The sequence below is a fragment of the Rhopalosiphum maidis genome, chromosome 4, assembly GCF_003676215.2.
Source record: "Rhopalosiphum maidis isolate BTI-1 chromosome 4, ASM367621v3, whole genome shotgun sequence".
Classification (NCBI taxonomy): Eukaryota; Metazoa; Arthropoda; class Insecta; order Hemiptera; family Aphididae; genus Rhopalosiphum; species Rhopalosiphum maidis.
Window position 1 is genome coordinate 54,529,279 of NC_040880.1, and position 288,358 is coordinate 54,817,636.

The window sequence follows — 288,358 nt, forward strand, 5'->3', positions numbered from 1 at the left end:
ATAATTTGTGTCAAAAACAACTACCCCCCTAAAAAAATTAATGTTATTTTCGCCACATCTAAAAATTAATTTTGGTAATTTGTGCCACATAAAACTAAATAAAAGGGCATTATGTAGTCTGTACCAACTTATACTTTAAGAAATTGTAATTTACGTTATTATTCACCTTTTATTCAAATTGTAATTTACGTAACTTTAAAATAACTAAACAGTTTTTTTACAGATAACATATTGTATTTTTAATCATTAATCAATCAAGTTCATTTTAATAGTTATTCTAGAAAATTATAAAAAATTATTAAAAAAGTGCTAAAAATGTATTAAATAAATATAATTTCGATTATTAAAAAATATATAAAATCAGTCATATATGTTATAATTTTATAAATACATTATATTAGTATCCCAAAAATTTTTAAGTTAAAACTGTAGCACAAATTACATATTCCGTTTCTTTTCTGACGCGGCGCAAATTACCAAAATTAATTTTTATATATGACGGAAAATGTTATACTTTTATAATTTGGCACAAAATAACATTTCCCTTTCGCTCACCACCCCTCTGGGGAGAAGAGGTCAAGACTCATCTTCGGTCAACACCGACCTACCTGTGATCTCCGCCTACGCATCTTAAAATTTAAAGTTGCATCCGAATTGGTTTCCATACTTGGAAATTTACATCCGAAATGATTTCTGATATTTAAAAAAAATGGAAATTGTAAAATATGTGACGTAGTTATAATTTAGAAAATTCAAAAACATTTTTTATGTTGATATTTGAAAAAAGGTTTATGCTGAAATATAAATTTAACTACTTTGACCAAAACAAAAGTCTCGAAAAAATAAAATTATAGAAAAAATGGTAAATTTCTAGATTATAGTAATCATGAAAAATATTTGTTTTACATTTTTACCTTGTTATTATTATTATTTTTATTAATTATTGTATTATAATATTAATACTAATAGGTATGTGATTTATAATGACATCATAAAGTATAATATTGTATAGTCTGTATTTTAAAGAGTAATTAATAATACCTAATTATAGGTAATATTAAAATGACGTTGAAAATTGAAAATTGAAAATTAAACTAGTATGATGGGAATCTTGGGAACCAATTTGAACGTTTCGGAATCAATTATGGAAATTTAATGCCCGATATTTAAAATATAATAAATAAATGAAAGATAAAATATATAAAACTTTTTTTTAAATAATAGAAAGTTTTAAGTATTTAATCATTAACAATTATTATTTATTTATTTTTCAGTTGCCATAACACTTATATTATATATGAAAGATGTTAATATTCAACACTAAATTTTTTTTTATAAACAATAGTAATACCTACCTGAAAAGATTTTTCTTTTTTGATAAAATTATTTTGTTATAACAATTATACAACAATATATGTAATTAAATATTATGTTAATGTTTACTATAAAGATAAATAGTTATTAATTATTAGAATCTTCAATCTTAATAACAACATAGTTATATATTAATTAATTGTTATTATTTTTTATTGCTAGCTGTTATTCGTAATTAACAGTTAGACATGTTCATAATAATAATTGTCGTACTTGATCAAAACACATGTTTGCTGAAAAAAAAGTGCTACAATAAATATAAACTATGATAACGAAACGCATAATTCGTTTAGTCAAATACTCAAATATCATATTCTATAATGACGTGTACTCGCGTCGCGGTCGGTTGTTAGTATGGTATTACTCCAGTATAGTAAGTAGTAACGTAACATCATCGCGTGTGCCATTCTCTGGGGAACCATTGAATCGAACTGTCGTCAGACCAGCGGTTTCGTACCTTTTGAATTTACGCTATCACGTGGTGCTAGAATTTAAATTGTAAAATACAATAGTTAGACGGTGAATTATTTTATATTCAAAATACTTCTTGAATGTTCGTTTAATAATTTTCACTAAATTTGAAGTTTTCGATTACTTCAATAAATTATCAAAATGTTCAGTCAAAAGCATTGGATATTGTTTCTCGATTTCGTACTACTAGTTCTGGGTAAGTAAAATGTATTAGTTGTGTATTGTCATATTTTATTACAAAAGAAATACTTTTATTGTATTCTCTGCCTTTAAATGTAACAATTATAGTTTTTTTTATATAATATAGATTTTGATCATAGATATATTTTTATTTCTATATACAGTTTAAATGTGTATTTATCTTGAATATAAGTCAATAAAAAGATAATTTGTTAAAAAGTACATTCTTTTTAAAATATACTACGCTGACATATTCATTTTAAAAACTACAAAAAAAAACATTTAAACCAAAATAATTTAAAAATTTTCTCCATCAATTTTATTCATAACTAGGCTTTAATTAAGTCTATTAGGAAGTTTAAAAGTAATCATATTGATCGTTCATATTATTTTAGCACTTAAGTCAATTTAAATTGTTATATTTTATGTTAAAAGTATAAACAATTGATTAGATTTTATTTTTCAAGGTTGTTATGGCCGTGAAAAACATGCTAAGCTTTACGACCTCACAAATTAAAACTTTTATATTGTGCACTTTATATTCGTATTTACATAAATGTTCAATATTCAGTAATTATGAACTATGTTTATATTATACTATGTTTGATATAACACTTGGACGAAGGATTTATTTTTATGTTTTACTATGATATTTAATAAATTAAATAGGTATACTTAATACTTATTAGTAATTAGTATTTACCAATTAGAGGTGTATAATATACAGCCGTACGAGTGTTGTTAAGAAGATCGGATTATTTTTTTGCCATACTTAAATCTAAGTTGATAAGTTTGAAAAATAAAAACTTATACGAAAGTTTTGTAGAACACGCGTGTCTAGATAATTTTACCTGAATAGAGCGTGACTATTAACAATATATCCCCCTCCCCCCCAGAAAATAAAATTATGGTAATACCTATACCTATCATAATTATTAGTGTTTTTAAAGGGCTAAAACAGGCGTGACTCGAGTAGTTGAATGTTACACATTTAGAATTAATTGTTTTGAAATAATTAAATGTATTTAGAACAAAAGCCGTTGTTTACAGTTTAATCATTTAATAAAAGTATTGAAATAAATATAATAAATATCCACACCAATAAACTATGTTCCAAAGTAAACTAAAATATAAGCTACAAGAATACAATAAATACCTACTTACTAAATGTTCCTAATTATCCCTCTAATTGTGCAAAATACATATAAATTAATACTCTGAAGTCTAAAGTGTAGAAATGTATAATAGATAGGGACTAGGTAGATAATTTAAAATGTAATTATGTATCTACATTCTACACTATCAATCATAGTTCATAAATTAAACTCATTTTCCATATCAAAACATTTAATATTTATTACATGTTTTATTTTTATCAGCTTAAATCTTAAAAATAAAACAAAAATGTATAAATCGTTTTGCACTGTACAAATATTATTAAATAAATAATTGCCTTACTATGATTTATCCAACTAATATCCACAAAATTCTTTGTTTCAAACATAATATAAAATATATAATATTTATTGAACTATAAAATAATTTTGAATATTAAATGTACCCATAAGCTTTTTATTTCGAATTCGTTCATAAGTTTATAGGCCAAAGACAAAAGGGCAACAACCCTTGAAGTGTTGGAAGACGATGTGCGTTTGTATTGATTTCGTTTGCAAAATAAAAAAAAGAAGAAAAAGAAAAGATGTAATTTATTTATTTATTTCTATTGGCAATGTTCCAACAATAAAATTATTTTTGGTAATATTATTCAGGTTCAGTTAACTTGTTTTTTTCATTCATGTTACAATTTCAATTGGTAAGGTATTAGCTTACAAAAATAAATATTTATTTATGTTTCATAAGATAATACGTAAACATTGGAGTAACATCTACATTGTGTTGTCCCTACATATTGATTGTTATTACCAAGGAAAGAATTTTTATACTTAATTTTTTTTTATTTTAATATATTGCAATAATGTTTTATTTTTTTCTATTTATTGAGAGATTTATTTTTAAAAATTTCAATAAAGATTAATTGATTTTAATCAAGAAATCATTTCTATTAACGATTTCATACATCAATTCAAACAGTGCATCATTCTAACAGTGACGTTGATAATGCATTACGTCAACAATAAACTTCCTGCATTTTAAATGATTTTAATAGGTATGGATATTCATGACGTATTGCATATGACGTAGAGAGATAGCTTATGCATATGAAAAGGAAGTAAGGTAAAACCCATCCAGGAAAAGCAAAGGGTCATGCGAGTAAACCAGCATAATATGTGTAATTGGTAGTAACGGATTGAAATAATAATTACTGTTATAGCGCTATATTATTATTTATGTATTTATTGGCCGGATATCATTGTCTACTGTATAGTAAAAACAATATATTTGTGCAGTATGCACATTGATACGATGTCGAGGGCTGAAATTAATATAACTAGTCATCAATAATTTCAGTGTGTAATATGTAATAACCAATAGAATAGTTAATTGTATTTGTTACAATAATATATGTACATAATAAAATACAAATGAATTCGATTTTTATTTAATAACATATATATATAGGTAAGTACTAGTATTATACATATATAGCTTTATGGTTATAAGTGTGAATTTAATTTACGTAGATGAACGATGACAAAAATGCCTGATGAAAAACAAAATGTAGGTATTAATGTAATCAAGTATAATTTAATAAGTACTTATAAATTATAATTACTAATATTAGTTGGTAGGTATATCTATTGCCTGACAGTTTTAATTCGTACTTCACAGTGATTAAACATTAAAGATCAATGTATTTATAAGTAGGCGCAATTACTAATTATATGTTGAGAGTATTTTTTTCATTATAATATTTCAACTTTTAAATAGTTATTAAGTATAAGTAAATTATCAAATTAATGTACAACTATTTAAAATCAAAGTCATTGTTGTAGTTGTTCTACGTATCTAAGCCTAACCTGTTACCATTCGATGCTTCTATGGACCAGTTATTCAGCTTGCCTACATATATGATAATATTACATATAGGTATTATTATGATGTGCGTATAATAAATATCTAAAAACGACAGCAAGGTCCATGCAAGAAATGAAATCATTAACACACCTGCAAGTCAATTGAGACTTAATTAACTGGCTTTTAACAATATTATATAGGTATACGTATAAGTAATTATCACACAAAAAAATAAGCTTGATGTATGTTTATTTTTATATATATTACAGGGGAGTAACTGTATTGTTGGTTAATTATTAATGAGCATCGAATAGTGAATACATGTCGTGGAGACGAGGAGTAAAATCTATATGAACTATAGAATGGACATTTTGATGTATTATAATACATTATTGTCTGTGCGTGTATTGTTAAACTGAAGATCTAATGCGATGATAAACTGTTTTTTAAGTCCCTTACAATAATAGCAAAAAATGAAAATTATTTTATTTTCATTCACATATAAATATTATATACGATTATATAATATTTATTTTGTATTCTATTGTAATATTTTTTTAATACGTATAAACAGCTCTCAAAATAACCATAACAATAGAAATGAGATTTTCGTCTAGTTTAGCTTCATTTTTCTCGTTATGTCGCACACAAGTTATAAACATATATAATATAGATGTATGTAGAGTGTAGACGTCATTTGACAATACGATTACAATACAATATATAATGACAACAATGGTGACTAAAAATAACTGGAATATGGCTATGGCCATAAATATCAAAATTCAGCCACAATAGGAGTAATATTGTCCATGGACCATAATATTATGTAAATTTGAATTATCTACCCTACCTGCCCATAGGTCATACAACTGCACAAATCTAGAGGAGAATAATTACGTTTAGATAGATGTATACAATAATAAATATATCTTTGTTAGAATATATATTATTTGACTATAATGCAATGATTTCTTAAATTGTATTGCATTTGAAAAATAATTAGAAGCTAGTGTTATTTTCTGATCCATTACAGAATTTATAGATTCAAAATAAATAAAAGTATATAAAACTTAAATAAAAATATTAAAAGTAAAATAATAAAAATAATAATACTGATTAACGGAATACAGTGTATTTATATTTAAATTGATGAGTATTTTTTTTACAATAATTATTATAATATATTAAAAATCAAATAATGCTGTTAAAAATTTGAAATCCGGTTATTCTCTACAGTTCACTTTACTGTCATCTCGTCAGTGGAAATATTAGTTAATTAATAATTAAAAGTCCTTCGCGTAAATTACATAACTATATAGTGTATAGCTATAGCTAGATAGTGTCGTACCGCCGCTCGTTGTGTTTGCAAAGTGATAAATAATTATTTTTTTAATTATTCATTAAATTTAAACATTTGAGATCTATATTTTCTAAATAATTTGTTTGTAATGGTCAATAAAAGTTGTTTTTTATACAAACTAGTTTGATTTATAGTGATATGATTTATTTATAACAAAAATCTGTATGACCTTTATATAGTTCCTGGTCTCTTCCATTGTATTTAAGGTTGGTGCTGGTAACTGCAAGTTTTTTTAACAAACAGTTCAATTTCAGTTTCCTAAAATGTTGAAAAAAATGCCAATAATATACGAAAAATAGATTTCTAAGATATCGCAGTAATCATAGATTTATTTTCGAAACCTCTAAGAGTTATTTTTCGAATTCGATGTTTTATCATTGTATCCACTTTGTTTATTCAGTTTCTAATTTTATCTTAATGCTTTATATACACATTATGGCGTTAAAAAATGAGTCTTAAATAATACTGTTAATGATTCAATATATTTAAATGGAATCTTAGTATAAATAAACAAAAGGATTAATAAGTAAAGCATTTTAAGAATAGACTTGTAAATATTACCGTTAATTTGACAGATCGTGAAATATACGTAGGCATTAATTCCATAGTAATCTTTTATTTACATTGGCATTTAGCCAAAATTTTAAAGATTGCTGTTTTTAACTTCTTTTCAAATTTATTATGCAGATGAGCAACAATGTAAAAAAAAAATAATTGCCATACGTAGGTATACCATTTATATAATTATAACAAATAAATAATAAATAATAACCAATAGTATATTCCAAACAATTGATTAGAAACAGTTGCGAATTTTCAGATGTTTATAGAACAACTGAACATCATTCCCATGCATAACATAATATCAAAAACAAATTATTACTATAACTATTTCATATACACATAAAAATAAAACTAGGTACCCATACTACCACAACATAGCTATTGACACCTGCCGTATTTTCCTTATTAGTAATCAGTTATAAAAAATTATTTTACTTTTTACAGAATTATTAGAGACATTGATACATTATATTTAAGTATAATTTGTTAAAAATTAACAGGATTGTTCAATTTTCATATATCAGTAATAAGGTGTGCCAAGTCATTATAGTTGTAGGTATGATATAATTATAATCATAGCATTATTCATTTGTTATTAAAGAATAAAAATCAATAGACTAAACTATAGATACTAATATAGTAATATACTATAATATATTCTAATGATTCTATTATAGATAGGTACTAAAAATTGTTGATAGCTAGTCAAGAAAAAACTTGGATTTTGATGCCATTTTTTCACACCTGGATTCGAAATATATGATGAATTACTAATGATTATATTTTAAATATTTATATAATTATTAAAGTAGTAGAAAGGTATATATACGAAACTAGACATAACAATATTAATACAAATTAAATCTACACGTGGTTTGTATTTTGTTATTTTGCAGTTTTACACTATGTTCAAATAGTGGTAACCTATGTTCGTATACCTAGTATTTAAAATATCTACTTAAATACAAATAAAAATATATTTTTTATCTAGATATTTTAAGTATTGACAATTTTTATTACTATCTATAGATTGTTTGTATGATTATTAAATTAAATAGTATTTATAAACTTCGTCTTCTAATTTCTTTAATGATATACCTATTATCATTATGATTTTTAACTATGAATAATTTACTATAAAATGCTTATTGTTTACAGCAGTAATAAAATTTAATTTCTAATTACTTTTAATTTAATCTAATTTTTGAACATTTGTTTTTTGTATTGAAATATATAATATTATACATTATTTTTAAATTATATTTAAATTACATTTTCAATTCAAAATAGTTTGTTCAATACTTTTTGAATAGGTATTTAAGTATTTTTAAAGTCGTTTTATCATAGTAATCAAACTTTTATCATTTTTTCAACATTCACTTTAGTGGCGATGGGTGTTGCTCGTTTGTGGTTATTCGATTTGGGAATAATGAAATAATAATAAAATTAAAATACCCTCTTGTCATTGGCGGAATTTATCACTTTAACACATATAGCGGCTTTAGTAGCAGTTTACCACTATACGTATAGTTGAGTTAAAATAATACGCGAACATCGTATATATAATATGTGACATTACTCGCGGGTGTTGAACTTGGAGGGCACGAGGCGTCATGGCATTGACATTGACTCGAGGTAAAGTCAATGTTAGTCCGTGAACATGATCGAGTTCATAAATCCCTGCGTGTAGGATGATCATTGCACATATTAATAAATAAAAAAAATTGTAAATAATCGTATATAATGTATATACGTAAAATTTTATATACAGTGATTTTTTTAAACACATTTCATTCATTATTTTATTCATTTATTTTTATTCTAAAAAAAACGATTATTATATATTCTATATTATTATAATTTATAGTACTTTATTTTTTTCATAACACCTAATAAGCAAAATAATTTGGTGATTTTCATAATTTATGAAAATTCAATTTTTCAAATAAAAAATATATTATTATTATTAAAATATTTTATTTAAAAATAAATTAATATGTGAGTGCAAAAATATAGTTTTATAGTCTAACTTTAAAGAATATAATAAAATATATTTTTTTAAAACACCTGCAAAATTGATTGGGATGACGAGTTTTTAGCTGCTATAAAGTAGAATCACCTTTTGTATTAAATACAAGTTGGATACAAGTTTATACACTGTAAATACTCTATTTCTTAAATACCTGTATAACAGTAATGAGGGCAGAAATTATGTTCACCCGATTCCCGTTCATTCAGCAGATCGAATTCGGAAAAAAGTGGTATATGTCTGTCTGTATCTACATAAATTACCAATTTTCATTATATAAACTAATTGCCTAGCTGCCACGTTTAATCTTCGAAATCTATTTCATTAGACGCATATTATCAATAACATACTTATGACATATTATATTCACGGTGTCAATTGTACCAAGTTTTTTAGACTGCTTAATTATGAATATTGTACCAAGAAAATATGAACATGTAATAAATGTGAACTCGAACAAATAAAAAATATAATTATAATAAGATAGGTACCATTTTTTCGATTTTTTTATTTAATTATGAAACATTCAGTTATTATAAACAAAACAATACAAACTAAAAAGGTATTATACATTAATTAGGTATATTAAAAATATGTTAAATATAAATAAATGTTAAAAATATTCACGATTTATATACTTACTCGTACATATATAAAGATAATTTGGAAAAAATTTAAATATTTTATGTATAGCTCCTATAGTCCTATAGATAGATAATATTATGATATTTATTAGTGAATATTCAATTTTGATCAATTTCTTATTTTATTGTATGTAATAACTAATAGCAAACGTTATGTGGTGGCGTAATCGATATATTATACGTATCTCGTAATATAATTCGGCGCAATTGATGTAAATTGACCTTTTTGAATCTTTATTTTATTATAATCTCTAATTTTTTTACTCGCAATTTTTGGTGCCTGTCTAAACTAATGATTATACAATACTACTACTACAACTATTAAAATATGTATTTATAAGTACACATTTTCTTATTTAAATATTTTTGATAACATTAGATTATTATTTACAACTACCTATATTTATTATATATTGTCTCCCGATAAATGTATAATGAATAAAATTGTGTGTGTTTGACCCAGAACATGTACGAATGCAATTACGTGAAATACGTATATGTTTTATAAACCAATCGAAACTATTTTTATAATCTATATATTTGCAAATCATATTCTTATGAAAGCTATATACGCACTGATCAAAACCATAAAGAAATTATTTTAAAAATATTATAAAATCATTTATTATTTATTATAGAGTTTATTAAACTACTTGTAATTTATTTCCAAGGTAGATATATATTCACCTTGTTGATGTCTTATTAAGTTTACAGTATACGTAAGTTTAAACCAATATATTATCCCAATTAAAAATTAAAAATCAATTATATACCTCACTAAAAATTAAATTTCAAAATTAATATGGATTATATTTGTAAAATATTAGTTTTAATGTGTATATTTATACATATACTTATATTTGAGTAGATAACAGATAAATATTATACATGAAAAAAGTTGAAAACTGTATCTTAATTATTAAGATACAAATAACAATTATTAAAAAAGTAATTTAAATTTTAAAAAATCAAATTATTTACCTACGACATATCCACTCAAATAGATTATAATATAATTTTTAATTTTACTATATTTATAAGAATATATATGTATACCATACAATATTATAATTTCGTGATTTGTATAAACATTTTTAGTAATACTACTAATACTTACTGTCAATGATAATAAATGATTTATGTTATTGACTCGCTTTTTTTTCAATTCGTATTATATGATATGATTTGATTAAAATTATTCAGTATTTTTGTGATACGCAACCTACTATGTTCTATGTTAAAATGAATTCTTTTATTTAATTTAGTTTAATAATAAAAAAAATGTTATTGAAACAATGATTTGTTATTTTGGTAGTAGTAATAACGATGATTTCATTGTATTAAATTTAATTTAATTTGATAATATTTAGTTTTGGACGCATTACTTAAATTTTAAAACATTAAGAGGCCAAAATTAAATACATTTAAAATCAGTTTTTAATTTTCTACGTATATTTTGTTATTGTAGTATTAAATTTATTATTATTTATATCATTGATTTTATAATTTTCTTTCGTTAATGTTAAGTTCTTATAACGAAATTATTTATACCTTAATTATATAGTCAGTGGCGTACGCAGGAGGGCTAACGGGCTGAAGCCCCCCCCCCCCATCATAGACGGTATTATAATTTTTGTTTTTAAATCTACCCACGGTTTAATATAGTATATCTTAAAGTGTGTATTTACCCATTTATCACAACCACGGACTAAGATTATATACCTACAAATGTCTTAGTCTGTGATTACAACCATAGTCCATTAGTCCATAGATAGGTTTCTATAGTCTATGATTACAACTGAATTGATGTTACCAACAATTCAAACATTGTTAAGCCAGTTAACATTCCGATAGTTTTATATTTAGCCTTAAACAAATATATTTTTTTATTTTTTTTTTCATTTAATATTTTTTGGTTTATTGTATGCTTAATTTAAATAAGAAATAAAAAAACAACTATTTTATTTTTCAAGCCAAAATTCCGTGACAACTGAGTAATTATTTACTTTCAAGCTCCCCCTACCCATTTTAAAATCCTACGTACGCCATTGATTATAGTTAATAAACAAAAAAAAATATGCTAAAATATTTAACTAATTTTTCAACGTATATCTTTATTGTTTATGAGCTTTATCATATAATATTAAACATTTATTATAGTAAATATTCCCTAATACCTATTTAATGAAGTACATAATTATACCTTTGAACAATAAGAATAATAAGAAGAAAAATAATATTTCTTATGTTCACATATTACATAATGAACTTACCTTATTATGTAGCTTATTTGAATATTATAGTTTTATTGAAAGTATATATTTTCAATTGCTAATTGCTATAAGAACATTTCCTATATTTATTCGTTTAATTAAATTTTAATCGTTCGTTGAACGTTGAACTAGAATTTTGTGTTATTGAATTTCGTACTTTACGTATAAGGTATAACAAATATTTACTCTTATTGCTGTTTTATAAATTTATGATTTGACTAATCTAAAATCTTCATTTTAATCGCCATTTTTTTTTTAATTTTCCATAAGAAAGTTGAAAATATAATAAAATTATGTATCAAGTATATAATATTATATGCTATATTATACATTACAAAATCCGTAAATAATATATAAATTAACAAAACAGGCTGTGATAAATAAGCATAAAGAATAAAGAAAAAGAAAATAAGAAATATGTTAATTTATATAAATTTTTACATTAATTATTTTATTTAAAATAAAAAAATGTAAATAATATTAATACATAACTTATTATTAAGTTTTAATCAAAATCAATTGTTTACTGGTCGAAAGAAAAATAAACATGCATTATAATATAGATGTATAATAAGTTATGTACCAAAGGGCAAAGGCATATTGGTCGACACTACATTATCGATTTCTTTCACTGTTTTCGAACTTCTGTATACATATTTAATAGTGTATAAATAGACATAAAGTATTTGTTTTGTTTATAATAATAAGACAATTAAATAAGAAGCCCTTTTTAAAAAAAAATTAATTATGACCTTAAATAATAGAAAGCAGATATAGGTTAGGATATATATTATGGGCAATATATTTAAATGTTCAATATTTTTTTCACACTGCACTTAACAATTACCAGCGAAAATAAGTTTCAAAATCAACACACATTTTTTTATGTAAGCCAATGTTTATATAGTATTGACATTTTAAGGTCGTGGACTCGTGTGAGTACGTACTATGCAGTGTATGTATTATAATATATTATTATGGTATTGACGTAAAGACGTTAAGTTATATCTATTGACTATTTATATCTATATAGCTGAAAACTTATAATTAATTTTCTATGTATTTAAATATTATTTCTTTACTTAAAGAAGTTTTTAGTGCATATTTTTGGATATTTATGGGGTTCTTCTTAATTAAAAAGCTTATTTATCGATTTTGAATTACTTCAATACATATTTGATGACAAAATAAAAACTTCGTTGGTTATTACTTATTAAAAACGATTTTAATCTTGTGATGGTTGTATCACGTGTATCATGAACAATTAATGAACGTTGATCGATTGACCGACAATAGTCAATATAAAATAAATGGTTAGAATAATAATAGATTTATTTTATAATATGTAGGTAGTAGATATATCTATTATTTAGTACTTACTAAACGACAAATGTACCTTACATACCTTCATTATAAATTTATGATAGATTTGAAGATTGAAAAAATTTTAAAATTAATATTTTTATATTTTAATTTTAAAGTATTGAGTTACATTTTAAACTTTCTGTGATTTTTTTTATAAAATCATTCAAACCTAAGATTTAAAATATCTATAATTAGTACATATTTCTTTGTTTATCAAACACATATTATTGTTACCTCAAGTGCATATTTAATTGCGTCTTAGTTTATTTTTCGAGTTTTAAATTAGAACCTTAAGATATAACAATCGGAAAATCACTGATTGGCAGATATCATGTGACAAGAATACATTTAATTCAATATTTTCAACTACCTAGCAGATTTCCTATCCATAAACACAAAATGTAATTTATCATCCGTATACATATTATATTCTATATTAAGATTATAATCAGTGCGATTTCGCGGGGCTTTATATTCAATAATTATGCAAGCAAAATAATTTATAACGATATAATGACTATATTCTGATGTAACTATGTTAATGAGTAATGACATTTTAGTGAAATAGTTTGAACGTTATTATTTGGTTCATAAACCGCCACACCGGGATTTAATAAAATAATAAAATCACATCGCATTGTGATTTGCGATAAGTGCGGACGTACACCGGTAGCATATTATGTACCTTAATTTTACAATATACATCCACACGTAAACTATGTAATGACCTTGATTAAGCTGTTGTACAATACCTAGATAATATATTATACACACATCATACATATATATATATCTTATATTGTTTTCAATTTTAGACACGAATACGTTAATTTATGTCTCCCTGTCTCTCCCAACCAGATAAACGTATATATAATATACATTTGTGCAGTGTCTACCTCTACTTGTATAATATTATGACGTTCTATTCACAACGTAATGTAATGTAATGTGCATACCTAGCGTAAATTATTTTTTTTTTTTAGTCACGTTATATTCCGTGTTAGAGAGATCAACGACGGCTGCATTCGACATGTATTAACAGTTAGTCTCGGGTGTGTGACTATACTGTGACTTGTTTAAAACTGTGCCGGCATTATAATAATATAGGTTGTATCTATATCTATTATCTATCTACTTATTACTCTATATAACTAACCTGGACAATCGCGGTCAGGTTATCGATCCTTCATACTTCGTTTTATCTATCCTTTTTCAGTTCATACGTTTGTTTTCAATCATAATTACTAAAACAAAAAAAAAAACCAGTGTATTTTAAATTAAACCATATATTTGTTGTTTTCGTTTTCGTTTTTTTCTCATATTATTATATTAATCAACTTTGTACTTACCACATGGAACGTAAAAGCCAATTCGTGTGGCTGCAGTGCAAAGAACTCTTTCAATATTTGATTTCCGTAAAAATCAAAACGTATGTATGTAAGTAATCATGACAATCTTATTTAGTATAATAAAAGTAGGTATTTAGTAGAAGTCAAAAATAATTCATAAATTATATTGCCTGTATAAATTTAACTATTATAATATTATACAATATACACAATAATATTGTTAATACAATAATTATATATCAGAATAATGTCTTGATTTTTTTTTTATTAAAATGTAGTAACAGTAAGATAGATAAGTGAGCCAAGTGAGATACCTATGGTAAATTGGTAAATATTTCATAATATCTACTTAATACTTTCGCATTACTTTCTATCTTAGAACACCGGAACCTAACTAAATATAGTGCTACCAACTAACCGATCGTCTACGTACAGTGTCGTAGTGATAGTCTGTTACACACACTTATTATCTCTCGGTTACATGGTAGATATTAAAATATAGTATAATAGGTAGATTACTGACACATTAAATTGATTTCTGGAAGTGATAGATTTAACGTAATTTTTAAATAAACGGAGATAATTAAATATCCACTTAGACTTAATGAACTATTTTCTAATATTTTTCAATCAACTTTAAACTTATAAAAAATATAAACGATGATATACATTATTGTTATGTAATATAAATTTTACATTTTGAAATTCAATCCAAATAGTATTTGAACCCCGCAATGATAACAATTATTTTAATCACATAGGTATCAATACTGAATAATACTTAATAATCCTACCAGTCACTGAATTATAAATTATTAGGTTAAAATAAATGTAATTGATGTTTTAAAATTAATAGAAGATATAAACATACAATATTTATGAACAGTGGTGAACATTGAAAGTAGCTTGGGAGACTATCCAAATCTTAATAAGTTCTTCGAATAATACACTACTTCACAAGTGATATCTATTTATTTATACCTTATGATTAATACGATGTCATAGGAAACTATTTAATACATTTCTTCTGACTTTCTCCTAAAGGGCTGTACTAAAATTTTAACAAATTACAAATATCAGGAAGCTAAAAATTCCCTACTAATAAATGTTCAATAAAAATATAGAAATACTATAATTTTTATCATTAGTTTTAATATAAAGCTATAATATACTACCTATACTCTGTTATCATTAGTTTTCATACAAATTAAGTAACTATGCCGAATCGTATATAAACAATCGCTATAAACACTAAATAAATCAATAGGTAGCTATAATGGCTCCCTTAAACATGATTTAGTGGCCTATGATTGGTCCATTAAATTTAAGTGAACCATTAAATTAATCAATTTTTATGCGACTCGATAATAATCCATATAATGCAATCATTCGACAATAATTTAATGTAGGTACCTACCTAATATTAGGAAATAGGTAAGCAATTGATTTGGTATGCAGACACGTGAATACGTGATTTACAATATTATGTATTTATCTATTCTATGATATAATATAAAATAAATAAGTGCTTATTTTATTATTGAGAATTAAATTGTGACATTATTATAATCATAATAATTTGTATTAGTTGTTAAAATTTAAAATTTAAGTGTACTTAAATGATAAAATAATAAAACCCCACTACATATTTTTTGTATATGATTATTGTTTATGTAAATGTTATTAATTATTTATCAACTAATATAATTCGTATAAAATATATAAGTAGGTACTTCTACAGTTCTATAAATTCAAAACATAAACCGTGTATATTTTGTCGAAATTTAGATTAGTGTATATATACACGTATACAGTATACTGTATACTGTTGTATAATTACTACATTAAATAAACCGTAAATATTAAATTATAATAAACAAACATGAAAATGCGTAATTTTATTATTATAATAATTATTATTTTTAATTTTATAAAAGTTTCAAGATTAACTAGACTTTTTTACATGCATAGAATTCATATTCATATTTTTTTGTAGGTAGCATAATTAATTAGGATTTATATAAAAATGTCTATACATTTTATTCAATTATGAAAACATCACAAATTTACATGAAAAAAATGCATAAAGCTCCTTCTATAATAGTGTGAATTTTAAACATCACTGTTACTGCGTACATCATTAGTTGAAATTTAGCATTTAGTTTCATAATCTATTCACTGGTAATTTGATCAACTTGAAGAGTAGATAGACATTTTTATATTTATTATTTATTTCAAGTTAAATCAGTTACTTCGATGTGCAATATTTTTATTTTAATACATAGGCTAGAGAATAGGAGGTATGTATTATATACCTACAAATTATTGATACAATTCCCGTGGTGAGCATTAAAAGGAGCAGAGGAGGCGTTTTCCAAAGACGTACATTTTTTCGGAGAACCACATTTTTAGAGGCTTTAAAATAGTATATTAAAATTAAATTAAAAATTTTTCACATACATAGTTATAGTAAGTATAACAAATAGCAATAAGACATAATTCATAAAGTATATTATATTTATGAAAATATTTTCAAATTGGTAATATTATATTGGCTATACAAAATTATATTGTGTTAAAATATATTTATATCATCACAGAAATAAATAATAACAATGTACCTTATTGAAAGACTGTTGGGGGATTGTAATATTGTATTGCAGTATACATACGGGCGCCAGTTTAAGGAAAAATTAGGCTTTATTTATAATAAGTTATGACGCATTGGCGATACGTTTCATTAGTTATTAATTATGATTTATAACTAAACTAGTTATTGAGTTGGTGATTCAGTGAGTGGTATTTTATATTGCTGTGTTTAGTGCTGTCACGGTGAATTACAGGATAAGCGAATCATTGCACTTGTAAAACTAATAATATAATTTTGGTTAAAATTTCATAGAAGTTTAAATACCTCCATGTTAAAAATGCAAAATGTTAGAAAAAATAAAAATAGTGTACTCTGGCTTGTAAATAAAAACCATTGTAAATGCTTGTATAATATTTTAATTATAAATTAAAAAGGTCAAAGTACTGATAGTATATATTTGTATTGTATATCAATCTATATGATATTTCTATATAAAGAAACTTTAAAAATTAGTTCATATTTTCTTCTATGTAAAAAAATAGTTAACAATTAATATAATAATATTACAAAATCTATATATAGGTTAGGTGTATATATAAAAGGTTATATATTTATAAATGTATAATTGGTATTTATAGTTACTTCACTATTATATAATATTCATATTATAGATAAATTTCCTAATGCGCATCTACTAGTTACTACCTACATAATATTATTATGAGTGTGATAATTCATAGATGTATTTTTTTATTAATTTCAAACACTTTTATTTTTAATTAAAAATTTAATATAAAGATGATAATTGATAATCCATACTTAATAATATAAATATTTCATTATAACATGTTAATTGTAATAATATAATATGTGATTCATTTATTTGTTAAAATAGTAAAATTTTCTCCCATCCCCCGACTGTTTTTGGTGTAGTAGGACATTTTACTCTCAATATATTTTTAATGCAGACATCTTCCTCTATTTTTTTAAAAAGTTAGCTATTTAATAATATTGTTTATAATTTTTTTTTTTTAATAAAATCTAAATATGTTATTTTTTTTTTCAAAAATATAATAAATTATAATTTTAAATACAATTTTGAATTTTTAATAAATATAATAGGTAGCTAAAAGAATGACTACATAAAATATGAGTAATAATTAATAAAAAATGGCTAAAAAGCAAAAATTACGACATAAAATGATTCATTTTGTAAAAAACATTTGATCTTGGCTTATAAAATTAATAATTAATAAATAAATAATACCTATATTTTTAGTAGTTAGTTTGATAGTCAAGATGGGTTTTAATAATATACTAGGTACATATCAAAAACTTGGTATTAATATTTATTTTTATTAAATAATAAGTGACAGTTTTAAGCACTGATTCAAATGATTTAATACAGTTATTTTAAAATGGATTTGAGTAGTCCATGTAAATTGTTTATCTATCCTTATTATCCTCTATATTATTATCCTATGATTATTAAGTTAAGAAATTTTGTTTTGAAATCTTTATTGGAATTTCAGAATTGTTTATTTTGACTTGAAAACGATTTTTTATAACCCAAGGGACTAATGTGAAGATAACGTAGATAGATTTACTCTCATTTCTTCTAACTTGCCATTTTGCATACTTTACTATATAATCTACATATACATTTTGTATACGTGAGTTTGCATATTTTTGACGCGATATCTGAATGTTGGGGAATTGAATAAATGATTGCTTTATAGTCCGTATAATCAGCTACCTTAGTATTGGTAATAAATTGTTGAACTAAAATAAATATATTGAAAAATAGCGAGGAGGAAATATAAACAATATAGTTGTTTGAAGGATAACATATATTGTATTTTACATATATGAACAATATTGTTGCCTAATCTTATTGCAAAATCACTATCGTAGAGATTTAAACGATAAAATATAAGAAGAGGCAACAATAAAGTTTGAGTAATAGACCCATGGACTGAGACAATGATAATTTGTATAATTATTGTATAGTCTGCAAATAAGAATATATAATATAGTACTAGCGTGATGGTCTCAGAAATTAAAGTTATCTATAGTATTTTTGTTTTATAATAGATTTAAAAGTTAATTTGTAAAAAAAATAGATGGATTAGTTGCAAATAACTGTTTAATTTCTAATACAATAAAAGCATCAACAGAGTATATAAATACCTATCTATTATTATTATGTGGTTTAATTTTGAGTTAATTTGTATTTCGCTTGGTTTATAGTGTTTTTTCTTATAATTTGATTATTTATATTCTTGAATGGTGATAAACATAAACTGATAAGTTTTTGTCAGCTTATGACAAATTAATCATCGATGACGACATAATGTTATCTATGACCTAAAGATCACTGTATACTATTGATTTGATAAATGTTTAACGATATCGTTTTGAGAAAATACAACCTTTACTAATTTGTATCGAAAACCAGAATAATTTTACATGAACATTTTAAAATGCTTGAAATATTTTTTATTTATTATTTTACCATCTCAATTCATAAAACAATTATTTGTATAGTATAATACTATTTAAACAAAACAAAATTGCATAATAAATAAGAATTCATTATACTCGTGTGCACCATCACTGCAGTGCATGACAATATAAACTGCAAATTATTGTTTTACCAAGTAAAGATGATAAGACGTATAAAGTTCATTAATTTATTACAATACTATTAATAACTTAACAATATTTTAGACGTATTTACTATACATACGTCATATATTATAAACTTATATAACGTGTCATTCGCTTATTCTACGAATGTGTCTAAAATCCAAAAAAATACCAGTTAAAACTATAAGAATTGGATAATTAGTTCAGAAAGTAAGCATGTAGCAAGTAACCAATGAGGAAGATAAAGAGGCTTAAAGATAAAATGAGACTTAAGTCTCCGCTCTCATAAAAAAAAAAGTCAGATGTTTATATTTTGAAAATGAATTTAATTTTATTTAATATTTTTTTTTGTCATCAAATATTGAAGCGCCTCCCAAAAAAACCCTAAAACATTGGATTTATTAAATACTACAACAAATAAATAAGAATTATGACTTACCATTAAAACGTACACTTATAATCGCGTTATTACGGGTATCTACTAGAAAATGTATAAACTACTGCTTTTTATTGTTATGTGCTTTATATTATATAATCGTTATTTCGTTAACCTACAATAAATAATTATAAAAACCAAGTAAATCAATTTACTACATATTAGGTGTCGAGTGTACCTCGTCATTGAAAAGGTCAGTGATATGGGGATGTATTAAACAATTAAACTGAATTTCAATTATAAATCATTGTATACAAAAACAATTAAGAATAGACAATATTTCTTAACTTTATTTTATTTCTTCCGATTATTTTGAAAATAATGGATAATTTTTTATTATTGACTTCCCCATTTTTTAGTACTACGAAGTAAAATATAATATTTCTATTTTTTGATTTATCATTTTTTTAAACGTTTCTTAAACAATAATAGTACCTACATAACATAACAGTGATAACAGTATTCATGTACTTTAATAGGTAGGTATATGACATAATATTCTAATATAGTAATATGTACCCGTTATAGAATAATAATAAATTTTATCTTATGCTGATAAAAAACATTATATCGTAAACATTGCGTAAATACTTCGCGTTTATTAATAGTATTATTAATTACTGAAATTCAAGCCATCTAACCTGTGACTTGTGAGTGCTATTGATAAAGGTATATGAGTAAAGTCATAAACTCATAACATACAAGTGCTTTTTATAGGTCTTCCTTAGGACTTATGTTTCATAAAACATCCTAAATAAAATGTACAATTATTCATAATTAGTAGGTTTCGTGTGTACAATATTATCAATATTCATCATTATATTTCATCCAATGACACCTTTAACAAATGTATTGTGGACTCCACAAATCAATAATCATCGAGTCTTTACAAGCCAATAAGCGCATTTAAATTACATACGTTATACGTGTAGTATACCAAAATTCTTTCGTAGACGTTTAAATATACGTTATATACGCATTACACATCACGATACGTCAACCCTTCTTTGTATGAGATATTTTGAGCTAAAATCTAAATTTTTCCACTTTCACACCTCTTTAGAGCGATATGCCGACGTTATATAACTATCAAATGGAATAGGATCTAAATCGTGTTAATTTTATACTGATATTATTTATACCATTTGTAGGTAGTACCTACTTACAGATAAACTATAATATATAAAGGATAAAATACAATTTGAAAACAATAAAGGCTTAAAAATGAAAAATTTCTAAATCTATAGAAATATTTATTTTTACTATGTATAACATAGCAATTATTTATAGACTAATTAATATCTATATATACATAACAGTAAACATAGCCTGTAAAGATGTCGGGTGTACGTTAATGAGTTATAATCACACATATATAAGTTAAATAGAAACGTTTTATACGTATAATTGAAATTTGGAACTATGGTACTCACCGAATTTAAACTATCATCGTGATTCGTTATACATTAGAAAGAAACAATTATTAAACCAAAAGTCAGTTTAGATTTTAGAATCATTTAATGTATTATAAATTGTAATATTCGTTTTTTTCTTAAAATAAAAATATAGACAGGTTAGTCTTAATCGATGAGTCTATTTTTTTAATTATGGATATAATTTCATACTGATACACTGTACGTTGTTGACAACACATCTAATATGGTATTTTATTTGTTTTTAGTTTTGATCGCAATGGGTTTGGTAGAATTCGGAACTATTCCACACTTGCAAAGCATCGGCTTTTCTTGTGGCGATCCTAAAATAAGCTACAAATACAAGGGCGATACGGTGGAGTCTCATGTGCTTATACTGGTTACACTCATAATTCCATACTTGGCCGTAAGTCAAAATAACTTAACATTTATGTGTGGTTTCACAAAATATTAAAACATACATAAAGTCATATATATAATAATATATATTATAGAGATTAATAAATATGATTAAATATGCACACAGGCAATGACTACCGAATACTTTGCTAAAGAAAAAAACAAATTTAATTCCGGACGGTATGAATGGTTTAAGGAATCATTGCGGTGGTATCGGCAATATATCTTAGGACTGATATTCGTATTTTTTATAACAGACGTCGGTAAACTCCTGATTGGTGAACCTAGGCCACATTTTTTAGACACTTGTCATCCTAAAGAAGCCGATAACTGCACTAATAAGTAATTATCTATCTATTATTAAAATACACTACTGTAACTATTAATGTATTAGCCGAATTAATATATTATATACATAAATACCAAACATTTTATTGATCCAAACAAACCTATAATCAATAATACTTTTCCATTGTTTAATATCGATATTATATTTAACATTTTAAAACAAAATTTACATATTAATTTAGGTATATTGATCGTTATACATGTATGAATCCAAATGAAAGCACTTATATTATAAGAGATGCTAGCAAGTCATTTCCATCGGGCCATGCTTCCATTTCAGTGTACGGATCAATATCTTTGGCCGTAAGTATAAAACTTTATATGAATAAATTGTCATTATATTTCTACTCATAAAATATTAATAAATTAAAATTTCATGATTTCAAATTGTAATTATATATATATATATATATATATATAAGTGCAGGGCAAATTAATACTACTTTTCTGTACAGAATGACATAGGTGTCAAAAGTCATCTATAATGGATGTATTAAATTTGAATTCAATGATAAATCATTATATACGAAAAACGATTCTGAACGAAAACGATCTAGGATATTAGTAATTATATTTATTTCATTAATATCCACTCCATGCATCTAAACTTTAAATATAATCTCGTTAAATTCGATTTTGTGTGCAATGATTTAATGAATTCAAATTTATCGATACGTAATGACAAGTGCACTTGATAGTTGATACATACAACTGTGCAGATTACGGAATTTATAACATAGCAGAGCTGCAGTTACCTATACTTTCTCCCTTTTTTCTTTGATAATGATTCATTTTTTTTAAGTTAGTTAACGCATTTTGTTTGTTTATTCAGTATCTCGTATTTATGTACATTATTGTACTAAATTATATTTTTTAATAGATATATCATTCTTTATTGCGTAATAGGTATAATAAAATAATATGTGTTTCCTTCATATTACAAACGTACAAGGTATATAATACAGCGAATTTGCGTTCAACAGAATCGTTAGGTGTTATTAACCTATATTAGAATCAATTGATCTTTTCAATTGAAATCTGTCAAACTTAAAGGTAAAATATTGTTTGTACATCAGTTTTCTATATTATTTCAAATGTTGTACAAGTAACGAGTAAGTAAAATTACAATTTAAAAATGCTCATAACTCACTCAAGAATTTAAGTATATCATAAAAACCCGACGTATAAATAGCACGCAGATAATTTTCTTGCCTTTAATTTTGATAATAAGTCAAATATTCAAATAACTTTAATATAATGCTCACAGCACAAATTTGGTTCTGTTGAACGTAAATTTACTATGTTGTACGTTTGTAAAATGGAGACAATACATGCATCAGTGTGACCTACGATTTACCTTGAGCCCACGCTTTGCCCTTAGTTTATTCGTATTTATTTGATAATATTTTTATTGTTGTATTGTTCCAAGTTTCTAACGATCTCTAGTCTTTACACAATATATTATATCATGTTGTTGCTTTTACAGTGGTATCTACACAATAAATGCAAATCGCGTTCGATGCTGTTAATGCCAGTTTTACAGGCGTTGTGCATACTTTGGGCCATGTTCTGTTCTTTGACACGAATCACAGATCATAGACATCATTGGTGGGACGTGTTGGCTGGTTCGATCATTGGAATCGTGATCACCACTTACATTGTGAGTATGAAAAACACTAAAATTATTATAGGGCCCTACAGGAGAAGGAGCTTAGGAGATTTAACCCCCCAAATAGCCCGATAGCCCAGCAAAATTAAAATTGTATCAGACATTTTAATACTGTTTTTGGTTTTGATTATTTATAACAACCCCCCTTAAAATTCAACCAATTAACCAACTCTGTATAGGACCTAAAGCTAGATGACTTATTACTATTATTTTTATTTAGTTTTACATTTTAATTTTATTAATCATATTTTAATATTTATTTTCATTGCATATAAATTAGAATTGTTGATACCTACTAGGTAAAGGTAGCAAAATAATTTTGCATGAATGACATTTACCACATGCCCATGTGTAGAAACCTATATTAACATTACCTGAAAATAATAGCAGTTAACCTTTAAACGCTCACATTGAAAAAATAGACAATTAATATACACATTTTATATCTATAAAATAAAATCTTGCTAGAAAATGTTTCCAAAAAAAAAAAAAAATGTTTAATTCATAATTTATCGATTTTTTTTTTGTGTGTGTTCACCAGAACGGATTATTCGATAGACAAAAAAACGATAACAAATCACATTCGACAACTGAAACCTGGTCCAACGAGACTACGGACAACGGATATTTTACTGCAGGAAGACTCTTAAACGTCGTTCCTGATGGTAAAAATCCATCTCTGAATTTGTAATTTTCGCCAAACTGCAACTATGTACACATAAAATACTCACTTTATATATTTTTACACTGTACAGCATTATTGTTATTGAAACGAAAAATTATTTGTTAATATTTAAACATCAGTATTCTCGCTATTTAATTGTATATATTTATATTAAAATACATATTATTACTATGTAAATTACATTAGATATAGAAATGCGTGACAAATTAAAATTTTTAGAAGATGCGTAGTTCGCGCGTTTGATCCCATTATTTTATACATTTACCTAAACCTATAATTTTTAACTATTTTTTAATGTTTGTTGACGTGTACATATCACTATTATAATAATGTAGTTTTAATTTACTAATTTTTTTTTCATTAAACCATAAAGCGTAATATGCATATAATACATAATACATATTATAATATATTAGACGTGTATAACATATATATATATTTTTAAATTTTAAAAGTGTTTAATAAAATAAAACCTATTTGTATAATAATTAAGCGCACTTTTATTAATATCCGTCGTTTACTCGTGTAACAGTTACCCAGTATATTTATTTACATTATGTTAATTTTAATATAATATCATTTGTTACTATTAAATAGTAGTCAATAAATAACCGTGTCACATGGTTATATTTAAATAGGTATACTTCACACACGTAGTTATTCTATAGATACGTGGTAATTTTATTAAACATTTTTTTTAATTTTACGTCATGTTAAAATAATAAAAGTTCTTTAATAAACTGTATCTACTTTATATTGCATACAAATCCTTTTTATACCTATACGGTTTAATAATGATTATAGATCACGAACAAAAAACTATAGAAAGACATTTGATTCTATTTTCACTCATTAAAAAACGGACAATTTGTTTTCAATAGCCTCAGTTCTGGTCTATATTCTGTAGCCATACATGAATACTTAACGAGAGGAAAACATAAAATAATTAAAATGATGATGAATTTTTAACTTAATAATGGGTTTTAAATGCATACAATCATAGTTAGTGGTATAATACTATAGAACAGAATACTTTTTAAAGTTAATTGGCCATTATTTAATATCATTAAATTGAAAATGGAGGTAGATATAAAAATATTTTTATTTATTTATAATATTCAATCGCAATAGAGTGTATTATGAATTATAAAGATCTGACAGTTATTGTACCTATTAGTATTTAATATTTAAATTATATACAAATGTCAGATTTTCGTGTTTCACTCTGTGGCATATATATTATATTATCACATTATAATATAATAAATACCTTTTTTTTTCGTGTTTGAACCGGCGGCGCCGTGGGAACTGCTTTCGCATTACTTCATTTACTTCCACGGCACCATGAATAAATACCTACATACATAAATAGGTATTTGTATGAAAATATACCTACACTTATTAGGTACCTACAAAATGTACCTATACGACTATATGGTCTTTATTATGTACTATTATTATTAAAATTATTATACAGTAGGTAAATATTTTTACCTACTTATTTTCAGTCATCCTTGGGTGATTTCCATAAATATTTTAGCGATATAAGCTTACACAGATTGTGGGTTGTCTTGGGTGGTAAAGGAATTTAAAAATCATTCAAGATCGAGTTCACTTTGTTGGGCTTAAGAGCTTAGTGCTACAGTATAAATTGTATTATACCCGCATCATGAGTTGTCTCCGTCTTTAAAACGTATACGCTATAGCCCTGTAACATGGTAAATTTTCGATTCCTCCGTAATGACACAGAACGATAGACAATGTTAAATGCCTAGATAGTAGCAGCGTATTTAAGGGGGAGCCCATGGGGCTCATGCTCCCCCCCATTCACCTATTTTATACTTTTTTTTTATTATATGAGATATTTTACAACTCTATGCCCTATGTACGCAAATTTGAACTTTTTGTTTGTGCCCCTCCCCCAATAAGACATTTCTGAATACGCTCCTTCTATCTAGATGGTATAATATTAATAATATTATAATAGAGACGAACTAATCGATGTGTCGAGCATCCGCTTCTTAGTCTTATTGCGTAGGTAGTATCGCATAGTGGCCATAGTGCGTAACAGCAATGATTAGGTATAAAACAATAGCACGTCATTCGCACACCCACTCAACAACATCACTACTCGACTACAAATATTGAACTATGCATTAAATATCCGTGACGCAAAAAGATAATGTATGATTGAGCGTCAAGTGTCCTAGTGTCGACCAAAAATAAATATAATAACATCAGCGTTACCAGTTTGGGAGGGGAAGAAAAAGCAAGCGTGCGTTCTACATTTAGCTTCGAAACTAATGAATATACTCGCAGTAATATATATATGGTACATGTGTTTGGTTAATGACTTAAAGTTAGTAGTTTCGATAATATTATACGAACAACCAACATGATGTACGCTTTAAGAGGACGTGGTAATGTGGTACCCATATGTGTTGACTAGGTCTTGCTTAACGCATACATAACATAGGTACAAAAACGTACGTTCAATATTTCCAATTCACTGATTACTTGAACAAATAAACTTTTCACTCTTAAATAACAAAGCCTTTTGTATTTCCTTATCGAAATTTTTTGGAAGATTCGGACAATTTTTTTTTAGTAGCATACCTACATCGAATTTTGTAGAAAAAATCATCATTTATAATTATAATATGTTTTAAACTAGGTAAAATTTAATTGAACCCCTCTTGTCTTATACTTTTTGTTCAAATTATTATGGTGTGTGAAGGCCAGTAAAATATTTCATTTCATTCTGTCAAAACGAGTTTCGATATTACAAGCAAAAATGATATATGTTATATGTATAATGCAAAATCGAGTTTCAATCATTTTATACAACGTTGCCATGCTGTCTCATTGTAAAATCGTTTATATACTACATTTTATCATCAGTATAGCTAGACGTTATAATCGCTAAGGCTGATAAAGTAAACTAATATTAAAAAAAAAAATATATAAAATTTATTTTTTTAATTTTCAAAATATTTTGAAAATTAAGACATGTATAGAAAATGCTAATATAAACAATTGGCGAAATATTCTAATATTAATACTGTTATTAATTTATGAATTATAACAAAATATAAAAATAAATTTAGTTAATACTTGTTTTGCGTAAAAATCCTCGTTTTCCCTAATTCTTTTTTCGGGAGATGGTAAACTGCAACAAAATTACACCTTTTCTAAAAGTCGATATGTAAACTGCGACAATTTATTATATATATATATATAATATATATAAGTACTAAATACATAACCGATACAATACTACATATACGTTAATAATTTAATTAAATATATATATATGTATATATGTTATAGTATTAGTATTAGTATTAGATGATATACCAACAATGATTTTTTTTTTTAGAGTAATATTTTCGTTGTTTAAGACGAATTTGGCATACAATTTGGCTCTTCATGTTTACTTTAAACAAATCCCTGTCGAATAACCGCTTATTTTGGAATTATATTTGATTTTAAATTTAAAATTGTTTAGCACCAATAACTTTTTGTCGTTTTGGCTAAACATTTGTATAAGTTCCATTTTAAATACAATATTACACGACACAGCACGTACTAATACCTAACTTGTGATAATCTTGTACTTGTGAAGGAGTCGATATTTAGCATATTGCTTAAAAACAAATTTGAATTTGCCTTACAAATTTGTCTCCAACATAACATATCAATGAAATTACATATGTACAAAATAACACATAGTTATATATGATGCATTTATATACCTATGTATGTTATCGTATCTGGTATGTAAATAGTATCTATATATATTATATATTTATATAAGTATATAAATTGAATTGTCGCAGTTTGTATAATGTATCTTATCGGTTTTGTCGCAGTTTACATACAGCCCTTTTTTCGCTTTTCCCAACTATTAAGACAAGTATTGGGAATTTTTTACTTTCGACTCTAATACGTATCAATTAGATCCAAATAGCTAAACAAATTCACCCTATTCACCCTCTAAGTTGACAAATAAGATACCTGAAAAAACGATAATAGACAAATATAATATATCATTGTAAAATCAATACGCTACTTTGTTAGTTCGCTTAGAATCTAATACTATGTGTTATTTTTAAATTACATTATTATAAATTTGGCAACGTTTGATACACAGCCGTTTCGTATACATACTCGTATATTTGTATTTATGGGTTTCCATTGTTATTCGATCAACATACTCAATAACTATTCAATAGCGTTCCTTAAAAAGTAAATCGTAAGCAATCGGTTCTACCCATTCACGCTTCACTTATTAGTTATTAGTGCCTATCACATTTTTAAATTTGTTACTTACAATATGTTATTTGTTAAATCAATATTCTATATGTACGTTGTACAATCTACAATCTACGTCAAGATTACTACCTGTTATAATCATATTGTTGTCTAAGTTGTCTTTGATTTGACAGACAGGTTATAATTTTTTTAAACAGACTTCTATAAACAATTGAATAAAACGAAAACTCAATAGCTACCAATAGCGGCGCCTAAGGCTCCAAGCCCGAGTAACCATGACCCCCCCCCCATTGAAGACTTACGGCTCGTTTGTGGGCCCACCTTGGAATTTTGATTTAACACAAAAATATTCATTTGAATTTTTAAATAATATTATTACGTAGGTAAATAGTTTTAAAAAGATATGTCGGGATTGGATTTTTCGATATCATACTCTCACAGGATAATCACACAGGTCAAAGACACAGCTGTAGGTTGTTTACATTTTTTATTGTGTACGGTTTGCATAAATGGTAAGACGGGTCTATTATCATTATACGAATCTTATTTTAGACCATTCTTAAAAATATGAGTATATATATACGTATAAAATATGTGGCATGTAGCGATTAGGTAACAACAAATTTACGATCAGCTACGTTTAGCTTCATTGGCAACCTAAGCAAATAAATGACTTATAATGAAACTTATTGGTAAGAACTTTATAATGTGTAACTATTCGTATGTAGATTTTTCGATGATTCCATTTTTAAGCGATGAGTTATGACTATTTTAAATTTTTAAACTGCACTATTTTATAAACCAATAACGTAAAACTCGATAAAAAAAAAATCGATTTACCGTGAAAAATTTACATACGAAATTACAAACACAGATAAAGTTCTTAAACCATTAAATTGCATAATATTTTGATATTCGATTCACTCTAATATTAAAGCTATTGAAACTAAACGTGAACTACTGATCGTATATTTTCACTTGTACGGCGGATACAACAAATGCCGGTATAGCGTCTTCTTAAGAGATTCAATTTCGGATTGAATAAATATATTTTTATTACAAAGGTACAGTTGAATTCAAATAAGTTTATGATTTTAAATGTTTAAATACTTAGGCATCAACATTAATAGCAAAATTACATGAAAATAGAAATAAACGAATGAATTGTGAGTGGGGATTAATGTTATTTCAGTATTAAACTCCTGAGATCTAAACTATATTATCTAAACCTAAAGAATCTAAGATACTGTAATATACCATATACTTATATACTATATAATAGTTAGGTACGCGTAATATGCCAAAAATATACAAAACTTAAAAATAATAATAATAATTGTCTGAACAAATTAATGAAACATATTTTAATGTATACTATTAGTGTATTACGTCTATTACATTAAATAATCGTAATAGTCATTAATTAATATGTGACACTCATTTTTTTTTTAATTTTTGAGTTTATTTGATTGAGATAATATACTGTTAAGTTTTAAATAAAATATATAAACTTAAGAGGATGTCACACACTGTTTGTTTTCTCTCTTTAGCCCACGCGCAACATAGACAAAACGCATTTACGCAGTCTGAGTAGAATTCGCTCAATTTTGGTTCTAGAGTAAATATACCTATTATAAAATTAAATTTTGATAATATTTCTGGGTACAAGACGATGAGTTTTTTCCATTATTCACAATACAACGTTAATTATATCGTTAAAAAGTAGCTATAAATTACAACATTTTTAAATAACCTTTATACATTTTCAAAATTTTAATTTTTTTTAAAAAACTCATTGTCTTGTACTCAGAAATATTATCAACATTTAATTTACTCTTAAGAAATATCGACGTATGTCATCGCAACGGATGACAACGTATTTAATACGGAAAGGCCTTAACACTGGTGGAGTTTCCATACACCCAATCATTGCTGGTAAGAAAATAAAACTGGTGGAGTTTTAATTAGACTTTTTCATTACTTTTTTATCTAACCGATATTCTGGAGGAGTTTACAATCGCCCATGTTAATCTCTTCCCTTGGTCTGCCCTGTAAAAAAGACCTGGCGCCGTTACCGACAAATATACGCGTAGGCATGTATAAGATACATGTATGTGTATTGTTTTGTTTTATACTTATATAGTAACATTTGTTTTTGTTCACCTTTTGTCATTTTACATTTAATTAGTATTCATTTTTAAACTAGTTTTTTTGTTTTCATCATGCATACAACACACAGCCCGTTGTTAATAGTCGAGTGTAATTTATTTATTAATAACACCCTACGACCTATACACATCGACTCATTTTATAAATAAAGACAATGTAATTAATATGCAGTATTATATTACCTATATTTATATGCATATATTGAAATGGTTAACAGGTTTAATTTTAAAAGTTGGTATATAATACTATATTGAGCATTGATTAAATATATATTTAATAAATACCTGATAAGTAGGTATATATATATTTAATCAGTGATTAAAGATAATACTCTACTGTATCTACATTTTTTTTAATTTTCATAAGACAGCCTTTTTATACATAATTATCGCCTATGCAATTAACAATTATTTGCGTTAAAAAATAAAAAAGAAAGTAGCCAAGTAGGTAGGTATCTATAATTCAAATAAATATTAGCACAGAGCAGGCTGGCAGTTTACCAATTGCGCCTAAAATTACTCTTTTTTATAGATAGATGATACCAATTGTACTTAAAACATTTAACAATGCCTAAGGAAAATGTATTAACCAGACACCAGTTATAATATTATATTATTATATAATAAATAAAAACACTAACCTATAAGTATTACTTCATAATATATAAATATAATATAATTATAATATAAATAAATAAATAATATTTTTTGCATTTTACAAGTTATTGACGATAATGAAAACTTGTTTTCGTCTATCACTCAAATTCATACTTGCGTGATAATAAAAACTTTTCATAAAATTCATGATACTGTTATAAAATTTATTATCCCAGTCACTTTAACCAGTAATCAATAAATTGATTAATAATAAGTTGTAATTTGCAAGCATTTTAGTATGTGTTATATACGCATAATTAGTACACTGACCCTAAACAAAAATTTTGTGTTAGGCGCATTGGTCCATGCCCAACAAGCTTAGCAATGTTATTTATTTGTTTCTTAATAGACTTGATAAAATATTATTTTATTTGAAAAGCTTAATTTACAATCTATACAAAATATGGCACAATAAGCAAATAGTAGGAAAATATAATATGAAGTAATTTGAATAACTTGAGGAAGGGCGTCTCTTGACCATTTTCTTTAAACTCATCTTAGTGAATTATTGGTACCTAATTGTAGGTTTGATGGCATATAAGAGATTAACGCAGGTTTTGGTTTTATAGTAGAGTTTAAAATGAATTAACTGATAGACTTTGTAGATCGTTATGTAGAGTATTGTTAGTTATGTACCTACTATGGGGTCAGGCGCAAACGTAGGGGGGAGGTAACGTAACCCTCCTAAATTTTTTCTTGCGTTTGCGCCTGCATGGGGCTCCAGTGATTTGTCCAAGATACCTATATGGATTGAAAGGTTTGGATTGGTCTTAGCCCCAGATTTGAATACCATATGACCAGAGAGGAGTTATAAAATATCACATTTATAATTTATAAATAACAATCACTTCTGTATCCTTGAACACCAGCAATATTTTAAAATATTTTATATCCAGTGTTAAATTAAAGTCCATCATTCTAACATGATTTGGCATCTAACGACTACCTCCATAATCAGGTAATGTACCTACCAAACATATATTTTACTTTTTATAAATAAGAATAAAATAAATATATAGTTAATAAACGTGTATACCTGCCGTAGCCATTTTCCTTCAAAAGTTAAATTCCGTTTTCCTCCACTATCCATATTTTGCTCCAAAAAAAATAAGATTTTATCCATATAATGTAAAACATAGGTAATTAATTTTTATTTTATAGTATATTAGTATGTACTTAGGTACCTAATCATTATAATCTAATATTATAAAATGTATGCGGCAGATTAATTTATTATAAGAATGCTATCAATGAAATCATACTTTTTTTTTTATTTCGATACAGATGAATTATTATTTTACCTATTGGCTATCATAAATGTTTGACTAACTTTTTGAATATGGAGGTTTTTTATTTTTATTAGATTTAAAGACACCAATCCAAACTTTTTATAAAATAAATAATAATTTGTTATTTGGCAATAAAATCCTTGAAATATTTTAGTACTTATAAATTATATCTTAATATATGCATATAATAATTAATAATATGTAATTTATTTACATAATTTTTGATTTTAAAATTGATTATATTTTGTTAAATAGATTCTACTTCTAACATAAAACCAATAATTAATAAGAGAGAATTGATTAATATAAATTATCTTTCAACAAAGATGGTATGTTGTATTGTTGCTGTTATTACAAAAATTATGCCAGTGTTAATGTACTTCATGAATGACCTAAATAATTTCTTAGTTATTATGATGAGATATCTGGAAGAATCATCACTTTATAATATAAATTAAATGTTAAAATATATAAGATAATTAATTGAGAAATAATGGTTTAAATTATAATGTACAATTGATGTTACCTTTGATGACATAATGTTAATTTGAAACAGATAAGCCTAATTTTTTTTAAATAATAAGCAATTGTGTATCTTTGACTAATATTGCCTCTTACTTTTAATGATAGTAAAACCAAATCATAAAATGCTTGGCCAAATAGAAAGCTTGTATGTATGTGTAAAAACCTGTTATGAAACTATTGTTGACAGGTTGCATTACATAGGTTACTTTAAGGGATTAATAACTCACAATTCATTTATTATGTTTAGTGATTGTTTAGGTGATTTAACATAAGTGTTCTAAATAATATAGTAATTAGTAATTCATTGTCTAGTAGTTAATTTTAGAAATACACTATTTAAATTAATTCACTTGGTTGCAATTTATAATTAAGTTAAGAAATATTTTTATAACAAAATAAAATAATACATATAAAGTACTCTCAATAGAATTTACCAAACAAGATTTACTCTAATATTTGCAATGCTTACAATTTAAATGTTAATTTCTAAAATTAAAATTTTAGAAATAGTATTACTCAACTCTTTAAATCTTAAAAAGTTAATAATAGATTTGTAAATTTAAATTTTCAAATTATTTTTATATCTTAAATACAATATATAAATTGATAAAAAATAATAATGATAGATAATTGATATATTTAATCGTTTTAATTATGCAGTTATCCATTTTCTAAATTATAACATCTCAATTAAGATCATACAATGTTGTATTCTTGTTTTAGGTAGTTTATTTTATTAATGATTTTAATACAGGAAGAATTAAATAAAAAATAAGACTCTAAATTGTATTAATGATCGTTTAAATTAAACGATAAGGAAATATATTGATGTCAAACAATTTTTTTAACAGTCAGAATTATGGTTTTTTTGTTGCAGCTTTCTTCTTTCTGAATTCAGCAAATTTGGTCCTCAAAGCTAACCTCTTTTCACTTCTTTCGTTAGCTCTGGCCAATTGATCTGCGGTAGACAAATTTCCTTTTAAAGCATGTTTCTGGTTCCTTAAAAACTTTTGACAAACCTATAAAAATATATATTATATAGAAGTAATCATATAATTATAAACATATAATGATGTTAAGAAAATTGAATTTGTCACTTACACCACGACGTGATTCATGTCTGTATTTCTTTGGCCTGTAGATACCATTACGATGATCCTTGCGATCTAAATAAATAAACAGAAAAAGTTAATAAATAATTATAATAATAATTTACACTGAAAATTTTACTTTGATTGTGATTGGTATGATTCTTTGACTTGGCCATTTTGCAAGTTTATATGAATATAATTCCTGGAAAAAAAAATTATGAAGTATAGTTTTATTCTGTTTTAAAATTTAATAGATACTACTAATTACTAGTTATGACTTATTGCATAGTAATTAAAAATATTTTAATTTATATTATAAGTAACTCTTACAAATTTGATATAAACGTAGGATCCCAGCTAACTTACATAAATAAAACATTTCAATCAATGCAATTAATTTAAATTTCAATGTCTGTTATGGTATTATGAGTAAACGTTCATTCATTTATAATTTTTTATTATAGAAACAAATATTTAAAAGTTTTAATAAAACTGATTAACTTATCCATCTCAACTTATTTCACAGATAATTGAATGTTTATTCGTAGTGGTTTATAAAATTTATTTGACAGTTACAAAAATGTTTCCTTCTAGGTTAATATTTTTACACCGTGAATTTATGTAAATACAACTATAATTAAAATTAAGTTATGTTCTGAAGATGTAAAATATTTAATATATACTTATATCAGATAATTGATATTAAAGTTTGTTCGTTATTACTCCTTCAAATGTACGATTATACCAACATGTAATATTTAGTTTTTAATAAATATCTCAACTAAATCTATCATACATTCATTTCAATGAATTGAAAAAAAAAGAAATTGAGTAGATAATAACTATTTTGTTAAAAAGTGTTAAATAGTATATACTTTTATGCTTTTTAAATTTTCTATTTATATATGCTTTATATAAACAATTAATATTTTTATAAGATGTACCTAGTGATGTTTAGTTATTGAAAAATGTCAAAATATTACAAATTAATTTATATCAAAATAAACGACAATTAAATTAAAACTAATGTATATTTTCAAGGGTACTTATCGGTTATCGTGACAACTAAACCAAATAACTGTTGGGAAATGACGGAAAATTTTTAGTTGAAGATAGGACTGCACCTACACTTACACAAGCAATAAAAGACAATATAAACCAAAGTATAACTATTTATTTTAATTGTTGGCGTTGTTATAAAATAGATGAACTACAGAAATACAGGTTTTAATCAATTAACCGTTGGCCATACAATTTTGTCGATCCCCAAACTAGTGTTCACACAACATTTCGAAAGGTTATGGGAAATTCCTCAAAATGATGTTACAAAAAAATACTGGTCATTTACATAAAAACAGTTATTACATTTATGTGGCGTCAAAAGCATGATAATCCATGTATAGGCATTTTAAATTGTAAGGCTGAATATTTTCCACCCCTAGTTAGTTATTTTTATTAATAGTTTTAATAACTTTCAATTAATTTTTTTAAATAACACCGCTTAAAGAAAGGTAGTCGCGATAACCGAAGAGTACATTTTCAAGTTTTTAAGATACCTAACCTAATATAAGGACCATGTGACACGAGTAATTTGAAATGCGTAAGTATTATGTTTATGCTAATTATTTTCAAAGTAATATTAATATTGTTACGGTTTACGGTCAAGCAAATACTATTTAATTTAATAAAACAACAATAAACATAATATAATTAGGAAATAAAATTATATTTGAAATTTACCTTAAACACGAAGACGAACGAGATTGCCGATTACACGACGACGAAAACTGGAAAATGTATATACTATGATACCAGTCACCAGTGTGTAATTCTACGATCTGCACCTAAACAAAACACGACGCCATTCCTATATTATAACATTTGATAAGAGATTCTAGAAATTGTAGATAATAATGTGTCAAGGAGGATAAACATAGTTTTTTCAATCCAACATGAAAATATAAATTTTCAAAAATAATTTGAATAAATTTATTTCTTTAAAAATTAGCGTTGTCATTGAAAAACAAAATATAGAATTAATGATTTAGTCTGTGGAGAAACATGTACCCAATACCAGTGTAAAATTTAAAATCCTATTTTGAATTTCACACTACGGCCATTGCAACACTGCAATAAAACGTCATTTATTTTCTGATAAAGATTCTTAAAAAATCAATTTTATTTGTGTTTTGTTATTACGTCCAATTATTATTTCTGTCGACAGTTATTAAGTATTATAATTTTTACGTGCACACACCGAGAATAGTGATCCAACGGGTTGGTCGTATACTGTTGCCGTCATTATTCTAGTAATATTCGAACCAATTGGTATAACATTGTTTTAAGTGTATTGCAGCAGTTACACAAAAGCGTTCAGGATGGCTACTTTGCCTTCCCCAAATGAAGTGAGAAAAATAATGAATTTTAAATTGAAACAGGATAATCTGTTTGAAAATAATAAAATAACTGTTTACTTAATCAATTTTAAAATAAGGATATCTTGTTTTAGCTTAATTATCTTGAGATTCTATAATGCATTATAGTTATTAAATGGGGTGAATTGTTTACTACTTACTTGACTCCACCCTAAAATCAATTTATTAATAATATATATTTATAATTTATATCTTGTGATTGTCAAATATCAAGGTTATTTTGAACCATTTTTATTAATGTTCAATGTTAAATATATTTAATGCATAATAATTGTAGGTAGCTGGAAGTCACTTCCCAATTTATGAAGCACTTTATAATATGGTAAGTAACTACTTTAATTTAAAATTTTAAACTTTTTATCATTTGTTATTTTAAATTTGAAAAGGCGAGTGTAAATACTTTAGAATTCTATTTTTTAAAACTCGTACAAGCATATGACTTATTTTTAACTCTGTGTATATGTTATTAAATACCATTATTTGAATCAAAAAATAGTAGTAGCATTCTTTATTTAAGTTTAAAGTTTACATAATTTTAAAATATGTTGTATGCTTTTCCTGACTAGACTTAAAAGGAAAATTAACTGATTGTTGCAATTAACTCTTCGTGTTTATATTGTAAATATTTTTAAAATAATCAAAAGCAAATGAATTGTATAGGATTAAGTAACTATACCTATTTTGTATTTTTAAACCTTAATTTCTTAAATAAATTTAAATGTCCAATAATTTAAAATAATACTATTTGAATTAATTAATTGTCTAACATATTTACAATATTAGTCTAACCTTAATCCAAATCATAGAATTTCAAAATAAATATTTGTTCATAAAATTGAGTTTTAAAATCAATTAAATTATTATTTATTCTATGTTTAAGAGGCTACAACACTCGCATGTGTTGTCTCCGTCTTACAAGTACGTAACATAGCAAATTTATGCTCAGCAGATCATGTTTAGCTCCGTTATTTTAAAAATTAGAGTGAATTGACCTATTATGAAACTTGATATTAAGAACATTATCTGTGTTTGTATGTTGGGTTTTTACGATTATTAAGTTTTTAAGTGAGTTATGAGCATTTTTAATTTATGCTATGTTATATACGCGTAACTTGCTAAAAATTAAACTATCGTAAAAAACCAACTTGCCCTCGTAAGATATTAAAGTAGAATACATTCATTTGATAATAGCTCACAAATATATATGCAACATAAATATTTAATGCTATTTTCTTTCCTATTTATGTATTCATTAGTTAAATATTATAGTATTATTTAGCTGTTTTTTGTGATTATCTGAATGTTGAATTATTGTAATTATATTTATTGGTTTTAGGTGGATCCTACAAAAAAAGGAAATATTGGAGCGATGGATGCGGCAAATTTCCTTAAAAAGTCTGGTCTATCACAAGTTATACTTAGTCAAGTAAGTTCATTTGTTTTTATGTTCATTACTTATTAGTTAAAATTTACTTAAGTAAAAAGTATATTACAACAATTTTTTTATTACTGTTTTGAAGATTTGGGATTTATCAGATCCAACTGCCAAAGGTTTCTTAACCAAACAAGGATTTTTTGTGGCCCTTAAATTGATAGCATTAGCACAAGCTGGACGAGAAATATCAATGTTAAACATCACTCAACAAACCACACCACCTAACATGGTATAAGTCAAATTATTAACTAATTGTATGAAAATAATATTGGATAATTATTTATATTATAGGGCGAAGCATCAAAACATATAGCAAGCAAAGTTCTAACGGCAGGATTAGTTACTGCTGTTACTAATATGAATGACTGGTCAATGAAGCCTTCAGAGAGAATGAACTATGATAAAATGTTTGAATCATTGAGGCCAGTCAACGGAACAGTTGCTGGAGATAAAGTAAATACCATAAAGTATTCTATTAATTACATATTTTTAAATAAGTATATTTTTTTTTTTTTAGGTTAAAGGTCTCCTAATTGACTCTAAACTATCAGTAGATACTTTGGGTAAAATTTGGGATTTGGCTGATATGGATAAAGATGGAAAGTTAGATCAACATGAATTTGCTGTTGTATGTATATTTAATTAATCAATATTCATATGTTTTAAAAAATGAATAAAAACAAAATGTTTTTTTAGGCAATGCATTTAGTTTATAAAGCATTAGAAAAATATGCTATTCCTAGTGTTTTACCTACAGAGTTATTACCCCCAGCAAAGAGAAAAGGTACTACCATGGCTAATTCACCTGTACCTGTTTTACCAGTGCTTTCTTCTGGTGTTACTTCAAATCTAGTCAAACAACCACCCAAAGTAAGTTTTGGATTAACTTCAACAATAAATAACTATATCATTTTCTTAACTATTTATCTGAAATATATTATACTTATAATTACTTACACAAATTAAAATATATTTTAATTAAATAGATATAAAAAAATATTTATATATAATTTTGAATTAGGGACTTGTTTGGTTTCAATAAGAAAGTACAAATCAATTTTTATAAATTTCAAGAATTAATATTGAATTCAAAAATATTTAAAATATTAATTTTAAAAAAGTATTTAAGATTGTTAATTTTTAGATTAATTAAATTAATTTTTGTAAATTTATATTATCATGATGCTATTTTTTTTTAAATAAGTGATATGTTTTACTTCTATTATAACCATTGCTTTAATAAGAAAAAAAGTGACAATATTCTTTACTTGACTAATAACTTAGCAAACATTAAATATTTTAATTAACTAGTGTCTAGATCCTTTATTTTTTTATCTTTATTGTTTACTATTCTTGAACTAGACCTTCCACAAGGTAGTATTCACTTACATGGAATCAGCAAAAATTTATTTAATTTAAACATATACATTAGAAATGTGCACACCTTTGGTGTGTGAACATAACCTAAAATACCAGGTTTAATTTGTCGGCAAAGTCACCAACCGCACATACGTTAGTTGCTATTATAGAATTAATTGTCAGTTATCTAACAGGGGTCTTGCGAATAAATAGCCAATAACTTACTGATATCAATAATGAGTTGTACTTTATGATCAAATATACTTAACAATATTTAGGAGTAGTTGATGGGGGATAAAAGAATATGCAATAAACATGCTAAAAATGATCAGTATTCATTGAATTGATAAGTGGTTTGCAATAACTTTTTCAGTAATTCATAGTAAAATTAACCTAAAGTGAAATAGTGGTAGGTATTTTCTATAAATTATCTAACATAAATGCTTAAAATTATAAATTAGCAACAAAATAAGAAAATATATGAAATATGCAATTAAGTCATATCATATTTTGAACTAAATTTAACAATATTGATATATAATAAGGCTGGTAATACAGAATCTGTTATTAATGAAACAATAAACATCTTGACTTGAACTATCATATACCAATAAATATTATTTTAAAATGTTAACTATTTTTTGAGTTTTATATTATAATTGATAGATTTTAATTAGTGTTTTAATTAATTTTAGAGGCCAATTACTCCATCTATTGGTTTAGTGCCATTACCAGCTACATGGGTAGTTACTGTAGAAGAAAAATCTCGTTATGATTCTATGTTTTTGGAGTCTGATGTTGATATGGATGGTTTTGTCTCTGGACCAGAAATTAAAGATAGGTTTCTTAAAACTGGTATTCATCAATCTATATTAGCACATATATGGTAATTTTTAGAAATTGAGTTATATATTATTATTAATAATTATTTCCTTAATTATAAATATTCTAGGAGTCTCTGTGATATTAATCAACATGGCAAGTTGGATATGGAGCAGTTTAGTCTTGCAATGTGGTTAGTTGAACGTAAACTCAAAGGGGTTGATCCACCAAATACACTTTCCCCTGAAATGGTACCTCCAAGCAATAGAACTGTAACTCCGTCAAATGCTGTTCAAGTAAGAATATTAATAATTATTAATTCTATAAAAATATGTTATTTTATTATTACTTAGAATATGCTGCTTCTCTATCAAAAAACATTTTAAGCCCAACCCATACAAAAATCCCTAAGACAACAAAAACCGCATAAAAATATATATCTTTTTGATTTGAAATATTAAATCCTTTAATTAATTTTATCTTTACTATTCCAGCTAGGTCATCAATTTGCCAACATCTAAGAATTGAAAGGTTTTATAATTCATAAATCACATATGTATCATAATAATTAATGTTAGGAATATTATGTTTACGTAAATATTTTTTCATCTTCTTCAGTTATATTTTTTATAGTTAGTCTATTTAATATATCTACTGTTATTCGCTCATTAGATAATAAAATAATCTGGTCTTTTACTTTCCATTCATATGGGGCATCTGAATTTAAATTCCTATTTATACATTAAAAATTTAACAATTTATTACTGTTGTATTTTAAATATAACTAATAAACTAATTTTATTCCTAACCCAGGGCATGTAATATTTAGTTGTTCGTTTATAAAAGTAACTATCACTGAAGTTTCTACTTTAGGTGGCATTTCAGGAATTCTTTGCAGTGGTGAATATATACCAGCAGAGTTATTAACTTTTTCTTTAATATTCCCCTGTGTATCTTTTGTCTCAAATAAATTATCTTTATTACATTTTACCTTAAATAAATAAATGAATACAAATTAAAAATAATTGTTATACCTATCACATTTTAAATTATATAATTATATTACTTGGCATTGTTCAACCATTACTCTTATTGCTTTATTCATTATTATAATACCATAATAACCGAATAAATTTAGTAGACTACTCTCACATGGTAAACCAGTATCAAAAGCAGCCATTAATCTTTCTAAGACTTGTATTTCCTTCCTGTATTTTTTATGTTTAATATTTATTTCATGAATTATATTGTCTATAATTTAAAAAAATATTAGTTATTTATAATAATTGTTTTTGTATTATGTAGAGGCAAATACAATGTATGTTTGCTTTTTAACTAAATAGTCATATCCATCTTAAATTATTGTAACGCTTATTAAGTAAAATAATAAAAACTTAGATTTTTATTTACCTTTTAATGATACTGTACAATGACCAAATTTATTTCTTTTGCCCATCACTTCACATTTGCTACATAACGACCATTGAGTCCATTGACTCCAAATTTTTAAATTTATATCCTCTAAAATTATTTTTCCACTTGTTGTATAATTTAAAATATTAGTGTTGTTCATCTAAATTCATTTAGTATATTAATATTTAGATATTTTATTCAATAATAAATTTATTTTTTATCTACATCAATGATCAGCTCTTTAGTATCATTAATAAGTTCAATAAAGTAAGGTCCTGCTTCACTATTAGACAATTTACATTGATAAAAACCACTTTTAGATTCATCCATATTTATTATTGTTAAAGACAGGTCCAACGATGATACACGAAAATAATTATTTTCTTCTATTAAGCTTAAATTATGTGAGTTTCCTATCCATGAGTAGTACCATACATTTTTGTGATGTAAATCATTAGGAGAAATACACAGTTCGCATTCTAAGCTATTAGTTATAAAGAATTTTTTTGTAGTTCTATACAAATATATGTTATAGGCATAAATCAAAGTCAGACAAACCTCAGAATTTTCAGCCAAAACCGCTAACTGCCTATGGTACTTCAGAATAACATATTCTGACTTTTTCCCAGACAAACTTAATTGGGCCAATATAATTTGAGCAAAACTTTAGCAATTAAACATTTGAATATTTCTCATTAAGGCAACATGTTTACTTTAAAAGTAATAATATAAATATATAACATTATAACAATAATGAAGAAGTATAATTATTAATTATATTATGCTATCTATAGTGTCTTGGTAGTATTATAATATTAATTTTAAAAGAAATTCACTAACTAAAAATTATTATTGAATAAATTAATCATACATTAAAATTTAATGTATGATTAAATAGTGAAATTATGATTTAAATACTGCTTTGCACTATTTAATATTAAATATTAAATAGTGCATAGCAGTATATTTAATAATATATTTTTGTGGTGGTATTTATATCTTATATCTTATATTTGATTTATTCGTTTTATACTAATATAATTTAGTTTTAAAACATTTTTAGTTTTGCTCAAGCATTTCTGAGGTTTACCTGATTTAGACCTTAACAATTAAATTATTATTATTATTATACTAAGAATTATAATATCAATTTAAATAACCTTAAGGATGAACTTCTAAATGTAGTTATTACTTTTGCTGGGAAAATATTATTTTTGTTAATACTTTTAAGAACCTCTTCTAAACATTTATAGTATAAACCCCATAGTTGTTTATTCTTATTTATTTTTTCAATATCTTTTCCAGGATAGTCAAAATAAGAACCTGGTTTCGGTCCTACTTGAGAAATTCCACGAGTTTTATTCCAATTTTCTTCTAAAATATTTTTTGTTTTTTTTCGCAAATTCCTCCATTTTGATTTTATATCAATAGATGTTATATTTTCTGAAATAATTAAAAGAAGTATTGCTATAGAAATAACCTGTATATTTATCATTTTTAGCTAACTTTTTTCTAGAGTTTTAGTTATATTTTATCAAAGTAATTTAGTCTGTTAAATTAAACAATTTTAAATTAGTTCTAGTAACCAAAGCTAGTAAATAACATTGTTTATTTGATAGTTTTCTTACTAATGGCTGTTATGAAAAAATTCAATATTTACAGTTTTAGCCACAGTTCCACTGAACTATCTTGTTTATTCAAGATGACTAGTGGTCCTTAATCTTATTGACAGAGGTTTTTTAATGGATCACATGTGCATAATTCAAATATTATTTCAGCATGATTTTTTTATAAATATTATAAATAATTGCAAATATACTTAATAATACTTATATAATTAAAAATATTGGTATTTTTTTTTATTATTAATAATTTAAGGGTTTCAAAAAATTTAATTTAAAACTAGTTATGCTTGTTAAAAGTTAAGAATCTAGGACAGGTGTCTGGAACCTTTTCGTAGAAAAGAGCTATTTTTTCAAAAAATTAAAAAACTGATATCCAGGGAGCCACACAGGTTTGAACAATCTTTTTTTTTTAATTGTGGTGTATTAATTATTATTTTATTAGTACATATATTAGAATAAAGATAGTATTATTATTTCATTGAGAAAATGGTAGTCAATAAAAACATAATAATACATCTTAAATTTAGAAAATATAAAAAAAGTTTATTTATCACTATAATAATGCAGGTATAATATAATTTATATTTTACGGATCTCAATTGATAATTATCCAAAGAGCCACAGGTTCCCGACCCCTGATCTAGGAGATGGAGAATAGTGAATCTTCAAAATATTATTGTATTATATAAATAAAATTAGGTGTATTTAAATAATATTTATGTTTTCTTAAGATTCAAGAAAAGCCTCCAATGTATACAAATCCTGAGTTGGATATGATTCAAAAAGATATTGATGAACTAGTCAAAGAAAGACTTATTCTAGAAACAGAAATTGCTCAAAAAGAAGCTGATTTGAAAATACGTTCTGGTGAAGTCAAAAGTTTACAAGTAAATGATTAATTAAATTTAACATTATATTATTGAAGAAGATTTTTAAAACCAAGTTATAAACAAGTACAAAAAAAATCATTCTAAATTCAGTACAATATAAATAACATTATACTTTCATTAATGTTTATTCAGTTATATATTCAAGTTATGCATTAAACTATTTTGAGTATTCTTTCAAACAGAAAGATTTCTGTTTATTTTGTTATACAGTATCAAATTATGTTTTACTTTGTTTTGATAACATTATTCAATACAAATTTATTTTTAGGGAGAACTAGACACCTTATCTGCTACTCTAAAACAGTTAGAAAATCAAAAAGGCGAAGCTCAAAAAAGACTGAATGATCTCAGAAATCAGGTAACTTAGATTTTAATCAAATTAACCAAAAATTTAACAAGTGTGAACTAGATTACCAATAGTTATTTTATTATTTTTTATTATTTATTTAATTAACACAAAGAATAATTTTACTAATTCAATTTTAACATTTTGAATTTGTTTTGCATTCTAGTCATGTAACACTGAATTTATTGATTGTCTGCTTATTAATTTATTATTTTTATTCCTCCTTTTAACTTGCATGTGCATATTTTCACAATTTTAGACTCTGTTGGTAGAAAATGAAATAATCAACATCAATCAGAAAATTAAGGCTGAACAAGTACAGGTATTTTATCCTAAACCTAAGCTTTATTGTCCAGCTTATTTGTTTATTTAACTGCATGTTTAATATATTGTTAACAATTTAACAAATGAATAGACTACTTTAAAATTATATTAAACAAGATAAAAATGAAGTATTATATTTTTGATGTCTGATTTTTTATTGTGGTTTCCTGTTTTTGTATGGTAACTCTGAAAAATAAAAATCATGGTGAAAAAAATGGTGGCCGATATTGTGTTTTTGTTTTTAATTATTATATTATTTTAGTTATAACTTAAATGGTATAATTGTTATCTATATTAATTATTATAAATACAAATAGAAAATTATGTTGCAACTATTGACCTATTTCAGTATTGTCTAATTTGACCATTTTTTTTTAATTATTAGTTTTTTTTTCATAGTTCTTGTATTTTAAGACTTAAGATTAGGATGTGGTGCCAATTGGCTGTTCATTTTTTTTTTTTTTTATGATTATTATTAAATATTGGATAAAATAAGCAAAATTATTTAAAAAATATGTTTTTAGATTTTTTAATACTTATTTGTATGTTAAAAAAGCATCTACAATAACATTTTATGGGGATTTCTTCTATCATAATATCTGTAAAACAATGCATTTTACAAATTGTATTATTATTTTACCTAATTTAATTTTTATGTACACACTTTCTATTTTTATTAACCATTTTATAGAGTAAATTAATAAAATATTATGTTATTTAATGTTATTCAATAGGTAGATAATCTTCGCAGACAAGCTGATGAACAAGAACTTACATTAAAAGTGCAAGAAGCCGATCTTTCTTCTAAAAAGCAAGAGCTCGAAGAACTAAAAACTTTGGAACATAAACTTGAAAAAGATCAAGCTGAAATGGGCAAAAGATTAGATGAGCTAAATAACATGCTACAAAATTCACAATTACAAATAAGTCAGGTAATATTAATTATAGAAACAATTTTAAATACTTTTTTTTTAATGTCCTGAGTTTTATTAGTTTAAGAATAAAGTAAATCAACTGGAGGAAAACAAGCGCCAGATGGAAGATACAATTGAGTCAACAGAAAAAGCATTAGCCGAAGGAAATGTTTATGCTATCCCAGATTCTTTATTAACATTTAATTTAGAATTCCGTGATCTTGAATGTAGTAGACTTTTAGGCAAAATTGTAAGCTAAAATTTATAAACAATATTGTCAAATTGTCAGTATTTTTTTAAATGTAAATTTATTCCTTACATTTTTTTAGGTTGATGATAAAAATTCTTTTGAAAATGTAAATGGTTTTACTCCAACAAGTGGAGCCAGTGGATCACGTGATGAAAACTCATTTAAGACGGGTAATAAATACAATTTTGTTTTGTTTTTTGTATCAAAGTTATTTAATTGCTTAACATTTTTTCATAGATTTCTTTGCAAATAATGATGCGTTTTCCACAAACAATAAAACGGTACATACAGTTATATAATTATGATAGAATACAATTATTGATCTATTTTTATTTTATCATAGGAAACTTTTTCAAATGATCCATTCACTTCATTTGATGACTCCAGAACTAGAAGTATGTTGTATATTTTTACAAAATGCCACTTTGATACTAGAATATTGTAAAATATAATACATGACACATTTATTTTTAGGTCAAAGTACAGATCCATTTGGTGGTGAGACAAATGTATCTAAATTGTCTGATGTAAGTGATTTACTTCTTGTAATATAATTTAACTAGTTAATTCATATAATAAATATATATTGATTAAATTAATACTTGTTTTAAATTTTTAAAGAGACACGAAGACAAAGATGAGTTTGGTTGTGATCCTTTTGCCATATTACATGCCCCAACAAGACCAAGTTCAGCACCTCCTCCACAACGACCTGAAAGCCCCACCCCAGCCCTTCCACCTAAGAAAGGAAAACAACCACCACCAAGACCTGCTCCACCAAGGCCTGCACCATATCATGCTCCAACATCTCATAACAATTCTTCAACGAGTTCAGAGTTTGCTGATTTTGCAAATTTTAGCAACAAGGTAATTTATCATAAAATTTGTACACAAGGTATACATATTTTATATTCCTTTCTTAATTTTCCAGTCACTGGTTTATTATTGCTCCAATGTTATACATGAAAATGTTAAAAATATTATATTAATAATCTATTAATTTGATGATTCTCAGGAAAAACATAATATCATTATAGTTAATACATACTATTTAGATATTTATCATATAAGTTTAAAATTTCTTAGTTAAATTTAAACAAAAAATAATCAACAGTAGGCATAACAATAACTAACTTGGATTTTAGAACGTTTATGTTTATCGTTATTCAAATTTTAGCATTCTTAATGTTAATTTTGTTTATTTTATTATTATACTATACATCAGTATTTCCCAACCTGGTATACGACCCTTCTACTAAAAAAAATTGCCTAGGTTTATATTATTATCGAGATAGTTGCCTAATTATTTTACAAACACTGTAATTTACGACCCATCAAAAATATTTTGCAACCGATAGGTCACACTGCTATACATATTAATTGACATGAATATATTAATATTACTTATATTCATGATAAAAAACTGTTCATAATTAAAAAAAATTTATAATTATTAACTAAAGATTATTTATGAATTAATAGGTATATTTATGATAAATTGAAAAGTAATGTTTATTTAAATTTTTTAATTACTAAAATTACTTGAATTAAGCATGGTGACGATTCAAAATTATCTGGAAATAAGAATATAATAAAATAAAACATTATTTATTAATTAAATTATATATTAAATTATTTTACTTGAGTTACACTGTATGATTGTAAAACATTTATTTTGCAGTTTCCGAAAATTTGAAAATACAAAATAAAACGTTATATTATGAAAATTAGCAAAAAAAGCACTAAAAACCTAAAATGCTTCAAATGTGCAAAAAAAAGCATTATACAATTTAATAATTGGAGTCCCTGGTGCATAAAACAAATTTGTAGCTCATTCTGCTATTTTTATCTGTATCCTATAATAATTAGCAAATGCTATAAAATCCAAGACCTGTTTATTATGCTCTACTTTTTTAATAATTTCCAAATTAATATAATATTTTAACTTAATAATTTACATTATTCTATGTTGGAAATTTTCTTCTTATTTTAAAAATTCGATATAACAATTACTATAGTACTAACTATATAGAAAATTGAAAAACTTAGTAGTTAAATGTTATGTTGTATCACTTATACGTAACAATTCTTTTAAATATTTAATGAATTTCCCCCATGCCAATTTATATTAAAACTATTTGTAACTATCAGTTACTAATAATATATTTTTTTTTTTGTTTTTTTTTATTATTATTATTATTATTTTTTTATTTATTTTTTTAGAAATAGATATGATTTTATTTATTTTTATTTTATTTTTTTTATTATTATTTTTTTTTTTTCGTTCCATTATTAGTTTTCACAGAATAACAGGACAGAGCCTAAAGCAGTTTCTCAATCACACAGTTTTGAATTTACCGAAGACCCATTCAAAGACTATAGATATGAAGATCCATTTAAAATAGATCCTTTCTCAGATACAGGATTTGAAACAGATCCTTTTGGTGATGGTGCATTTTCTTCAGACGAATCCCAAAAAGTTAATTTTAGTGATGAACAACTTGCATGGGAAGCCCAAAAAAAATTTAGAATGGAAGAAGAGAAAGCTCGTTTAGAGCAAGAAAAAGCAGATTTCGAATTGGCCCTTAGGCTAAGTAAAGCCACTTCTTCCGATAATAGGTCAAAAATTTTACTATAACAATAGAAGTGTGTATAATGCAACTACCAAAAATTAAATTTTGTATTAAAATAATATATTAATTTATTAGTTATTTGAAATTGTAATAGGTACTTTATGCATAATATGTACCAATTTTATTTTTATTTATTATTTAACATTGAAAACCTAACATCATTCTACTCAGTAAATTGTAGTATTATATTTTGTTACATATATTTTTATCAAATTGTAATTATTTTACCCTCATAAAAGCCATGTACTTTTTCATGGTGATGTACAAATGATCATTGAATAGATAAATTTACAGTTCTGTACTACTTTCCAATGTAGAAAGAAGCATATTGTTACATTTAATTTCATATGGGGTTTTCCTATTTTTTCAAATGAAATTGAAATTAATAACCTGAAGTTAACTAATGTCTAAAGTTAAAATTTAAATAATTATAATAATATTTATATACTAGCACAATATGGAAGTTAAGTTGTTAACATTTAGTCCAATTAGATTGACAATGAGTCCACATATAAAGTACTTAATGTTGAGCACACTGCATAATTACATAATCTAGAGTATATCTTATATTTATAAAATTATTGAATTATATTGTTACCACTAACAAATATTAATTTATTTGTGGTTCTAGATGGAATGACATTAAATTAAATTAAATTTAAAATCTTTTAAAATACTAAGTAAAAAGCTATAAATGATTTACAATTATAAATCATAATAAATATTTACAGAATTGTAGTTTAAAAACCACTGCCCAAATCCTTATTAACACATATTATGATGTTACTATAATAAGTATCAGTTTAATATTATGATTATTACTGTTTACTATTAACTTATTAATTATCATTATCCTATTATTTATTTGTATCTATAATAATATTACCTATGTGGAAATTGTAGCCCATATTGTTACCATGTTAATTGATATTTATCTCTCTTAATTTGTTATGTATACTGTAATAATATTATTACATCATAAAATTCTTAACATTTTTCTTGAAATCTATAATCGTAATAAATAATGTATTTGTCACAAAAAAAACGAGTTTTAATCACAAGTATATTTACTTGCATATTTTAAATGAATGGCCATCAATTTTATGTTTTGTTATATTTTATACACTGTTGTTATTTTTAATTGTTGTTATGGAACATTTTTAGGGGCAAACTATGTAAAAGAATAATTTGTTAATTCTAAATACGAGCTTTGAATGTATTTGTACATTTTTTTTTATATATATAGTAGGGAATAGTAATAACAAATTATATATATCAAACGTCTTCTATATTCTCCCAATAATTCTTATTTAAAACATAAGTAAATAATATATGATATAACTAATAACAAATGAATTTAAAACGGCCAAGCTTACCTCACATTTTCACGTTGATATGAAATCCCAAATAAAATTAATTAATTTTATTTTTTTCTGTTGTCCTTTAGTTTATATAGAATCGTATTATGTGACAATTATACAATAACGTTTAGCTGCTGTTTCTATACATTCTGTTATTATCCTTGTCCTATATAATATTAACTTTTATTTTTAAGATTTAGCTGATAATTAATTATTATTGGCTATAGTAGACATTTTTAGCATCATGACAATACGTTAATTGTTGGAAACTAATACTACTTTTCTGCATTCCATTTGTTGATAAATGTGTATAAAATCTAACAATAAAAATTATTGATATTATTAATAATTGTTTTTTGTTATTGTGATAATAGCCTGTTTCTAAAACTATTTATTTTTATTTGGTAAAAGATAATATTAAATAATATAATTTGTTATGAGTTTAAATAAATGTATGAAAATTATTTCTCAATCTCATATTGCAGCAAAATATAATCCGAGTTATGTATAATTTAATTTAAGTTTTTAGAGTAAAAACAATACTATACCTACTTGTAGTCATTAGATTGTATTGTTTGTTATTTCTTATATTCTAATATACTTGGTACTCATGTTTAATATCAAATTAAAATCATTGTGTCTACTGACTACTGTATGCGCTCATTACATACTGCAGTGTGTAAGCTGAAAAATAAACACTCCAGGAATGTCATTGCATCATTTTCAACCGCCACAGGGTAATTCATTCAGATATTTCGTTTCGGTTTACGAAAATCGAATGTTTATTTATTTATTTATTTATATTTCAGGTTGCCACTGATTATAGAAATAAAGAAACATTTATATTAGTCATATCAATCATACTTGATACCTAGGTATGCATATAAATTAATTTGTGTATGTCTGTAGTTTAGGTATATACTTAAATACTACTTGATCGAATTCAAAAAAAATGTTCTATAGACAATCGACTTCTTTTTAATAATAAATTAAGTCAAAAAATTTTACAAAATTGAGTGTTTTTTCTGAAAGGTGTGTTTTGGGCGAAAAATCTCATACATTTTATTTTTGGTTAGCAATGCCGTTGACTTGTGCGGCTGTGCACGAATATGTATAATTCGATGTTTCGATACCCAGAAAGCCTTTATATAAGGCCCATCAAAACTTTCTACCGATATCCATATACAACCACTCTTAGAGGCGTAGCCAAGATTTTTTTTATGGGGGGGGGGAGCTAAATACTTTTAACTTGAGTTATTGAAAATCAAAAATAACGACAAAATAAAAATACTTATAAGTTATAACATATTAATGTTGATTTTCTGTTAACGTGTTTACTATTTTAAATGCCTATTTCAAAACTATAAAAAATATGGCCAATTATCCATTCCATTTTTTATATGTAAAATAATGTTCTCGCTACTCTCGACAACATTTATTTTATTCACTCAAAAATTAATTATTTTATTACCTTAGGTATACACAAGAAGTTTTCATGTGAAATCAGTTGCTTAGACCCAATTAATTATTTCATTAATAAACGTCGACCTCTTACTGTCGCTTCTGAGTCAAATCTATCAATAATAATGTTTTGGAAGTCAATTGGATGATATTCCTTATAATGTATGTACAGCATTGCTAAATTGCTTAAGCGTTCTTGATCCATAGTTAGTAGTTACTCTTAAGTCTTCACAAAGGATATCTAATTATTATATTATACGATTTACATCTATCCTACGTGGTAACAGCGTATTTACCAGAATATTACTCCCCCCCTTGGTGCTTGGGTTTCCCCCGGAGATAGATGATTTAACAAATAAGAACAGAAAGCTTGATTTAATTTTTTAATTTGACTATATTCACCTATACATATAATAAATATATAATTTAATAAACTTTTTACTACCCCCCTCCCCCCCCAAAAAAAGTTGTAAATACGCCATTGCTACGCAGTATATTTTATTTGAATAAACAATACAACTTTTAAATTAAACATGTCTGCACACATTTGCACGATTAGGTTGTATTCGGTTTTTAATTAAGATTTAGGCTACCTACATCCTATATGCATTTATTATTATGGATAGTTTTTAGTTAATACTAGTTCACCTACTATCATTTATCTTTCTTTAATTTTAATGCTATTAGTTTTTATTTAAATTTTAAACCATTATTATAATGAAATTTGTAAGATTTTTGTAAAATTGGCGAAGAAAGTTTATGAATAGTTAATTAGTATAGGTGTAATTTTAATGGCTTGGGAGGGGGGAGAGTGATTAAAATCTACAGTTTTGAAATAAACATATTCATAATTTATACCATCTGTAAATCTCGGTGTACCGTCATTTGGACCCACAACAATTGGACGCATACTACATTTTTTCGCACGTCAATTCGTCGCTTATCGATGTTGGTGATTTATAATTATTTGCCATTTGGCTATACAATTCTATAAGGTTAGTTAATGTATTAACAATTTCATATAAAATTCAATATTTAATAATTAGATATAATTGGTTTTTTTAAAATTGAATAATGAATATACATGAGTCCATTATATGTATTACAACTAAAATATTAATTATTTAGAAAATTTAAAGTAAAATTAAAATTAAACTTAGAAAAAAACGAAACTTATTATTTACAAAAATAAAATTATGGGCAATACCTGGTACAATTTAATTTATTGCATGATTATCAACATTTGAACATACTTCCAAGAGTCTACTTGATAAATCCTTATACTTTTTTTGGGAGACATATCTAGCAGCAAGTAGGTAATTTTTCTGATAAAACTGTATTCAAACTCTTCTTTTTTCAGACAATCTATAAATTTGCAGATGATTGATCTAATACTCGAGTAGAACTTAACATTGCTGAAAATCCATTGTACCAGCCCTCATTTTCAATTTTGTAATTTGTTCTATAGGTAGATTTTGTTTAATATGATCAAATCAGTTCTAGATTTCAATTGGAAACAATTTAGGTACTCATAAATTATGTATATTCAATTATAATAATTTCAATTTTTCACTAATTATTAAATATTAAATTTAAACATTACCTAAACTTCCTAAACCTAATCATATACAACTATATATAGCCAAATAATCATCGCCAAGATCGATAAGCGACGAATTGACGTGCGACCAAATGTAGTATGCGTCAAAATGAAGTGTGGCGAAATGTCGTACGCGTCCAACTGTCGTGCGACCAAAAGACTGCGATGAATTGACGCACGTCTAAATTACCGCGACCAAATGACATATATCCGTATTATATTATAGAAATTTACAAACAATATTCTATGAATGTATTTTAAAATTATACGTAACTACGTAAGTATGTATTTTCCATACTGTCCAGCTAAAAACAATTTCTAAATTTTCTATAATATGGTCATGAATGAAATATTAAATATTAAAAAATAATTTTTGATAGATACATCTGGTAAATTTATGTGATTACGTTCACGTCCTGTATTAGTACATAAACATTATGTACAGCATTTGTTGATGTGTTAGTGTTACGGTTACCGGAAGTAGAACATAATTAAAATACATAATATTCCATAAACAGAAATTCTAGTGTTAATATATAGCTATAGGTTACCTACATGGCTACATATTAACGTTAACTTAATTTCAACAAGTATATAAATATCTTCATATTATTTTTAATTCAAAGTTTCTCCAACGGGAAGAATTTTCATTCTGTGAATAGTCGTTTTTTACATTTTTTTATTATTTATATTTAAGCATAATATAAAATTTAAATTTAAAATTAAAAAAAATATATTATTTTTAATACATTTTATCGTGTGACTTTTTGAGAAAATAATAGTTTTATAAAATTATAGATAGACCGAAATAAATTATTTATAGATAAGTACTACATATATACGAGTATCCAACTATATACATAGCCACATAGGTAACTATAAATAACTTACTGACTACTGTTGTCTGTTAGCGTGTCTAATGTCCGTGTTAAAGGTGGGTAAACATTTAACATTTTCTTAACCTTTTTATCGTAGTGGCCAATACATTTTTTTTTTGTTTTAGTAAACTTGGATTTTGATTATAACGGATAGATATTAAAAATTACTAAACATGGTGAGATTCCGAGAACAACTCAATGATGTGTTAAAAAATGAAAATTTTTTATACCTATCGTTTTTAATTATTATTGATCTATTACCTATTAGAATTTCGTCACTACCATCATAAAACAATAACATAATAAACGTATAGGTACGCGACGATAAAAAAACCAAACACAATCGATCATCATTCATCGTACCCGGACAGACGTCGCGGCGGTAGACGCGGTAGCATAAGCGATGTTGTCCGAATTCGAGTCGTATGCGACGACGGCTGCCGCGTTGTACCCATGCGCCACGCATTTCAGTCACCTCAGGGTCTTTGTATCGATCGGTCCGCGGCTGGTCGTCCAACAGTGCGATGCACAGTGTCATTAGTGTTCCAGTGGCAGCGGCCGGAGACGGATAATCACAGTTTAATAAAAACAAACCCGATAACATATAATAATAATATACAATATCATATTATATAATTATTGCCATTTATATTATATTTATGTACGCTCGCGATCGTCCGGTACAACAATATCATCATCGTTATTATAAAATTTACTTAAAATCTCCATTCCTCTCAACAACTGGCAGTTTTATCACTTATACTATAGTGATACCCATAATATAAAAGTAAATTATATTATATACAACGTGTACAGATTTCCGTGTTGTATATATCATTGTACCTATATCGTCATTATAAACAGAGACGATAACATGAAATCCGCCAAAGTCTTGGTCGCCCTATTTCTATACGGGTGTTTCATGGTTCGAGAATGCGCTCAACACGACAATAATGAACCCGTCAAAACGGCTCTGTAAGTACCTATATACCTAGGTAATGTATATATATATATATATATCACAGGAAAATAAATAGATTATATACTTACATTATATTATGATACATTGTGATCGTTCGAAATCGGAAATAGATAATATATATTAATTTATCCATCGTACACAGGTACAGAAATAAAAATAGAAATAGAACCCTTATTATTTGAATATGTGATAGTATTTAATCGGAGGGGGTGACATTTTTCTCATCGTGGTGTAATCCAAATAATCATAACTCATAAGACTATCCGATAAAAAGGGGGCGATGTGTTGATTATAATATAAACTGTTCCTAGTAACTATACCTACATATTGTGCAATATACTTATGGTGTTGACAAAATTGTTATTAAGAGATGAGGATGAATAATTGTGCCATATCACAAATAAATATTTTAAAAAAAGGTTCGTAGGTACTTTTACCTCTGTCCACGAGTATTAACGTTTTATTCTTTTAATATTTTAAAACTTTTATAGTATTTACTGTTCAAAATGTCAATACATTTTTTTAAATTTACGTTTAAAAAGGAATTAGTCAAGTCCCGAAAAAGAAGAAGAAGACCATTGCCCCCTTCAATATTATTACCATCATTATTATTTCCATAGAGAAAAATGTTTGAAATAAGAATATTTTATTGTATATTTTATTTTATTTACGTTATGTTTTATCCAAGTATATAAAATCCCAATCAGAATTCTTTTAATACGCAGTTATACTTATAAATAACATAATAATACATACTTCGCAAAATAATAAAATCAACAATAAATACTTATAACCAATGTACTCATAAAACAATTTTAAGAATAAAGCGGTGTTAAAAATATTGAGTTCTATTATTACTACAGTGCTCGAATTGAAAAAAAAATAAAGACGGGCGTAGGTTTTAATTTCAAAAACACCATTTCGTAACAGATAAATGTTACGGTTAACAGCAGAGAATTTCGTCTATCATACTACCTACACACATAGTAAATTAAATAATTAAAATAAAAACAACAACGTTATAATATTTGAAACTAATTTTATTATTTATGAGTGGTATTACTGGGATTTACTTTACAGATATAAAATTATTAAAAAATAAATAAATATTGTTTTTATATTTAAATTACACAAAGTCTTGTATATATAATCTTCTTAAATCTACATCTTTTTAGGGCAATTCTCTTTCTCTGCTGTTCGTTTGGCTTCTTAACCCACATTCAATCCATTTTGATATGTTTATTTTGTCAATTGGAAAACGCTAGCAATGAAATATGTACGGATCCCAAAGAATTTCATTTAGGGGATATAATTTCATTTATTAAGCTTTAAGGACGTTAGCATTCCAAGGATGAAATTGCTATACACTTAATCGCAGTGGTTAATTATTTAAGATCTTCAACGTTTTCTTCTTTTGTGTCTGAATTAACGGAAACCCCTTATAGAATTGGTCTCATTAATTTTAAATTGTTAAAACAAGCGACGTATAATCATCCCCGTATTTTATATTAAAATTTTGGAACATTTCTACTTTACGGGACACCCTTTTTTTTGGGGGAACATTGTCATATTTTTGACGAAATAAATTATGGTGAAATCAGAATTTGAGTCACGAACTTACTTTCAAAGTTATAGCTAATTGAAGTTTTCTGTTAATACTATAATCCTAAAATATCCATTTGGCTTGAAAACATTCAAATTGAACTGCTGCGCAGTGGTATCTTTCCAGTAAATATAACCAAGTATATTTAGCGTTCGAACCTCAGCCCCAGACAACTTTTTTTTTTTTATTATTATTTTACGATACATAATTAAATAGAATAACTTTTTACTATGGCATTTTACAATCTTGAATTTTGTAGTATTAAATAATGACGTGTAGTTGTTCCCTACGCCTACCGGCTCCGGTCGCCGAACTCGAGGTCCTACGGACCTCTCGGTTGGAGGCTCGGCCCCTAAACCCCCCGGGGGATGAAAATAGTCCGCCTAGGTGGGGGGAAGAGACCTCTTCGGAGTCTGGGGGGGAGAGATGGGTAAGTGTAGACCTAAGCTAACATAATGGGTAACCTAACGGATGACCTAACCTATTGTTTGACATATATAGTAGTGCAACTTTGGAGTGTCGTAACTTCTTAACTATGCCCGAGCGCCAAATTCTGACTTCACCATCGTTTTCAGCGTACTTAACTACATATACTTCAATTATAAAAATTGCAAAAAAAAAAGGTGTGCCGTAAAGTAGAAATATACCGACATTTTTGGGTCAATTTTTAGGAACAAAATGTATTATCTTAATCAAACAACATTGGTCATACTCTTTTTTAAACTTAGATGAAACATTAGAAGAATTTTACGACTGTGTAATAACTATTAAATATTCTGGTTTTAAGATTATTTAAAAGACATCTAAAAAAATTGGGCAGAATTAATTTTTTAAACACTTAATGAACTGCTGTAAATTTTATTCTTTCAAAACACATTTCCTGAGACGCTGAGACTAAAGTTATTTTCTTAAGTTTTAGTCTCTGAATTACAATCATACTATCAATAGCACGAATGATTTATTAGATTATAATATGAATTGATGACAATACCTGGGAGGGGGGGTGTTCAATTTAATTTCCAGTTACGGCCTTGATCGATGACAAATTTAAATCTCTATGTTATAGCTGCAATAATAAATCAGACAACTCATGTAACGTATCATGTAATATTCTTCGATTTAATATAAACACAATGAACGCTAAAATTTTTTTATTAACCTGAATAATTTGATCTTCTTCTGTTTCTAGTACCTATTATCCAAAAAAGATTCTAGCTTCTATCTTCTAAGGAATGTTTATGTAATAATAATTATTATACTTTGTTAAAAATAAACTGAAACAAAATCAAATTACACCCTTCAAAAGTAGACATCATCAGGGAGGCGTTTACTTAATGTAATGACAGGAAACGCTAAAATATACGAAAAACAAAAACGGACATCATCCAATTGCCCTCCCTCCCAAATTCGAGCACTGTTTTTTAGCTAAAGTTAAAATTATGATTACAATACATATATATTTTATAAAAATAATGTATGGTAATTGTATAATGTATTTGTACCTCTTATTGTGTTCAAAACTCATTATTTTGTTTAAAAATAATTTATCCTCAGGCTGCAAACGTGGGCTGAAAAATTATATTTTGAATTGTGGAACTGCGGGGAATATATAACTAATCGAAAATCACTGCAAAGCGTAAGTATATTTATAATTAAGAAACACATTATTATACACATTCCACATAAGATGCCAACTTTTATTTAATTGTTTTGATTGAATAGTGATCGTTTTAATGTGAAATAAACCTTATATAAACCTCTTTTTGAACCAAAAAATGGATCGAATTCGACGAAGTAATTAATACTTGAAGTAAAATCTAAAAATAAATACCTAAAATACCTATCTGACTCAAATAATATTTAATAAAGGTTTATTTGACATTAATATGATCATTTCTTAATCAATATATTTTGATATTCATTGAACTTTATATATTTCTTAAATATAATGTTAATTAAACCTTAATACTTATTAAATTCTAGCTTTACATCACAACTATGATAGATATATAGATATTTATAATAATTGTCTGGTACAGCTAAAATATAAAAATTATAATGTGTAATATTATAATATTTTAAATGTTTGATAGTTTGATGTATCTATACATTAATCGTTATTTAACTAGAATAAAAATTTTAAATGTTTGTAATTAAATGCGAAATATATGTGTAATCATGCCGAATATGTAGTATTTGGAATTAGGTAAATAATTCAATTTTTGTTAAGTAAATTTTAATCATTGTATTTATAATCATGTATAATCCATATTATTTTATATTATACAAATAGTTTTGCAATTAAATAAATAAAAAAAAAAGTATTAAGGATTATGATTAGTAGTTGACTATATCTACATAAATTAGATTTTTAATCAATTATTTATTTCCTATATTATCATTTTACAATATAAAATATTTAAATATATTTTTACAATTTATTATTTATAAAATTGTTAATAGTTACTTATAATATAAAATTATAATGAATATGGTGTTTCAGTAAACTTACTAAATTTAAAACTGCAGGTTTATTATTACCATATTTTAAAAATTCTTAAACTCTTGAATCTATAATATGAATATTACAAGATTTCGCAATTAACTAAATTAAAAATAAGTAATTAAAAATATATCATTATATAGATAAAAACACACATTGTGCCTATACTTAATTCATATCACGCATTTCACATAACATTTTTAATATTATAAAATGGTTATTTGAATAATTTAACTAAACTCATAATAAATTAAACTCAATAATGTATAAACATAAAATATTTTAATGTACAACGTGGTTTAAACGTCAGTCATCTTCACATACAAGGATTATTATTGAAAAAAATACGATTGTACACCACTTATATTATACCCAGACTAAATACTCCGGAAAGTATTTACATTAATCTGTAGCTGTGATTAAATTAATCACTAGATACGTATCATTGGCGGACATTTGGTTGAGTATATAGGGGGCTTGACGCTTGATATTTTTACCCATTATCGAAATTAAGCAACCTTCAACCTTAAACTTACTGGCTTTAAATGTTAACTTCGGACATGTATAGGTAATATAATGATATTATAATGTAAATGTTAATAAATAAATTCAATAATATGTGAAATAGACAATAAATTATAATATTTATAATTGTCAAATATCAAATCAATATCTATATTCGTCTACAGCATTATGATATATTGATAATGCTGTAGACGAATTAAATATTATTCTGAAGGGAAAGATAGAGGAAGCTTGAAGCTTTAACTTAAATCTTCCAATTATACCAATTTCCGATTATTTAACGCACATAAGTCACTTAAACTAATATATTGCTTAAATAAAATAATGACAACTTTAAATAAGTTAATTTTTTTATATTTTGGCAATGAAAGCACCACGAAAAACACTTTTATAATAGGTATGTAACATTAATATCTACAAGAGAAATCATAAATGTTTCATAGATGGATATTATACAGTAGTACTTTGCAATAAGAACTTTTATTAGTAGTTCATAAAAAACTTAATTTGAAAACATGTAGTTGCTTAGCCTAGGTATTTAATTTATAGGATATCTCTTAAAATAGTATTTCTACCCATAAAATATTATTTATTTATTTGATTAAACTTTATAACATTGCCACAATACATATATTTTATTTGGATATACGTTTATACCTAATTCCCGTAAAAAAAATCTTGTGGTGGGAGTAGGGAGTGGGAGTCTATCATAATTTATTCATTCAGAATTTAGATAGCTGGACCAAAACCGTGTTTTTAATTTAAAAGTTAAAACGTATTCTTAGCCTGTTAACAATGTTAATAATTATTTAAAAAAAACTAACATACTACAAAATCGAATTCACCACAAAGAAATACCTACAAAAAGACATATTACATATTTATTTTTAATATAATTAATTTTATTCCGGGGTTCTGGATAAATATCATTTGATTAATTAATCCACTAATTCAAGTGTAAAGCTCTATAATTTAACTAACACCAGACGGATACAGTTTTTATACTACAAATTAAAATAATTATTTTTTAAATGATTTAAATACCTATTTAAAATACTTTAAAATTATTAATATTACTCAAAAAACCCAACGTGTGTGCACATGTGTGTATTCAAAGTATAACCAACATCTCACTAAACTTAATCAATAGACCCATCAAAAACTGGCCAACAGGTGGACAAGAGCAGCAGTGTTTCTTTTTTATTTCTAATATATTAATAAACTATCAGTATAATTGGTTAAAACTGTTAAACTATACATTACTTAATAATAAATAGGTAGGTACATACTTAAAACTAGTGACCGTTACACGTTTGGAGTGTTTGGACACAAAATGACATTTTTACCTGGGATTTTGGAGAACGATTGGGAACACACGATTATGTACATTTTTTTTCATACCCAAAATTCAATACAACGTTTGGGTACATAATATTTTTTAAATAATGTCCCATTTAGGTACATTTTTTTACTTTTTAACTTTAAATTTTATTATTATAATATTATTAGCGTTACCCAAAAGATACCGTGAGGAGGTTGGCTCTTAACAGTCTCCCAAAAACGTTTATTTTTATTTTTGTTATCTTATTTTATTTATTTACTTATCTATATTATTTACTTTATTTTCCGACAAAATTCGTAGTCGAGTATACAACGATAATAATCATAGAATAATCAAAATAATATAAGTTTGATATTAACTGGTTTGGAGATAAAGTATATGAATATTATACCACTATTGTAGATCACGTGTTTATAAAGTGTACCCAAACGTTCTCGTAAGTAGGTAAAAACGAAAATACCTTTTATTTTATGTGCCCAAACGTTGTGTCTATTTGTACTCAAACGTGTTGGCTTTTGGATCAATGTGACCAAACGTTTAGCCCTCAAACTAGTTGCGGAACTCAAGTTACATACTTTAATATAATAAGAAGGTACCTAGAGTACCTACGCCATTTTATTTAAATGGTACTATTTCATAAATATAGATTAAATCAAATATATAATTCAACCAATATAGGTATCTAATATATTATGTATAAATAGACTATAACCTATACATTATAGATACTCATTATATTATGTTAGATAATAAAAAAGCATTATAACATATTTTAAAAATTAACCTTTTTGCCTAGAATTATTAGAACAATTCAATTTCTCAGCCAATTCGGTATTTTTTAAGAAAAATTATTTATTTATTTAAATAGTATATATAATATTTTAAAATAAATTATTATTTAAGTATCTTATTGATTCATTTGTGATTATTTTTGTTTATAGAAATATAACAAAGAATCAAAGTTAGAAGCAAGGAATGGACAAATTTTGGTAGCAAACATTTCGAGTGTTATTAAATCAATGATGGATAAAAAACAACAATCCTTAAAAGTTAGTAAAAATTTATATTTTTTTGGTAACCAAGTTTTGTAAATTAATTTTGTATGTATACAATAAACATTATACATACATAATATTATTAGCTATTTCGTATAAATAAATATGTATACAATATCATTTTATAGAGAATTTTAGAAAGCGTTGAACAAGTTGCAGTTTCAGCACACGACGATGAACCTCCTGGCAATGATTATAAGATTCGAAATGCAAAACCACAAAAAGCTACACCAAATACAAACATATTATTGGATGATCTAAAGGAAAATTCTCATTTTTACCATACACCTGTAAATACTACATATAGTTCTGTACACATACCAACTTATGTTTATGACCGGGGTAAGACCATTAGACCAATGCTTAAATACTAAACTATACTTTTAAATTATTTCTATACTTATACAATACATATTATGCATCACTGTGTTCGTGATTTACTATCCTATTATTTAAATATGTATTCGTGCAATTCATAATTAATAATTTGTAAATATTTAATACATTACAATTTAGCAACTGATGTAATTAAGGCTATCAAATGGTCAGAAAACCTGGATGCGACATTTAAAAAAAACTACGAAACTGATCCGAGATTATCATGGCAATATTTTGGTAGTACAACTGGTTTCATGCGACAATTTCCAGGTATATATTTCAATATCGACAGTATTTACCAATATATTTTTCATCATATTTGGTATATAATTTTTTATTAAATATATAAATCAGTAATTTTAATTGTCAATAATGTATACCTATTTTGCAAAAACTTGCGATTTGGAAAAGCATGGTGCTTTATTGAGTGTACTTGTTCTATCTAACTTTAGTGAGCTCTTTTTACCAATGTTTGATTAATTAATTTCGAATAGAATAAAATGGGTAAACAAATCATAATGTGGTATCTTTTCCTAGAATTCGTTCGAAAATTGTGAATGACCATAATCATGAACCATGATTCATGATAGTTCTTATATTATACTAATCAAATTTTAGCTGTTAACCACTCACTCTTGTATGTAAAATAAAATTTGGATATACCAGATAATGCAAGACACAAAAAAATAAATACTAAATAGGCAACGTTCAATTTAGAAAATAGGCTGTTTGGAAGTTTTGATTCGTATTTTCAAAAATACTAGTATACATTTATTTACTAGGTACATATCATAAAGTACTTAATGTGAAAATAAATACATTATCGAGGCGTTTTTAAATAAATTAAATGTATCAATAAAATTACACTCTCTTTAAAATATTTCGAAGCACCATTATTATATTTATTTTAATATTATCAAATCAGTTATAACAAATTTGTAACTAATAAATTAATCCTAATTAAATAAATACTCAATTTACAAATGTTATAAACTTTAAACTATTTTGTTGAAAAAATACTCTCAAATTTCTAAATTTCTTTTGTATTTATTAACTTAACTAAATTAATAATAATGATAATTACTAATGTATAGTTCTTCGTCTATCATTTGTAGCAATGGAATGGCCAGATAAACCAGATAAACCAGAAGATTTGTACGACTGTCGAATGCGACCTTGGTACGTAGAAGCAGCAGCCAGTCCAAAAGATATTCTTATATTAGTCGATAATTCTGGATCAATGATGGGACAAAGTAAAATCATTGCCAGGCATGTGATAAATACATTATTGGATACATTATCAGTGAACGACTTCGTCAATGTTCTTGTATTTAGTAATGTAACGAATGAAGTGGTACCGTGCTTTAAAGGCTTACTCGTACAAGTATGCATTAATTATTTAACTTTAAAAATAAAAAAAAGTTTATAGGATTTTATTTACAACCAAAATTGTAAAGCCAAAATGAATTATTTTTATTAAATATTATTTTTTAATAAACTATTAATTAATCTAATCCTATTTTTATTATTTTTTTTTTTTGAGAATACATTACTTTTTTTTCTTAAAAAAACGCCACACTCGCATGTCTTGTCTCTGTCTTACTAACGTACATCATAACAAATTTTCATTCAGGAGAACACATTTTGTGATATTAACTTTAATATTAGAGTAAATTTATCTATTATAAAATTTAAAGGTAAGAATATTATCTAGAAAATGACATAGGCTTTTATCAGTGACTTTTAAAGGAATTATATTCACTATGAGCCAATTTATCACCAGCATGGTTGTATATACAACTGGAACATTTTTTAGGTGACCGGATGGTTTTAATTATGACATAAATAATACAAATAGAAAAATTTTAATTTATAAATATATGTTTATTATTACATTATACATATAGTAGTATAGTACATATAGTAAATTAAGCAAAATGCATAATAAAATATTTTGATTGAATCTGAAATTTCACTATGGGTCCAACCCTAGAGCCCCCTCTATATACGCCACTGACTTTTATTAGTATTATACATAGTTTTAAAGTGATTTATGAGCATTTTAAAGTTGTAATATTTTACTTAGCCATAATTCACTTAAAATAATAATATCAATAAAAGCTTATGCAATGACCTAGATGATATTCTTACATTTAAATTTGATAATAGGTAAAGTTGCTCCAATATTAAAGTTAACTATATAAAATGGATTCTGTTGAACGAAAATTTGTTGACGACAATACATGCGGGTGTAGCGTCCTCTAAATGTTTAGTATTATAAAATAAATTGTTGCGAGATATTGTAATATAAAGATAATTAGGCCTAATTAAACGTTGGCTAATTTATAGCATAATTATTAAAATTTGATAAAAAAAAAAAAAAAATTGTTAAATATTAAGAAATCTTAATTAGGATATTTTATTTCTTATTCAGGCCACGCTTGCAAATATCAGAGAACTAAAATTGGGCGTTGAAAATATTGCCGATCCAAATAATATTTCAGATTTCAGCGAAGCATTAACCAAGGCGTTTGACACACTTGAAACGGTACTTAATATTTACAATAAATTAATACTTTGGTTTTGTTATTATTTTGATAAAATTAAAAATATAATTTGATTGTTAGTACCGCGAACGAAATATGGGTGCTATGTGTAATCAAGCAATCATGTTGGTCACTGATGGTGTACCAGAAAACTTCTATGAATTATTTAAATCACATAATTGGAAGAATGGTACTATGGGTATGCCAGTAAGAGTATTTACATATCTAATTAGTCGAGAACTGCCTGAAATAAGAGATATGCAATGGATGGCTTGTGCAAATCATGGTAAATATTTTATTATCAAAAATATTGAATTTAATTAATACAAATTTGTGTTAGGTAGATATTACATTTAAAACCTTAAACAAATAGATAATAAGAACGACAAAAATTTTTAATTTAGGGTATTTTGTTCATTTAAGTACGGTAGAAGAAGTTCGAGAACAAGTTGTACATTATTTACCGGTAATGGCTAGGCCCTTGGTGTTGCACCAATCCCATCATCCGGTTATTTGGACGCCGTTATACGCTGATGTTACTGTAATCACAGTTTATCATTAAGTAGTTCGAAAATAAATTAATTAATATTTTTTTTTAGGATCCAAAAATGACTGATTATTTATGGGAGCAAGAAGAATGTCAACAACAGTATGACGATACGATGAGTTATAAAAAAACAAAAGACCAATTTTTCTATCCAATAAATATAGCAAAACGAGAACAAGATCGAAAAAGAAAAGTACATACTTAAATACATTTTTAAACTAAATTATATTTAATATTTTTTTTAGGAATTAGATCAAAATGTAAACGTAAATAGACAAAAAAAACACAACTTAATAACGTCTCTTGCGATGCCAGCATTTGACAAAAAAACTGAAATGGTAAGTTTATGAAAAATAATTTTTGAAGTCACATTAACATGCAACAATCATCAATTTATTTCATTTTGTTTATAAATTCATTTTAGAAGGATTAAAGCTGTACATTGTTTTGGAATACTTTCAAAATATATTTTGTATTTCAATGCAATGTTGAATTATTGGTTTTACACAATTTAAATTATTTGAATACATATCACATTAAAATATTAAATACATTTTACATCATATACATAAATATATGCATATTCACCATGCCGTAGTCAGACGGAAACTGAAAGTGCGTGTTCCCTTCTCTTCTGAACTTTTTTCGTAGGTAATTGTAGACATATAGTGTTCCATATCAATAAAATCAATTATCAATTTTTTAATAATTACCGATATATTACGAAAGAAATCTGGTTTACATTGTCAAATAAATTATTTAGAACAATTTTATTAAATCTTTGTTTCATGTTTAACTATCATTACATTCTAGAAATATAACAATTTTGGTCTCGTTTCGATGAACTGTTAGGAATAAGTGTGTTAATTTCGAATTGTTTTTTTCTAATAATTTATATAGAATTTTAATTGATTTTTACAAAGAAATCTTTAGGGTTTAAGTCTAAAATTACAATTTTAAAAAATTAGTTATAACTGGCTCTTTATTATAATAACTTAGAAAGTAAGTATGGTAAGAAAAATATAATTTTTATGAAATGCAGTTACTCTTAAAAATAAGTTCTGACTACGGCACATCATAAAGTGTCACATTGTCATAGTAAACTGCATTATTTAAGTAATTAACTAGATTAAAATTGCATAGTTTTTGGATACTATCTATAACATAATATTTTTAGATTCTATAGTTTATAAGCACCATAAACAGTAAGCACTGAGGTCTGAGAAAAATAACTTGTATAAATATTAAATTTTTTTATAACATATAGATAAAATATTAATACCAAAAAAACACAAAATATATCTATTCTGTGCCTAAAATACTTAATAAGGGTGTATATTTTATGTTTTCTAAGAATTTATGGGACAATTCCTATATGAGATCTTGAATATTTTTCACTATTTTTCACTGTTTAATATTATTTGTATATCCATGAAATGTTAAATATTATTTATAGGTTGATATATAATCTATGGCTTTTGAATGACGAGAGTATTATATTCCTCACCACTTATCACTATGGATATTATTATACCTATTTCTACGTTCTAACTCTTTTTTTATATTTTATAAAAGTGTTTGTCGTTCTCTCTTTTTAGTTATAAAAAATCGATATTTTTATTAAACTATTAAATTATTAGGTATTATATTTAGAACACTAATGTCTAATGATAATTGTTAATTATCGCCTATCGATAATTAATCAAATTACTTACCTGCAACGGCTGCAACGCTTTATCGATTGCCGGTTGTTGGTAGAACACATCATACTGTATTGGTGTCGAGTCTTAATATTATTGTTGATTAACAAATGTGCCAGGCTTTTGATGTTAACATTACAAATAAATAAAAATATATAAGTACTTTTATAAAGTTAAGTATAAATATTAGGTTTTTACTGTTATAATTTTTTTATCTACTATTAATTTAATTATTAGTCTCAAATTTTCAATTATACTTATAATAATTTTAATTTTAATACCTATATAATAATAAATTTAATATACCTGTACATATTTTTTTATATAATATAAATTTAATGGAATATGACCTTGAGTTTTTGTAAAATGTATGAGTTTCAAAGTTTATATTAATAAATGATATTCTTACATGTATATGCTACAAGTTATGTGACACTTACTCTCCCCCCCCCAAAAAAAATAAATAAATAAAAAACTATAAATATATTATTGTATTCAATATGCGTATTTTTTGACAAATACTATTAAACCGGTAGATTGTTAAACAAATATTTAATATATTTTTTTTAAAAAGCTCATACTAAACATGTTTAATAATTATTTCTCAACAGAATATCACAATAAGAAGGCTAATAAATGATAACTACTGGGTTTGGGAAACAAAAGAGGTATTTAAAAATTCAGCAGGTAGTCTTCCATAATTTTTTTGGTCATCCTTAGAAAAATCTTAATATTTTTATAGTAATCATATTTTATTATAATAGTACTTTAATATATTTTTATTGTGAAACTTATTCTTCTATCAGACAGTTCTGTATACTATCAACTATATTATATTATATATTGTATTATTAGTAATTAAAATTAAGTGTCAAATATTGGTGACTAACGCATTGGATAGATTAAATGTAACAATTTAGAAAGCCTAGAATCCTAAGTTTAGAATTAATATTTTCTTAGATAGAATTTCTAAATAATGGTGATGGATAGGGACCTAATACGTTTTAATTATATTTATTTAGGTTCCTAGTTAGAAATAATAGTTAGAACTAATATTTGGTTTCAAATAGATACTTGGCCTGATTGAAACCCAATTCAATTTTGAAAGGGCGTTTTATATATTTTAGTCTAAGACTAGCGCGTAGAGAATCAATAGTAATTAGAATTTTAAGTACATTGTAGATATAAATAAGAACGTTAAATTGATTTAATTTAAGCAAAATAGAGTAGACAAATCTAATTTTATGTTGTTACTTGTTAGTATTATTTAATTTGTTTTGTTGAAAACTATAACTAGCTGGTGTGCGGTTTTTAAAAGGGTTACTTTAAATGTCGCACATTTTTATTTAAAAAAATTATTTTTATTAACGTATCATAAGTAAAAAAGTTTATGTTTGCAGACAAAAGTGGCCCATTTACTTGGTGTTGTTGGAACTGATGTTCCCGAAGCTGATTTACGAGAAGCAATGTCACCTCACATAGTTAGTAAAATATGTCTTATTGGTTTTATAATATTAATAATATTTATACTGTATTTATCCGTGATTTTCAGTTGGGTGTCAATAACTATGCATTTATCGTTACTAACAACGGTTTTATTGTTACACATCCAGATCTCAGACCAGTTGTAAGTAAATTATAATCTCTGGAAGAAAATATAAAACGTTTCTGTATATATGTATATATTATTAGATATATATTAAAGCACATAATATGTAGTTATTAAAAATAAGAATTTGTGTTATCAAAAATAAAATGAAAAAGATAGAGTAAAAGAAAAAAAATATAATGGTTCCATTCAGATGTTAATTGAACGATGGTGATATAATATGACAATGAAAAAGCAGACATTTTTTGACACTATTTCTTTAATAATTCTAAACACATCTTTATTTTACATTTACAACACATGCATAATGAAATAATATATAAAAAAATATGTATCACTTGACACTTATTTTATTAATTATATTTTTCAGTAATCATTTTTCGTTAGATTAATTGTTTAATTGTATAAATTTGTTCCCGTTAAAAGAATGTCCTGACTGAGTTAATATTAAAGTTTACTGTTGAAATTTTACAGTGAAATTATATCAATTCCATTGATTATTTATCGACTTCGTTGGTTATAGACTTAAACTACGCATTGGCACACTAATTAGCTATTGATTCCTAGTATGATATATTCCCTGCGAATGCTGCGATAGCTACAAAAAAAAGCAATACAATTTTTTATTAAATGCTGAATTTTGATTATCTTATTTTATTACGTAGTGGACATTTTAAATTTTAATTTTAATACAAAAATCGCCAATAAGCCTTAAAATTATTCTAAATCCTTATTAACTTTTTGATGATTGGTTTTTCTTTACTTATCAACACGTGTCTTAATAAATAAAAATAAACACATAAAAAAACGATACTGTCTAAAACTTTATATTATATAGATTGTGTAATATCTATAAAAGATTCTTATGAAATCTCGATTATTGTTATAACACAATCTTTTATTCACTATATTTACCTAATATCTGATATGAGTTATTAATTTTGATATATAAATGTATAGTTTATTGTATAACTTTTATAAAATATAAATACATTAAGTTAAATCTTTAAATAAAATATATTTATAAGATAAGATATAAACCAAATTCGTTTTTACAAAAATGAATATTTTTAGTTTGGTGATATTTTGAAGCCAAATTACAATAGCATCGATGTAACTGAAGTGGAACTTGTTGAATCTGACAATAACGCAAGGGAATTTGATCAAAGTATACTCACGGTTAGTACAAAAATTGAAAAATAAACATTATACATAATAATAAATTAATGATTATACGATTTTATAATCATTATTTATTTTATTATTTTTTTTTTTAAGATGTATACCACTAATCACTATAATATAATTATTAATAACTATCCAAAGAAAGGATAGCCTTGGTATCCTGGGTATGTGTACGGAAAGTATCTGGGGTAATATGTGTTCATCATTGGAAACGGATATACCATTAAAGGACTTTGGTAGTATGGTTGGTCGGCATTCATACTGTTCGTCACGTCGGAACTAGCCGCCATTAGAACATCTACAGGCACTTGACGAGTCTTAGGTTTTCGATCAGTTCTTAAATTATCTTGTTCGACCACAGTTTTATTTTGCTGGACGGCGGAGGACGTGCTGTTTTTTTCCAATTTCGTTGTTTTATTCTGTGGTGAAATAACTTTGCGTTCATCGGTAATCGCTAGATTGTCTGTCTCGAAAAAAGCCGTTGTTTCATTCTGCGGTAAAATAATTTTCTCGATGATACTATCTGGACCCCCAGACTTATGGGTAACATTTATGATTTTGCAATCAAAACGAGAAAAAGTAGCTACAGCTATAAAAACCATCTAAACATTTACAAAAAAAAAAAAAATAAAATAATAATTAGTATACCTAAGAATATAAAAGTTATTGTTAATAAATATAACAGTCTTTATTTACAATTGATTAGGTTTTAACTCAAATTAGTTATTACAAATAACTGTTTTCAGTGTTTTCATCCAGTTTATAATATTGTTTTAGTAATACCTATAAGTTGTTTTAAATAAAATTGTAATATAATCTTTAAAATTAAAATCATAATCATAAGCAATTAAATGTCACTAATTAATAAACAACATGGCAACATGAAATTTAAAAAATACTTGGCTGTATATTAACATATTAAATATCTAAATTGTACTTGTAAGCCTTAATAACATAATAAAAATTATTACTAATCGTTGAAATTTAATCTTTTAACCAATATTTTCTATAAGCTATAATTTAAGTATTATATAATTAGATTCTAAACAAGGCCAGGATACTTAAATTATTATATTAAGCTCTTTTATGTAATTGTTTGTAGAATTTTTCTGAAACATGTTGCGTATGATCGTTAGATTTTTATTATAACGAAATATAATTTGTAAATTTATAGTTATTTTTTTTTTTAAAAATATAACAGAATAAAATTATTTTACTGTATGCTACTGATACTTCATTTTTTAATTTACAACACAACAAAACTAACAATTTTATTTTTTGAAAATATTGTTCTTTAAACAAAAATATTTTAAAATAAAAGATTTATGCATGTATTTTCAGACTGAAAATTTCAGTACCACATGTACACCATGTACTGCTCGTGCAGGGTTAAACAATTTAAAAAAAATATGTTATAATAAAACAATATATCGTATTAAAAAAATAAAGTAGTTTAGATGATTTTTTTTTAAATTTTGTTGTATATTAAATATATATTATAGATCGTCTATTATTTAAAAAAAATATATTTATGAATAATATTTACTTACAAAGCCCCGCATCATTGTTAAATTCTAAGTGGTTACTTCGAATAGGTACGTAAAATAATATAAATGACGAATCAAACATAAATGGAGTCTTCTGAAATTATTACCGCCTTATATAATATTAGGATGTCGGAAATATTTCCAGTTCATCAAAATCACGGTCATTGAGATTATAAACGAATGCCCATTGAACTATAGCTTAACTAATCAATTTGATATTTTCCGCTGAGATAAATATTTTGTTTAAAACCATATAAATCGCTTTGTGTTCATGCACCCAAAACTAAATGTTTTGTCTTTTGTATATTTTACAGCTTCGTGATTATATTATCAATCAAACAACTGGCGATCGAGAAATTACTGTGAAATATCATTACGACAATATAGTAAATTATTTATATTTATTAAAAAAATAAATAAAAATCAAATTTTATATTTAAATTGCTTATTTATATAACTTTTTGTTAAGAAAATATAATTTATTTTATGTTAACAATTTGATTCTCCAATTTACATATTAAATGTATGTATCATATGAGTTTTATTTAACATTTAATTGAGATTAAATTAAAAATAACACAATAATATAAACATGGCATATTCATAACTAATAATACTTATAGATACTATTGGATAATTAAAAAATAATAACCATGAAAAATTATATATATTTTTTTATTATTATCTTTTTTTCTTCATGATAAACAATTGTTATCATAAAAACAAAAGATTTTATAAAAGTTTATAACAAAGTTATGAAACAATTAATACATCTAATGCATATAAAAATAAGCAAATAAATAAACTAAATGTAATTTGTAGAATTAATAATTAACTGATTTAAACGAATAATACATATATTATTTATGTTTAAAAGAGACGTGCAACAACAGCAGAGAGACATTATTATTATTCGATTGTTGAAGGAACTCCGTTTACAGTTGTGGTTGCTTTACAAGAAAAGCACTTCGGATACAGAGTAAAAATACCAGAAAGATTTCAAAATCTTAATACAACAAGTAATTTTTAATAAAAATAAACTAGTTTATGAAATTTAATTTAATAATGTATTACATACCATATAGGAACATCCCTCTTAGACTTTTTCAAAGATGACGAGTGGAGAATTCATCCAGATTGGTAAATACTAAATTGTATCAGTTTAAAAATAATTTTATACATTGTTTTAATAAATACTATTCAATAATTATCTACTAAGAAAAATTACCAGCGTATTTAAGCTATTTTTTTTTTTATTAAATTATTTAAATTAATAGTTTATTTATTCTATTATTATACTGTTAATTTTTTTATCATACATATTAATTAAACATTTTTTACTTAAAAATTAAAAATTATTAGACTAAAAATATTTATTTATTGATGCAATGATACAATTAGTTCATACGCGAAATGCGTATTATTATTTGTTTTCAGGCTTTATTGTCGATATGCATACGATGATGGTGACAATACATCATTTAAAACCCCAGAAGACGAACTTAAGCATTTTTTAAAGAGAATCAGTAAAACTGATAATACTTGGAATAAATGGCCTCCTCCGAGATTTTACAGTGAATCATACGATTGTAAGTATATCAACATCTTGCTTCTAATAACCTGCTTCCTATAGCTACCTATAGCTACCTTATATCTTTAAAAAGTAACATTAAACATATGTACACACTAATAAAAATAATTTTAAATATAATATGTATTAGCTTTATAAATAATTATATATATTCTTAACGAGCTGTAGGATTAGTAATTATTTGTTTTCGCAGCAAACGGGTCAATATTGCCCGAAGAAAAATTCGATTGCAAATGTTATTGTGAGTTTAGTGTTAATATTTTTGCATGATCAAGCTTGATCGCAGTGTTTTTTGCAAGTTAAAAATTGTGGAATATAACATTTATTTAATTTTTTCATCAGTTTATTTGATTGTTATAATTCTGGACACGCAAACCAAAAAAATGTTTCACCGCTGGTCCTATATATTCGTAAATTCAAAGATAAATTTAAAAAGAAAAAACAAATATTTCAATATATTTTACAACAAATATCTAGTAAACAAAATTTATTTTTTGAGTAATATTATGAAATATTGAAATGTTTTTACGAGATAGTTAGGCAATATTAAAAACAATGTTATATTTCTTAAATTCTGATTGGAGCAATAAAAGTGTTTGTTTTATAATGACTTATGTTTTTTATACTAATTTTTATTTTCTGTTTGTATCTTTCATCACTTTGTTAAGCTGTTTCACTGCTTCAAATTTTAACTTAAATGTTAATAACGAATTGGATTTAATTTTTATTTTTGGGTATTAAAAGTTAATTTAAAGTACTTTTAGAAATATATAAAAAAAAACAAATTATAGATAGTTGTATTAGATAAGTATAGCCTATAGCTAATAACTAATAGGCATCTAATATGTTTTACTTATGTCAATTATTAGTTATAGCTAACAAAATATCCATAATCATTATAATTTTAGTAATCAAAAAAATAATAATAAAAAACAATTCAGTTAATTACTTTATTTTCAAATATTTAGTGTACTCATAGGAAAATAGATATTTTTTTGTTATTATATCATTAGATTATAATATTTTCTGTTTTATTCCTTTTTTTTTTTTTTATTTAGTATTGAAAATATATTAATAAAAAAATGTAAGTATTTTTAATAACTATACAGCGAATGTATTTATATATTATATATTTAATTCCCATTTGAACACGAAGTCACAGGATTGGTAATTTTAATAGTAGGTATAGCGTATATACTTTATAATACATATATATTTAGGTACCACTTAATTTACGAAAAAAATCAATTTTTACAATTAATAACAATCAGATAATAACAAAAATATTTATATATAATATAAAATATATCGTCTATATAAATTAATTATTATCATACATACTTATTTTTTTTATTTATCGTACTTAAATCATATTATTTCATGATTATATTTTGTTTATGAATTGTATAACTTCAATTTGTTTAGTAACTATATTCTATAACTTTATATCATGTTTGCATCCAATAAAATTACACTCCGGCAACCTCCTTTCAAATGTTAATAAATTACAATTTTTTTCCTCGATTTTTTATGAATTATACAAACATGTGTGTACATGTTGGTTATGATAGATCGCACCTTGATTTGAAAAATTTACACGATTTTTTGAATGTGTTAGTATTTGTGCTCCATTATACTTTAGCTTTAAAATTGTTCGCTTGCAATATAATAACAAACATAAACCAAATATAAAGGTTTAAAACTCGTAAATGAAAATTAAAGAATTTAAAAATTAAAATTATCCAAAAGCATGGCTTACAATAAATAACAAAAAATTATGATGTATAAACTTGTAGTAACAATTACTTAAGGTTTATTATTTTCAGGTGACAAAGAACTTATGCTTAGTTTGATATACGACGCTAACATGACTAAAGGTATTTTTACAGAAGCTAAAAATGACACTGAAAAGAAAAAAAAGTAAGTTATTTTATAGGCTTGATTAGTTTTATTTTGATTTTTAAACTCACTAATTAAACTGTACAATATATATAGTTAATACAATTTAAAATTATAAACAATTTTTCAATTTTTGTGCAATAACATTTTTTTTTATTAAATTTTTTATTTTAGAATAGACAATTGATTAAAACTTGCTATTTAATAATTTGATGAATACTGTTTATTCATACGCATATTTTGATATTAATCCATATTATAGGTATATATGTCTCATCTACTTGATGAAATTGTCCATTTCATGAAAATATATCTAGTTCATGAAATGGAAACCTTTTTTTCCACTTAGTGAAATAATTAAAAATTTTATGAAGTGGATAACTTTTCATGAAATGGTTACTAAAATTTCATATCATGTAATTTTTTTCATCAAATGGCCATCCACTTGAAACAAAAAATAATATTATAGGTAATATTATATAATTATACTGCTTTGATGAATAAATATGCCATTCCTAGATCAGATATGCAAACTTACATAACAATCTGCGACACCTTGTTGTAACTGTAAAAAAGGTGCTAATCGTAAGTTGGTGGTTCAACATCAACCCATTGTAATAAAAGATTTTAATTTACTTGATTGATTTTCAGTCAGTTCGAGTTCCTAATGGAACATTTAAATTAATATTAAATTATCAGGACCATAATACCAAATTTTTTTGTTTACGTCAAAGTAAACACGCTACTGAATTAGCATATCTATTATTTGGAACCCCTAAAATTAACCTACAACAATACAATTATAAATTTCTGGTCGTAAAGCAGTTTAAATATATCAGATTAAATAAGATAACGACTGTCGTAAAGTAGTAAGAACAAATAAAATTACAATGAATAATGATTGTATATTATATTTTGTTTCACCAAATCTTACAAAATTTTAAAACAATTCATATATTTAATATAATATAATTAAAATATGATATTAATAATAATAATATAATAACATAAATATTATGATATATGGTATATCTATTATTACAACCAACGGCACATGATGGCAGTATAATATTATATTTTGTTTCACCAAGCGGATGGCCATTTGTGTAAACAATTATACGATATAAAATTTTAGTATCCCTTCCGTGAAAAAATATCCATTTCATGAAATTTTCAATTTGTTTTTTTTTTTTTTTTTAAAACTGTTTCCATTTTATGAACAGGATAACTTTTTTTAAATGAACAATTCCATCAAGTGGATACGATGTATACATATAATATCTATATTTTTCATTGATTTGATTTTATCAAAACATATAAACTAATCAAATGTTTAATATCTAAAAAAAATGTTATAATATTATGAGCTTATTTATTAGTTTGAGTAAAATTAAAATCACATTACATGCACTATCCACGCGCTTTTATATATATTCACTTTGATATTTTTCACGTTACACATCGCACTATTTTGTCTTAATGAAGTCCAGCAGCGGTCTTGATGAGTTTGTTACCGAGGTAAAGTACTTGTATAGGTCAGTTGAACTAATTTAACTAAAATCTATTGCTATTTATGTGTTTTTAGAACCGAATTTGAAAAGAGATTTGGAGTGACATTGGCTTTTGTTGCTACCCATAGTGGTCTCACCCGATGGATGGATTATGAAGATAAACCCAAGACTCCATACAATCCAGATAACCACGAAAACCAACAACCGTAAAATGAAAAAAAGCTTACTTTCATACAATAAATTATCATTTATTATAAATACGTTTTACATAATTTATAGGCATTTCATTGAAGAAAACGTTTACTCTATCGAAGAAGTTTGGTACAGAAGGGCGGTCGAGTATAACATGGTAAACGATGAAAGCTATGTGTATTCTGTACCGTTTGAAAATGGTAAGTAATTCATATTAAACTTTTTAATTAATAAATTGGTACCTAGTGTTCTTTAACAAACTTTATAGTAAAAGTATAAATCTATGTTTGCATCTTTACTCTTTAATACAAATATGTGTTTTCACATAACCGTAATAAACTACAAAAAGTATCCTATCAAAATATTTATGATTTGTTTAATAATTGTTTTCAAATATTTCGCTTACGATGAATTAAAATTACATATAGTTATGCCTTCTGTGTTTATTAACTACTAGAAATCTTAGTATTTGTTTGAAATTTGAAGAGACAAAAATGAAATAAATTAAACAAATAAAAATTTAAATATTTTAGTCGTTTTTACCAGTTGTTTTTTTAAAATAATGCTTATTTTTTAGAAAACATTAAATCAACATTGGTAACAGCAAGTCAAGCTGTTTTCGTTACGAGTAAAGAAAATAAAAAGAAAGGTGCTGCTGCAGTTGTCGGTTATCAATTCAGACACTCAGCTCTTCAAGAATTGTTTTTAAACATTACAAGACAGGTGAATTTTATATCTTATATATTTTAACTACTATAGATAATTTGAATAAAGACTATTTTTTTATAACAATTATAGTGTTACTCAGAAACTGGTTGTACGTCATCAAAGGATACTTGTCATTCCTTAGAACGAGATTGTTACATACTTGATAACAATGGTTATATTATTGCATCAGAAAATGCAATGGATACTGGAAAATTTTTCGGAAAAGTCAAAGGTCCAATTATGAATATGATGGTAGAAGAAAAAATTTACAAAAAAATAACAATTTTTGACTATCAAGGAGTATGTTTTAAGCGAGAAAATGAAGATGATTCAAATAGTTCGTCATTCTTGTATACTGTAAGTATTTAATTAATTATTAAACTTTGAAAGTCGTCCACTTTTCCAAGATTGGTTAATTATTTTTCTTTGCCTATTTTTTTTGGCTAAACTTTCTGTTGATAGAAAAATTTCTTAAATTTTGTTTACCTCTCCTTTGAAATGATAAGGATCTCTTGGCCATCATACATTTTAACGTTAACATAGTGTCATCGTTAACGATAGTTTCTCTATCTGAATTTCTTGCTTAAGTTAGTCATTTATATATTCTGTATACACTTGCGTAATTATTTAATTACAATACATAACGATAAATAACACATAAAAATCAAAATATTATTAATTAAATATTCATAAATATGTTTTTACATCGAGGCATTTAAGATAGGCTATTTAGCTACACCGCTGTTGTGTGTCCATTTCCCGGTGTATCAAACTATGTGGACAATACACGCATTTTTAAAATATTTATTAATCTATTTGTGATTTAGTGCCTTAGTGGTTTAGATTTTCAAATATACTCGTACTAAATTCTAATTTTCAACTCTCGAATGCTTCCCCGACTACTACTAGATAATATTATTATATACCAACTACCAATTATTTTTAATACAATAATACTACCACTACTTTTCTTGTATATAATATATTATACTAATACTCGATTTATAATAAATTTAATGAATACATTTTTTTTCCGATAGCCGATACATCATTTAAAACAATTAATTGGATGGCTAATAGGGCGTGTATTATGGTTGGCTGCTCATTCAAATTTTCAATGGATGGTATCTCAGGCTCAAGCGATTTTCGAGGACAGTTAGTATAGTTATTTTTATGTATTAATAATTTTTATTTTCATTCACCTAATGATAATGTAATTATTGTATTCAGTACCAGATTACCAAGAAGATGAAGAAAGTAACTACAGTACAGATACTTTCTCCAGTTTTAAGATTGAAGGCGAAAAAGCATTAAAATACGTTAAAATTAATCGAACTCGGCCGAAATCTTGCGATCGTGTCGTCGATTTATTTACGCTAACTTCGAAAATTCCAGAAAAGATTGAACGTAAATCTATGTGTGCCAGGTAATATACTAAATACATTATTTACAATTGAAAATATCTTGTATTTGCTTTGAGGTTCTGATCAACATTTTTCCTTATTTCCCCTCCCTTATTAGCACGCCACTGATTTATTTAATACCTAATGTATTGCACGTATAAATTAGATACAACTTCTCAACAAATGTATTATACGCAGTTAACGAGTTGTATTCCGACGAAATTTCTCGTACATGAGTTGTGTCCCCATGATAAAAGAGGGATACACGAATTGAGTCCCAAATGTTTTTTAAGGTTTTATACAAATTAGGTCACAAGAATAAAATATGTTGCTATGTAGTTACGTTAATTGAAATTAAAAAATTTTTATAAATTTAAATCGAGAAAATTGTCCATTTTAATGTTGAATAAATACCCACATATATTAAATTAATAATAGTTGTGAACCATTTCACTCGAAATTTAATTCTATGTTTTATTCAAGCCATCCCAATATATTATATTACATATAAAAAATTTGCAATGCGATGTTTATATTAAAATTAGAAGTTCTGGACAATTATCAAAGACAACACGTAAAAAACATTTATTTCTTAGCCAAAAATTAAATGGATATAAGAATGGACAAATTTCACGGTTTGAATTTAATAAAATGATATCATTTAAATTGTTGCCAAATATATGTAATTTTATTAATGTAGTTATTTTTATTTTGTATTTATATTTATATTTATTAGACGAAATAACGTTGATTTTTTTTAGATTAGTAACAATTTTTACTATGATAATATGACTTTTATACGAACTTTTTCATTTTTCGAGTAAAATATTATAACATATAATATACTTTTAATTTTTTAATAAACAAATTCACGATTTGAATTTTTAAAAATTGTTGGACACAATTCGTGTAACCCGAAAAAAACTGAGGGACAGAATTCGTGTAACCCCAAAAAAGTGCAAGACACAATTCAGTATTTGGGACACAACTCGTTTGTAGCCGTATTATATACCGTAGCCGTTCAGTTTAAAGGCACTAATATAATATGTGACATTTTTTACTGTATAAAACTTAATCCAAGATAATATTTTTATATTGTTTATTTTTATATCAGTATACTATGAGAAAGTAACGTTACCATAATACCATTTATGTTTAAACCTATGTATCAACTCTTAAATATATCTACTCCTACATGATAGGGTACGCCTATAAAATACCTATCTATATAGACGTATTATATTATATAATATGTTCTTAACAGGCCTTATGAATTGCGAAAAATAATAAACACCAACCTTATCTTACTGGTCGTCAATGGACGTTGTCCAGAAACATCTAAATCCGAAAATTTTGATACCTTGCCACAAGAAGTTATGTATGACGAGTTCAATAATTCGTTGGGCTGTCACAAAGCGTTTTATAGTTTACCACGGCGTAGACCTAAAACAGCTTGCATTAGGACACATCCAGACGTAAGTATATACCGACGACTATCATCACAAGTCATTAAGCAAAACAATGTACTTATTTAATATTCACCCTTTTATGTATTAGTAATATTAGTAAAAACTGAGTTTTTAAAATAAATAACACGAATAAAAGTTTTTATTTAACTGTTTAAAAACTATAATGAAACAGTTAAACTTAATTTTAAATGTATTTTTTTTTTTAGGAGCATGAAATTTATGACAAAATGTGTGGCAGCAGTACAATGATTACAATTACACCAACAACTTTGTCAATAATTTTTTTTTCTACGTTTAATTTGATAAGGTTTTTATAATTTTTTAATTCTAAATCAAAAATTTAAATTCTCTTACTTATGTATTTATCAAAAATATTGTTCATGAAGTTATCTTCGATGTTAAATATTTTGTCTATTGCGTCTATTACAGTATAATATACGTTAAATCTTGATATTACAATTGCGTGATATTATTACCTACATTAATTAATGCAATATTTTGATGATGTAAGTAGGCATTGAATGTTGTATTTTCTACTTATGATAATGATAAACATAATAATATCAACTACCTAATACTCCATTAGTCTCCGATTCTCCATGTTGACTGGTAAATATAGATTTAATACATTTTATATCTACATAGGTAGCATAATAATATTGTGATCACAATTTTTCATAATAATATATAAACAACCAAATCTATTTAGTATGAACTAATTCATGGAATAATCTTTGATAAAAGTAATTATAAATACTATTATTATTGACTATAGGAACAATACAATTTAGTACCTATCAAGAAGAAAAGCCTTTAAAATAATAGAAAAAAATATCTTATATCCTATCTAGCTAGTGAATATGCGGTGGTCTGATGAAAATCTGTTCTACAAATCCCCATGTCTCGATGGTAGGATGTTATGTGAGGATGAACAGAATTGGTATATTCTCTTAAGTTCTCTCATTGAACAAGATTTATATCCAGCCTTGGTAAAAAGTAAATAAAATGAATTATTACTTACTATTTTAATTCATACAAACATAAGTGAGAAGAAAAATAATATTACAACAAACAATTATATAGTTATTATTCACTGATCTGGGATTACATTAGCAAGATAATGAAAATTGTATTTACTAAAATTAAAATATTATTTTTATGTTAAAAAACCAATACATTTCTCACTCTGCATAGAATCTATAGTATACATTTTAATGAAAAAATAAGTATTAATTAATTTAATATACAGTTGATAATTATATCTATAAATCTTAATAAATATAGAATCATTGACATGTATAGCATATACATCTCGATGTATAAAATAAATAATTTATTAATGTTGTAACATGGTATAGAACGGTTATCTTCTGTACCATTAAAATAATATAAAGAGAAAAGATATAATAAAACTAAGTATTATATAATAAGTTATTATTGTTTTTATTACACCAAAAATATTATTTACAATTATTCTTCAAATGTAACAATATAATTTTCAGCTCTACGTAAGTTAAAGGACATTTAACTTTTATCAGAAATACTTTCAATAAATTCATTAAAGAGTATTTGATTTGCTCTTTCTTGCAATTCAATGACTACTTTATCCAAATATTCTCTGCCTTCTAAAAACCCAACTAGGTTATGAAAACTTTTAGAAAGACGATGATCGGTGATTCGATCCTGATTAAAATTATATGTTCTAATTTTTTCTGATCTTGCACTAGAACCAACCTGATAAAAATATAATATTAAATTGTAATAATAATTAAGAATAATAATAATTATTGGTCGTTTAATCTATAATGTTCTTTTTAAGAATTTACTTGTTGTTTTCTAGCAGATCTAGTTAATGATTGTTGTTGCTCGAGTTGTTTTTTATAAATTATCGCTCTTAATTTTTGTAATGCTATTTTTCTATTTTTAATTTGTGATCTGTCTGTTTGACACTCAACTATAACACCTGATAATGAGACATATAATTATAAAACAAAATTGTCATGTAAACAAGAACTCCAAAATTATTTGAAAATGTATTTTACCTGTTGGCTTGTGGTGCATTCTAATAGCACTGTCAGTTTTGTTGACATGTTGGCCCCCTGCACCAGATGCTCGCTTAGTTTCTATAATTAAATCTCTTTCATTAATCACCACATCTAACTAAAATAAAGACATCAAATTAGTTGAATAACAAATATTTTTTTTCAATTTTAGTAAAATTAAAAAATAAGTAAATAACTGAAAAATTTAGTATTGATAATAAAATACATAAATTTAAGTACTAATTAATCAGATAATCAGATAAAAAAATATTTAATATAATTTTTAAAACTCTTAATATAAATAAATACATTAATTATTTTATAAATTTATAATTATTATAATTCCATCAGTGTTATTAATGCTATGAATGATTTAGTCAATCCCATGTTGTTTTACAATTTTTAAATTATAAATTGAGATTGGAATTATATGCATTTGCATATTAATACTGAACTTATACACTATATTGAGGATTAAAAATGTCTGCATTTTAAATGTCTTGCAATTCTAATTGCATATTTGTAGGGTTGAGGTATATTTTGTCATTAATGCATATAATGTGTGTATTTTGTACAAATTTAGTACAAATAATTTCATCTCTTATTTTTGAAAATTGGGAATTTAATTATTACTTAACTTTACTAAAAATAATATTATCAATTATTGATTAACTATTATTCGATAAACAACATTGTTAAAAACTAATTTCTCAAAATATAAATTAGTATTTTTTCATTTTTTGCATTAAAAATTTGAATTGTTTTAATTAGTCTATTGTTTTTTTATTTCAAATTTGTTTAATTTAATGTATTAAAAATTTTTATCAAAAACTAAAATAATGATTTCATCATATTTAAGTATTTTGTTAACTACAATTTTTTGATATAAAAAAAAAACAATTATTATTTTTTTTTTTCATTTCAATTAAAATAAAAATTATTAAAACAAAAATTACCAATTTTTTTTAATAGTGTAAATTTATGAACATATTTTATAATTATTTTTTCATATTGGTGCATATATATATTGACCCATTTTATTTTCATATTTGCATCATATTTACCACATGTTTAATGCATGTAATTCCTTGTCTAATTATAAATAATTAATTACTTCAGTTGGTTGAGGTAATATGGCTACTGTCACAGTACTAGTATGAATTCGTCCTGACTTTTCTGTTTTTGGAACCCGTTGAACTCGATGTACACCACCTTCATATTGCAGCAAACTGAAACAATCACTGCCTGACAGCATCAGACATGCATGACGTATTCCTCCTATCAAACCAGACATATATACAACATTAGATATACCATTAGTAAAATAATATACAATATATGTTTCTGCATTTATCTAAATATTTACCCATCTCAGTGTGACAATAATCAGCTATTTCGCTTCTCCATCCTTTATAGTATGCAAATGAATTGTACATTTCAAAAAGTTCTTGTGTGAATATCATTGCTTCTTGACCTCCAACCCCAGCCGTTATTTCTAACATGACATCTTCACAATCAAATTTCTCATTTGGAACTAATGAATTAAGAAGCTGATACATATTTCATGATTATAAATATTGTATATTTTCAATGATTTAAGTATTGAATTTTATTAGTACTATATAACACATACCTCTAATTCTAGTTTTCTCAATTGATCTTCATGAGACTTTATTTCTTTTTGTAATTGTTCGCAGAATTCTTTATCTTTTTCTTTTTCTTGATTAACAAATACAATACTATAAGTCATAAATATTTAATATTTAAATAAATGATACATTTTGTATGAAAAAGTATACATGATACTGACCTATATCAAATTCATTAAGTGATTGTAAATCAACTTTTAATAAACGTATAGCAGATATTAATGCAAACACATTAGGTTTGGACATTGTGTCAGAGTAATCTTCTGATATAAGTTTGTTTAAATATGACCGTACTCCTGAATTTCTTAACAGCTCACTAGAAATTCTATTCGTTGTCGTAGTAAAAGAAGAATATGAATGGCATACTAAGAACTGATGACTTGAAAGTGTTGACTGAACACTTTTAATAGGCCACAAAGTTCTATTATACAACCGGAATATATATCTGCTATTGAAGAACTTCATACTTGACAAAAATAACAAAATACAAACAATATGCACGATTTAAAACTAATTATTAAATGTTAAAGTACGTATTAAATTTACTAAATAAAATATCATTGTTGAAATTTAAATTAATTTTTTATTATTTATAATTTATAGTCAATGAAAAAAATCAAAAGTGAACTGAGTGAACAGACTATATTCGTTATCAAAATATATTTCAAATTGAAATTATTTTATGATAACATGATACTGACTGCTACTGTAGATAATTAATAATTATTATCCACAAGACTACAATACTAAATAAGTAGTACTTAGTAATATAGTATACCGTCAGCACGAATTAAAATATACTATAATAATAATATACATTTTAATTTGTGCAGACTATATAGATACTGCAGTGGCGGCGCCAAGATTTTTTTCTAGATAGGGCCAATGGCGGAGGCCAACAATTATAAGGAAGAGCCACAAAAGATTAAAAATGAGTTTATGTTTATTATAATTATAACTGTCTAAGGTTAGGCCAGTGGTAGGGCCAGGCATTTTTAAGTAAGGCCATGACCCTATCTTGCCCGTTCCTGGCGCCGCCACTAATATACTGCCGTGATCATGATACCGAAGCATCGACACTCCACAGTCAGCACTCAGCACAGAATAGTATAACTTAACTGTAGTACTGTTCTGTTGTGCAGGATACAACTGTAATTATTGTTTAATTCTATATTATAAAAAGTACCTAGATTAATCCACATTGATTCTGTGATGATATCCAAAGTGGATATATTCACCTCATTGATATCGGTTTAATAGTTTAATGGATATTATCACAGAATATAACAACATTAATGTGCTATTATTATGCAAGTCTTTATTGAAAACGTAGGTATAGCAAAATAAATGTTAGGTACCTACAGCTATTGCTATATCAATATAATATTATACTTTGGAAAATCTAAATAACATTTTCTTAGATTATATTTTAAAATAAACATAATTTTTCACTTATAAAATAAAAATAAGTAATAACATAAACCAATTAGGACAATAGGTATTTTACAAGTTAAGTTAAAAGCAAATTATCGTTGGGCAAAAAATGTTAGTGGCTACAAAAAAGTTACTATATACCTAGTTAGTACTAAGTTTAGCCCAAGTTATTTCACATTTCACATGCTATAGTGACTAATATTAATCACTGGCCTCTGTTTAAAATTAAAAAATTATGTATTAATGTGCAATAGATAATTTATTTTAAATTAATTTAGACATAACGCATAAAGACATTAAAGACCTATAACAATAACATCTATGATAAAATATAAATTATAACAGCAATATAATATATAAGTGTTGATGTGATGTAGAATATACGATGTATTATACTTTTATTTGTAATATACTGTAAAAACAAGAAAATGCAAACTAATGATCCAAAAAGCGTACACAACTCACGAGTCACAAGTCAAAATATTTAACCTACATTGTTGTTGCACACCAATATTATACTATTTATTAAAAGTCGACAATTAGTTCGTACAGTCGCCAGTCGGTGAATACAAGTATACAACCGCCAGCATGCCCAGCATGGGCGTATGTAAGGGTGGGCGGGGGTGGGTGTTCAAACACCCCCCGAAATTAAATAAAACAATTGTATTATTTAATACTTACAAATAAATTATTCATAATTTTATAATATTAATATAGATTTAGCCAAAAACCCCCTTCGAAAATATTTCCTACTTACGCCCATGACCGCCAGTCAAGTTACTCAATGTGGCAGTGTTACTTGTGTTACATTAGATTAAAGTAGAACGTCATTTAGGGGTGGAGGCGTGGGGCAAGTTACCTATTTGGACACCAGACGAGTCAAAACTTTTGCCCCCTCCTCTCAATTGAAAACTGAAATCATACCATTAGATTAAAGACTAACCTAATAATCTATATCAACCAAACAACAACAAGTACGGGTAACCACCGTGAAAAATACGAAATATTCACTTTTATTATGTAAGGAATTGAAATTATTATGAAATGCTCAAATTGTCAAAGTTAAATGATCAACGGTGTTTGGTCGTAACACAAATTTGTACCGACTAAAGGAGCGCTCGACTTAAACAGAGGTAATGTATGCAAATGTTATATTTTCAATGTCCAAAGGAGTGAGCTCAGTTAATATTACCCAATTCGTTCCGCAATGTATATCTCTAATTCATTTTATGCAGTTTAAACCAGGATTTGTATTTAAAATACTGTAAATATGAAGGAAAAAATGGAATTATTGAGAAATATGTAAAAACATGTAAAAACATGTATTTGTAGCAAAATATGTAAAATAAAATATAGTTAATTTCATTGGAAATCGCTTGAAACGAATTTATCACTTACCTAACTTAATTCATCAAGTCACAGTAAAAATATGCATTAATCTGAGCCCTACTCATAACATTTAATTATTTAAAAATGTATGTTTCATATGTTTCAATTTTTAAAATTGCATAATACTGAATGTAGTAATATGTAGTAAAAAAATAATTGTTGCCGGCAAACATTATATGGTAATGAAAAAATATGATGGGACCAGAAAAAAAGAAGTTAGAGAATTTACGTTACTTATTGACGTATTTACGTATACCTATATACTACGTTATTTACGGTTTAGCAGTTTATTTTTGAATTATTTTTTGCTAATCCTTAGAATGGCAACCTAGAAAGTTAAAATTAAACATTTTAAATTTTACAATTTATTTTTTAGAAATTATTTCTTTGCAGGTTCAGACTTGTGATGGTGTTGAAAATTAATTTTTGGTACCAGGGTCTCACAAAATAAGGAGACCAGTATCAAGAATAATTTTTTCCATATGGTTGCCTATCTAAAACGCCTTGTGATCAATTTTTGTATTATAATTATTTAATTAAATTAATTTTACCATATAAATTTTATTTGGTAAATATACCATTAGTATAAACACTCAAAATTAAACAATCATATTTTATTATTAAATACTAGATGTCCCATAATCGTGCAAAAAAGTGTTACTGCTCCCCCTTCCATTTGAATAAAAAATCCTGACTATGCCACTGAAATAGCACATAATAACGTTCTTGTTTCTATAGTAATACCTATAAGTTATAAAGATTTTTGTGCACTTACGCGCTCAAAAAAAAAATAAATAAATCACGTACTTAACAGTTAACATGACGTATGCAAAATGCAATCATTTATTTAAAAACAGTAATTTAATACAGTGGGTCATTTCAGATATTAGATTGTAGAAAATGACCCCTCCTTAAATGACATCATTGATTACCTACTTATAAGTTATTATTTAATGTGTAGACAGTAGGAGTGTAACACATTTTTAGTTTAATTCCAAATTTAAGTACAAAAAAAATAATGCTTTAATGCATAATATAATATTATGTAGACTGCAGTACGTAAAACTCTGTTACGCTGCAGTAAAGAATTCACATATTTATACAACAATACTGATTATGAAAATAACGAAAACATTTACTTCCTATATTATATTATCAATTATATTATAATATGACAGTCTAAAGAAATTCTAAAAATTTTTTTTTTTTTGTAATATCTTATTTATTGTCGTTCGGTTGATATATGTGCACACGATTTTCTTTCGCTCGTCGCTCCGTTATCTCGTGTAATAATAAAATCGCACTCTTGTACGTTATATCGTTGAAATGCCGTTCACCAATTTATGATCGATTAATAAAAATTTTCGATGTCATAACATATTATACTCAATTAGGGGATCGGGCCTTTGTGAAACGTCAGAGAAACCAAAACACATTTAATATATCCTATTGTTCGGTAAGAAAAAAAAATATTATTACTTTTATTTTGTACTTTACATTATTGCATCATTGGTGTACCTACTTTCGGAGTGGAAGGGTCCACGGAGTCTGGACTTTCCTCATCTCAAATCTATTATATCCAATATGATTATGTTAAATTTTATATCTTTACGCGATTGTCAATATATATGTATATTTTTGAATTATACTATTATTATGCTTTATCGCATGGTTGCCACAGTCAATAAATTTATAATGTTTAAAAGCTGCTAGTTGCGTGTATTATAGATAACAATTTTATTTATAATACCATAATAAGATACCTAGTCAAGAAGCGAAAAGGGTATAGTGATGAATGACTGTGGTAAGATTCCTATACCTGTCTTGGCGGCGCTCTGTAGTAATAGCAAATACCACGGTTATCACTTATTTATAAGTAGATAACCACTAGATGACTGTGGTAATTAATAATTATCTATTAGTAATTACAGATTTTTATAAACTGCATTTGCGTCGGCGTGTGTGGGTCTAATTAAAATAATAAATGTAATGAATGTTGTAATCCTTTTTCGGATCTCTCTTAAACCGTGATTTATTTGCAGTCGACTAGAGACTAGACCACCGTTATTACGGACTAAGATCATATATCATCTTTGTCCGTGACCCAACGATAACAACTTATCGGAAGAAAAAAATTGTTATCTGAAATATAATAATATTACATTTATGGTATAAATGTTTAATAATATATATATTATTTTATATTCTAATTCTTTTTAATCAAAAATTATCAGTCCAAAAATTTAATTCAACAAAAAAGGATTGTCTGCTCGAATGAATATCTTCTTACAATTTTGTCAATCTTTGTATACCCACAACACTTTTGTGCTGTGTACGCTTAGGTACAGTGCTTACACGACTGTCACGTTGCTCAGTTTTCTGCCGAATTAACAAAAATCCGCAGTTCATGCAAGAGTTTAAGAGTTCACAAGAGTTCATATAGGTTAAGTTAGGTTGAGGCTATAACCTTAATATATTTTCCTTATTAATCTGTTTAATTTCCCATACACAGCTAACCTATAATTATATATGCTAAGTGTTTACAATTTTAAGTGGCGTATAATAAATATAAATTTACATTAATTAATATTTAAAAAAAACAAATTTAAATTGAACTGTAATACATGTTCTATTTTTAAGTATCTACTATTTTTTCGTTTCAAATTTTTTACAATTTCTGTTATTATTTTACCAATTAATGTTCAAAATGTAAAGTGCAAGTCTTTTGTAGTTATTCATTTTTAAATCATTGTATAACATTATTATATGATAAGAGATTAAGTAAATTGAATTAATAATATATAAATCAAAACAATTTTTTTATAATTTTTAGCTTATTCAATATAATATTTTTGGAATTTAAATATATCAAAATGTACAGAAATTCTCAATATTTGCTGTATTCGACTACATTACTGTTCTCATTTCTCGTAACTACTATATCTATAAGTAAGTATATTTTATCTTTACATTATAAGTTTAATAATATTTGAAATCCGCACCAAATTTGTGATTTTAACCTTTTAGGTGTTAAAAGAAAATTTGGGTTATTGAATTCGGCGTTATTCGGGTGTTTCAGATTAACAAACTTTTCTGGTTACGGTTAAATATAAATTTATTTGTGTTAATAAGGGTTGTTCGGGTGTTAAAAGGACCTATGTTTTATATAAATTAACATGACATTTTCTATGCGAATTTAAAGCAAATATAATAAAAAAAAAATATACTTACTATTAATCAGTCATTTTTCACTGATATATAGCACTCATTTTTTATATTTAATAATAATTCGGGTTTCGGGTTAACACAAATATAATTCTGGTTTTTGGTTAATTTGGGTGTTAATTTTTTTAATCGGGTGTTGTTTAGTACGAGTTAGGGTTTTGCAATTTATTCGGGTTAATTCAGGTTTTCGGTTTCTGGTTACGTTTGGGTGCAAAGTTAAAATAATATTGCTATTCTGGCCTATTCATAAACTCCATGGAATAGTTGATAAAAAATCAAACATTGTTTTACTTATAAGCATAGTGCTTAGCTATATACTAAAATAGCGCATATCTGTATATCTTGTTGATGCTGTGAAACTAAGTCAATACGAAAACTGAATTGTAGGTACATTATAAGATCAAATATAATATAATATGCTGATATTATGATTTATATTAACTATGCATTTTTTAAAATACAATCTTTTGATTATTATCATTATTAAAAATATAATTAGGACCTAGAAATTTTTACACACATAAAAAAAATACGCCTAATCAAACGAAATCTTATGGCCAATATTACTTAAATTTAAATTAAGTTACTATACATGATATGGACCGAAAATAATTTTAAAAATTAATTTTTTGACCTTTCCAAATTTCTAGTGGTGATCACTAATCTATTACTACCTATTACTAAGATCTTTACAATTTAAAGTTTTTAAATTCAATAGGAAGTTGTTGTCATAATAATATAATATCGTATATTTATATGACGTATAATCAAACAAATAATGTATTCTATAATTTTGATTATTTTTTTTTTTTTTATAATTATTTGTATTAATAAATCATATGTTAAGGTATTGTAATATTTTTATGTTTATTTTTACTTTTCTGAAACTTTTTTGCATTTCTTGATTATTTTATTACTAATATTTGTTTACTTAATAATTTACTAAAACGTATAATTGCCAGTTTTAACTGAATTTAATAAACATTTTTAATGAGTTTTTTTTTTTTTTATTTAATACATCACTATTCATTATTATTTTACTATGCGGATTGTTGATGAACAGATTACGGAACAAGTTTCGTACAAGATACTAGATTTCCGTGTCTTTTAAATAAAAGTTATCTATAATACATATAGGTAATTATGCAATGTGCGAACCCGTGAAGGGTGAAAAATTAAGTTTTGCATTGTGAAATGAATAGCATTTCTATAGGTACATTTTACGTTAAATTTATATGACATTATTATATACTATATGATATTATGATGTATAGGCATATAAATATAAATATCATTTATAGTATATACTATTATTGAATAATATAATTCTAGTTCAATCGCCACCAAATATCGTTAAAGAACCATCTGTTGATGAATTACTATTTCAAGTAGCTACTGATCAATATGAAAATGATAAACCATTTATTATCGATTGCGAAGCAGAAGGAGAACCTGCTCCGAAGTATTATAAATTATTAAGTTAAGTCTTATAAAATAAGTTTTTGAAAAATAACCGTTTTTTTGTTAAAGATATCGTTGGATGAAAAATGGTAAGAACTTTGATTGGCAAGCATATGATGACAGAATAGCTCAACAGCCTGGTTGTGGTTCACTCGTTGTTACCAGACCTAGAGATGAAGATTTTGGTAAGTCTTAGCTTATTTTTAAAATAATAAAAAGTTAACTATTTAAGTAGTATTTATTAAGTAATGTATGAAGTAGTTTTATTAATTAAACATTTTTGGAATATAAATTTATATAATATTTTAATCTTCAATCTTCTTCCCATTTTTGTACAGACTAAGGAATTTCCGTAACATCAAGTAGGTTAAAAATGTTGTTTTTTTTTAATTTAATAATATGGTAAAAACTTATGTGATAATTTTTTAGATTAAAATTATAGTAGTCTAATATAATCTGTTTATTATGTCTATTATGGTCTGTCTGTTTAATGTTTCATTGCTATCTTTTTCGTGGTTATGATTTATAACGTGTTCAATAATTATTCATTACATTATTTGTATTTAAGTGAATACATGCTTTACAATCCTTTTTAGTACGTCAATATTGATTATTTAATTAACATTATTTTTTAAACATTTATGGAAACGAAATTTATATCTATCTATTACATATAAACTACGATTTTTCTCACTACACAGTTTTCATTTCATTAGCCATTAAAAAAAAGTAAAACACAAACAAAATTAGAATTGAAATCCGTTGGTGGTGAAGGGTTCTCAATGGTAGAAAAGTGACGGCTTAGATGTATAACTGTATACTGGTATTGGTATACTGTATTTGGTATTTTGGTATCTACTATCTACATTGTACTATTATTATTAAACAGTCAACAAGTCATCAACTAAGATAAAAAATTATATTGATATATTATATATTATGACTGCTAAAGTGTTGAATAATATTAGGATGTGGGCAAAACTAATAGGGCTGCAACTCGAAAATTACACAAAAAAACTAGGGCCACAATTTGGGTAAAATGTTTTTTCTTTGATACTTTAGATATCTTTGAGACGCAACTAATATGCAGTCGTACCTGAATGGTTGCAAGCACAAGTCTGCGTAATGTAGATATTCAGCGTTTGATCGGCAGGCCGTTAAAAATTAAAATAGATCAACTGATTATAATTCAATGTTCTGAAAAATTTCTAAAAAATTCTGAACGAAAATTCAATGAAAACGTACCTAAATATTATTACTATTATTATATTGATGGGTATTATCATTAGTTATTAATATTATAGTTATAGATTATAAATTATATAATTTACTATAATTATGATTATAGATATAGTTATATATTAAAATTTCTTATTTTTTTGAAATTTTGGGTTTTGCTCTACTAAGTCCCCCCTATTTGGATCTAGAATAATTGGTCCCCGACTTAGAAGTTAAATAAAAAATATTTTTTTATCTTTAAACATTCTTTAAAATGTATTTTTAATGATATAATACTTTTAGAATATAATAACAGTTATTTGTTTAAAAAAAAAATAAAAATGAACATAATAATATAATAATAAATTAATAAATAATATTATTATAGTCGAATAAAAAAATAATTTAGGTATAACATAATAATTTCAATTTATGAAAATCTTGAAAGCCTACACAAATAATTCAAAAGATCATATTTTGAAAAGTTATTTAATAAGTTAATTAATTATTTGTATCAATTCAATAACATTATAAATATTTGGAAGTTTAATTCTAACAATATTTTTAAATTTATTATTGAATGTTTCAGATTTTGTTATTAAAATACATAATTTGTTTACATTTTATATTGCTTCAAAGCTTAAAAATTGAATACAAGGTTATTCTAAAAGTATTGTATTATTGAAAAAACATTTTAAAGAACGTTTAATGATAAAAAAATATTTTGTATTTAACTTTTAAGCCGGGGACTAATTGTCCGAATATAAAATTATGACGGGGACCAATTGTCCGCATACGACTTTTTTTTCGCGGGGACCAATTGTCTGCATACCCCCCTATTTATATCCACTTAGTAAAAACTATTTTATTTTCTTAGGACAATATCAGTGTTTTGCTGAAAATACATGGGGTATAGCTACTACTAAATCTGTGATGGTTGTGAAGGCTGAACTAAATTCGTTTAACAATGAACCAAACATCTATATTGATGCTCAAGAAGGTGAGCCATTTAAACTGACTTGTCATCCTCCGACTGGATGGCCTAAACCAATTGTAAATTGGATAAAAAAGGTAAACGCTAATAATAGTGTTATTTATTATAAAAGGGCATATTAAAACATATAGTTAATGACTATATTTCATATAAATTCAGGTAAAAGATGACAGTATAAAAATTGCTGATAACCATAGAATGACGACAGACCCAGAGGGTAATCTTTGGTTTTCAAATGTAACGCGAAATGACGCTAGCTTTACGTATTATTGTTCTGCCAAGTCGTTGATAATGTATAAGCATTTGTAATATTAATAAAAAAAATTATATCATAATAGTCTAACTTAATTGTAATTATTAGGAATGAATATAAATTAAGCAATCCTGTAAATGTGAATGTTATTCAAAATGCTGAAATATTTTTACAAAATAAATATCCACCTATTCGACAATATGTATCCAGAAGGAATGAAGTAGCATTGTTGAATAAAAAAATTGAATTGTTTTGTATTTATGGCGGAACGTATGTAATACGATTAATATCCCATACTCTTATTGATTAATACCTATATAAATGTAATTTCTTATTTTTTTACTTATAACTTACAGCCCATTGCCTCAAACTATTTGGTTTAAAGATGGAATACCTATACGATTCAATAAACGGATTATTTTAGAAAATTATGGCAAAAGTTTGACTATTTGGAAAGTAAATTTTGAAGATGGAGGAAATTATACGTGTGAAGTTAGCAATGGTGTGGGGTTACCCGAGTCGTATAATATTTTACTTGATGTCATGGGTAGATACTGCAATAATAATAATATGATGTAGCAGTTATAATAATATGCTATTATAAGAACAATTATTGTTAATTGTTATAAATAAGTACAAAATATGTACTAAATAGTTTTAATTAACAGCTGTACCGATTTTCACTGTTATTCCACAAATTGTGGAAGGAGGCGAAGGAGAAACTGCAGTTATTAAATGTGAAGCAAGTGGAAATCCACAACCATCAATTAAATGGATTCATAATGGTCGTCCACTGAGTGAAGTATCACCAAATCCAAGACGTTTTGTCACTTCTAATTCTATTACAATTACACCATTGACTAAGTATGATACTGGAAATTATGGTTGTAATGCTACTAACAGTATTGGATATGTTTACAAGGATGTTTATATTAATGTATTAGGTGTGTTCTAATGAATTATTAATATATGTACCTGTTATGATATTAATAATTATTATATAATAATAGCTTTGGCTCCTGAAATCACTGAACTTCCACTTAATGTAAAAACTTTTGATGGTAGTACTACTACGGTAATTAAATGTAAGCCATATGGAGTACCTAAACCACATGTAAAGTGGATAAAAAACGATATAGAATTAACTGGTGGACGATATTCAACATTAGATAATGGTGATTTACAAATAAGGTTAGTTAAAAAATATAGGATTTAAATTTGAGAATATAAAACCTAATCTTTATTTTTTTTTTTCAGTAAAGTTAGTTTTATTGATGCTGGGATTTATACTTGCATTGCTACTAATAATTATGGAACTGCAAGTGCATCTGGAATACTTACTGTTAAAGGTGCACAATTTATAGTGTACATTTTAGTACTATAAAATTAAAATAACCACAATTTGTTTGTAGAACGTACAGAAATTATCACTGAACCTGAAGACAATGTGGTTATTGCTGGATCAGTGGCAATATTTCATTGTGTAGCAACTGCAGATCATTCTTTGCATCTTAACATTGACTGGTTAATTAACGGTGAACTTATAGATTATGACACCCAAACTCGTTTCGTCAAAACTAATGACTATTCTTTGATTATTACTAAAACTATTGAATTGGACTCTGGAATTTATACATGCTTAGCTAAAACTGAGTTGGACCAAGTTACAGCTAATGCCACCTTTATTGTTCAAGTAAAGAATCATTATTTACAGATAAGCTCATTATGATGTGTATTCATACATATTTTATGTCATACATAATTTATTAGGACAAACCAAATCCACCAACATTATTGGAAATTATTTGTAATAAAATAAATGCAGTTGTAAAATGGCGACCTAATGGAGATAATCGTGCACCTATACTACGTTATGTTATTGAGTACAATACCAGTTTTGAACCTGGCACTTGGTTAGTTGCATCAGATGATGTATCTGCAGCTGATCTCATGTTTATTGTACCAATGACACCATGGGCAAATTTTACATTTCGAGTGATTGCAATGAACAAAATTGGTAAGTCAAATCCATCTTTACATTCAAGTGTTTGTACCACTCAGCCAGATGTACCTTTTAAAAATCCAGAAAATATTGAAGTTTATGGTACTAAAGCGTCTAACCTTGTTGTTCATTGGACAGTAAGTAATTATCTAATTAAAAAAATAATGATGAAATTTAATACAACTAATTTAATAATGTTAAGCCAATGCCAAAAATTGCTCATAACGCTCCTGACTTAAGATATAAAGTTTATTGGAAACAAGATATGCCTGGAAAAGTCTGGAATATAAATGAAACATCAAATTATACTATAAATGAATTAGTTATCCCAAATCAACCGACATACAGACGTTATAAAGTAAAAATAGTTGCATTTAATGAAAAAGGTGAATCTAATGGATTTCAAAAAGAAGTCATTGGATATTCAGGCGAAGATAGTAAATTAACTTATATTTGTTTACTGATGCTATTTTTATAGTAACTAACCAAGTTATTTTACAGTTCCAGTTGATATACCTAAAAATCTAACTGTTTTAAATGTTACTGGAAGTAAAAGTGCTATATTGAGTTGGGAACCTGTGTCACCTGAATCTGTAAAAGGAGACTTTAAAGGCTACAAAGTAAATTTATATTATATTCTTTTTACATTAAAATATTTGTATTTATGTGTATTATGTTAATATATATTTTCATATTGAATCATCAAAATAATGTGATATTTAATAATATAGATCCAATTTTGGGCTGATAGAGATGGAGAAGATAATAAGATTGAAGAGAAAGTTAGTTTTGATAAAACAACAATGGAAATTAAAAATTTTTTTCCAAATGCTAAAAATTATGTATGTATTTTTGCATACAATAGTCGTTTTAATGGACAACATAGTCCGTCAATATTTTTTAATACACCTGAAGGAGGTACTTAATTCATTTTGTAATATTTGTATATTTTATTTTAGTCATTATTGTAATGTTATGTAATGTTAATTTTTTTAACTTGTATGTAATAATTTGTTCACCTATATAGATGAATATATATATATACATATATATCTTCTACCAAGATGAATTTATACATTATTTTGTTATATATAAAAATTACTAACTAGGGCAATATTGTATGTTTTTAAGTCCCTGAGCCTGTTAATGGAGTAGAGGCTAAACAATGGGGTTCTTCCGCAATTCTTTTAAGTTGGCAACCACCAGACAAAGCTAATGGGGTATTGACCGGCTACGAGATTTCATATGAATCAATGACTCAACAAGGGGTTGGCGAAAGAGTACAACGTCCATCTATTACCAATCCTAAACAGACTATTGCCAAATTGACTTCATTAAAACCATCAACTAATTATCGAATTTACATCAAAGCAACTACAAAAGCTGGTGTTAGTGAACCGTACGTAAATAATTTGTGTAGGTATTTTATATTATATTTGAAATACTTAAATCATTTTTTTCTCTCAATAGATTTTTTATCGAACAGCAAACCAAATCTCCTTTACCAGTAGACTCTAAACTAGATAAGCCAGTGTTCAGTTATGTACATAAAGCATACAATAAAGTTTTTGATACAGTTTGTATTTTATGGACACCAAACCTTGAAGGAAACCCAGGATCTCACTTCTTTGTGAAATACAAGTAAAAATATGAATATTAAATTTATAATTTATGTATACATTTGAGGTAGTTATATCAATAGTAAATGTGAAATAAAAGATTTAATTAGTATACTAAAAATATTGACACTTCTTGGAACATTCTATTTGTAATTGATGTTTATACATGAACATTTTTATAAAAAATATTCTGCACCAGATTATTTAATTAAGTGTATATTGATGTTTGATAAAGATATTGTCTTTCATAGATAAACAAGAGTAAAACTAAGAGAGTAAAAATGGATAGTTTAAATTATTAAAGTTACGTGTTCTAGAAATATTTTTCCAAATTAATGTTAATATAATAGATATTTTTAGAAATAATGGGTGTTCATTGTATCTATATATCTATACTATATAATATGAAACCAATTTGAACAAAGGTAAAAAAGTATTAAAATAATGTTAGTTAATAAATTGTTTCATAGACTTAAATCTGACTACTTGTATGAAGAAACTAAACATGAATTTGACAAGAATTTTATTAATGTAAAAGGTTTGAAACCAGGAAAATTGTATGAATTAATTGTAGTTGTTGTTGATGGAGATATCACACAAGAATCTGATATTGTTGAAATTGAAGCTTTAAGCAATACAGCAGGTAAATTGTTATACATTTATCGTAATAAGGCTTTTGAAGTATCTTACGTATTATGTTTCTTCATACACAATGTGTATTGCACACACACACACACACACATATATATTATAGTATTATTACTATTTTTTTATAGTATATTCTTCCACTGATGTAAAAAATCATACTAAATCATACTTAGCTAAAATCTTCATTACACTTAGAGCACTTTCAGCGTGTCATATCCAATATTGCTTCTAAATTTTAAAATAACAAATAATAATATTACTATACTATATACATTTTTAGTACTTTTTTTTTAAATTTGGTAAGAATTTTAATAATATGTTGAAAAATAACCAACTTTATTATTCATCTAATAGTTTCATTATTTTATCTAGGTATCATAGAAGCAGAAGAAACAACTGCATGGTTCTAAATCCATTCAAATAAAAAGAAATTAATTAAAAAACACATAAACATATCAATTATTGGGAAATCTAAATGATTTAATCACCATATTTTTTTACCTATAAGCTATCATTGATTAAGTTTATATTTTATTAATTATTCTACTTACCTAACTTACCTATGTAATTAAATTAAATATATTCAAACATAGCCAGGTGTAATTATTAAACATTCCAGCTAGAAAATTAACATTTTTTATTTTTTGTTGAGGTGTGAGGTTTTAATACACTTTATTTGACATGTACCTTCCTATAAAATTCAATATCAAAATTGTAACTGAATATTTTTTTTTATTCAAAATATTTATATTGAAATAGAACTTTTAGAAAATAATTTGCAAAAATTGAATGATGTATAAAAATAAATAAATACTACTTGACTGAATTCAAGGTTTCTCATAATTATTCCATATTGTAATATATAACACAGTTTTTTTAAAACATTTTAAGTTCAAACTTAGACGAAATTAAATAGGTATTTAGACTTGGTGTTTCCAACCTTTTTAGATGTGCAGACCACAAATTTTGTTAATTTGTTGTATTTTAAAAGTATTCATGGCTACATACTTGAAACTTTTAACTTCAGTATAATGAATATTAATTTAATAATTTATTATTATTTATTATACCTATTAAATATTTAATACATACAGTGATATTTTAAAATGTAATGTTTTTACAAAAATTATTTCTACCAATTATTACTGTATATTACTAAATATTAAATAAATTACTTTAACATATATTAAAAAAATTAAGCTGACCAAACATCTTCGCTCAGAATTATTTTCTTATATCAATATGCAATGGATTTTTGTAATTGAATTCAAATTGAAGACAGACATTTATAGTAGTAAATTATTTCTCAATGATAAGGATACCACCTACATTCATAGGCGTAACTGGACCTCTAAAACGTGGGGTACTAAAACTGTTGACAGTTTACCAAGGTTAGGTTAAATTATTATAATAATAATTGTTAGGTATAAAAACAAGAGGTGCTAAATTTTAACTTGGCGGGTGCTAAAGACCTTTTTGCAGCTGTATACCTCCATCCAAACCAACACCGTTAGTAAGCATGGAGGGGAACGCACCAACTACCGGCGTCTACCAGCGTAACACCTGGAAAGCCAGGTGGTACAAGTACCCAAGCCGCCAGAGGCACCATGCGAACCGGCAAATTGAACATGCAATATTTTCTGTTAAATTTTGAGACGAGTTGCCATGTTTTCATAATATTTTTGTTATTAAAATATATTTTTTTACATTATTTAAATGACAAATTATTATCTCCGATTTCTACCTGTTATTTAAAAAAAGTAAATACTAAGAAGTTAAAATAAACTTTCAAAACTGATGATAAAAAATTGTATTGTATTATTTGTGATAAAATTATATATTTTTTTGAAAATAAAAGGAATATTTTACCTTTATTTTTTTTCATTATTTAAATCTTAAACCTAATTATAATAATAAAATCATTTTTTTGTTTATAGAAGTATTTTTATCATATTATTATAATAATTTGTAATTTGGTCTAAATTATATATACACGGATAGTGAGTAAGACATCATCCTTGGGGATTACGATGAAATACAATTTGAAAAAAAATAATGAAATATTTCATAAATTTGTCACATGCCAATTATAGTACATTCTTTTAAAAGGGTAAAATCTCTTATATTTATTGTTTAGTACCAATTATTTATTATGTATCTAGGGACAGGATCCTTGCTCACCAACTCCCTGAATATCAAGACTTGTGAAGGACTCACACTTACACTCTTAACGGGTTTTGCCTATGCAACCTAAAGGTTAGTTTTTTTATCTTAAAATTTGATATATGTTTTTTAAATTATTAAAATAACATAGGTTTGTACAAAATAAAATATAAACAACAATTTTTAAATAATAGTGTTATAACTTTATGAGTATTCAATTAATAATAATTATTAATTTTTTTTTTTTTTTTCTATAAAAATTATATTATGTGAAAGATAAAATACAATAAACTTTTTTTTTAGAACAGGGGGATCAATCTTCTGTATAGTCAAAAATAATATAACTGTCAAATAAATTATTTAAAAAACATACCAAATATTAAGCACATATAAAAGTTTATTTAATTTTGGTAAAAATATAGTATTTCATCATACAATATTGGTATCCAATATTTATATTAGTTTTCTCCATTACGTATGTTTATATAAAAAATAATAGAATAATATGATAAATAGCAACTATCATAATAATTAATAATTTAAAATAACTTTGACCAATAAATCGTAATTCTTTAAGATACATATACAAATATAGTAATTAACGCTTCAGACTCAAATATAATCTTTACTTTAATAGACGTTATCCTAAAAGTTATTTCATATCCCATGGCTGCAGACATACAAAAATATTTAGTGAAATAAGAAGCATAAAGTTGGTGCTATTTAACAGCAGTTCGGTTTAGATGATATTTATGAATGTTGTCAAAGTAATGGTTTATATTTAAATTTTAAAAAATGTTTCATCGTTATCTTTTCTTTGAAAATAACGCTTATTAAGTTTGATTATTCTTTAGGGAATAATAATTTATTGAGAGTAACCGAGTACATGACCTAGGAGTAAGGTTAATATGACACTTTTTTAATGGTTATATGTATCTTATTAAAAAAGTTAGGTTTCCTGCTCATGTGCACATTTTAGTGATAAATCTGCATTAAAATCATTATATCAGTCAACTGTTGTCTGTCGTTTTTATTTTGATTATGCACTCCATGCACTCCTGATCTAGAAATGAATATAAATGTTGTATTATCTAAATATTTTAGTTTATTTTTAATTTTTTTACTTTAATTTTAATAAGCTCGTTACCATGTTTTTTTTAAATTTTTTATTCGTTTAAAAAATATATTTAAGTTAATGCTGTGGCTACCTTTTTAAATATCTGACATCATTATCAAAAATGACCAGTACCTACTTAAATAATAATTTTTTTTTATCTCTTTAAGATATTTAAAGTTGTAGTCCTAACAACACTTCATAAAAAATAAATATATCACAATGTCAAGATTTTTGAGCTTTCACTAATTTTATAGTCAAATGATCAATTAAACGCATAATAATAATAATAAATTAATCAGCCAAAAAAAAAGGTATAGCTACTTTAGATTTTGATAACAATGTAGTTATTTAAATATTCAAATTCTACAATATGCATAATGTATGAATTTCAATTATTTATTATATTATTAGCTCTATGTTCAAATAACAATGTGTGATTTTTTTTTTATATTACATTAAACATAATTGATATTCTAGAAATACACATTTATTTATTATATAATCATTATTTAAATAGAACTCATGTTTTGATTGTACAAATATACCAAATCATATACAAACTTTGAATTAATAGTTTAGTTTTGTTAAAAACAATAGGGTAAGTTTAAAATAATATAAATTACTTAGTAATAAATGTTAATCAATCAGTTCAATAATTTCTTTGTTGATTGTAATATGTTTGTCCATTATGACCTCTACCTCTTTTGGAGTAACCACGTTTATTTGTGTCGTTATACTGTCTATTATTGCCATCATACTGATCTTGACTATTTCCATAATGATTCTGAGGTTCTTGACTCCATTGTCTTTCATTTGATGTACTTTGATATCTATTATTATCATATCCCATATTTTGATGGGCTCCTTGACTATAATTATCGTACACCCTATTCTGTCCATCATGAAAATTCCCACTGTGGAAATCCCTGGACTGATTATTGTTCCAACCACCTTGCACTCGTCCTCGTCTATTAATTTGATGGAAATTTCTGTTTTCATTGCCAACACTGATTGACTGAAATCCATCAGTCATCTGGTAAACATTAGATCCACCTTGAAAACCACCAGTATTAGAGTTTTTATATGATGGATTGTCTCTAGTTTGTGGACCTCCACCTCGACCTCCTCTATTGTTGAACTGTACACCTCGATTTGATTGACTACCTCTACCACCTTGTGACTGTGTTCTTTGCTGCCAACTAGGCATCTCAGGAGGTGGTGCTTGTTGCTCATTTGGTCTTCCACCTCTATCAGGCACCTGACCAATCATAACTTTGTTAACAGATGAATTTGTATTTTGAACAGCTAATGTACTAGAAGTTTTTTCAACAATTGCCAAATCATCTCTAGCCGACAGAAAATCAGATACACAAAAATTAGGTAGTTTTTTTATTATATTTAATCTAGTTTGGTAAATTTCATCCAATTTTTGTTTTTTATTTTTTAGTCTGTCTGGCCATTTAAATGATTGTACTGTTACATCAAGTCTTGTTAGCAACATTGAACTTCGTATGTTAAACTCTTCATTAAGAAGTTCTATACTATTATTAATGTATTTCCATTGTTCACTACTATATGAATTACTAACTAATGACTTTCCAATCAATGCAGATGGAACAGTTTTTAGAAGATCTTGCAACTTTGTATTAATTTTGTTAAATAAAGAAGAAGTGCTAATATCTTGTGGTGGCTTAGGAAATTTTAAAGTCATTAGAATCTCTTTAACATATTTAGATGTACTGCTTTCAATTAATGTTACTTGCATATTACATTTAGTGGTGCTAGCATTTAATATTCGAGATGCTTTTAATTCACCAATTAAATAATCTAATAAAAGTAACTTGTTTTCATCTGAATTTAAACGATCTTCAAAGTTGCCTGCAATAAGAGTGTTATAAGAACAACCAGATTCTTTTAAGAAGCTACTAACTTCCAATAAAAATGAACTAGAATCTGCTTCAGAGCTTATAGAATTTACATGTTCTTCTAGTCCCAATAATATCTGAATTTCCTTGGTTATCCATTCAACTAATTGAGTATACTTAATGGATTTTGGTCCACCATTAATTACTTTTTTAAATTCTTTAGCTGAAATAGATTTTCCTAAATTTCTTAAATCTTCCAAAATGAATGTTTCCATTATTATTTACCTAAAAATAAGAAACATATTAATGCACAATCAATAGTTAGCAATATCTATTACATTTAATAGCAACTATAATTCCTACTTAAAATTACAGTTAATTATAATATAAGCTTTGAAAAACGTAAATAGATATAATATAATATAAAATATAATTAACAAAATTAATATAACTTACAACTTTTGAAACGGAACACGTTTGTATTTGAAATATTGAAAAGTAATCACTTGTCACCGGGATTTGTAAGTGAAATAATGTACATGAGACTAATTATTAATAGAAAGTTCTAAGTTAATAATTTATCAAAAGCCGGTAACCCGATATGCCAGGTGAGTGGTGACTACTGAACTCGATAGTCGATTATAGAATATAAATATAATAATATATATACTAAATAATATGTTTATAAATATATAACATTATTTTATAGTTTAAGGTATTTATTTATTTTAATATATTACTATACTTACCATTAAATTATCAAAAATCAGACGGTATAAAAAGTGTTAACATTGATGTCGTGGAATAGAAATATACGTAATCAATATCAAGATGGAGTCAGTCTTAGATCATAATTATATTATAGAATATAATAATAAACTATATTTATAAAAAATAAAATGTTTATTGTTTATATATATATATACATATTATTATTATATATACTATGTTGTTTAATGTGTCCAAATCGTATAAATACTTAATATCTACCTCATCATAGTCTCATTCCATGACATTGTTTTTATTTATGATATTTACTTGATTGTAGAATTCGAATAGAATTGATTGTTGATTAATATTATGGTCATGATAGTATATATCGTGATAACAGTTAATAGTCATTGTCAGTTATATGATAATTTTAAATTTATTATTTTTTATTGTCTGTCGAAGTGTATTTTTTTAAATAAGTTAATGCATATTAGTGAGTATTAACTACTGAGTAAAATAATAGAATATTTCTAGTTTTGATTAGGTATATATTTTATAAAATAATATTTAAATGTAAATATTCTGTTTTGTGTAATTGCATAAGTATAATGCTGTAGTGTACATATTATATTGAATAGCTCAGTACATGCATAGTGTTACATTTTTAAAATCAAAACATGACCATGAAAAAATCTATTGTCAAATTGTTTGAGAAGTCTGGCGAAGTTGGTCCACAACCAAATTTGCTGAAAATGCTTAAAGACAAATTTATCGAAATGAATTTTAAGGAATTTGTTAAATTGTTTATAGACTCAATTATGTCTATTATAATTTCACAAACAACCATCCATTGTGTAACTGTCAACAACATGATTAAGTTTGCTGCTAATGGTGTATCTGTGTTATGTGAACACACTACCAAGGACGGTCGTAATGGCTTGTATTTGATATCTGATATTTTCCAATTGTGTCGTAAGTATGGAAATGCCAATGATAAAGTTATCAGATGGAGATTTTGTTTATTTCTTAACCACTTGTTGAATCACATGACTGAAGGAACAGTATTGTCTGTAGAATTGTGTGACGTTGCAACATTGTTGTTGTTGGACCGCTTGCAAGACAAAAAACCAGAAGTTCGAGCACAAGCTGCACATGCTCTTCACTTATTGCAAACTTCAGATAATCCCAAATGTAAAATTGTTAAACAATTCATGTTCCATATGACTTGTGATTCTAGCGCTGAAGTTAGGACAGCTATTGTCAAAGAAATTGCAATGTTTAGCAATGTTGTTGAAGAAATGTTGAATAACACATTATTTGATGTTAGTGATAATGTCAGAAAAGAAGCTTACAATCGTTTCTTGGAATATCCATTTTTAAGGTTATCATCGAAGCAAAGACAAACAATATTAGAAAATGGATTTGAAGATAAAAATGAATCTATTAAATCATTAGTGAAAAAACGATTTTTGGATAGCTGGCTAGATGAGTGTAATAATGATTTTATATTGTTTTTAAGTAATTTAGGAGTAGAAAATGAAGTTGTATGTGAAAAAGCTTTAAATATAATATTTGAGACCTATTATGATAGTCAAGTTTTGGATTTAATAAACAAATATTTAAATTCGGATACACGAATGATTGCTTTTGATAAATTAACCATAGAAAAAATTTTTCTCTGGAAATGTGTAGCCAAATACTTAACTACTGAGAAGAAAATTGAATTAGCTCGCAACCAAGGACATATTGATGATTATTACATTGATGTTTTACTACCAGATTTGGTAAAATTTTCTGATTATATACGTGAATATTATTTTAATTCTACAAATAGTAAAGAATTTATACTGACACAATTGTTAGATATGAGTAGTGCATTTGCTATAGACGATGTTGGGGCAGAAAGTCTAAATAAACTTTGCTTAGATTTAATATTAGATGAACAGATATCTGTAAAACCAATAAAATCTGTGGCAGTATTGTTCGATTTGACTTTTAAAAACAGTCAAGATCTTTTAAATTATGTTAAAGAAATCTTAAATAAAATTCAAACACGAATAATTGATGTATACCCTTTAATTGATCAAGTAGGCAAAAAAGAATTATTTAAATGTGAATTGGAATCAAAAACTGATAAGATTAATGAAATTATAAAAAATGAAACCTCAAATACAGATGAATTAGAGATGTTAGTATATAATATGAAGAAAATAAAAAAACAGTATAAAGAAATAAATGTATCGCCAGAAGAACAGATATTAGTAGATATAGCTGTGAAAAATTTACTTAAAGTTTTTGAACTGATTTTTCAAGTACAACAATTACCAAAAGTTGGTACTGAACTTTCTTTATTAACAGATATTACTCAGAACATTGTTGTTGGATACTTGGATTGTTCTATGGTAAATGTACGAATGGAAGCTATTCGTTCTCTTTCACCATATTTATTGGTAAATAATGTTCATGCAGCCAAAGAACACATGACTACTTTATGCGCTGAAATAGCAAAACCTATGACTGATAGGGACTTGTTATTCAAAATAATGTTTGAATTGTTCATGCGTTATGATCTCAAAACGTTTGATATGAATGATGACTTGGATACAGATGAAGAATATGAAAATGAATTTAGCGTTGACAATATTTTACCATTATTAGTTAACTGTATTGATTATGATCTAGATGATAGTAGCTTTAAGTCAGTACTTATAAAAGGTTTTTGTGACTTATTGATATTTAAAAAAGTCAAGTCTATCAGTTTACTATCTAAACTTTTGATATTATGGTTTAAACGTTTAACACGTAAAGCATTCAATACATACAATCATTTGGTGAAATTTTTTACATCTTATGTGTTTTACATTGATTCAAGTAGTATTGCATTGGCCATGTGCTATGTTCCAGTGTTAAAAGAGATTGACGAATACAATTTAGCTGAAAAGTTGGATATTAAAATGGATGAAGTAAATTCAACTTTAATTAATCTAACACGAGGACTCATGTACAAGAATGAAAAAAAAGCTATTAACGCTCATGGTGAACTGGCATGTTATATACTTGATTATTTATTAGACGAAAACCAACCCTATACAGCTATGTTAGTAGATACTCTGTATAAGTTAGAAATTGATTTTGACAACAATAATGAATTGGTAAACACAATTGGTCCAAAATTGACACGTGTGATTAAATATTTAAAAACTTTGGATGACAAAAGCAGTTCAAAGTATTTGAAAAAGATTAAGAACAAATTTGATCCAGTCCTACAAAAAAAACAATCTTGTACAAGAAAAAACAATAAAAAGGAAGTCAATGCTACTGAAACGGATAAAGAGCAAAGTCAAGTACCATCGACCATCAACTCAGAATTGGACTTGACAGAAGCTCATGATGATTTGTTTGCTCAAGAAAATATAGATATAGCCCAAAGTAGCGATGACGATGAAAGCATAAATGGGTTCACGACTACAAAATTGGATGCGATAAAACGTATGTCAGAAGTTTTCAAAAGAAGTTTCAACGCAAATGCATGCGAATTAACTTCAGATAGCGATTAAAATAATTTAATTTTAAATATTAATTGTAAAACTTGATCAAAATGTATTTTGTACTATTTGTAAAATAAATATAAAACTGTAAATTTACTTTTTGTATTAGTTAGAACACAAGACTTCTAAATATTAATCATAATTTTGTTGGATTATATAATAATATCTATCTTGTAATTTGATTTTTAAATATTTTATTAACAAGATGATTTTTTTATGTACAACAAATATATAATCAGATAATTATTCTCCATGGGACATAATTAATGTCTTGGTTTTTCATTAATTTTATGATATAAGTTCTATGTTGAAGTAATGTGTTTAAATAAATAAAGTTCTTTTGTATATTATTCTTGGATATTAACTATTTTTAATGAACGCTTGAATGTTTTTAAGCTTTAGAATTTTATATATATACATTAGGGCGGTGGTTTCTAAATCGTGCATCATTTGACCATTCACACAAAAATAAAAAATAATTAATAATTTAGTAACCTAATGTTTTTGTTAACTTCAAATAAAATTGTATAAAAACTATTTCTCTATTAATTATTAATAATTTTTATGATATTAATAGAAATCATTTTATATAATATACTATTTTATTAATACAATTATACATGCATTTCTTGCCCAACTATTTTTAGCGTTATACCTCTATACATACATTCAAGTTTTAAGATCTCAGAACAAATCACATAAATGTTTATAGATAATATGTGCGTACAAATTTCTAGGATCAGATTTGTCAAAATCATATTTTTACCAATCTGAATGAGATTTGAATTGATTATCAATGAGAACTAGCTTTCAATTTTATTCATGTTCCTAAAAGGACTCGCAGCAGAGCACGACGGAATTTTAGTTCCAGCGTAAAAAAAATCTTTAGGAAAAGTAAAACTTATTAAATTTTAGGCTATGAAAATAGAATATTTTTTATAACCAATTTTTTCTACCTAAGAATGTGGCAATAAGTATTAATTACAATTTGTTTCAAAAAAATTATAATTAACAGTAGTTAATTCACCAGATTACTCTTCAAGTTAAGTATTTTTTTAAATACAAATATTCATAGTTAATAGATCATTTATAGCATGTCACTTGTCCTAAGAGTAGGAGTTTTAATCTGTATTTATGAAACACAACACAAGGATAATTTTTTTTTAAATATATTTATTATAAAATAGAATTATTAAACTTCATCTATGTAAACAAAGTTTATAGATACTATAATGTACATAAATAAAAATAGCTTTAAAACATCTATTCTCTCTATATAAAATAAAGAAGAAAATATAATATCTTGTACAGAAAATGTTATATTGTTATTTTGGTATTTAACAGCATAGTGACAACTGGCAGGGTGGGTAAATGCTTGTTTACTTTATATTTATAATATTATATAATAACAGTAAATTGTAACACAGAGAACCAATAAGAAGGGTACATACAACTGCACACATGAAAACCACACAGTTTCCAGTTGATGAGTTTTTTCTTATTAATGATTATATAGTAGTAGTCTGTACTATAAGTTTATAAACGATTTATTAGATAAAATAATTATTATTTTTTTCTTTTTACGTGCATACAATAAATTACAGAAACATCAAACCATCATTATACATGTATGTCTTCTAATGTCTATTTAACTAGTGTTTTTCTACAAATTCGTACAACGTGACTGGTATATTTCCCTCGAATGGTATACGGTTTTTGCGTATGGCGCGCGCAGCATGACAAGCCAAAGATGTGTGGCACAGCGGATTATGCGGAGTGGCTTTGCGCATGTCACAGAACGTGCGACCGGCCATGTTGACAGCATCGTAATGAGCTCCACCACCCAAAAGCAGTTTGATTGTTGTCATATCTTTGGGAGACACTAAATGAAGTGGTGTATTGCCCTCATCATCGCGGGCGTTGGGATCGGCGCCAATTTTGAGCAATGCTCTCAGCAACATAGACGCATCTTCAGAACTGATAGATTGGGGATGCCGTGATGTTGCCAGAGCAGTTTTACGCGCACTTGCCAAATGAAGAGCAGTCTGACCGAGATGTCCGACAACTTTGCACTTGTTCAAACGATACAGTAGGCGATGAGTCAGGTGAGAATGTTCATCATTCCTGATCAATCTAAATATCAACCATATGAAAGAATTTAAATACATTATATTGTATACAAGCAAACTTGCTTTACTATAGATAAAGCATAAACATACTTGAGTGCCATATTAAAGAGATCCAATGAAATGAGCAATAATCTAGGAGATAAATCTAATGACGATGGCAGCACTTTAGGTTCACATAATTCGTTAACAGCTTTGATCAGGACTTGAATGATGTCCTCGAAAGTCAATAGAGCTGGCACTTGTCTGTACCCGTTGTTTTCATTGGTAGCGCATGCATCAGACATGAAAGAGAAGAGTTCAGCAAAGGAGAAGAATGAAGAGACAGTCATCTGGTGGCAAGACTCAAGAGAACCTCTTTGGATATCTAAGGCATGGTTCCACAGAGATATGCACCGAGTAAATTTGCCGGCATCAGCGTACACAGCGCCTCGATAGCGCACATAGTAACTGGTATCCGGATGAGTAGGACCAAGAATCCGTTCTCTCACTAACAAAGCCTGCAAAAATAAGAAAATAAAAAAATGTTTAAATTTAAATAAAGAGAAAATTTTTTAAAGCCCCAGATCAATGAAGGCGGTGCCCGGTGGGTTAAATAGAAACGACAAACCTGCATCCTCATCTCGTCAGGTTCAGACAACAGTTCATTAAGTTCCTCGTGGTTTTTCACTTCTTGCGCCCATTCATACGCTTCAATCGGCAGTGCGTTGTCAGGTTTCGGTATGTCTTGTTCGTCGTCCACATTGAACCTCAGATCCATGGCCTGTTTCCACAGATCGAAACCACCAATCAAGTCTCTTCTTTTGTCAATGTATGTGGCGCCAAGCAGTTCTAAGGCTTCGATCTTCTCTTTGCGCGATACCAAGTTGTTACTTTTAACTAGGTAGTCAACGATGTCAGCGTGACCGGTGACGCACGCGGCCAACAGAGGTGTCATCCCTATACATTTTTACAGAAAACACAATATAAATTATTACCTACTGTCGGACGACGCGGCTGATTTTTTTTTTGGCACTCTTATCGTCTACTAAATTGCGTAGTACTATTTTTACTGTTATAATAATATATCACAACTTTTGGTAATAACATAATAATATAATCGAGCAGCACTAACCGTAAGAGTCCACTTCCATTTTGGCTCCGTTGAGAATGAGCATTTTGAATATGTCTAAACTACCTGACTCAGCGCAATCGTGCAACGCAGTGTTACCTTTTACGCTCTTTTTGTTGATATCAGCTTTTAGAGCCAACAGGAAGTTGGCGATTTTGTAGTGACCTTTATAGCAAGCAATCATCAAGCACGTGTGACCGTGACGGTTGGATACTTCGATATCTGTGGTTATGGAAAAATAAGATCTCTGTTAAAAGTGGTGAAAATACCATCGTTAAGAGAAAATTTAACTATCTATAATTTGCATGAAATACATAAATTGAACAATATACATAATAAAACTCATAGTGTTCAAGACGTTACTATTAGTTATTATTTAGCTACTATAATAATTAAAAAGAAATAATTTGTCCAGGTAATAAAATACGCTTTTTTCTCGACACACAAGCGATTATCTATTATTGAATGGGTGCCACCGAAGAAATAATAATTAGACGACGAAGAATAACAACAGTTTGTTATTCCCGTAGTTAATAAATTTCACCTTCACGATGACGATTAAACAGGAGTATGGCGAGCGTCGCACGTACGCGAGAAATTCCATAGTAACTTTTTTTTGTACATAATATTCGACCACTCGAAATTATAGGTATATAAATATATAATACGCATTATAACTGGTAAAATTTTCAGATTTGTTTTTATTTTTTACTAATTCGATAAGCGTACAGTTTAGACTATAACATTTAAAGTTTTAAACAAAAATGTATTTGAATAAAAATCGAAGTGGGAATAATTTTCATTAATGACTACCACGATTTCTGGCTAGAGTACAATTGCACCACATTTCGACTCTCGTTTCCCAGAGATATGATGCGCAGTTACTTATACATACATCTAGTCACTATTGAGTACTCACTAGTGTATAACCTAAAGGCATTCGTGCCACCCTAAAAATAGGTAATTTTCCACCCACTAGCAGAATATTAAAATAACACTTAGAAGGTATTGAGAATAAAACATTTTTGAGGGAGGTCAAAATTATTAATAATAATGTATAGAAATGAACAGCAAACACACCTGCACCATGTTCGACTAAATATTTGACGATTTCGTAGTGTCCATCGAAACACGCAGCACGTAACGGCGTCGAATTCGTTTTGGTTGTTGAATTCACTACGGCGTCTTCTCGTATCAACAGTTTTACTATGTTCAGGTGTCCAGCAGCGGCCGCACACCATAGCGGTGGCGCTCCCTCTATTGTTTCACCGTCAAACATAACTGTGAATAAAAATTAGGGTTTTACAAAAAATTAAAAATAAAGTATAAATTATATTTAAGGCGCATCATAATATGGAAATATGCAGTATATGAAGAAAAACATCTAACGCAAATCTAGGGTGACTGTACGTTAATTATTATTATAGCGTCTTGCGAAATAAAATTATTATGTCTTTTCTTCACATTCTCCCTAAAACATTAAAACAATTTTGAACGTGATCAATTTTTAAATTATTAATACTTCATAAGCAACATAACAACTTAGGTAAAAGTTAATTGGGTGGACTTAAGGAATGTTTTGTAGCTTTCTAAGATCTGTAATGAAATTATATTTGAAGATTTATATTTATATTTTTAATTTATTATTGTTATCTATTATTCAAAGTAAAGATTATCAATCTCTAACTCTACATTCGACATTTAGTTCAAAAACATTAATTGTTACAAATAGAAAAAATATGTAGAACTACATTGATAACTTTAAAAAGCACTGGATCCCTAAATTTTACACAAGGCTACGGATTTAATGATAGTCAGCATTAGATAGACACTTGGCATCTAACGCTAAATAATAATAATAAAAAAAAAAAATACAAAATAATTATATAATCACCGCTTAATTAAAAAATATGATAAAATGTTTGGGAAGTGCTTGAAGAATTAAACCATCTATTTGAGAAATGACATTTCAATATAAGGTAATTCAAAGAAAACAATAAAAAATCTGTTTTTACGCTACCAGTTATATTGTAATAGCTCAGTGAATAAGCCGAGAGGTCTAATGGAAAGAGATTAGCGATAAACCATACACTTAATTTAAAAATAAAATAAAATACGTTTTAGCCTGGAGGAGGTGCAAGTAGAATTTCTGGACTTGCATATAGTTTTTACAATACACGATTCTCCGTGGTGTAAATGCGCGGCTGAATTACTATAGGTTCATACTTGATTTGTTTTTTTTCTCAAATACGCGGAGTAAGCTCTAATTACGTCTATAAAATAATATTATCTTATTTCATCCCATTATTTTAAAATTAAATATATTTTTTTTAAATGTTAACATAATGAATGATGTTAGATTCGAACCATACCTATAGATAACAAATTCATTATCTCAACATTTTCAATATTTTGTAACTTACGTTATTTCTCAAATCGGTAGTTTTCAGAGAATAGATATAATTCAAATATTGTAGTGGTTGTTCAATGTTTTCGTAACTTAGGATTATTTTATATTTATAAAAAAAAAATATTCATAATATTATTGGACACAAAACACTGTGTCACAGAAACTGTGGATCCGAGTGCCTCAGTAGTATAGTTATAATAGATACTAATATTTTATTATTATTTATTATGGTTGTAAATTGTAATGAATAATAATGACAAAACCAGTCCGAAACTCCGAATTCTATACAGACAACAGACATACAGTGGTTAACAACTACAGCATCTGGCGAACACTAACACTAACATATTATATAAATACCATACGAAAAACGTTGCACGTCGAAACATGAACAGACCTGCACAGACATGTCGTAGTCTGAACTCTGTAGACCCGCGCGCAAAAATATACGACAATACGACATAGCACTTGCACATACCATAGAATAGAATGATACCTATTACCTACCACATATTTAAACGATTTTTGCTAAAGATTATTCGTTTTTGATAATTTTCGTATGCGTTTTTTTAAGTGGTATTATTTTTTCAGTCTCTTTTGTGTTTATTTCAGTTTAAATGATACATAACTGACATAATATTATATTGTATTTATTTTGTTTTTTTTATTTATAACTAATAATTATATTATTTATTTAATATGGGAAAAAATTGTTACAATAATATTTATGTGTTATTATAGTAATTAAATGTATAATTGTGCACTATTTTTTCGTAAACCTACTGGCCACGAGCCTCTACTGATTAACAATAATAGTAATTTAATATAATTTGTACAACTAGTCTACCATAAAGCAAAAAAAAAAACCTATTTTTTCAAGTCAATAAAATAAATTAAACAAATATAAAAATGACCAAAAATACTGTAGAATTAATTGATTTTTTAATCCAATAAAGTATTGAATTATAAATAAAAATATAAAAATATTTTAACGGTTAATCACTGCGTAAGGAACAGATAACCTTGCTATGACAGATAAATAATAATAATATAAAATCTAATTATGACCTTTTTTGATAGTGAAAAATAAGTAGAAATGTTTTATACAATTATAAATTATGACTAGAGGAACCTGAGGAACACATTCATAGTACAATGTTCCGAAATACTGGCATTAAAATATGTTAGTAAAACTACCAACATATATTTTCATTGATTATTACTTTTTAGTTTTATATTTTAAAATACTTTTTATCACTTGCAATTTTCAAAGTGATCAATACACAGAATACATTTATCTTATTTTCAGAAGTTAAAATAATAATAACTTTATAATTGTCAATTTTTAAACAGTAAAAACAATATCTAAATAGCTTTAAATAATAATAACAATAATTATTCAAAATAATTATAGCGGCAAGTTAAGCAACCTACGTTTGTGTAATTATAACTTATAAAAAACTGTAGAAATTATTTAAATAGTTTTAAATTAAAAATTTATAATAGTACATCATTTAATATTGAATAATAAAATATATGAAAATCAAAAAATGGTTATTTTATTGAATAATAATTAATAAGCCCAACTTTTTTATATTTAAGATATAAGCATTTGATATATAGATAATTTGAGTTTAATAAACCAACTTTGTGCATTAGAATAAATTGACTTATCAGGATAAAAATTAAAAGGATAAAAATCGGTGTTTCCCAACCTATGGGTTGCAAAATATTTACTGCAACCCGTGGTGTTCATAAATTAATTAGACAATTATCTTGAAAATAAATAATAATACATATATTATAAAAAAAACTTAGGAAATTTTTTTTTTTTACTCAACAAGTAATAAATTTGTGACCATTACAAAAAGGTTGGGAAACACTACTTTAGATAAAGATTGGCCAAATAGTTAATCAAAAAAATTTTCAAATTTAGTATGTTGTGATGAGTCAGAGACATAAAGCCAATAATTTAAGAAATATTGAGTATTTAATATGTTAAATTGATCATACTGTAAAATATTAACAGTATACATAACAAAATAGGTTTGATAACTTTATAAGTATAGTTTTATTAGTTTATTCTTTAAACATAGAAAAACATAGACCATAGTGTTATCAAAACGTATTTAATAATTTGCTTTTGCAACATCAGATTAATGTTCATTTATTTATTTATTATTGTTATCAATTTGCAGCTTTTAGACAAGAAAAATTTAAATAAAATTATAAACGAAGCTTTAAAGTTAAGAAACATAATGATTAATAAACCTGTATAATAATTAATAGAATGTTAACATATTTAACAAAGACGTAATAATCATTTAAATGGTATAAATAAATCGGACAACATAAGCACTAAGACTAATTCAAAAGTTTAAGCTCTATCAATCTACATGATTATTTAAAATAACATTATTTTATCATTGGATGGATTCAAATTACAATCAGCAAAAAATATAATTGTAAGTAAATAAATATAAATTACTAAAAATAAAAACAACAATTGTATAGATATATACAAATTTTTTAAATTACATATTATGTTTTTAAAACTCGGGTTTTATAAATATTAAAAAATATAGACTACATCTGAATTTCAACAGATAAGATAATAAGCTAAATGCTAATACTTAAGATGAAATAGAATAAAATAAATTATAATTTGACAGATTTAACTTTTATAATATATTTTTAAATTAGTTTAGAAAGGATAAAATTGGAATCAAAAGATATACCTAATATTGTAAAAGATTATGCATTAGACAATGATTCATTTAATACCTGATCCTGTTTGTTCAATATCGACTTTGTGTCTTTTGATTAAGTACAAGGCTATATCGTAGTGGCCGTGTCTACAGGCCATCAGCAATGGCGTAGCGCCAGTTGTTGTGGTTTTCAACAGTTTGGCATTTTCCATCGCTGATTTGCCTTCCAACAGCAACTGCAAACAAACATATTAAGGTCATTTATGGTGAAACTGAAATATACTCCATGAACAATTAATAGCAATATTAGATAATCAAGACTTTAAACCCTAAAATTGGTAAACATTTGTCACTACCAGGAAGTAGAGTTCAGTCACGTTTTTAAGTTCCATAAGTGTCTATAGTCTATAGCTTATATCTTTATAAGGAAGGGTCAAGGAAACGAGCTACCAGCAACTAGACTTCATCGATAAATAAATACTTCCATACATGGTACAACATTGTGATCATTTAATACAGTTCAAGGCTGATCCAAATAAATTACTATGATAAATTCGATAAAAAAAAATCTTATTTATTTGAAAAGAAAAAATACTTTTATGAGGATAATTTATCATGTTTGATGATCCTGACGAGACAAAGGAAGAGAGGCAAGAAAGAAAGGAGACAAAGCAACATATTTATTTTTTCAAAGAAAAATATAGTGGGATATTGATAACATAGGAACATATGCACTCAATACAGACATTGAACTCAGTTATCCTACTTATATTTACTATAGAAAAATAATTTTAATTCTCATATATTTTATGAAACACTCACATAATATACTTATTTAATTATATAACATAGGTATGTTACTTGTTGTACATCATTATTTTAATACAAACTAGAAATCACAAATATAAACTTTTTATTTTTTATGAATAATGATATATGTAATTAGTCTATAGGTGCCTACTAAAACAATAATTAGATATAATTAAAATATTGATTTTAATTCAATTTGTTAATAATTATTATCTACTATGTGTAACTAGGTTTTAAAAGTATTATTCTATTTATATTTTCATAGCAAAATCATAATTTTTATTTGAAAGTCTTAGATTTTATTTAAATTTAAAAAATGTAATATTTTAAATCAACTTATATATTTTGTTGATTAGATTTATAAATATGAGGGAATATATATAATGTATCTTTATGTAACACGTTTAACAAGAATATTATTTTACCTTGAAATAACTAATATTAAAAATTTACTATTAAAATATTAAAAATATCTAGAAGAAACAAGATAAATTATTTAATTATAGTAAACTAACTATAAGTGAGAACTATTAACATTATTTTAACTAGGCAATTTTTAATATAATTAAATTTAGCAAATTTATAGTTATAGACAAATTCTAAAATGGTTTGATTACCATTACATTTTGTATACCTATTGGAATGAATAGTACCATAGATATAACTAGTCTTTAAGTTCGGGGACCGGGATAGATTCCTAAAAATGTTCTATAGCAAATTTTTATGATTAGATTATTATTTATTGTTTCTATTAATGTTTACAACTAACTTGAATGATTATTCGTTTATATGAAACATTATATTTTTTTATATTGTAGGCAAAAATAAAGTTAATGCTATTGTTTACAAGTACATTTACTTAAAAATCTGGGGGAGGGGCTGAAGCCCACCAAAGCAACCCTCCCTCTAGTAATGCCTTTGAATATTACATACAACTACCAGATATTAAATATTGGGTGATCAATTGATAAGCTAACTTGATTAAATTTTGATCAAAATTTGAATCAAAACTATTGCACTTAATAGATACCAAAATCTAATAAAAAAATATTATACATACAAGTAATAAAATTAAAATATAATTATAATAGACAAGTAACATTAAATAAATAATAATAATAAAAAAAAAAACAATAATATTAATTTTGTTAGTTTTCATTGTTTTATTGCAATATAAAAATATACTAGATCACACATGATTAAACTCTATAAACTGTTGTCCGTATGAAAAATATTGACCTTGGTATTGAACTATTCGCAAACACATATGTTGACTGTGAAGCGTGTTATATACCTACAAAGTTGTGAATCATTTTGTCTAATGTCATTCTACCTTTCACTTCCTAGGCACTGTCATAGAAAGCTTTAATATTATTATTCTGCGAATAGTATTTTATAGAAATAAAATTACCTATTATAATTAATCATTGTAAATAACTTTAATTGTAATGATAATAATACTGAGGATTTAATGGATTTAACTAAAAATAATTAAAATATTATTATAATCCATATCTTGTAATCCATAATGACCTTTCTTATCAAATTAATCTATTTTAAGATATAAAATATACTGTGCTAGCTATAATATGAATATAATATATAATAGTTATGTGAGCGCCATAGTCACAAATAGCACAATTTATTTTTGGGAACAAATTCAGTCACAATTTGATAAAAATAAAAAATGTAGAATACAAACAAATTATTATTTACATAAATTACTCATCACACAATTTACTTTCAATATTTTTGAGAATTTAATCAGATTTACATAATTGTATTTATCTTATAATCTTAATGTAAAATCTCTATATAATACAATATTTTTTTTTTCAATGAGACTGTAAAATGGAAGTTTCACTGTATTAATATTTATTTATATAAATACATATGGATATAAAGCAATGCAATCCATACAATTATATAGATTGATTAAAGAGAATAACAGGTGTAACTGAGATTACTTCATATACCTAACATAATACATTAATTATTAATGAAATAAATAATTTCTTTTGTATATTGATGTTGTAAGAAAAGATAATTACATTTATTACGTTAAAATATATTTTATAATTTTAGTTTTATATATTGAAGGATTATTAATTTTTTTTTGTTTCCTGGTTTGAAATGGTAAGTCAATCATTGAAAGATATTTTATAAATTGATAAATGATAAAGTTATATTGTAAATAAAAAATAATTTAAAATGCTTTGTAAAAAAAGATTATAACCTATGCAACTTTAATATAATGATAATAAAATAATAATTTACAAGTATTTATAAAATATACCCAATTGTCATTTTATATATTTGAAAATACAAGTTTTAGTCAATAAGTAACTGAATTCATAGATACTATAGATAAGTATATTTTAGTATGTAAAATTGTTTAACTAGAATGCTATTTTTACATACAGGAACACTATAATTTTTTCTATTATTCTAGTTTATAACATTATTATTCTTCGATAAAATTTTGATAATCACAATTATTGTAGTTTTTATTAGATTAAAAACTTACAAATTAACTTTTATGAAGTACTAATTATCTAGTTGAAACAAATATAGATTATGATTTATAATTATATTTAACATACAAAAGACTTACTGATAAGTTTGATGTAGCCTCTTAAAAGATATTTTATATTAGTATGATTATTATTATTTTTCTAACTTTGTTGATTATATGCATTCAATTATGCAAAAGCTACAATTTTTTTGTAGATTTAAAATCTTACACTTAGAGTTATTATTAGCATTGAGGATTGATGAGTAGGTATTTCATGTTGAAAATTTAAGAGTAAGTATTTCATGATGAAAATTTAAGATTAACTATAATAATATTCAGAAATATGAAATTTTTAATTGCAATGTAGAAAAATATGTTGTATCTTTTATCTTAAGTTAAAAATTCTACTTTTCAAATTTGTATTACACACTAAGTTATTTAAAAGTAATTATTCCAATTATTTTAATTATTTGGTATAATTAATAAATATTTTAATTTGTATATAAAATAGTAAATAGTAATAAATAGAATAGGGACTTAAATTTCAGTGACTTTTTTCTTAGTAACTTTTATAACTATGGAGAGATCTATGAAACCCCATATGGAGAGGGGACAGGGAAGACCTGGAATACAGAAGCTCGTGACATCAGAATGAATTTATATTTTCTTAAATTTATTTATAATATACTAAATTAGTTTTTACAATATATATATATTTATTTTTATATTTTAATCTTTGAGTAAATATATATAATTTATCATGTTGTCAATTTGGAGTTTTGTACAAAGGTAAAGAGCCCACAAAAATATTTAGTATAAGGCCAATAATTGACAAGGGGAGCCTGACTGAGATATTATTTACTTTTACTATATTATTATTATAATGTTAATTTAATGTAAGCTTATAAATTTATAATCATGTAGATAATGCTTAAATATAAAAATAATATTAAGCTGTTCATAAGTAAATCGAAAAACAAATATATACTAAAGATTTTATACATTTATACAGTATAATATAAAACTAAGTATTGATTTAGATGATCGCTGATATCGAAATAAGCTGGTTAACAGTCAACATATTATAATCGGAAGTAGAAATAAGTATTTATAGTAAGACAGAAATTAGCATAACAAAATAAAAATAAAAAAGGAATTCGAATCAAGACACAACAATATCTTGTCTTATTATTTCTTACGGTTTGGTAAAATAGTACAAAATCATATTGCAGACGTTAACACTATTTAAAAAATGTCGCGTTCTAAACAGCAATACATTTGTTTAATTAACGTTGTCGTAATAAAAATCAATCGTGTATAAAGTAGCAGGTATCACGCAATACTATATATTATTGTAATGTATTTCAAATTAAAAACAAATTTAATTCGTTTAACTACGCACAATTTTTTATTTTCACACAACGAACAGTCCTCATCCTATTCATGTCCACCTTCATCCGTCATTTACGTTTAATTTTATATCAACGATAGTTTAAATAATATATTTCAATCATGATTCAACAAGTAAAAACGAAACAAGGAAGCAAAACATAATATTACACAGGTATTGTCGTGTAATAACCTTGCCAACGACCAAGCGCAATAATTAACAGTTGTATGTGTATATAGCAGTGTTTATGCCAAGAAGCCCGGAACACGTGCGAATTCAATACACGTGTGTAGTAGATCCCACTGTAGTAAGTAGTAACACACCTAATACGTATGCTAGGGAAATACATTTTTTTTCTTTAAACTGAATAACTCCAAGTATTACCAAAAACGGTCAAGTTGTTATCTCTATAGCTTTTCGTTTTATTTATAATATGTGTATTTGGTTTAAGTAGGTACCCATAAATAATATTAAAGTAATATACATATATTATTGTAACATTACTTATGTCTTAGTTAACCAGAACAAATAAAGGACGCACGTAAAAATATTTAAAATTCTCGAAATCATTAAAAACTCATTACATATTAGTAAAAGCTACAAAGTAATTAAAATATTAATTGTAGATAGTACCCATTTAATATTGGAACATCGGTACATCCATATTATACAGATGTTGAATATTGTCATATTCAACTAAAATGTAATCATTACATTGTAATGTATACAATTTGTAATTAAAATAAACCAGTTGAACTGTTTTATACATAGTAATTTTTTATCTAATGCTATATACATTGTTTTGGTTAATTTATTGAATAAAGACATGTAGGTCATAGACTCATAATGTTAAACTATAATTTATAATACTTTTGTGTTAATTTGTTAAAGAAATGAACCAATACATAACATAAACGTATTATTATTATAAACGTATTATTATTATAAACATATTATTATTATATTTTTAAAATATTAATAATAATAGGTAAATAACTACTATAAGTTGAACCCATTTCAATTCATAACGAACGGGAAAAACTAAAAATGTGTTCAATTTAAAACTGAATTTTTGGGTTTATTATGTTAGTTGACTAAAAACACTAAGTAAAAACAATAATGAAAGTAAAATGGAAATATAGAGGATCATGTCAATTTGGCAGAAAACGACGAAGAAATCATGTTTTAGGTATATTTTATACATAAGAAACGTGCAATAAAAAAGTTGTCTTATTGTCTTAAACTTGGTTTATACATACATAGCTTGCCAAATTACAATTAATATATGGTATATTACACCTATTATAAGTCATCAAGTCATGTAATTGCTAAATCGATATTAGTGAATTAAATAGAAAATATTCGGATATGTTTTTAGTGTACATAAAAAATCTTTGGTTTTAGAATACACACCAATTCAGTGGGAAAGGGCGATTTAAGTAGAAAATGGAACAGCTATCACGGAAACCGTTATAAAGAATTCGTAACGAAACGATCAACCTTAGGTCGGTGCTTGGTTGTAGTAGTGATTGTGGAAAGCAAAGTAATGTATAATGATAATACGTAAATAACACTTAACTAGTGGGAATACAATTTTGGGGTCATTATTTTTTTACTAGGTAGACATACAACAAACCGTAATTTTTAATTTAATAGTTAATTATATAATACAAAATTACATAATAGATAATACTACTTATTGCTAAACAAATAGTATCTAATATTTGAATCTACAAGTTTTCAAAACAAATAAATTCATCATTTTATTAGGTGTGATTGGATTATTTCTTGATGACATATTCAACTTGTACCGTATATGGAACATTATTATTATACTATTATTTTAAAAAAAAGTCGAGCATTAAGAAGAAATAAAGGTCAAGGGGCTGAGGAACCCAATTACACAAACCTTGTAAATACGACTTTGGCGACAACAATATTGAATATAATATTATTATTCGTTGAGATAGAATGCGTCAGACGATGGTCGACAAGTGGGTAGGCTATTGCTATATATACATTATATTCACACGTATGACGCGTATAATATTTGGGAGATTACGACGGCCAACGATTATTATTATTTACATATTAATATATTATTCCGTATCATTTACACCGACGGAGATCTCGTTGAAAAAAGAGCGGTCGTCAACCAATTGCGTCGTTGACGACGGTCGACGGCATCCGGCACGATATGAATATGAAAATAACTCGAGAGCACACAAAGAAACCCGTTTTTAGAGCTGGACACGACGACGAAGGCGCCGCCGTTGCCTATTGGCAACCGCAACAAAACTCGTGGCGGAAAGAAGTAAGAACTGGACGACGGACAACAAATGAACAAACCACTCATTGTTGCCGTGTTAACAATATCAGAAATCAGAATTATAATAATAATTTTGTACTCGACAGTAATAACCATCCTAGCACTCCAAGCACAAAACATGCACACAGTTAATGATAAGAATTAAGAACAATAAATTATATCAGATAACTACAAATTATATTATTTTCATAATCTTATCCAACTCAGTGGCTACATATTTCGGTAACAATGGTTAATGCTGTTAATGGAATATATCTTATTATTTCATATTAGTATCCTTATATTTTTTTGTCTTTTAATCAGATATATTCCATGGCCAAGGTGTATCCTAGTTTTATTTTAAATTAAAAAAAAATGTATATATCTTTTATGTAATATTAATACTATAATCACCACATACAAAAAGTAAAACAAAGGATAGATAATATTTACAAATATCAGACGAATGGGCATAATATATAATAATAATTAGATAATATTATAGCTGCCACTGACGTAGGTATTAATCCAACTTATATTGGCGGATCAGAATAAAATATTAAAGCCGTAGCCGTTACAGGATATTGAACCTAAATAATATGTTCAATGATTATTAGTTTATTCAAGTATGCAGATAAGAGAAGTAGCGACGCGTGGAACTGTGGAAGTCGATAACTGGCAGCAGCTGTTAAACGTAATTAAACAACGTTGATAAGTGACTATTAACGTAAATACGAAATTGTACTGGTTCGATACGCTTTTAATTTTTTTATTTTATATACAATATATATATTGTTATGAAAAATATCAAATTGGCTCCGGACACGGTGATAAAAATAATAGGAGATAGAACTTCTGCTGTGCGCTAAGTGTAGTGTTACGAATCGTTAAAAATTATACCTATAGAAACCAACGGAGAAAACGGGCAAGTCTTAGAAAAATCACTTCAATTTAATGGGTCATCGTCATTGGGTTATCGGCCGATGTTTAAGTATTATTATAAAATATCGTTATAGTAAAATATGGAACAACGCAATGTTGTATTGTTGTAATACGCAAACAAGAGCCAAACAGCGAGGAGTCAGGAGAACGCCAACGATAGAGGTTTTGTTTACGATGTAATTGCGTAAATGCATTTGCCGTTTCGAGAGACTATAGTTACACACTGGCGTTTCCATTATTTTTTTTAAAAATAATATTATGATTGTTATTGTTTTGAAAACTGAGCTACGATAGCCGTAGACCATAGTTTTTTTGTTTTGTTTTGAATTATGATAAAAATACGATATAAATCGACGGCTGCCGTCTCAGTCACGTGGCGACCATGAGTAAAACGTCCGATTTATATTTTGGCGGTGCACAATAATATATACCATCAATGCGTCCGTTCGCGTATTTTTTCCTCTATGTTGATGCGCAATATTTTTATTAATATTATTTGGACGCGTGTGCGTACGTAACTACAATAATATTATTAACAATTTTTCATCTTATTTATAAAACGATGATGATAAATTGATTATCACCGTCACACCGTTTACCACTCAAAATAAGTATATATATATATATATATTTCTTAATGCGAACGAGAAAAACAAAAAAAACACAGAATCACTCTTTTTGTTTTTTTTTACTGCGCAATTATGTTATTTGATTATATTATTACAAAGTTAACATTATAATTTATAATTATCGTTTCAAGCGATCCGACTGTTTTTGATTATTTAATTAATAACTGAGGGGTTTGCATATTTTACTAATACTATAATAAAACCTAACCTACATAATATTGTATGATACACTGCTATAAGAGCGTGTTTGAATACCCATATTATAAAACTTCAATTTGTTTTATTTCTTTTTACATAAGGTAGTTTTTGAGGGTTAATATTATGTTATTAATTTATTATCTTTGATATCGTTATTTAATATACACACCGCATACAAAGGTATGTAGGTTTTTTTGCTAGCAAAAAAAATATAAGACAATGTTCGACAAATTGTTTTTGTTTCGACTCCAATCAATAATATAATATAACATAATATTTTTTTTTATATATGTATTTATTATATTGTATACATACAATAAGAAACCTACCTAAATTAATTATGAAATTATTTGAACTTTTATTTTATCAAATTTCTAATTGCTCTACTAAAAGAGCCCTAAGCAAAGCTCTAAGACAGTATTAATAATAAATAACAAAATAACATTGGTGGAAAATTAAAATATTATTTAAACATAATTATTATATTAAACTGTCAATGGGCTAGTTTTTATAGTATACTAGTATATTTAAATTTTATAACTATAATCTAGAAAACCAAATTCTGGTTGAAATATTAGTTTATCCCATTTGAATACCTAATAACTAGATTTTTGAAAAAATAACATGTGTTTTCACTATATTATAACAGTAGGTATTATCATGATTCATAACATTATTTAGATTCCTAAATTTAAGCATAAATACATAATTAATATTAGTGATGTATTAATATTGATAATACCATTCACATGCGACTTTTAATATATTTAGTATACCTACTGTATACGTATACAGACTTGCATTATATAGGTAATACAAATATATATGAAAGTATCAAGTTAAACAAAAGGTAGCTACTTAAATAAATCTGGAAATAAACATAAAAGTATTTCATTTTTATTAGCATACTTATAAATTAATTGTATGTAAACAGTCTCATGTAAAAAGAAACATTAAGAACATAATATTACCTACAATATAATTATACTTGAACAGATGTTAAAGTTAACTTCAAATATCAATATTAACAAAAGGATTATGATAGAAAAATATGTTAAGTAAATATAATTAGGCACATATAACAAGGTAAAATATCTAGTGTGAATCTACCTACCTCATTTTTATATTATGTTATAAAACAATGTATGAATAATTAGGTACAGACAATAACACTTAGTTTTAAGTAATAAATTATACAATGCTATTTAATCAATCAATTTGAATATTTAAAAATAAGATAACTAATATACAAGAGGGCATATGTTTTGTCTTTAACAGAATTATAAAATATAATTTTTTTCTATGATGAAAATAACTATTATTTAAAACTTAATAGAAAAATACCTTGATAAATGAGCATATTATATGGGTAATGGGCTACCTACTTATTTAATTAAAAAATTTAATAATTATAAAACCAACGTTAAAATTGCTGTTTTGTTAGGTATTTTTAAAAAGTTTTTAAAATATTTTATTTTAAACTGATGATGGGTATATACTTAAAATCAGTGAAATAAATTTATTTAACATTTTTTATAACTGTTAAGTAAGGAATGTAGTTTGTAGATAACCTATAACAAATAAAGTGGTCTTATGTAATTAAAGAATGACATTTAAATGTCATAGCTAAAGATGAATTTAAATATCTAAGTCAATCTGCTTATTCAGTTAAAAAAAAACTTTCTAATCTGGTAGATATCTATATTTAAATAAAACAAATTAATAACTATAAACATATTAGTCAACAAAATGAGAGAACATTTTACATTAGGTTACTATTCTGACATCTAAGAATTACAATTATAAAATATACACTTCTATGACTAGATATTTTTACTAAAATTTGTATCAAGGGTAATATGATTTGGGAAAAGAAAAGCTATTCAAGTAAGAAGTGCAAAGATAGAATTCATAACTAAAAATACAAAATTGAGGGGGTGGAGTGTACGGTATCCTTTGACAATCGGTTGGCAAGTGCAGAGGCCCAGGCGACAAAGTGTTCCAAAATGATTCCATCAGTGTGCGAACAGTGACAGCATCAATAGAACCGACAGTAGTTAGTCTTTGTCCACAGTGCCCATAATATGTATCTACTATAGCTAATACGGGTCTCATAACACCGAAAATTATCACCCCCCTCCCACGTAATATAAGTAACTATGAGTTGGCTCCACTCACCTGCAATCGTTTTAACCGTCCGTCCCTAGCGGAGTAGAACACCGAGGCCGCGATCGTTTCAATGTCGTTCATGTTACATCCGCTGTCGTCGGACCTAACACGATGGCATGTTGTCAACAGCCGCGAGGCGCGCGTTCGGAGAGCCGTGTTTGCAAGTGTTGGCGTACCACGAAATATGACACAACAGGGGGCCACGCACTGACCCTGACAACGGCGATCGACAGGGATGGTGGGATTCTATGACGAGAAACCCGATGAGATGTGTACCTTACAGTCGCTAAGTCACGGCAAACACGCAATAGACTTACTCGCAGTGAAACACAGGGCGCGCGCGCACTCACGGACAGAGTCTACCGATTACAAATTTAGGTGATTTGCGGAAATACTCTCGGCGGTGCGCGGTGATATCGTGTGGATAACGCGACGTTGGCGACGAAGAATGCCGCTCAACAGAATCGAAAACCAAACTGACGTATGGCAGTGCGACGACCGACGACTAACACTGACGGCGGTCGAGTCGACGAACCGATGGACGTGTATAGAACGCGAAAAACGTCGGTGGCGGTGGCAACGGGATAACTACGATACCCGCGACCGTTCGCTTTTGTCAGTTGACCTTGAGCAGTGTCCGCAGTGTCCACGGTGCAACAACGGCAGTGGCAGCGTCAGTCGCCACAGCTGATCGCACGAAGAACGCAACACACGGGCGCAAACGCACTACAGGAACCACCTCCACGTCCGGTTAATCACTATTTTATGGTCCAGTTACCTGATTCGACCATGATCATAGTGTATAATATCACCACATTATTATTAATATTTATTTTACTACTAATAATAATATTTTTGTTTTGGCCGTTCAAATACTTCTAGTGATTGGATTTGGTTAATGGTTATTATTACTTATTAGTTAGGTATTAATAGTATTATGTATTTTTGTATGTTATTACGTTATCCCGGCCAACCTTATGGACCTTAACAAATTATAACCAAAAAACTAAAATATTTATTGTTGTATTCGGTGGTAACGTTCGCATATCGTAATATAATTATTGCGGTATAGCGACAATTACGCGCTGAAAAAAGACGGCAAAAATAAAAAACAATTTTATCGTTATTTTTTTCCCCCTCGCCGTTTATATGACGTATATAAATATAATCTATTATTTGGTTGCACGAGAGTTATTTAAGGCGGCCGACGTCAGCGCAACTAGCTCTATGCAGAATATGCGTTCGACGTTGGCACCGGGCCACCGGCTTTCCGTCTGTTGTCGCAGGACGCTGCGACTAACGGTCGCCACAAGAACGGTTGAAGACTACGACGCGGACTATTGTTCAGAGAACTGTTGTTCGACGTGAGCACGTGACCATGTTCCCGTCCAAGGGATTGTTCCGGAACGTCTTCTTCCAGCCTTATAACGACCATGGTTCAGCGAGATTGAGGAACTCTTCCAAGAGTAAGTCGTACGCACCCGCCCTTTAGGCTTTGACCCAGTGAATCGTGGGGCTGTGCCCTTGTATAACATTTTATAACCCCATAGGCCATAGTTATTTTTCAATAGCTCACTTGGCATGTCTTGTATGGTTGTATGCGTTGATAGGTATATTACTTTAATAAAATTGTATTGTTAGTTGTAAAGTGCAAATTCGCTGTATAGTATGTAATGTATAGCATCGATTGAGTCTAAAATAGTTTCTATAAGGTGTTTCTTCTATTAAATACTGATACCGATCAATTAATAATTTACCAACTACTATGTATCTGTCACTAATATAAATTAAATACCTTTACAATTCAAAATCATTCCAATATTTTCATACGTGAATATTATATTGTGTTCTGTAATATTATTTACTTATGAATATTGTAACATACTGTTTTCCTTGGTTTTATTAGGTACCATTTATAATGCATAGATAATAGTGATATAAGTAAATTGTCTTTGTTTTAGTGACTTAAATCCCCGAGACAGGTTTATAGTTGATAGTTATCTCATTGTTGTCAATACTTTTAAAACTATGTAAGACCTCTTTAAATAATTATTTTAACTATTTTTAACTTAATAAAGCAATACAGACCTAAAATTTTCAAACTCTTTTTTTTAAAAATACTCTACGGCAATGGATAAACATATTAATATAGATATAGAATTTCTAAAATATTCTTTATAGTTAATAGGTAACTCTTAGGTAGGTATTTCCTAATTGTTATAAATGGATGAAAATCTTAATTTGTAATTTTTTTTTTTTAATTTTAACTAAAATAAAACTCTTTTGCCAGTTACATTGTATGTATTGTTGAACAATAACGGGAAGTGAAAAGGAAGACATTACAGTGGGTTTATTAAAATTTTATTTAGATAGTGTTTCTGTATTTTTTTTCTTATTTTTTTAAAAAATTATTTACAAATGTACAGGTACATTTAAAATTATATAATTATTTAAAATACATCAAAGTACAACCCTTTCTTCAGCACTCAATTATATTGCACTACTGTACCACAAAACTATCAGTTTATTGTTTTGATCATAAATTTATTCTTCATTTCAATTTTATCCTTTTTTGCCTATTTTATATTAATTTTTAAATGTAAACAGTAGTATAATGTATTGGTATTGAAAACTTATTTTATTAACACCTATCAAATTTTTTATGAAGAAACGTTTTCTAAAAGAATCTATAATTAATTATTATTGCTCATAAAAAAAATAATATTTTATGTATCTAGTGTGCCTACTTTTATCTGTCTGAGTTGTGGATTTTAAATAAATGTTAAATCTATTTGTTATTAAAAATAGTTTGTTAAATTAATCAACTTCAATATAACAAGAAAATGTATAAGCCGGAGACTTGAAGGTGTTGTGGGCTCAATGGTTTTGGTATAGTTTAATGTATTTGCTAAGGACTTTCTTATATGTGGTATCCTGTTCTTTTAGACCTGAGTCCATGACTTAACTGTTTCATCCTTATGAAAGTTATTTGTAATTTAATACATTTTCTATGTTCCTGATTCATATTAACAAGTCTAAGGATTAGTTGTTATTGCTAAACATATTTCCTGACAGTTCTTAGAATTGGTAGTAATTGGATATGTATTAAATGGTATCCTATTACATGTATATTAACATTAATTATAATTTATTTAAAACCAATGGTATTGTGTCAGTATAACAACAGTTGAACAGCAATTAAATTATTATATTATTTAAAAGTAACATTATTTTTAAATTGAGGTAGTTAAAAAAACTGCAGTTGATAGTATATTATTAAATACTCCATTTTTATTTATAGATAGTAAGCATTTTGTACAACGACTTGGCTTGGAAAAAATTTTGGAAAATCATCACGGATGTGTTAATTCTGTGAATTGGAACGATACTGGATCATTATTACTTACAGCTGGTGATGATAAACATATAGTGATTACTAATCCATTTTCATACAAAGTTCTTGTTGATTATAAAACACAACATAAAACTAATATTTTCTGTGCAAAATTCTTACCTACTTCAGACAACCGTATCATTTCATGTGGTGCAGATGGTTCTGTTCTTAATCTTGGTAAATATTCATGCATATTTACTATTTATTAATTTACATATTTTTAATTTTATTTGTTTTAGATTTGGAAAGACCAGAGGAGACGGAGTGGAATTTTTTTACTTGCCATTGTAGCCAATGCTATAAACTAGAAACAATACCCAATGAACCCAATATATTTCTAAGCTGTAGTGAAGATGGTACAGTTCGTGAATATGATCTCAGAACGAGTGTTAAATGTTCAAAACAACGTTGTGATGACGTAAATCAAATGATTTTTATTTGATTATATTTAAAATATATATTATTATACTAACATTTTTTTTTTATCCAAATCAAATAGCATGAATTGATTGATTGCGGTAAACCTGTTTCCACTATTGCGATAAATCCTGTTAAACCTTATCAACTTGCTATTGCCACAATAGATAGTATAGTTAGAATAGTCGACAGAAGAAAAATTATGAAAAAAGGTAAGTGATATGTTAAATTTACTCAATTTATCATTAAACTATATTTTTATATCATTCAAAATTATTTATTTATTCCTTTTTATTAATCAACTTTAATATTGTATTATCCTATTATGTAAACTTTTTACTTTTACTTCTTACTAATCAGTATAGTTTGCTCTGACAAATATTTATTAATTAACAAATAATTTTAGTAATAATCTTAGTTTGTAAAATATAATGTAGGTAATTATCTATATCTATACTTCTTTGTTTTACTTTCTATAATTGTTGTTTTACATTTATTTTCAGGATTATTTCAAAAAATTGTTCCTGAATTTTCCTTTACTGTTCCTCATCTAAATCATCGTGCTTACCGTATAACATCTTTGTCATACTCACCTGATGGCAGAGACATGCTTGCAAGCTATTCCTATGAAGAAATATATTTGTTTAGCCTTAATAAAGATTCTTGTATGACAGCAGTTGCTAATGACTTTTTAGAAAATGCACCAATTCCACCACCATATAGACGAATAAGATTAAGAGGTGACTGGGGTGACACTGGACCTTTATCTCGACCATCTACTGGTATGAAATTATGAAATAATATATTTTACAAGACAAGTGATAATTAAACTAATTTTAATGAAATATGTAATAGCTTAATAAGATTTAAGAGATATAATAGATCCTGGGAGGAACACCAAATTGCCCATATTGTCGAGATAATAAATAATGATTATTTACTTTGATTCTACATTAATGTTTTTTAGTTTAGACTACACCCTAATGTAATAGAATACTTTTGAATTAAATGTTTTATTATTTTTGTTGTTTAGATAATCTTACAAGATCAAGAATACAGTCTGAAGTTATGGCTCGAATGAGTGACATGTTAATTCATGTATTTAATACACCATCATTACGTTCTGTTGTTATGCAAAATTGTAAGTGAATATATTATATAATTTCTATAGTGTATATTGTTGTATAGAATTAAGTATATGTTGATAATATTTTAGGGAGACCAAACTATTCTCCTCCAGTTTCAGCATCCTTGAGACGTACTATAAGTACAATTGAACCACAAGGTTCAGACGAATTTGATGTTCCTATCAATGTAGATATTGATGAAAAGTAAGTTTTAAATTTTTATTTTATTTTAGAGTTTATTGATAATTGTTTCACTTACTTCAAATTGGTACAGAATTTAACAAAAATGAATAACAATTCAAAATTGCGTTTGATGAACAATATTAAAAATTATTTAATGCATCTGTAAATATAAATATATTGAATTTCAAATTATTAAAATAATTAGTATCTTATGGTTTTAATGATATATCTTATTTTTATTAAAAATTGTATTTAACAGCAATGTTTGTTTATAATTATAGTACCAACTCAAATGAAAATAATATTGTACAGTCTACTTCAAATAGCAGTAACCAAAGAGTTGAAAATAAATTAAAAACTAATAAAAAAACTCCAGTGTTTGATGATTTTATTGCACTTCAACCAATCAAAGCACAATATAAAGGTCATAGAAATGCTAGGTGAAGTCAAATATTATTTAAATTTAATTCACAGCATTATTTTGATATAGTTAATAACAAAAAAAAATGAATTTCTTAATTTTTTCTAGAACTTTAATCAAAGAAGCAACATTCTGGGGCAATGATTTTATTATGTCAGGTAGTGATTGTGGACATGTGTTTATATGGGATCGTTATACATGTGAAATAGTGATGTTGCTAATGGCAGATACACATGTGGTTAATTGTATTCAACCACACCCTAGTAGGCCTTTACTAGCAACTTCTGGTGTTGATCATAATGTTAAGCTTTGGAGTCCAATGTGTATTGATAGAATGTTCTATCAATCATTTGCAAAAGAGGTATGACTAAAATATTAATATAAAATTTATAGTTGAATTATTAATACTAAATTAATAGGTTTTTATTATAATATTATTTGCTTAGTTATCACTAGTAAACTAAGTCTAAACTTTATAGAGTTTAATACTAGTGTTTTTGATTACTTATTAGTAGTAACACATAAACCATACTTTGTAGTATTAAGTTTTTTATATTATGTCTAAGAATCCCGGGAAAAAAAATTTAATTAAACCACTAATATTCATATAATAAATACAGTGAAACCAAGATAAGTTGAAAATCTTAATTAGTCAAATAAATGCCATTATTTTGTTAAAACCTCAATTATTTGATAGAAAAACTATAATTAACTTGAACATTCTGAGTTCTGAATATAGACATATAATGAAAAATAATTTAATCTAATTGAGTTTATTATGTTTATTGTTGTATTTTTCATTCAGTTGTTTATTTTCACATCATTTAGTATTGTGAGTTGCGATTAATTGGTTACACATGTATGGTAGTATCAAATGTAAAAATGATTGATTATTTAATCACATATTTTAGTAATAATTTTAAAATACAATACAATACACACTCTAATTATATGTACAGTGGACCCTCTATAAGTCCAATTTTTGATAACTCAAATTTTATTTTAGTCCCCAACTGATTTGATTTATCGAGGTTTCACTATATATAGTATATACTACAACTTTATAATAATTAAAAACTAAAATATAAGGACATACATTTTAAAAACCCTTTAAATCAACATTTTTTACTAAAACCTCCATACATCAAAAAAATTGCATTTCCTTTGAATTTTGACTTAATAAGGTTCCACTGTATGCATACACTAGTATGCAGAATGGTAGTGGTGATAAGGTTTTTCTTAAATAGTACCAGCCTCATAGTTATTTTCTCAATTAAATAATTTTACAATTCAACAATACAAATATTGTAAAATATTATTTAATATTATAGGAATCATATTGATGATGTAAGAGAAAGTTATGTTTCCTGCATTTTTCTATTAATAATAAATATTTAAAACAATTGGCTATTGTTTAGACAAGATACAATCTAGAGTTGAATTAAGTTTATATAACAGATTTTTTATTGAATTCTAAAACCATAGTTCTTGCAATATCATCTAATTTTAGTTGTAAAGTTGATATAAATACATATTATTTTAATTATTTAATTTTAGCTAGTGGAAAGAAATAAATTAATGATGGAACAATCAAAAGATACAGTGACTGTGTCTCCATCATTAATAGTGCGAATGCTTTCTTATTTCAATCAACTTAGACGAAGTTAGTAAATTTATGTATATATTTATATGTTTAATTTAAAATATATTATTAGTTAAAATTGGTAACCATGCTTGATAAACAAAAAATAATTTTTCAGGTGGATACTTAGAAAGGACAAATGCCATCCATAATGTAATTTAATTCATATAAATTGGATACCTTTTTTAGTATGTGCTGACATGAAAACCCAGATTTTTAAACATAATAAATTGTATCTAGTTAAGATCAATTGAACAAGGTATATGATCAAATTGTTTTATCATAATAACTATATTCCATCTTTTAAATAAGAGATACTTTAAGTACAGTAATATTTGATTCTATGAGTAAAATTATCAGTAGTATATTAGATTGAATGAAGTCTAAAAATTCCATACTACTACTATGTTAAATATATACTTATTGAATTAACTTAGCAATCCACTGATTAAAAATATATATCATCCCTCAACTTTCTCAATAATGTTTGATAATCAACCAATGTCACATAAAAGTATTGGTTAAAATATTTACTTTGATCGAATACTTGCAAAAGATAGCAAATAAAAATAAGTAGTTTGTGCAAGTCTTTCAAATATTATGTTACTATTTATTATGTTTATTAAATCCTGTACTATTGTACATATTTGAATGTTTAAATTATATATTTTGGAATTTTTATTTGTGTTATGAATCAAGTATTTTTTTAAAAGTTAAAAATCATTTTATTTATTTTAATAAGCATATTAAAAGTATGTTGGGGTAAATTAAGTGATAATTTTTAACGGATGTGAAATATTTTGAAAGACTTATAAAAACCTGTTATAACAGCATATCGAAGAGACTGATAAAAAACACAGTTATCTTTTCCAATGTGCTTTTTTTATCAATATTCTTAGTACGTATCTTAGGAAAAAATTGTATGTTAATAAAAATGTTAACTATTTATTAAGAATATTAAAATTGAATGCATGATAACAATATAAAATATTTTGTAATTATTAAATTTTAATATTATTCTTTATTTTTATTAGAAAAAAATCTTATAATAAAAGATTGGATTGTTTTGATTTTTTTGTTTAAAATAAATGTTTTTTTCAAGTTTACTTAATATTATATACTGTATTATATTGTCCAATCATTCCATATCAAAATTCATTGTGAGGTACCTATTTTAATACATACTCCCTGTATCAACCTATTGTATTACAAGATTCCATAAGTTTTTGATACATTTTCTTTGCATATTTATCTGGAAATATTATATAACAATTATTTTTTTTTTGAAAGGTATTAAATTTTACATAAAAATTATTTATGAGCATTCTTAATACTTTAGTAATTTTATTTCAATATCTTACAAATATTTATTTCAGAGGCGAAGCGTCATAGGATACAATGAGACAACATCTACCCACTAAGAAATTAGAACACAGGAAAAATAATTTTGTTTTATAAAATATTCACAAACTTTAACATCATTTATACTATAAAAATGACATATGTTTAAATATTTGTTAAAATTGGTTTTTCGTTGTACAGCTATAGTCTTTAAGAATTATTAAAATAGATTAGATGCGCGCAATACGGCCATGCGGCTCATTCCAAATATTGTATAATATCAAAGATGTGCACGCGGGTACAGAGGGGATTTTAATGTAAGTGGGGTTTACTATCTTTGCTATGAGACACGTCTCGCTATTCGGATTTCCTCAATTATCTACATCTACATTACGTTGTTACGCCATCGCCCCCTTTAAATCGCTATTACTGATAGCCGATAGGTACCTACATATTTCTTAATATTGTTGTTTTTATAGTGTAGTTTGTCATCATGGCTGATGATATAATTTATGTCATTTTGAACAATGGAATTATTAATTACTCATATGAAAAAAAAATGTATTATTGAATAGGTAAAATAAAAAGAGAAGAATCTAAGCATATTAGTGTAATTTTATTCAATGTCTCCCCAACTACAAACTTAAGCTTTGCCACTGATTTATTTTAATATTTAAAATGTTTCTACATTTAAATATGTATAAACTATTAACATATATTTTTGTTTAAATTATAGCTATGTTCAATGTAATATGATAAGTAGTATTAAGTACACTAAATAGATCTGTACTTGCAACTTAAAATTCTGTTATAACACATCGAGTAGTACTAAGGAGTTAGTCAAATCACATATAAAAATTTAATTACGTTATATAGTAACTTATCTTAGATAAATTCAAATTCACTATGAGTAATGGTTAAGATAATGATTGTAACCCTTCTTGGAGCACTATTGTCTATTGCATAAGTGACTGTCAAGTATGAAGGTAAATTTTATATGTTTTGTAGCATCCAATATCATTGATTATAAACTTTAATCTTACATAAAACGTCAGAAATAAACGATGTCTTTCACTTTTATAAAAATATTTAAACTTGCTAGTGTTAACCAACAAATCTAAAGTAAATATTAAGACTGATGTTTATTGAACAATTACAGTATATTATTTAACTGGAGAATTCCACATATAGGAGCTTACTCACAAAAGATACTACAAAAGGCTCACTTTTAGCTACTACTATTTCTTTTATATCATTACAATCTAAATGTAGTCCATTAATATCCTTATTTAAATTTTTTCCAATATTTTCACTAAGTTCTTGAAATCGTAGAAATCTTCTGTTGATAATTATTTTACGTCATACTGTTTTTCGTCTTATTTAAAATTGATAACAACGAGACACGTGAGAATGTGAGATAACTGATAACAACTATAATGTTATTTTTTACTTAAATCGTGTAACGTGATGCTTATAGAACATAGGACGCAGAGTAATACTAATATTACTTTGATATAATTTTGATGTTTTGTTATTTGTGTATCCTATTATAACTTATAGCATTATAGTCTGGTGCGAGTACCAGTTTTATCAAGGTAGGTATTAAATATTTTTGATACAAGTCTTCGTGTGAGGGTATAGTTATGTGTATTTCGTAATAATATTAAAAATAAAAAGCCACTTTAAATTTTTTAGAAAACTTTAAAACAATTAGTCTGTGTTTATAAAACAGAAGTTTAAAATAAAATGCGTCTTAAACGCCACCAAAAAGCCGAACGCAACATCAATTTCTACTGCGTCAGCTTTGGTTTTCGAAAACCGTTTCAAGTACTTGTTGATGGCACATTTTGTATGGCTTCAGCACAAGTAATTATATTATCTATGTTATGGATAATTTCCTGTCTGTTTATGGTTCTGCTAAAATGTTATTTGGTTAATAAATTTACAGAACAGAGTACAATTACGTGAAGACATTCCAAAATATTTGGGCGGTGATGTAAAATTTTTAACCACTCAGTGTGTCGTTCTTGAGACTGAAGCATTGGGTAATATTATGATATAGCTCAGTATAAAATTTCCATTATAAAATAAAATAATTCTATCTTGTAGGTACCGCTGTTCGACCGGCCATGCACATTGTGAAGAATTTTGGTATACATAAATGTGGACATGAGAAGAAACCCATGTCCGGAGCAAGTTGTCTGACATCAATGGTAAAAGATAATATGAAAACAAGGTAATAAATAGTCATTGACAGAACTTGAACTTTATTCCATTAAAACATACATTTTTATGCACCGTTAAATAATGTGACAAGTAATTTAATCAGAGTGACTTTAACTATTAATTATTGGTTTAGATCCATAATTTGTTCTTGAATTTTATTTGTGAAACACGTTAAATTAAGATATGTTCAACAAACGGTTATAGATATGACTATAAATTTAATGGTTCACCAAATATTTTGCTAAAAAAATATTTAAATTTTTTTTTTAAATTTCTCCAAAAAAAAAAATGTTAAAAAATTGTAAGTTCTTGATGATATACGATATACCTAATTAATGTTATAAATAGGACACGGATGTTGTTGCATTTACAACTTTTTTTCTGATTTTTCAATTTATTGCTAAGTATATCATAAATAAATGTCATGTACGTACAAACTAAAATCTAAAAGTTTTTAGCGCAAATTTTTGCAATTTTATTGAATTTACACATTTATACAACTATTTTAGTTATAATCAATACTCAGCTGTCATATTATCTATGTTATCTTATAAAATAATTATGATTTCAATTTAGTAAGTATTTAATACAACACAAAAAAACTTTGTGAAATGTGACTATTTGAAAATTATGCGTTATATTGCTAAAATTTGTTCTTCAGCCACTCTGAAAAGAATACTAAATTTGAAACCATTATTAAAATCAATGATATACTGACTGGACAAGGAAAACTGTTTGATGGTTTACCCAAAGACTTGACAATAAGCGATTTACCTTATTTTAAATATGTTCCGCAGACATCAACCGACGTGGAATAAAGTTTTTCGAGATATAAAATCTTATTAGCTTCAAATTGAACAGGGTTTGATTTCAAAAATTTAAAACAATCATATATGATGGCGATGTAATGATTATATGATGTATAATAAAGTTTTAAAATACATATATATATATTTGGTAGAATTTTAGAAGCTGTGTACAAGTTGATTCCCAGATCATTAAGAGGTGTGTACGATGTGATTCCCAGGTCATTATATATATTTTATAATATTTAGTTAAATATTCAGCCTATTAGGGTAACCTAAGAATCACCACGAGGAAGTTGGCTGACAAGTTTTTCAAAAATGTCCTTTATAGTTCTTCATATTTTTTTAAAATCTTTCAATAGATAAATAAATAAATCTTTTATTTATTAATTATTTATATTATTATATTATAATTTATTATTTATTAAAAATATGATGAGTAATAAAATTTAGTAATTAAATAAAAATTATTAGAAAAAAATGCAAGCATGTTGTGTGTGGCAATCGAACTCTTTATGGTCAAATAGTTTAATGATGTACAGCAATAAAGAATCAACTTTTACATAATATATCTTTATGACCCGGGAATCAACTAATATAAAAAATAGGTCTCTGGAATCAACTCATTTCTTGCGATTTTAAATTGTAGCAATGAATTTAAAACAATTATAAAAAAAAACGCTTTTATTTTTCAGTGCAATTTTCAATATTTTAAGAGCAATTTTGGTATCTTTTAATGTAATACTGCAATCAGTTTTACTAGTTTTTTTAGTATTACAACATCTGTGCCCTAGTTATAAATTTATTCGTTCTCATTGTTGAATTGCTATGTGAACGTTTATAAGACGATGACTACATATGTAGGTATAGTGTCTTCTTAAGTTTTACTTTTTTTGGATATTTTAGATATTATATTATTTATTGGCTTATCGTGACCATGAAATAATTAGTATTTTTAAGGCAATTTTTTTGTTTTTTAGAGGATTTAAATCCGTTCTCTAATTATTTCATATCATTGACCTATAAACTTAATGAAATAATTGGTTTCGTTCCATTATAATTTTGTTTATGAATATCAATAATGTTCTTTAACCGATTTCTTTTGGTAACCTTGATTTTATATGTAGTATAATATTATTACCTTAAATTGTAAATAGAAAACACAAGGAATGTATTAATTTATTTCAAATAATTAATATTTATTAAGTTCTAGACAAAATAAAAATAACAACTGTCAAACTGTTTAATAACAGAATAGTACTTTTAATTATGGTAAATTTGCAATTTATTAATTTTTTTTCTTCCTAATATTAATTATTAATCTTCAATTAAAATATATATATATATATAATAAATTTTAATTTTAATAAATGCAATAAATGAGAATTAGCCCTAAAAATCCCTCCTCCACCAATTTAAATACATTCAAAACACATAAATTTATTTAATTCTAGTATCTACAATCTATCATAAATAAGTAAAATTGTAATTATTAGTTTATTAATAAATTTTTCTGTTTTATAAATAAGTATTTATTTAACATTTTATTTATCCAAACTAAAAATTGTTTAAGATTGCATAGATTATAAACGTACTATAAATTAATTAATTATATAATTAAATTTTCACAGATATATTATTGCCACTCAGGACAAGTCACTTCAAAATGCCCTTTATGTTCTCCCAGCTGTTCCTGTCATGTATTTTAATGGTTTAAGTGTCATTCTCAAAGCACCTTCACCGACCTCTATTGACCATGCCAAACAAAAGCAACTATCTAGGTATGATGTTGTACATCAAAATAATGTAACTTTGTTTCAATAGTTATTTATTAGTCAATTATTATTTTTAGATTTAATTTAACTGAACACGAAACCAATGTTTTGACAAGTATGAAAAATTCAATAACAACAGAATTAAGCAGTAGTGAAGAATTAAAAGATTACCCTGGGGTATTCAAAAGAGCTAAAGGACCTAATCCACTTTCATGCAAACCCAAAAAGAAGAAAATTGTTGAAGATAACAATATACCCAAAGTAGAAAATAAAACAAAACGTAAAAGAAATAGAGTAAAAATACCAAAACATGTTAAAGAAGAATTAAGCAAAATGAATAAGTCAATTTCAATCTCATAAAAAATTTAGGAACATCTCATAAAATTAACATTTCAACAACCAATTATATAATTACATTAAATTTAATAAATTTAAGATTTTTAATGTTCATTTTTATTAATCAATTAATTATAATTACAATTGTGATTCAGACGTCGTAGTATGCGGATCTCTCCGAACTTTTATCTTTTCAATTAATTATATAATTGCTCTTGTTATTACATTAAATTGGTTTTCGTCTTAATATTTTAATCACATATGATATAATTATTTTTATTATTAAAAAAAGTATCATAAATTTTGTAATGGATGCTCCAACTGATATTAATGTGACACTCGACAAAATTTTGGATACAGTGAATGAACTTAAAATTGCTCAAGGCAAAATAATATCATCCATCAATTCATGCCGGGAATCAATTAAAATGCAGGACAAAAAGTATGGTACTATTGAATCTAAACTTGATATTCTATCTAATAAGCTAACCGAAGTTATCTCCGAAAATAAAACATTAAGAGCTAAGATTGAGCAGCTTGAGGCCCAAATTAAAATTGTTGAAACTGCAGTTACTCCTGGAGCTAACGTTGAATTAGTATACTCTGAAATTATGGACCGCCAATCACGAGCTCGCAATATTATATTTTTTAATATATCGGAATTTACTTCTTTACCTGGTCAGTTAACTGACACATCTATTGTTAACAAAATACTTAACTGCATTGGTCTACAATTTAATTCTATAACTGTCCGTCGCCTGGGAAAACAATCAAATTAACCACGTCCTCTGCTTGCTACTCTACCTACGTCTTCTGATGTTTTTGATGTCTTAAGAGTAAAACGAAAACTACTTAGTACTACGAACTTCAAGGATATTCATATTGCATCTGATCGGACTACTCAACAACAGTAGCATTTTTCCAAAACTTTAGCCCAACTTAAGCTTCACAATGATGCTGGCGAAGATAATCTATGTATTAAATTATTAACAATGTGCCCACTAACTCAAAAAACTACTAAGCAAATTAGCCACTGTAAATAATCTATCTATATATTACCAAAATGTCCACGGCTTAAATACCAAATTAGATACATTTATATGTAACATAGCACTTCTTAATTATGATTTAATTATATTAACCGAAACTTGGCTATCCCGTTCTGTTAACGACTCTGAACTTGGACTTTGTTCTCATTATACTGTTTTCCGATGTGATAGACACGAAATTCATGGTCCTGACCTCCGAGGTGGCGGAGTCTTAATTGAAGTCAAAGTCCAATTTCCAAGTCATCGCTTAATTATTCAACACAATTTGGTTGAACAATTATTTGTAAAAATACATATTAATTCAAATTGTTTAATAGTCGGCTCAGTGTACATCCCACCGCGCTCTGATTTAAATTTATATAATAGCCATGTCAATGTTATTGATTATCTTATGTGTACCTATTATAATGATAAATTCTTTGTGTTAGGTGATTACAATTTGACTAATGTTAATTGGGTCACTAATAACCACAAAATTTTTCCTAGATTATCAAATAATAATTGTTATGAATCAAATATTCTATCTACTTTATCTTATGTTAATTTAATGCAATATAACTTAGTTTATAATTCTTCTGGATCATTACTTGATCTAGTTTTTTCAAATATTTTTAATGTAAATGTAATTTCCGAAACTTCTCCACTTGTTCCTCTTGACTATAAATATCATCCTGCTCTACATATTACACTTCCATTTTCAACTACAAATAATAATTTACATTACAATAAAACTGTTCATGACTTTATTAGTTATAATTATAATGTAATTAGGCCGTGTATAGCCTCGACTGATTGGAGTTGCACATTTAAAGATTTATATATAAATGAAGCACTTAATGTATTCTACACCAAATTATATGATACAATAAATACACTGTCATAAAAAACGTATATTTTCTTCAAAATATCCCTTATGGATTTCTAATACTCTAAGACAGTTAGTTTTTTCAAAAAATATTGATCATAAAATATATAAAGAATCTCCGACTAACGTAAACTATAATCGTTTCTCTAATCTACGTGCTCAATGTAAAGTTATAAATAAGAACGATTATGAAAATTTTATAAATAAAACGCAAAGTACAATCGCCTCTAATCCGAAAGTTCTGGAAATATATTAATAACAAACGATCAAATTCTACTATTCCATCAGTTATCTCATACAATAATCAAACTGTTACTGGTGGAGATAAAATTGCGGAGTGTTTTGCTAATTATTTTTCTTCTATTTATCAAAACTTAAATCATATGCCAAAAACACCCGTTGATATTAAATCAATGAAAATAGATTTGAATTCCTGTATTATTACTTTAAGTGATATTTATAATGAGTTAAACAGCCTGAAGTCTATTACTTGCCCTGGTCCCAATAATATTCCATATGTTATATTTAACAACTGTAAATTTGTTTTATCTATTCCTTTATTATACTTATTCAATTTGTCACTTATGTCAGGTGTTTTTCCTGATAAATGGAAAGTTTCTTATATTCTACCGATTCCTAAAAGGGGTGATATTAGTTTAGTTACTAATTATCGCCCTAGTTCGATAATTTCTATTATTCCCAAATTGTTTGAAAATATTGTACACAAAAAACTTTTTCCTTAATTTAAAAATATTATCACCGATGTTCAACATGGCTTCATGCCAGGTAAATCAACCACCACAAACCTACACTAGTCTTCCAAAATTACGTCCTACAAGCTTTCAGATCTGGCGTTCAAGTGGAAGTAATATACACAGATTTCTCTAAGGCTTTTGATAAAGTAGATTATATTGCATTTAGAACAAAATTATTTGATGTAGGTTTACGTGATCCTTTCCACTCTTGGTTAGTTTCTTTTATAACTGGAAGGCAGCAATACGTAAAATTTAAGAGTTTTACTTCGTCGTTATTCAAAATTAACTCTGGCGTTCCTCAGGGTTCACACTTAGCTCCATTACTATTTAATTTATTTATTAATGATATAGAATTTTTAAATTCTTATACGTTACTCTATGCAGATGATATGCAAATTTACCGTGTTATTAAATCGCCAATTCATAATTTGCTGCTTCAGGAAGGCCTAAATCGACTTAGCAATTAGTGTACTCAAAATAATTTATTCTTAAACATAAATAAATGTAAAATTATGACCTTTTCTAAAATTCGAAATCCAATCCCATATAGTTATCATTTAAACAACGTTAAATTAGATCGTGTTTCTCTATACAAGGACTTGGGAATTTATTTTAACCCCGCTCTTTCATTCAATGATCACTATATTCACATCCAAAATAAAGTCTCTTCAAAGTCCGGCTTCATAAATCACAACTGTAAAGACTTCATCAATTAAAGCATATTTTTTGTCAAATTATCAGCATTAAAATCACTTTACTGTTCTTTTGTTAAATCATTACTCGATTATGGATCCATAGTATGGTCTCCGCAGTCAATCGGTGCTATAAAAGGTAATTATTCAATCCAAAACCGTTTTTTATGGATCATACAAATAGATGCAATATTAAACGTGCTCCTCACTCATCGAATCAACCACTATTGTCTTACTTAAAATTAGAAACTCTTGAAAATAGAAGGAAAAGGATCGATCTATGTTTTATTTTTAAATTAACAAATGGGGATATTAACTGTCCGGAGTTGCTTTGTTTATTGTACTGTAATATACCAAATCGAAGAACTAGGTAACTGTTTCCTTTTTTGTGCCACTCCAACGTTCAAAATATGGTCAAAATGCCCCCATAAATAGATTAATGCAACTTATACTTATTATTTAAATGTTGATCTGTTTTCCTGTGTTTCACAAAATAATTTTAATTATTACCTAAATAATCTTTTGGCTGTATAAATATTATGTGTTATATTGTTACTATTATATTATTTATTATTATTTTATACTATTATGTCAATATCACATTAAGTTAATTTTTCATTGTTTTATATTTCTTATTTTTGTATTTTTAATGTTTTTGTAAATTATTTCAATCACTATCGTCATAACATCGCATTAATACTTAAACCTGTAAACTTATCTATTATACTTTAAAATTAATCTGTAATGTAATAACAAATATTATGCAAATCCTAGACGTATGTCTATAATAATTGTAATTGGGTTCACCCGTTTAAATAAATAAATAAATTATACTTAATTAAATTGTATTATAAATATAATAATTTGTATTCAAAAGTTAAAAATTATAATTTTAAATTTAAATTTAATATCAGGGATTATATTATGGTGGCAGTGGCACCAATTATTATGACACTATGTATACGTATTATAGTGCTTAATTTAGGTGTGTGGTATGATAATAGCCAATGATTGTCCGTAGAATATAGGTTTACAAGTTATTGATATTGGATGTAATTATATACAGCTTACCCCATATTTAAGTGTGAACAATATACTGGTTACTGGTACCTTTAATCACAGATTTTATTTTTATGCAACACCATTTGAATTGACATCAGTACAACTGATGGCCGCAGAAGCAGCATATCTTATTCTAGATTAAATGAAACTAGAATTTAATGCTTAAACTATTTTAAATATTCAAATAGTTTATATCAATACTGTAAATGTAATAAGTGAAATAGTTATCCCATAACATGCTTAAATTGGTTAGGTTAGGCAACCATAAACAATAAATTCTGGATCTTTACACAATATTCATACACAATTTTCACAGTATTAATTTTACAACATTCCTAGAACATAAAATGTAATCAAAATTGTAACTATTGTCTGTTCAATGAGAGAACGCGCAGATTCTGCGCAACCCCCCTTTTGTCACCATGCTATCAAAACTGGGTCGCTTTGGCTGGGTATCATTGGGGAGAGAGGGGGAATACAGTAATACACAGAACAACTAATTTTGGTCAGTATAATCCACTGGACCTTAAAAATTAAAATATGGTAGGTACACCTAATTAATATATTTTTTTAGCAATTAATTAAAAGTAATTAATCTTGGACTCTCAATAAATTAATTGTAAAATGTTAATGATAAATGTTATGGAAAACAATTATAACTATAATATGACACATAAAAACTTCAAGATGTACAAAGAAATAAGACGTTGAAGCCTATCAAATAATTTCTTGATGCATATTCATGTAATTATCACTGAGACTGAACACTGTTCATAGTACATTGTCATTATATCTCATAAAATCATCATTCAACTAAATAATAAAAAAATATACTTTATAGAAACATAAAACTTACTTCGGTTGTGTTTTGTAGCAATAAATGTAGCAACATAAATAAATAAAATTAAACTTTTTGGTGTTTACAAGACTAGTCAACTGTAAACTAATACATAAATTAGAAGAGCTCAGACATTTTTATAACTAGATGGATTTGTAATTCAGTATAAGTCTTTAATTGTAGGCAAACACAAACCAGTCCAGCCAAACAATGCCAAAAAAAACTACATGATTCATGGTTAATGAAATTTCTATTTCTGATAAACATTAATTTTGAGTTAAGTTAAACAATATGGAATGACCAAGTAAAATCTTATTTACTCCAAGTAACAGAATTAATGTTGACATATTGTAATTCAAGTAAAGTTAAAGATCTCACTATACTTCCATGTGCATTTTTGATATATTTACAAATAAAAATAATTTTAAATATCATAAAGATATATATAAACTTTTAAAAGGACGTGATACCCGCATGTGTTGTCTCTGTCTTACTAACGCACATCATAACAAATTTGCGTTCAACAGAAAACATATAGTAATGTTAGCTTTAATATTACAGTAAATCTACCAATCATCAAATTTAAAGGTAAGCATATTAACTAGACAATGTCGACATACGATTGTATGCTTTAATTGATATTATCGTCTTAAAGTGAGTTATAGCTAAGTAAAATATTACAACTATAAAATATTCATAACTCACTTTAAAACTATAATATGAATAAAAGCTTAAGACATAGTCTAGATAATAAAAAAAAAAATTAAATTTGATAATAGGTAGATTTACATATGACTAAAATTAATAAAGCTGTGTTCTGCTGATTGCAAATTTGCTATGATGTGTATTATTAAAACAGAGACAACACATGCGAGGATAACGTCCTTAAAATAGTGAATACTGAAAAGTGTTAGTTTGATTTAGAATCAACAAAGGTGGCAAACTGACAACAACCTACTATTTTCAAATGCAAGCCGATCTATTTCCCATTGCTCCGGAGCCTTAGCAAGGTTATTATCTAGCACATGGCTATTACACTAGCAGATGACAGTAACACTCAAACACAAAGAACACTAATTGCCAATCTTCTCGACACAAGAGGTATGATAGAAAATTAAAAAACTTTCGAATTTACCGCGTGAATTTCCCGATGATAACAGCGAATGTTTTCACAATCGTATTTTACGTTCCATGATATTTTTTAGGTTACATCGACCAAAACAAAAATACTACCACTACACCTCCACTTCATGACAGCGATCCGTTCGGTAACGTCCCGTTCTTTCGCGTCGTGACTATCTTATAAACAACTTCAGCACAGCCGAATCCATCATGGTCCTCGTCGACTTAAAGGTGAGTGAATATTTTTCATCCGATCCAATCGTCCAAATGCCTGACCGTTCGCGTTCTGACAACCGATCATCGTCGGCAACCTGACCTTCTCGTAAAATATTTATACTGATATATCCTTACATTTTTATTATCGCACCGGATTAGAATTCGATTGAATACTTAGACTCGGCAGCCAAAAATTGGTTCTGGGGCTCTATAAAACCGGTGCCACATCATCTACATTCTTATATTGCAATATACCCTCACGCGTTACTGAGGTGTAATACTCATTAAGAATACATAAGTTCCAAATCGAGAAAAAAATAGTTGATTTGTCCCAACCCCCACTAATAATAGTTTTGTTTCGTATTACAGAAGGGAGGTAACAAGTCTTCAGAGAAGACCAAAAATCGTATGCGTGAATTAAGAATTCGCAAATTATGTTTGAACATTTGTGTTGGTGAATCTGGTGACAAGCTTACTCGTGCAGCCAAGGTGAATTATTATTATTGTATTCATCTCTATTATACCGGACTACTAACGTATAATATGTTGTCTTCTAGGTATTGGAACAATTGACTGGTCAACAGCCAGTGTTCTCCAAGGCGCGTTATACAGTAAGATCTTTCAGTATCAGAAGAAATGAAAAAATTGCAGTGCACTGCACAGTTCGTGGTGCCAAGGCTGAAGAAATCTTGGAACGTGGATTAAAGGTGAGTTCAGTGATATTTTTTTTTTATCAATTAATATATTAGTTAACTGAATTTTATGTTAAAAGGTTCGTGAATACGAATTGAGGCGAGAGAACTTCTCAGACACTGGTAACTTCGGTTTTGGTATTCAAGAACATATTGATTTGGGTATTAAATACGATCCCAGTATTGGTATCTATGGTTTAGATTTCTTCGTTGTCTTGGGACGTCAAGGTTAGATGATTTTATTAAATTCAATTAAATTACAAATGTTAGATGTGTATCAACCTAATTTTTGTTCATCGACTAAATTAAAGAATTATGATCAGTTAATATAAATACATTCGAGACGTGATAACTCAAGTTGAAGGGAGACAGAAATTTGCTTCGAGATATCTTACTCGAATTTATGTATAATTTATATTTCTAGAAGAACAAAAAAAAATTGAATTATCGCGACTCATCTGTATTTATATTTACCAAACATTTTATGTTATTATCTTCAAAGTAATTATGCTTAGGTGTAGGTGTAATGTTAATTACATATCTCTTAACCTCTCACACCAGAGACATTTGGTAGTTTGGGTAATACTTGTCTTTCCTGGTCTAAAGACATTGATAATACACTGTGATAATTGTATACTTCATTCATTACTTCACATTTTTGAATTAATCTTAAATTTTATTTATATATTGATACAAAGAAGCCTCCTAAACATCTTATCTAATTCTACTTTAATTTATTCTGTACACCTGTTACACTTGCCCTTAAATACCAATATAATGTAGATTGAACTTGCTAATTACCTTATTTGATAAAATTTAAAAAACAGCATTAAGTAAATAGTATATCATAAATACTTTTATTTTTTAACTCGAGGATTGGTTATCAACAAATTAATTCATTACAAATGCCTTTTCCATGTTTCTATTACTTAGACCATATTCTTAAGCTCTATGTAATACTTAATTGATTTAAATCAAATTTTATTAATTATTTTTTCGCATTTACTTCTTTTTTTCTAGTTTATATTGTTACAAGGTGGATATTGAAAAAAGTCTGATTACAAAATCCTTGTTCTAATTTACATCAAATTTTTGATGGGTCCTATAAATTCATACTTTCTATGTATTTTTTTTGTTGTACAAATAACAATTTAATTTATTTAAAATTTAAAAAGGTTAACATACTAGGTGGATAAACAAATATACATATTTCTATGAAACTATGTAATATATTATAGTATCTTTTATTTTTTAATTATTTTATTAGGTTTCAACGTAGCTCACAGAAGAAGAAAGCAAGGCAAAGTTGGTTACCAACATAGACTTAACAAAGAAGACGCAATGAAGTGGTTCCAAACTAAAGTAAATGTCAAATTAATTGCTATTTATTTTACAAGTAAAATTAAACTAATAATATTTTATTTTATTTTTAGTATGACGGAATCATTTTAGCAGGGAAGAAAAACTAATATTAATTGTGTTGTTTATCAATACAAATCCCAAAAATATACATACATGTTGTTTTTCCAAACAGACAGTCTTGTTTTATTTCATACCATAGCTAATTTTTACTTAGTTGTATTTCCTCTCAAATAATGAAATATGATATTCCTTTTCTTGTAATGAAGATAAGTAATATTAACTTATAAAGTTCTAATTTTATTTAATAACTGATTTTAAATGACCATTACTTGTATTGTGAATTATGAACAAAAATAGATAACGATAAATTCTTCAAATGCATTGAAAGTGCCTGTTCACTTCAGTGATGTTTAATTCTTTTCATATTTTTTTATTATAAAGTTATATCTTCCTTGGTATTGTGTAGAGCGATGATGTGCCTATATATCTATGGGCAACGTATATCACCCCTTAAATATTGAAATACAGGTCCCGATAAAAATTTGTTTCCATAAATAATATACATTGTACATTATAGTCAAAATGATTTTTGTGTATTAAATAATTTTTAAAAACAATTCTACAACTCCCTGCCTCAACTAAATATTGAACTTCTGATGGGTTTTTTTCTCCTAACTTAAATAATTGTTAAACAACATAGTTTTGCATTTTCTCTTTGTCAATGCAACTACTATATATTTTTTGAACAATTTAAAAATGGGCCTGATTAATTTTCTACCATTCCTGGAATTTGAAGTATGCTTATAAATATAATTTATGGTAAGCTGCTCTTATATTACTGACAAATTGAAATAAACATTTTTTACCACTTAAGAATACTAAATTTTGCTTCCATTTATTAAATATTTTCAATTTATCGAATAAAATATGAAAACAGAACGGAATCATTAATTTGATATTTTTCATTATCAAAAACTGAAAAACCATACATATACATTTTATTTTATATTCTTAAGAGTTTACAGGTGTTTTCTGTTTAATTTTTTGTTTTGGTCAAAGAGAGGGTTAATAGTAGTAAATCCCTAATAATTTTTTAATTCATTTTGAACAAAAAAAAACACTGCAAGTAAAGGAAAATGTATATGCATTGACTTAATAATTATTGCAGAGCGCACTTTTTTTAGTATTCAAAACAAATTGTCAATAAAGATTATACTTAAATTGAATGTCCTTTATTCTTTTCTTAAATGTATTTATATTATCTTAACATTTTTCGAAGTATTCATTGGCCTAAATATCTAACTAACTTTTCCATTTTTTTAATTATATCAAAAACGTTAAAAAAATAATGATAATTCTATGCAATGGCATAGAGTATAGACCAGTGTTTCCACAGAATCTAAGGGTTCCATGAGAAATTTGGGATAATATAAATTAATTAATAATATTTTTAATTTGAATTATGATTCTAACATAGAATAGCTCCAAAAATATTATGGGGGTTGCACAAAATTGCAGCTCCTGCAAAAGTTCGTTCCGTGAGTAAAAGAAGTTGGAAAACTGATATAGACTATAGAAAATATATAAATAAATAATATATTCCCTATATCGTGATTGTGATTCATACTAACAATGTTTGAAAATATGACAATATGACGTCTTTTATTTAACATGACTATGTAATCATACAATAATTTGTAAAATACCAAGTTCATAAACTTAAAAATTTAATAAATCAATTTTAACTTCCTAATGTCCAAATCCCAAATATTGTTATAACATGGCTAAGCCTATTTTATTAAATTAATATTATAACAAGTTTGTATTACATTTATTTTATTATAATATTCGTAAATATTAAAACAGAGAATACAACATTTTTCAGGGGTCATGTTCCCCCAAGACATCTTACTCTTAATATTGTCAAATATTTTCATTAATTTAATTATTTACCAGTATGAAAATAGAAATTTAGATTTTATATTATAAGTAACAACAATTAAGTTAATTTAAATGTATAATAAAAATGAGTTTATGACAATCAAAACTACAAAATTAATATTACAATAATTCTTAATCACTTTGGATTTGAACTTTTCAAAAATATATGGTTCATTCATAAAGGATTAAATATACCTATTTTTTATTTCATTAATATTTATATTTATATATACTTTTTTTGTTTATTGTATAAATAGTAAATACACAGTTCATTTTTGCTATATTATATAAATACTTTCTGACTAATTTTATTATAGTTTATTAAATATATACATACAAAAAAATATTGCCCCCCCCATGCAAAAAACTAAAGCCACCCCTGACATTTAAAAGGAAAAATTTCTACAAAAACACAGTTCAGGCATACAGGATGTAAGGCTCTAAGCATAAACCGGTAGCATCGATCTGTACATTACGTCATGTGATATCAGTAAGTGAAGAAACGAGATAACTCAACTTTCATTAATTATTATACACTAATAAAAAAGATAAAATATAGTTATCATATCTAATTAGTTACTACTATTTATAGTTATTGGTTATTGCTTAAACTTATGTAACTATATATATATATATAGTATAAGTCATGAATAACACTAGTATGAAATAACCTATTTACTTTTCTATAATTTATATAAACCCGTCACTAATTGTTTCCAAGTTTCTACGCGTCAATCAGTTCAACAGACAACAACGCCTTTAATACGGTTAGTCAATAACTAGTTAAGTAGCTTCTGTTTTAATATACTCAGTCCAGTGGCGGTGCCAGGATTTTTTTCTAGGTAGGGCCAATAGGAGGCCAATAATTATATGATAGGGCCACAAAAAATTAAAACTGAGTATATTATTATATCAAAGGTTAGGCCAGAGGGTAGAACCAGTCATTTTCAAGTAGGGCCATGACCGTCCCTGGTACTGCCACTGACTCAATCCATCTACTGAACTCTTTTAAACATTTGCTTCTAGTATTTGATTTTAATTTATGCTATAATAGACAATAAAATAGAAGTAATGCATATGCATTAAACATAATTACTTTTTAATTACAATTTACACAATAGATAAATTATAATAATGTTAATCTGTAAAAACATTTGTTTTTTAGTGTAAAGAGTTACTACCCTGGTTACTACATAGAATTTAAGTTATCGCCATGTCAAAACCCAAAGTGTTTGTTGCAATGAGACATGTTCCAGAACTCGCAATTGATTTACTTCGTAAAAGGTTAGAACCTATACCTCAAAGTATAGTTACACACTACACTTAAACATTTTTCCGATATATTTACTTTTTTCATATTTCAGGTTTGATGTCGAAATATGTGATTCCTTGCTAACCACTCGGGCAGAAATTATGCAAAAAATACCTGGAAAATTTGCAATATTTTGTAGTCCAACAAGCAAAATTGACGAAGAATTAATTAAAACTGCAGGTTAAAATACTCATTATAACCAGATACAATAGTCAATAATAATAATAATAATAATACTGTGTAGATAATTCATGTTTTTTTTCATGTTATAGGCACAAGTCTAAAGGTTGTTGGAACCATGTCTGTGGGATATGATCATGTTGACTTAACTGCACTGAAAAAATATGGCATACGTTTGGGATACACGCCAGATATTTTAACCGAAACAGTAGCAGAAACAACAATTGGATTATTGATATCAACAACAAGACGATTTTTTGAAGCAAATCATGCATTAAAAACGTACTTTAAATAAAAATATAAGTAGTTAGGAGTAATTATAAGCATAAATAATTTTTTTTTTTAGAGGTGAATGGAAAAATTCAACACCTGTTTGGATGTGCGGTAGGGGCATTAGAAACTCAGTTGTTGGTATTGTTGGATGTGGCAACATTGGGACATCAATTGCAAAAAAGTTGAATACATTTGAAATTTCCCAATTACTGTATACCAGTAGAACTGAAAAACCTGCTAGTAAAATGTTATTTAGTTAATTGTATAAGTACTGTATAAGAATAATAAAAACTTTGAATTCATAATAAATTATAGTTAAAGCTCTTGGTGGAAAATTGGTTACAATCGATGAACTTGTAGAACAGAGTGACTTTATAATTCTTTCTATCGCACTGAATGAGGACACAAAGTTTATCATTAACAAAGAACGCATTGCCAAAATGAAGTCACATGCTGTTTTGGTGAATATTGGTCGTGGAGGTAAGGCACATTTTAAACTTGCATTATTACTATAAAACAATCATATTTCAATATTTGAGTTTATAGCACTTATTGATCAAGATGAACTCATCAAAGCATTACAAGAAAATAGAATTGGAGGTGCTGGCTTAGACGTTATGACACCAGAACCATTACCACTTGATAACCCTCTAATTAAGATGAATAATGTTGGTATGTACAAATAAATATGACTTGGCCTCATGAATGTTTATAAACAGTATAAAATTAATATCTTATAATATTATTTGATTTTAAGTGTTGTTGCCACACATTGGGAGTGCTTCTATTGAAACACGGACAGAAATGGCTATTACCACTGCCAAAAATATAATTGCTGTTTTGGACAATACTCCAATGCCAAATGAAGTGCAATTTTAGGTTAATGGTTATATCCTAATCAAAATTGCATAAAAATAATCTTCATTGTTAAATGTTACAAGGTATACAATTTTAATCATTATAAAATGTATTAATTTAAAATTGGTGAATAATATAATATATTATTATTTTTAATATTTTAAATAAATGTCTTTTATTTCATTAACCAATAGTATTGTGAACTTCAAATGATCAATTTATGCATTATATTTGTGTATAATTATATTTGATGAAACTACTTAAATATGTAAAATATGCAACTATAAATTTTAAATATAAACTCGTATAGCTATGTAACAAATTTCTATATGAATGAGCTATGTTTTTAATGATTATTTAAAAACATGCAGACTCCTAGAAGTCCCGAGCCATAATAATAATACAATAATTATGAATAAAATTAAATCAAATTTAAAAAAAAAATTGATGGCTATCTACTAGGACCCTTCGACCCTGCAGGCCCCAGTGGCCAGTGCCATGCACGGCTTGCACCTATGATTTTTACGGCACTGTTTAAGCTACTAATATTTTGTAGTAACAAACATATAAAGCTAAGATATAAAAATGTTATAGAATGTTCTTCATAAGTAATTCATATTAAACTAAAAAAAACTAAAAAATATACAAACAATCATTTTTTTATTTATTGTACATAGTTTATAGTACAAATTTAGTCAAAATTACGTTTTTCGTATACAATGATAAATCATTGACTTCAAATATTAAACTCAAACTTCCATTAGTCTCATTACAGTGACCTATACCTACTCGACACCTAATTTTCAATACATCGGTACCTACCTACCTATTTATTTTATCCATGCAAATGGTAAAGAGATGGTTTTAAAATATTTACATTTTACAATGGTTGCAGTATATTAATTTCCCCCTGTATTTATTCCTACCTGATAACTACATTCTTGTTTTAGTGTTATAAAATGATTTAATCAAATTTTTACTTAAAATATTATGTTGACAATACTAATAATCCAGTACTTTCATATTTATAGTTTTTTTAGGTATACAGTAGAGGTTAGGTTACCTCATACCTATTTAGGTTGTCGGTTATCGTTTGCGCATCACTATTATTAATGTTGACCATTTTTATAAAACAATTGCGCATCGTTCGAATTTTTGGTTATAAATATTATTATTTAACAATAGAACTAAAACAAAGGTATATACCAGTGGCGTCATTTGGCCCGCGCAGAGTGTACATTTGCGTATTTAAAATCTAATATTGTAGTAATTTGGCCCACTTTATAAATTGATAGTGGCTTGCACTTAAGTGGCCTGTTCTATACGACATGCAATTAAAAAAAAAATTGAAATGACGCCACTGGTGTATACACAAAAGAGCTAATTGTTTTCTAACTTTGATCTTAAAATTCGCACATCTCCAAATTTACTCTCGTGACATCCAATTTTCAATTATTGTGCAGATATTTCTGTTTTAAAATATATAATAATATTATGATAAATAATTAGACAATCAGTTAGCAATAACACAACTAAGTCGGTGTGTTTGACCATTGATTAAATCAATAGTTTGACTAATTAATCAGTTTTTATCGTATCAAACAAGTTAACAGATTACTGGATAGTAAAATGCGTGAAAGGTGAGACACTGTCGAAATGTACGGTTTTACGAGACGTGGACATTATGCTATTATAATAATATTATTATTATACTGTAATTTTGACTTTTGAGCACATTTAAAAATGAGTCAATTCAAATTGTGGAAAAACCGGAATTATTTTTTATACAATTCTATTGTTCAGCATGCTGATGCGCATATTTTGATATATGATAATTCGGTGCAGGTAAAACGGACAATGCGCAAACGATATACGACCATTTGGTACTAGCACGATTAAAGATATCCAGGTACCTATATTATTAACTATTGCTGTATAGATAATGGGTATGATTAATATAAATAAGTTAAATAATTAAATGACCGATAATATTATATTCGAAAACACGATTGGTTTTGACACGAATGTAAATACGTGGTACCGGCCCGGACTCCCGGGACTTTCGCGTACCTACTTAGATTATAAAAGTAATTGAAAATAATCTATAGGAACAATAGGAATCTACGTGTTTAATTACTTTATTACAGCTAACTCCAATCCCTTGGTCACCATTTTTTTCTTTACCCTTGCAAATGTATATTACACTGTATCCAAATTCTAAGATGAAATTTCAAATAGGTTGAGTCATGTAATCGTAATATTTTTAGATTTTTTTGTATAAACAACAAATACAAATACAAAATACTCAATAGAGGAACTTGACATAAACATTTGATTTTCGACTAAAGACTTTAGGTATTTCCAAATGACTCAATATTATGTTGCGATAAGCCATTTAATCTGGACTCACTTGTTCACTAAGTCACTAGATTACTAGAAACTAGAGCAGTTGAACTTAGATTATACTACTTACTACTTTAGAATATCAAATCATAATGATAATACTTGAACTGATCACGTGATATTGTGATAGTAATTAGTAATATTACGATTAGAAGAGACCACGGCTATAGATAGTTATAGATAGTAGCTATAGCCGTGGAAGAGACAGAGGGGAAGTAGGTTTTTGATTCTTTATACATTTTATATTTTTTTCAGTATCGGTAGTCGGTAGTACGTGAATACTGAATACTAGAGTCTAGAATAATGATTTAAATGGTATTGATTTGCTTATGTTATATCACTGTAATTAGTGTATTGTTTTTTTAGGTGTTTAAAAATTGAAACTATTCAAAGAAGACTAGATATTTTTTGTTTTACCAATTCTGCACCTACCAATAATTATCTAATCATTTTTACCAACGGTGTGGTAACCTAAACACGGACAACACGGTACACGGTTTTATATTATTGTGTTATAAATAATAACTAATAAAGTAAGTAATAACTAGTAATATAGGAGGTACTCACTATTCTTCTTTGAACTTTTTTAAAGTGAAAAATAGTTGATTGATTGGAGTGTATACTTAGTACCTACCTACTAATCAGTTATCATAGTACTATAATTTCTTAAGATACCTAAAGATTAGATTTGAAAGTATTCATTAGAAAAAAAATGGTTTGATGAGTAATATTTGAGTTTAAAAATGTTTTAAATATTAATAGTAAGTGCCCACTAACGTAGATACTAGTTTCTTAGAAATAATACGGTATAACTTTAATTTATAGTTAAATTTAGATTATAAGTGATACATTAGTAACTATATTGTTATAAAATTTCACACAATAGTTGACATTTGAAAAATAATTTCGTTTATATGCAATACTTTATAATTTTTATTTTTATCAATATATCTTATAATATGTTTTGTTTTTATAATTAAATCTTATCAATATAACTAAATATTGATATTAGTGATATTATCACTTTTAACTTTTAAGCCTATGCCCTTATCAAACAATTAACAATAACTTATGAAACTTATAATTATTTTTTACTAAATACTTCATAATTCCTATTGAATATAGATTCACCGCTTAATTATTGTTATATTTTTTAAGTCATAAAGCTTAGTCATGAATTAAGCTATAGTTAATTATGATAACATATTATGTTAATATATTATATTGTGCTTATAGTATGCAGCCTTTGATTAAACTGGTTAAAATGGTAACAAATTGATAACATTATGATCGTGAGAACAAAAAGTAAGAATAAATCAATAAAATCGCTTTTCATTGAAGTCGGTATGTGTCGGGACTTCGGGATTAGTCCTGGTCGAGCGAATCCAATGTCCGCCTGCGTAACCGATATTTCGTTGCATACGTCGATTAGTTTATTGATTCATGAATATTGAATACCAAATATAAATAATTAATATTTACAAAATCATTTTTATAATATAAAATACAAAATACCTATGTACTTATTTATGTATAATTAAATCTATGATAGATCTAAAATAGGTAAATGTTTACCTACGACCTAACATTTTTTGATTTTTCATTACACTTTAGGGAGCTTCTCTAAGTTTTAGTGATAGACTTTTTAAAACATAAATTTATCAATCAATAAAACACTATAGTAAACTCCGTATAAGCACAAATAACCTAGATTTTTGTTTTGAATGTGGATGGGAAGGGGAACAGTAGGTAGTTGTAACTTTTAAATTTCCCTACAATTTACTTATTTTAATACAATTAACCTTGGCAGATATTTGGAGCAAATATAACCTAAAAAGCCAATTTCTATTTATGAAAATGGTAAAGTCCATTTTTAACCTATAGAAAAATAAACTTTATAATGATTTATAATATAGGTAGCTAATATACCTACATGGCTACATTGTTCACCATGCTCGAAATTTAAAATGTAATATATATATACATAGGACTTAGAATATAGATAGTAATAGTAAACTATACTGTTATTATTTTATAAGTAACGAAAAAAAATGTTACGCACCATATACCTAACTAGTAACTACACATGTCCTATATTCTTTATAGACTAAACGTCTAAACGTATGGTTTACAATGATAATCGGTCAAAAATCCCGGGGACAAAAAGTCCGTTTTAAAAAAAGTTGGACTATAAATCTAGATTCAGATTTTATAGTCTGACAAAATGTCCGAAAATACAAAATATTTTGTATAATATTTATTTTAAAAATTTAAAAATGTTTGTATACATTATATTATTATACTTTTTTTCTATTTTATTATTTTTATTTATAATTATATATTTTATTATTAATTTAATTAATTTTAATAAGTACAATCAGTAATCAGAATAAAAATTCCCGAATTAAAATATCGCGTTTCCTAATATTTTAACAATATATAGTTTAAATTCTATATGTTTTTATAAATAATATTGTAATTAACGTTTAAAAAATTGAAGTGTAGGGATTTTTTTTTCTAGAGTCGGGAATTATTTTCCCGGAGATTTTTATTCCTGGATTCCAATGATTCCATAGAATCACACAATACCTTAGGAACAACAATATCAAAATTTATTTGCAACTAAATAAATATATTTCAACAAAAAATTTATTTTATTTTATTTATAAACACGTCAACTAAACTAAAACTAAAAAAATATAAATTTGTCATTACTATAAAATATATATACCTAACTTAGTAGATTTCCGTTATAGTTTTATTAGTTATACAAAAATATAATAATATAATATGTGTACAAACATTTTTAAATTTCCAAATATTTAAAATAAATATTAATTATATAAAATATTTTGTATTTTCGTACTTTTTGTCCGGCTATATAAAACCTGAATCCAGACTTTTCGTCCGCGATTCGTTTACAATAGGGACATAGGGTCTTGAAGTAATGAAGTTTTGAAATTTTGTATTCATATGTAATCGTATATTGTTTTAACTTTTAAGTCTAATATCTAATCCCAAGTTGTCCATCTTTAATGGCTAATACAGTAATACATACTTTTTATTTTATTTATTTACGTAAAAATGATAATGTTATTTTACAGTATACCTAATTAAATCATTGGAAATATAAAAACACGTTTTAGTACTTACGCAGAAATGTCATCAAAACCAACGGTGTTGTTATTACGTAATGATTATCCTCAAAAAGCTGTCGATTTATTACGTACAAGGTACATACTACTTAGATTACCTAATTATTTATTTTAATTTTTGCTATAAAAACTAATTGTATTATTGTAATTACTTAATCTGCATGTGTTCATAACATATATTAATAACTAAGGTTATGCACTTTTAGCACTTATACTAGTTGTACTAAATACTAATTCAATAATAATTGAACTTCAAGTTAATACAATATTCTGATTTTTGATAATTCGTCTTTTGGGTGAAATAACTAAATTGTGTTAGTGTAATAGATACTTGGATTATAGATATATAGTCAGTTTTTATTTGAAACGTATTTCATAAAACTCAATTTTAACATAGGAAAATATAGAACAATGTTTTGCTTCTATCTGGATAAAGTACATTTTTTATTTTACGGTTTATAACGGTCATATTATAATGTGCATTTTGATGTGATTTTAGAAAAAAAATAGTTCTTTTGACATGATTTCGTCAAGGAAATAATAAATTTTGTGTTATCAGTAATATCAGAATTAATATATACCTACTCGATTTTGATGTTTTTGGAAAAAAAAATTTTCAAATTGTGACCCTTAATTTTAATAAATACAATTTCTGTGGCCTATCTCTACGTTGTACATTTGTATTAGTTTATAAATTAAACACCCAATTTCATAAAAAATAAAAACCAGATGAAAACAGACATTTTAAACCATTATTGAAATATAAATTAATTACAGGTGCAACGTGGAAATGTGCAAATCTAGTAAAAAGGATGGAAGAATCATCGCGGAAGATGTTCTCGAATGTGTACAGGGCAAGTTTTCAATTTTCTGTCATAACAGCAGAATTCTGATAAATGAACAGGTCCTGAAAGCAGCGGGTAAGTGCTTATTGATGATATGTTATTAATGTTTCTTTAGGTATTTAAATATTTAATTAATTATATATATAACTCATATATATCACAAATAAGTAAAAAGATCAACATTAAAAAAAAAAAAAAATATTAGTGACCCAGGCTTTAACTGAAACAAATTTGGGGTCTAACATTTTTTTTAAATATATATATATTAGATACTAATCAGTAATCCAGACCCCTGGACCCTCCCCTCAGTTACTTCATATGATTGTACCCAAAAAATGTAATTTTTGTAATTAGCCATGGCTAAGACTCTTGCAAGAGTCACTAATGGATAGCTATTTAAATCATACCTTCCATTCTATATTTATATATTACTTTAGTATATAACCTTATTGTTTTATTTGTATAGATTGTTTTTGTCAAATAAAAAAAAAAATAAAAAATACATAAACTTTGTAGTAATTTATGTCTTCATATACCACATCAAAAATATTAAACAAAATAAATTATCATGTATATAGGACCTAGTCTTAAGGTGATCGGTACCATGTCTGTGGGATATGATCACATTGACTTGACATCAATGAAAAAATACGGTGTACGTTTAGGAAATACGCCAGGCATTCTGACGGAATCGGTTGCGGAAATTGCTGTAGGTCTCATTATAGCCACTACCAGAAGATTTTCCGAAGCGAACCGTGAATTGAAAACGTAAGTGACTGAATCGTGTTATAATTTATAATGAAGACACTAAATGACCTATTTTAGCGGTATGATATATCGTGTATATTATTTCAATTAGTGTTCATAGCCGCGAATCTGGATTTGGGACCCATCGCTTGTCTGCTTGTATAAAATGTACGTATATTATTATACTCATATGATAAAATTTCGAGGGGGGTTGTCTAACATTTTTTTTTTTAATATAGATACTAAAATTTTCGGCGCATACTAGTTGGGTCCCAGGTTCCAATTGTTTACTAATTGGGTCCCGTATATAAAAAAGCCTGCTGTATTAGTTCAGTCCCGGAAAAAAAAATGTTCCTTCCCATTTTTACAGACTTAGAACTATCTAATAACATACAGTTATTATAGGTATGGTTAAAAATATTTTTTTTCTAATGTTTACTATTTTATTTTCCTGATTTACAATCGTCGTCTAGTTGTTAATAGTTGTTAAGTAATAATTTCGTTGACATTTATAAGATTCAGATTTAACATTCGTAGCGATTAATTTTTCCCAATATTTTTTCTGTCATTTTTTCCTTTACAACATTTTTCATTTACAAAATCTTCCTTAGATATTATAATTTTTTCTACTTCTCTCTGGACTTTTCGTTTTAATATAAACGTCGATTTGAATATTTTTTAAAAGTGTATAAATTGAAATATATTTGGGTGAGCAGAATAAAACATAGAACTGATTAGTGTGAATGAAAGGAGTCATATACGTTTGTTGTTCTTATTGTACTATGCTTAAATTCACACATTACTACGATAAAATATTATTATTAAGTATCATTATACCTATAATCAGTGTATTTCAATTTTCAACGGTAAGTACGTGATTCATATTATATTTGTTCATTATGTTCAGTACCGGATCTACAAATTATGTATAACCCGGGGTACAACATAATATTAACGCCCCTAAAAGTCAACAATAAAAAATGCATGTGTCCTAAAGTGTGTCAAAATACGGATTATTATAGGCGATTTAATTAATCGCCAATGATTTTCTTTTAATTTTATTTCATTTTGTAACTCTATCAATTCCTTTACCTTCACAAATTGACATTTCAAGCATTTTCCATGAAAAAAAAATAATTTTTTTAAATATTAGATTTTTCATGTTCTGGTATTATTTTTTACACTTTTTTCTAATTAATAAACCCATCTAATGCTAATTTGACATATTTTTGTCATTTGAATTTAAAAACAATTTGCATGGTACTCAAGATAATGCATTTTTTGATTTGGAGTAGCTAAGCCAAGTTTGACGACATTGATTTCCATTAACAAGATTTTTGAAAAACCAAGAAACATTAACAGATCGCCTTTCTCTTTCAGATCTAGTAAGATCCAATTTTTAAATATAGTTCATTTTCATTCTAACAATATGAGTTCTTTGAGAATCTACTATTTATTTAGGCCATGTATCACAATCTTTGAAATCCAAAGTTTCATTTTCACTTAATTTCTATGACATACATTTGGACACATTTAGATTTTTATCTTTATTATGATCGGAATTAAATTCCTCGAAAATTACCCCAGAACTACATTTCTCAGTATTCTCATCTTCTTCAACATCTGTCCCATTCTCTTGATTTTCTATAAAATATTAGATGTTTATTGTACTGTATGATTTCAATATAATATAGTAATTTATTATTAAATTTAATTCACAAATTTTTCCGAAAACTATTATTTTAGAAGTTATACCTGTTTCAAATTCGCGGTTCAAATTCTAAACTAGTATGTATTATAATATCGATAGTAATAAACAGTGCTCGGGACTTTACGTGCTTAAAATCTTAAAAATATGCGCATACATACGCACCAAAAAGTATCAAAATATGCGCTTTAATATGCATTTATTTTTAATTAAAAATACATACTTATTCAAATTTAATTTAAAAAAAAACATATCTTGTACATATTACTAAAAATTTATATTTTATACATACTATATATTATTAAAAAAAAAAAAATGTCAAACTGTTGAATGGGAGGTCTTTGGATTTTTCAACACTCAGCATTTTCTATATCTAGCAATTACAATTTTTATGTATTAAAAAATAATCATTTTATAATTATAATTATGTACTTATCTGCGTTAGGTAAGTAAAAATAATATTGTCTTCAGAACTAAAAATAAAATGGGTTCCCCGTAACGCTATTGATTATCGCCTTATTGGTATTATTGCCGACAAAATCATGTAGATAAAATTGATTAATTTACTAAAAATATGATTTAAGAGTAACTGGTAAATAATCAAAAATTATTTTAAAATATGCAATAAAAATCAATAAATCTTAAAAATATGCATTTGTAGAAAAAAATTCCAAAATATGTAAACATATGCACAATAAACTTTTAAACTTTAACTTCAAACACCACATCACAAATTTGTATCGGATCAGATTTATTCTATTTACTTCCCGAACAAATATGCAAATGCATAAAGTCCCGAGCCATGGTAATAAATAATAATAATATTAAATCACGTCATTAATTATTATAATACTATACAGATCTAATAATTATAATATAGAACAATAATTATAAATAATTTCTAACCTGTGCTACATTGTGTTTAAGTATTACCCAGCCAGTTATGAAAATACGCCGAAGTTCGCTCATTTTCTTTTTTTTTTCGAGAGCTTTTTTCCGGAACTCACAACCAGATAATTTTTTGATGAATGTCTTTTCTTAAACATTACCAGTGTGGCTATATATTGAATTAAAACTATTTAATTTGAAATACTTGTGTAATTCAAAACACAAGATTCAATTTGTTTTAAAAATAAATTAAAATTTAATAAAAATGATGAATTTAAAATTTGAAATTTGCGCCCCTCTATGATTAGCGCCCCGGGTAGCCATCCCCTAGATCCGGTACTGATTATGTTATTACTACGATTCGATAAATAATTATAAATGGACCCAATTTAAACAAATAATTTTACATGTCCGGACCCAATTCAGACAAAATGTAAAACTTATATTATTTTTGTACCCCACTTATTGGATGCACCCAAAATTTTATAGTCAATTATATTTACCAGTAAAATTTGGCTACTTTTAAAAATTTCGGGGAGGAGGTCCGCACCACTGGACCCTCCCCTCCAGTTACAACCTTGCTCATATACTTACTAAATATATTTTTGAAAAATTATTTTTTTGGCCTTTCATGTAGCTGCAGTGACAAATTAGTATATAAAACAAATATTATTGTTTAATAAGAATAAGCACACTAAAAACTATTGTATAATTTATATATTTATACATGAACAATTATAATGCCATAGATAATAAATCAAATTTATAACATGATAAGAGAAATTTGGGATTTCAATTAAAATATTAGATAATAATCTCAAAAGCTATTGGTAATTTTATTTTTTATATGCCTATATATATATATATATAGTGGTGGATGGAAAGAATGGATTCCCGGGCGGATGTGTGGTAGAAGCATAAAAGGATCGGTCGTGGGCATCTTAGGTTGCGGCAGAATCGGTACGTCAATCGCCGAGAAATTGGTCAATTTCAAAGTGTCCCAACTTTTGTACACCAGTAGAAATGAAAAACCGGATGGTAAGTATTTACCTCTACCGTTTATACTCTATACGGACGTTCTATGTGTGTGCCGCGTGGAGTAATAATCTATTATTGGTGGTGAAATAAAAATGTGCAAATAAATCAAATGTATTAAATTTATTAAAACTGTGATTATAGTTATGGTGTCTTTTTTTTAGTCAAAGCCCTTGGTGGACAGTTGGTCACGGTGGACGAATTGATGGAGCGTAGCGATTTTGTCGTAGTCGCTGCGGCTTTGAACGATGAGACAAAATTCATCGTGAACAGAGAACGGATCGCCACCATGAAGTCGAATGCAATACTTGTGAACATCAGTCGCGGACGTTAGTATAAGTAGTATAACTATATAAAATATATGTATTTAATCTATTTTCCTGTGTAGGTTTATGTTTCTCTTGATAATTTTTGATAAAATAATAACTTGAAACTAACCTTAGTATTCAGCACAGTGACTCCGATTTTAAAACGGATTTGGTGGGCCAAATTTAAGATCATTGAGGAGAACTCTTTTAATTGTTTAGATAACAAATCATACGTGTAAAAATATTATATATCTAGTTTATTTGTATTCACGAAACATAAAATAAAAATATAATCAATTAATAGAATAGATATTATATTCTTTTAATCGAATTATAGTCGAGAACTTAAAATTATTTACCACAACCATGTTGAATACGTGTGATCACATCTAATCGGCAATCGCATTCAATTTATAAAATATAATATTTATTTATATAGCCACCACCATGACTTACTCGTATATTTTACTTCTCTAAATTTCGTAGAGCTGATTGACCAAGACGCGTTGGTTGAAGCGCTCAAGGAGAAAAGAATCCGAGGCGCTGGACTGGACGTGATGACACCCGAACCACTGCCATTAGATCATCCACTTATAGGACTGGACAACGTTTGTACGTGTTTCTATCATAATAATTAGTAGTTTTGAATATTTTGTTTTAATCAAGGTGGATGTATATCCACCTTGGTTTTAATATTAGTTGTAGATTAATATAATATATGATAAGTATTAAGTATAGTGTGTAAAACACACCACCGTTATATATTATATTGTTCTCCATAAGTATCGAATTAAAACTATATATAATATACGTAATACATATCTGTATGTTATCTTTATTATTAGTTTTTATTTGAAAATAATATCAATTTATTTTTCAGAGTAGGCATTTACTATTTTTCTTATTTGCCCTGTAATTTTTTTAATAAATACACCGCGTATTATACGCGTATCTATTAACATAGAGGTTTCATTGGTTTCACTATAAATAATAATTTTTTTCACGTTATTTATAGTGCTCCTGCCACACATTGGCACGTCTACTTTGGAGTTGGAAGAAGAGATGGCCGTGATGACCGCACAGAACATATTGGCTGTATTGGACGGTTGTCCTATGCCAAACGAAGTGGTCTTTTAACGTTTTGGTCATCGTCTGCTGCAACTTCCCACACAAGACACAATCATAATAATTGTCAATCATTGCATTTTAAAATTATAGAATAAAAAATAAAACTTATAATAATATATATTACTATCTGTACATTACCAAAATACCGATTTTAAAGCACTACTTAAACGTAATGATATGGGTGTAAGAGAGGAACTTAGCACACCTAAATAATTTTGTTGTGTAACTATTCTAAACTCGGGAGTGTTCCCATAGGGTATACTACTTATATGCCGTATACTCCCAAGATTTTTTTCAATATTATGGGTATACTGTGTATGCTCTCAATCTCAATTTTTTTCCAAATTATTAACATGCTCTTTACCGGCTTTACTCCTATAGACAATCAGAAAAATATTCTTATTGTATTAAATGTTTATATTTGATGATATAGTATACTCTCAAAAAAATTAATGGGAACACCATTGACTAAACTACTTATACTTGTGTGTGTGACGAATAAAAAAAAATGACTACAGAGTAGTATATCTGTAGTACCAACCTACAGATCACTAATCTGTAATTTTTATCTCTAGCATGTAGATTGAGTTTTTTAATAATTATTAATAAAAATACCCCTGGCAACATGTCATTGGGAATTGATCGATTTTTCTCTCTAATAATTTTTAATATAATAAATCACATTAATATATATCTACTATCTAGTAAAATAACAGGTATCTATGAATATTTATATTATATTTATACATAACACATACATAATATATATCTATATATCTATATTATATATACCTATCTATTTTTGGGAACCGGATATTTGAGTGCACATTATAATATATTGTTTAGGTATAATTAGTACATTGTGTAATAACTCATAAATAAATAATAAGTTAAATTCAAATAATAGGAAAATTAGTCACTAACTTAAGTTACTGGCATTATTGCCATAAAGTAATCATATAATTCATATTAAGTACAACTTAAATGAGTTACACAATATAGGTACTAAAATTTTACCTAAAAATATATACTTATCTATTATATGTGAATGTATTTTTATAATACACAAGGAAACTAAAAATTACAGTATTTATTATATTTATTAATTTATAAAACTAAAGGATTTTGAATTGTGTTGAATGTTGTTAAATACAATGTATATATATATGCTGTTTCCAAAAAATAATGTTTTTCATTTTTACCAAAAACCCGGGTTTAAGTGGGTTAGGTTCACAAAGCTCGTGCTAGTAGTGAAAATCTACCTTTATATTATGTATATGTATATATATATATATATATATAGAGAGAGAGAGAGATAAATAAGAATAAATTAAATTATGTTCAACATATTTTAACCTATAAGTAACTACAAACTACAATAATTCAATAGTTAAAATGTATAAACAAATAAATTAAAATGAAAGTCAAAGCACAATAACAATACATATGACATATGTATTGTAACATTTATATTTTATTGTTTAATAACTTTATTATGAAAAGAAATGTATAATATTAAAAATAAATACTTTAGGTGAATAATTTGCCGTTTGAAAAATTAGTACCAAATGATTTATATTTTATATTTATAATTTATAAACATTAACATAAGATAGTAATAATTGTATAATTTTAATATTTTATTATATCGAGGAAAAAAATATATACCTAGTAAATATTATTATGTTGAATTATCATTTAGCATATTCTATATTGGATAATTCTGTTGGAATATTTGATCTTGTTTCACAGAATTTCTATCTTGCTGTGCCTTTTGAAATGCATTTACTTCTTTAAACTGATTTTCAACACTAATATAATAAAAAAAAAATTAATGAATAAATAAATAACAATTTAAAATTCATACATCTCAATATACTAACAAATTGATCCCTGGGTTGTAATTTGACCCCGAAAATACAGCATTTTCTTGTACAGTCTATAAAATAATAATTATATAATTCTTTTTTAGTAAATAGTGAAATCATTGAGTAGTATTTACTTCGCCCATTGTTTCATGATATGTTGGTGTTTCATGTTGTCCTAGCATTGATTGACATGTACAAGTGGAAGTTGATATTCTATATAAAATCAAAAAAGTAATTTAAATTGTTTAAAAAATGCACGCAAATATGTTATTTAAAAATACATAATATTATAGTATTTTACCTATTTACACTGTTGCTATAACTCCTTTCGTTGACTAAGAACACAATTTATTATTTCATTAATACTTTTTTCTATTTGGTAAATTCAAAATATGTGTAAGTGAAATGTATATTAAAATATTATAGCAAGGTATATATATAAGTTGGATTCTCACATGCATCGTCAAAAAACTCTTCATAGATTATGAAATTGTTTCCCTGGTTTACAAGTTTAGATAATTGAAAATGTTTCCACATAAACTGCAATAGGTTTTTAGTCGGTTTTTCAATAGCCAAATTTTTGGCACATAAATGCATATCCTTTACAAATAAATATAAAATAGCAATTATAGTTTTTTTTTAAATAAAAACAATTTTTTAAAAATTGAAATATGATTATTGTTATATTGCTCCACCTCATTATCCTTGTAATACTTATAATTGCTCTAGCTAGATCTATAATATCAATTGTGGAATAGTCAACAACGATTTACAACAAGCTGGATCCCAACATTACATAATACAGTTAACAATACTTATTATTTTGTTGATCCGGACAAGTATGCATTCAAACCATTCTAGAGCAAGGATAGCGAACCTATGTCACGCGTGTCATGGAGTGACATGTGCGCATTATTTCAGTGACCCACCAATTTAAATATAATTCATATTTTCATAATATTTTTTACTTCACTTTCTAAAAAAATTACTAATAATTTATAATTATTTTAAATTTATTATTGTTATTTGTAATATAACGTAAGATATTATTGATGTAATGTCGTAATCGACGTAATCTGTACTTTCCATTTCCTAATCTCATAAAATTAAATACGTACAACAAATAAAATAATGTTTAAATGTTTAATTAATTATTTTTTAAGCAAAAAAAGGTCTGAAAAATTTCTGACACGCGAGGCAAATAAAATCAAACCAAACATTTTGATTTGACACGCAGTTATCAAAAGGTTCGCCATCCCCGTTCTAAAGGCTATGAAGTTCGACCTAACCTAACCGAAGCAATAGAAAACAAAAGTGTAATTACAACCCAATTAATGTAAAATTGTCGTATTTGGCAGAATCCACGTGATGAATTTCATCATGAAGGATAATAAGAAAACTCGATAGAAAAAGTGTATTTGTAAGTTGTAATATTGTAACTATTCTAAGATATTCCGAGCTTTGGTCTCCATCATAATTAAATACTTCTATATTTATTAATTTATTTTGATTTTTTTAAATTATTTCTATTATAATTATGATTTTTTTTCATTTATATATTTACTATTATAATATATAAATATCGAAACTATATTAACCTTAATAAATTAATGAATAATGTAATATAAACACCCATTTATTATTAATTTTTGTTTTTAACTAAATAGGTAATAGCATTTTATAAATATATAATAGTTTATAAAATCAATAGCGAGCGGCTATATCATCAGAATAGTCATTTCTTTAACAAACAAATACTAAAAATAATTATCATGAAATAATTTACCAAAATATATCTACGTCATCATAGTTACCTTCAGCATGTAATCGATTAGGTATTTTCCATAACCTTTGAACTGTCTGGATTCATGGATGTAGAAATCCATTAAACAGTAAACCATGGTTTCTTTACAGGATCCTACAGCTTTGTTGTAGAGACATAATTTTTTCCATCCCGTCATTAAAATTCCAACAACAACAAAATGCCTTGACAATAAATACAATTCTTATAATTAACTATTCAACTATATTCTATTCTTGTTGTCAACTTTATTGTTTTATGTATATAAAAATCACTGATAATAAATAAATAAGTTCAAAAATATAAACTTGTGGTAGAAAATGAAAACAGAAAATTAATTAATACCTATATAATTATTGTCACTATATAATGTGCACTATTAACTCCTTTATTTAATTAATTTTCTAATTATAAAAAATTGATTAAGTTCACAAAGTATATACCTACGAACTTAATGTACATAAAGGCCGACGGGTAATCTATCCAACAATGTTTATAGAGCAAGAACGAGGACATTTATAGGAGAACGGAATATAAAAGTGGTAATCGGAAAAAAAGCTCCATTATAGCAAAAAAAAACGCTCCGTATCAACTAAATACATTATTCGTTATTTTATTATGATTTACATAATTAAATATAATCATTACATTTATCTATATAACATTTCTTTGACATATCTAAAAGTATAACTGCAATCTGCATTTAACATTGTCATTTGTACCTACATTATTTAAAAAATGTTTAAGGGTAAAAATTCAAAATAATTTAAAAAAATAATAAATATTGTCATTTGTATATAATTTAAATAATAAATCATAGTCTAATTTTAATAATCTATTATACTATTATGCAGTTCCGCGTTAAGCTATGTTGCCGCCCCGGGGCAACTGCCCTCCGTTAAACGCGGCTCCGCTATTATGCACCTATAAGGCTATAATCAGTGGTACCTACACTAACATTCTTATTGAATGGATATAATTATATAAGTTATAAAGGCTTAATATGCATAGGTTGCATCCTCTGTAAAAAAGGTGTCTAGACCAGATAGCTAGATGCTATGGCTAAGATGTATTTAATTAGTTATAATATATTAATAGAGATTATATCTTACGCAGAAGTATTGTGTTCGATCATCATATAGAGGACGTGATCGGAATTGATGAGCATTTCTGCGCTGGTAATCGGCGACCTTAACTCTTGTGACATTGCTGACACTTTGCCCATCTCGTCGATCATCCATCCCATTTTGTTTCTCAAACTTGACAAAAACACAATAAATAATACAATATTGCTAATATTACACACCCGCTGCAGTATGAGTAAAGTAATTTACTATAACACCATTAATATCTAGTAATTTAAATAAATTATTTCTTAGGAATAGAGGCTAAGACAGTAACACATCGTCATAGTGTATCGAGTGTTGACTGCATCGTACGCAAAGATGTATTATTTAATTAAAATTTAACGAATCCATTGAAGTAACCTACTCAATTATGAGATAAATTAAAAACTTAATGTTCAAAATATCAACTTATTTTTTATATTGTCTAGCGTATGTAGCCAACATATGATGCGTAAAAACCATCAGCTCTCTATAAGTTACCTAAGTTACCATAATTTTAGCGCTCCTTAGATTAGAATTTTAACTGCGCCATTACGCTATCTAATAATAGTAATATTAATTTAATTCCTACTTATAATTAATACAGAATAGTGCAATACATAATGTCGTAAATAAATATGGATATTTTACGTATTGATGTGCCTACATATATAATATATGTAACAATAAGGACTCAAAGTTAGTTATAACAAAAAAAAAATGTAGTGCTATAATAATATGCACTTATAAACACCAATATGCGCAATTAAGTACCTATCTACTAAATATTGGTAAATAAGTAAAAATAGTAGTAATTATTGGAAACTGCATGGTTAGCTCTGGAATTTAAATACAACAAACCTGATAATTGCAGTACTGCACGGCTGACAAAAGATTTAAAAATAGGTAATCAAATTATTGAAAATAAAAAAAATAAATTATCTGATGTCATAAGTTTAACAACCAATAATGTAGGTACCTACTTATTATTTGAAAATCAATACACATGTTTACATTCGCGTATTTGCATACCTACTTTATTGGAGTTGCATGTATATTGCTTATTTTATAATAATATTCCTATAAATAGCACTTAAAATTCTAAAATTAATCAAATAGCATTAGAAACCGTAAAAACTAGCTTAGATTAGGTTAAAATACAATTTCTTACATCAGGAAAGTGTGAAACAAATTTGTATCTTACTTTAAATGTTTTATAATTTCCCAACAAAAAAAATGTATTTATTATATAGAATTTCGGAGTCCTGATAATTATTAATATATATTGCACTTACTCAACGTTATTCTCATATCCCATAGCCGTCAGCGTATTGTCGATCTTCAGCACCTCAATATTGGTTAAGCTATTGAATTCCATGGTACCACGTATCTAAATAAGGTACTTTTCCGGGTCCGCGAAAATTGTTTGGTTTAACAATATTGTCAATATTATTGTATAGCTACTTAGTACTTACATCAGTCGCGTATTTACTGTTATGTATAATATAATAGTTGGCAGTTGCTATGTTATAACGTTTCAACGAGCGTGCCAGGGCTTACTATGTAATCATGTGTAGGATAATGTGAAATGGCGTTTACGACGGGAACGACTATTGACGACGGTAGTAAGATTTCAGGTCTACAGCACTGATTTCGAAACAGGACATTGGGCCACAGCGTACAGCGTTCCTGCGGGAGATGCGCAACACGGCCGGACAGGCTGTTATAGAGTGAGAAAAGAAAACAATTAGGTTGTAAACAAATGGGTTGCCTGAAAATGGGGAATTTACTTGCCTCTCTTTCTATAGAAGGATTTAAAAACCTATTAAAACAAAGTGTTGATGATGAAATGTCTGATACGAGAACATGACTTTAGGAGTGATGGATCGAAATGATTGAGTAGTCTAGAGGGTGTATAGTAGATTACCCTGTGTCATCACATTTCGAATCTGGTCCGATCTACAAAGTAGTTTTTAGTAGCAAAGTTAAAGTTGTCGGTGGTTTTAAGAATGAGGAGTCAATAATAGGAAAATATTGTATTTTTATGTTTTTTTAATAGTTGAGAAAATAAGAAAAGAAATTGGTATAAAACAGTACCACCAGTTTTCGGTAGAATCACATTAGGTACAAATATACAATTTTTTGTATTTTAAAAAGGAATAATCGTCGAATACATTTTTAAATTACTATTTGATCACTACAATCATTCATTTGAAATTTTCAAAAATGTTTGACGTTTGACCCTTTAGAGCTACCTAGGTATTTAAAGACAATTGATTTTTTCAATTATTGATAAAATTTTGTTTTTTTAGTCATAAAGCTTGAGAATGCATTACAATAAATTGTTCTTTTAGTAATTCAAATTTTTAAAAAAGTCAAAATTTAATAAAAATAACTATTTTAGTTATTTTGCTATAGGTACTTGCTTAATTCAAAAAATATTAATTTTATACTTTTTGTAAAATTACACAATATTATTTTTTACATAGGTAATTATTATCTATACCAGCAGTTCTCAAACTGTGGTACGTGAAAGACTACATGGTAGTACACAGGAGGGTCGTTTTTGGATAATAAACCCATTCAATTATTTAATTAATATCTTACTTTTAAAAAACTAATCAATAAAAAATAATTATAATGTAGTTGTAGTATTTTACTGCCTTATTATTTAAAAAAAATGTATTTAACTGTATAATTTGGATTTTGAATCATTCAATTTATAGTCATTAGTCGTACGCGACTGATTGATAATACACCTAAGTGGTACGTAAAAAAAGTTTGAGAACCGCTGATCTATACATTTATAAATTATACAAGAAAAAAAATACTAACATTATTTAATTATGAAATAATCCGCCAAAATATCAATGTAAACTCACTAACATAATCAATGTATCATATTAATTTAGAAACAAAAAATTAAGGAATGATAAATGAATTATACAATGATGGCCACTAATTTTTACTTTATAACTAATTAAAAAATAATACACATAAATGCAATAAGTTGTACACTTCAAGTAAACTATAAGAGTATAGAGCCGGAGTGACGAACCAAAAATGGTCAAGTGCCAAATTTTTCCAATCAAGAATTTTTGATGTTCCCAAAGGAAACTAAATTGTTTAAGGATAAAAATAAAGTTACAGATTTATTATTTTATTTTATTAAGTAGATACAAATTTTTTTGTAATTACAATTTTTTAAATTTGTTTCTTTCAATTTCTTATAACTAAAATTTTTAATAATTTGAAATTTTTTGAGTGTCATTAAAATTTTACCATCGTGGGAGCATCTTTGGCACACATGTCATAGGATCGCCACCCCTGAAATCTCTACTAACTTTATAATATATTTAATTAGTATGTTAAATTGATTATATAATAAAGTTTTAATAAAAAAAATAAATAAATAGGTATATTAAATACATTTAATCATAAAAATTACAAATTATACAATTATAGCATTAACATATTACTAATAAAAATAACAAATCAACTTAATCAACACTTTTGATATAAAGTGAAAACAAAAATTATAATTATGTCTTACCATTCTAATTGATTAAAAAGAAATATACTTATGTATGTTTGAAAATTATTTACTAATTTAAATAATGATCAATGAGTATATACAATATAACAAAATAACATTGATTATTTCCTTTACAAATGTTTATAATTTATGTACATACAAATTTGATGGTTTGAACTCAATTAGAATCATACAACAAAATAAAAATAATTTATTCTTTATCATAAGAGTAATATACAAATATCAATATGTATAAAAAAATATTTATCACATTGAATTTAACTCTTTAATAAGATTGACAATTTCAGTTGCTGTTGTGTAACGTTTACTAAGTTTATGTTCCAATGATTGATTGATGTAAACTGAAGCTCTGAACATTCTGTCCAGTACAATACACTTGTTTGCATTGGGGACACCATACTTGCCAATTGACATTTGCGAAATTATATACCTTGGTGGATTGGTGACAATGCTCAAGCTCCACGATGGCATAGTTTTTGAAAGTTCTAACATCAAGTCTTTTAAGTTATTTTTTTCATATGCCACACCCTCTCTAATAGGTTCTAATTTGTACTCTACATCTATATTTCCACTTACATAATTTAAGTTTAATCCTGACTTGGAATCAGCGTCTTTAACTATGGGTGATATAGTTACCATTGATGGTGTCACTGATTTGGAGTACTTTTTTTGGAATACAGAAAGGGGCTCATCTACAACTGTTCTCCTAAGAGTGTTGATAGGGATGTCAAAACGTTTAGAAAGGAGTTGAATTTCAAGTTCACTATGAGATTCTAGTTCATTTTCAACGGATTGCAAACACAATCCAGGAGAGTACTTAAGTACTTTTTTTGACATGTTTTTAACAACTCTTTGAGGTGATACCATGGCACTAGGCACTTGCGGTCGTGATGTACTGTTTGCTTTCTTAGGACAAGACTGTACTTCAATGGTCTCAGGTTCTGGTGACTTTTTCTTTAAATTTTGGTTAGCCGATTCTCTACATTGCCGGCTGATAGCTTCAGATAGTATAGCCATGCCATAACTCATTTCAGTATTTTCAGGGCTTATCGTTGAAACTGATAAATAATCAGAATCGGATATTGGTTCTACTGTACTTATATGTGATTGTTGAACATTTTTATTGGAAAATGAACTCTCAATACCAGTTGTCGGTATTATAGAAATATTAGATAAGGTTCCACTAGATGGTGTATTATAAACAATGGGTTCAGACATAGCATCATTACAAACAGCTGGTATTGAGTCATTGAGAGGAATATTGAACGTAATTGATATACCATCATTTTGCATAACGGGAACATTTATTGATGACTCATCTATATTATCACAATCAGTACTTGAGGTATAAATCAAAGATGAATTTGTAGGATTTAATTGTTCAAACACCTTAGTTTTAACTTTTTTACAGTTAGAATTTTTTGATTTTTGAGTTTTTGGTATTCTTTTAATTGTCTTACAGTTATTAACATCTAGTGTTGAATCATTAGAAAATTCTTCATTGTTAGATTTTGGTAAAATTTTAAACAATTTGTCTCCACTCCACTCATCACTCCATTTTTTTTTAATCTTAGGTGGTTTATTACTTCTAAGCATCATGATATCATCATCAAAGTTTTGAGATAACTTTAATGCTTCGTCAGTGTACAAAGTCTCACAAATGTTGTCCGAATTTTGAGTTTGCTCTAAATTGACTTTATTATTACATATATTATCAAAATCAGATTTTTGACATTTTTCTTTTTTTATTGAAGTACGGCTACGTTTTCTAGGAATTTCAATTTTGTTGCTTGTTTCATGTTCATTAGTTGCACCATTTTTATTTATGCTATTTATAGCAGGTTTTTTTCTATTGGAAACAATAGGTTTAGATGTTTTACTATTGGAAGCTTGTGGTTTAACAAAATTATCATTTACTTGAAGTTCATCAAGTTTATCAACATTATTTACATTATTTGTCATGGATTTTTTTTTATTAGAAGTATTAGATTTTGGTGTTTTATTCTTAGGAGCTTTTGTTGAATTATCATTGTTGCTTTCTTCAAGTTCATAAGATGTGTTATTTTTGCTAACATTGCTCAGAACAGGGTTTTTTTTGTTTGATGTAATAGATTTGAGTGTTTTAGTTTTTGGAGATTTAAATGTACCAACACAGTTTTCAGTTTTTGCAACTTCATTAGTTGGATTATCTTTATTTATATCATGTATTACAGGCTTTTTTTTAACAGCAATGATAGATTTAGATATTTTAAATTTAGGAGGTTTCGATGAACTCTGCATGGAAGTTGTTTCTTCGTCATCTATAAAATTGTTTGAATAAGGTGTAGCATTAGACATTACACTAAGATCATCATTAATTAAATAGCTTTCATTAGACTTTACAGAATAAGAATCTTGGATTTTGTTTTTATTTTGTTCTTTATGAGGAATATCAGTTGTTTTTTCCGATTCGATCTTATTCATCAACTGGGGTTTTTTGGTTATGCATTTTTTTTTTTTTACATTTTCTGATTGATTACTATCTTCTACATTAGGTTTAGTACGTTTTCTAGATATCCTTACAGATCTTTTTACATCAGCACTAGATTGATTATCTGTATCTGCATTGTTTGATAACACCGAAACAACAGCTTCATTATTAGATGTTGGCAGGTCATCGTAACGCAGCAGCTTCACAGCACAATTTAAATTCATGTTGTCAATCAACTTGGTAGTCATTGAGAATATTTATCAATAATAACTAAATTAAAAATTATATAATTAATCATATTAATTGTATTGACATAACAATATACATACTTAAATTTCAAGATAAAATATATAACCATTGGTTTAATCTCGATTATTCTATAACCGTCTTTAACTGAATCACCTAAAACAAATTTAAAATAAATAATAAATGTTAATGCATAATATTAAAATTATGTTTATCTAATGGAGTGTTTATATTTAATTTCCAAATGAATTGATATAATAAACTTAACAATACACAAACATCTCTATTTTATCTATTGGAAATAATCATAGGAACAATAATAATTTTTTTTTTTAAATTTTGTACAGCTTATAAAAATAAAGGCAAATATTTAATAGTTCATAAGTAGAGCTGCCATTTGTCTCGATTTAGTCAGGATACTGCCAGTTTCAATCAATAAGTCTCGATTGGGACAAAAAATAAATCCAGTTTCATGAAATTTCCTGCGTTTTAAAATGATAAGTGTGGTTATACAACGGTTATTTGGAACAAAAGTTTAGTATATTATTATCATTGATTAGGCCGAATTATATACATCATCCAAACATCGTATGACTGAATTTAAAAATTCTGTCGTTTACTTCAATTGACTTTTTGTCCATCATAATGATTGTTGGAATAATTTTGTTCTAATCATGAATATGTTATCAATTAACTACTTTGTTATGATCATAGAGTAATCAAAAAAAAAAAAATCAAATAAAAGAACTATAATCTTATTATTATCTTAATAATTATAAATCTTATTATATAATAATCTTTGTTATATTTAAAATAATGAGTAAACAAAGAGCTGGGGCGGTTTATTTTTCTCAGGTAAAGGTAATGTATGCAAATAATAATGAATATCAAAGTAACTAATGGGTACATACAAAGTTCAAATGTTTGGAGGAGTCCCTAAAATTAAATATTCCGATTTTTAATCTCAAATAAATGGCAGCCCCCTCCCTATTCATAAGAAACTTATACTCTTAAATTAAAAACTCAAGATCACTGTACAAAAACTATGAGAAAATCTATATATAGTTTACTACTCAAACTGACAAGTTAGTGTTTGTGTATAGAAGAGTAAATACTAAATACTTTCATAACACTAAAAACATTGTTGTCCGTAGTGTTATAAACATATATGTATATAAATCCTTATTGATAAATAAATAAAAATCAAATTTTTGTGATGCCCAGACGCCCAGTGTAAATAAAAAATAGTTATTTTAAAACAAAATTGGTAACTAATACAAAATATATTTTGAATTTAGTAAATGTATAAAAAATATTTAAAACAACTGTTTTATTGAAAAGCATAACAAAATCAAACAATCAAGATTGTTAATTTACTTCATTAACAAAAAACATGTTCTTGATGCCAATGCCTAAATAATAATAAATACACAAATCAGAACTTAAGAATGCAAAATGAAGAAATAGTATATGGCATTTTCATGAAGATATGGGTTGATGATTGAAACATTAGAGTACTTAACTGTTTTAGTCCTGAATGGTGGAACATTTTTTAAGATGCATAATTGTAGGTCCAAATCACATACTACAGTACAGTAAATTAGGATTTTATCTGCCTCTCAAGGCTATGCATTATGTATACATCTGGACCAGATAATTTATAGATAAGACGAGGTATGGATAGAAGACAACAGACATAATAATATTACAATAGTATCGAGGGTAGCGCTAGAAGTTGTACTTACATTCAATTAAAAAGTTAAAACAGCGATCGTTGTCGGTTGGTTGAAATCTAGTCGGCAGGAGCCACAAGTCTCATCAACATGTATTGTGGATTATGATTCGCGTAAAGGTTCGTAGGTAGCTGCTGCATGGTCGTCGCGCGTGCCAAAATAGTATTTAGAGCGCTGTGTACAGTGGATCGAAATTTGTGTATTGTGTATAAATATATATTATTATTATTAAACATTTATACGTGAATGAAGATAAACAGTGATTTTGGATGGCTTGATAACAAGGCACGCATGCGCACAACCAATTAGCCGGTAACGCGGGAAAAAAAAAAACTAGCCGAGTGCCGAGACAAAATCTGATGAGACCAGACAGACCACCGACAGAGCGCACCACTTAAGTCAATCGAACCAATGTTGATCAAAATAAATTTCTACGTTTAAGACGTTCAATACCAACGTTGGATCTTCTTCGATTGTAGATTCAAAATATGCACCTGGGCGATGTCGGCGGACATTTGAACGAATTTTAATAATTTTATACGTATTTTCAGTTCTCTGAAATACTCAACCGATAGTATATGACCATAATATTTGGGTTGATTACTCAAATTACATTTTTAAATAATTTGGTACAATTATTTTTTAATTTTCGACACTTTTGTGACTGGGAATTTTTCAAATTTTGCGATGGCGTGTAGCCTGATAGTAAAATTAACGTCTTAAGAGGACGCCATACCCACATAAGTTGTCTCTGTCTTACTAACGTACATCGTAACAAATTTTCGTTCAGTAGAATACATTTTGTGACATTAGCTTCAATATTAGAGTAAATTTACCTATTATCATTTTAAAGTGAGTTATGACCTTTTTAAATTTGTTATATTTTACATAACTTTAACTCACTTTAAAATAATAATATCATTAAAAGCATATGTCATTGTCTAGATAATATTCTTACCTTTAAATTTTATATTAGGTAAATTTAAAGTTAACGTCACAAAATGTATTCTACTACTGAACGAAAATTCCTCTTAACGTCGGCATTAAACGTGTTTACTGATGTTAAAATATAAAAGAATTGCATCTACAACAAAAAAGATCTTTAATTATTAGATAATAAATAAATACTTATTTGAATTATTCATTGTATCGAATATTATGATAATGTAATTTATGAAATACTTAAATTAAAATAAATACCATTTCGCCAATTACAAAATTTTTTGTAAATTTATAAATACAATCATTATCTATAAATAATTTTAATAATTCACTGTTTTCAATAGGTACCAAATTTGAAATTTCATATGTTTTGATACCAATATTATTATCGACTTAATATTTAAAGAAAATTATGTTTAATAATTCATGATTTTTGATTATTTATATTAAAATTGATGTAATCTTTTTTTGTCCAACAATGAATCAAATATAGAAAAATTATATTTTATTTAAGTAGAGTAGTCAATTGCTTACTAACCGTGGGTCCCCTACCCACGGTTAGTAAGCAATTGATAAATCCCCTTTCACCACAAATTTTTAAGAATTAGTTTCATTTAGAAAATTTTAGACTTTAATAACCTATTAAAGTATACACGATATTCTTATTTTTGTTCAGGAAGTTCAAGTCAATCAATTGGTTTATTTATTATTTAAAAATAAAAACCTTTAAAATTTAAGTCAAATATGCCACTGAATAAAGTTAAATTATTTTATTAATATTAATCAATATAATTTTAATTTTAAACAAATTAAGTTTTAGGATAAACATTGTTGTTGGATGCGTTTGAGACAGTCGTCAATTATTTTTTTAGTAATAAACGTCAAACGATTATAATATTAATGTTCTAATAACATAAATAATTTTAAAGACTAAATGGTTCACCTAGTCTAAAAGTACAATAGTATTAAAAGCGTGCGTAATCTATCCATCTATGGAAATATTAGAGTACAATGTATTGATGTAAAAATATCGATTTTCGTTTTTACTTGAAAATGCTACGTAAAAACGTTTTATTATAAAATGCTAATCAGAGTATGATTCTAAGATAGCGCAAAATTAAAAAAAGTTGATCTTATTGTACATAGTTGCAAAAGAGGAGAGTATAAATCGAGCATAAAATAACTATAAATTAATAACATCAAAATATTCAAACCTGGTGTTCAATATTTGTGTTTTAACTATAAATATATATATATATATATATATATATATATATATATATATACCTGTACAAGTATATTTTGCGATTTACAATTACATTGTCGAAATGTCGGCGAATCTTTGTTTAAAAATAATTAACGTGGTACAATTAGACAAGTATTGATGGTATCAAGTATATTATATAACTATAAATAAGTAGGTACAATCATTTATTTATAAACGAAATGTTAATTATAAATTAATATATTAAAAATTTTTTTATCTGCTTTAGCGTTAAATAAGTACTTCATTTTACTTACTGTGTACAACAACTATTATATTATGAATACACATAAATATTTTTGTGCCACAATTAAATCAATTAATTTTACAATATTGTGAATTGCAATTTACAATAAAATAAACTTATTAATTAGTTATCATCATTAAAATTAGTTTTTTTAAAGTACCTACCTAATAAACGAATTAAAATTAATAAAATAATAATTTGATATTTATTAAAATGAATGAAAAATAGACAATAGTTGAAAAAAATCGTATAAGGCAGACAAATTACACTATAATACAAGTATATGTTATCCGTGAGTAAAATAATAATACATTATATTATTATTATAATTTAATTATAGTTATGATATATTAATGAAATAAAATAAATATCAATTTAATAAGTAAGCGTCGAATAAGATCAATAATAACAATATAATATATTATGTTACCTAAAGAGTAATGCACAACCATAATACCGCATTAAGGATCCAAATGATTATTTATTGTTTATATGGTTTATTTTTAAACCGTTTTTAAACAATTATATAAATAATTTAATAACTAATGGTAACTTTCAATTTTTCGACTGACTTAATATTTCAATTTTCAAATACGTTTTTATTAAAAGCAGGTGATATGATTACGTTTTAAGATCAGGTTTAATAAACGACAATAAAGAGCTAAATAATAAATAAGTAATATCTCATACATTTTATCAAAATCGTAATAAAATATTTTCGAAACTTATTATATCTTATATATAAATAACAAGTATAATATATATATATTATATTATGCAATATGTACCTATTGTTGTTGTTCGTAACGATCACTAAAAACCAGTTCATCGCGACAAAACACGCGCACGTGTATAAATCGCGTACGATATTAAAAACGGTATTTCAATTGAAATCATTTAATAAAATACATAACTAGCAGGGTATCGCGTACACAGTAATGTCATGTCTACTGTAGTTTTACTTACTTTAAAGTATTTAGTAGTCGCCTGGTGCAATGCACGTCCGTGGTCCGAACTCCGAGTGTCCGACGACCGGCAAAACAACAGAACTGTCAACCGTACACAACAGCAACGTGTGTAACGACTATGAATAGTATGAATATACACGACAATAACAATGAATAACGATAACGTGTGTACGAGTCGCGAGAGAGCGTGGTCGCGGACTCGCGAGTCCCGGGCCCGGCGTGTCGCGGTGTCGTCGCCGTCGCCGCGGTGCAAACGTTATGGTACCCTGTTATCGCGGTATCAAACTTAACCCTCGGCGCTCGGTTTAATCCGTGGTTTAATACTTGGAAAACTACTCCGTCAGCGGTCAGCCATAATCTGCGGGCCGGCCGGACGGGTCGGGATTATCATGGGCGGGCCCAATTGCCAGCTGGTGCAGCTCGCATTGCGCCGGGCCGACGGTGACGAACCAGGGTACGATGAACGTAACCGACCGAGCGATCGTCGCCGCGCGCCACGATTAAAATACTATAATGATGATATTACATTATAGGTGATAAACGTATGTTTGTTGTTGTTTATTGGCCGGGGTCCGGATTTCTACGCGAAATGTATTACTATAATTTTATGCTCTCCGGGACAGATAAAAAATTCCCAAGTACATAATTCATTTCGTGTAACAGACGCGATCAAAGGCGGAACTTTAATTGTATTTTTTAGCATTTTCAAGTGTTCTTGTTATTATTCCAATTTTTTAGTACAATCAATAATTAATTCACTACACAAGCTTTGATCGTAAATTAGGAAATTAAAAAATTGTATCAAAACATATGTTTTGAGGTATTTTTCATCAGTATTAAATGTCAATCATTTTGTACACGAATGTCATAACGTTTTTATCTATCTCCTATCTCTATCAATTATCGGGTATGATAACAAATAACAACTTATTGGTCAGCTAAGGCCTGAGATATGTCGCGATTCACGATTGCAATCACGGACTAAGATATAATGAGCTGGTAACGACATGGTCGGCGGGGGTCGGGGGACGGACACCAAAAAGTTCCATTGATAATAACACTGGGGACCCAATGTTTTCAGCGTTACCGGTGGTTTAATTTGGCGTCCAATTTAAATAATAGCACCAATAGAGGAATAGATAACTATTTAGAAATATTTATTTATTTATTATTAAATCATTTTTTAAAATGAAAAATCGTAAGTGCAGTGTTAAAGGATGCTCTAGTTTTAAAAGAAACCCTACTATTTCTTGTAAGTATGTAAGTATTACTTTCTTATGTACTTACTTACTTTTATTTAATTTTGTTAATAAATAATTAAGTATGTTAACATGTTATGATTTTATTTCTATTAAATATTCAAATTTATTTGTTTAATATCCAGATATCCTCCAATTACTTAGAGCAAGTCTCCTGGGCCCCCTGCCCCCTATAATATTTATTATTTTTAATTTACAACAACTAAAATCATGATTGAACTAAATAGTAAATATTTAGTCAATAGATGGCGTTGTAAACTCTAGGTCCCCATAGCGACCCCCCCGCAGATGCCTCTTGTATATACATTATTCGCGGCCATGATAAAAGGCTCGTTTCTAGTCCATTTTATCTTAGTCCGTGATTGCAATTGTCCGGTATCCTGTTTGTTTATTATGCGTACCGATAAGTTTGGTATTTACTATTTTGTTTTTGTATTGTTATTAATTTAATTGAGATAACAATTCCGAAAGTGAAACTGTCGTTTTTCTATTGTAATCGGGTCGTTGAGTGTCTATAAAAAAAGTGTTGGTAATTTTCAAAGGGCATTTGAAACGTTTTGTTTTTAGCACATTTACTTCTAGAAAATATGAACTACTGGTTGCATCCAAAAATCGCACAATATAGATTTTGACCTTAAAAAGGTCGATAGACAAAAACCGCATAGCTTATCGGTCATTTTATAACAAATAACCGCATATATAGAATTTTAGAATGGGTTAAAACCGCACACTATTTTTAGTGAAAATAGTGAAAAGATAAGATTATTAGATAAGTACTATACAATAATCAAGTGTTTAGTTGCCTAATTATTTTTAAGAACATTTGTTTTTATTTTGGGAAGAATTTTTACGTGATGGAGATCGTTTAAAGTTTTTAAATGACGTCGGCAGTCGGTTTTAACCTACCAAAATTGTGCGGTTTTGCCCTGTATTTTATCAAAAGTGCGGTTTTAGGAGTCAACGGATCTATTGACGGAACCGCAACACAATCTGACCGGGTGATGGGCCGCCGATAGCTAACCTGTATATCTTAAACCGTGGTTTTTAGGGAGTTTTTTGGTTATTTTGTAAAGTATTTTTTCGATAGTTGGTACCTACTATTTATCAATTTATCATAAAGAAATGAAAATTGTAGATAAAATAAATTGAAAACAAAAAAAAAACAAATGTGAACGCGGCATGTCCTAAAATTCTAACAGTTATAGTGATTACAAAAAAAATGTCATAACTAACACATTGGAAATTTATTGAAAAAGTCCGTAGTCTATAGCTTACATTCCGTTTTTACTGCAACAGCTTAACGGAGCGTATTTTTAGAACTTATTATTTCGACGTTACTCTAGCCAACGCCGTAACTGGGGGAGGGTCCAGGGGTCCGGACCCCCCCTCCCCCCGAAATTTTTAAAAGTAGAAATATTTTAATGATGAATATAGTTTATTGACTATACATTTTCAACGTTTATATATAAAAAAAATGTTGGACCACTCCGAAATTTTTTTTCAGTTACTGCCTAGACTCGAACATAAAACAGTAAGTACCTGTTGGCTATTGAATTTGATCGAAAACGCTGCGCATAGCAATATAATATAATAATGTAAGATAAACATAATAATATGATAACGCTACTGTCATTGCGGTAGGCAATCGACCGCGTCAACGAAAGACCGAATGGCGACACGACGGATGGTGCCCTGGTACCGTCCGTCGAATTTAGCGGCGCACGAGCACCGTCACTGAACGGTTCCGTGTCCGTGTCCGATCCGGCGCATTTGGCAACGGCGGCCGCGTAAACGGCCCGTCAGTTATCGTTATGTTGTCATATATAATTCGAAATGACGCAGTCCCAATGCGGAACCCGACCTAAACTAAGAGTTAGGTTAGGTCCTCGTGTACCGGGATCGCATGTTGGTCGTTGCCGCCGAATCGCCGACACCGAATTCACTGACGGTGGCAACCTGCTCATCGTGCCCTGGTCGTTCAACTTGTCACTTTTGCACCATCGACATTCGTTTCGAGCTCCGATCGTATCCGCCCATTGATTATATAAATATTTTTCAATGTACAAAAACTCCCGCCAACGTACAATATTATATTGTTGGCCACAATCGATAATCGATATAGACGCGACGCTTTCTTTTACGACGATAGGCATAATGATATGACCGTAATATGTATTAAGCAAATCTTAAGTGAAATAAGATAATTCTCACGATTTAAAACCAAAATTTGGTTACGTTTTATTCCAATACTTAAAATGAATACAAAGAGACGAACGTTGTTTTCTCGGAGTTCTGGAAAAATAATTTTTTGAAGTATCTGTGTGTATTGGTTGTAGTCGATTTGTCTTACCTAAACTCTTGAACATTTTTTTAACGATTTTAGATTATATGTAAGTATATTGAATGAATTAAAAATTATAACTCATTATTTTTGGAATCCCACTGGATTAGAAATATGAATTTTACAATGTGTCATGTATGTATGTTTTTTGTATATATCTGTAAATACTTATTAGTTATTAAAGCGATAAAAAATGCTTCAACTTCAATTTCAATATCTTTAATGGTAGAAAAGTGAACCTACTTGGTAATAGTAGTTATAAATACTTTATTAATTTATTATTAAATGGATGAAATTCGGTGTTAGCCGTTAGGTAACAGACATGTGGTTCATTTTGTTGTTAAAAAAAATATTTAAAAATATATTTAACACATTATTGAAGCTGTTGTTCGCGATTCATCTTTTTAAACCTTGCTGATTGTCCAATTACAATAATAAAAGGAAATATCATTGTGGTTGTCTTGTATTCGGAAATTTTAAAAATAATTAAAAACAAAAATCATATATGACAGTGATATCTACCGACGAAAAAACGCGTTAACATTTTAAAAACGCGTGGTTTTAAATGGTGAGCCGTTATTGTATTATTTATTTAAATTTAAATTTTATATTTTCACTATAGATTAAATAAAAACAGATTGTGCACTCAGTCTACGAACTAAGATATCTAAATTTATCTTTGAAGATATCGTCGAAGACTACGTTTTAGTTTATATTCGGAAAGTTGGGCCATTAGCTCTTAAGGCCATTTTATCTATCTTCAGTTAAAAGAATTTAATCTTCAGTAAACCAGAAAATAGAAATATGATTTTATCATCACTCGATTAATATTTTAACCGGACTTTAACTGCAAATCAATTAAGTTAAGATATTTGACCAGTTGAAGATTATAGAGATTAAGTACAATATTATCAGATTATTTTGATACATGATTACATTTGATTTTACTTTTAATTTCACGATAAAAAAATTACTCTTTAATAAAAATTAATACAAATAAATCTTTAGTAATTGGGTTTGTAGTTAATACTTTAATAATTTGTTGAGAAAATTTATCACAGTCACAAACATGTTGAAAATATCTGCTTCACCACTTGTCAGACTCACAAGTCATCACTTGGTAGTGGGTTAGACAGTAGACACTAGTCTATACACCACACACGTCATGTTCGTAATTATTTACTACTATAATAAATTAATAACAGAAGGGTATACTTACGATAATGATGTATTAAAATTGCCTAACTAGAACGCCGAACGGTCCAAATTTTTTTGTTGAAATATCTTAACAGTCTAATGTAACTTGTAAAACCATTGCAGTTCAAAAGTTGGAGATAAAAATTGAACATAAATTAAAATATATGTTTAATATCTGATTTTACTTAAAATGTTTGATTTGTAGTTATAATTAATTAATAATCACAGTATGACTGGTCTTGCAATAATTTTGAATTGAATTATTAAAAAATAATTAATAGCTAATAATAATAATAATAAATTATTAAAAGAGAAACATTGCATTACTTTGAGCTATTATAGTTTTCTCGATTTCCCAACGACCCTATTGAATATACCAGTTCTTGTCCAATCACTGAAATTAAGCAAAGTCGGTCACATACATACATTATTAATTATTATAAAATCAATATATTCATCATTTCGTTCAAATCTAAAATATTTCAAATGTTTATGTGAATAATATAAAAACCAAAACAATTTCTAAATTTTAAATTGCTTAGAAAATAAATTATTATATATTATAAAAATTTGGTGAACATTTTGACCAGATAATTAAAATCGATTTTAAGTAAATATTTCCATTTAATATTTATGGCTATGTTTCACATTGAAAATCGTCTTGTGAAAAAGCGTAATTTGTATTTTTATTGGTTTATAATACATTGTTTTACGAAGATATTTTTAATGCAGTATTATCATACATATGGGAATTTATATTATTTGAACCTTACTCAACAGTTAGGGAATTATTTATTTAGATGTAGACATAGTTGCAAAATTTTATCCTTGTAAGTTGTAATAAAAACACAATATGTCATTATATAACAAAAAAAAGTGTATAATATACTCAAAGTTATTGTAAAATATTAAACAAAATTAGACAACTTTATAAATATAACGTAATACAATTGTTATTTTTTTAATTATTATATTATTTATATACAACTGAACTTTACACAAGTTTATTTCAATATAATTTACGTGTATTTTTTCTTGTTGTATGTTTGTATACGCTGTAGTTTATATATATATATATATATGATATTGTGATAGTTGTTAAACCTCTAATCCTATAATAATATAATGATATGGTTTTCTTGAATTTATTTTTTAAATATTCACTGACGTTAAAATTAATTCTGATAGTTCATAATACAACTGGTATGTGAATTAGGCCCAAGAAATTAGAATGACTGTGAATAAAAATAAATTATCTTAAATTCTGTAGTTTACGATAATATTTTATGTTAACACAAAAACAACAGTCAATTGTTCAATATTTATATATACAATGCGTTTCACTTGTGACTTGTAATCTTAAATATCCATCCGCGGCCAAATTTATAGATGCATTATTCTTTACTATATTATATACTGATCCATTTCCTGACCATAAACTTTGAAATTATTTGAATAATATTTAAATTCTATATACTATATATTATACGGGATTATATATGATGATTATATGGGATGAACCTAACCTTTATCACAAACCACTCGTTATTTTAAAAAGGATTCACGTTTTTGAAAATATTTTTTTACATACTTTTAAGTTGTTAAAAATACTACGTTTTTATTAAAAAATTATATTTTTGAATATTTTTTTTAAGTTTTTTACTTTTTTGAATGACAACATAGAATTTTAATTACATATTCCAAAGCAGAATAATTTTTTGAGTATTTTGATACATAAAAATCGAGTTTAGGGCTATTAGCTTATGAGTTATACGTATTTAAAGTTTAGACAAGCGGAGTAGTAGACAAACATTTTGAGGGGTAACCCTTTACCACTCCACTCCACGCATCAAACTTAAAATACTTATAACTCCTAAACTACTTGCTCTAAATTAGATTTTTATGTATCAAAATACTCAGAAAAAGGTTAGGTTAACATTTGGAGTAAGAAATTAAAACTCTTCGTTTTCATTCAAAAAAGTATGGATAAAAAATATTTAAAAACAGTTGATTTTTTAACAACTTGAAACAATGTAAAAAAATATTTTCAAAAACAAGAATACTTTTTGAAATAATGAGGGTTCGTGGTAAAAGAATCACCCTGTATAAAGCATATAAATATTACTATTAATGATTAATTACATTTTAAAAATAAATAGACATAATATTACGTAACTGTATAAATTACAGTCCGAATTTCTAATTATATTAATCGTAAGATATACGAAAATTGCAATAGTTTTGATTTGTTTTTGTTTTGTTTTTGAGTTCGTGCACACTAAGAATATTTTCCATTTTAAATAATTGCGTTTGTGTATAACATATAATCTACTGTAGTACTGTAACTTACCAGCGATAAATATATAACATACATTTTTTTGATTAGATATGATATCTACCTATAACTAATGCAATTTTAGGTGTCATGTCAAGTTCAGATTCCGATAATTCCTTCTATAGTACTTCAGATAAAGAAAATAATCTCGAATACGAAGACTGTGTGTAAGGAACCTAGAATTGTTTTCAATTTTTTTATTGTTTTTGGAAAGCGGGTTATTATAATGTTAGAAAAAATAGATAAAGTTATTTTAATTTTAATAATTTAAAATATTTTTTTATTATTAAACTTTAGAAAACAAGAATTTTTTTTATTCATTTTTCCAAATATTATGGGTTATGACAATGGATATTATTCCATAGTGAAATTATTGATTATCAATTAACTATTATATCTGGATCTATAATTATTAAAATGTATAATATTCCTCTGTTTATATGATTTGAAAAACATCATATAAGTTAGTTATTTCAAAATAAATTAACAGACAAAATGTATTAATATGAATTAACACGGAGTAAACCATCTTACACTACATGCAACGGCCAAACTACTGTTCTAATAAATTTAAGCACGTTTGTCTTATTTTAAATAATTTCAAAACGTATATTCTTGGGAATGGCATGCGTACACGAACGCGTCATCAACGTCGGGCACTATAGGTTATGTATATACTATATATATTTAAACACTAATTAATTACATATTATAATATAGGCTATTATAAATTTAAAATATACACGTCCTTATGAGCTATATATTAATGATAACAATAGTGATGAATGGGATAGATAAACAGAGATAATCAATCTTACCAAAAACATACTTTTAAATCTATGTATGGTCTAATATGGTAAATATCGATGATAATTTGTGGATATTTAGATTGAATACGATATTATTTCTGATATGTTACATAGACAGTAAAAATGAAGCAAAATTCGAAAAATCATTAAATACAACCCACTATAATAAATAACTAAACTTGCTTTAGAAACATTACGTAAATATCGTTTTTGAAATTTGAAAGCAATGAAAGTATGGAAGATTTATTTGAGCCACTCAGTTGGTATTAGGTAACAATTGTGTGAACTTTTTTATAAGTATTTAAATAATTATTTAACATATTATTGAAGCCGAGTTATTCATTATTCATTTTTAACTCTTGCTCATTGGACTATCACAATAAAACAAGGAAACATCGTAATAAGTGTTGTAGTTGTTTTGGAGAATCAAAAATTAAAAATAAATTTTAAGCAAAAATCGTACATGATGGCGTCTTCCATAACGACGAGTAGAAACTCGTTAAAATGTATTAAGGACCCAACTGTGTATATTTTCACCACAGAATAAATAAAACCAGGTTGTGAACTCAGTCCATAAATTAAGTTACCTAAGGTTATCTCAGTTTATGTTCAGAAAATTGAATCTGAAACGTTAAATCGCGAAAAAGATGGTTTTTGATTGGTGGCACCTTAAAAATAGTGTATTCTGATACAGTAACGTTGTTCAGTATTTTTGTGTTTGCAACAAAAATTAGAATTAATTTAAAATATTCTTGATACTAACATGATTAAATGTGAAACACTCAAACACATTTACCTATATTTTACAGCAAGAAAATAAGTAAAAATAACAAAATGTGGGGAGAAAAAAATTGTGTGTAAAATAAATTAACAGAACTTAGTTGTTAGTCTGTAACTTTTTTGTTCGAGGACGCAATTAAAATTGAATAAATTATAATAAATAGCATTATATATTGTAATATGTTATTTATTATATCATATATAATTTATTTATACACAAATACATATATATAATTAAAATATTTAAAATTAATTTTTAAAACTCCAGTGTCTAACCAATATGTCCTTCTACACGAATAAGTATCTATATTGCCTAAATGTAACGCCGTCTTCTAAGATCAAAATAAGTTTTGTGTAATATACAATAAAGCGTCAATTATCCACACTAATTGAAATCAAACAAGTGCAAATAATCATAATACAAGTATAAAAAATATACAATGAATATGCATTATTGTATTGTTTTATATTATTACAAAATACAAATAAAACTAATAAATGTATAAGGTATAAGTATAATATGACAAAATAAAAAGGTATTATTAAAAGTAAGTAACATATTATAGTATATGTATTTAAAATAAACTCATATAGTCAAATTTTATAATTCGAATAATGAAACTATAAATACATTTCTACAAAAATTTCGTAGTGGGGAGCATTTTTTATTGAAATAAAAAAATCAATATATGTACTATTTTTTTCTTAAAATATGGAATAAAAAATTCACAATATGTAAATATTGAAAAAATGTATTAGTATTGAAAATTACAAATAAATAAATATAAATATTAAATAAGAGTATTACAAATGATGTAGAAAGCTCTTTTAAATAATAATTCGATTTCGATTTCACAACTTTCAGCATTTAAAAAACTAGAAATTAGATGTACCTACATGTGACTACGAATACTACCAAAAACGATTGTTGAGTACCACTTTTTTATTTTATATTTTTATCGTCCGGCAATATTAATATCGACAATAGAATAGTGCATACAGTATGCCTACATACTATTGCGATAACTGATAACTGAACTAGTCATATAGCGGCATGCTGAAAATAAGTACGTATATTAGAAACGTAAAATATTAAATATGGTGGTCGTCAATAATTACTTATCTTGTTATTTTAGACGAAGCAAATGATGTTAAATGTCGTCGAAAATCTATGAAAAAATCAAAAACCACTAAAATATGTACAAAATATATACTTATTTACCTATGTAAAAATATGTAAAATAAATTTGGGTTTATTTCACTTAGAATGATCTAAATCGTACACATTTTTATCAGATTTAAAATATCTTATTCCAATAAATTATGTATTTAAAATAAAATCCGTCTATAATAATATATCACTAAGAGAATGCTATACCTACATTGTCTCCGTCTTAAATACGTACGAGTATAATACAGTATACAACAGAAAATGTACGTTACAACTCATTCATTTAATTTATTATTTTTAAAAATTGAACTAAAAAAATGTAAAAGTAAGTTTATAATCATCACCATCATTTATTAATTATTTAATTAAAATAACATATAGAATGAACAATAATATTTTTTTCATTATAAAAACACATTAATGGATAATTAATAAAATATTTTTGTTGGTTTGTGTAGTATTTTTTTGTTCATTGAGGTAAAATAAAAAGATAATCATTGTTAAGGGGATTGGATACCATGATTTTCTGTTTTTGTCTAAAGCGATAAGAATTCTGAAAACAGATTTGAATTTGTCGTTGAGTCTATTTGAAATTGACTTTCCCAGATTTTTGACTTTTTGATTTTAACTTCTTCAAAAATTGAAATACGGCAATTTTTAATTACTCTTTTTTAACATATTTTTTTTTAGGAATTTGGAGGAAAATATCAAAGCTGTGACAAAGTCAATTTCAAATAGACTTGACGACAAATTCAAATTTGTTTTTAGAATTCTTATCGCTTCAATGGATCAATTGGTATGATTAGCAAAGGATCCGTCTGAAATCCTATGTCACGCGTGCATTAGACAAAAACAGAAAATCACGGTATCGAATTCCCTTAAGCCATCTTATATAATGACTATAGGTATAGATTGTATACTATATAGTTCATCGTAAATGTATTTAGTCTTGGCAGAAATTTTTCCTCCTCCCCCTCTTTACTTTAATGTCACATATTTGATCACTACACGCCTATGAATTATATCTATATTGTAACTGCATTCTTTCTTGTAACATTGTAACAAGCACCTATGTTTATAATTGACAATTTGTGCCGAAATTTTCCATCAAATCTATATATTGCATTATTACTATAAACATAATAAATAATAACATTATATTATTATGTAACCCAATTGAAGACGATAATCAACTAAGTTGATAATTTTTTATGTAAACACAGTGAAAACAGCGTTATAAATGCTTATTATAAACAAAGACAAGATCGAGTTGACAATAATGAGTAACTTTAGATTTTCTAAACGGCAGGTGTGACGGCAATCGTGTTGTTACGACAATAAATTGCAGTAATATATTATGTGTAATGAATAAACGTATTACCAAACAGGAATACCTACTATATACACTAACACTATACATTATATATTATTAAACTTTACAAGTTACCTAATTTTTTTGAAAATTAAAAAAATTTTATTTCCGAACGATAACAACACAATAGTTTATAGGTTAATATATAAAATCTTAGATTTATCTTTAATTCATATAGTTTTAAAGTAAAATGGTTTGTTATATAAACATTTTCTTAATTGTTAAATAGCAAAATATTGTTAATTATACCAATATTTATTAATGCATAATAGCAATATTTATTTATCTTATTGTATTTATGTATGTATCTATAAAACTATAACTATAGCTATATTTTAATTTGACCGAAAAGTGCTAAATAATAAATACTTAAATCGAATTTATGGTATTTATATTCAATAATAACTAATGCTAGTATTAGATTGAAAATCATAATGGGTTTTTTAGATGCAAGTCTATTTGAATTTTTTATTATATCGTGGTAGATGCTAGATGGTATCATGATCGGAAATTCAGTATCGTTTTATCAATAATCTCTTATTGTTTGTGCGCAAGTACGTTCGACCAAGATATCATTATAGATAGGTATCTATAATGATATCAAAGAATAAATGATAATAATGATATAATTCCAGTATAATTTTGTCGAAAACACACGACCAGTTGGTACGTTTTAAACTAACACTGTTTTAAAATCTCAATTGATGATGATGGAGTGGGGACGGGGCATTAATGTATTAAATACATTAGGAAGTGTAACTGAGTATAGGAACATGAAGCGGTGCTCACCACTGGTGCCACTTATACAACTATTATAAACGTGACTACCTTGAAATAATAGATATAATAATAAATAATAACGATTATTATTCTATTGCGGGGTATATATAATATCACAGTGAATGTTGCATTATTATAACATCTAAAACAAATTTTAATTTTTAGAACAGAAATATTCATCGGTCGACAAATTATATTATACAAGGTAGGTAGTATATAGATACAGTCAGCACAGACATACGCGTAAACAGTCAGTTTGGAGAAGGGGGCAACTCAATATAAAAAACAGAGAATGCTCCCTCTCTTGATATTTCATAATTAATTAGAAAAATCTATCTATTTTAAATTTGTAGGCATTTTTCATTCAGAAAAGTTTAATATTTTAAGTGATTAATGATTATATTTACAAAAATTAAGATTTTTGATTAATCTATTTATATATTATACAATTTGTAAAATTATCTAAATATGATAAGACGTAGTACTGACATATTGTAGTAGACTAAATACGTACTACATATACATATTTACCTTTTTGTAAATCCACGTTTAAGGATTATATTTTCTTTAGACCTTATTAAATACATTTTATACCTCAGAAACTAATTATTCTAATTTTGATTTAGGGTTAATATATGCACATTTTAAAAACATTACTCGTTTGGTTTTATTATTTTGTTCAATGTTATAATACTTATACTAATATTTTATTATTATTATATAACTATATATAATATGTATGAATATGTTATTGAGATATTGAATATATTTATTGTTATATTATAATAATATTAACAATCTTAAGTTTTAATTTTTAATAATTATCTCTAACTATTGTTGTTGTTTCTCTGTTATGCATACTAAATATGTAATTTTAAATTAGCCACGTGCATGTCTCACACGATTTTAATAATCTGAGTTTAAACTGTTTAAAGACACAACAATTATTGTAACTGTAAGCGATAAAAATATAAATCTTTAGCAGTTTGTATTTTTTAGAAGATAATTTTAAATGATATACATTTACTACGCATGAGTTACGAACTTCCCAAATGGCAAATTCACACAATTTTTACGAAGCATTTTTAAATACTTATGAATAAATGTTGAAAATATTAAGTTTATATTAGGTATATTTTTCATTTTTGCAATAATAGATGGCTTGTAATGAAAATATTATTAAATGTTTTTTATTTTATCATAATTTAAAAACCATTGCTGTATAATAAAATTCGAGTGTAGATCAGTGTAATGGATGTGTTAAATTTGAATTCAGTTATAAATCATTGACTCAATATTATTCATACGATGAAAAACAATTTTAAGTGGAAACCGTCGACAGCCTGCATATTATGCCAACAAAATAACTCGTGATTTCAAAGTTTAAAATTGAAACGTAAAAATATTATGCATATAGTTTTATGTTTTCAGTATTTTTAATTTTTCAAAAAATAAATTGTGACAAATTTTGTATTAAATGTTCAAGCTTATTTACTTGTTAATAAAATATATTCATACGACATTTTAACAATAACTAAAAACAGATATATGTAAATGTATCCATTTTCGTTTTTTTTTTTTTTGTTTTTCCCTATTATTTAGGGGGATACTACGGATCCTAGGATATAGAAAATATAATTTTTTTATTTCTTAATGTACAAACTAGATACTATTTTCTCCCTTAAAGTTGGAAAAAAATAACTTTTTCCAATTGTAAAAATTATACAGATTTCAGATTTTTATCTTTAAAGATAAAAAAGATTCATCATTGTAAAACCATTAAAACCAATAGGTAACAATTATCACTCTGCTCTGAATTTAATATCCAATTATATTTATTCTAAATGTTTTCAATTGAACAATAAAATAAACAACAATGTTCTTTATGATAGACACTTATCATTTATTATAATTAAGTGAACTTATATGCCTTATTGATATTAAAATTAAATATAATGATTTAATTATTGATAATGGTCACATGTTACTATATTGCCGCCCAATCATTTAATAATTTATATAATTTTAATGATAATAAATAAGGTAATACATTAAACAAATACCTATTTATTTATATCAATTAGTTAGAGATTTGAGTTGACAATTTAAAACACAGAATGTTATATAGAAATAGATTGGGGATATCATTTTTATTCTTCAATGGCTTTTTATTCGAAACAATAAATCATTGATCATTATTCATTATACATTTATTTATTATTGTTATTTCAACTGGTAAATATCTAAAATATCCAATAAAGGGTAATCTATAGCCTATAATTACTTATTGAACTTTAAACCATTAATTGTATATCCAACCATAAAATTAATCAATGAATTGAACCATATATTTTTGTAAAGTTTTTATGTTGTTATATCATATTACAATTATTTTAATACAGTGGTATAATAAATTAATGAAATTTTCTGTTTGACAAAATACTTTTAAGACTTTTTACTAGACTATAGTCAATTATTTGAAATTATATTTAAAAATGTCTCTGTTACAAGATTTTTTTTTTGTTTTGTTGCCTATAAGACTTCGAATTTTTAAATTTAAATATGTACCACCTATATTTTGTATAAAACTACCTTGATGGCTATAGCTAGGCCATCGAAATTATGTTTATCTAATTTTTAAAACACAAAAACTATTAAAAATTATATTTAACCATTTTAACCAAAATGAACCCGAATTATTGGATTAATATCGTATACATAGTTTAAACTAATTATATACTCTGGTAAATAATACATAGGTAGTAAATATTATATTTATTATTTATTATAACTGCAATGACAGCAATTGTTTTTTAAATGTATACATAACTACGTGTTTTACTGTTTTATTCAAGTATTCCGTCTAATTCATAATAAAACTTTTATTATATAATATATTTATTTTGATAACCTTGATTATATTTCTATATTCTACAAACACGATTCTATATTTTGTATTTCTGTATAATCGTATATGGTTTGTATTGTTTGGAAAGTGAAGTAATCTTTAATATTCTAACAAACAAGTTTGTATTTTACTTATTTTAATGCATGTGTGTTAGCTCTGGACTAGTGAAAAAATATATGTGTCGGCGAACTCGGCGATGTTAACATAGGTAGATGATACTCTAAATTATCAGTCATAAATGTTAATAATAGTTAATACATACAGCTCACTTAAACATATTAAATCAAGATTTGTGATATAAATGCAGTAATAGCTAACCTAACTTTTAATTAACGAACAAGGTATATAAATTATATTTTATAATGCATCGTATTTTTTATAAAAATTAAACCAACTACTATGCAATCCAAAACGTATACAATTGTATGTATACATGTATAGAATAACTGACATTTTGTTTTCTCAATTTACGTTAGTACATTTTTATCAGCTTCAATCGTATCTTAATATTATAAATCTTAAATTTAAATTTTATATAGCTTAATAAATATTGATACGTTGGCTTTTATTAAATTTATTTTTAGTGAATAGAATATAATGATTAGAAATATATATTTTGAAATGTAGCTATGTAGGTATCATTCAAATAATCGAATAGGTAGCCAAGGTAGGTATGTCATACGTCATAACTATATGTAGGCACAGTGAATCTACATTATTTAATGAGATGATTAATACCATCAGTTTTTGATTCTTTAGATAGACGATAATAATTTTACTTTATATAGGTACCTACTAATAACTAATAAGTGCTTAAAAGATTAAATATTTAAATTTAAACATTTTTAGTATAAATTAAGTTATATAAAATTATTCTATATCATATAATTTTTTAATTTTACTACATTATACCTGCGGTTATTTTATTGTTAAGATTCTTTTAGATTTATTATCTTAATATAGTTGTTGAAATAAAAATGTTGTTATGTTCTTTAACTCTTCAATCTTCTAGAATGGATTGTTTAAATATATATATATACATAATACTGCTAATAGTAGATAAGTATTAACATCAATGACACTGCGTAATTAATAATTACTAATTATATAAAAGATATTTTATACGCTGTTGAAGACATATTTGGATAAGTCACTTTGGATGGAGTAGTTATCATGTTTTTTCTTAAAAAAATCAATTTTATGTGTATACATAAACATATTTGACATTTTCTAAAACTATTACGTCACTTAATCGTTATAGTACGAGTATGATTTTCGAAAATTAATATTTTAATCATAGCTCACAACAGTTATATTGAATATTCGAATGTATATGTTTGATTATATTTAATTAATCGTGGTCATGAATACCTACATAAATCCAGTGCGTGATTTTTCATCTTGTTAGTCGCCATTGTAAGTTTATATCTAACATTCTAAAATTAACACAGAATTTTAATTTTTGAATCATTTTGAATAATATCGTCATAGTATACTATATACCTGCATTATATACAATATAAAAAAAGTATTAATTTACCTATTATATGTCGAAAGATTTTTGATATCTATAAAAAATTCAAATACATTGTTTTTATAACGTGTTTTAAATTTATTTTCAATCCTTAGAAGATATTAGTAATTTTTAAGCAAATATATTTTCAGTTGTTTATTGTACACACTACACATGTCCAATTATACTAGCAATGAATTTTATATATTAAATACATTCCTATAATCTTATTTAAACCAAAATATTCATGAATTTGAAAACAATAATAATGAGCCTATTAAATTCTTTAACATAGGTGCAATCGTAAAGAAAATAAAAATCCATTACTAGATCAATGTATAATTTATTGTTGAGTTTTATCGAATATTAAAACTTCACAATAAATCGCTGAAATGTGCATCTGAATATTTAATAGGAACGGAGATAGCATTATAATATCGACGTAATAGAACAACAAAATTGTAGATAATTACAGCTAATCTTAACGTACTGTTTGTTGAGTAGTCTAATATTGCATGTACCTACTTGAAGGTACTTTGCTTTACGTATTAAATTTATGCAATTGTATAATATCCTAAAGGATTATTAAAAGAAACTGTAAAATTCAAATAAAATCGTTTTGTGAAAAAAAAAATTAAATAGTTATTAATTAAAAATAATTTGACATATTATCTATATATTATTGTTATGTTTGTATATGGTATATGTCTATACATTCTAAACATTACAATTGTTTGTTTATGATGCTTATTAGTTATTACTATTGATTATAAATTTATAATCAATGGTACCTGCTGGCTGCTATTACAAACAAACACATAAATATTATCATTATTCTTAAAAATTGTATTCAATATAATAATATGTTTTTAATTAAATAATTATAATTTACAGAACACCGTAATTGATTATATTATATAAGTAATAAGTAGGTTAGTAAACTTAAATACATAAATTATAATTAAAATGAAATATTTTGAACTTTTTTAAATATCTATTTTTGAATTTGTTATAAGATACGTAATAAAATTATGGAGGTAATATATTATATATTTAAAAAAAAAAAAATGATTTTGGCCGTTTATTATTAAGCTTAATGGTATATCTACCGCATCAATTTACGCGTATATGACTTGCAGCTTTAAAATTGTCAAATATTAAAATAATTTTCAATAGGTTTAGTTTTATAAAACTCAAGTAAGGTCAAATTAATTATATTATTGGGGCCCCTCTTGAAATGTTCACATGGGCCCCAATTAGATTATTTATTGCCACAACATTGAACAAACTAAACTTTGGCTACAGTTTTATTTATTTATTATATTTTTAGGTTTATCCTTTTGTATATAATTTAAATACTAATTATTAACAATATTTTACAGATATAATAAACTAGGTACTTTTTACTTCTTTGACCAGGCTAACTTAAAAATATATTAAAATTAATCTATTAAAGTAAGTATATTAAATATAACCCCATATAACCTCACCCACTATATGGTTTCCGTGTACTGAAATATGTAAATATAGAGTTGTAAATTGTAATCATGCATTCAATTATCTGTTCGTTTATCAACTATGTATACTATTACTATTTTGAAAAGCTTTAATTAATTTGTTCGTGTTAGTTATTACCATAAACATTAACAGTGATTAGTAAGTGAGAAAAAGTAATAATATAGGTAATAAAATATACATATTATATAAACTTGATATAATGTGTACATTAATTTAAAATGCCACTAAAACATAAGATCAGAGCATTTATCGTCGATAAAATCGCGTGTAGGTAACTACTAACTATAAATAATAAAATAACTGTACCTATATAGCTACATAATTATATAGTTATAAATTATATTTTGGTACAATTATTTATTAATATAATATGAAATGAAATAGTGATATTGATATAATTAATACAAAGATACATTAACAAAGATTTTAAATAGGTTATTGAAAAATAAAATTATATCATTTAATTTGTTTCACAAATAAATAAAAAAATAATATTGAAAACATAAAAAAAAATAATTTAATTACAGTAACAACTTACCTGATTAATAATAATAATAATAATAAAAATTAAACCTTGTATTTTGATATAAACAAAATTGAAATTTAAATGCTGAAAATGTATATCTTGGTAGTATAGTAATATATTGCAGCATGAAAAGAAATCATAATTGTGAATTGCGATTGATTATAGGTACACATACATTCACAGCATTATGTAATATGTTGCAGTTATTGAGTATACCAAAAATATTTTCTTATTTAGAATAAAATCTTGCAATTTATTTTACTGGAGTTGAATTAAAAAAATATAAGTAGGTTTATAATATAATAGTAATATTTCAAAACGAACATATTTAAAATAATAACTAATATATTTATGTGTACATGTGTACATTAATATTATATATTATGTACAATGTACCTACCAAAATTAATGTTTTCACTATTCAATTCAATATTGTAAATGTATTGCATAATATTATTAAATAGAATATACAATTAGTCTATAAAAATATAGGTATCTAATACCTAATACCTATGTAGATAATTTTTTTTACCTCGATACTTATTGGGATTAGGTAGTTATTATCACATTATTTAATATATATAAATGATTTTAATAGATATGAATATATTCATTGAAACATGCACATTGCACATATTACACATTTATTATATAATAAAATAGTTTAAGCATAGACAAATAAACATGTGATACCGAATTTAGTATATACATTTTATATCTCCTATTATGGGCTACCTATAGCGAATTATGTTTGTGTTATAATTTATAAATCATAATAATAACGCAAGTTACAGTAAAAATGATAAAAATACAATTCGTATATACCACAATTATTATTACAGTAAGTTGGTACTATACTATAATAATATATTATATTACCTATATAATTAAATAAATACTGTTTTTTATATATTCTTATGATTTTGTAGACTATTTTTACATAAAAACTCAATACGATATGCAAAAATAATCTTTGAAATCAATTTACTAAACGCATGTTAGTTTATCATTCAATTTGTCAAAGACTTTGCTGATGCTAATTTCTTTTCGTTTAAATCATTTTTAACAGTTATCAGTAGTCAGTAGGTATCTTGGCTATCCATATAGAGTTATTGAGAACATCTAAAAACGGCCGAAACATTTCATTGTTGTAAAAGCTCTGATAAAATAAATTTAAATTATTACTTATTTTTTGCTGCAACTTGTAAATTATACATGAATATTGTGAATACATAATAAAGTATCTATACGAGACAATAATACAATAGAGTCAAGTTGTGTGTGAGTTAAATATATTTTATTTGAAAAATAAATACCTTAACCGTATGGTATGATTTATTATTGAAATATCTGGATTTATTGAAAGTTAAGATACCTATATTAATTTTAACGTAGGCAGTTAAATAGTTATGTTATATCGTAATTAATAGGGCGTAAAAAAAATAAAACAAAAATAAAGAAATAACAATTTAGGTTTTGCTCGTAATGTTGCACTAATTGTAAATATATTAAATGAAACAACAAAATTAAAACCAAATCAATAATTTAATATATAACTTTGTATAACCTAGGTATGCGAGAATTTATAAATTTATTAAATTTTTTGACTTACTGATAATTTACGTGGTAATTATGTGGCATAATAATTTATTTTCTCCATTACTTTCGCTTAATGACAATCCTAATACCTACTATACTATAATTATATATTTCTGATTATATACCTATATCTACTTATCTGATATATAGCGGTACCTAATACTTATACGTAGAACTATAGAAGGTGTATTAAAATATTTGTCCTATTTTATTTTGTAGCTTTCATATTTTATACTTGTTAACGTCATATAAAAACCAAAATATAGTACCTATCTAAGTCATGACGTGTAATATTCGTCAGATAAAATCCGCTATTTCTGCGAAGGTATACTTATGTATTAAATTTAAAATGTTTAAATTGTTATGTTTTAAATCCCACATATAGCTATAAAACCAAACATTTAGTTATTAGGATATTTTCTATAGTGTAGCCTATAGGTATAACTTCAGATTCTAGATACAACATTAATATAAAATTGCATACATCATAACAAATATTCAATGAGAGCTTTAATATATTTCCCCAAAAAAAGTTTGTAACCTCTCCCCATTTCGCCTATGGGGTATTTCAATAATCGGCCGAATTAAAAATGTAAATAAAACAAAAATATGTATGTATAAAATGAACATACCATGATAGATATTGCCTTATTCCTGCAAAATGAATATGTGTGCTTTTGTTGGTTTGAATATATGATAATTAGCTAAGTAGGTACTAGGTACCACGGCTCTAGATAAATGGATTACGCATATTAAGTATGGTAGATACTTACAACTTAAGATGTTTAAAATATTAAAACAGGGAATTATACTATTTCAAATTTCACATTTTAAATTCTGTGTGAAGTGATGAAAATACATTTTACAATGACGTGTGTTTTTTTATTTTATCTGTCATAATTTTTTAAAGATGCAAAAATGTTTCGATTATCAACTTTGTGATAATGGTATCGAACAGAAAAAATCTATTTGATACTTTATAGGGCAAAAGAAAAAATTTTCTGAATTTTTCTCAATAATTGGAAATAACTAAAATTTTTACACAAAACTAATTTTTAACAAAATATTTTGTTTTTTTGGTGAACTTAATTCAAAATCAAATAACTGTTGGTCGTGTGAATCTGGAATGTTCATCAAATGCTTTTATTACTTTATTAATCATTGATTTTATAAACATGATATAATTCTCAAAATGTTTTGAGTCTCCTATAAGTTATTTATAGATATTTGAAATTTTTACATTTTTTCTATAAATATCGATAAAAAAATATTTTATGAAGATAACAGCTGTGAAATTTAATAAAAGGGTTCTCATTACCCTCCCCACACCTTTTGGATTATTTTTTAGTAAATATACAAATGGGAAAAATTATCAATAATATTTTATTATTATTTAATTTGAAAGCTGTATTATATCCTTACATTTGAGTATTTGATAATAAAAGTGGCATATGCAATGGTAGTATTTAAGTTCTCATCACGAATATGCGAGAAGTAAAAATTTATCTTATTGTCCTCTCTTTCAAAAAAAAAATTAACATGTCACTCTACTTATTAAATAGAAGAATGATCAGAAGAAAGATTTCACAGCTTTTTAATTTTAAGATGTATAAAATTAATAGCCAAACGGGCCGAATGAGTTTATGAGTTTATGGCTTATAAAATGGTAACTTATGGTTACTTTAAAGATTATTAATTGTGACTAAATGTGACAAAAATTTACAAAATCAAATCAAATCAAAGTCAAACGATTTATAAAACAGTAATAACTCGAATTTGTTATCAGTATATTGTTATCACATGTTGGTGTGAGGTTATGTTGTTACGTCCGTTGTCTGTGTAAGAGGTATTACTGTATTACCTTTTCTTTTTTCACAATTTTCCTCGAAAATCGATAATAATATTGCATTACCGTCTGCGGTTTGCTGAATGCCGATAACTAGTATAGTCGCACAGGCCACTACGTGTGAGAGTAAGTCGTGGACGTACGTGCATACTGTCTGTCGTGTCGGTAAATAACAAAGTAGTAATAATTATTATTAATTAATGTGATAGGTACGAAGATCTTTTTATCGGAGACTGTTTGGCGTTCACCGTTGTATTGCGGAACGCACCAAAATTTATCATTTTATCATCGAAACAGCACTCGAAAATAATTATATTTTAAAAGGCCCGTTTTTGTTCGCACAATAGATAGCTATCATAATACATACTCACACACTATATATTAATTATTATACTTCTTGCAGTCAAGAGGTGAGTTTATCTTTTCCCCCTCTGCGTTCGCATGCGCGCATCCAGGGTCACAAGGTGCCTGCAAGTCTTGTTTTCGACGTTATAATGGAGAACCGGAGAGGTTGCAGATTTCATTTGCTCGGCGGTTATCCGCTGATTAACAACAGGCTAAATGTAGCCGGTTGTTTTTTATTTATTTATTTATTTATTAATTTTTTCAAAATTTTAAAATAGTCAAACAGTATTCGAATTTTGAAAATTCGTTAATTTATTTTTATCTCTCAAAGGGTAAGAGAATATGGCAACAGAAGATTTCTTTGAAGGGGCTGAAAAGCTGTTGGAAATATGGTTTGGACGTCAAGATGGTAAAGTTGAAAATGGAGACTTGAGAAAAATACCAAGGTAAAATTTATAAGTTTCTCAATTCATCTAATTTTTTTTAGTTAATTAAAAAAAAATATTTCAGTAAAGAGCTTAATGATTGCAGTCCTTGGCTATAGTTTTTGTTCTGTTTTAGAATATTTAATTTATAATTACACATTAACCTTGAATCAAACATTTTATTTTTTGGTCAAATCATTTAGATCATTTATATCTAGAGGAAAATTATATTAATGAAACAAAATTATAAATCTGGTTATAATTAAGTGTATTACATATATTGTCATAAAATAATGCATTATATTCTTAGATAGGTTATTATTATTATTTTTTAAATTTTTAAAATAGATAGTGAGTACCTACCTACCTAATATTTTAAATACCTATTAATTTATTAAAGACAGTAATTTGATTTATTTTAGTAGTTAGTACCTACCTGTATTATTTTGGTCAACATTTTAATTTCACAAATCAAATTAAGGATAGTAATTTTTAACTCAATTTTCTGTATTAACTGGTTTATTTTAATAATGGACAAAACACCCTTATTTGACCAAAACTACAATTAATATAATATAGAACATTAATAATTGTTCAAGTTACAAATATTATCATCAATCAGATCAGTTTCCATAAATGCATCTAAAAGAAATATATATTTTTAAAAATCGTCGTTTCTTTTAATTTTGATTATGTTGTTTAAGCTTAATAATAAGTAACATATTTGAATTTAAATCTCTATAAATTGTTAAATCATATTTAAATAACCCAGAACAAGTTAAATGATCAGACAATGATTTAACAATTTTTAGATATAAATAATTGTTTTTGAGAAATTTGATTGTTAATACAGATTTCTGTGGTGATATGTCTTACAACATGATGTTTTTTTACTTTTGAATTAATTTAATTTTGTTTATACATATTGTATTTACATGGCCCTATTTATTATCTATTATACTAAGTATAAATTAAAATTCATTTCATAATAATAGCATTAAACAAAAAAATATTTGATGAGTTTATTATTATATTTTTAATTTCAAGTGTGAGTGTATAACTGTTTATACTTCAAAATGGGTTTTTTAATGTACTTGCATAATTTTTGGTCATATTATATCAAGTACCTTCATTGCCTTTTAAACTTGGCAATTCCAATTATACTAATAATATTCAATATTAAACTAAAAAGTTAAATAAACTATGAATTGTAAGATACTAAATTATTATTTGTAATATGTCACTTAGTATATAAAATAGTATTTAATTTATTTAAAAATAATGTTCACTTTTTAGAGGGAGGAAGGGTTAATACAAATATTTTACACTCTCAAATTACAGTTAAAATTTCTATGGAGTATAAATCGAAATATTTTAAATTAGGCTAATAATCGTAATTATTACCTAGATTAAGTTAGGTATACAGTGAAAAAAACCAAGAAATCTAACGTACATTTTAACCAAGTTAGGTTCTATTCAAAATCATTTATAAAATTTAAAAACCACCTAGAATTTGCTCAATTTTAAGTATAATTTATTTATACTATAATATTGTATTTTCTATACCTAATAATGATTATTTTAATTTTTGTTAGTAAGACTTCTGAAAAAAACTATTTATATTTATGTTTTCTTTTATTTCTGAACTTTGAATTCAAAAATGTTACTTAAAAACAACAATATTACTTTATAGCTTATTTTAGTGCATTTCTTGGAAACAGTCCATTTATTTTCGGCGCCAAAAATATGAAAAAAAAAACCATAATAATATATATGTGAAGGTTAATAATAATATAAATTAATATATAGTTTAGTCCATGTCTTTATGTTTAACTTATTATATAATATTTTTTATTTCATGATAAAAATTTACAATATTTTAAGAACCATAATTTATCTTATCCTCGTCTAGGTTTGATAAGTTGGTTCTAAAGTGCCTCATGTGTATATAATTAATAAAACGATAAGCCTATTTTATGGATTCAACCATTGAAATTGATTAATCAATATCTTATTTTTTTTATATATATAATAGCTACTAGTAACTTGCTACCTATTACTAGTATATTGAATATGATACTTGAATTTAAGTGATAAAAAAAAAATATGCAAAAAAAACTAATAAAACGTGTCTATAATAAGTAGTATCTATAAATTGTATCTCAGTAAACAAAAAAAAAAAAAAGAATGCAATTTTAAATTTTAATCTTAACTTCTCACAATGTATGTGTATATAAATTTAAATCGTAAATAGCTATGATATTGTACTAATTTTAAGTATTCAAAATAAAATTCTTGATAAGTATAAGTGTTAACATTTGCAAGAATTTAATTTAATTTACAATTACTATTGTGACAATTTTGACTCTGATCATAGTCATTTCAATTTATTTTAAAACTTTATTAGGGTAGTAAGAAACTGTATAAAATTATATTCATAATTTAATTTTAAATAGTAATAATTATTGATGACAGATAAACATAATAAACTATAGAAAATTTAACTTAATTGTATTAAACAAACTAAAATAATATTTACAGTTAGTATATTATGTACAAGTAGCATTATCATAAGTTATAATTTCTGTTACTAAATTAAATTAAATTAAGATAACTACTTATCTATACAAATTAATCTCGATATTGAACATCAAAAAAAAAGAAAAAAAACAACTAAGAAATGCGTGTTTTAAAATAAAATATAAAAAGTGAGTATAGCTAATAACCACTATAATTAAAATTCTATAATAAAATAATAATAATAAAATATATCTATTATTATTTTTTATTACATATCAAGTTTTTAAATAAATGATAATATATTATACAAATGAACAAGAATGTTGTTAATATGTATTAATAAAAAAAACTATTATGAAAGCAAGCATTCATTTTTGATACAAGTATATTGTATAATAGTTATTTTTAGTTTTAAAATTAAAAAACTAATTACAATTAAAATTTAACTTAAATTTAACTTCTTATAATTACTTTATATTCCTGAGTGTTTACAACATAATGATATTGCTGACATATATCTAATCAATGAAATTATAATCTGAATATTTTTATCTTAAGATTTATTTTTATAATTATATTTAATATGATTAAAAATAATTAAACCATACTATGTCCATATTTATTTAATATTAAGCTTTATTTTAAATTGAATAGTAATTACTAATTACTAATTAGGATTTATTTAAAGCTCTTATTAGATTAAATTTAACTTAACACAATTGTATTGTAAATTATCAAATTATAATACTTTAATCTAAAGTATTTTAAATATTCTAATATTCAAACATATAAGCTAAACTACTCATTCAAAATTAAATTTTTATACATCGAAATATTTAAAAAAATATTCTGATGCAGAATATAATATAAAACATTTATAAATTTATACAGTTAAAATAAAACTAGTAAACTATAAATATTAACTTATATTAAATAAACTACAATAAGTTTAATGTAAGCTTAAAACGTATTAATAATTTAAATTTATAATATAATAAGTTTTTAAAATAATGAGTTTTTTATGTTAAAAGAATTATTTTTTATTTAAACTAATAATCACATACTATAAGTAGTTAACATAGTTAATTAAAAACTAGCTATAACTTTATTTTGAGCAATATAAGTTTGTGCAGTAATATACCTTTAGGATGTTAATCAACAAGCATATCTGTGAATCCAGGAGGAGCTATATAAAACTTAAATTATAAATAAAATTGTTAATGCTGTTATTATATTTTACTTATAGTCTGTTATGTACTAAAATTATAACTATATTTTCTTAAAAAAATTTAGTCTTGCAAGACTTTTTTATGTTATACTTTATTATACCTTTAATTTATTAATTTCTAATTTTCTATTCTCGAACTACAAAAATTAGTTATCTATTATATATTTTTAGATTCTAACTGGTAAATTGATTTTATTTATTGATATGTTTTTTTTTTTATGTTATCAAATGTTACTGGAAAATAATTCAGTTTTCAATTTTGAGTGTGGTTTTTTTAGGGAATGAAATTTATATTTTAGTTTTTAATACTAAAGCTATAAGGAAAATGCTTTTATCGCTTAAATTAATTAAATTATTATTTTAGTATTATTATGAATGTATATATAGTATATATACATAAAAATCCATTGATGTATGATTAATTAATATATAAAAACTAACAAATAATGTACTATATAGTATCTTTTTCTTATTTATAATATTATATTTAATATTTATTCCTGTAAATATTTACCAGTTACTATGTAGTAGTACAAATGTGTATTTAGAAATATAATAAAAATGTAAGCTTTTAATTTGATTTTAATAATATTGCTAATATAATTTTCTTTTATCAGTGTAATTTTATACTTACTTTTGATCTATTTTTAATGGAATTTCATTACTAATCTTTCTAACCAGTAATCACATCAAATGGCAATTTTATCCCTTTGGTTTATAATGTTTCCTATGATAAAATATTTTATTTAATACAAAACAGATAATTTTGTTTGAGTAAGCAATATGCATGTAACCTGATTTACCTTTAGTACTCTTTTATGTTGTATAATATAATATATAATATACAATGTATATCATTATCGAAACTATAATAAAATTTAATGACAATGTATGTATTATTCTTGTTGCATATCACATTACACATTGAAAAAGATTTTAATAAAACAATCAATAATCTATATAATGCATAATAGTTGTAAATTAATTATTAAAATAATTAATTTTTTATTATTATTATTATTATTATTATTATTTAATAATTGAATGATTTTTCAAATTTGTACTGTTAGAACAATTTAAATGATCCATTTGTTCTCTTCAATGTTTTTTTTTTTATATGATAATAATTTATTTTCAGTTCTCATAGTAGCAGGTATTTCTTAATAGTATGTATATATACATGCTACATGGGTATTTAAGCCTAAGAGAATTATATGAACTCAGATAAATTATTAGAGGAATAAAATACGACTGGGACTGACATATTATTCATAATACTGTAAATATCTAAATGTAATGACCTCTTTAAAAACATAGATAAATATATTTAGATAAAGTTTTTTATGAGCTATAATACCACTAAATAATCTTGTATTAAACTTAATCACTTTAATTAATGCATTATTGTTTGCTTTAGAGAAAAGTATGAAGACCTCTTAAAAGCTGCATGTTGTGAAGTAATCAGTTATACCAGCAATGATGAGATTGATGCTTATGTTCTTAGGTAAGATACTAAAAAATAACATTTTAATTAAATCTAAAATTTAAACTAGAAACATCTTTTGTTTAGTTTTTGAATTATTTTAATGGATAGTTTATGTATTAAATAAAATAAAAATAAAAAAGATTAGGCACTTAAAATTTAAATTGCTTAGGTTACCTAAAGGCTAGTCAGCCTATATGTTGTGTTATCATTGTTTTCAAATTAATTTTATCATAATTTGATTTATGTACTTTGAGTTTATCTACAATCTTTTATTGAATATTAGGTTTAAATATCCTATATATAGTCCAAATATTATCAAAATATGTTGAAAATTGTATCATTATACCTATCATATCTATAAAATACTAATAATAATTAATTGGTCAGAATTCTTAACTATAATTTCCCAAGTACTATATAACATGCTTACTAAAATAATTTTTGTTCAAACCATCTTACCCCGGATTGATTTGTGTTCATTACATAATTTCACAATGTTGCCCTCCTTCAAAGATTAATCCCCTTTATGTGACTGTGGGAAAATACAAATTGTCAGGCACATAGTAAATGAATTCCTAATAACAAAATACGTGGGAGGTTTTGAGGAAATCCACTCAGCCAGCGATGATGCCATTAAGTGGATGAAAAATTTAAATGTGCATCTATGACTCAATTCAAGCTTAATCGGAGAGAGAAAGAGAATGAGCCATACATTACCAATTTTGTTACTAAATTTATTAATTTTTATTCTGCTGTAATCTTTTAATTTTAATCTTTTACATTAATGTTAGCCTCAGCTTTAGTTCACTAGTTTTATTAGTCCTTATTACCGATTGTTAAATTATGTCTTTACTATTTATGCCAGAGTCATATGCTAATACAAATAATATTCAAAGATTTAGATCCGTTAATTTCTTGAGGTGAACATCTTGTTCTTACTGTAAATGTTAGTAAATATGTTAATTATGTTTAATCACTTACTACCTAACCTCAATGCTACTGGCATAATTTTTTTATTATAATACTGTTTTTATAACTAAAATCATTTTATATTTAATAATAAATAAAATAATTAAATCTATAGAATTTGATATTTACAGTGAAAGTAGCATGTTTGTTACAAAACGCCGGTTCATATTGAAGACTTGTGGCACAACAACTCCAATAGAATGCATTAAACCATTACTGCTCAACGTGCATGAATTCACTGGATTTGATGAAGTGGAAGATGTGTTTTATTCTCGTAAAAACTTTGAACGTCCTGAACTTCAAAAAGATACATATCGCAACTTTAAATTAGAAATTGAATCTTTAAACATCATATTTAAAGGAAGTATGTAAATATTACTTTTTAAAAGCTAATACAATACAATCAATACAATCTGTTATTAAAAACATGTTCTACAGCTGGAGTGGCTAGGTGTATGCGTTCATCAAAAACAGATGACTCTTGGTATTTATATGCTTTACATCCAGTTGAATGTTTTGGAAAAGAAAAACAAAATCCTGATCAAACATTGGAGATACTCATGACCAATTTGGATCCGCACGTCATGCAAATATTCACGAAAGAACAGTCAGCTAATGCAAGTCAAGCTACTCGGGTACTATAAATATAACAGTTAAAAAAAAAAATTAATTTACTCAAATAACCATTTTTGTTTTTGAACACAATTTTAGGATTCTGGAATATCGGAATTGTTGCCTAATATGAAAATTGATGATTTTTTGTTTGAACCCTGTGGTTATTCTATGAATGGTATTGCAAAAGAGGTAAGAATTAGCTGTAATTATTCAGTTGATTAAAAAATTATTTCTTTTTCTTCTTGTTCTAAGGCTTATAACTGTCAATTTATTTCTATCAGCGCTTCTATTACACTTTTCCACCTCTCTTTATTGAACGTCACTCTTTTATCTACAGCACATTGGATTCTTCAGATCTTTTTTCAGTGTATCTTATCATCTCTGCAGAACTTGCCTCTTAGTCTTTTTCCTACTAACTTGTTTTAATGCCATATACTGTCTTGTCTTATTATAAAGCTGACATAGGTTTTCATTAGGTCTTTTTTGAAAACAGTAATATGTTACTGTTGCAGTACTAGTTACACTAATGTATTAGGTTTGCCAAAGTTTTTTAGAGTTATCCACAATTCAACAATTGTATGAGGTTTAATGCTGTCATATTATGCTTGTTTGAAGTCTACAAACACATAATATGAAAGTCTATTGTACTCAGTGGCGGACTAGACGGCGGGGATACCGGGAAATTTCCTGGTGGGCTGCTGCTCGAATAAAATATTTATTTTTTAATATTATTATTCTGAAATTATAAATCGAAATATTACTTAATAATTAATTAGTATGTAATATCATTAAACATAAAACCCAGATTTCTGATTGTTTTAAAATGAGGGACCAGCTTGTGTTTGGTCAGTCCGTGCTTGTTGATAACTTATTGTAACAAGTTTAAAAATAGAATCTAAAATATTTATTTTATTTTGTTTTATATCAATTAATTAAAATATTTAAAAATTTAAAAGCTAAATTGTGTTTACAGAAGTATATAATAATTATATATATATACATAATATATAAAAGGCAGATAGTGTACTGAGGGCTGTAAAAATTATGATTTTCCCAGGCTGTTTTTTTTTCTAGTCTGCCATTGATTTGTACTCATAATATTTCTACATTAGTTGTCTTAGTGTGTGAAGTGTGAGTGTGATATGTCATTTAAAGCCACATTGGTACTATTCAACTATGTCTCTTGCATACATTTTAAGTTTCCTCAGAACAACTATTAATAACACTGTAATATTATGTCCAGTGACGAGAGTTTCTAATAGTTTGTTATCTTCTTCATGTCTCTATTTTTGAAAATTAGATATATTATATATATTCTAAATTCCAATATTTCAGTATATGTTTATTCAGTGGCTTGGCAAACAATAATTTCAGAAGAATTTACCACTGAGATTTTTTTTAAATAAGGAGTTGGATGTTGGTCAGTGGGTCCCTTAGTAAATGTAATATGATACTGTCTTAATGGTTAGTTAAGGGGATTTGAAGCAGTGATTTTTTGTCTTTGTCTAACACACACGTATCATAGGATTATAAATGTATTCTATTTCCAACATATTGATTGATATAATGAAGCGATAAGAATTTTGAACACAGATTTGAATTTGTCGTCAAGTCTACTTGAGATCAATATTCCCAAATGTTTGATTTTATCCCCCCAAATTTCTATAAACGTTATATTAAAAAAGAGTGATAAAAAAATTGACATTTTTCAATTTTTGGAGAAGTTAAAATCAATAAATCAAAAACAGGTGATCTTATAAAAACTTGGGGGCTAATTTCAAGACTGTTTTCAGAATTCTTGTAGCTTTATTATATCAATTGGTATCTTAGAAATAGAACACATTTATAATCCTATGTTGCGTGTTTGTTAGATAAAGACAGAAAATCACCGCTCCCAATCCCTTTAATACTGATTTGAAATATAATTAGTTATATTGTATTATTATGCATAAATAATATCAATTTTTGTTAGCTACCACCACCATATTCTATGTCTCTAGTGTTCGGTGACACCTTGGTATATTTTTCTTTATCCCTAGAACATTTTCAGTCAGTCATGCTACTGAGTTCATTATTTCATACTTATTTTACTAGGAGTTAAATTTCTGTTAGATCTTTCCACACTTGTTTGAGCAATTCTGGATTCATTTCATCTTCTCCTGGGGCTTAAGAGAATGTCTTACCCGCATATGTTGTCTCCTTCTTATACATGTACAACATAAAAAATTTTCTTTCACCAGTTTCAATAGTGTGCTTTTAGTTTTAATATTAGAGTGAATTGACCTATTATCAAATTTTTAGGTAAGAATATTATCTGTGTTCTCTCATTGGATTTTTACGATATTTTAATTTTTAAGTGAATTATGATCATTTTCAAATAATTAATAATTTCATACTCATAACACACCTAAAAATTAAAATATAGTAAAAGCCAACGAGAGAACACAGATAATGTTCGTATCTAAAAGTCTAATGAAAGGTCAATTTACTCTAATATTAAAACTAAAAGTACACTATTGAAACTGGTGAACAAAAATTTACTATGTCGTACGTATGTAAGACGAAGATAACACGTGCAGGTGAGATGTCCTCCTAACGTTAATAAAATTTTTAAAAATAAACTATTTTTTCAACTCTGGACCAGTCAACTTTGATTCTGCTGTTTGCTAAATGACTCTCTCATATTTTACAGTGTTTCCATTAGTATTGCTGTTATTTAACAACTTATCAAAGTGTTTTCAGAGCTGTTCAGCTTTTTGGTTGTCAACAGGTCGTTGTTTTTATGATCTAAGTGTAGGGTTTATTAAACATTATTTAATAGTTCTTAAATGTTTTTAACATTGTTTATTTTATTATTAGTAGAAATATTACGTATAATATCATGAATAGTAAATATTTAATGTTTTCTAATTAGTGAATGTTTTTGTTTTTTAGGGACATTATATGACTATTCATATAACTCCACAACAAGAATTTTCTTATGTTAGTTTTGAGACAAATGTTCCTCAAAGCTCTTACAAGGAACTCATTTTAAAAGTGCTAAAAACATTCCAACCAGAAAAATGCGTGCTCACCATGTTTACAAATGAGGTATATAAAAATTATAAAGTTACTTAACATCCATCTTTAAACGATGTCAAATATTTTAAATCAAATAACTTGTTGTTTTTTTTTAAACAGAAATCGCCAGGTAAATCAAATCACAAAGAATTTAAATATTTAACGCAACTGGGTGAATGGCAACAAGACTCAAACAAGACATGTTCGCTGAAGAACCATGACTTAACTGTATCGTTTTACTCCAAATACCCAAGCTGAGATAAACCAGTATGGGACACTGCCTCTCAACAAAACCCAAATGCTGCTATTGCCACATTACACAGCTATCCTAGTTGTTCTAGTCTGCATAAAAACTCTATGTGTCACCAAACCTATTTATCACTTTGCATGGCGTCGTTTTAAGATAGTGTAAAATGTATTGCCTATAACATTCTGGTGTATACTAGAATTCTGTAACATAGTTGTTTTTCTTTGTTCATGTAATTTGAAAAAAAATATTCATGAACATTATATGTTCCTGTTACGGACACTAAATACGCTTGGTTTAATTGTGATTATGTGGCAAGCATTTTGATTTGAGGCATTTACAAAATTGATGCGCCATAAATAAATTTCCATTTATAAATATTTGTTATTACATTTTTATATATATTTTTTTTTTCAAAACATTACATTCTTTTAGACTGTTTAGACACCTACTATTTTTAAGTGTATGACATTGTTTTTACATTTTAATTATGCATTTTATTATGTTATTTATTTAAAATATTAATTTATGAAAATAAATTGTTTCAAAATAGAATGTTACATATAAAGTTTAAAGTTAGTTATTAAAAGCTTTAGTTTGTATATTTTCTTCCTTATTAATTTAAATTATTATCTCTTAAGATCAGAGATATGTTGAATAAATTACATTGTTTATTAATAATAATGGAAAAAATGTACAGCGGGCATTCAATTATTTTTTTTAAATTTCCTAAGTAAGCATTATGGTTATAAACTTAAAAGTTGACAAATTTAAAAATATGAGTATCGATTAAAATTACTTATTGTATAATTCAAATACATTATATTATACATATTTAATGTGTTTAGTTACTCAGGTTATTTTATTTAAATAGAACTTTTACTTTTAAAATTATTTTTCCTTTTAATTTTGTAAAATAGTTGTTTAGTATCAATTATATTATATGAATAAATAAATCATTATTTAAGTACCAATTACAAAAAAAAAAAAAAAAAATGATTGGGTCAATTTTTGACAAAATTCATCAATTTTCAAATAAATGCAAATAATGTTATTGTTAAAAATTGATGAAATAATCAATTTTTATAGCTGAAATTAAAATAATTAATACACAATTCTTAGTTTCTTATAAATACTTTATACTTATTGCTTACTAAAAAATAATTTTTTTAATGAGCATTTGAAGTTCAAATTTAAACAAAATTTACAAAAAGGTATTGAATAAGTTTAGGTTTAGAGAAATATTTATTTCTACTTGTATAAGGGTATCCATAGAATAAAATTACTCTGGCTTCTGGTATGTACAAAACAATCTAAATTTTGAACAAATCATATTTCTGAGGTAGGTACACGACTGTTCTAATCAAGGTAATCTATATTCTATAATACAACTGGTCTAGTGAGTTCAGAATTGTAGCATTATTTATAAATACTATTTACAATCAATGGTTGTAGTGATATGGAACAATGAGACATGAATAGAAAGGTCACAAATATTTTAAGGCCTATGCCGTCTATGGAATATGGAACATCGCTTACTGAGGTAAATTACTAGATCGCGCTAGTGCGCATATTTTGTATCCACTTTAACTCTGAAGCGTCGCGCTGCATCTCAATGTGTTTTTATAGTTGATACCAATGATATCAATAATTGCACATAAAAGTAAAATATACTAAATACAATTTTTTAATAGTTAATACTTGTAACGCTTAATGATAGTTACATCTTATATGTTTTACTATATAGTTTGTTACTACTTACTCTAGTAGCAGAAAGTTACATATTTTGTCCTTTATTGAGTAAAATATACGTACAAAATGTTGAATCTAAAAGATTATGGTAGCAGTAGTGATGAAGAAGATCCATCAATAAATACATCTCAAGAAACCCCTTTTAATAATTCAATAAGTGTTGTTGAATTGAATGAAAAGTTTGCAGTAAATGCAGCTCCCAATGTTTTGCCACCAGTAAGTTTTTAAAATGTCGATTAATTATGTATAGCTTAATACGATTATTACTATTTAAAATTAAATTTAGCTCCAGTTGTAAAATGTATTGTTCAGTACAAGAAAAGTTGCATTATTTAGTTTAAAAATATTTCTGTTTTAGTAAAATTGTTTTATATTTTTTTGGTCATAACGACTACTTTAATTTCTATTACCCATTTCAGTTACACAACTACCGTAATATCAGCAAATTGCTTTTACTTATGATTATGATTATTATAATATTATTTTTAGGTATACAATTAATAATTTAAATTTAACTTAATCAATATATATATATATATACAGTAGTATTATGTCTGATCATCTTTTCATGTAATACTCAAATTCTTAGTTGGATTTCATACAATTGAATAAAGATTTTTGATTAAGCTAAGGTCTTAATCATTTTTAATACTGTAGCAGTTGAGAATAAACCAGCTTACAGATAAATAAAACTACCAACTTTATATTTCTCAGTTCTCATCAAATAGTTTTAATTTATAAAAATATGAAATATTGTTTTCTTCTTACAAAAAAACTTGAGTAATAAAGTTCTTTTGATTGTTTTTGGACTTAAAAATTTCATACTTACTAAAATATCATTAATTTGTTCTTCAAGCATTGGATACTTGTCCAACTACACCATCATAATATTGTTGATGATAAAAATTGATTTTTATTTTTGTGGTTAACAGGTTCTTAGTAATAGGTGATCTTGTAATTTTTAATCACTAAGTTGCTAAGTTGGAACTAATTTTTGCTATTTGTTTTTAGTACAACATTATGTTATTATCAATATCAATGTTTGTACTTTTTTTAAGAACAAATATTTTTTTAAGGTCTTCTATTACACTCAGTATTGTTTCATAATTCATAACTTACTATGCATAAAGACAAAAAAGATAAATGTAGGCATTACCATTATATCTAAAAGTATTAGAAAATATTCTATGCAACCCCATTTAATGGTATTGTTGAGATAATGTTTTTCAATAACAAACAGTTTTCCATACAGTTTCTTGTTTTTCACTTGACTCAATTTTCAAAAAAATTGATGTCAGATCTTCATTTTATACATTATCAAATAGTTTTCACAAGTTTATTTATCGTTTCTTCACTTAAGTTATTTACCTGTTTATATTTTTGTTCACTAAAATCAGTAACATGTAGTTCCTTGTCTTAATCTATCTAATCTTTTGATTGGTACATTAAAATATGTTACAATCCTTAAAACTGGAGCCAAAATAAGTCTACGGTAGCGTAACCTTCAAATAATTGAAAATCATATTTGCTTGTCTGTTATTTGATTAAGTGCAAAAAATGCATAAAAAGATCTTTTAAAAATGTACAAATTTACCAGATGTTCTGGGAATGTAAGCACATTCAAATATTTCTATAATTATGTAATTTCCTAAAAACAAGTCCTGATTCAATTCAAAATAAACTGGATGAGAAATTAATTATTATTGATAATATTATCACATAGAATACCTATTTAGGTATATATTTGTATGTATATTTTTAATGGTTTTGATTTTTACTGGCTCTATATTTAATATATTATATTTATTTATTAGGGACCAGATACATCAGTTCAGTATCTTGATGTTGGAACAAAAGAAATCACTCGGAATATGAAATATGAAGAGCTTTTCACACCAGTTGCAGGACCAGAAAATCCTTTTTTAACACAACAACAAAAAGCCCCTAAAAACATGATGACTGGATTTGTTGAAAAAGCACATATTAATGATTTTATGTTTGAAACTCAAAGAAGAACATTTCATAGTTATGGTATGTTAAAAATAAATTAAAGATTAGAATTACTTTAATTTTTGTTTTTTAATATTAATGAATTATTTAAGTAGCAAAATATTTATAATATATTTTTCTATTAATTGTTCAATTAGGTTATGCTCTGGATCCTACAGTTGATTCTAATGAAATTATTGGTCGTAAGCCTGATGATTCTGATGAATTTAAAACAGTTTTTGAATCTGTGCCGAAAAGGCCAGCTGATAAAAGAAAACGTCATAAAAATGACAATCCAGAAGATATTGATGGCTATCTAGGACCTTGGGGATGTTATGTTGATGAAGAGAAAATATCAAAACCAGAAGGAGTAAGAAAATGTTTGATATGATTATAGGGTTTTTGAAACTTTCTATTTATTTATGTTTTAATGCTTAATTTTTTTTTTTTTTTTTGTAGTTAATCATAATTTATTGATAATTTACTGATAACTGATTGTTTATAGGAAGATGCAATTGCTATTGAAGAATTCCTTGCAAAAAAACATAAACGTGGCAAAAAAGTTGAAGATAAAAGCTTTAAAGAAAAATCAATTCTGCATAGTAATTTTATTTAAAATTTAAAATAATGAATTTCAGATTGAAATGTGAACAATTTTTTTTATAGTTAAAGATCCTGTTGATTATCAAGGACGTTCATTTTTACATATTCCACAAGATGTAGGTGTTAATCTTAAATCAAATGCACCTCCTGATAGATGTTTCCTTCCTAAAGCACATATACATACATGGCAGGGTCATACTAAAGGTATATCAGCTATTAGATGGTTCCCGAGGTCTGCTCATTTACTTATGTCTTGCAGCATGGATTGTAGAGTCAAGGTATCTATTTAATTTATTATTATTTTTTAACTAATTATGTAGTGTTTTAAAAATGTGATGTATTTTTTAGTTGTGGGATGTTTATAGAGATAGAAAATGTATTCGAACTTATATAGGCCATACACAAGCAGTTAGAGATACATGTTTCAACAATAAAGGGACAAAATTTTTATCAGCAGGTATCTTATTATATTTAATTATACATTATACTAATCTTAAAGATATTTTAATTACAAATCAATAATAAATGTTATTATTTACTTAGCGTATGATCGGTATGTTAAACTATGGGACACGGAAACTGGAGATTGCATAAAAAGTTTTACAAATCATAAAGTATTATATTGTGTAAAATTCAACCCAGAAGAAGAAAAACAACATTTATTTGTTGCTGGTACAGCTGATAAAAAAATTGTTTGTGTAAGTGAAAAACATATTTTTTTTTATCATTTTTGTTATAAAAAAAATAATCGAGTTCATTCGATGATATTAGTGATTTATAATTTTATAAATATATAAGGTAATTTATAAATTAATTTATATATCTAAATAAACATGATTTTAGTGGGACACTAGATCAGGAAATATTGTTCAAGAATATGAAAGACATTTAGGAGCAGTTAACAGTATCACTTTTGTTGATGAAAATAGACGATTTGTCACAACATCTGATGATAAAAGTTTACGCGTTTGGGAATGGTAATACATACAAAATTATACTATATTTTAATTATCACAGCTTAACAAACATTTTAACATTTTAAAATTAAAATATTTTTGATTTTTAATTTAAATTTAAGAAGAAATATTTTAATTGAACCAAAAAATAATAAAATAAATAATTATTTGAAAATTGTACCTAGGGACATACCAGTAGATATGAAGTATATAGCCGATCCAACTATGCATTCAATGCCAAGTGTAACAATTGCGCCAAATAAAAAGTGGCTAGCTTGTCAGAGTATGGACAATAAAATAGTTATATTCTCAGCAATGAATCGTTTTAAAGTGAATAGAAAAAAGAGTTTTTCTGGTCATATGGTGGCTGGATATGCCTGTTCATTAGATTTTTCACCTGATATGAGGTATAAATTACACATGTTTCTAATATTGGATATTATTTAATTTTTATGATTTATTTATTGGTTTAGTTACCTAGTCTCAGGAGATGCTGATGGAAAAGTATTTATTTGGGATTGGAAAACAAGTCGTTTGTATACAAAATGGAAAGCACACGATAATGTTTGTATTGCTGCATTATGGCATCCACACGAACCTAGCAAAGTAGCAACTGCTGGATGGGATGGACTTATCAAATATTGGGATTAATTAAGATATACATCAAATATATTTTGGGCATCTTTATGTTAGCCTCTCATGATTTGTGCTGTAAGATTTTCAAACATGTAATGTATATATATATATAAATACCCTTTGACAATTATTATAATAACATTTTATAAAAATTAACTTGTATATTATTTCATATTGAATCCTAAAAATACTAAGTAATATTAATTTGAAGTAGTTTGGTATAAACATGAATTAATCTTTTTTTGGAATGTCTCAATTATTGTTGTAAAAATGGTTATGAAGATATGTTCTGTGTATTATTTATAACTTGGATTGAAACATAAAAAAAATGGTCAGTGGCATATTAGAGATTTAAAAAGTTACCTTGAAATTTGATATGTGTAAACATGTTGAAATTATGCTGAACTCATGGATGTAAAAGATAAACAGTGACACTACTAATAGTTTTTAGTTATTATAAAATTTAAAAACAATGGATCTATACAAATCACTCAACATTTATTTTTACTATTGTATAATGTAACTGTTAACTTTTATGTTTTAAGAATGCAATCATGACCAGGCACGGATCTATAATTAAATAGAGGGAGGGGACTAGATGAAAAATTTTTCTTCAAGTACATAAAAATAAAACCATAGGTATTACGTTTGAATTTTAATAGTGAATAAAATATTCAACATTTATGCATATTGAACTCTAGTAAACTCAAGACTCAATTAATGATACAATTTTAACATAGTACCACAGATACGTAAATAAATGTTATGTTTAAAGTTGATTTGTACGTAAGTTTATATATCTATGTATAGAATATAATGATTTCCAACTAAACCGATAGTAGCATAAATCAATCAAAAACGTTCTATAGTACGAGATGCAGTTACTGCCTTATTTGTTGCACATGACAATTTGACCGTCTAGCTTATGTTTAATCTTTGAAGTGTTTTAAGTAGGTACTTAAGGACTAAGAGAGGCGTTTCAGCCCCCATAGCAGCATAGCCCCCCTTGTATCTGTGATCAAGACTGTGTTACACACTTATTTTGAATTATTGTAAAAGAAACCACTGTCATCCATAAAATTAGTTTAAACAGGAAACCATAGATTTGTAGATTTGAATCAGTTTTTTATATATGCTTTAAATAATTTTAAAAACTCTGCGGTATAGCAGGTGTTGAGTGTACTTTGTCATTAATCATATCATTGTAAGAAATGGGTTAAACTTGAATTGAATGATAAGCGATTGTGTACAAAATATGCTTCTGAGTTGAGTTGGCCTACATCATGAATTAGGATATTTTATATTTTTATACTATACTATGGTAGCTTGCATAAAAAATATATTACCTCAATTTAGAACTGACTCTTACACTACAGGACTGACTTACCATGTATATATTGTTGTTTATGTTCTAATTATCAGTGATAGAAGAAATGTGAAATTTGTTTATGAATTAAACTAAATAACAAAATTGCTTTCATTCAAAATGTATGCTGCATGTAAGTTATTTGTATTAAGTATACTTTTATCTAAATAATAAATACAAAATTAAAATCACATATTTTGAGGCTAAATTTTCTCTACAAAGCGTAAACCAATGTACATACAGGAACCACTGAGAATTAAAGTTTTCTGGCAGGAATTGATTTAGCAGATTTTGCTATGGGGATGCACAAGAATAAATAAGTTGAGATCTACAAGCGGTTTAGGGTATTTTTAGAGTTTGGATTATAATCAATAATTAAGTAAATAAACAATTACATTTTACCAATTACCATGATATAATAAACTATATTATTTCATGAATTTTACATTTTTACACTTACGTCAATTATTACAAAAATCAATTAATGTTTCTCATATTAAATTATTTAATATTATAAAAATTACATATTCTGCTTTTAAAATTCACAAGTATATTTCTGTTTTTAAAATGAATTAACTGATAGGAATGTGTATTTTTGGCATGATTTCTTGGTACTACTGCTATGTAGCTTCCAATGAGTTCTTGGTTCCAATTTTTTTTAAAGCAATCTTGATACGGATATCAATATTTTATTCCAATAATATTCAACTTATTTCTTAGCTTTCAAAACTTGATAGCATTCTGGTTTGATAGTACAAACAACAAATATTCCTCATTTATTTTAGTAGTATGAATATTTTTAAAAATGGGGTAAACACACTTTGCCAGCAAATAACTCAGATATTACAGTTACCCAAAGTGACAATACAAATAAAATATATGAAATGCCAACTTGATGACTGTTTGGTAGTTGATATGGTTGACCGCCAATCTCTGGTATATGAAAACCCATGGGAAACACAACGGCAGCAAAACAAAATAGTACCACTGAAAAAACAAATAGTTGTAAGTTTATGTTAACTTTAAACATATTAAATTTATCTTACTAGCAGTAAATCCCACCCAACGAGCATATGGTATAACATTACGGTCCCAATGTGAAGATGCCAGCAAAATGATGGTGGTAGTTATACATATACACCCAATGAAAATACTGACTAAAGCCAATAACCATTCGAGTCTCAGATCAGGAGTAAAACATACTTGTGGCCTGTTATAGAGGGTCATACACGTCCACATCAAACCCAATCTGGTGTCGCCTAGAAACCATTTTTTTTTTTTAATATTAGGATCATAAAAATGAATGTGAATTTAGAAATCCAGCAAAGTAAACTAGCTAAAAATAATGACGAGCTGATAATCACCTCCTACATCAGTAATGATCCAGTCAGGCATTGCCAAACTGACAATTGCAAATACATCAGCCAACAAGAACAAAGTCCCCGAAATAACAGTAAGTTTGTCCATTTTAAAGTTTTGCAATTTCAACCCATGATAAATAATTATAGAAATCACCTAGTGACACTAAATATTTTAGTTATTAGTTGATATTATTTAATATTTACTTTGCTACTACTGTAGTAGGAGCCACATTAAGTAATACTACAGTAATGCAGTCTGAAACTCACAAAAAGTAAACATCCAATACTCAAAATTAATACAATTAATAATAATTATTAATTTAAAATAGTACTTAATATTAATAATATGAATTATGATAGTGTTATCTCGTTGTCGAGGTATGTTGATAGTGTTGATACCATAGGGCCACAATGCCCTCAATAAGGAAGGGGTAGCGAACCAACGGCACGCGTGTCAAAGATGGCACGTTGATCAAATTTTAATGGTACGTGAAAAAATTTAAATTATTAAATATTATGCTATTTATAAAGTTTTGATTGATTGATTGTTACTATTATTATTATAAGAAATTAAAACAATACAAATTATATACATTTTAAAAACTAAAATTATAAAAAGAATATGCGCCTACTTAATAAAATAATACATAATATATTTGTAACTTTATTTTTATCCTTAGTAAAAAATATAATTCCCTTTGAGCCAGGGCCAAAGGAAATACCTTATTTACCATTAGGTAGGATAGGCAATTGCGAATGGCCTCCGTTATTAGAGGGTCTAGGATTTTTATGAGCCTTATTTTTTTTTTTAGAGTACTACTATCATCATATAAAATAAATATAAGAAACATATAATATTTAAAAAAAAAAATAAAATAATTAATTCTTATCAGCGTAAAATGTAAATGCAAATAATAGGTACTTACAAGAAATCTGTAGCCTGCAGAGGTAAAAAAATGTATAACATTATAATTATGTTTGTGAAAATGTTTAAGTAAGTAAATACTAAATTATAATTTATAATTTATTTGATTGTTATTATTTTGTTTTATACAACTCATTTGTGGAGGGGGGCTATGGCTATAGTCCTTTAACGCAAATGTTAACAATAAGGGGCCACATTTTTTATTTTGCCTAAGGCCACAAAATGCCTAAATCAGGCTCTGCTTTGAGCACGTGATAAAATTTCCAAAACTGATTGGGAAAATTTGACACTTGACCCCAAAAAGGTTCGTCACCCCTGCCATAGGGCATAGGCCTTTCAATTGACAGTAGTTAATATATTTTGCTCATTTCCACGGCTTACAATATTTTATTGACTAGTTATAATAAATGAGGATAAAACTGAAGGAGGGAACTGTGCATAGATTTGTAAATTAATTCTATATTTACTAGACCTATTTGAGAATTTATAGAACGACAACATGGCATCTACAGATAAAGAATTTGGAATACAACTGATACAAAATAATAGGATACCGTTTTGGCTCAAAACAACGTCTACAGTTACAAAAATTGTGTTGCTTTGCGTATGTAACTGATTACCGTGTATGTGGGTTCAATATTTTTGAATTAAAAATACTTCGTGGACCTGGAGTTCAATATTTTTGGTAAATGGTGTTATACAGACATACAGTTATACTGTCAGTGTCATGGGCAATGGACCATAAATCATAATTATGGTGGAATAATTAATATTTTATATAGGTTGTAACTATACGTTACAGAATATATATATTTTGTCTATTTGTCTTACTCGCAGTTTTGGCGGCGGTATAAAATGGCGACGACGGTTGGTCACAATGCACATGCGTGAAGTAATATAATTGCGTAGGTGTTCATGCGCAGAATGGCCGCGCGCCGGTCGGACAGTAAGCAAGCTGCTGTAGGTACAACAACAATAACACATCGTAAATCGCGATAACCGCAGCAGCTGTGATAACCGTTTCGTCTGCCACTCCATCACAACTCACAAGAACTATATTTTATTTTTCGTAATAAATTTCTGTTTGTATACACAGCCGATTGTAATAAACGAGATTTTATACTGTAACGTTATTGACGATAATATACGTGGTTTTCTTCAATGATTTTTTCGTGAATATGACCACTGACTGATTTTATTTTTACGCTGTCTTCGGTTCCTGTGTCCATCGTCGTCGCGACAGGCGTCAGACCGTCAGGTATTACTTGTCTAATAATATAATAATAAATATCATCGCATCGCATTCGCCTGCCCGTCGGTATTAAATCGTATTTTCGGATCGAACAAAACGATTAAATTAATATCGGAATGATGATAAACGGTCGCATGCCGATGTGCGATTCCCAGCCGATGACTGCGAAGACATGTAAGAGGTCCGGTGAAGCGGCCACTGCCGCCGCTTGATTGCAGAATCATGACGGCATCGAACCATGGACCGCGTGGGACCACTGCCGCCACCCAGCGCCACCAATGCAACGCTGTCCGTGGACAGTTCCAAGGGACGTCTGGTGGTCGATCGGATAGACTCCATCAGGAACCTGTTCGGGTGTGAGCTGCGAATCGTCCACGGTGGCAGTGGCTCGTCCACGGCGGTGGTTTTCGCCGTCACCAGGTTGGACGAATACGACAGAAAGTTACCGGACGATCATTTGATCGATCGGTTAAAGGTAGATAATATTATTATGCATCGTATTAAATAATTTTATGCTTCGATTATAACACACTACATGAAAAGAATTTTTTTTTAAGAAGGTGTTTTAATTTTATATTAAAATATACCTAACGTGCGGGAGGCTTTGTACGCTCTATTGTATTCTCGTCAATCTTCATATTGATGTACTTAATATAAAATACGAAATAGAATTGTATGACAACATAATATGTTAAAAAAAATCTGAGTCATGTATAATAAGCATTATTTTTGAATAAATGTGATTTGAGGGTGGTGGGTTGGGGTGTCTTAAGTCTTACATAACGATTAACGATTGATTTTTTAAAAATAAAAATACTGCTGGGGACTTTTGGTTTGATGTCGTCTTTTAGTGTCGTACTGGCTGTTTAACTGACGGTTTGTGTTTTCAAAATCTAATACGTAGCGAGATTTTGATGGTCAGCCATAGTTGTATAGTGTACACGATGCATATTATTATTCATTCGATTCGTTTCGAAACGAGTCCCCGACATAATTTGTTACCCAGACCGCGAATTGTCTATTACAACTATATTATATACCTAATATAATAATAGTAAAATGTTTTTTTTCAAAAATACCAAATTGTCATTGTGCTTAATGTATTTAAGTATTTTGGACAGGAACTGAGGTATCTACTATGTACAGTGCCGTAGCAATGATAGTGATTTGAGTGTTGGTAATCTACTTCCCCCGACGGCCTGATTCCACTTTTCTTTTTTTGCGATGATTAGAATATCGAAACAAAAAGTTATTATTATTGATTTTGAATTATTCATTTTACATATAACTGTCGTATCTCTTGTAAAATCCGAATATATTATATCTATGAGTTTTCTCTCTTTGTTACTTCTATCTCGTCATTTTTCTATGGTAAAGCTTTCCAGCTTCTCAATATATTTACTATATGTTGTGCCGTAGTGACAGGAATTTAATATGCTAGTGAAGAGGTTCATAATAATTTAAATAGAAACAAGGACATATTTTATCATTAATAAATTTGAACAAAATACTTTTAGGATATGTTAGTAATTTTAATGTTTGGAAATATATATGTACTATGTTGTAAGGGGATGGAGTGGTCAATCCCCCGTGGGCAATGGCTCTAATACTGTTATTAATTTCAAGAGACCTTTAGGATGTTTTGAACAAATTAGCTCTTTTTTTGCTTGAAATTATGTATAAAGTATATTTTGTATTGCATCTTTTAAAATGTATTAATATAATATATTTAAATGTAAATACAATGTTGGTCCTCCCCATTGATTTAGCCTTGATTCCGCCATTATGAAGGTACAATACAATACATATTATTGCACGTATGTATATTTATAAACCTACTTGCGCATTAATTGGTAGCAGCCGGTAAGCATAAAATATTATATAATATTTGTCGTCTGTTGAAAACCTATAATATGATGTGCACACAATCAATATTGGATAACCGTAGCCCTAGGTAGGTATTTATAATAGAAGTGATGTGATGTTATAATATTATTATACTACCGTCTATCATCGATATTATTAATAAATAATAATTATATTGTGTCGCCGCAGTGTCCGAGCGTTTAATTTTTGTATGCGTTTGAGTTGCGTAACGGAATCCAAGAACAGATCAGAGATTGAGAAGTATAATACCTAATATTATAATGCACATTTTCGTTTAATTATCATGTTTGTTGTGTGCATATATACCTAGAAATCAATATTTCACCGAATCCTGTTACACATAAAAGCACAATAGAGACATAAGTCTGGCATTCATAATTCATATGCATGTTAAAAAACATAATGCCACAGCGTTGAACACATATTATTTATAAGCACGTGAAAGGCGCCCAACTGCCCAAGTACATCCTGTTCGTGTGTGTGTGATTTACTTTCCCTTTCGATAATGGCCTAAATCGTTTTTAGAATCCATCTGTGCGTTTAGAACGTTCGTGATTGGATTGGTGTTTAGTTTGCTTGGTACATGTACGGATTTCGGGCGTGTTTTTGAAATTTTTTCTCCCCAATTGCCCCTAACGTTTTTCTATACATACCTATGTTTGGTAAAAGATATTTTTTTTAACAAACCTAATGTATACGTCTAGTGATTTCGATACCTACATTGTTCTACATAGTATAGTTTATTTTTCCCTCGACTGAAGCGTTCGTTTTCCTATTTTCGATTCAAATTAAAAAATTAAATGGCGCGTAACTTTTACAAGAATTGTAGGTTTTATTATATTTCCTACATTCCCACAAAAGACAAAAATTAATATAATTTGTTATAACATTTCTCCGAGTCTGGTTGATATTGCTAAACTAATTTGAGGTTTAAATCGCAGAACAAAAACATTTATTAAAATAATTAACTGTCTAAAAATTTAATAATTTTTTAACAATTCTAGATTACAATATTTTATATTTTATATATAAAGATCCCCTTAAATTTCTTATACATGGTTATTTTCCTGTATGTATGTATTTATTAAAACCTTGAAAAAAACCAGTACACTTACCTATATAGATAAACTTAATTTCGATTATTTTTAGCGCGCTCCAAGGTGATGTATTTCTCTTTATGTCCGACATACGTATATGGATAATTGATACTGTATAAACTGATTAATTTTTAATAACTTTGGTACTTACTATATTATAATATTTAACTGATTTTTGAATTGGCTATTTTACAATATGTATGTGCAAACATTCCAAAGTAAATTTGTCTTGCTCAAATTTTAATCAAATAAAACAAATCATTATTTTAATATATTTAAATGTAGGTACTAACTAAAATGGCATAAATTGTTTTGAAATATTTTAGTTTTATTATAATTTGAATTGCAGCACTTTAATTAGCTAGGTCACTAGACAGTAAAATAATTAATTTATATAATTTTGAACTCCGAAAGCGTGGATAAATTTTAGGCTCATTTTGATTTTAGATAGATGTATGAATATTGAACATATTATACTGTTTAGACAGGATATTGAAGTATATAGATATTAATTATATCGTTACTTTTATGTTTTTCATTTTTTAAAGATAAAACCCTATTTAATCACTTTGATAGTACAAAATTGTTTTTATTATTTATTATATAAATTACTCTGATTTTACGGTATATGTTTAGATACCGCATTAAATACCTATAATCTTTTAGCTGAGCTTTTTCAGATAAAAAAATCAGTTAATTAAAATTTATAAGTACCTATAAGGTACTATAAGGTATCACCGACTTTGCAACATATTTTCAGCTGCGTGCAGGTATTCCGTTAGAAAGAATTATGTACATCTCTTGCAGATTATCTATTTACTACGTAGGAGTGCCTTCATAACAGGGAGATTCTTATGTGAAGCAAGTCAAATTTTATTTATAAAAAAAAAATTTAAAAAAAAATGTATCACAAATTTTTATTGCTTATAGTGTATACATTTTATTTTTTAAAATAAAAGAACGTATTTAGAACAATTTAAAATTATATCTTATTTTTGTATTTACATTAATATATTAAGTTTTAAAACCAAGATTTTTATTTGATGTCTTATTGACTATAGTTATGAAATATTGTAAATTTTAGTATAGCATCGTTACCTTAGGGTGATCTTCAATCGCATTAAATGCTTATGATAAATTGTATTCTTTTTTGGTATAATAGAAGGTGTGGGCGTTTTTGCAATGCTTGATTCCAAACTAGGCTATTACATTTTTGTTTCATAGGAGTTATTTTACGATTGTCTTATTGACTATTGTATATACATAAATACATATATTGTGGGAATTCATTATTTAGAATTCTAGTATTTTAAAGTTTCTGTACATCGAATTTTTTTTCAGCCTCAATAATTCAGTATTGGACTTACGTGTTAATTTATTTTGGTATGTCGAATTTTTCTTAAGTCGAACTCATTATTCAATACACACCACCTATTACAAACTATAATACACTAACTTGAATATTTAATGGATTAGATTAAGTATTCAATGTCAAGTTTCAAGTCGATAAAATATATAAGATAAATAACATAACTTATATAATACTTAAATACTGTAATAACGTTTATATTTAATTATAGTTCAGCTAGTAACCGATAATGTTACACCGATTTAACTTTTTCTTGATTTTACTTAGTGTTTAGTTGATTTTTAATCCGTTGTTAATATTCGATTGTACTTGTTTGTGATTTTAATTATATAGTTTGTGTTGTATTTTATTGAGTGCTTTTTCTTTACAATGCCAAATAAACAGTCTTTGAAGTGTCTATATTTTGGTAATAAATTAAAAATTATAAAAAAGTTGGAAAAGTTGTGAAAAGTAAAAAAGTAGTTATTCCAGTAGATTACAATATTCCTTCTAATGCTTTGTCATCAATTATAAATATTTTTATTTCAAATTTTATGTTTATTTTAAATTAGCTCGGTAACTCAAAGTTTCGATATGTCCAATTTTTTTTTGTCCCTTGAAATACCGAGATTCCACTGTAATAACATATATAAAATATTTTAATACCTAGTTAAATTAAAAATCATTGTGATTTCTACGAGAAAATATATTTTTATTATTATATGTTATACTGTTATTGGTAAAAACCAAATTCTAAAAGTACCTGTAGTAGTGTAGTATAATTATTAGATATAACCAAAAATATAAATTACTATTTTATAGACTTAGTTTGATCATAATTCATTATAAGATTGTCGTATTATTTAAACAAAATAAAAGTGTTAAATATATGTATTTGTATTCATCGAATTTACTGTTTAATTAATTATATTAATTTATTAACAATTTGTAATTACGAGTAAATCTAACCGTATTTAACCGTATTTAATTCTATACTGAAATATTTTGTTTTGTATACAACTACAAACATCGCAATAGATTTTTTTAAATTGTTAGTAGTTACCTAAAATCTATTAGTTATCTTATTGGTTTGATACAATTTTTAATCAAATATCCTAAACAATAGTGCAGTACAAATAAAGATTCAATATTAATATTAATTTAGGCTTCAGTATCGAACAATATAAGCTATAAGTACTAGGTATATCGTACTATGTAACTATGTAAGTTGTGTATATATAGTAATAAACATTCTGTCATTGGGTTTTAACCAGCTACCTATTAGTCAAATACTTACATACTATAGGTGTATTATGTTTGACGAATGTACGAAATTTAAAATATAAGTATTATTCGTTATCGAATGTCATATTGTCCGACCAATATGTTTAGAAGGTCATACCTGGGCACCTAGCTATACTGCCTATACTTGACTTTACTTGAACACTTTCTCTGAGGATTTAAATTAACTACTTTGATTCAATTGTTATAAAAAAAAAAAAACTACTGGGCCGTGCAAAACGTTATTATTATTATATGGTTTGAAAGCAAAATAGAAACGTTTATTCAATTTTTAAAAGTATGATAATAATTTTAATTTTAAATTTATTTATTATCTATAGTATTTCTATTATTTATTTATGATTTAACGGACCCTTTTGCATTTAAGTTGCAATATATTAATATATTTTTTTTATAAATATAATTATAATTATTCATAATATTTCACGATATATTTATCGTGAAGTAAGAAAACCACTCATATATTCTCCTCGTATGTATGATCAATAAATCAATGTTCTATACAAGACAAATCCTATATTATATGTTTTTTTAAATTAAAAATACTGAAACATTGTAATCGCCAATCGGATACCCTCAAATATGTAGTTTTTAACATATATATATAGGTGATTTTAATTATAATGTACTAAAATATTACTTTGTTCTAAATTAAAAATTATAGGTAGTAGCATAATTTGTTTGATCTTTAATATAATTAAAATTTAATCTTTCAAAAGGTTTATAATTTGGAAAAAAATTATTTTAAATAATAATTCGTATTTTGTGCGAATTTTAGGTACACATTCACATTTAAACAGTCAATTATATTTCTATTACCCTTATATTATTTTTACTCAAACCATCGACCATTTATATGAGCGAAGGAGTGATAATGTTTAGTCATAGTATCAGTTTGCATTTAAAAATTCACAACATTAAAAATATAATTAACATTTTGAAGTGAAATATAGAAATTAATTTTAAGAAAAAGTAGAAAGTAGAAAATGACAATAGAAATATTACCATAGCATAATAGATAATTAATAATGCGTATAAGAGTATAAAACTATAAAAGTAATAAGGATATGTATGGAGTGTAATAGTGGTGGCAGCACATCCTGCAAATAATTTTGTAATGTGCTAATATATACAATTTTAATAGTTTTGTGAAATCTGATAATTAATAATAATTAGCATATTTGAACATGTGCTGGATTATTATCTGTTACTATGCATATTTTGTAAAAATATATAAACACGGGTGTATATTGCAGACGTTGATAAGATAAATGATAATTATTATATTGCAAAACAATATTAAAAATGTATGATAGTACGTAAAACAACAGTATATACTATAGAAACAAAATAGGTATATAACGTGACTTACATATTGTGACAGTGATAAACAATTTTTCTCTCGAATGACAAAGAAAATATAGAATAAGAAATGAGTATATAGTGAAAGTGTAGAAGATGTTACGAATATATATTATATTAAAATTGAAAATAAACTATCTACCTATAGCTTGACCGCTTGGGTTTTAGGATATTGAAAGGAGTGACCGTGAGGTGGAAAATATTGGTGAACTGTAGTGATTGAAAAACATGCAAGTTATTTTAGTTGTTACATGACAGGTAAAATGTAACGTGCAAAACTACAACTAGTAACTCACTAGCATATTTTTAAACTTTAATGCATTAAAAATAATATATTTTTTAACAAGGCAATTAAAACGAAGATTAACGTACTTATAGATTTTATGTGTTAAGCCACGTACAATTATTGTAAAATGTGTGTATAATATAATACCTATACTTAAACGTCATAAAGATATTTTTGGTTTAAATTAATATACATAAAACTGTTTAATATTAATCAATAAATTTAATACTTTTACATGTTATATCTTTTTTAACCATCAGTTTTTATCGTATTTTATCGTAAATGGCAAAATAATAAATTTATTTTGTTTTAACGTATAAGTGTAAACCATAACATTTTTCAAGTATGAATAAAAATATCAATATTTTATTGAACTTATTAATATTTTTAATAATTATATTAATTTTATCATCTCTTTAAAGAAGATATATTACATTATTCATATCTCAATAATCATATAATATTATGTACTATTTTATTATACATGTTCAAATTCCTGAATAAGATTTCTATCCTCATTCTATTAGAAGTTAATTTCATATTGATATCGTATTTAAACACAAAGTTTGTAAGAAGTTTTTATTTACATTTTAAAGAGACATATATATCATATATTATTGTTAATTGTTTTCCCTTTCAAAATAAAATAAAATAATATTTTAATTTACGATAATATCTTGACTAAGTTGAATACATCCAAGATGTGTGCATTTCAATATTAGGTACAGTTTAATTTTTGAACATGTCAACTATAATATTCTATTACAAATATCTTATATATTTGGAAAAAAATATCTCGCCAAAACTTAAAATTTCATTACGTATCAATATAATAATTATGGTTTGGTAGGTATTTTAATTTGGTATTGTATTCTTAAGGAATTTGAATATGTGATGCATTGAAATTTGAATTTATCGACTTCCGTGTTTATTACCCGACGTATTCTTAAAAAGAGGAAAAAATAATCTTAAATCGTAAACAATATTTATGAAATACCACCTTCGTTGATATGTCTCACGTTGCATTAATTATAAATTGGCTTATCGCATATTATACTTTAGACTATATTATTATGTGGCTATAAGGTTTCTGTGACGTTTAATTTATTACGACCATGTTATAACTTATAGTCCAAAAGATATACAATAGTCGCGGAAAAACGTCGTAAACATAATATGGTAAGTACACTATAGCGTTGCAAAGACAACTATTTATACAATCATATATAACACGAGTAAATACGTACACACACACACACAAACACACATACATACATAATTTATACATAGGATTGTGTACTTAACTGTATAAATATCACCCGGATACAATATATTCGTATAGTGTATGTATGGTGTTGTACCTAATACATATATGATTTGTGTCGCATCTGCTGCAGTTTTTATGCATTGACTATATCGTACGCACGTGATGATGCAGTCTTAACTCTACCGAGAAAAACAGAAATTTCGTTTGTTCGGTTAACCAATGTATAGTACGTGCCGATGGAGATCGCATGAAGATTTACGGGTTTATAGCCTACTAAGTATAGTTGTTATATAAAGGGACATAAGCACCCGTTCTCCGCTGAAATTTTCCTAGGCAAGCCTCAATATTTTTACTTACTATACAATATAATATGAAAAATATAATTCATGATTGATTTTAAAACACTGAGGAAGGGGGAGGAATTGTCCCATCTTTTTCCTTTTCGGTGTCTTCGGTTGGGCACTTGTTTATAGTGCTGTATACTGCGTAATGTCGTAATGTTATGGAGGGCTCAGCTTAACCTCAGGGTCTCATTTATTAATTTTACCTTATTTCTCCCTTTTTCTTGTTCACCATCATAATTTTATTATGTTCCTCTTTTATAAATATAATTATATTTTAGTGGCTTTCCTCTTTTTCTTTTGAAAAATCAATAATTTGCAAATTTAATAAATATATGTATTAATGTATAGGTAGGTATAATATTTCTTGGTGGAATAAAAAAATTTCTAATTATAGTGTGCTTGTTGAAAAAAAATTAAACTTTATTACGCCGTGACTATTGATTGGAGAATTCGTTAATTAAATCGCTATAATAGTCATTATAATGATAATCGTTATTTTTTTTTATGTGTGTCCACGATAGCTAATGAATTGAAACTTTCTTCCTTGGTAAATGGTAATATATCTTAAATATGATTTTATCCTTTTCAAAGTGGAGAAAGAAAGTATTCAATGTTCAATTGATTGGTGATTTGAGTAGGTACACAGAAGCAATATTTGAGCTACATCAGTATAAAGATTTAAAAAAAAAGGTTTTTTCTTTCAAAAACACAAATTTCAAGTATTGTTTAGAATATACTTTCGGTATTATCTATAAATATAATGACTTAAAATAACTTCCGAATAATACGATTTTGTTTGGAAATGGTTTATTTTATTACCTATTCATATGTTACATGTAAATTTTAAATTATAGTAATTCTCTATTAAAAAAAAAAAAATGCAGATGGGTCATGTTTATTATAAAATTTTGAGTTGACTGGTTCTATGTATGGTTCACAAGTCACAATAAGTATCACATACGCATATAAAACTTGGTATTAAAACCTACACAGTTTTGTTGGTGTACCCTCTAAAATTTTAGCTTCAGTGGTGCCTTTATACAGAAATGTTTGCTAGTTTGTTGTGTAATAAAATATGCTGCTGAATCACAAATAACGTTTTAAAATAAAATTATTCATGTTTATGAAAAAATTTTATTGGATATTTTTAGAATTTACGTGTTTTGTATTGTTAACGATTAAAAATATTATCCATATCAAGCCTAGTAATTATATACAGACTAGTCAGATTATCCTACACTATGCGCACATAGCACGCTTATGTAGTATATATTTGACGGTATAGGTATATACTATATACATGCTATCGAATATTATTTGTGAGAGACTGTTTTGGGCCTCACATTTTATATTAAAATTAAGTAAAGTTAAAAGTTTAATGAAATGTAGAATTATTTACCAACACTGTTGATGTTTGGTCGCGCTTGCATACTTAAATGCACTACGGATCCTCCCTCAAAATTTGTCTCGAACACCATCACCTGTAACTGTATACTATTTCGAAATTCTTGCAAAACGAACGAATTTAACTGTATCCAAGAACGGTATTTATAAGTATTAATTTATTGCTGTATAGCTCCTACAAGTGCGACGTACCTCTCTTGCAGACATATACACCTATACGATAGGGTTTAGCCGATATGGCTGTTATCGCGTCTATGAGTGGATACTAGATACAATAATATTTAATATAACATAATATTATTATAATATAGTAATCGACGACCTGACGACGCGCGCGCCCTCCAAAACGTCGGAGGTGGCGTTTGGGTCCGTTAACCCTTTTTTTCACTTTACGCATACCTACCTGTTGCACATCGCACGCCACCGACACGCGCGCGCACGCACGCACACGTGTGCGTATATTTGTAATAATATTCTGCGCCCGCGCGTGTGTGTAAGTGCGCTCTCCGTCGTCGCACGCTCGTAACCGCCCGTGTCGGTGGGCGGCCGCAGCAGACCTTCACTCCCGGAAGCGAGCGAGCGAGCGCGCGGCGACGACGACGACGATTCGGGTCAGTGTCGTGTTGTTTCTCCCGGATCCACCGCGCGGCGGCAGTCCCCACGACACGGAGCTCATCCGGATCCGCCACCGCGCGCCGCTACCGCATCAGTACACGGTTGGCCGTCGCGTAGTGCAGCAGTCTCTCGCGTCGCGCACCGTCACACGACAGCCCCGTCGCACGTCATTACGCTGATTTTTCAGACTCGCAACCATGACTTTTACCGGCGTACTTCGGGTAAGTCTGACGACGGCGTTTTTTTACCATCTCAATGTACCTTAAAGGACGTCATCTCTTGCGCCATGTAACAGTCTGTTTCCGTTTTTCGTGTTTCTTTTGTTTACTAACGGTTTTTGGTCTTTATCTCGCAGCGAACCGGATGCGCCGGTTGCGACCACCTGTTCGTCTGTTTATCGCCTCTTATTATTTCGATATCGTTCGCAGTGTCTTTACTTTTTTCAACGCACGTGTTGCTATATTGTGAGAAATTTTGTTTAATAAACCTGTAAAGTCTCGTCGAAAAAACTTAGCACATAATCGATATTTGTTAAATACCTATACTTGATGGTTAACAATACATATAATACATTATTATCAATGTTTGTAAGAACCTATATTTTTTTTGTAAAATTATGTAAGTATCTCTAAATCTAATAGTTGTTATTACTGATATTTTATCAACTGCGACTAAAATAGTATTCCTAACTACGCCCCCGTAGTATAATATATTATAATGTTCATCTCGTACGAATACGTAGAGGGGTAGTACTTTTCTACAATCACGGTTTTTCGTGTATGGCTACCCATCAACAGCTGTGGCAGTTTTTCCGTTAAAGTCTTTAACTTGCCAAATGCCAATATTATCCATTAACTCTGCAGTATATTACACAATGTTGGTTTTGATACAGGCCGTATATTTTATATCAAATTTAACATAATATAACAATCATTAGACTTATAATAAATAATAAAATATTATCGGTGAACTGCTGTATACTGACTGAATCGTTTTCGTTTCTACAGTGTTACGTGGACTCGTTGGACGAACTGCAGCTGCAGACACTGGACGAGTGCAGCAACGACGATTCGAGCTATGACTCGGACTTTGGCGGTGATGATGATGCTAGCGGCAGTCAGCACTTTAGCGGCCATCACGACATCAGCCGTACCACGTCAGACACGCTAAGTGCCGAGTACGCGGATTACGTGAGCGCGGCCGCATACAAATCGAGAGTGGACTTTGCACTTAAGCTCGGTTACACCGAACGTTTAGTGCAGACAGCAATCAGCAAGCTGGGTCCTGAACCCACGCAGGACCAACTATTAGCAGTAAGCTTACTGAAAATATATGTTATTATAATCTCCGTCATTATAAGTGCGGATGTGACAGTGAATCAGTCGTCTCTATATTGTCTCGTTGCACGTGCAGGATGTTGGTATTTTAGTTTATTGTGTGTCAATTCTCAACCCCTCTGGTAGACCACCTGCAGCTAAGTATTATGTCTTATGATCACTAACACATAAAGTGTAACGCATCTTGTGTACATTGTACTCAAGACAAATATTTTTATGCGACACGAAAAACTAAAGAAATTTTAATTTTGGGGTTGTCATTTTTAAAAAATTGATATTTACTAGTTTCATTCTTGCCGTATTTAATGTCTAATATCATACTCAACGTGCAGTGCGTATACGAGACTGTAAAGACACTGCAGTTCACGCCTTCACAATATTATATCGGCAGAAGTTTTTTGTATGTTTAATTAATTAACGCGTTATATATAGGAATTGATCAAGCTCGGTGCACAATGTAGTCACAAATTGCACTGCGAGTCGGACGGCGAAGACTCTCAGTCGAATAACACCAACGACCTGCTGCAGATTAGTCCCCAAGCGCCTAAACTTCGGCATGTCGTCATCGATGGCAGCAACGTCGCTATGAGGTATGAAGGTCATAATTCTTATTACTATTGTCATAATATTACTAATGTTTGGATTTTATTTATCATTTCTCCAGCCACGGAAACAAAGAGACATTCTCGTGTCGAGGTATCAAAATCTGCGTCGATTGGTTCCGGATGAGAGGTCATACAGACATCACAGTGTTTGTGCCGAAGTGGCGAAAAGAAGCTTCTAGGCCCGACAATAGGAGGATCATCGGTAAGTAGCGAACTGCAGCTGAAATATCTCCGCATATGCAGTTTCATTGTACATTGTTAGTTCAGGAGCGTTAAGGAAATTTAATTTTACCTATAAATTATAGTACATACATGGGTGGTGATAGTATTGTATTTGATGGTTTAATAACAACTTGGTATTATGGTTTTGCGGTCATGTGTAGATAAGGGTGGGTATCTACCCACCCCCATCTACACATGATACAGCTGTATCTACATCTATTGCATATTAGTTATATACGTTATAGAAAAATATCTCTATTAATTGTCCAGGATATTTATTGCGTCGGACTATTACGCTGTCACCAAATTTGTTGGTAAAGAAAATTCGAATTTACCGCATCTATCGGTAGCTAACCGAGTATATAGCGTTATTAATTTATATTTTATAATTTCCGAGGTTAAATATAACAATGTTTAGACTGTTAAGAGCCTATAAGCAATGCGTGTATCGCGCAGTATTATATAATAATTTATCAATTTATTTCTGTACATATAGATCAAGATATCCTGACGGAATTGGAGCGCGCCAGGATGCTGGTTTTCACCCCTTCTAGAGAAATTGGTGGTAAACGCATGGTGTGTTACGACGATCGGTACATCCTGCGTTTGGCCTCGGAACTCGACGGCGTCGTCGTATCGAACGACAACTATCGAGATTTGGCCAACGAGAGTCCTGCGTTCCGTTCGGTCGTGCAAAACAATATACTCATGTATTCTTTCGTCAACGACAGGTATGTGACTAATAATAATAACGTTGATCGAAATTTTTTGCCGAACATAAATCATGACGATCGTTTGCTGTTCACAGGTTCATGCCGCCGGACGATCCGCTGGGCCGTTCGGGTCCTACCCTCGACGTATTCCTCCGGAGCAAAGCGCCGGGTGTTGGTCTGACCGCCGTCAGCGCGGAGACTTGTCCGTACGGTAAAAAGTGCACGTACGGCAACAAATGCAAGTTCAGTCACCCCGAACGCGGTCTACAGCCCGTCAAGTCCGTCACCGAACGGCTGATGGAGCACGTCCAGCGACAGGGCTCGGCCGGCCGACAGATCAAGGGTAAGTCGGTGAGTCTGCCGCTGCAGCAGTCCGGCTCCAACAACCAGAAGAAGCCGCTGGCCAGGACCATGTCCAACGTTCCGCCGCTTACGACCACCACCTCGTCGACCCATCATCATCCGCATTGGATGGGTGGCGGTGCGTGGTCGACGACGCCGTCGCCGTCGCCGTTGAGCTCGAACAACGCGGTGTACTGCGGCAGAGGCAAGCCTGCCGATTCGTCTGAGCCCGAGCCGGACTGCAGCAATTTGCACCACAAGTTACAGCGGCAGCTCACACTTAACCCGACCTATGATCCGCGTCTGGTACACCTGCGGCAGAGCCAGCACTTGCAACGTGACACGAATAGCATCCGCCCCGCCCGTGCCCATGCCGCAGCCGCAGGCAATGAACTTGCCGCCGCACACGATGGCGGCCAGCTGTTCGGACCCACAGATATTTCCCGGTTACCATGAGGCCAGGCAAAAGCTGTACTACCATTTGGCGTCCATATTTCCCGAAGAACAGGTGTCGGCGGCCATGCAGTACTACCCGAACGAGACCAACCCCCAAAAGATTTGTGCGGCCATTCTGAACATGTTCTCGAAAACGTGATGACGTGAACCCGTGCTAGTTCACAAGTGATTTTGTCTGACAATATATTATAACGTACGGGTATAATTATATTAGCTTATCGACAAGACGGCGACACTCGATACAATGTATCTGATTATTAGTGTTGATTTATTCTTAAATCATGTATATTTGTGTAGACTATTATGTTAATTTTGTTTAAGTTTATTTTAAGTCGATATTTTTATATTTCTATGTTTTCGTTAACCTGTCAAAATGACGACAAATTGCGGTATTAATAATAATAAGATTTTAATTTTTTTTATTATTTTTCGCTGCTTATCATTTATTTTTTTCAAACCTGCTACTTCAATTTGTCTGATATTAGAGAAAAATGTTGTTGGTTTTGTATGATAACCAACTACCATCGCCTTAATGGTCTAGACTAGAATTTTTTTTCTTTTCGAAACTTGATGCTCTAATGGATGAGGAGTTTGAAGTATTTGGACAGGTGTTGCCTAACAATAACTTGTAGCTGCAAAGTATATTACTTAACACAAATTAAGCATATCGGTAATTTGTGAGACCAGAGTTTAACAAAAAAAAAAAATCAACTAAATCTAAATGATCAAGTAATAACTCAAAACATAAGATACGTAGTCAGCGTAACATTTGTCAATTTTATTAGACAACAATTAAAGTAAAATTAGTAGCATATTTATAGCTTTAAAATTGGAAAATAAAAAATGTTTTGAGGTTCTAAAATGTACGATGAAAGTGTAACAGTACAATCACCATCACATGTATGCAACCATCTTAGCAATAACCATTTTGTAACAAATTGTGCATTCAACTATTAAAATATAATATATTTAATAAAACCTACATAAAACACTAGATCAAAATATATTCAATACATTTTTTATTAGGTTATCATTTATCAGATTTTGCTTATTAGTTAGTATTTTGAACATTTTGTAGTAGAAAATAAGAAATTCAGTGGTTTTTGTACTGACTTTTGCTATTAAAACTGTGTAAAAAGCAAATGCATCGAATATTGTGTTGACCAGAAAGCATTCCTTTAATTTTAAAATAGTTTACTGAAAGACAATTCTGAAAAATTAATGCGATCGGGTTTTTACTGCAGTAATATTTTTCCTTTATCAATGATAAAAATTTATTAAAAAACAACTAGTAGTATAATATACTTTTTCAATATTATTAAATATTAATTCTGCTTATTTAACATGAACTTCTTAGTAGCTTGATGACCATCAGGCCTATGTAATTGATAAAGAAGTCTTTCCTGAATTTTTTTCACTGCAGCTACAGTCAAAACAAGGGTTTCATATTTTAGCATGCTGTACACATTTAAACCTAAAAAAAATATAAGTATGTACATTGGAGTTAAGTAAATTATACATTTCATTAATATAAACTTACCATAAACTGGCATCAGATTCATGTATTTGATTTGGTTCAATGCTAAGCTGATATTCCTTGGCATTGTATCGGTACTATAAAAATGTACGTTAAAATCATTAATTTGTACCTAATCCTTTAAATATAAAATAATATTGTTAATCATAGTTACTCGTCGATAAATAGAACTGAAGGTCCCCATAATCTTGAATCAACTAAATCTTTGATATATCCTGGATCATCTGTTGGTAAATCCAAATTGTTCACTATGTGTAAATCGTCCTAAATAAAAAATTTTGATAACTATGTATGCACATTAATTTAACATAAAATATACATACCTGAGTTAGCTTGACTGATAACGTTGAAGTAAGTCCATAAACTCTTTTGTAGAATGGAAGCATATAAAAATGAGTTTTATGAGAGCGTGGTCCGTGTATAACAGATCCTCCTTTAAATAGCGGAGAACGTCTAGTACCATGTCTTGCACGTCCTTGACCCTTTTGTGGCCAAGGTTTCTTACTGCTCATGCATACCTCAGCGGTAACTTTGGTATTTGCATAACTCTGTGGTAATAAATTAGGATTGTTAGACTTGTAAAATGGAAAATATTTAATGTAATAAAAGAAAAAAAACTTACAACATATTTATATTTTCTTTGCCATACAATATTTTCGTGTATTATATCAATTCTAGGTCTCGAGCCAAACACTTGGGGATGTAAATCTATAATTGCAGAAGGACTTTCCTTTATAGTATCTAAATTAGACACCCATGCCTGGCGTAGGTTTGTGTATCCGCCATAAATCATTGGTGGCTCTTCGATTTCAGCTGAAAATTTATAATTGTTTAAACACAAATACAACTTTAAAACGTGCGAATAAAACTACTTCACTCACTGAAATCGTCATTTTCAACTGCCACTGTAGACAATCGACATGCTGCTGTAAACGTTGATGGGAGAGCGCGAATTTGTTTTGCCAAACAATTTAACAACATTTTTTGATTTCTATTTTATAAACTACAATAAAAAGAACATGGTCCTATATAATATTATAATTATGTTAATATGTAGTAGTATTTAAATACAATTCATGTACGTACCTATTAATCTACGAAGGTACTTAATGAATAGGAGTTTAAATATAAAATACTTACTTAATAAAAAAAATTATGAAAATAGAGTACTTATTTAGTATTTAATAAGTACTATATTATTTTTATGTATATTTATTTGGATTTTGGATTGGATTTACATTACAACTTTTATGGAATAAAATGCCTTATGGATGTTATCAGTTATCACTATTATCATTTTGTATCCCGAATGTAAATATCTTTCCAAGGACTACCAATAATACCAAGACTGAGGTAGATATTTTTCTGTGATATTATAATCATCAGTGTGCCAATTGGTTCTCAAAATTACACATTCCCTTTACGTGGGAAAATTAGATTTGAAAACATTATTTTGATTTAGCTTAAAAATAATACTAAAGAAGAAAATTACATGTGTTACACTCATCATATTAACTTACAGTCCGTTATTCGTGAAAAACTGATAAGTGATAAGCCCGAAAAACTTTGGATGAACAATTAATATTTTATTTAGTATTTATTATACCTGCAATGGTAGATTATTAAAAATACTAATCAGTATATAAATTCTCATAAACTGACCGATAAAATTAAAGATCAAATATTCAGTTTTGTAATGAAAATTTATAAAGTATATTACATAAAATTATGCTACTTAAATTAATTTTTCAATGTAATCAAATATTTGGCCGGTGTACTAAGGTAATATTCACATACTTTTTACTAACATTGCCTACCTATATAATATGTGTAAATATTATAGTATTATAATTAGGACTCGGGACTTATTGAATTCGCATATTTTTATTGAATAGTCTAATAAATTGTTAAGACAGAAATTTGTTTCAAGTTGTAACGAAAACGAATTTAAATATATCAAAGAAAAATTGCATATTTTGAGGTTTTGATGAAAACACTATTTTTTCACAATAAACCTTTTTTATGCATTTAACATGCTATATTTTAAGTATGATGTAGAATATTTCTTATAGTAGATAATAAGAGTTTTCTGTGCACTATCGAAATTAATGATTATCGATAAACGTCCAATAAAGATAAGATATTTGAAGAGAACTTTCGGGTTTTTTTTTTTAAAAATAGTTTTCTATACGGCTCGTCGTCATTACTCTGCTAGCATAATAGCAGCCCACATATCAGTGTCGTGTCTTGCGGTTTCGTGTGCGCGTCGTACGATCGTAATGTATTATTTTTATTTTTGGTGTAAATTTTATTACGTTTTTAATTTAATTTCGTTTTGCAACAAAAATGCCTAAGTAAATAACGAATGTTTTATAGTTAAAAAATATATTGCAGAATTTTGGTCAGATGTTTTTTCAGCAGACTAAAATGTATTGTTTTGTAATTGTTGTGAAACGAAAGTGAGCGTGAATAAAAGGTTTATTGTCATCCAACATCTTGAGACGGAAAAACATAAACGGGCAACTTAAGCGCGTTGAAAATTTTACAAGTTAACTACTTATACAACCATTTATAACGGACGCTACAAAAAAGTCTATATTCAATCACGGTGTATGTAAGGCTTTGTTAACAGCCAATATATCTATGAATAAATTATCCAATTCATGTTTAAAGAATTTCTATCTAAGTACACTGGTAAAGATATTCCTTCTAAATCAACGTTAAGAAACTGTTTTTTTAATGACATTTATGAAAATACAATTCAAAAAATTAGAAATTATGTTCAAAATAAATGTATTTGGGTGTCAATAGGTTGTCTCATCAACCGTATATTACAATCAGATATGTGGCAAGCGTTGTTATTGGCATTTTAAATGAAACTGAGCGTAGTAAGATTTTTCTTTTACATCCTGGGGAGCTGGAAAAATGTAATCATTCCACAATTTGTAAATTATTTGATAGATCCATGAACTTACTTTGGCTGAACGGTGTTCAGCACGACAAAATATTATTGTTTCTTAGTGACTCTGCCCCTGATATGTTTAAAGCTGGAAAAGCCATTAAATTATTTTATTCAAAAATTATACACATTACTTGTTTGGCCCATGCATTTCATAGGATCGCGGAAACTGTACAAACCGGATATCCAATAGTAGACAAACTTATTGCAAATGTGAAAAATGTTAGACTATGCGTATAGTGTATAAACGTACAAATACTAATTTTTATTCACATTTGTATTATTTATATTATTAATTAATAATTAAATAATTAAAAATAATAAATTAATTACGTATTTGAGTGCATAAAACTTTTTTTGTGCATATTTTCGTGCATTTTTGATAGTTATTTAATGCATTTTTGCATGCATATTTTCATGATTTTCAATGCAACAACTTCCGAGCCCTAGTTATTATTGACAGCAGCGTACACCTACTTTAAATTGTAAATTTCAGTCATGACATAATTTTCACTATTATTATAGTGTACACGAGGATCGGTAAAAAAATGTTGTAGATACCTACAATACAATCTATATTTTAATTATTTGATTTTGTTTAGGTATTTAAAGTTAAAAATTATTATTTCAAAATAAGATATTTTAATGAATAGAAAATGTTAATATAAACATGTTATGAAAACTTTAGGTATCTGCATCGTTTTTGAATTACAACAAAAATTTATATAACTTTAGGAAGTTATTTTAGGGGTGAATGTTGAATCTCGAACATATTTGAACTTGAAATGCTCATAAATATTCGAGAGACGGTTATAAATAAATAAAAATGTTGTACGGAATATCACTCTTCTTCTTAAAAATTTAATAATCGTGATTATTTGAAAATATATTACAAAAAGCTTTGAAACCCGTTATTTTGGAAAAACTAAACAGTCGACTCTCGATAATTCGAAGTTGACGGGAGTGTAGAAAAACTTCGAATTACCGAGAGTTTGAATTGTTGAGTAGTTTGAAATAATGAGAGGGCAAAAAAAATTTTAATTATAGTTAAGAAACAAATGTTGTTTTTTATTATTGTACATATTAATTATTTCAGTAAATTAGGTGGTAAATATTAGAGTTATTTATTGTATTCAAATTGTATATTAAACTATATAATAATAATTATTATAAAAAATTATTATTTTTTGAAGAAATTTGTAATGATTTTCTGCTTCATTGATTTTAGTTTCATTTTTTAATATATATACTTCGAATTTTCGAGCGTTGAACGAATGATACTTCGAATTGTCAAGTGTATGTGTCCAATTTTTCCAAAATTTAATTTCGAATTACCGAGTGTACTTAAATGCTTTGTTTTTGTTCGAATTACCGCGTGATTTTCAAGGAAATCAAGTATTTACCTCGAATTACCGAAGGTTTCGAATTATTAAAGGTTTGAATTATCGAGAGTCGACTGTATATATATTAAGCATTACCTGGCTGAAAATGTAAGTTTACGTCTACCTACGAAACTTTATGATCTGTGTTGCCAAAATAATATACACACATAAAATATAAAAAAATCAAATTTTATCTTTTTCATAGGGTCTATGGTCACTTGTAGACCAATAATCACATGCTGAATATTAAATTGACTTCAAAATTGTACATTTTTTTATTTTTCATGGTTAATGGTTAGTTTGTAACAGAGACGATATATTTGTAATAATGGGCCTAAATTGCCTACCTAACACGCCGTGTTAAACTTATATATCAGAAATTTTTGCTAATGTACGGAATTTTATTAAATATTCTTTCAGTTTGAATAATTCTTTGTGGATATTTACTAAAGATATCTTTGCGATGTAATTATAATTGTTTTTGTCCATTTCTGTGTGCTTAATTAATACAATTAATTATTTTCTAACGCTGAACACCTGTATAGAGTAAAGAATAAAATAAAACTTTATTTATTTAAAAAATGGTTAATGGTGTTAATTGTTAAGGGTAAAAGCAGAAAGTGTGATATAATAAAGGTACGTTGGATACCGCTTTGCTATAAAGTAAGTGCCAAGTAGATTACAGCAATGAATGTATTCAATTTGTATTCAATAATACTGTATTGATATATACAATTTTATGTTGTATAGGAATAGGATAAACGATTCTGAGAGTAGACGATCTGTCAGCGTTATTATTTTTCTGCGTACTGTGTATATATTTTTTTTTTAATAAAAGAATAATTATAACGTTTATAGTTAAGAATGTTTATTATTAGGATGTTAGGGCGACGCAATGTTTGATTTTAGTGGTACATGAATCAAAAAAAGGTTGTGAATCACTGGCCTATATTATACAATATATTTCATGATTTTTTATCATTGCTATTGAAGTAGTTTATTTAATAATAGTATATATATTTATATCATATATTATCGTTATTAACTTTTGAGGCAATACCGCCTTACCGTAACCTAACCTAACCGAACGGCATGAATACGTTCATCGTATAAATAGGCAGTAACTTAAAATTAATTTAAATAATTTGAAAATGTAATTGCGTATTGTATAGTAAAATGTATAATATAGTTACATAAAAATTTCATATACAATGAATATATTGTTATTGAATAATACTGAAATAACTAACGTTATTCTTCGTTTAAATATCTAATATCATCCAAACTTGAACTTAAAATGTTTATAAAACTCGCATTATTAGTTTATTTAGCTGATCTCGCTTTATTTTATTTACACTTGTCTGCATTTAATAATGATAATAAATTGTACATTGAATACGTTAGTTTTTTGCTATTTAAAAACTAATGAAATGTTTTAACGCCGGTAAAACACTAATATTTTGCAATTTGAAGGTATCATCTACTACAATATTAGAGAAAACAGTAAAAATTTTAGTTGATTAAAATCGGGCCGTGGAAAACCTAAAGCTGCCGTTTCCTCGACATAGCACTATGACAATTTCTAATCACGAAGTCTAGTTCGAAAGTTAAATTTACCTACCAACTCGCTTTTTTTTACTTTGATGGTGTCTATAGAGTATTATGCAATTCATTCAAGTTTTACGTGTATCTATATAGTAAATATTAAACCTATTTTATTTTGACTTAAAATATAAGACAAGAGCTATACAGATTTATAATTGATAATATATAAATTATAATTAAAGTTACCAATTTGATATAGTGCGTAAGAATATATTGTATATTTGACACAGATGTTAGCCCTTTAAGTCAAGTATAGTTAGTCAATCTAAAATATATGATAAAAAAATGTTCTCTCTAAAATTATTTATTATATTTATTTTTGTTTGGTTAATTGTGTGCTTGTATTTTCTAGTCTTAACTAAAACAAAAAAATAATATTATTTATATATGTGTAAGTTTTCGATAACAATAGTCATATCAAGAACATAATTTATTCTAAGGCTTTTAGCATGTGCCTCCAATCAACAATTTAAAGCCTCCAGTGGCTACTGTTACTCAAAATCTAACATGTATTTAAACACATACTCATATAATTCATATTTTAGTATAAATATTATATCAATGCATATTCAAATTATTAAACAGTAATAAACATGCAAATGATTTTTTTTGTCCTTGTAAAATAAAATATCAATTAAATATAACTATACGACATATATAGGTACATGGAATATTCGAATATATTATATTTATTTTGGCAGTTGTAAACATAAAATAAACGAAGTAATAATTTTATTAAATATTCAAATGCCTCATATTCAATGGCAACATGAATATTTAATATACATATTATATAAAAAAAATTTAAATAAAACATTTTAATTATATGTTTTTTCAATAATAGAAATTTTATATTGTATTACAATAAAAACAAATATGACTTTATACAGGCCAGTCAAAAATTACAGAAACTGTAGTTAGAAATTATTATTGCTTACAAAAACTATCAAATTACAAAAAAAAAATATATATATATATTAACAAAATTAACATTTTTTGTACCGCTTAAATGGTAATAAATAAGAACAAAAAAATTTAAAATAAATACAATATTTATAGTTAAAAAAAAAAATGTATAATTCATACACTATAAAATAAAATAACGGTGAATAGTGATTCAATTAAAATTAATAAAGCATTTTTAAAGTAAAAATTAAAAATGTGATTATCTAAGTAGTAACGAAAAATCTGTGCGAACAGAATAACAAAATTTCATCTCAGAGGTATTAGCGACAAAAAATTCTGTATGTTCGAACTCAATAAAACAATAATTATACAATAATTTTTAAAAATTAAAAAAATAGGTAATTAAAGTCTTAAAATAATTTTTATGCAACATTTAAAAACATTATTACGATGTAGTACAAAAAATCAAAACAATGCGACATATAAATACGTGTAACACATCACACACCGCTTTTCCCGAAATCCGATCAAAATAGGTACAAGCACCAAATTTTAGCGTTAGGAAATGAGTTCGGGGTATTATCGAGTTGAAAAACGAGTCTCTAAGTTTAATATTTATAACGAGATAAAAAATATTATAATGTCTAAAATGACACAGCCATATTTATGTTTTTATAAAACGATTAATAATTAAAAATGTTAATCGCTCACAGCCATTAACGGTTTAGGTATTCACTTTGGTTTTCGGATGAAACGCAACACTAGATAACCTAACAATCTGAACACGATAAGGAAGCCGAACAGTATCATTGTGTTCAGCCATAATGGGAACGATGCACCTTGTGCGTTTACAATGTCCAACGCTGGTATAAAATTAGATGAGTTGGTTTTGCAAACATTATACATGGATTGATTTCCACACCTGTATAAAAAACATTGCTACGTTAATATATAATACGAAAAAGGGTAAGTAGATACATAAAGATAGGTACTATAGATAATTATATAGTATATATTATGTGCTAATAGGTATACAGAGGTTCCAAAGAGAACCAAAACTGGCCTTGTACATAATATTTTGCTTATCACCAGTTATATTTTATTATATACCTAATTAGATACAAATTATACACTTAGGTAAATATAACAAATGCTAAATGCTGATATCTCAAACACAAACTACGTCTAATTTGTATATTTAAATTATCGATAAAAAAAAGTATAGATAAACCACTAATACTTGCAATGATTTATTCATCAATTCAAAAATAGGTGTAACTATTTATTGTATAAATAAAATCTGCCTATAAAACGAACTCATCATGAATTTCAATTTTTTTAATTTAATTGTATGTTATTTGTTTAGGAATTATTATCAGAAAAGTTATAAGCAGCAAGATCATTTATTTTTGTAATCACTATTTTTTTTTTTAATATTTAAATTTTAATTTAAAATTCATTATTTTTTATAATCGATTATTTAAAATTTTTATATTACTTCTTCGAAAAAAAATTTAAATTCCATTAAGGGTCATTCAAGTAAATCCCCTCGCACCCCTCAAGATGTGGATTTCGACGCAATTGCATATAGATATTTAATTAGACCAGAGCATTTTAGTTACATAATATAAGACATTGGTAATATTAGGTAAAATACATGGTTGGTACTTACATGATTGGTTCCCCGTCGCTAAATTCGACGATTTGCATATTTTGGTAGGCATAATGTACCATACTGAGATACTGCATCCACTGCAACCAGCTAGGAATATTTGTCGCCAAGTAGCCGCCAAAAAGTTGTGTGGCCAGTGTGTACAAGGCGCTGATTGTAATTGAGACTTGCATGTCCATGCAAAACGCTCCTACGAAAAATCCGACGCTCTGTTAATGGAAAAGACATTTTTGTTAGCAATCAGATAAATTACGCGACAAAATATATTCTAATTTAATTTACCTGAGCGACGATGGTGTTTAACAGTAGAAACATTAATAGGGTGAAGAATGTACTAAAACTATGCATGCCGAGCATTGGGTAGGAGATCAGATGATAGACGGCTGGCAAGGTGATTGTCAACGGCAGTTCGCCGACCATTTTGGCCAGGTAATACGCGCTCAAACGATACGCTCCACTCTGGCGTTCTTTATTAATAACTTCTCTTTCGGGAGGGACTGTATAAAACAATTAAATAACAATTATTGATAAAATTATAAAGGTAGATTATAGCTATGAATAATGTACATAGTACATATTATAACTCGGTAAACTCATCTTTTTGAACGAGTATTATAATAAAATATTGTATAGGTACTTACAAGAAGACAATGTACCAAAATGAGCAAAAAGCATCCAATAAGTAGTGGAAAAGAACATCCATCCCTGGATGTTATGCAACGATTCTTCAGTACGAGGCAATTGAAACCATAGCAGACCAGCTAATAAGCCAAGCGCAATGGTTTGCACCCAGTTCAGAGTGCTTAACATTTGAGGACGCGCTTCTTGGAAGTTTCTCTGACTTAATACCTAAACAATAAAATACAATATAAATTCTGAGTCTTATTATATTCATACTTTTTAATGTTATGTTATTACTTTAAACTGTGTCCAAAAGCTGGTGGGCCATTGCCAAGTAAAGTCTTCGTCAGACGTAGAAGTTGAAGAATGGCTCTGGCTGTCCGGCCATAAAGTTCTCGCTTCATCTTCATGAACTGCAGTAAAGGTAAAAATTAAACAATGTCGATTCTATAGTATGTTTACACTAAAATACTAAATTGTGTACATACCTCTAATAGTAGTATAACATTTTTCATTGCTGTCTGTAGATGAGTCGCTGAACGCTGTACAAATATGACCATTGGTAGCATTCATGGGCCATTGATAATTATCTGTATATAAGCAAACGATTAGATGTCATTATGTACAGAATATTAGTTGTTTAACATTTATGGGTATTGGGTATATTTAATTGCGATAAGATAGTGATTTTTTACAATAAATAATAATGATTATACCATTGCTGTGATTGTGACGGTAGTTATTTAGGTACTTGTCACACGTGCAGTTCAAATGTAACAATTCTTGTTGATAATAATCATCCTGGGCTTGTTGTGCGGCGGTTATTATCTTTTGTTTCATTTCTTCCGTGCCTTTTACTTGTTCCACTATATATAAATTATATCGCAGTATTAGTAAAATATAACATCAAAAGGCTGTAGATAATAATTAAACACCATGTTTAATGAGACTTACGAATGAAATCGGCTGGATTGTAATGTGGGGCTATCGTCATTCCAATGTTACTAAAGAAACTTACTACTTTATTGATGTCACCAAAGTATGCAGTCTATATATAAAACATAACAATAGTCTTATATTGTAATATATTTATATATATATAGAAAATTATTATGCGGTGTAACGAAATATATAAAGTAAGAACATTTTAAATGTTTTTTTTTTAGTTTATCGTACCTGTCCATTACAGATTAAAAGTAGTTGGTCAAACATATGAAATATTTGCGATGACGGTTGGTGAACAGTAACAACAATAGTTTTTCCTTCTTTTTCGGCATATTTCTTTAGCGACAACATCAGTTTGTATGCCGAATGAGAGTCTAGTCCAGTCGTGGGTTCCTATATGTTAAAGAGTTAATTAATTTAACGTAAACTAGTTGTAAATTTTCGACTACTAAGTCTTATACTTACATCTAGTAGCATTAATGCGGGATTGGTTAAGAGTTCGCAAGCGATGTTTGCTCGTTTCTTTTCACCCCCGGACAAACCACGCTTCATGTAGTCCCCGATAACTAAAATCAAACAAAGTACACATATATGCGATTAGTTTAGTATACTTTTCCGTATACTTATTATTATTGGATATAAAAAAAAATAATATGCATACAATATATTTTAATTATATATAAGTTTAATCAGTAACTATTTTAGAATACTATTAATAACAGAAAGTCGATTTTATTGTTAAACACAGTTTAACACTATAATTATAGTTGATAAAAAAATAAAAAATATTTGATTAATAATAACAAGGAAACTGGGGATTTAATATTACTGCATCAGTGCATTTTATTATATTGTCTTTGCCTACAGCACTACAACAGTGATCGGTATAGAAACATAATATCAAATACCAATATAACATATACGAATTACCGTACCTTAAATTTATTGACGGTGAATTATTCATTTTACAAGAAAACGGTAAACTGAATATGAATTCGAAGAAAACATCTAAACTCTGTACCGATAAGCTGCATACATTTTCGAGAACGTATAATATAATTATATTATGACTATATTATAAAAACAAAAGGCGTGGTTTTATCAAGTTTACTATATGGCGGTCTCGCAAGTTGCCAAAATCGCTATTATAGTTTATTTAGCTTATTACACACACTTCAAAAACTAAAACGACAGACGTGCGTGATTTCAATTACTGAAACGTTGAAGATGTTCGTTTTTTGTTTTAGAAATCATAACATTGCTTACGACGTCGAGGAGTATGTAGGTACACCATATGATAATTCATATCATATTATATCGTGTGTATAATGTATATATTATATAAATATATATATTATATCCATTTTAAAATAAAGGTGTAGATAATGCACGGCCATCGTACACACACACACCACATAAATATTTATATATATATATATAGCGTAATATTAAGGGTAACCTTGGCTAACCTTTATGATAGATTAGCGTATAATACTCATACATATTTGTTATTCGCTTTTTTTTGTATTTTCGATGCGGTTTTATTTCTCGATCGGTTATGCAACCACATTACTGCTACAGCACCGAACAAAGCACACTCGTTCAGTAGTCCCCATGTGTGTGTGTGTGTTTGCACGGTGTACACATAATATCATTTCCAACGATTATTCTAATCTAATTTATTATATCGATCTATTATAATATATGAGCGCGCGCACCGTTGTTAATCGAAACCCGGTGCCTACAATAATGTATACTATGGATTTACATACTTGTATCTTGACAGTTGTTCAGATCGAGCACGTCTATGATGTGATCAACGTACTGCATTTTCTGACTGTGAGATAATGAATCGGGAAGTCTCAGCAGTGCCGCGTACTGCAATCGCGAACATGAAAAGAAAACGAGACTTTATAATACTATAGTTATTATAACTTATTAGCAGTGATATAAAAATACCGTATTTTATTTTTCATTTGTATATTACGTGTATTATACGTGTATAATATAGTACTTTTTTAAATTATTTTGGTGCTTATATAATTATTAAATATAGCTATCCGAGTGTAGTAAGATCAAATAGATCAATACTATTTCAGTTTATTGATAAATGATGATGATTAATGATGCATTTTGATTATTAAATTATTTAATGGCGGCAAGATAACATAGTAATTATATGGATATTTGTTTATACTTAGTTTTGTAGAATATATTAGGTTTTAATATTTGCAATAATTTGAATTAGTGCTTGTGTAAGTGTTAACTGTGGCTACTGGTTAGTGCTTATACGACTAGCAGAAGTATAAGTCAGAAGTATAGACTCTGAATATTAAAGTTTTAAATTTTAATAAATACAAACTTTGAAAAAAAAAAGAAAAAACTTTCATAGATATTATTAGAATCTTATAATATTTATGTATGAATTGGGTATATTTTGTTTTTATTATTAGCCTATAATTTATTATTATTTTTCTTTTTTTTATACCATTCATATTTTATTTTTTTGTACATGACGTATAATACGCTCGTATAATACAATATTACCCAATTTGCATCCCTGCTTATTAGTAACTAAATATAATTATATATAGCACGCATCGACGTTTATTCATTATAATAATGATTATCGCCGCCATTAAAATGTTATTATTCGTAAATATATTTGTCCATAGTACATTCTATATTATTGTGTTTGTTTAAATACGAAAGACATACCTCGAGTGTTTGTCTCATAGTCAGGTCTGGGAAGAAGATGTCTTGTTGTAATACGTAACAGATGCGCCGCTTACACCGCTTGTTGAGACGTTCGCGATTCAGATGTATGCACCCCGAATCCAACTTTGTCCGGCCCGACAAACAGTTTAACAAAGTCGTTTTACCACATCCTATAAAATATAAAAAACGAATAATAGAAATTATTATTAATATTATTAGCGCGATCGGTCTATAAATATAAGTAATATTTTTTTAAAAAATTCTTGTTTCTTAAGGTTGAATGTCGAAAACATCTGATTACGTCTCACAGATATTTATCCTAATGTAGAAACAATTTAATTAGCAAATATGATTTATTAAGTTATCATGATGAAAAAAAATACGTGTTATTTTCGTGAAATACTCAACTATATATGTAGCATTATTAATTTCCATAATCTGTAATTTTTACCTATGTCAGTGACAGAATATAGTAATAAATTATAGATACAGATAAATTATATAATTATATAGATTATTGGATTCATTCGCAGTATCTACTAGATCTAAATCGTTAAACTTAAATGGTATTATATAGAAAATTTCGATCAAGCATTTAAAACTACCATCACATAAATACATAATTGTTCTTATGATATGTAAAAATTGGTATATTTTGTAGTTTAGTTAATATACTTAATACGACTCGATTATAAAAAAAAAATAAAAATTAATATATAATTATTTTTAGGTTGAAGAGCTTATTTTAGCGATAAATTCTATGTGATTTTACCAGTTAGAGTATTGTACTTTATTTATCTAATGGTATAGCATCACAAAGAACGTAGATGTCAAATATACCTCAACAGGTGAGGAGGTAAAATGCTTAAGGTCAAATGATGTTTATTTTTTTTTATATCATAGGGCAGGGATGGGTAATTGGTGGGTCGCGAACCTTTTGTATTTGGCCCATGCTACTTTTACAAATTACTTTATTTAATTTAATTTTGAACTTACTAACTTATTTTTAATTTTAAATTTATACTTATAAAATCGATTTAATTTTTATCGTAAGAAGTAGATATGAATTATCCAAATAAATTGATATATTTAATGCTCTAAAAACTCAATTGAACCATTCAGCGGTTTCAAAAAATTGTCATCAGTCGTGACTGGTACAGGAGCTTTTTTTTATTACCTTTTATGCTCTCTGGCCAGCTAGATTTTAAAAATTGATGCTCAAGTAACTTTGAGTTGTCCACCCCAGTTATAGGATATTGGTTTATAAAAATGGTTGAAACTTAGAACTGAAAAGTTTTGAAGTTCAAAAGCTAATCTCCAGGGGTAAATACATTCAAGAGAGTTCATTTATTAACGTTTATTAATTTAAAAAAGTGTGTAATACATATTAGTTAATTAATAGGTACCTATATAATCTGTATCTTCTATAATATGTATTATATTTTTATTGTTTAAACACTTTAACGAGTATTTAATTTGTATAAACTTTCGTGCATTTTGTGTCTATTCCTTTTTTAGATTTAATAATTTCCGCAGACGTTTCCTATAACTAAATATATCATCATTGTATTGATGTATTGTACCAGCTATATTTCATATATTTATATATAAAATATGAATGAAGTGTAGTATCAAACTCACCCGAAGGACCCATTACGGCTAACACCTGCCCTGGTTTAACGATTCCACTGATGTTCTTCAGCACGTGTCTCTTGTCGTCTAATGTCACCGTCAAGTTGCTAAAAGTCAGCTCGATTGGACGATGTGCGGGCAATGGATGCATACATCCTGGAGGTTCTTGCACGTTCACCCCGTTTTCCAACCTGTAACAGTATATAGTAAAACTATTATTAAAATTTAATAATATTAAAAAAGTTGTACCTATGTAATTACTTCATGGTCTAAACGGCATGAATTTAAGCATTGCTGCGGCGTACATGCAATTCTAAAATATATATTAAACTTTAATGTTTTTTTTCGACCGACGACGTTATTCGGTTAATTTTGATTATTTGATCAAGAGACAAAAATGTTATTACAATAGGTTCACCGACCCACGTAATGTATAACGCTGCAGCAGATGTCAACGAACCAGCTATATATATTTACCAGACGAAAACATCGCACGCAAATATATTATGTGTGTGTGTGGACCGATTTTTATTCGACATTGCGAATTTTCGGGTCTCGCAATCATTTAGCATCAGTTAACACCGATTAAAAAACCATACACAATTTCATTTATTCCCAAATTACGTCTATTATTATTATTATTGTTATTTATTATTCAGCTCGTGTGATGTATTATACGAGTGCAGCAAATGCGCAGCAGCAGTATTTTGTTTTCTCCGTTATACAGCCATAATAATGTATACGCCGCTGACTTGACGATAAATACATTTATTGTTATTATTCACTGCATATATTTTGTCCGTCTGCAGTGATTTCGTGATGTAAAAAGCAGATCGAGCTACGATTTACAATATTTATTACATACCTACTTCCCAGCTCGTTGGACACAAATAACAACGTTGATATAACGTAACGGCATAGTACTGCGCGAGAGTTGATATAATTTATTGTATAATGAGATAAAGCTTCACAATGACCTTATCCGATTTCAAAATACACTTTAAAATTTTTTAAATATTATGTTACGTGTTAGAACTGCTGTAGTTGTTATGATATTATATGATATGTTATGATATTATGGCGCTAACCCATCCTGCTGATATGGCGAAAATAATAATAAAGCGATAAGAACCAAAGATTCGTGAATCGTAATGATAGTATTATTTGTTACGAGTGTAAATTTTTTTAACATGTAATCTGTCACTCAAACGATTCTGCGTTACGTTTATCGCTGTATACCTAGACGGTTTCTTTTGAGTTGCACCTAACTCCAATGCACTGTATTTCAGCATTACATGTTGGATCGATGAAAAACATTTATTTTTTGTATTATAAAACAACCTAACTACTCATCAAGTTTTTATTTACAATTACAACATATTATTATAGGTTGTCGGTAATTAAATCTAAACAAACTAAATTGCTATAAACGCTGCGTATAGTAGATTATTAGACCGCGTAGGCTGAATCTGCAGATATTATAACTGCATAACAGATGTCTATCGTATTGAGCATACATTGTATTGTGACAGATGCACAGATGTCTGAGATAAATGTGTCTCTTCGTGATATCATAAGTTGCTGTAATATTGTGTTTTTCGAAATACATATTTTACACCGCGTCCTTTGATGTTAAAAAACATCGTTTCAACACCGCATTTATTTGCGCAGTCATAGTTGCATTAATTTGCCAACGAAGACGACTATTATACTAGTCTTTTGAAAAAAAAACTTGATACATTTAAATATCAATTAATATGTATAATGTATATACATCATGTACCGCATATAGTATAAAGTTAAATAGTGCATTAAAATATACGCATTCCTTAACTATTATGCACAATCTGACCATTTACTATTATTATAGTCCACGGTCGTAGCTACATATATAGTGCATATAAAAATGTATTGATTGCAATCGTGTAACGGCTAGGCGAGCGTATGAGTTGAAGTATAATTATTATATCATGTATGCGTTTTAATCGTTTTCCGTTTTATTATTATTATTTTTTCTAGTTGGCAAGCGTCACACGAAGTCAATAACTTATATGCACTGACGGCTGTAATATATATATACCCGCTCCTTTAAGCTATATTATAGGTATATAATAATGATAATATATTAATGAACGACCGCGAGTTCTACACCACTTTCTATTTCTCTTCGTTTCAGATGACCTGCTGACAAGACCGGTTAAACTTCATCGGGACGTATAGCTGGTACGCGCTGCACTATAGGTATATAATATATACACTGCACGAATATAATAAAATAATAATAACACAATATCTCGCATAGTTAATAAAAAAAAAAAAAAACGTAGTCATCATTTCATTTTAATCTGATGATCGATTTAATTTAACTTTATGATTATAATACATAAAAATAAATAATTTATCCAGAACCGGGGGTACTATATAATAAATACATTTGATGGAAGAGGTCAAAGCTTACCTGCAGAAAGCTCATAATATTATACTTTACTAATTTAGGTTTGCCATTTAATATATAAGCACACTTTCTACAGTTATATGAATACGATTTTTTCTTCGCCTACAATACTATCGAAAATTTTTTTTAGATCATATAAATATAATATATAGGTAAATACGAAATTTATTGATATAATAAACATTGAAAATATATGTAAATTCCGAATGAACTCCTATATAAATTGTACGGTTTGATGTCTTGATGATAATAATTGAAAAACAAAAAAAAAAAAAATTTTAAAAATCAACTTACAAACAATCCGCGAGAAGTTTCTTGATCATTTTGCATCGAGAGCGCTGCAAGGTGTTCTAACCGCGAACAGCGAACGCACTGTATTAAAATAGTGTAGTACGTGAGTGGTGTGTGCCCGTTAAAATGCGATAGGAGGAAAAAATATTTCAAAACTATTTAGTCATTGGTCCACTGATAAAAGACCATCAACAACACTTGGGCGGATGTAGGCCGTGCGAACTGTATTATTATTATTATTAAATGTTTATATACGTTTTATCGACTACCCGTGTACTCGGTCGGCCGGTATTATATTTTTGCTAACCATCGAATTATTTTTTTTCTTATTTACACATTAAACATTTTTGATAAATCTGTTTTGGAGTTTGCAAATATGTGTGTGTGTGTGTGTGTGTGCGTATATCGCGATTGTGTCTGGGCGCGGGGACATTCCGTTCGGACCGTGAGAGCTGCTATTGTTTGCCATAGCAAAAAAAAAATATAATTTCCGGAAAACAAGACGGAGATAAAAATATAGTTCGATAAAAATGAATAATTATATATAGGTGTATAGCCACCGCAGTCGATTCTATTTCTCTGTTTTTTTTATTCGTGATAATCTATGCGATTTTCACGAGAAACGTTTTAATCGGTCAACGTCCTTTACATAAAATTATTTTATATAGATGTAAAATCGCAATTTTTTGTTGCAATAATTGATAACATGTATGTAGTATTTTTAATTCTACTGTTTTAAATTCACTGCAAATCCTGAAACTCGTATTACTACGTAAGATAATAATATATACTTGTAGCAAAACTTTCTACAATTTATATATATGTTATATGTAAAAAAACCAAACAGTGTACCATATGAACTTTATTTATATACATTTTCCTAAGACTAAACTGTGTGTATAGTCATTGAGTATATAATATAATAAATATTATTTATAATCAAAAGAATAAAGTTTAAAATTTAAACAAAACGTAAACAAACCTATACGTAAAAACGAAAGTATAATATAATATAATAGACAGATTATACATATTATACGTCTGTGATATAAAAATAACATATATTATATTCATGTAAGAAACGTAAATTTTAAATTAATTCAGTTTCAGAGCTGGTTGCTGGTTAGGTTAGTAACTATCTACATTTAAACCGTTCTGCATTATTCAATACTTCGATGTGCCCTCTATAATATAAGATTGCATTTCGTGAGACGACTCAGTTTTTTTTTTTTGTATTCTTAAAGGAAACTAGTCAGTAAAAGTGTTGCAGATGGTTCAACAAACTCTAAATGTTTAAATGAATATGTACGATTTGGAAAACGATTTTGATGCTTATGCATACTTGATAGTATATTATATCGGTTTGTATTATAGTAAAAATAATAAATTCTTAAAACAAAAACCAACACAATTAATGTCATAGGGTACGGCTCGAGTGCATTCCGTAATAACGACAAAATCGCAGTCCTAATAGTAATGACGAAACGTAAAGTACAAATACAAATATACATATTATAATATATACGTGAACGCGTATGGAACCCGCTGCAATTAAACGTGAAACGGCTGACGGTTATTATTATAATCGTAGTACTAAATTGCTGCGTTGGGTACCTATACGGCTAACAATATAATACGATATTACATTAATACGCGCTATATTTAACGTAAACGAGATTCTGCGAATTCGCTTCCGAGATGATTGATATTTCAATAATGCATATAATAATATTACAACGAATGTTGTCGCGTCGATTATCGGTGTCCGACGATGATAATATTAATAAGATCTCGCGCGATCGTTTGTATAAATATATTATTATAATAGTCAAGAGGCGAAAACCCGGACCAAAAACACAATTCACAAATGCGCGCGAGCAATAGGTAACTTGTAATAAGTACACCTATATAACTACGAGTACAGAGTGTGCGGTGTGCGCGTACGAGTCGTGTCCACATAAAAAGCGCGATCAATGACCCCTATTTATTATATATATTTATTTGTTTAATAATAAACGCGCGAATGTCGTCTAAACCAAAAATTCACTATTTTCGTTGCTGCGCCACGCCGCCGTCAAAACACAATATTTTCGCGACTTTCGTGTACGATAAAAAAACGACAGAAACACCGCCGGCGGTACACGCCGCGTGCGTGTGTCATAAATAATTATAATATATAATATACGCGAGTTAAATATATTATATTATAATAATAATAATAATTATAATGTAGTCATTATATATGGCCGCCATACATTATATAGCTATATAATATACCTACGTATTATATACGCGTTTATAATGGAAATCCGTTCGGATAAACGACTCGCATCGGCCGCAGTGGTATTTTTTATTTTATTTATATTATATTATATTATTGTTATATATATTATATATTATACATTTTGTCGTCGCCGCATTATATACAGGTGAAATCGGACGGGGGAGACCGAGCGGGGAAATGCGCCGCCGCCGATGCCGTTCACTAGGGCAATGGGTCCGGAATGCGGAGCAGCGCACGACGATTTATAATACACCTATAACACACGGAGGTACGTACACACGTATGTATACATATATATATATACACATATATTTATAATACTGGTGTGCGTATCCTCGGCTGAAAAAAAATAACCGCACAACAAAACGCGAGCGGTGAGACGGATACGGAGCGAGAGAGAGAGAAATAATAAATAATATGTATAATAAAAAAAAAAAAAAACAAACAATAATAATAAAGGTGTGCGTTGATATTATAATAATAATAATAATAATATAATCGATGTGCGGGCAAGTAGGTCGCGGCGGTAAATTATTTCGCGGCGAAGGAGAGGACAGTGTATATAATATCGTATCGAACGTTGTATTATATACGTATATGATATACAGCCGCGAAGAGGGGTGGGATCGGTTAGGTGTGGAGGGGGTAGTGGAAAGGGGGGAGGCGACTGGGAAATGGTCGGTCGGCGGAGGAGAGGGTGACGACGACGAGGAGGAAAAGGTGGCGGCGACGATCATAATCGGTCAGTGACTCCCGGGCGGAGACGTGACGAGACGCGCGCGGAGGGATGTGCGCGTGGGGGGTGCGGAGAAGGGGAGGACCGCGGGTCGGCCGCGCTCACACCAGATTTCCTTGTGCTGTATCCGTGCGCGAGTGCCATCACCTCCTCCACCGCCGATATACCTATATACACACATATATATATATATATATATATATATATATATATATACATTCCACCCACCTATAATATAACATTATTATGTTATATATTATTACGATGGCGCGCGCGTTAACAAAATATACCGTAACCGGCAGTGGTTGTAACGCGGTATTATTAAAATAATAATAATAAATAAAATATATACATGTTACTCGAATATGTGTGTTGGTTGCGACTTGTCCGGGGGCCTCTTTTGTTCGAATTATTATTATAATATTATTTATTATAGTGCCTCTACAGATTGCTGTCGGTGTTTTGGCAGACCGTTATTATTATTGCACAATCGCGGGCGCCCCGCACAATTATATTAAGTAGGTATCGCGATAATAATTACAATATTATTCGGCAACGGCTGCAACAATGCCCTCTCCCCTCCACCTTTCCACCCACCCACTGCAGGTCTAGCCGGCGTCGTATATATTTAATAATATATAACATCGCGTAGACAACACTTGGGGTCAACGGCCGGCGACGGATCCGGCCGACTAGCGCGTCTTGTCACCGTTTTCGCCGGTATGATCGACGCGTCCCTTTCCCTCCCTCCCCCCCATCCATCCTGAACACGGTTAGGTGCGCAAGAAGATTATACCAATGACTGACTACCTATATAATATACACAGACTGGCGGATGGGCGACAAGGACGCTGCGCGATTTTCCGGGCTCTGCAAGGACGGACACGCGACCGGGACGAGCCCATTGTGTGTGTGTGTGTGTGTGTGTGTGTGAGTGTGTATTTGGAGTGTACGCGCGCGGCGGGACGGACGGCGGTGGTGGCGGTTAGCGCGTATACACACGAATCTGGGACATAGTTCAACGGCCGGCTAACCGCAGCGGAACAACAACCAGGCTATATACACTATTGTTATTATTATTATTATTATTATTATGCACATATATACGTCTTGTCGGTTTTGTTTTTACCTTTTTCACCTCATCGCGCTCGCGTTTAATTATTCCGTACGTCTTGGTCTCGATAAAATACATAATGTGATTCTGTATTCCTAATGAGACAATAATACGTACATTGAATTCATATATTTTGTAGTACATATTTTGTATAGGCATGTACGCCTGTATAGTGGCAACCACCCCTGTGACACTCATCACGGGCATAGCAGCAAATACCCGTGAAGAAAATCAAAGTTAATCGTTTTTGCGAGGTGCGTGGTTATGAGGAAATGCTCTCGTCGCCGCGGAGAAAACTTCGACGAGAAACGCGAGGAGAGACAAGGACGACGACGACGCTCGCGAGTTTAGTCAGCTGACGGGGGCGACCGTTGCATCACGGAAACGCGACGGGGTGGTGGGGTTCACCGGGCGGCGTGGCGCTAGTGAAAGTTACCAATGTGGCGACCCGGCGGCGGCCGGCCAACGACCTCTCCTCTCCACGAAATCGACCGTAACGGTGTGTGTATTTGTGTGGCAGTGTCCTCCACCTTATTATAATAATGATATATATTTATAAGTACATTTTATATAATTATTAATATATTTTTACGTGCACGAACGCATGTGTGATAATCTACATATTATATTATTACTTTTTACGTATACGGACGGACACCGTCGGGTTGCGGGGAAATCGCTATATATACATAGTATAATTTTTATTATCGTCGAGACAGCCGGCCCCACCGTCTCGGTCTTAAAAATAATGATAATAATAATGAAAAAATAAATAAAATCGATATGGTATTATTATATATGATATAGAATTACACGCGTGTAGCGGATGAGGCCGTCGACCCCGCGGCGGGACGACGATAATACAACATAGTTACGTAAATCCGTCGGAGTGACGTGACGCGACGCCGCCGCCGTGCACAGTTCGCGCGAAACGCGCGTGTATTATAATATTATTGTCATTAAAACGAACGCAGCGGAAGATGATCGCGCGCCGTCTCTGGAATACGCGCGCACTGCAACATCGTTTGATTTATTTTTGCGAGTTCGAGCGGCGGCGGCGGCGGAGTTATGCGCCGGTGAGACGGGGAGCGAAGAAAACGATAAGAGGAAGAAGATGGCGGCGGTCGCCGCCGCAGATAATATAAGAATCGGAGGGGGCGGTGGATGTGATGCGATGAGACGGAGCGGGGGAATGAGGTGCGTGCCAAAAAAAAAAAAGTCGCTAGGCTCCGGGTTCGTGTACCGATACGACAAGACATTGTGTTCCGCGGTAATGTGGCACCGGGCCAGCGCGGCGGATCGCATCGCGCGCGCGTTGTGCCAGATTCGAACGCGCGCGAATACGTCCTGTTCCTTGCCGTTCTGAGATTTGTTGTTTTCGTCGTCGCATTATTTGTTTTTCTCTCGACGATAATAATTTTACCTATAATACGTTTGTATCGCACGAATATTGCTGCGCAGTGCGCAACCGCGTCTTCGTATATATCATTGCGTACCTATGTTAACATATTTACGTATATTTTAACTTACATCACACCAATTTATTATATTAATTAAATATTATGAGCGATTGATTTGTGGACGATGAGAGGGGGCAGGTTATATATACCCGAGCGTATCGCCTGATTTAAACGCACCTCCTCGCGGTGGGCCCAATATGATTTTTGTTTCAAGTCGCGTTAGACATATCTCACCAAAACCGAAAATAATATATGCCATTATTACGGGCACGGGGCAGGTGTTGTAACAACAATTATTTGTATATATATGATAGTGTATGTGTGCGTGTGCGTGTGTGCGTGTGTTCAAATATCAAATTACCGATTTGCGTATACACAAACACACGTTTTGTTAGCCAGTGTTATAGCTATTATCATATTATTGTACACATCGTGCTTGGGCGATTACTGCAACAGTCGGCAGCACGTCGTAGTAGTGTATTACTGCGGCAGTGTTTACTGTATATTATAATAATAAAATAATGCGACATCGGCGTTGCATTAATTGAGCACTAAAGTCTGGCAGTATAACGGGAATTAGTGCTCTCTTCAACTTCACGGACCTTGCGAAAACGCTTTTACTATACAGCATATATTATCTATTATCAAACAAAGTCGATTTAGCGATCACCGCTGCGCTCTTCCGTCGTTTTCCCGCGCGCGTTACACTGACATATCGGTTTTTAATTATTATAATATTATCGTCGTTCGTCGATCATTCCACATCGAATAGTTTGTATTATGCTTACTAACTTTTAATGTAATGTTTCCTTCTAATCCGGGCGACGTTGCATTATATTATAGTTCATGGTTAATGTCAACGTTAATTGGGAGGGGTTGGTACATATTATATAGGCTTGAAGTCAAATTAATTGAATTCTTGAAAAATATCTCCAAATCGTTTCTATAAAAAACATTGACACGATAAAAATAATGCCAAATATTCAATAAATATCAAAAACGCTATCTTAAATGCATATTCTAAATCTGTATTATATATTTTAACATTTACAAAATAATAAAAATGAAAGTTTAACTTCAGATCCAATCATGGGTCTTTTCATGATTTCATTGTTGTTATGTACATAATTACATACCGTGGTATATTGTATTATCTGTGGATATATTATGTATAATATATTTTTTGAAGTTTACAAAATATGTGCAAATGAAAAAGAGATAACGTTAGATCTATACCTACATCAATTATTTGTAAGCACACGCAGTCATACATCAACTCAGTCCGTACACAGCTAAAATACTACTACTACATCACTGTTAATAATTACAACTACCTTTTATATTAGTTATAAATTGTGTACAAACTGCAGGTATACAATTTGTTTTTAAAATGTTATAAATTCAATGATAAATAAATATATATATATATATATAGTATATCGTATATATTATGTACATCAAGCCACAGTGGCCAATATTATTTCAGTCGCACACTTCTGCAATAAATAGCCAGTACGCACTGGTACTATATAAATGGAATATAAATGAAAGTTGAAAATAATAAAATTGCGTTTTTCCTCAGGAATTTTTAGTTTCTTTCGTATAATATATATTTAATATTATTATAAATCGATGTTGCAATGTTGCCGCATGTTATTATTATATGTACAGCTGTGGTCGCTGGCCGGACTGCATTTTTCACATATTATTATTATAACGCATAATTCGACGCGCGAATCGTGTTGTAGATAATAATATTATAAATTATAATATTATAATTATTTTAATTTTTATAATCTACATTTGTGGCCTATACGAATGTTTTCGGTGCGCAGTGTGCAGGATTAAACAATAAATAGAGCGTTGCCCGTTGTCGTCGGAATAATTATTACCGCGTAGACGGTACATAAATAAACTTTTACTAATTGACCTCGCGCATGGCACAGTTCATTATTTAACAGTTTCAAACAAAACAAAACTCCATGTTATTATTGTGTTCAAATCGCGACCGTCGAGGAGCGCGTGGTTATATTACAACCAGGTGTCCAAATATTACAATCTGAGAAATTTTATACTGGTTTTTAAATTATTAAACAAAACATTTAAAAAACAAATGGCTATTTATCGAGTTCTACGCATGTATGGAGGACTATTTTTATTTAACTCGCACGTATTTGCTTGTATTTTGTATTTAAATAAAAAACAAAAAACGCACCACTGCGGTTTATCTAACTCACGTATATGACCTATCTTTATGACTCTATTGAAAAAAATATATTATTCATTTTTGCACGCAGTATATATTTATATACGTATTCAAATTCAGTTATCGTCAGACGACCATTTATAACAATAATAACTTTATATAATCTGATAATTTAACGATTTTATAATATTTTTATAAATATAACAAAATATATCATTTGTATTTTGTACCTATATCTATAGATTTATTAAGCGTAGCTCAGTACCTGTAGAGTAAATTTGATTAAATTATACTAGATACCATAAAATATGTACATTACTATAATAAAATAAAAACTAAGTACCTATATTTTGTAGTAAAATATGAATTATATACACTGCAAATGCAGACATTAGCGCTATTAGTTCAATTTTTGAGTTATTGACCATTTTAATAATTTTTAAATGTTAAATATACATTACACGTATTCATTAAACAGACTCATTAAATTTTTAACATCATGATTTTTGATGTGTATTACTTCCTCGACATAACAATCCAATTCAGGTTTTGAAAATTAAAACTTGTTACATTAGAACTATTCTTATTATTTTGCTTCTGAAAATGTTTTTATATATAAATATCAAACGTTAAATTTAGTTTTTATTGTTTACAACTTAATTAGAATTATTTAAAGTTTAAGTGGGTTTGTGGATATGTAAAGCATATTTGCAAAATTCTACTATACGCACCATTTTATGTGATAAATTCTTTAAATATGCTCATGAATAATAGTTTATTAGTGGTTCAGTGTGCATTATGGATACAAATATAAAAAAACATAAACAAGGGTCAAAGTTAAAAAAAAATTAAGGAACTAATAAAAATCACTATAATAAAAATATTGATAGAAAATGATAGTGTCATACGTATTTTTAAAATTTTACAGTGTACTTAGGTGGTATATGTTGTATATATGTATTTTTTTATATAAAAATAACATTCATATTTACACAATACCATTTTTTTTTAGATAAAATTCGTCGATGTAAAACTGGTAAACGTTGATATAAGATTAGAGGTATTATATATCTAAATATATTTGGAATTTGTATGGCTACAATTTTCATATATACTTATAAAATGAAAACACAAGGTAGCGTAAAGCAAGTTTTATTATTTATGATATACATTTTACATAGACCAATAAAACTTTGAAAACTTTACCACTATGTATTATGTATTTATTTATGTATATAACTAAAAGTTTTTATTAATTAATTTATAAAAAGTTTTTATAAGTATTTTCGAATACTTTTACAGCTTTTTATTTTTACTGCAGAATTCGAAGACCGAAATAAAAGCTATAATTTTGTTTAGATGTTCATATAAAATCATAAATGAAATATATATATATATGTTACTCTATTTCACGCTATTTGACATTTTGATTAGTTAAAAGAAATCGGAAACTTTTATCTATATATCGTAAAGCAAATTATTGTTCCCAAGAATTTTGGTGATAAATTAAAAGGTTTTTAAATAAATTATAATATTTGAGTCTAGTAATGTATTGTAAATGATATATTGTTATACTTCATTAATTATTTTAAAATTTGTTCCGTGATCAAAAATTATAAATTTATAAGGGATTCGATAAATTTGAGATTTTGTATTATGAAATCATATTAATTCAATTATTATTCGTAGTATTCTATAAGTCTACTGACGAACCACGAATGACAAATTAAATTAGCATTTAGCATATTCATTTGAAATTCAGTAAGAAACTACATTGAATTTCCGATTGTTAAACTTTGAAGCTAATCTCACTTAAATTTAAAGTTTCTGTGTATCAGACTTCAGTTTTATACACTGGTACTTACAATTATGAGTATTGAATGTTTTAGAAGTCTTATACCTACAATACGTAATAATATGACAACCTATTGAATACGCGCAAATGCTAATATAATATTAATTTATTAAATGAGTATTGTTTTTTGGCATTTTTGCAGCGGTAGAAGAGCTTTATTATAGGCTCCACCCCACCCAATTATACCCTATGATATTATTGATTCAATTAGTGTTAGATATAGTTCTTATTTTTTTAAATGGTAATATCTCATGTAGTACTTTCATTATGTGTATCATCTTTCTCAATTTATTCGAGATGGATGTAATTTGGTTTATCCATTTCATATCAGAGCTCATTTCGATACCTAAGTAGGTACTTACAGGTTTTGATAACGCTAATCGAATTACAGCCACAGAAGTCCATTGTATTACAGTCAGTTTCGTGGATTTTTATATCTTACATGATTGGTAAAGTCAATTCAGACAGTGAGTGAAGTATAAAATGGATGATTTACTAAGATTTAGGAATAGACTATTATCGCTTAGCAAATTATTAATAGATTTTAGATTAATTTCAATATTTTTAATCATATCATCCTATGTGTTACCAAAACATATCAGGACAGTGCCGTCAGAACAACATACTATTTTGCTTGTTAATTTAAGTAATTTTATATAGTTTAAATGAATACTAAAAAGAACCGGAGACAATGTAGTACCTTGTTATGGTACACCACATGTTATTATTTGTTTACTAGATATAGTGTCATTTATTTTTATCCTTTATTTTCTGTTTTTTAAGTCGGATTTCATGAGGGATAGAGCCGATCTAGTTATACCTATGTCACGTGTTTTACTTAAAGGTTTATCTTGATCTACGGTATCGAAGGCTTTTGCCAGATCAAAATAAATTGTGGCACACTTTCTCCCTTCTTCAAGCGCACAGTAAATAAGTTTAGAGACGTTAGCTATGGCTTGATCAATACTTTCATTAGGTATTTAGGTCTAACGCTGAATTTATATTTAAAAAGTAGATTGTTTGATACTATAAAAAGAATAGTAGTTTTATTTTTATGATTTTTCATAAATGATCTAATAAATTATTTATAATGAACCTTTTATTTTATAATATTACCGCAGAGTGTATATTATAATTTATATAATAGTTAGGTATATATAAACATTTGAAGCGCATAATAATTAATATTATAAATTATAATCATGTCTTTACAATAATTATAACAATTATATTAAGTGACACAATCTATAACCTATGTATTGTTTTAAATTTGTTATTAGTGTGTAATTAACAACTATAAGTAACTATACATTACATATAATATAATATACTCAATTTTAAATAATAAATATTTCTGTTATACGCACTACCTATTCAGTTACTTACATAATATGTACTGTGTGTATAATACAAATAATGCACATTAATCCTGGTGTGAAAAAACGAAATAAACGTATACAAAAAATTGTCTACGGAAAATGAGCCAATAACGTCTTTTAACGGTATTCACAATGCCTATGTATAACTAAGTATCTCATGAATCATAATAATATACAATTACTACAATGAAACTTATATTTGTATGTGGTGTAGCAGTGTCCGAGTCGAGTTGTTTCTTAATATAATATAACGATCGATATACATATTAAGAAAACGAAAAAGTATACCATTATAATATAGCCCATGACTAACCTCGTAATAGTAATATTCGCACCTATTTATTAATACTCTATAAAATACTCTATAATACACTATTATACCTATTATCATAATATATATACATAATAAAGTAGGCTGTAGAATATTTTTATATTCCTTCAGTGAAACTTATATGTCGTTAATATATAGTGCATATTATTATAAAATCTAATCGTTGCGTGAATATTACCCAAAGGATAGTAGTGGATGAATGATGGACAATAGTGCTGATATTAATATAATGATGAAGATGACAAAAATATTTTATTATTATTATGAATATTTTTCTATTATATAGAGAGCAAAATCGCATGTTGATGTCTCTACTCTCTACTGAGGTGCAGTTCATAGTTAATACGTCACACATACACCTATTATATAGTACACACTATACATATAAGAACTAAGCTTAAGTACATTTCTAATTAATCATATACGAATGTTACACGGAGATATAATACAAAACATATCGTATCTATGCACAATTATACAAACAAATATATTTTGTTCAGAATTATATCGTGCGTTGTATACATTATATTTAATAAATTATACTATACAATGTATGTTATATGCCCAATACCTATATAGTCACAACATTTATAAATGCAATATATTTAAGGATGCTATTATTATTGACTACCTACGTAAAATATACCGAAGTGGCGAAGTATATAATTATATGTAGATACGAACGATACCCAATTTTCCTTCATAACTTTTAAGTATAGGTCATTTTTATTTTATTTTTTTCAAATATTTAGGTTACCGATAATCGTGTAGGTAAACTCATAATTCAGACATCACATATAGAAATAGAAACTAATACATTGTGAGTCTGACTGAGTCTCGTCTAACAATTTATAGAAATGATATATTTTGTGATATTATATAGTATAATGTATTCTGGCCATTCTGGGTATTGTTTCATTATTATAACCGTAAAAAAATATGATGGAAGCGTATTTAAAATTTCTTTTTGGAAAAAAAGCGTTTTACTATTAATTATTGGTAAAATATAATAGCATTATGTACAAAATGGACTTGCGACGAAATAAATGATGCGCGTGCATTAGACAACGGTATATAATAAAGCAGCTAAATGTATATATATATAATATATATATATATATAAGTACGAGTTTGAGTAGGTGGACCGGGCGGATTGATGTTGTCAGCAGCGGTTGTCGGTCGTCCGGTGTGTTGGTGGGAGTGAAGGGGAGGGTACACCCAGCGGCGGCCGGTCCCGCGCCACTCGTCGAGCGGTGGGAAGGCGGAGCGCGAAAGCGATACAGTGACCTTGACCCACATCGCCGACGGGCCCTTCGTGTGCCGGTGCTGCCGCCACCGCCGCCGCATTGCCGTGCGAGAGGCCGCGGCGGCGGACGTTCAACTCGGCGATATACGCGCACGCGCGTCATCATTTTTCACACGCCGTTCGCGTTCGTCTTCTCTAAAATATATCGTTATAATATGTCAGGTGTATACGTCATTATTTTTTTACCTGCACGTCCTAAATTATCGAAATTTACTTCCGTATTAAAGTTGAGATTTAAATTTTAGCTGGAACTAAATACTATCTCATTAAATTATTAATTATAAGGTATTCACTTGTTCTCCATGCTAAGGGAAACAAAACACTACTACAAAGTTTCAAGATAAAGAACAATTTACTCCACTTGGCGTAGTCGCAGTAGTTAGTGTCTTATATTATTATGCTTAAATATTGTATTATTTGATTTGCGTAAAGACATCTCTGGTCGTATCGTAAGCCGTAGCGCCCAATTGCTTACGCTTTTTTAATATGTTATCAAAATCGTAGGCGAGGAGTCGAGGGGTTGAAATCGTGGATGTTATATTTTTCCTAAAAATCCGCAAGGTAGAACGTAAGCGCTGATACGATTAAACGCGTGAGATCTACTGCGAAAGCGTCGAAACGAATGATATAACAATATTATATATATATATGTATAACACTTGTACATTCTACATAATATCGATTTCAGGAGAAAGAGAGAGAGAGAACGTGCGCGCGCGTTTGAATTTAATATATATACTTAGGAGCAACCGCTCGCAGATTATTGGCGCAGTCCGTCTCGTCTCTGATCGGTTTAGATCATAGACTGTAACAGTGTAGTATTTATCGAATTAATAATAACGTATAGGTACGGCGCGGGCGATTGGCGCGGCACAGTGACCGACGACGACGGATCTCCAATAACCGTCATCGGACGGGTGGGTCGGTCGGTCGTCAGCTGCTGCGAGTGCGGCGAATTGGTGTGTGTAAGTAGGTAACGACGACAAAAGTTTTTCGGACGTATCCAAGGCGACGTCGGGTGGGCGTCGACTACCGCGGCGGCGGCGCAACAGCGGACGAGCGGGAAGGGGAACGCCGCTGCGTGCATTGTACGCGTATTATATTATTATTGTATACAAGGCGCATTTATAATGTACCGACGCGGTGCTGCTGCTGCTGCAGTCATACCCTGCCCCAACATTAGTCGCGTTGTCTAGTCCCGACCTTGACGATTCATCAAAACACATCCTGTACCCCCTCCCCTCACCCTATTACCCCATCGTGTCAGCACACAATATAATAATAATATAAAAATGTATATATATATATATATTATAATGTACCTACGTATACACTTTGGCAGTTTGCTGTTATTATTGTACTTATATATATATATATGTTATATGTTTATTATATATGTGAGTTTCAGGATGAGGTGTTTTCATTTTAATTTCGTTTTCAAAAGGTTCGTGTCCCCCTTTATAATATATGTATCACACATTATTATGTTGTATAGCGCGACGGTAATAATAATCGTTTTTATTTAGGCGAGCTGTTATTGTTGTGTATTTTTGTATAAATTGTAATGTACGAGAATTCAACACGCGCAACACGCATAATATAGTAATGTTATCATTCATAATAATATAACTATGTGTATATAAGAGGTTGTCAACGAAGTAAAATGTACTAAGACTTTTTCCCCGTGACGTGAGACTTTTAAACGATTTCATAGTGTTTTAATTATTATTAATTATGGTTATATTGACGCTAAATAAGAAATAGGTACGTTTTTTTTGGGGGAAGAAGTTTGAAGCTATACCTTACTGAACTTCCAAATACCTAAGCATCTTCCTAGTCAACTTCTCCGCGTGAAAATATAGGACATAATGTTATTGTATAAGTGGTTATGTAAGTTATATGTATTTTACTACATGAGTACGAATATTATATAATATTTGTATTTGAATTTTCGAATCGGTTTTAGCATACTCATTTTTAATACTTATATTTGCGGAGTCGAACGAGGCGATTTTTCACGTCATAACATGACTAATTTTGAAATACCATATAACTTGAAAATATATAATTGTTCGGTTGTGTAATCGTTATTTTATCATCTACCACCTTACACCTATACAAAGATAACCTATCAAACATGCCACTGATATTTCTATATCGCTGTAGGTATATTAAAATTGTATTATAATATGTCGCAGGTGCCTGCTTACGATGAACTGCACTCTGCTGATAGAATTTACTACCTGCAGGCTCAAGCACTGTAAAGCGAATACGTAATATATGCATCCGAACTCGGAAACTACATTATAATGATATATAATATAATATTAAATTTAAATAACATTACTTTTAATTACAATTTATGATTATGTTCGTGTAATATATGCATTACACAAGTGACCACTGCCGTGCAGTGGACACGCGTTATCGTCGTATAGGTTATCATTTACAGTTCGTTAAACCATGGCAGCGTGTTATCATCTGCAGCTGCATCAATGATATATTTATATGATTATATATTTATGTATATATATATATATATATATATATTATACAACGACGGTCTCGTCAGTGACGCAGCCTTAAATGTGTGTGTGTGTGTGGTATATATAAATGCAGGGTCGTAAAAATTTCACGTTTCAAAGGTTATGGATATCATTTTGAATAATAATTCTTATGCAAAAATCTCTAATCACGAATATAGACCGAAAATGTTGACAACTCTGCATATTATCTCTCATATTAAATATCCTGCTTGTTCTCTGTGGGCGGCTCTTATAAAAATATGATATAAACAATCTTCGGATGTAATGTTATTCGTTCTTAATAATTCGGTAGAGACTATATTATTTGAACGGATTTATTGCAATTTTGTGTCGCTGGTCGTTCAACTGATTGGGTTAACTTTAAACGATTTTCGGCAGCCAGTTGACCCCCACGATTGCTGCCGCATCAAATTGATGGCTGCTAATAAAATTTCGGAGTCGAATCACTAATTTAAAAATGATACCACGTGGGAATGGTGGCCATAGTGCTGAGAGGGAATATTGGCTAATTAAAAAAAAAAAATTTGTAGGAGAAGAATGAAAATAAAAATCATTATGAAAGAAGAAAAAAAGAAATAAAAATGGCGGAAAGACCTTGAACCGGACATCGTCAAGGGCGCTGAATACATACGATTTGCAAATGACGCTGTTTAAATACTATAGCGCGTTTCCCGAATGCCAAGTATATACAGTATACATATATACATATGTATTAAATTAAATATATTTGAACAAACACGACTTGCGCGGTAAACGTCAAAAAAATCGAGATGTTAGTTTTTAGTGTTCAGTACACATATTATAATTCAATGTGTTATATATAAATAATATTTAAACACGCGTCATATCATTTTAGCGTGGGCAAAACGCGGACGTATAACTATAGGTATTGTTATAATTTATTGTTACTTATAGTAGCTTCGTCGGGATTTTCAGCTGTATTAACACGATAATTACACTGTCGTGAAATAGCACAATGCAAGTGGTGTGGCATATATTCACGACACAATTACGTTTTTTCGTCATATTCTTAAATGCTACCGTACAATACTATATTCATAGGTACATATTTATAATATATATGAATTACAATACGTTTTTTTTCATTAGACCGAAAAATAATTGTATAATATATATGTATATAATCGAAAGATAATTTTAAGCGGTTAAAAAAATCCTAGCATCTGAAAATAGTACTATTAGTCATAAAAATTAATAATATATTTATATTATATATAACTATTATAATGTAAGTATATATATGCCAGCCACCAGATATCATACAAGTATTTGCCGGCAGCTATCAATAGAGGATTTAAGGAAGGGGTTAGGGGTACTGTATCTCCCGCTCTTAAGAACAATGTTGAAAATATGTATACTAGTGTGCCAACCACCAGGTACATCTACATATAAGTTACCTACTATAGTGAGATAATAATATATTATGATATATTATATTGATGACTATTACTTATATAATATAATATAATTTTTTTGTATTTGGTAAAAAGGCATTAACTATAAGCATTGTTAATTAATAATAATACATTATAATTATGGTGTGAAACTTAATTTGTTCTTTTACACCAATAATTTTTTAGCACGCATTGTGCATACTAAAAATAAGTACCTTACGTATAGGTTTCTACTGATTTATAGCTGAGAATACATAGCGTTTTGTTTATTTTGTTATTCTCGCTATTAAAACGTATAGTTACTATTGTATATACAATGTATAGTAGTATAATATACCAGCTATATCTTCGTGTACATTATGCGTGTAAAAACTAATTATTTAGTAAAATAACTGAGAAACCTTGGAAAATCTCGTATTTATTTATCATAGATTATAACGGCAACTAAATGTAAATAATATAATGTATAGTAATTATGTTTACAAATCAGTGATATAACATGATGAGGTGGAATGGGGGAATAGGGTTTGACATTTTTTTTGGATTTAAGATTAAAATCAAAACTAATATAGTGTTCTTCTTTTGATATTTGATCGAGTATATAATTAAATTTTAAAATAAAAGTACTCTATGAATACTAATAAGTGACATATGTTTATTGTTATTCTCGAGGTGGATTGATAATTGATGGTACAGGAGAAGAGCAATTAAAGTTTAAATTAATTTTACACCTGCTGAACTGATTTTTTAAGGGCACTGCACGAGTATAGTAAGTAATTATTATAGGTATAGGTAATCTTTAAACGATCAGTCAAACTCCTCTTCTCTTAGTTTTTCTTTTATCGATAGGTACCACCGCATATATATGATATATCTTATTATTATCTTAGCTTGTATTAATTGGCGATATAATCTATTAAAATATAAATATGTATTATTATAAGTTTTAGTTTATTATAATACATATTATGGATGTAAAAGCAGTAAAATACTTGAATGTCTGTCAACCATAATCATTGTTTCATTAACGAAATGATTATTATGTCGTTTCTCATAGTATACCATATTGATAATTAGATTTATAGGATTTAGTGCTACTGTAAAATGATGTACGTTTCCCCAGCATCTCTCCTTTCCACCCTTCTCCACGATCACAAAACAGATATTTTTTAAAATTATATTTATTATAGAATATGAATAATAATATACAACAATTTACTACCGAAGAACTATTAAAATAATATTTGGAGTGTTGCAGGCGCGGATCCAGAATATATTTACGTGAGCGGAGGGCGAATACCATTCGCGTATCGTATTTTATATCGGCTGCCGAAAACAGATATACTAGAATTCACCCTGTGGTAGAGTCTACAGGGGGGGCTATCGCTCCTTGCCTCCATTGGATTCACGCCTGGAGTGTTAACTATAGAAGACTTGCATAAAAACAAGTAATGTATTACCAGGAATTGAGTCGTCGTAAATTGTAATATAGAGCCGTTGGTTGGTGCAGAGATGAAAAACTGATCAGCCTATGTAAGGAATACGTATATTATACAAAATTCAATCTGTATAATAAATAACAATAATATATCTTCAGTGGCTGTTATCGTGAAACTGACGAAAGGCGGGTCCGTTCTGTGTATAAAATATTAAAAATATATGCAGAACTCTCGTTTTTTTACAATAACTGGAAATCACGCGTGTTCCGTGGTCAAGACTTTGCGTGATGAGTTTATATTATTAATTACTATTGTGATTATTCTATAAATAATATTTTACCTACATAGTCTTCACTAGTCTATTACGTTTCTATAGTCGCATTCGACACGTCGCGTCGTAGTAATTAACGGCAATTAGTTCGTCGATTCAACACGCAGGGTTCACGAGGAAAAATATATTAAATAATAAATAGACGAATAAAATATATAATATACGCAATCACTACGTTTTGTTTTTCGCGATCATTGCATAACTCACTAACTCAGTTAAAATATTAGGTACGCCCATTTTAATACGATTGACCGTTGAATTCTCACTCATCGCCTCCACACTCCGTGCCGTCATTATTTGAATCGCATATGTCGATGTATAATAGTTATTACTTATTAGTTATTATTTGTTACTTATTAGTACCTATTACTAATAAATAATAAACTTAACACAATTGTTATAATTACTATCGAGTCAATTTTATATAATATGGACGTTTATGTAATAGCCGATATTGTATATATATATATATAATATTAATATTATTTTCGAGCTGATTATTCGTCGGCGTTTTCGTATCATAAACGTTACACATGGTCGACACGTGCAGTATTATACGAGTATATAATAATAAACGAGCGCGTGAACCGATCTTAAATAAAAATAACGTGTTGGCATTTAATTATGGCCGTAAGGGTGGCGATTAATGTGTTCGTGGTGGATTTCAATCGAAGATGTTTAAATTATAAATCTGAAGGTACCTTCCAGATACTAGAAAAATATAGATTATAGACTGTATTGTCTTAATACTCAAGAATTGAATTGATAGTAAAACGAAAAATTTTAGTTTATCTATTAAACATTCTTACGCCCCTTCCCAACGCATATACGTACGACCATGCGGATTGAGAATAACAACACGCGAGTGCGGTGCTAATGACGATGATGGCTCGAACGCTAAAAATATAACGCAGATACGTTTACATATTATGATTTTCTGGTCGAAAAATTGGCAACAATCGTATACGTAATAATAATAAAATAGTGTGTGTGTGCTTTCAGATGGGAAAATAAGTCAACGCCCGTCAACTGACGGCGAACTCGAAAAAATTATAATATAATAAGTATACGTATTATACATGATAATAACAAAATTATTCATGTTATAACATTCAAACAGTCGCGCGCGCACACGATTCTGGAGAGTTCAATTGTATTTCGGCCAGCGCAGTACACGACGAACGAAAACGATGACAATGGCGTCTGCAGCTGAGGACTAAATTATAATATTTTTGTTATAATCATCGCATTATGTTCGATTGCTGGCATGTAAAAAAAATCCAAATATATACATACATAGAAATGACAACATATTTTTAAAAGAAAATTTGTGATATATTCAATTGAGAAAAAAGTCGTTCCCGCGCGTCCTTCCGCTCGAACGATTTCGGCTCTGGACGAACGCCCGGCGATAAAAAAAAAACACTTATAATAATAATCTTAACATTTTTAACCGAAAGCATATAACTTTATTCACAAACATAATATATACCTATATCATTAAGGTTTGATACTTTATTATATATATTTTTATGTTTAACATAGTTTTAACATTTTTTTTTTTAGATTTGTATACTTTTATCATATAATGATAAATATTATCATTATGAGTGGTACCTAACAGTACCTTATATAGTACTTACATAACTACATATGGTTTTATTATATTTTATGTATATCATCATTAATTAAAATGCATGGACGAACGGCAAAATAAAAAAATACTCTCGGCCCGTTGTTATGACTTGATACGTCTTTCGTAAATAGAGATACTTGTTTTGTATACTTGTACTAGGTTTGTATGTTTTATCTAAAATCATTGTTACTCTACTGCATATTATTATCATTCATTGTTATACCACAGTTGCAATACACATTACACCAAATAATAATATATAAGTAATGTTAACAGGATTTTAGTATATATTATGCGTTCTATAACTATTTTATTTCATGGATTTATATTAAATACATGTAATGATTGTTGTTATTTGGTCAACATTTTGTTTTGCGCTTGATGCATAGGTATATTAATACAAATAATATAATTTACATTAACGAATTTTTCTCTGAATTTCCTTATCGTATTTTTTATATTATTTTAGTATTAAAATGGCGTAAAATATAATGCGACGAATCGGAATGATTAAACTTTTCTAATAATAATATAATATTATGTTCTTATGTCTAAAAATGTGATTTAATCTCTCACACAGCGATCAAGATTAAATCGTATTTGTATACTAGGTACTTTAAGATTTAAATATTAAAAAATGGCGTACTATACATTATATACGCGTGGATGGAGTTCTCCCCTTTCAATTTTACCGCGCACAGGACTGCAGTGTATGGTAATTTTAACCTTAGCCCCGTAGCAAAGGAAATACTAAACGGAGTGAGACTTAATAAACAATATAATATTATATTATGAATATGGTGTGCGTCAATGTAGATGGTATGATGGACTATCATATATATTATTATAACATTATGATGAAATCCCGTTACTGAAACAATAATTTGTCGAGATCAATTATTAATTTAATCTTGTACTAATAATGATAATAATATAGGAATTGGGTGGGAGTGATATCGTTTTACTAAATAAACATAAAGTATGAAAACATTAACATACATTATAAGACAAAACTCATAACCACCAAATGATAATTAACTGGAGAATAATCAGCTGTATAATACCGCTCAAATACCTATAGCTCGCGACTCTTTTATTATAAAACATATGCAATACTAGCTGATAAAATAATTTTAAAAAAGAATCGTTTTTACTTTAAAGAATAAAATAAAATTATACTGTAATATCTCGAATCTCGATACTACAATTTACATTTATAAAAGTAGTTTTTAAATTAAAAAAAAAATCATGTTTTATTGTTTATAGAGTTTATAAATAGTTTAAGTGTTAGTGTGTAACAATCAATGTTGGACAATGTATAGATTTTATGATGTAACATATAAACAATACCGCTAAATTCTTTAATTGAAATTTCGTCGCAATACAAAAATATAAGAAGCAATTAACGCGCATTATACCTTTGTTGTACGTGTATATAATATTATTAACCATACATAATTTAGGAATTCGTTTAATTTTTTAAGATTAGCTCTTTAAAATATAATTCCACACAAAAACACGTTCAATACAAAACAATTTTAAGTTATCATTAGGTACTACGTTAGATATTTTATACTGCACATGAATGATTTTAGTATATATGTAATACCGTATACATTTTAATAAAATTCAATTCTAACTTAATGGTAAATAATTGTATTGTTGTTTACTACTTATCCAGATGTATAATAGTTTCATATATGCATAGTTCTTTGGACATTCTTGTTGTCGATTGATAATTAGTAGGCTGTATAATGCATTAGGGAAATATTGTATAATATATGCGGCAATAATAATGCATAGTTAATGCAGTTTCTTCTTCGATTGGAATTATAAAAAAAAATAGAACGTAATTTCACGAAGGTATAAATATATAATAATATATTATACGTTGTACGTATAATACGTACATACTATGTATATATACATATTGGACTCTAGAGAGTCCTGTATGTATTATATACCCAGCACTGTATGTATGTACTTACAACACTACAACAGACGTGTACAATGTACGATAAAAAATATATTGTGCATTGTGTAAAAGAATAATTATATCTTCGGAAGCGTTTGCCTGCAGGAGCGTATCTAGGAATTTGTCAAAAGAGGAGTCCAAATTTGTTTAACATGTAAAAAGTATTACACAATTAATGGTTTGTACTAATTGTACTTTAATAATTTTAAATTCTGTTAATGAATGGTAGTAATTTAAGACCCCCCCCCCCCATTGAGTATGCCACTGAGGTTTGCTATAACTTCTGCGATAAAGTAATGGGATTTTAAAAAAGGAAATCATTGAAATATATATCAAGACACTGTAACGTCTGTAACTATAAATTTTTCTCTTCTTTCGGATACACTACCACGTATATATATAAAGTACAAAATTTTAAGTATACTATTGTGTATGATAGGTATATAATTTTACAGAACGTTGAGATGCTGGAGTCTCGAAATAATACTGTTGCAATCTGAATAGTTAATTGTAATGATTACATTGTATATTATCACGAACAGCGAGCGCGAGAGCACCGGAATGATATATATATATATATATACATACAGAACAGTATAATATAATAAAATAATTATTATTGTGTTACTGAAGGGGTAGAAATTTCATCGTCCGTTTAAATTGCCAACAACGAGAATACAATTCGTCGAAATTGTGTCGCTGTCTCGGGTCGCAATTATCGTAGATATGCGCGATGTGTTATTATTATTATTGTTATTATCGTTACTATTATTATATTATATTATTATTATGACGCTAAAGCTTGAGTGTATTATGTTAATGTTGTCGAAGGTCGTGTTCGCTGTCGCTGCACCTTATGTGTGTGTGTGTGTGTGTGTGTGTGTGTGTGACGCGCAAGGACTGACATTGATTTCGGTAGACGAAATACGCGCGCGCACAAAACCTTGCAGTGCGCGCTCGTGCAAGAAGAAACTAACTCTTCGAATCATGATTATATTATATTATTATTTTAAATGGGGTGGGAGGGAGATGAATTTTTTTTAGGCCTCAGTTATAACTAGACAACAATTTCTAAGACGTATATATATATAGTTTCTTTTACGTCTAGCCTCGTTACTCGGTGGGGGAGGGGGATTATTCGTAGCTGTATTTGCAAATGGGGCGTCCTTGCAAATTTTATCTCTATATATTTAATTGTTATATACTGCTGTTATAATGTACCTACATATTATTGAGAGTATATTATAAGCATATAATTTACTGTTATTTTAAGATACACTCATCTATAGTCATCAATGCTCAAATGTTAAGTTAATAAAGAACTTTTAGTTTTAATTTGTAATAGGTATTATATGTATATTAGTTATTATTGAAAAATTAAATAAACCAAATAGTGGCTTATTTACGGTTTGAAGGCACCCAAAACAGCCCCTCGACCTCGGCATGCCCTTGTGCATTTATACACCTTGTACTAGTTGTACTGCACCAATTTAAGTAGTCCACTGCAGTTCGTGGTGCAACCATACCAATCCGCTAATTTACTTAGTTATTAAATATAATTTATTTTATTTTATTTTAATAACAGAAAGACTACTGGGTCTCACTGAGCTTAAAAATAGAAGTATATACCAAAAGAAAAATTTGCAAAGATAGTTATACAAAATTATCTATAGTTGGCCGCCGTAATAACTATGTACCTTATAGGTTACAGCAATGTATCTCTCCAATATAGGTAGGTAATTAGGTACTCAAATAACCTGGTACAAAAAAAAAATATTGCAACGGACACTCAAACTTTTAATGCGGGGGTGGGGGAAGTTATAAACATATTTTTGGGACTGCTCGTCAATACTCGATTTGTTAAGTATTAAAATTGTGGCGATGTTCGGATGGTATACATAAATTATATGTAATAATAATGCAGTGTTGTTGGGTTTTCCTTTACACCGTATATTATACGTTTGGCCCGGGCGCATGTGCGCGACGCAGAGGTCAACCATGCAATTTATAACAATGTGTACGCACATTATGCATTTTTATAACAATTTTTTTTCATTTCCAACAACGGCACACCGCCGCCACTTATTGTTTAGTGTCATACGACGACAAAATCGACTGGCACACGCGCGCACAATAATAGTAATAATAATACAAATAGATGCAAGTCGCACGCGTGTGTTGTAATAACGACATGACCTTGAAGAAAAAATACGGCATCGTCCGCGTATATAATATTATATATTGTATACATATACGTATAAAAGTATTTTATTATGCACCGGGCCGGCATACCGTCATCGTCAGGGGCAGACGTGCGGGACGTCGACGAGGGCGGCGGTCACGCGAACCCAAGAGGATTTTCGACTATTTCTGAATTTTTTTCCCTCCTCAGCGGGCATTCGAAGCCCGTCGCTGCGCGAATAAAAAGAAACCGGTTTTCGACGGACGTTTATTTTGTATTTTGTCTTTCTGTTCCTATAATACTCGTCATATCTCTCTCTCTCTCCTCTGTATTTTTATATATATATATATATATAATATGAGCGAGTGATGGAAAATTAATATCCTATACGCACATCATATATATATTATATGCATAGATGGGTGCGCTAAAAGGGTTGGCTGTCCAAATCGGGGAATGACCGAGACGTATACTTTATATACGTTTATATAATATGTATATACATAGGGAGAGAAAGAGAGAGAAAAACGCACGACTTCGACGATTGTGCATACCAATGGCAGTGGCGGCAGCAGTGATGGCACGAGGTGACGACGGGAGAGGGGTCAAGGTCAGTGTTCCGTGAAACCAGTTGTGGTCCCACAACAAAATAAAATAATAATAATAATAATAAATACATATATATATATATATATATATCAAAAGATTGGTTCTCGCACGCCAGAAATTAAATCGGAATTTATTTAACTATATTATATTATTATTATTAAAATTATTATTATGCGCGCCTAGTCTGAGTGGTGGTGATACACCGGCTAGCGGTGGAGGCGAGGAGGTAGTAGAAACGACTATGAAAAGACAACTACCACGCGGCGTCGGAAGGATTAATGAACTCTTCTACGAGGAGAAGTGACGATTGAGAGAGATGGAGAAAAAAAAGTGAAACCATTCACAATAAATACGATATACCCACTAAAGAACACCTGTTTTAAGTGTGTGTGTGTGTGTATGTGTGTGTGTATCTGCGTGCAGACGAATAATAAGTACTCTGAATTTTTTAATCTCGTATTTCGAGTCTGGACTCATAGACGAAATCATGTTTGCTGTAGACAAAAGTAAGAGTATAAAATGTACACGACTGAAAACACAATTTCATTGTTATATTTCACTTGTATCAAAAACACACATATACATCCTATATCAACATAAGTCGTAAGAATATTGAAAAATACTTTCCACTGTAAATTGCTCAACGAGTATTGCCAAAAAAGCATCACAATTGTTTCAAAAAATTAGGTAATCAATAATCATTAACTATAAATATATGAAATTGATCACTGTTTAAACTTTACAAATAGCAAACATTTTAAGGTTGTAATATGGTAAGTTTGAAGTTGTATACTGAATATTGATATGGATATAAAAGTTCAATATCATGATTTTTTTATAATAGACAACACGGAAGTGACTCTAAACATAACTATAGCTATGTTAAATATTAGTCTGATTTTTCAATGTCCAATATTTTGCGGTTGTAAAGAACCTATACGACTATTATAGTATAATATTATAATACTATCGTTAAACTTAGTGAGTTGGTAGTAATATAAACACGCGATTACTGACCACTGCAGCACTAAACTATTTTTTGTACGTCATATTATAATTTATATTCAGTGAGTTGGATTAAAAACTATAGTATAATAGCATATTAATATGTACGGAAACGTTTCGTCTATAGCCCAGCAGTCAAATATCTAAATTAAATTTAAAAATATCTTAGCTACCATGCGTGTAATATAGCCCACCATAATTATATATATATAATAGGTAATAAATAATACGAGGAGGCGGGTATGGAGATGACCATTTAGTATTCTCGCCGAAAATCATGTATAGAACTTTTGTTCTCTCTCTTTCATTCCGTCTCTACGATTTTATTATTATTTTGATATAATAATATCCATAATATTCAATTTATATTTTTTTTCAGTATAGGTACCTAACCTATGTAGTATGCAAGCATCCAATCGGCGACGCTCAACCGGTTATCGGGCCCATTGCCGAGCATATAGAAATTTGGCAACGGTGCAAAAAGGAAGGAAAAAACACAAAATCCAAGCGCGTGCACATACACACACGCACACACACATAACGTGTACCCAAACACACACAAACCATCCGCCAAATATTCGAGCGAACCGCATCAATTACGACCGAGCATCGTCGTCACTAGCTCGTTATTTTGGGAATAACAGACGCACGCACCACGAAACGACCGACCCGAAATCATATAGGAAAAAAGTTATTTTGTGAAAACAATTTTCAATTATTTGTCAAGTTAAAATATAATTATATCGGTTCATAACATGCGCCTAAATCATTATAAGCCGAAAGCAATGATTTATATGTATTATAATTTATAAAAAGTGCTGGGCATATATAATAACATAAATCACAACTACACAAGTAAGTCTCGATTAAAAATGTATAGGACAGAGTAAATTATTCACGCCCGTCGTCAACTGACCATGACTAAGTGGGGCTTTTTCAACGATTTGAACATATTATATTATGTATCAATTATATTTAAAAAATAGTCGAAAAACGTTTACAAGAATTTCTATTTTTATCATTTAAAACATGACGAATTGTAAAAAACCACGCGATCAATAATTATAAATTATACATAATGAATTTATAGTTAAGTTATTATAGTATTAAAAAAATATTTTAGAGAATTTAGTCTATATCCTATACGATCTGTGCACATAGCGCTGCAGAATATGTGAGATCAGCTCAGTAAGAATAAATGTGATTTAATTTTCGTTCACTTTTATTTTTTTTACTCTTGTATTAATATTATTATTATCATAGTAAATGTATACTAGTATACTATACATCAAGAAAATTATAAAATTCGTTTATAACATTGTAACGTCATCTGCAGATGCACAGACCGTAGCGGTACAACGTGTTCGAAATCTGAGACTTTTTATGCAGGTGGCATATAATACCATCTGATGTACGATGCAAATAATATACATATAAATTCCAAATGATGTGATCACTGAACCGAAAACGCAAGTATTATATGGATACGGAAAACGTGCAGTACTTCAATATACCTACAGCAAGACCGAAATATGAAAAGGCATTCTTTCCACAATCTACAGTTTCTTGAATACTCTTGCTTGAGTCATTGGTGTAAAAATGATATACTATGGATGTATCTAATTTAACTTTGTTATTACGTATTTTGAGATTCAAAAAAAAATTTAAGCCGAAAATACCGGTAAGTATTAGCTAAAATATGGAGGGTATAAGTGCATTGGTGCAGAAAGATAAAATATATAACGCCGAATATTATTATTATTATTATCAATACTTAAATAATAATAGGTAATCGCATCATAAGCAATACGGTCTAAACTAAATCCATTCATTCGAATATACTTCAGCTTGATCAAAACGAGCCCTTGGTGTAATAGTGTAGAGAAAACTCACGAAAATTGCAGCTCATATGCGCAGAGTTTGCAGAGGTGTAAATTTTGATTATATTCTTGTGCAAACTTTATATTTTTGCAGTACACGTCATTTACCTACATAGCGCATGTATAATGATGTATATACGAGTTCCACGTATTCGTAGTTGAGCGATAATTTTTTTATTTGCGTCATTACGATGTAATAATATGACGACGATGGATGCGAACGAACAACAAATAATAACACATCATATAGTATCGTTATTTATTGTGTATTATTATAATATTATTATTAAACGGTCGGTCTATCGGGCGGCTGTGGCTCTCGTCAAACGCATATTTATACGAGGGTGCTGCTGCAGCTGTATATATATATATATATATATATATATATATATATATATATATGCGTAAGTTTATAATAATGCAGTACTTTTATAATAATAATTTTATAATATAGAAGCTATAGTATCAGGTACATGGTTGTGGCAGGTAATGGAATCCACCTTCTATACTACCTATACCGAGGCTAACCCCATCATCTATCGTTGCTGTTGCACAAGTATAATTTAATAATGATTATAATTTTTAATAATTTGTTGCTCACCATAGTTTATCCTCGGAAAAAAAGCATATTAATATTATACAATTGAATAATTTGGGTGTTTGAACGCACAAATCTCAAAAACGTCTGGACTAATACCAAATAATAATCGAGTAATTGTTTTGTTTATTTATTGAACTATTTATTGTCATTGGTTATAGGAGTAAAATTTAAAAAAAAAAGTTAAATAAATGAAAATAATATCTTATGTATTGTTTATTATTTAAAATATAACAAAAGACAATATTCTTATATTTTGTAACTTATAGATT

The 288,358-nt window shown here is 27.3% G+C and overlaps 24 protein-coding genes and 1 long non-coding RNA gene across 52 annotated transcripts in view; 13 read left to right on the forward strand and 12 right to left on the reverse strand.

Moving 5' to 3' along the window:
• Positions 1 to 1,700: 1,700 nt before the first annotated feature.
• Positions 1,701 to 25,149, forward strand: LOC113556360 (putative phosphatidate phosphatase). 2 transcript variants are annotated; one of them, XM_026961247.1, is made up of 6 exons: positions 1,701 to 2,041; positions 21,945 to 22,102; positions 22,223 to 22,437; positions 22,626 to 22,746; positions 23,930 to 24,103; positions 24,654 to 25,146. In XM_026961247.1, the coding sequence occupies exons 1-6, from the start codon at positions 1,987 to 1,989 to the stop codon at positions 24,801 to 24,803; spliced, it is 873 nt and encodes a 290-aa protein (XP_026817048.1). In that variant the 5' UTR covers positions 1,701 to 1,986; the 3' UTR covers positions 24,804 to 25,146. The 2 variants fall into 2 exon arrangements, with proteins under 2 accessions (XP_026817048.1, XP_026817047.1); XM_026961246.2 differs by lacking the exon at positions 1,701 to 2,041 and adding an exon at positions 14,423 to 14,676 and having other exon boundaries at positions 24,654 to 25,149.
• An 868-nt stretch (positions 25,150 to 26,017) lies between these two features.
• LOC113559151 lies at positions 26,018 to 26,928 on the reverse strand. Of its 2 annotated transcripts, none has more exons than XR_003405886.1 (3): positions 26,793 to 26,928; positions 26,292 to 26,505; positions 26,018 to 26,153 (listed from the first exon to the last, which is right to left on the reverse strand). It is a non-coding gene; the product is annotated as an uncharacterized LOC113559151 (long non-coding RNA). The 2 variants fall into 2 exon arrangements; XR_003405887.1 differs by having other exon boundaries at positions 26,023 to 26,153; positions 26,296 to 26,505.
• A 7,567-nt stretch (positions 26,929 to 34,495) lies between these two features.
• On the reverse strand, positions 34,496 to 36,667 carry LOC113555907 (60S ribosomal protein L29). Its single transcript, XM_026960523.1, has 4 exons — positions 36,543 to 36,667; positions 34,942 to 35,004; positions 34,813 to 34,877; positions 34,496 to 34,730 (listed from the first exon to the last, which is right to left on the reverse strand). The coding sequence occupies exons 2-4, from the start codon at positions 34,976 to 34,978 to the stop codon at positions 34,569 to 34,571; spliced, it is 264 nt and encodes an 87-aa protein (XP_026816324.1). The 5' UTR covers positions 34,979 to 35,004; positions 36,543 to 36,667; the 3' UTR covers positions 34,496 to 34,568.
• A 317-nt stretch (positions 36,668 to 36,984) lies between these two features.
• On the forward strand, positions 36,985 to 50,887 carry LOC113557396 (epidermal growth factor receptor substrate 15-like 1). 3 transcript variants are annotated; one of them, XM_026962891.2, is made up of 20 exons: positions 36,985 to 37,207; positions 37,515 to 37,559; positions 38,574 to 38,663; positions 38,758 to 38,901; positions 38,964 to 39,125; positions 39,190 to 39,300; positions 39,369 to 39,542; positions 40,727 to 40,917; positions 40,984 to 41,149; positions 44,623 to 44,778; positions 45,050 to 45,139; positions 45,387 to 45,449; positions 46,186 to 46,383; positions 46,445 to 46,615; positions 46,695 to 46,785; positions 46,853 to 46,896; positions 46,959 to 47,010; positions 47,090 to 47,142; positions 47,237 to 47,482; positions 48,839 to 48,975. In XM_026962891.2, exons 1-20 carry the CDS (start codon positions 37,181 to 37,183, stop codon positions 48,842 to 48,844), a joined length of 2,280 nt encoding a protein of 759 aa, XP_026818692.1. In that variant the 5' UTR covers positions 36,985 to 37,180; the 3' UTR covers positions 48,845 to 48,975. The 3 variants fall into 3 exon arrangements, with proteins under 3 accessions (XP_026818692.1, XP_026818690.1, XP_026818691.1); XM_026962889.2 differs by having other exon boundaries at positions 36,986 to 37,207; positions 48,912 to 50,887; XM_026962890.2 differs by lacking the exon at positions 45,387 to 45,449 and having other exon boundaries at positions 36,986 to 37,207; positions 48,912 to 50,188.
• Positions 41,199 to 42,596, reverse strand: LOC113557397. The gene is made up of 6 exons (XM_026962892.1): positions 42,492 to 42,596; positions 42,264 to 42,426; positions 41,920 to 42,104; positions 41,663 to 41,844; positions 41,447 to 41,584; positions 41,199 to 41,370 (listed from the first exon to the last, which is right to left on the reverse strand). The coding sequence occupies exons 1-6, from the start codon at positions 42,594 to 42,596 to the stop codon at positions 41,199 to 41,201; spliced, it is 945 nt and encodes a 314-aa protein (XP_026818693.1).
• Positions 50,888 to 55,038: 4,151 nt separating the features above from the next.
• LOC113556069 (voltage-dependent calcium channel subunit alpha-2/delta-3) lies at positions 55,039 to 81,223 on the forward strand. Of its 6 annotated transcripts, XM_026960796.1 has the most exons (30): positions 55,039 to 55,523; positions 58,688 to 58,769; positions 62,445 to 62,552; positions 62,687 to 62,900; positions 63,075 to 63,206; positions 64,052 to 64,320; positions 65,371 to 65,484; positions 65,564 to 65,768; positions 65,887 to 66,023; positions 66,082 to 66,222; positions 66,275 to 66,367; positions 68,341 to 68,397; positions 69,130 to 69,210; positions 69,282 to 69,356; positions 70,413 to 70,517; positions 72,385 to 72,456; positions 72,948 to 73,089; positions 73,156 to 73,210; positions 73,508 to 73,659; positions 73,855 to 73,902; positions 75,488 to 75,581; positions 77,046 to 77,078; positions 77,146 to 77,277; positions 77,351 to 77,463; positions 77,841 to 77,986; positions 78,062 to 78,328; positions 79,012 to 79,126; positions 79,202 to 79,397; positions 80,639 to 80,849; positions 81,050 to 81,223. In XM_026960796.1, the coding sequence occupies exons 1-30, from the start codon at positions 55,423 to 55,425 to the stop codon at positions 81,158 to 81,160; spliced, it is 3,801 nt and encodes a 1,266-aa protein (XP_026816597.1). In that variant the 5' UTR covers positions 55,039 to 55,422; the 3' UTR covers positions 81,161 to 81,223. The 6 variants fall into 6 exon arrangements, with proteins under 6 accessions (XP_026816597.1, XP_026816598.1, XP_026816599.1 ...); XM_026960797.1 differs by lacking the exon at positions 77,046 to 77,078; XM_026960798.1 differs by lacking the exon at positions 73,855 to 73,902.
• Positions 70,429 to 72,348, reverse strand: LOC113556070. The gene is made up of 2 exons (XM_026960802.1): positions 72,074 to 72,348; positions 70,429 to 71,125 (listed from the first exon to the last, which is right to left on the reverse strand). Exons 1-2 carry the CDS (start codon positions 72,086 to 72,088, stop codon positions 70,655 to 70,657), a joined length of 486 nt encoding a protein of 161 aa, XP_026816603.1. The 5' UTR covers positions 72,089 to 72,348; the 3' UTR covers positions 70,429 to 70,654.
• A 1,039-nt stretch (positions 81,224 to 82,262) lies between the features above and the next one.
• On the reverse strand, positions 82,263 to 85,121 carry LOC113557218 (peptide chain release factor 1-like, mitochondrial). The gene is made up of 7 exons (XM_026962607.1): positions 84,696 to 85,121; positions 84,519 to 84,604; positions 84,252 to 84,435; positions 84,000 to 84,163; positions 82,886 to 83,003; positions 82,670 to 82,806; positions 82,263 to 82,577 (listed from the first exon to the last, which is right to left on the reverse strand). The coding sequence occupies exons 1-7, from the start codon at positions 84,997 to 84,999 to the stop codon at positions 82,368 to 82,370; spliced, it is 1,203 nt and encodes a 400-aa protein (XP_026818408.1). The 5' UTR covers positions 85,000 to 85,121; the 3' UTR covers positions 82,263 to 82,367.
• Positions 85,122 to 88,644: 3,523 nt separating this feature from the next.
• LOC113556242 (neuroglian-like) lies at positions 88,645 to 99,369 on the forward strand. Of its 3 annotated transcripts, XM_026961069.2 has the most exons (20): positions 88,645 to 88,813; positions 90,191 to 90,306; positions 91,915 to 92,044; positions 92,113 to 92,228; positions 94,139 to 94,332; positions 94,415 to 94,548; positions 94,617 to 94,778; positions 94,865 to 95,055; positions 95,177 to 95,452; positions 95,519 to 95,699; positions 95,766 to 95,857; positions 95,921 to 96,201; positions 96,279 to 96,647; positions 96,713 to 96,947; positions 97,012 to 97,130; positions 97,242 to 97,428; positions 97,642 to 97,909; positions 97,981 to 98,151; positions 98,600 to 98,772; positions 99,150 to 99,369. In XM_026961069.2, the coding sequence occupies exons 2-20, from the start codon at positions 90,231 to 90,233 to the stop codon at positions 99,185 to 99,187; spliced, it is 3,393 nt and encodes a 1,130-aa protein (XP_026816870.1). In that variant the 5' UTR covers positions 88,645 to 88,813; positions 90,191 to 90,230; the 3' UTR covers positions 99,188 to 99,369. The 3 variants fall into 3 exon arrangements, 2 of the variants coding, with proteins under 2 accessions (XP_026816870.1, XP_026816871.1); XR_003405469.1 differs by lacking the exon at positions 99,150 to 99,369 and having other exon boundaries at positions 97,642 to 97,898; positions 98,600 to 98,736; XM_026961070.2 differs by lacking the exon at positions 90,191 to 90,306.
• Positions 99,370 to 102,526: 3,157 nt separating this feature from the next.
• On the reverse strand, positions 102,527 to 104,662 carry LOC113556616 (protein FAM98A). Its single transcript, XM_026961678.2, has 2 exons — positions 104,379 to 104,662; positions 102,527 to 104,207 (listed from the first exon to the last, which is right to left on the reverse strand). Exon 2 carries the CDS (start codon positions 104,195 to 104,197, stop codon positions 102,707 to 102,709), a length of 1,491 nt encoding a protein of 496 aa, XP_026817479.1. The 5' UTR covers positions 104,198 to 104,207; positions 104,379 to 104,662; the 3' UTR covers positions 102,527 to 102,706.
• A 288-nt stretch (positions 104,663 to 104,950) lies between these two features.
• On the forward strand, positions 104,951 to 108,296 carry LOC113556231. Its single transcript, XM_026961054.1, has one exon. The coding sequence runs from the start codon at positions 105,311 to 105,313 to the stop codon at positions 108,188 to 108,190; it is 2,880 nt and encodes a 959-aa protein (XP_026816855.1). The 5' UTR covers positions 104,951 to 105,310; the 3' UTR covers positions 108,191 to 108,296.
• Positions 108,297 to 109,710: 1,414 nt separating this feature from the next.
• On the reverse strand, positions 109,711 to 128,014 carry LOC113559302 (protein fem-1 homolog A). Of its 2 annotated transcripts, XM_026964973.1 has the most exons (7): positions 127,507 to 128,014; positions 116,613 to 116,772; positions 112,499 to 112,699; positions 111,422 to 111,640; positions 110,918 to 111,246; positions 110,401 to 110,807; positions 109,711 to 110,314 (listed from the first exon to the last, which is right to left on the reverse strand). In XM_026964973.1, the coding sequence occupies exons 1-7, from the start codon at positions 127,576 to 127,578 to the stop codon at positions 109,834 to 109,836; spliced, it is 1,869 nt and encodes a 622-aa protein (XP_026820774.1). In that variant the 5' UTR covers positions 127,579 to 128,014; the 3' UTR covers positions 109,711 to 109,833. The 2 variants fall into 2 exon arrangements, with proteins under 2 accessions (XP_026820774.1, XP_026820775.1); XM_026964974.1 differs by lacking the exon at positions 116,613 to 116,772 and having other exon boundaries at positions 127,507 to 128,013.
• A 67-nt stretch (positions 128,015 to 128,081) lies between these two features.
• Positions 128,082 to 136,595, forward strand: LOC113559303 (DDB1- and CUL4-associated factor 6-like). 2 transcript variants are annotated; one of them, XR_003405924.2, is made up of 12 exons: positions 128,082 to 128,963; positions 130,799 to 131,068; positions 131,131 to 131,309; positions 131,391 to 131,520; positions 131,812 to 132,090; positions 132,342 to 132,449; positions 132,525 to 132,639; positions 132,900 to 133,058; positions 133,148 to 133,400; positions 134,597 to 134,702; positions 134,800 to 134,940; positions 136,058 to 136,595. XR_003405924.2 is itself a non-coding variant. In XM_026964976.2 (11 exons), exons 1-11 carry the CDS (start codon positions 128,876 to 128,878, stop codon positions 134,841 to 134,843), a joined length of 1,731 nt encoding a protein of 576 aa, XP_026820777.1. In that variant the 5' UTR covers positions 128,082 to 128,875; the 3' UTR covers positions 134,844 to 134,994. The 2 variants fall into 2 exon arrangements, 1 of the variants encoding a protein (XP_026820777.1); XM_026964976.2 differs by lacking the exon at positions 136,058 to 136,595 and having other exon boundaries at positions 134,800 to 134,994.
• An 867-nt stretch (positions 136,596 to 137,462) lies between these two features.
• LOC113557351 (rRNA-processing protein UTP23 homolog) lies at positions 137,463 to 141,309 on the forward strand. 2 transcript variants are annotated; one of them, XM_026962820.1, is made up of 6 exons: positions 137,463 to 137,617; positions 137,718 to 137,888; positions 137,971 to 138,067; positions 138,132 to 138,258; positions 140,686 to 140,835; positions 140,907 to 141,309. In XM_026962820.1, exons 2-6 carry the CDS (start codon positions 137,769 to 137,771, stop codon positions 141,187 to 141,189), a joined length of 777 nt encoding a protein of 258 aa, XP_026818621.1. In that variant the 5' UTR covers positions 137,463 to 137,617; positions 137,718 to 137,768; the 3' UTR covers positions 141,190 to 141,309. The 2 variants fall into 2 exon arrangements, with proteins under 2 accessions (XP_026818621.1, XP_026818622.1); XM_026962821.2 differs by having other exon boundaries at positions 137,755 to 137,888.
• A 6,332-nt stretch (positions 141,310 to 147,641) lies between these two features.
• LOC113559325 (60S ribosomal protein L11) lies at positions 147,642 to 149,991 on the forward strand. Its single transcript, XM_026965010.1, has 6 exons — positions 147,642 to 147,779; positions 148,134 to 148,253; positions 148,322 to 148,471; positions 148,537 to 148,684; positions 149,724 to 149,818; positions 149,890 to 149,991. The coding sequence occupies exons 1-6, from the start codon at positions 147,759 to 147,761 to the stop codon at positions 149,923 to 149,925; spliced, it is 570 nt and encodes a 189-aa protein (XP_026820811.1). The 5' UTR covers positions 147,642 to 147,758; the 3' UTR covers positions 149,926 to 149,991.
• A 2,347-nt stretch (positions 149,992 to 152,338) lies between these two features.
• On the forward strand, positions 152,339 to 154,526 carry LOC113555889 (glyoxylate reductase/hydroxypyruvate reductase-like). Of its 3 annotated transcripts, none has more exons than XM_026960492.2 (8): positions 152,339 to 152,541; positions 152,925 to 153,043; positions 153,124 to 153,251; positions 153,344 to 153,533; positions 153,598 to 153,764; positions 153,840 to 154,004; positions 154,071 to 154,196; positions 154,282 to 154,526. In XM_026960492.2, the coding sequence occupies exons 2-8, from the start codon at positions 152,973 to 152,975 to the stop codon at positions 154,401 to 154,403; spliced, it is 969 nt and encodes a 322-aa protein (XP_026816293.1). In that variant the 5' UTR covers positions 152,339 to 152,541; positions 152,925 to 152,972; the 3' UTR covers positions 154,404 to 154,526. The 3 variants fall into 3 exon arrangements, with proteins under 3 accessions (XP_026816293.1, XP_026816292.1, XP_026816294.1); XM_026960491.2 differs by having other exon boundaries at positions 152,339 to 152,526; XM_026960493.2 differs by lacking the exon at positions 152,339 to 152,541 and adding an exon at positions 152,658 to 152,827.
• A 1,616-nt stretch (positions 154,527 to 156,142) lies between these two features.
• Positions 156,143 to 166,719, forward strand: LOC113555888 (glyoxylate reductase/hydroxypyruvate reductase-like). 7 transcript variants are annotated; one of them, XM_026960486.2, is made up of 9 exons: positions 156,143 to 156,291; positions 157,152 to 157,318; positions 159,890 to 160,018; positions 160,718 to 160,860; positions 161,364 to 161,553; positions 165,000 to 165,166; positions 165,328 to 165,492; positions 165,958 to 166,083; positions 166,487 to 166,719. In XM_026960486.2, the coding sequence occupies exons 3-9, from the start codon at positions 159,945 to 159,947 to the stop codon at positions 166,606 to 166,608; spliced, it is 987 nt and encodes a 328-aa protein (XP_026816287.1). In that variant the 5' UTR covers positions 156,143 to 156,291; positions 157,152 to 157,318; positions 159,890 to 159,944; the 3' UTR covers positions 166,609 to 166,719. The 7 variants fall into 7 exon arrangements, with proteins under 7 accessions (XP_026816287.1, XP_026816285.1, XP_026816289.1 ...); XM_026960484.1 differs by having other exon boundaries at positions 156,144 to 156,291; positions 157,152 to 157,274; XM_026960488.2 differs by lacking the exon at positions 156,143 to 156,291 and adding an exon at positions 156,970 to 157,000.
• A 1,531-nt stretch (positions 166,720 to 168,250) lies between these two features.
• On the reverse strand, positions 168,251 to 173,600 carry LOC113557201 (alpha-tubulin N-acetyltransferase-like). Of its 2 annotated transcripts, XM_026962581.1 has the most exons (9): positions 172,850 to 173,600; positions 172,670 to 172,776; positions 171,381 to 171,527; positions 170,282 to 170,453; positions 168,923 to 169,067; positions 168,769 to 168,802; positions 168,602 to 168,680; positions 168,483 to 168,538; positions 168,251 to 168,410 (listed from the first exon to the last, which is right to left on the reverse strand). In XM_026962581.1, the coding sequence occupies exons 2-9, from the start codon at positions 172,750 to 172,752 to the stop codon at positions 168,308 to 168,310; spliced, it is 819 nt and encodes a 272-aa protein (XP_026818382.1). In that variant the 5' UTR covers positions 172,753 to 172,776; positions 172,850 to 173,600; the 3' UTR covers positions 168,251 to 168,307. The 2 variants fall into 2 exon arrangements, with proteins under 2 accessions (XP_026818382.1, XP_026818383.1); XM_026962582.1 differs by having other exon boundaries at positions 168,369 to 168,410; positions 168,467 to 168,538; positions 172,670 to 173,600.
• Positions 173,601 to 174,914: 1,314 nt separating this feature from the next.
• On the reverse strand, positions 174,915 to 182,933 carry LOC113558739 (rhoGEF domain-containing protein gxcJ-like). Of its 2 annotated transcripts, none has more exons than XM_026964266.1 (3): positions 182,799 to 182,933; positions 177,730 to 177,802; positions 174,915 to 177,670 (listed from the first exon to the last, which is right to left on the reverse strand). In XM_026964266.1, exon 3 carries the CDS (start codon positions 177,646 to 177,648, stop codon positions 175,177 to 175,179), a length of 2,472 nt encoding a protein of 823 aa, XP_026820067.1. In that variant the 5' UTR covers positions 177,649 to 177,670; positions 177,730 to 177,802; positions 182,799 to 182,933; the 3' UTR covers positions 174,915 to 175,176. The 2 variants fall into 2 exon arrangements, with proteins under 2 accessions (XP_026820067.1, XP_026820066.1); XM_026964265.2 differs by lacking the exon at positions 182,799 to 182,933 and adding an exon at positions 179,392 to 179,613.
• Positions 182,934 to 204,934: 22,001 nt separating this feature from the next.
• LOC113556901 (S-adenosylmethionine decarboxylase proenzyme 2) lies at positions 204,935 to 216,047 on the forward strand. 2 transcript variants are annotated; one of them, XM_026962120.1, is made up of 7 exons: positions 204,935 to 205,545; positions 210,690 to 210,776; positions 211,859 to 212,091; positions 212,157 to 212,362; positions 212,439 to 212,531; positions 215,277 to 215,432; positions 215,523 to 216,047. In XM_026962120.1, the coding sequence occupies exons 1-7, from the start codon at positions 205,442 to 205,444 to the stop codon at positions 215,658 to 215,660; spliced, it is 1,017 nt and encodes a 338-aa protein (XP_026817921.1). In that variant the 5' UTR covers positions 204,935 to 205,441; the 3' UTR covers positions 215,661 to 216,047. The 2 variants fall into 2 exon arrangements, with proteins under 2 accessions (XP_026817921.1, XP_026817922.1); XM_026962121.1 differs by having other exon boundaries at positions 204,964 to 205,545; positions 212,166 to 212,362.
• A 1,420-nt stretch (positions 216,048 to 217,467) lies between these two features.
• Positions 217,468 to 221,737, forward strand: LOC113556871 (pre-mRNA-processing factor 17). The gene is made up of 10 exons (XM_026962074.1): positions 217,468 to 217,617; positions 219,216 to 219,432; positions 219,549 to 219,760; positions 219,896 to 219,992; positions 220,057 to 220,271; positions 220,342 to 220,450; positions 220,537 to 220,691; positions 220,837 to 220,970; positions 221,135 to 221,356; positions 221,423 to 221,737. Exons 1-10 carry the CDS (start codon positions 217,468 to 217,470, stop codon positions 221,598 to 221,600), a joined length of 1,689 nt encoding a protein of 562 aa, XP_026817875.1. The 3' UTR covers positions 221,601 to 221,737.
• A 1,629-nt stretch (positions 221,738 to 223,366) lies between these two features.
• On the reverse strand, positions 223,367 to 224,648 carry LOC113556127 (uncharacterized protein C16orf52 homolog A). Its single transcript, XM_026960896.1, has 3 exons — positions 224,316 to 224,648; positions 223,998 to 224,210; positions 223,367 to 223,938 (listed from the first exon to the last, which is right to left on the reverse strand). The coding sequence occupies exons 1-3, from the start codon at positions 224,416 to 224,418 to the stop codon at positions 223,751 to 223,753; spliced, it is 504 nt and encodes a 167-aa protein (XP_026816697.1). The 5' UTR covers positions 224,419 to 224,648; the 3' UTR covers positions 223,367 to 223,750.
• Positions 224,649 to 226,186: 1,538 nt separating this feature from the next.
• Positions 226,187 to 241,501, forward strand: LOC113556126 (probable ribonuclease ZC3H12C). The gene is given in 7 exon segments (XM_026960895.2): positions 226,187 to 226,964; positions 238,409 to 238,714; positions 239,171 to 239,328; positions 239,403 to 239,545; positions 240,062 to 240,296; positions 240,374 to 240,952; positions 240,954 to 241,501. Coding segments are annotated over 7 exon segments (1,920 nt in total). The 5' UTR covers positions 226,187 to 226,727; the 3' UTR covers positions 241,216 to 241,501.
• A 577-nt stretch (positions 241,502 to 242,078) lies between these two features.
• On the reverse strand, positions 242,079 to 243,887 carry LOC113557165 (39S ribosomal protein L4, mitochondrial). 2 transcript variants are annotated; one of them, XM_026962509.1, is made up of 7 exons: positions 243,754 to 243,887; positions 243,495 to 243,616; positions 243,236 to 243,426; positions 242,937 to 243,161; positions 242,768 to 242,877; positions 242,617 to 242,690; positions 242,079 to 242,550 (listed from the first exon to the last, which is right to left on the reverse strand). In XM_026962509.1, the coding sequence occupies exons 2-7, from the start codon at positions 243,592 to 243,594 to the stop codon at positions 242,402 to 242,404; spliced, it is 849 nt and encodes a 282-aa protein (XP_026818310.1). In that variant the 5' UTR covers positions 243,595 to 243,616; positions 243,754 to 243,887; the 3' UTR covers positions 242,079 to 242,401. The 2 variants fall into 2 exon arrangements, with proteins under 2 accessions (XP_026818310.1, XP_026818309.1); XM_026962508.2 differs by having other exon boundaries at positions 243,700 to 243,851.
• Positions 243,888 to 249,668: 5,781 nt separating this feature from the next.
• LOC113555757 (ABC transporter G family member 9) overlaps positions 249,669 to 288,358 on the reverse strand; it is a 53,108-nt gene continuing 14,418 nt past the window's right edge. The window contains exons 1-14 of one of the 2 annotated variants that reach the window (XM_026960284.1): positions 259,803 to 259,920; positions 257,063 to 257,244; positions 255,422 to 255,591; positions 254,476 to 254,581; positions 253,169 to 253,269; positions 252,935 to 253,096; positions 252,713 to 252,806; positions 252,475 to 252,624; positions 252,247 to 252,348; positions 252,056 to 252,171; positions 251,779 to 251,986; positions 251,420 to 251,634; positions 251,138 to 251,346; positions 250,198 to 250,387 (exon numbers count right to left, since the gene is read on the reverse strand). In XM_026960284.1, coding sequence (XP_026816085.1) covers positions 250,198 to 250,387; positions 251,138 to 251,346; positions 251,420 to 251,634; positions 251,779 to 251,986; positions 252,056 to 252,171; positions 252,247 to 252,348; positions 252,475 to 252,624; positions 252,713 to 252,806; positions 252,935 to 253,096; positions 253,169 to 253,269; positions 254,476 to 254,581; positions 255,422 to 255,591; positions 257,063 to 257,244; positions 259,803 to 259,831 — 2,034 coding nt within the window. In that variant the 5' untranslated portion in view covers positions 259,832 to 259,920. Of the gene's footprint in view, positions 250,388 to 251,137; positions 251,347 to 251,419; positions 251,635 to 251,778; positions 251,987 to 252,055; positions 252,172 to 252,246; positions 252,349 to 252,474; positions 252,625 to 252,712; positions 252,807 to 252,934; positions 253,097 to 253,168; positions 253,270 to 254,475; positions 254,582 to 255,421; positions 255,592 to 257,062; positions 257,245 to 259,802; positions 259,921 to 288,358 lie in introns of those variants that run through there. The other variant, XM_026960283.1, reaches the window with a different exon arrangement.

Excerpts from the sequence above, each read along its gene's own strand:
- LOC113557396 (XM_026962889.2), top strand. The coding sequence starts at position 37,181 with ATGGCTACTTTGCCTTCCCCAAATGAA. Across the intron at positions 38,664-38,757 it reads CACAAGTTATACTTAGTCAA|ATTTGGGATTTATCAGATCC; the intron begins GTAAGTTCATTT and ends ACTGTTTTGAAG. Across the intron at positions 39,543-40,726 it reads TAGTCAAACAACCACCCAAA|AGGCCAATTACTCCATCTAT; the intron begins GTAAGTTTTGGA and ends AATTAATTTTAG.
- LOC113557201 (XM_026962581.1), bottom strand. The coding sequence starts at position 172,752 with ATGGAATTCAATAGCTTAACCAATATTGAGGTGCTGAAGATCGACAAT. Across the intron at positions 169,068-170,281 it reads TAATCGATTACATGCTGAAG|GATATGCATTTATGTGCCAA; the intron begins GTAACTATGATG and ends TTATTTGTAAAG. Across the intron at positions 168,803-168,922 it reads AGAGTTTTTTGACGATGCAT|TCAACGAAAGGAGTTATAGC; the intron begins GTGAGAATCCAA and ends TTGTGTTCTTAG.
- LOC113556069 (XM_026960796.1), top strand. The coding sequence starts at position 55,423 with ATGAAATCCGCCAAAGTCTTGGTCGCCCTATTTCTATACGGGTGTTTC. Across the intron at positions 62,553-62,686 it reads AAAAACAACAATCCTTAAAA|AGAATTTTAGAAAGCGTTGA; the intron begins GTTAGTAAAAAT and ends ATCATTTTATAG. Across the intron at positions 72,457-72,947 it reads AATATCATTACGACAATATA|AGACGTGCAACAACAGCAGA; the intron begins GTAAATTATTTA and ends TATGTTTAAAAG.
- LOC113559302 (XM_026964973.1), bottom strand. The coding sequence starts at position 127,578 with ATGAACGACATTGAAACGATCGCGGCCTCGGTGTTCTACTCCGCTAGG. Across the intron at positions 116,773-127,506 it reads GACGGTTAAAACGATTGCAG|TTGCTGTTGGAAGGCAAATC; the intron begins GTGAGTGGAGCC and ends GTTTGTTTGCAG. Across the intron at positions 111,641-112,498 it reads TTTAGTCGAACATGGTGCAG|ATATCGAAGTATCCAACCGT; the intron begins GTGTGTTTGCTG and ends CCATAACCACAG.
- LOC113559303 (XM_026964976.2), top strand. The coding sequence starts at position 128,876 with ATGTTCCCGTCCAAGGGATTGTTCCGGAACGTCTTCTTCCAGCCTTAT. Across the intron at positions 131,521-131,811 it reads AAGAAAAATTATGAAAAAAG|GATTATTTCAAAAAATTGTT; the intron begins GTAAGTGATATG and ends ATTTATTTTCAG. Across the intron at positions 133,401-134,596 it reads ATCAATCATTTGCAAAAGAG|CTAGTGGAAAGAAATAAATT; the intron begins GTATGACTAAAA and ends ATTTAATTTTAG.
- LOC113555888 (XM_026960486.2), top strand. The coding sequence starts at position 159,945 with ATGTCATCAAAACCAACGGTGTTGTTATTACGTAATGATTATCCTCAA. Across the intron at positions 160,019-160,717 it reads GTCGATTTATTACGTACAAG|GTGCAACGTGGAAATGTGCA; the intron begins GTACATACTACT and ends AATTAATTACAG. Across the intron at positions 165,493-165,957 it reads TGTGAACATCAGTCGCGGAC|AGCTGATTGACCAAGACGCG; the intron begins GTTAGTATAAGT and ends TAAATTTCGTAG.
- LOC113556127 (XM_026960896.1), bottom strand. The coding sequence starts at position 224,418 with ATGGACAAACTTACTGTTATTTCGGGGACTTTGTTCTTGTTGGCTGAT. Across the intron at positions 224,211-224,315 it reads GATCATTACTGATGTAGGAG|GCGACACCAGATTGGGTTTG; the intron begins GTGATTATCAGC and ends AATGGTTTCTAG. Across the intron at positions 223,939-223,997 it reads TTGGGTGGGATTTACTGCTA|TGGTACTATTTTGTTTTGCT; the intron begins GTAAGATAAATT and ends TTGTTTTTTCAG.
- LOC113556616 (XM_026961678.2), bottom strand. The coding sequence starts at position 104,197 with ATGGAAACATTCATTTTGGAAGATTTAAGAAATTTAGGAAAATCTATT.
- LOC113557218 (XM_026962607.1), bottom strand. The coding sequence starts at position 84,999 with ATGAAGTTCTTCAATAGCAGATATATATTCCGGTTGTATAATAGAACT. Across the intron at positions 84,436-84,518 it reads TGAGAAAACTAGAATTAGAG|CTTCTTAATTCATTAGTTCC; the intron begins GTATGTGTTATA and ends AATATGTATCAG. Across the intron at positions 82,807-82,885 it reads AATGCACCACAAGCCAACAG|GTGTTATAGTTGAGTGTCAA; the intron begins GTAAAATACATT and ends TCTCATTATCAG.
- LOC113557165 (XM_026962509.1), bottom strand. The coding sequence starts at position 243,594 with ATGTTGTTAAATTGTTTGGCAAAACAAATTCGCGCTCTCCCATCAACG. Across the intron at positions 242,878-242,936 it reads TATCAGTCAAGCTAACTCAG|GACGATTTACACATAGTGAA; the intron begins GTATGTATATTT and ends TTTTTTATTTAG. Across the intron at positions 242,691-242,767 it reads TCAGTTCTATTTATCGACGA|TACCGATACAATGCCAAGGA; the intron begins GTAACTATGATT and ends ACATTTTTATAG.
- LOC113557351 (XM_026962820.1), top strand. The coding sequence starts at position 137,769 with ATGCGTCTTAAACGCCACCAAAAAGCCGAACGCAACATCAATTTCTAC. Across the intron at positions 137,889-137,970 it reads TTTGTATGGCTTCAGCACAA|AACAGAGTACAATTACGTGA; the intron begins GTAATTATATTA and ends ATAAATTTACAG. Across the intron at positions 138,068-138,131 it reads TCTTGAGACTGAAGCATTGG|GTACCGCTGTTCGACCGGCC; the intron begins GTAATATTATGA and ends TCTATCTTGTAG.
- LOC113556231 (XM_026961054.1), top strand. The coding sequence starts at position 105,311 with ATGACCATGAAAAAATCTATTGTCAAATTGTTTGAGAAGTCTGGCGAA.
- LOC113556360 (XM_026961246.2), top strand. The coding sequence starts at position 14,592 with ATGGAACGTAAAAGCCAATTCGTGTGGCTGCAGTGCAAAGAACTCTTT. Across the intron at positions 22,438-22,625 it reads GCCGATAACTGCACTAATAA|GTATATTGATCGTTATACAT; the intron begins GTAATTATCTAT and ends ATATTAATTTAG. Across the intron at positions 22,747-23,929 it reads ACGGATCAATATCTTTGGCC|TGGTATCTACACAATAAATG; the intron begins GTAAGTATAAAA and ends TTGCTTTTACAG.
- LOC113556242 (XM_026961069.2), top strand. The coding sequence starts at position 90,231 with ATGTACAGAAATTCTCAATATTTGCTGTATTCGACTACATTACTGTTC. Across the intron at positions 96,202-96,278 it reads ATGCCACCTTTATTGTTCAA|GACAAACCAAATCCACCAAC; the intron begins GTAAAGAATCAT and ends ATAATTTATTAG. Across the intron at positions 97,429-97,641 it reads TTTTAATACACCTGAAGGAG|TCCCTGAGCCTGTTAATGGA; the intron begins GTACTTAATTCA and ends TATGTTTTTAAG.
- LOC113558739 (XM_026964266.1), bottom strand. The coding sequence starts at position 177,648 with ATGACTACCAAGTTGATTGACAACATGAATTTAAATTGTGCTGTGAAG.
- LOC113555889 (XM_026960492.2), top strand. The coding sequence starts at position 152,973 with ATGTCAAAACCCAAAGTGTTTGTTGCAATGAGACATGTTCCAGAACTC. Across the intron at positions 153,252-153,343 it reads AGAATTAATTAAAACTGCAG|GCACAAGTCTAAAGGTTGTT; the intron begins GTTAAAATACTC and ends TTCATGTTATAG. Across the intron at positions 153,765-153,839 it reads TAGAACTGAAAAACCTGCTA|TTAAAGCTCTTGGTGGAAAA; the intron begins GTAAAATGTTAT and ends AATAAATTATAG.
- LOC113557397 (XM_026962892.1), bottom strand. The coding sequence starts at position 42,596 with ATGGATGAATCTAAAAGTGGTTTTTATCAATGTAAATTGTCTAATAGT. Across the intron at positions 41,585-41,662 it reads CTAAATATTACATGCCCTGG|GAATTTAAATTCAGATGCCC; the intron begins GTTAGGAATAAA and ends ATGTATAAATAG. Across the intron at positions 41,371-41,446 it reads GAAGATGAAAAAATATTTAC|ATGTTGGCAAATTGATGACC; the intron begins GTAAACATAATA and ends TTCAATTCTTAG.
- LOC113555907 (XM_026960523.1), bottom strand. The coding sequence starts at position 34,978 with ATGGCCAAGTCAAAGAATCATACCAATCACAATCAAA. Across the intron at positions 34,878-34,941 it reads TCATACCAATCACAATCAAA|ATCGCAAGGATCATCGTAAT; the intron begins GTAAAATTTTCA and ends TTATTTATTTAG. Across the intron at positions 34,731-34,812 it reads GACATGAATCACGTCGTGGT|GTTTGTCAAAAGTTTTTAAG; the intron begins GTAAGTGACAAA and ends ATATTTTTATAG.
- LOC113556871 (XM_026962074.1), top strand. The coding sequence starts at position 217,468 with ATGTTGAATCTAAAAGATTATGGTAGCAGTAGTGATGAAGAAGATCCA. Across the intron at positions 219,433-219,548 it reads AAGAACATTTCATAGTTATG|GTTATGCTCTGGATCCTACA; the intron begins GTATGTTAAAAA and ends TTGTTCAATTAG. Across the intron at positions 219,761-219,895 it reads AAATATCAAAACCAGAAGGA|GAAGATGCAATTGCTATTGA; the intron begins GTAAGAAAATGT and ends GATTGTTTATAG.
- LOC113559325 (XM_026965010.1), top strand. The coding sequence starts at position 147,759 with ATGGTCCTCGTCGACTTAAAG. Across the intron at positions 147,780-148,133 it reads TGGTCCTCGTCGACTTAAAG|AAGGGAGGTAACAAGTCTTC; the intron begins GTGAGTGAATAT and ends TTCGTATTACAG. Across the intron at positions 148,685-149,723 it reads CGTTGTCTTGGGACGTCAAG|GTTTCAACGTAGCTCACAGA; the intron begins GTTAGATGATTT and ends TTATTTTATTAG.
- LOC113556901 (XM_026962120.1), top strand. The coding sequence starts at position 205,442 with ATGGCAACAGAAGATTTCTTTGAAGGGGCTGAAAAGCTGTTGGAAATA. Across the intron at positions 210,777-211,858 it reads ATTGATGCTTATGTTCTTAG|TGAAAGTAGCATGTTTGTTA; the intron begins GTAAGATACTAA and ends TGATATTTACAG. Across the intron at positions 212,092-212,156 it reads AAACATCATATTTAAAGGAA|GTTCTACAGCTGGAGTGGCT; the intron begins GTATGTAAATAT and ends TATTAAAAACAT.